The sequence below is a fragment of the Hemiscyllium ocellatum genome, chromosome 9, assembly GCF_020745735.1.
Source record: "Hemiscyllium ocellatum isolate sHemOce1 chromosome 9, sHemOce1.pat.X.cur, whole genome shotgun sequence".
NCBI lineage: Eukaryota > Metazoa > Chordata > Chondrichthyes > Orectolobiformes > Hemiscylliidae > Hemiscyllium > Hemiscyllium ocellatum.
This window is the reverse complement of record NC_083409.1, coordinates 58,028,463-58,285,017: the sequence shown is the minus strand read 5'-3', so window position 1 is coordinate 58,285,017 and position 256,555 is coordinate 58,028,463. Positions and strand designations below refer to the sequence as shown.

Below are 256,555 nucleotides of genomic sequence, written 5' to 3'. Positions count from 1 at the left end.
AACAAAGGCTACTTATTAGTTCTAAAAACATTTTCACACTAGCACTGAAGACTTGGGATCCAGAACTAGCCATGCCCTTAGCGGAGTTGTTCCAGGGCAGCTGCAACACTGGCATCCAGCCAAAAAAGGGTAGAAAATTGCCCATGTATCTCCTGTACAACAAAAAATGTAGGACAAATCCAATCTTGCCAAATATTTTCTATTAGTCTACTCTTCATCATCAGTTAAGAAGGAATTCACAAAAGTGGTATTAAGTGGCACGTGGAATGGAATAACCTGCTCACTGACATTCATTGTCGGTTCCACCAGGGTCACTTGACGTCTGACCTCATTACAGCCTTGGATCAAGTATGGACAATACAAAAAGAGTTGAACTCCAGAGGCAAGGAGAAAGTGACTGCCCTCAATTCAAGGCAGCAATTAACTGATAACAGCATCAAGGAGTCTGAGAAAAATGCAAGTCAATGGGAACCAGGAAGAAAGCATTCTGCTACCTGAAGTCATATCGAGAACAAATGAAAAGGTATGTGGTTCTTGGATGTCATTCATTTCAGTTCCTGCACATTACTGCAGTAATTCCTCTGGATATTGTCCAAGCCCCACCATCTTCTGTTGCTTCATCAATAGTTTTCCTTCCATCATGAAGTCAGAAACAATGTTGCTGATGATTGCATGATATTCAGCATCAATTGTGACTATTATATGCTGGATCAGTAAGTGCCCATATCCAGAAACATCCAGACAATATTTAGGTCTGGGCTGATAAATGACAAAGTAACATGCATGTCACACATGCACTAGGCAATGACCTTCTTCAACAAAGGAAAAGTTAAAAATCAACTATCGACATGATCATTGCTGAATCTTCCACTATCAACATTTTAGATGTTATGGCTGATCAGAAACTGAACTGGAATAGCCATATAAACACTGTGGTGATAAAACCAGTCAGATACTAGGAATTCAACAGCTAGTAACATCTCCTGTTTCTCTAACAGCTGTCCACTATCTGCAAATCACAAGTGTGCCTGGATGAGTACGCTCCAACAACAAATCAAAAAGCCTGGTACCATCCAGGACAGAACACTATATTCAATGTTCAGTCCTTTGAGCACCAATGTATACCATCTTCAAGGTTCGCTCCAATTGCTGACCAAGGTTCCTCCAACAGCACCCTCCAAATCTGCAATCTCAACCACAGAAGAAAAAGCACTTCCATTAAAACGTTCCCCTCAAAGTCTGACCATTTCGATATTAAACGACATCAATTACTTTCATTATCACTGCATCAAAATCCTGGCACTTCCTTCCTGACTCCACTGTGGGTGTTCCTAAACACAAGGATTGCAACAGTTCTAGGCAACCTCTTTCAGGGAAATTATACATGGGCAATAAATTCTGATCTAGTCAGTGACATGGACACATACTGTGAACATGCTTTTTAAAAAAAACTAAATGACTTGGAGAATACAATTGTTACGAGAGAGACAGACAACTGGGGGTGGTTTTATCTGAGAGTCACACCTCAGCAGAGGGGATGGGGGTGGAATTGTGAAGGAGAATCCTTTATGGTAACCTCAGCAGATACAGGAATTGAACTCATGCTACTGGCGTCATTTTGCATCACAAACAAGCTGTCCAGCAAACTGAGCTAATCAACTCCCAATTTCAATTGGTCTACAAACAAGGTGATTTACCTTTGAAAATGCTGTGGCATGTTTCTGAAACTTGTGTTTTCATGGTGAATTTAAAAGATGATACTTAATATTCAACCAGGAGTGTTATTTACTCACACATTCAAACCCAGAACACACACACACACACACACACACACACCTATTTCTATATGAATATTAACACAAAAGAAAAGCTATTAGTTCACATGAATTTCAGCCCAGTGGAGGGAGGAATTGATAAAATAGTTGCCACACTTGGGAGTTGAAGTTCAGATAAAACCAAAATGTCTGAAGACAGGAATTGCTTCTTCAAATTTGGAGATGATGCACCAAGGTGAGACACAGGGACTCACAATCCGTTACCTTTCAGATGAATACAAAAATCTATCTGGAAAAAGATTTTGAGGACGCTAAACTTTCAGACAGCCCCAGTAACCTGGACTCTGTTAATATGCTGTTCTCTATTCTGTTGAGAAACAGATTGATCAAAAGTGAATGTGATTAAATTGCTAAAATTGCAAAAGGAGTTTTAAGCATATCATGACCACTATAGAAATTTAAATTTATAAGGGGTTTTCTATTCCTCAGATCAAAATCTATTGTCTATCTGAGATAGATTGATTGCGACTCTAAACACCTCCACAATCAGAGTTTTCAATATATCTATGTTATAATTGATGCAAACTTCCAGTGAAGTGGTCAGCCAGATTTTTGTCCTGACAATTTTACTCTGAAGTTTTATGACTTTTAGACAACTTGTAAATCAGGTGATCTGAAAACCTTTACAAGTCTAACAAAGTCCATACAAAAGTTTCTCTAAAAAACATTTGAGTGCCCTTCATGTTCCATAGACATTACTTAGAACATAGATCATCAGTACAGCACAGTACCTTTTATCCTACTTTAAGATAAAATTATACCTTCATTTTACTATCATTCATGAGTTTATCCAAGAGTCACTTAAATGTCCCTAATGTATCTGATTCAGCTATCACGACTGGCACTGCATTCCACACACCCACTCAGTGTAAAGAACCTACCTCTCACAATTCCCTTAAACCTTTCTCCAATCACTAAAACTTGCCCCCTTGTAAAAGCTATTTCTGCCCTGGCAAAAGGTCTCTGACTATCCACTCTATCTATGCCTATCATCTTGTACAGCTCTATCAAGTCATTTCCCATCCTTCTTTGCTCCAATGAGAAAAGCCCTAGCTCCCTCAACTTTGTTTTGTAAAATATGCTCTCCAATGCAGGCAGCATCTTGGTAAATCTCCTCTGCACCCTCTCTAAAGCTTCCACATTCTTCCTATGATGAAGCAGCCAGGACTGAACACAATATTCCAAATGTGGTTTAAACTAGGGCTTTATAGAGCTGCAGCATAACCTCGCAGCTCTTAAACTCAATCGCCCAGCTACTGAAAGCCAACACATCATACGCCTTCTTAACAACCCTAAGGCGTAAATTAATTGTTAACTATGAGCCCTGCAATGGAATTTTCTTTTAAACTACACTAAATATTCATAGGTTTTTGTTTCTAAGCAATGTTAATAGTCAGAATTCAGACTCACTCTGTCAGACATACCATATTCAAAACCACAGATATCATTTTTAAGAGGATTCTCATATAGAACACATTCTCATTATTGTTTCATCATGCTTAAAAGGGTATTGTCTACATGAAATAATTGTTAGTCAACCTCTGGTAGATGGCAGTACAAGGTAAATGAGCCAAACAATATTTTCAATCATAAGAACATTATTCATGAGTAACTAAATTAATTTACACGTCACAGCTGATATTTTTTCATTCGTTTACAATGCATGATGATATATCAGACTACCATTTCAAGAGTACAATGCCCTTTTAAATAGGATGGAATTTAGTTAAAGAATGAAGTAAAGCTCCCCTTTCTGGGCAACACTTCAGATAGAATTATTCCATTTTCAGTTAAAGTGTTTTATGGAGTGAGCTTTATGGAGTCCAATCTACCAGCTTTAGTGATTCACCTCACATAATCTTGTGCTTTTCACCTCGAGTAATTAATTAATGGGCTCTTGGCACTCTTAACATGGAATCACTTTACAGGGGATGGGGAAGTGCCCAGCACTATTAGCAACTTCTGTGTCAGAACAATGTTGCCACCAGACTAAGTAGGAAGTGAGGACTGCAGATGCTAGAGATCAGAGTGAGAGAGACTTGTAGCTGTTGTGCTTAAGAATTCATCAGAATACTACTAAAATGTCTCGAGGGTTGCCACCTCTACCACCTTTTGATGCAGCAAGTTCCAGGTAGCCACAGTCCTTCAGGGTAAAAGTCTTTTACTTCAATTCCTCCCTAAACCTCCTGGCTTTATAAAACAAATCTTTTTTTTTCAAATTCAAAAATTTTGGTAAATAAATGTTATCACGTGGTGACTTTTAAAGTCAATATAGCACTTACTGTGTGTTGCTGCCAAATTCCATTTTAGAATTTTTTCCCGCATCTTTCCGAAGAAAGATGCAGTATTCATTGCCTCAACAAGTTTGAGTGTTTCTGCCAAAGTACTTTCCACAAATGTTCTGATATTTTTAGTTTTCCAAACTGAAGGCCAACATTTACCCTCTGCTCCCAAAAGAAAAAATATACAGAAGGTCCCCTCCATATCCACAGGGGTTCCAGGACCCACCACAGAAGCCCAAAACCATGGATAGGAGTGAACCAATTCATTTCAAATGGGAAATTTATCATCCCAGCAGCTGCCTGATCCCAGAAGGTTCCCTATAAATGTTCCGGCCACGGTAAACCGCAGGTAACTGAAACAGAGGAAAACGATTCTGCGGTTAAGGGTGTTGACCTGTATAGTCTATTTCCAAGAACCCACCATAAAAATTTGCAAAATCAGCATCACGAAAACAATAAGTTTCACGTTTCAGGCATCTCCCAATCATAGAGATTTCAAAACAATGTTCAATTTATAATTTTTTTAATGTTTGTTTGTCCATATTAAATCTTCTACTTGCAATTTTTTTTTAATATACTTGTATTCAACTGAACTTCAAAATGGGAATCCAGCCTCATTTAAGTGCTCAACTAACTCAGCAATTCCTTCATTTCACTTTTGGAAGCTGCTGCATCTTTTCATGGATGCTACTTGGACAAAGTCTGATAGAGCTAACATTTTTGATGCAAGGATGTTGATGAAAAGGGAACTTGATCTATTCTGTCCAAGAAATTTGACTTCCAAATTTGAAATTCTGCTTTAAGTCTTTTTATGACAATGGTTCAAATTCAGTGCTCCAGTCCACAACAATTAGCTGTACGCATCATAACAATGCCCAAAAGCTGGCCTTCCTAGTGCCAGTAAAACATTGCAGGGTCTGCTTTCAACTTGAGGCAGCCTAATTTTAATGAGATGGCTCTTACTGAGAAATACCAAACTTTAGATGCATCATTGAAGCCATTCATACATTTAACTTGCAAGATGTCCACCCTGCTTTTGGCACATCTTTTGGGCAGCAAAGAAATACCTCTCTTGCAAGCTGGGGTCAAGAAAATCCCCAGACCTTTTAACAAATATATTAATAGTAAGAGAACTACCAGGGAGAGGATAAGACCTATTTGAATCCAAGAGGAAAACTTGTGGCTGAGGTATTAAATGAATACTCTCATTTGATTTCAGAGGAGAAAGACACTGTTGGCAGGGATTTCAATTGGGATGGTGAGGCTCTGGAACACATTAAGATTAACAAAGAGGAACCATTAGATGTTTTGATGGGCATACAGGTGCAGAGATCTCCAGGGCCTGCTGAGATATATCCCAGGCTGCTATGGGAGACAAGGGAGGAGATCACTGGAATCTAGCAGAGTTATTTAATACAGGCCGTTTTGGTATCACATGCATTTTGTCAAAACAAATTGGCTATAATGCGACTGATGAATTCTGGATGCTGTTTGGATAATGCAAACTTTCTACTGAATGCTAATAGAAAATCACTGTACCTAATCTTCTGCAGCACGATTTTCTATAGCAGTTTTCCATAACTCAATTTTCTATAGTGCAGTGTTGCAGAAGAACACAACTGTTGCAGAATGACCTATACCTCACTGGCCACAGGTGAAGCGCCAGATGACTGGAGGACAGCTAATGTGGTTCCTTTGTTTGGCAGGGCAGCAGGGATAGGCCAAGCAATTATAGACCAGTTAGTCTGGTGTCACTGGTAGATAACTTATTGAAAAACTCTGAAGGATTGAATTAGTCAACACTTGGAAAGGCAAGGCTTGATCAGGGATAGTCAGCATGGATGTGTTACAGTTAGATCCTGCAGGACTAATTTAATTGAGTTTTTTGAAAAGGTGACTAAATATATACAGATGAAGTCAATTGATGTGCTTTACTTAGACTTCAGTAAGGTCTTTGACAATGTCCCACATGGAATGCTGGTACAAAAGGAGCTTATGGGACTGAAGGTAGGTTAGCAAACTGGATCCAAATATGGTTTACAAATCAAAGACAAAGATTGATGGAGAAGGTCGTTTCTGTAATGGTATGCCTGTGACCAGCGATATACCACAGGGTTCAGTGCTGGGACCCTTGCTGGTTGTTATTTACATTAACGACTTGGATGTAAAAGGTGGAAGGTATGATTATTAAGTTTATAGATGACATGAAAACTGGTGGTATTATTGATACCAAGGAGGATAGTCTTATGCTACAGTCTGATAATCATCAGCTGGTAAATTTGGCAGAATAATGACAGATGAAATTTAATCCCCATAAGTGTAAAATGATGCATTTTGGGAGATTAATAATCAAAGGACACAAAGTTTGAGTGAGTCGAAACATGTGGCACTGGAAAAAGCACAGTAGGTCAGGTAGCATCGGAGGAGCAGGAGACTCGATGTTTCGGGCATGAGCCCTTCTCCTTAAGACGGGCTCATGCCCGAAACGTCGATTCTCCTGCTCATTGGATGCTGCCTGACCTGCTGCGCTTTTCCAGCAACACATTTTCAGCTCTGATCTCCAGCATCTGCAGTCCTCACTTTCTCATAGAAAGTAACAGCAAAAGAGTCTTGTTAGAACTTTATAAAACACAAGGCCACAGATCTAATACTTCATGCAGTTCTGGCCACCACACTATTGGAAGGATGTGATTGCATAGCAGAGGGTGCAAAGGTCCATCAGGATGTTGCTTGGGTTAAAAACTCCTCAGGGGTATGTGGTGAGTCTGGATAGGATGGGTTTGTTTTCCTTGGAGCAGAGGAGCCTGAGGGGAGGGTTCTGATTGTCTGTACCTGTCATAATTTTGGATACCTCAGTAGATTGAGAGAATCTCTTCCCATGACAGGTATGTATAAGACCAAAGGGCATACATTTAAAGGAGTGGAATAAAAAGTTCAGAGGAGATATGAGAAAGGTTTTTTCACACAAAGGGTTGTGCAAATATGGAACGTACTGCCCGAGGGGGTGGTGGAGGCAGACACACTCACTATTTAAGCAGCATTTGATTGAGTATTTAAAATGTCAAGGCACAGTAGGCTATGGACCAAATGCAAGTAAATGGGATTAGTGTAGTTTGTTTGTTTGTCAGCTCAGACATGATGGACTGAAGGGCCTATATTCATACTTTATGACTCTATGGTCTCCTTGCAGGTTATCATTTGAGCTTCATTCAGTTATTCGTTGCTAACAAAGCCAAGAAATCTTCAAAGTTGCTTTTCATATTATAGGTGAGTTGATTCAGATCTTTCTTTAAAACTTCATGCTACTCGCCTGGCTTCAACCTTATAACTTGTAACATCTGGAGATAACTTTTCCATGTGTAACCATCCATGTGACAGAGCAGGCTGTCCCCTATCTGACACGTCTGGCATACCCAAATTCTCTTCAGCTTTGTAGCTCTTGTTGGGCAATTTTCATTAACTTGCCCTCTAATATGTCAAGACTTCCTCATCACATGGTCTTCTGCTCCTGGTTGCATCCCTGGTCTGTTCTAGATTCCTTGACCTTGTTCAATGAGATCTTCCATCTTGCTTCCTCTCTCTTTCTGGACTGTAACCTCCTATTAAAATAAATTCTTTCAACAGTTCTCATCTCTTTCTAGGGGCCTATTTGCTCCCGTACCCACTGTTTGAGATTACACTGCTTTCTCACTTTCCATCCATGTATTACATGGTTCCATTCCATGGGCCTAAACTCCTGCCCTCATCCTCTACATTCAACCAATTGTTTCCAACTGGACTTCCCTGTTCTATTAATAAATGCTTGCACATCTCCATTGACTAGCTGCTTCTAGTAAATATTTGACTTGTGTACCCACCTTTGGTAGTTGGCCTTTGGGTCCAGTGGCCTCATTTTGTCATCAGAATGTATCTGTCCTTCATGCAACAAACTGTCAATTGCAACTGTCTGATCCCCATAGCTGTGCAATATGGACGTACCAGGTTCCTTATTTCTTCTTAGTTTTTAAAAATTTAGTCTATAGTCTTTAGCAACAGAAAACTGTAACCCATACCTAGCAAATTTGAAGAGTTTACATGAACAATCTAATTTCCATGCCATATAATTATTATTTTTTCCATTTTCAATAATCTTTTGTGCTCCTCTCCACTCACTCCCAACTTTTGTAATAAATAATGTCTCCCCAATTGAATCCAATTTTTAATGGTCTTACACTCTGTCTTAAGGCTCATTAAATTCGTTAAGATATTGGCTTTAATGAAAAACTTTCTAAAGCTCCAGAAACCAAGAGCTAATTGTCATCCTTTCCCAATTTAGGGACTGGCCACATATTTCTCAGAGAGCTTTAGGATTTTTACCAAACATTAACTGACAAACTATATTCTCCAAACCACCTGCAGCAAATTCATCGCTGCTTTATTCATAACTAATGTTCAAATTTGCATACAAATCAATAATTTAATTAGTAGATTCCCATTCTATCCCAACCCCAACCATATCATTATCAGTGAAAATGTTGTCCATTGTTCCAAACCCAGTCCATATTCTCTTTCCCAATATTTTTTCCAGTTTTTTTTTGTATTGCTGACAACTGCCTAAATCTGGTTTCCAAGTCTACAAAATATAAAATTAACATGTTTTAGTCTTAAATCTCACCTTTAAATCCATAGCCACCACCTCATTGAAATCCCTAAGGGCAGATTTACTGTTGAGAATGACGGTATCCTTCAATATTTCTTAAGAATCTCATAACTATTGCTAGCTCTTCTACAACTTTATTATATTTCTCAATTCCTATGCCTCCACCCTTTCTAAAACTTAACTTTTTGTGGGATGGATGGGTAAATTGCCTATGTCATTTTAACAAAATTATCTTTGCGGTCTAAAATTCTGCCCACTGATGTCAATAACATTTTAATTTCTTTAGTGGGAAGGATATTTTCCATTAGAGAAGCTAAATTGAGACCTGGTTGTGTAAATTTCAATCACAGATCTTCCAAAAACAATAAAGTTCCCATGGTAGGCTCATTCAGAAAGTAGGGAGGCATGGGCAAAAATGAAATCTGGCTGTCTGGATACAGAATTGGCTAGCCTATAGAAATAGAGGGTGTTGTAGATGTAAAGTATTCAGCCTGGAGCTCAGTGACCAGCGGTGTTCTGCAGGAATCTGTTCTGGGACCTCTGCTCTTTGTAATTTTTATAAATGACTTGGATCAGGGAGTGGATGGGCAGATTAGTAAGTTTGTTGATGACACAAAGGTTGGCGGAGTGGTAGATAGTGTGGAAGACCATTGTAGGTTGCAACGAGACATAGACAGGATGCAGAACTGGGCTGAGAAGTGACAAATGGAGTTCAACCTGGGAAAGCGTGAAGTAATTCATTTTGGAAGGCTGAATTTGAATGCAGAATTCAGGGTTAAAGGCAAGATTCTTGGCAGTGTGGAGGAAAAGAGGGATCTTGGAGTCCATTACCATAGATCCCTCAAAGTTGCCACCCAAGTTATAGGGTTGTTGAGGAGGGATATGGTGTGCTTTCATTAGCAGGGAGATTGAATTTAACAGCCATGAGGTTATGCTGCAGCTCCATAAAGCTCAGGTTTGACCACATTTGGAATATTGTGTTCAGTTCTGGTTGCCTCATTATAGGAAAAATGTGGAAGCTTTAGAGAGGGTGCAGAGGAGATTTACCAAGATGCTGCCTGCATTGGAGAGCAAGAAGCAGCTAGAGCTTTTCTCAATGGAGCAAAGGAGAATGAGAAATGTACAAGATGATGCGAGGCATAGACAGTGAATAATCATAGACTTTTTCCCAGGACGGAAATGGCCATCACACAGGGGGAATAACTTTAAAGGAGGAAGGTCTAGGGGAGATGTCAGAGATAGGTTCTTTAGAGTGGAATACATGGCCAGCAATGGTAGTAGAGTCAGATATACTAGGGACATTTAAGTGACTCTTGCATAGGCTCATGTATGATAGTAAAATAAAGGATACGTAGGTTTGTTTGACGTTAGAATAGGATAAAAAATCAACACAACATCAAGGGCCGAAGACCTGTACTATGCTGTGCTGTTCTATGTTCGATATCTTCTAATAGCTTTGTAATTTACCATAATTAGTTTTATCTGCACATAAAAAAAAATACTTAATAACAATGCTATTTCACTGGATATTGCATCCATATTAATACAATGATTGATTCTGGCCATTTAACAATGAATAACTACATTTCAAAGTTTTTGGATCATCATCCCAACTCTGAACTTGGTATAACTCTCAAATTCCTTAACATTATTCCAAGCCTGCCAATGAAATACAAATTGAATCCAGGAGCAGATGGACTTAGTTCCATTTGCACTGATGGACTGAATGGTTCCTATATTTTGTGGTGTTACTGACTTGGTGGAGATATGATTACTGCATTTGCCACTTGCAGGACCTCATACTATAAACTTTACTCCACTGAAAGAAGGAAAAGTTGCTTATTTGACCCACTTCACATGCAGTATCAGCTGTTTTGCAGTTGTGCAGTTACCTTTAATCTAAAATAGCAATGTTCAAACTTCCTGTTCTGGCTGAGTTGTAAGCTCAAGAAAGAATCTCTATTCTCTTTTGTTGCTATTTCTATGAATGCAATGCACAACTTCGCCATTTCCATTTCTGTTGAGCTTTTTTTAAAAAAGGCAATTAATTCGTCCACTTTACTCCAGAGCCTATGGCTTCGAAAACCTATATGCCCTTGATGGCTCTACGACTTTCACCTGACCTATAGATTTGTGATCCAAGAATACTACCCATCTCCCCCAAAAGCTCCCAGTTAAAACTAGATCCAACCTATCACCAGCTCATGGGGTGGTCAGTATCACCGCTCCATGAGCAACCCAGTTCAATAAAAGCCCATCCTGAGGCTTGAGTTGCTGTCTCTCTCCAGGGCTCCATGAACTTGACAAACCACCACTCCCTCTCCCAACAGGTTCCCTGACCATTATTGACCAAACCACCAGGACTGAGCGAAGTCCACCTTCAAGACTGAATAGCAGGGCAGATCTGCCTCAGCACAGTCCTCCTAGACGATATCTCTGCAGCACCCCAACAGATGGATTGTACACTTGGATTGATTGTACTTGATTTGCAAGACAGACCATGGCCAAATCTTCAGGCTGCAACAATGCAGATTAGGACCCTGGTAGGTCCAAGCACCTGATTAAGCCTGATGAAAACTTTGGATTATGATCGGATAAGTCCTTTGACTGACTTTGGCAGTGCACCTGAGCATATGCAGTGTGTTTTCCAATTAAGGTACTGGCATGTTTGGCAACTGCAATGTTGCTATTGTATGACATTTCCACTCATTTGACCATTCAGTGATCTCGACTGTGACAAACTGCCTGCCTCTCCACTCTACTCTCAAGAGGACCAGTTTACCTTAAACAACACAAAATAGCTTCCCTGCTCCTGGATTCAATATCTATATTTATGGAGACCAAGATCCCACACACATACTTGACTAATTACTCTCTGAATATGTCCGGTCACTTAAAAAAAGAACCATGGTTCCGGGCTCTCTTTACCCTCCTTAGAACTGTCATTTTAGTCTATATTGCTCCTTTGTGTCCTTTGAAAAAGTACATTACTTCCCAATTCTGTATTAAATTCCACCTGTCACTTGTCTGCCTATTCTGCCAGCTCTATGTCCTGTTGCACGTAAATGATATCCTCACTGTTGGTCAGATTGCCAAGTTTGGAATCATTGCAAAATTTGCTAATTTTACTGCTTTCCAACATGCAAGTCACATCAAAAATAGCAATGCACCATCTTCCAGTTTGAAAAACAACTATATGCTTTGACTCATGGTTTAAAATGGCTTAAGGCAAAAAAAAAGCCAGAGCTGATACCACACCTCCTATTCCAAGAGTCTCAAATGTATTAAATCGGCCTTTTTAAATGTAGTACTATTTTCCTTAAAATATGTTTTCTTAAAAATCCATTCAAACAACATCATTGCTTTCTCTTCAAGTTTCCCTGTCTTCTTAAAAAAAATTGTTTATATTAGTTTCAGCACAATCTGACTTTTAGAGATCCCTGCTGGGTCTCCTTAATTTACTCTCATGCAGAGTTATTTAATGTTTGTTTGCAGATGTTAGTGCTTGATTACTCGCAAATAAACTACTCTTTTAAGTGCTTGGGAATGATTCCCATTGAGAAATTCCTTTGTACCACAATTGCTGGAGGGATATCAAAAGATGATTAATGATTGCTATTATACTGGCTTATGAAAACAACGACCAGTGGAGGATCTGGGAATTAACAAAATAGATAGTTTCTATCTTCTGTTTCATTTGTATGCTGAAAAAGGTGATTAGACACCCAACTGGATTTTTCACAGCAAAGCCCACTGCATCTTTCTCCAGTGAGGTAAACTGGATGACAGTGACAGGTCTTCCTCCAAAATCAAATTCAAAGAAGCAGAAATCCTTTCCACTAAGAGCTGTTGGCCAGAGGTTGGCAGCTGCCTCACTGGTAGCATGACTGCAAAGCCCAAGGCTGCAACAAGGAGGACACTCAGTACCTGAGGACCAAAGCCTCAGGTTTGCAGTTTTCAGAAAGGGGTCAAGGTGTCAGGTTGAGCAAATGTGGGAAGAGGATGTGCATTGTAGGCTAGGGCACGATTGTGCAGAAACCACTGAGGCTTCAATGGGTATTGGGGAAAATAGACTGAATTTGGGCCTTCATAGCTAGAACCTAATTTGGGCTAAAGCACACAAAGATAGAGCATCCTGTTCCCAAAGAACAGAGACCCATGGCATCAGTTTGGTGCTGTTGGCCCCGACAAAAGAGAGAGCAAACAGTACCAAGAAAATATCAATGGTTTCCTACACTCTGCAAAGTGTCAACATTGTGAGCCAACAGTTGGACAGTGAGTATCTAACATTGCAAACACATCTCAGTCTCAGAGCCTGCAACGCAACTGAATGATGCCCACAAAGTCTCAATCACCTCATTCTCCCAATCAGCAAAATCTTCCTCCTCGCTTCACTCCCTACTCACTGGGGATGAGTCACTATCTGGCAGGGTTGTGCATGCTCACAAACTGTTACTGCACTCATTCTCTTCACACACACACACACACACACACACACACACACACACACAAAATCATTTTTGTCTCACTGCAGGAAAAGGAAAAATGGCCCATAACTCATGTACAGTTCAGGTGAATTCCTTGCTGGTGTGTCCTCTGAACTTTCACAGGCTTCCTCCTCAAATTAGCAGGGCTATGGCTGAGATTAAGCTCTCAGCACCTTGTCAGGAAAGAGACATCATTGGCTGGTCCAGAACTGTTCATGTGGCGATGGGGACAGACTAATGAGCCAGCAACACAGTTATCAATGTTGTGCTCTGTTCTCTCAGATGATTATGGATGCTAACATATTGCTTTGCATAGGCTTCTCTCACTCTTCAACTAATTGCTTTTTTTGCCTTTCATAAGCATAACTGGTACTCTAGAATTTTCAGTAAAGAAGTCACAGCCTTAGCCTCTCTGCTACACCACCACCCTGAGGAGTAAGCCTATTAAAGTTCAGACGTCACACCAGCAAGGAATTCACCTGAACTCTCCATGAGCACAGAGACGCTCATCTTGAAATAGTACCCTAGTAAGAACAGACTGGCGAGTACATCACTACACATGTCCATAGCTGCGTGAACAGAAATGCCCAAGGACTTTGATATTTTCAGGATTGCCACAGACCACGCACATGTTCAGCTCTATGCACAAGTGCTGTTGTACTGGGTCCTAAATGACATGTACAGTTTGCCTCTAATCCTGCTTGCAACCCCAATAGATCCAGCAGCTCAGTGCGAGGTGTTTGGGTCTACACCTGTGCAAGATACTCTTCATAGATTGAGGTCCTCTAGACCCAAAAGGACATTTGTCCAATTCTTGAAAGTCAACAGGGTACATCAGCCAGAAGTTTCCCTCTGCCCCAGCTGCAGACATAGGGCCTGCACCTAAGCATAGTGAGAAAGGAGGAAAAGTAACAGACTGAGGGCACATCGGTAGCACAGGGTACAGGTTCTTTATTTTTGTAAATATATTTTCACTCACACTGTTGTAGCGCCACTGTAATCTTTTTAAATCCTGAAGCAGCAGGTAAAGTGGACTGATGCAAAAAATGTGGAGGATCATCATCAAGCAAAAGGAAAGAATGTACTTTAATTACCATACTTTGTTACCACTCCAAAATCAATAAAGTGTGTGAATCCAATGCCTCAGAACTAGAGCTCTATTTTGGACATTGCAGTCAAGGTGCTATTGATGAGTCACAGAGATACCGAGGGTAAATGAGATAGTGCTTGGGAGTTGCAGGAGCCTAGAATATACAATTGGTGATCACTCATAACCACTCTATGAGATGGCAGAATCTGACATATTTCCACAGATTGAAAGAAAGGTTTGTTTCCTGTCTGAGATTCTGAAAGCCATGTCTTAACATTTCAGGTTGTGAGATGACTAGTGGGTAACCTATATAGAATTGCATCCCATATTAGTGGGAACGTTGTCAGCAAGGATGTTTAAACATTACAAAAGGTACAGTGAAAACTTATTACATTCTGAACACTGCAGAAATACTGATGGGTTACACAACAATAGGGAATATTGCCAGGCTGAGGAACAACTCCGTAGTCTTCATTGAGGAGTGAAATCCCTGGTATCACTCATGCTTATTTGAAGCAAGGGCCATTTCAGCACATGCATTCGGAAGCGCAAAGTAGTGGAAGCGCTCACTGTATCTCAGCTGCTTTGGCATTTAAATTGGTCTAGGACAAGCTTTGGCAGAGACTGAAACTTTTGCAGAGGGGAAGTATTAAAGCAATAGTTGAAAGGAAAACTCTGCATTTTCTTGTATATATCAACCAAACAGAAAAACAAGCCATTTAGGAATGTGTGCACCAGTGAGCAGACATTTTTCTTAAAAAAAAGCACAAATCAATGATTATTTGTAATTTTGAAGTCTCAGCCTTTTTCAGGCATCCTGGAAGTGGGTGGTATAAAAAGGTTCTCTCTGGTTCATTCAACCAATGCCTTGTCTTTGATGGTCATTTGGCTCATCTCAGATTCTTCATATTCACCTTCCTCCATGGAGACTTCTTCTCACTTCTGAAGCACCTCCTTAACCATCACATTCCCTTCTGGTATCTGAGATTATTGGACAAACAACACTATGTTGCTGGGCACCCGATCTGGATTATACTTTGTGGAACCACCTAACTGGTCCAGACTGTGGAATTTCACCTTCACAAATGCAATGATCTGTTCATCTGATTTAAGCATGTGGCCAATATCTCTTTCCAGTGACAGTCTGAAGGTTTCTTTGAGCTGCCATCAGCCAAATTTAGTTTTGGTGGGGAGGGTGGGAAAGAGAAAAAGAGAGAGAACAACACTCTTTTGCCCATCAACCACCCTGGCATTGGCCAAGAAACTTTGAAAGACGCTGATAACAAACACTGGCCCAAGATGCATGAGACATGTCAGCTCCCTGGTTACACAGTTCAGTTCAATATCTGGCTGACATGATCAAAAATTATTGGATTTAGAAGTGAATTCTTTACCATTTACAAAGACAGCTGGTTGTTGGTAGAGTACTGAGTGAATACAATCAATTGTACCCTGCACCTGTGGCAAACCAGCAATGGCTGATAATTCGGATGTCCTAGCTGCTTCAAAAGGGAGGATGATAGGAATAGGTAGGCTCTGGCAAATTGTGCAACAGTGACCTACTCGATGCACTTATGGGAAGAGGACTATGAAATACTAATGATCCCCAACTGCTCCTTGAAAACTCAAACTTCCAAAAACATGAAGGGTAGTTTTTCTGTTCATATCAGTGACTCTTAGATGCTGCCGGTGATCCACAAAGAACCAGATTCCTCACTTCCCCTATTGTTTTGCCGTATCTCTTCTGCTGATACTCCAGCCATATCTCAGTTTGGTTGAACCCTTTTACGTGGTCATTAAACTGCCTATTTTACCTCCAGTGCCCATGACCCTTGAGATTTCCATTCCCTATAGGCCCTACACCTTTCCCATATCAAGGTAAAGTAACCAGAATTTGCCATAAAATAATCCATCCACCCCCTTCCCCAAAACCAAGTAGTCTGCTCTGATAAACAACTAGGTTCCATTCTACAATTTCCAATTTCCCCCATCACCTCAGCAGCTGAGGACAATGAGGCCAGTACCTAGACTTGAACTTCCTGCAGCCTCAAGCATGACGTAGCTAAAATCCTCCAGATTATGGGCAACACACACTCAAATGTACTTTGCAGAACAGACCCAACTGACCAAAGCCCAACCTTTTTTTCCCCCAAATGGAACCCCAACCAAACATCCAAAGCTCAGATTGATTTGACTGTACTTCCAAGACTGACCATGGCAAACTCTTCAGAAAAGGCCCAGCCCCTGAACAACTCCTCCTCACTTATTGGCCTAATAAAAACATCATTTAAACATGAGTATGTTTTTCAAGTGCATGCAATGTGTTTGCCATGTAAAATGTAGTCACAGGTGATGGAAGTGTAGAAGTATGCTAAACACAGCCATGTTTCTGTCGCCACTTTCACACTTTTTGCTACAGACATAGACTGGTTAGCCTTATTTTCACTAGACTTTTCTTTCTCAGCCACAAGCTGGCTTACATCTCCTTCTGTTCCTCTCAATCAGAAACTGTGGTCTGTCCCTGCCCACTAATTTGCTACCTCAGGAGAAAAAAAACACTGCCGCTTAAGCCTACCTATGAACATGTAAACATATATGCTAAAACCTGTATTACTGTTGTTCAAATGTGTGAATGGAGATTCCAAGGAGACATTGTGTCCAGTAACCATAGAGGCACCTGCTGTTGTAGAAGTTCAATCTCAAGTGAAGAGAAAGAAAATGGCTGGCCCAGTCATGTACTTAACTACAGTGGAGAACGAAATCCCAAGTTTTTGCTGTCCAGTTTTTCAAGCATCAGGTTTCTGAATTGACAGAAATTAATTGGCATGGGGAAGTTAATAAAGCATGTTGGGTAATTAATAAAACGCAAATACATGAATTTAGGCTTCTCACCATCCTAGGAGAGAGAATTTAATTACAACAGTTTTGCTCAATGGCGAGAATGTGATTTTTGGCCACTCTCCCAATTAATTCAATCACACTTGCCATTATTCTCACCACCTCAGGGAGGAGAAAATTACACAGTGAAACAAAAACGCAACAGAAATCTGCACCTCTGAAAAGTGGTAACATAGAAAATCTAGGAATTTATTATTACATATTCAAAACAAAACTTGAAAAAGAAAAAGGAAGAAAATAGATAAAATTTCAGTTCAAAAGGAAGCCTAATCTTGATTTGGCTATGACGCCCTATTCACCCTATCCGCGAATAAGGCTTACACATTAATATAGGCACTAAACATAAATACGAAAGAGGAACCTTAACATTGAGTTGTGCTCTTGCAAAGTCAATTCTGAAGGATATCAAAGAGAAAGCTAATGAAAAAATTTGAAACTTTGGCTTTCTGTCCATTGCTGATGAATTAAATCAGCACAAGCTCCCCTGGAGTACAGAGACTATAAATCAAGGTTGTTCACAAATTACAAAATGAACCCCTGTTCCCGAACAATATTGCCTGAAAAAAAAAGTTAGAAAACAGCTTCACAATTCTCCTAAATAGAACTACACATACCGTTGTACATTTCCTTACACTGTAATGATTCATTTAGAAGATGAATTGCATGTCTACATTTTCCATGCCGAGTTGCTATGGGAAATGTTACTGATGTCGGGGGCATTCTCTAAGTTGGGAGTAAAATATGTAATTAAGGAAGTGGTTTACGCTATAGTTAGCAGTAGCTCATGACACTGGGTGTTTCAAATGGGAAGATCCTGCCCTGAATTCTAAACTTTGAAAAGATCAAAACATTCACAGAAAAAAAATTACCAGGGTTTGTGTCATATCATAAATGAACCAACATCAAAAGGATTAACAATAAAGTTGTATCTAATTATTACAGGGAAACAATGAAGCAAATGCAATGTTCATTAGCTTCCTTTGTGAAGGCCTAATTATGTTTCCAATTACAGCAAATCTACAGCAGCTTTTTTTTTTATTTGGGACTGTATGGCAACTCATGATCGACTATTGTACGGAATGTGACAGACTAAACGCAGGATTCTCATTGCATTATTATCCAATTCTTTGAGCAATTAGATTTAGGAGGCAAGTAAATTGCTGCATCTTTTAAGTTTGTCAAGTTGCAGCTTCAATAAATTTTACAATAGATGGGACAGTTTCAAAAGTTATGCAGCTGCTTCAGTTTAAATCAATATTGCTGCACTTAATTGCAAATTGCAATACTGAACTCTGAAAATGGCTGTATGGAGTCACGTAACAGTTGCCTTCAAAGCACCTCATGTATCACCATCTTGACTTATGCAGCCACTAGGAGGAACATTACAGAAATTTTGAACATTTGAAGACATGTGGATAATCAGTTACAATCTGGAATGACAGAGAAAGTTCAAGGGGTTGAATAGTTTATTCATACTTCTATGTTTCTACCTTATTCAAAAGTTTTCTTAGCCAATTAAACAGATGAACAAAACTATGTCAGACGTGGATCCCTATAATTCTAGGGTGACACACTTGAAGATGGGCTTATGCCCGAAACGTCGATTCTCCTGCTCCTCGGATGCTACCTGGCCTGCTGTGTTTTTCCAGCACGACGGTTGTCAACACTTTGGAATAAGGTAATTTGAACGTGCAAAACTCAATATGACCACTAGAGGTAGCAAATACATTCATATAAAAACAAAGTTTCTGAAAATAAACGGCAGGTCACTAACGAATGTTCTTTCATATTTTATGATTTCAGGTATTGATGACCTGTATAGGATTTGCAGAATTTTGTTTTATTTCATATATTTAGCATTTACTATGCTATTTAGCTTCCTAAATTATATAAATATCCCTTCCCTGTTCCTGTACAATTTGTAGTAATAACATGCATTAAGTGAAATATTTAGCTTTGCATTTAGAAAAAAAAGATATCTTCCCCAATTTTACCAATCATACTTCTGTTGGTAGGACAGGACAATATTGAACAAAATTCTGCTTTATGTCCACAAAAACAATAGTAGAATTTTTTGAGTGTCATTCCAGAAGGTAATAGGGAATGTTTCATACCAAAGCCCATTAGTTAGAATCAAAGCTTTGGAGATTCGAGGTTAACATTAGGAATGATCACAAAATTAGTTTAAACGATGGGATATAATACAAAGAGGAATTATTTCAAATTGGAACAGTGGAGAAGGAAACATGCTGAATATATACTGCTGGAAAAAGTCAAAATATCACTAAACCTATAATAGCCAAAAAAATCAGTTTTTGCCTATCCCAACTGTTTTGATTAGTTTAAGTGGAGCATCAGTTGATGGGTTTAGGTATACCTGGCACACACAAACACATGTCAGGCACGTAGAGGGCTGGAACACATGATGTTCATTGGCCTGCCAAGGTTTGATGCCACTGGTAATGGGATGACGACACTGGTCATGTTGGTGGAGAACAATAACATTCTTAACAAGTCTGTAGAGCTCCCAACATGGTCTTTGGACTTGGCATGTTGACAGCCTATAATTAAGCCTTTCGAACAAGTTAGTCATACTTGTACACTTTTCCCTCTCCCAACAAGTCAGACAAAGTTAGTTATGTACACAAATTTAAACACATTGTAGTGAAATTCCATAGGCTAAAAAGAATGATTACAGTCTTACCAATCTTGGTCCACAGGTGTAATAGCTATTGTTGGGGGTGCTCGCAATGGTAAAGTGGTAGGTCTTGGCATGCTATCTCTTTCTGGAGTTCTTGCTCTTTCCCCCTGCCTCCAAGCCAATGGTGGCAATTGAAGATTACCAGAGAACCGTCTTCTTCCCCTTCGTAAATCCACTCCGATTATGGTTCCAGATGAAGTGTAAGATTTGCTAAGACCATACTCAGGGGAATCTTTGCCATTCTAAAAAAAAGATAATTTTTTTAAAAAATACAAGGCATAGGAAACAGATTATGTTTAATTTTTGAAAGTACTCTTTCTTGAATTTCATGCTGGACAGCTATAAATATTGGTACCATGTTTTTATTTAGTTTTCTCACAATTAAGTATTATTTGAAGTGACATTAAATCAAAAACAACAAATTTCAAAGAAAATGTATAAACCTCAATAGCTACAATTATATAGAAATCCTTACACTCCACTTAGTAAGGTAAGTGCAACAGACTTCGCTGTTTTGTACTATCCACCTAGGCACCCTCCAATTTGGTACATTCCATGTGATATCAGGAGGCAGCATGAGACATTGGATACTAAGACTATGGGTCATTCTGGCAACAGTGCTGAAGACTTATGTTTCAGATCCAGCAGAGTCTCTAGCAAAGCTGTTCCAGTAAAGTTACAACATGCACACTGACTTAGCAATCTGGGAAATTGCCCAGGTATGTCCTATCCACAAAAGGTAGAACAAATCTAACCTGGTTTAATTCAGGTAAATGCGAGGTGCTGCGTTTTGGGAAAGCAAATCTTAGCAGGACTTATACTCTTAATGTTAAGGTCCTCAGGAGTCTTGCTGAACAAAGAGACCTTGGAGTGCAGGTTCATAGCTCCTTGAAAGTGGAGTCACAGGTAGATAGGATAGCGAAGACGACATTTGGTATGCTTTCCTTTATTGGTCAGAGTATTGAGTACAGGAGTTGGGAGGTCATGTTGTGGCTGTACAGGCCATTGGTTAGGCCACTGTTGGAATATTGCATGCAATTCTGGTCTCCTTCCTATCGGAAAGATGTTGTGAAACTTGAAAGTGTACCGAAAAGATTTACAAGGATGTTGCCAGGTTGAGCTATAGGGAGAGGCTGAACAGGCTGAGGCTGTTTTCCCTGGAGCGTTGGAGGCCGAGAGGTGACCTTACAGAGGTTTACAAAATTATGAGGGGTATGGATAGGATAAATAGATAAAGTATTTTCCCTGGGATAGGGGAGTCCAGCACTAGAGGGCATAGGCTTAGGGTGAGAGGGGAAAGGTATAAAAGAAACCTCAGGAGCAACTTTTTCAAGCAGAGGGTGTTACGTGTATGGAATGAGCTGCCAGAGGATGTGGTGGAAGCTGGTACAATTGCAACATTTAAGAGGCATTTGGATGGGTATATGAATAGGAAGGGTTTGGAGGGGTATGGGCCGGGTGCTGGCAAGTGGGACTAGATTGTGTTGGGATATCTGGTTGGCATGGGCAGGTTGAACCGAAGGGTCTGTTTCCATGCTGTACATCTCTATGACTCTATGGTCAAATACCACCAATCAATGTCTGTTAATAATCAGCAAAATGATGGTATGTGTTGTCAACAGTGCTATAAAGTGGTACTTATTTGACAACACTCTCTCCCATCAGGCTGAAGATATAAAAGCTTGAATCTGTTCAGAAATGTATTCAAAACCAACTTATTCCCTGCTATCATCAGACTTTGGAACAGACCCCTCAAATGTTAACGTTGATCTTTGTTTCTGCACCTTCTGTGGCAGTAACACGATATTCTGCACTCTTATCTGCTACCATGATGCATTTTGTATGGTACAATCTGCCTGTATAGCATACAAAACAACACTTTTCCCTGTATTTCGGTACATGAGACAACAATAAATCAAATTCAAACTCAAAACAGTAACCTACTCACTGATGTTCAGCTGATGTTCTGCCAGGTTCACTAAGCTCCTGGCCTCATTACACTCTTGGTCCAAACATAGACAAAAGAAGTAAACTCAAAAAAAGGGAAGTGAGGACAACTAACCTTGATATCAAAGTAGCATTTTGATCAAAAATGGCATCAAACAACCCTAACAAATACACAGTAAACAGGAATCAGGAAAAAAAACACTATTGGTTGGATTAATACATGGTACAAAGGAAACTTATTGCACCTGCTAGAAGGTCAATCAAAATCAGTCACAGGACATCACTGTATAAATTCCTCAGGGTACTTTCTCAAGCCTAACCATTTTCAGCTGTTTCATCAAGACCTCCCCTCCATCAAAAGATCAAAGGTGGGGAAGTCCACTGTAAACTGGCAATGTTCAGCACTATTTTGGAATTCAGATACCAAAGCAGACATGTCTAAGTGTAGCAAGACCTGGACAACATCCAAACTCAGACAGACAATAAAAGGAGTAAATAACATTTGAACCATCTAAGTGCCTGACAATGAGCATCTTAAACAAGAGAGAATCTAATCATCACCCCATAATAATCAATGGCATTATCGTCACTGAATCTTCCACAAATGAATATGCTGATAGTTACTACTGAGGAGAAACAGAACTAAAGCAAACATAAATGCTGAGGCTGCAAGAGCAGTTCACAGGTTGGGGATTAACACTGCAAGTAACGCATGACCGGACTGTATACAGCTTGTCCACTATCTGCGAGGCATAAATCAGGAGTTTGGATTTGTGGATCTCGAACAATATTTAAGAAGCTCGATATCATCCAATATAAAGCAGGTACTTGATTTGCACAGTATCTAATACCGTCAACATTTCCTTAATCAAATGATGCACAGTAGCAAAACGGTGTACCATTCACAAGACATACTGCAACAGCTTAAAAATTCTTTAGACAGCATTAACGCCTAAAGGGCAAGAGAAGCAGATACATTGGATCATCACCACCTTCACGTTTGCTTTCAAGTCACACAGCATCCTGATTTAACTATAGCACTGTTCCTTAAATAGTCTTTGGACCAAAAATGTGGAGCTTCATTCATATCAACACTGTGGATGAACCTACACCACGTGGACTGAGGCTGTTCAAGAAGGCAACTCACTAATACATTCTCAATAGCAATAAAGGAATAGTCAAAAAATGCTGGTCTAGGCAGCAGTGCCCACACCAATGAAAAAGTTTTTTCTGAGAACATATATTCCTATACTTTCCTGTTAATTTATTTCAGTAATATTAATTAAAACAACTTTATATTGATGGCACACAATCAAATCCTTTAATTGTGCTAAATTATCTTAATCAAAAATAACGCTAAACTTTCCTCCAATGATTGGCTGCAGAATGGAGAACAAGTCACAGAGACTAACAAGGTTAAATTACTTTACATGCAGGTAATCTTTTCAAACATACAACAACTGAAATCGCTTGAGGTAATCTTTGTATCCTCACATAAGTGAGCAAGCTTTTTTTAAAAAAAAATGTATTAGGAAAAGTGGAAAATATGGAAAAGGATTAAATTTAGAGAATGTATTTCAAACAAATGGGAGTATTGAAAAATATGTTTTTAATGATGCACAGGAAAATATAAGATAACAGCTTGGCAATTATGATAGGAGTCTCATGCTGTTTGCCTTGTTAATGGGTAAAACTGAACATATGTTCTGCCACCTGGACCTGTGCAACTAAATGTAGAAAACCTCATGTTTCTGTCACGGGTAGCTTGCTACTCCTCAGGGTCTATTATTGAAGTATTTTCAAAAGAAGTAACGCAATGATTAGTTGCGAAATTAAACTAGTTAACTTGTGTCATAAAGACTGATGAAAAATTTGAATCTTGCTCAATGAGGAACTATTGGATTTTAAATGTTACATATCATAATTACAAATAAATATACTCTTTGCCCTCAAAAAAATACGTTTGCAAACATTGTGACATTATTCCCTCAGAAGAAACAATTGTAGATTGTAACCAAACATTTGAAAGTTTGTGTTTCTCAATATAAATGCTTGCTTTAATCCCTTACACTTCTCCTAATCCTCGCTTTGAATGCAATGATATAATTTCTTTTGGCTATTTTGTTGTCACAAGAATTCTTATCTCTGACTAGCTAACCAGTCTCTACTGCATGCTACGTTCACAGACCCAAGAGATCAGATGTCAAAGCTACAGAATTCAAACCGTGATTGGAAAGTGAAGTTCCACATGCTGAGGCCTGCTGAAACACTTATCTCAATGGGAAGAGTGATACTGTTGCACCTCCACTAATCTAGATCAATAATCCATCAGAATCATATTTTTAGAATCAAAAGGCATCATTTGAGAACTACATTTCTAGAACACTCAACAGAATGGTATATTTTACTATTCCTTTTGCAGCTATTACATAACTAATCCACAAACGGTTTGGAAAAAACATCTCCCAGACCTGCAAATTTTAAGCTTTCAACTTAGCTAAAATCAGTAGCTTCAATCAGAGCAGGTAGTACAAGTTGTCTCAAGGAAGAAAAATCAGATCTGCTCCTAAATTCCTTAGGTCTTTATCCCTTCATCTTCAAGATGTCTGCCCCTTTGATGAATGGCATTTAGAAAGATGAAGTAAAGTTCACTTTCTTCTGCTTGCTTGGATTTGTCCCACTAAAAGATACGATGCCCCTATCAAACCACTACCATTCATTTAAAGAAAACAATTGTTAAACTTACACTGCTTCTATGACTTTAGAAGCTCTTGCCAAACCAGAGATTCACATTGTTATCTCAGACATGGCCAATGGCATAGCAAACCAGTTATCACTGTAACCTTCCTTGAAACCATATTTTCAAATTAGTGAATCATCTTTATCTTGACTCTAGCATTTTAAAAATTTTGCTAAGACTTACACTTCTGAGCAAGTTACAATAAAATAGGTTTCCATCCAACAATGGTAATGATTATCCATTTTGTGATAAATAATTCTAACTCTACTTTGATTGATGACCAGGTAATTCCATCAGCAATTCATTTTCAAAACTTAGTTACATGTTTATTATTTTCACAACAATTAGTTCCTAGAGTAATGTGCATTTATAGCACAGAGGGTAGCCATTTGAAACACTACATTGAGAGGCTGCTCCAGTTTGACTTTCCATTGTTGAGGCCTACCTGAGGCCAAGCAATCATTTCCCAGAGTTTAGAGATGTACAGCACGGAAACAGACCAGTTTGCCATGGATAAGTTGGACAATCAGATGTCCGAAATAAATCTAATCCCATTTGCCAGCATTTGGCCTGTACTCCTCTGAACCCCTCCTGTTTATATCTCCATCCAGATGCCTTTTAAATGTTGTAATTGTACCAGTGTCCACCACTTCCTCTGGCAGCTCATTCCATACAAGCACCACTATCCGTGTGAAACAATTGCCCCTTGGATCCCTCTTAAATCTTTCCCCTCTCACCTTAAACCTATGCCCTCTAGTTTTGAATTCTAATACCCCAAAAGAGACCTTGAGCATTCACCTTATCCATGCCCCTCATGATTTTATAAACCTCTAAGGTCATCCCTCATCCTCCAATACTCCAGAGAAAACAGCCCCAGCCTATTCAGCCTCTCCCTTTAGCTCAAACCCTTCAAATTCCAGCAACGTTTTGTAAATCTTTTCTGCACCCTTTCAAGTTTCACAACATCTTTCCTACAGCAGGGAGACCAGAATTAAATACAGTATTCTAAAGCTGGCCCACTAATGTCCTGTACAGCTGCAACGTGACCTCCCAGCTTCTATACTTAATACATCAACCAATGAAAGCAAGCATGCCAAATGTCTTCTTCACTGCCCTGCCTACCTGCAACTCCACTTTCAAGGAACTACGAATCTGAACTCCAAGGTCCCTTTGTTTGTCAGGACCTTACCATTAAGTGCAAGTCCTGCTCTGATTTGCCTTTCCAAAGTGTAGCACCTTACATTTATCTAAATTAAACTCCATCTGCCACTCCTTGGCCCATTCTGATCAATGTCCCATTGTACTGTGAGGTAACCTCCTTCATTGTCCACTACATCACCAATTTTGGTCTCATCTGCAAATTTACTAACCATGCCTCCTATACTCTCATCCAAATTAATTATATAAATAACCAAAAACTGTGGAACCAGCACCTATCCCTGCAGCACACCACTGGTCACGGGCCTCCAATCCAAAAAGCAATCCTTCACCACCAGTGTCATTTACCATCTAATCAATTTTGTATCCAGAAGGCTAGTTCTCCCTGTGTTCCATATGATCTAACCTTGTTAACCAATCCTCCATATGGAACTTTGAACACCTTACAGAATTCCATATAGATAACATTCACTGCTCTATCTTCAATCCTTTCATTAGTTCTTCAAATATAAACTCAATCAAGAAACTGAAACATGATTTGCCATGCACAAAACCTAGCTGATTATCACTAGTCAGTCCTTGCCTTACCAGATATATGTAAATCCTGTCCCTCAGACTCTCCATCAACAACTTGCCCATTACTCATGGCAGGCTTGCCGATCTATAGATCCCTGGCTTTCCTTGCCACCTTAAACAATGGCACCACATTAGCCAACCTCCAATCTTCTGGTACCCCAACAGTGGCTATCAATGATCCTAATACCTCAAAGGGGCCCAGTGATCACTTCCCTAGCTTCCCACAGAATTCTAGAGTACACTAATACATCAAAATTGGCCTTCCTACAAGTTAGAATTCTGATTGAGAATGGACAACAGGAAAGACAACCCTGTGGTCCAATGATCAGTGGAAGAGATTTCCTCCTGATCATTGAGGTCTGCTACCTTCCATATTTATTATTATTGTTATGGGTACATCCATCTTAGCTTCCTAGATTCTGATTCTTATAGTCACAGCATTTATAATGGTTAGTCCAATTCAGTTTTTGGTCAATGGTAAACTCCAGGATGGTTACTGGTTGGAGTGAGGAGGGAGGGTTTTAATTGATGGTAAAGCCATTCAATCAAGAGTAGACGGCTAGATTCTCTTCTGCTGGAGGGCATCATTGCCTGGAACTTGTAAAATCCTCAATTTTCCTCACCATTTATCAATCCATTCATGGGCATGGGTTGCTTCAATGTTTAAGGAGTTGTAATTAGTGCTAAATATTATGCAATTATCAACAAACATCCCAATTTCTGATTTTATGACAGATGGAAGATAATTAACAAAGGAGCCATAAATGGATGGGCCCTGAATACAACTGAGTAACTCCTGCAGTAATACCGTGACTGAGATGATTGATCTCCAACCACCCGCCTTTGTTCTGAATATGAATCCAACCAGTGGAATGGGTTCTCCCTGAAAGCTCTGTTTTGCTGGGGCACTAGTGTGTGAAATGCTGCCTTGATGTCAAGGGTAGTCATTCTTACATTGCCTCTGGAGTTGAACTGTTTTGTCCATTTTTGGACTAAAGTTATGACAAGGTCAGTGGCTGAACGGAGCCTGGCAAAACTCAAATTCTGCATCTAGGAGCAGGTTATTCCTTTGAAAGTGGAATTGTTATTGTCTTGTAATCCTTGCAGCTGTCCTCATATTCCAGAAATCAAGAATTCAATTTTTTAAAAAAAATCTTAAACATGATTATGAAACGTGTGGATTCTTAAAAGGTATGATAATATATCTCTTTCCTGCATATATCTAATGTTAATAAATTAGAAGGGTAAAAGTGTGTTTCAAAGATAACCAGTAACTTTGTTATGGACTGGGTCGTATAATTTAAACCAAGAAACCATATTTCACAGGAATTTCCACTTTTCCCACTAGGGGGCACTGTCATAACATCCAAGGCCTTTTAATGTTCAAGAAGACAGTTCTTGCATTTCAAACTGAAAGTGGTTTGTTAGTGTATTATTAGTAATATATGGTTATAAATTTAGGTAGCGTAAGTATTGCTCCCAACCTTGCAGGCTGCAATTCTAGTGGTTGGGTTCAGGTCTGTTTCTTGGATAAAACATTCAGATCCAGTTCACTGTTATACTGTAACATATTCTGCCACTGATGTCACAACTGAAAGTTTATTTCCCCGAGAGGTTCTTTAGTTTCCTCAACTTGTGTCAAAGAAGATTATTTCTGACATAAATACTCTCCTATCAATATTCTAATGAGGGTACACTCACATGTGATCCTTCCATTTCCACATATGTTTTTAGATAACCTCATCATTTTATCAGATTTAATTTGAGAGAGTAAAGTTGACTGTGCTGCTGGAGTAGTCCTTCCTCAAAACAGCTGAATTGAATGCATCAATATTATTGTGGTGTCAATGATATCAGAGGATCAGATTTTTAAAGATGTATCCACAGTTGGAAGACATTGAATAATTACTCCAAATAGGCACAAACAGAAGTATCATCCAATCTCACAGTTGTGAATAGTTAGCAAACACCAATGTAACTAATCATAAGTGGTGTACCTTTAACTCAGCGAACATTCATTGGAGATTGAGGGAACCTCTCGTTTTGAGTCAAGTTATGTTTTGACCACATATTTGGCTTCTGAGCTAGTTGATACTCTTCAACATTCTGTAGAATTCTAAAAGGAAAGCTTGCATTTCTGTTCAGCAGTGACAAGTATTGGTTTCTGGTTGTAACACCTGTTTCACATTGCATTGATCACTGTATTTTAAGATTATTCTCAACATGCTTCTGATCTTAAGATATATTCTAGGTCTCCCATGCAGTCCCCTGTTAAATGGCTGTAGTTTCATGACCCACAGCCAAAACATTTTCCCAGATAAGACTGTAGCATCCATACCAGCATCAAACTTGAAATTATGAGAATAAACATTAATGTCTATGATATTTGCTATTTTTGGTTTATAAGAGACATTTAGTGCCCATAAGAAAGTTTAATTTGAGTGTTCCAAAGGTGGGAGATCATAGAGTCATAGAAATGTACAGCATGGAAACAGACCCTTCAGTCCAACCCGTCCATGCCAACCAGATATCCCAACCCAATCTAGTCCCACCAGCCAGTACTTGGCCCTATCCCTCCAATTTATATACCCATCCAAATGCCTCTTAAATGTTGCAATTGTACCAGCCTCCACCACTTCCTCTGACAGCTCATTCCATACACGTACCACACACTGCGTGAAAACATTGTCCCTTAGGTCTCTTTTATATCTTTCCCCTCTCACCATAAACCTATGCCCTCTAGTTCTGGACTCCCCCACCCCAGGAAAAAGACTTTGTATATTTATCCTATCCATGCCACTCAATTTTGTAAACCGCTATAAGATCACCCCTCAGCCTCTGGCGCTCTAGGGAAAACAGCACCAGCCTGTTCAAACTTTCCACATAGCTCAAATCCTCCAACCCTGGCAACACCCTTATAAATCTTTTCTGAACCCGTTCAAGTTTCACAACATCTTTTCAATAGTAAGGAGACCAGAATTGCATGCAATATTCCAACAGTGGCCTAACCAATATCCTGTACAGCCAAACATGACCTCCCAACTCCTGTATTCAATATTCTGACCAATAAAAGAAAGTATACCAAACGCCATCAATATTCTAATCTACCTGCGACTCCACTTTCAAGGAGCTACGAACCTGCATTCCAAGGTCTCTTTTTTTCAGCAACACTCTCTAGGACCTTACCTTTAAGAAGGTGTATAAATCCTGCTAAGATTTGTTTTCCCAAAATGCAGCACCTCTCATTTATCTAAATTAAACTCCATCTGCCACTCCTCAGCCCATTGGCCCATCTGGTCCAAATCCTGTTGTAATCTGAGGTAACCTTCTTTGTTGTCCACTACACCTCCAAATTTGGTGTCAGTTGCAAACTTACTAACTGGACCTCTTATGCTCGCATCCAAATCATTTATGTAAATGACAAAAGGTAGAGGACCTAGCACCGATCCTTGTGGCACTCCACTGGTCACAGGCCTCCAGTCTGAAAAACAACCCTCCACCACCATCCTCTGTCTTCTACCTTTGAGCTAGTTCTGTAACCAAATGGCTAGTTCTCCCTATATTCCATGAGATCTAACCTTGCTATCAGTCTCCCATGGGGAACCTTGTCGATCGCCTGACTGAAGTTCTTATAGATCACATCTACCACTCTGCCCTCATCAATCATCTTTGTTACTTCTTCAAAATACTCAATCAAGTTTGTGAGACATGATTTCCCACACACAAAGCCATGTTGACTAATCCTAATCAGTCCCTGCCTTTCCAAATACATACACACCCCGTCCCTCAGGATTTCCTCCAACAATTTGCCCACTACAGACATCAGGCTCACTGGCCTATAGTTCTCTGGCTTGTCCTTGCCTTCCTTCCTTCCTTAAACAATGGCACCACGTTAGCCAACCTCTAGTATTCCGGCACTTCACCTGTGACTATCAATTATACAAATATCTCAGAAAGAGGCCCAGCAATCACTTCTCTAGCTTCCCAGAGTTCTAGGGTACACCTGATCAGGTCCTTGGGATTTTATCCACAATTATGCATTTCAAGACATCCAGCACTTCCTCCTCTGTTATATGGACATTTTGCAAGGTGCCGCCATCTATTTCCCTACAGTCTATATCTTCCATATCCTTTTCCACAATAAATACTGATGCAAAATATTCATTTAGTATCCCGCCCATTTTCTGCAGCTCGACACAAAGGCTGCCTTGCTGATCTTTGAGGGGCCCTATTCTCTCCTTAATTACTCTTTTGTCCTTAATGTATTTGTAACAACCCTTTAGATTCTTCTTAATTCTATTTGCCAAAGCTGTTTCATGTCCACTTTTTGCCCTCCTAATTTCCCTCTCTAGTATACTCCTACTGCCTTATACTCTAAGGATTCACTCGATCTATTCTATTATCTTACATATGCTTCCTTCCTTTTCTTAATCAAACCTCAATTTCTTTAGTCATCCAGCATTCCAATACCTACTAGCCTTTCCCTTCACCCTGACAGGAACATACTTTCTCTAGATTCTTGTTCTCTCATTTTGGAAGGCTTCCCATTTTCCAGCCGTCCCTTTACCTGCGAACATCTGCCCCCAGTCAGCTTTTGAGAGTTCTTGCCTTATACTGTCAAAATTGGCCTTTCTCCAATTTGGAACTTCAACTTTTAGATCTGGTCTCTCCTTTTCCACCACTATTTTAAATCTAATGGAATTGTGATTGCTGGCCCCAAAGTGCTCCCCCACTGACACCTCAGTCACCTGCCCTGCCTTATTTCCCAAGAGTATGTCAGGTTTTGCACCTTTTCTAGTTGGTACATCCACATACTGAATCAGAAAATTGTCTTGTACACATTTAACAAATTCCTCTCCATCTAAACACTATGGCAGTCCCAGTCAATGTAATGAGTCTGCCACATAAACAGCTGTCTTGGTACTCTGGGTTCTCTTCCAAAGATGCTGACCAATCTGAGGTTAATAGTTATGCAACTGTCAAAAACATTTCTTTGGAAATGTCCCATATTCTTATAAAAGTTGCATGATGATTAAGTTGGATTTGATTGTTTTTTTTTAAAAGAAAACTTCATATCTCAAACAATAAAACTTGAAGCATTCAAGAATATGAAGACATTTTGTGTTGGTTTATCCTGTAAAACTTAGGAAATTTTGTACCTTAGAAAGTTGAAAAAGCCTTATGAGCTTGTTGAGCTAGATTGACTTTCTGCTACCATCATTCTCACTATATTCAGGTTTCAGTTTCTACCATTATCTAGATAGCTCTGTCCTTTAGGAGATCTACTGTTGGTTGTAACATATTTGCAAGATGGACCAGAAATTCCAATGACAATTTTGTTACAAATTACTTCGGGCTATAAATCACTAATCAAACAATTCTTACACTGTGTAAAAAGTTCTCCTGGAATCTCTACCTTTATATTCGAGTAATAGTTACATTTTTTGACTACTTTTTAAGGTTAAATTTATGGTATTGACTATTACATGGATACTACAAGTGGCTGAAATTCATGCCCATCAAAATTCATACTGTATCATTAGGAGAAGCCCAAATGAGCTCCACACAAAGAATCAATACACAATGAATTACGTGATTCTGAAAACCTGAAGCCGATTGTGATGGCTGGCACATTGACTGTGTGTTGATGTGTTATCTGGGAAGAACTAGGGTCGACATTTACACTTGATAGATGGAATATTCCAGATTTTTTGGCCAAAAATAGAGGGTCAATTCATAAGAGATCAACTGTTACTCAAGTATATACCATTTTTTAAAAATTGAACTTGCTTTCATGTTATATGAATGGTGCTTGATGCAAAGTAATTGTCAAATGCTCCTCCTAAATTATGAAAGGTGTCCATCTCTTTTACATTACAATGTTTTAAAACATGATCTATCAGATCTAGAGAGTAGGGAATTGCAGTCACTTGCTCTTCCCTTTGCTTTTCCTGTAATCCTGAAGTATTGCGTATCATGAGAATTTTCTCTTTCATATTTCAGTGTGAAGAATTTGAGATTTTGAATCAGCATGGATGCCTTTATCCTTTGTCATCATAACAGATGAACATAAGGAACAAGAGCAGGCCATTTGGCCCCTTGAGTGTGCTCTGCCGTTCAATAAGATCATTTTGTGGACTCCACTCCACCTACCCACCTGCTCATCATAACCCTTAATTCTTCTACTGTCCAAAACTTTACTTTACCTTAAATGCATTCAACATGAGCCACAACTGCTTTACTGGACAGGAAATTCCATAGATTCACAAAAAGTTCCTACTCCACCCAGTCCTATATCTGCTCCAGCTTACTTTGAGACAATTTCTCCCTAATTCTAGTTTCACCTGCCAGTGGAAACAAGCTTCCTACTTCTATCTTATCTATTCCCTTCATAATTTTATATGTTCCTGTAAAATCACCCAACATACCCCTACCATTCTTCGCAATTCCAAAAGGTAGAGTCCCAGTCTACTCAATCTCTCCTCTAAAATCCACTCTCTCAACTCCAGAATCAACCTAGTGAACCTCCCCAGCACTCCCTCCAAAGCCAGTACATCCCTTCAAGGAACAAGACCGAAACTGTATACAACACTCCAGGTGTGACCTCACCAGTACTCTACACAGCTGCAGCACAGCTTCCCGGTTTATAAATTCCATATCTCTAGCAATGGAAGGACAATATTCCATTTCCCTTCTTAATTACCTGCTGCACCTGCAAATCAACCTTTTGTGATTCATGCACAAGAACACCCAAGTGCCTCTACACAGCAGCATGCTGCAACTTTTCACCATTTAAACAATAGTCCATTTTGCTGTTATTCTTACCAAAATGGTTGACTTCACATTTATCAACATTGTATTCCATCTGCTAGACCCTAACCAATCACTAAATCTATGTGCCTCTGCAGACTTCTGATGTCCACTACACACTTTGCTCTACCACTCAGTCAGAGTTATAAATTACAGAAACAGATCCTTTGGCCCAACCAGTTCATGCCGAACATAATCTCAAACTAAACTAGTCCCACCTGACCGCTCCCAGACCATATCCGTCCAAACCTTTCTGATTCATGTTTCCACACGAATTGTACCTGATTCCACCTTTTCCTCAGGAAATTCATTCCTCACTCAAACCACCTTTTATGAAAGACTTTGCCGCATGTCTTTTTTAAAATCTCTCTCCACTCACCTTAAAAATATGCTCATGCTCCCTAGTCTTGAACTTCCCTATCTTTGGAAAAAGATAACTACCATCAACCCTATGTATATTCCATTACTTTATAAACTTCTCTCAGGTGACCTTTCATACACTACACTTGGTCCCAAACTGCAAATCATCCACGTAAATTATAAACAATTGCAGTCCCAACACTGATTCCTGAGGCACGCTGGCCACCTATCGTCCATCAGAAAAATACCCACTATCGTCTTTTGCTTATTTAAATGATTCACTTGAAAGTTATTGCAGGAATTTTTAATCTTTTGTCGATTTAGTTGCTTTTACTATTCAATATTTTAAATTTTACAAGTAGTTGATTTGTATTAAAAGTTGTTTGCTCCAGCAAGTTTTGAAAAATTGCAATTATTTTCTTTAATTACTGGATTGTGAAGATGAATGTTAATAAAGATTCAAAGGATTTTGTGATTTTGATATTTATCAACTTCTATCTTAGTTACCTTTTCCTTAATTTCTGTTAAAGTTGAAAAACTACTGAATGTTTCAGAATTATTCTCTCATTTATAGATAATTGAAAATCCCAAGATAAAGATTATTTTGCGCTTACTCCCCTTCTGAGTGGTGTGCATATTCTTTCTACCAATAAAGATGAATCATGCCAATTCTGCTCCTTCTCTGTGCACAGTTTGATTTTTTTTTAAAAAAAAGGCATCATGCAATTATCAATATTGAAAAAGTTTCCAAATAAAAATTTTTTCTTCAAAACACTGATTCGCAATAAATTCTTCTCTCTTCGGTTTTTTCATGCTCATTATTTGAATTGCAAAGCCATGTTGACAATCTTCTTAGCAGATAATCATTTATTGTGAAAATAAGGGTATGACAGTGCTCATTTACTAATCAAAGCAATTTAAGCCTTCTTTTATAATTTCTAAGCTTAGAATTGTGCTTTAAAATGTAAATATTTTCACCCCTGCTCCACGCGACTTAACTCACATTGGATGTCTGATAACGGCTGCTCTATCCCAGGTATACAATTTGGAGTTTGCTCCATATAGCTACATAAAGCCATGGATTATTTTAGCTTTGTTCAATATTTTTCACTACTATCTGGCTGTCTTAAATTTTAAAAGTAGTAAGACTGGCTGTAAAAGTTCCTGTATTACTGCTCTTTTGCCTGCTGACTGCTGCATTTGTGGAGGCTGATAGACTGAGTAAAGATCGACTTTTGGCTGATAAGTCAATTCTCCTGTTCCTCGGATGCTGCCTGACCTGCTGTGCTTTTCCAGCACCGCACTCTCGATTCTGATCTCCAGCATCTGTAATCCTTAATTTCTTCTGAGCAAAGATCAAGCCAGTTTTCAGACTGGAATTTTTTTCTCCTTTGTTCTCATTCGAAAGCCAGCACAGATGCGATGGGCAAATGGTCTCCCAATAGACTAACTATTCTACAATTCCATTCTATTATATATGACTCTAATAAATAACAGACAGAAAAATGGAAATTTTGCCAGGTTTCCAATCTTGGTCTGCATCACTATTTGCATGCAGTTTGTAAGGTGTGCTGACAACTGCGCCAGCAGGGAAAAGTCCTAGCTGGATGCCAAGATAGCAATGGAAAAACATGGCAAATTTTCCCATTGCAATCTTGCCCAATAATAGTGAGATTGCAAGTGAAATATTCTGCCATTTTCAACAAGAGGAATTTGAACACATGTTCATTTTCAGTTTATGTCCCTTCCTAGAAATGTACTCATTTCTAAAAATTAAAATTTCCATTACTAGTAATGCAAACCTAAAGTCTTTCCGAAAGGCTGCAAAACTTATTTTTAAACTTTGATCACCCAGATGTGCGGTCTCAAAATGTTCCATGTTAAGGGGAATATAAAAACATCTGCATTACTCTCGAGTTTTTAAACTTAGGTTCACAATGATGTCAATGCATAAACTTGTAAAATTCCACCTATTGTCACAGGAATTAAAAATGATACTCATGGTGGTTCCATAGGAACATTCCAGAAATCCCACAGGTGAATTGAGAGCATTAAGAATAGCAACACGAATAAGCCATTTGGTCCCTTAAGTCTACCCCACCACTCAGTAAGATCATGGCCGATCTGACCCAGGTTTCAACTCCTGTTTTGTGCCAGCTCCCTCTAGCTCTCAACTGTTTGGTATTTCAAGAATCTTAGTATGTCCTGTTTAAATACTTTCAGGATCCAGCTCCACGATTTTCTTAGTTACAGAATTTCAGACTTTCAATATACTGTGCGAGAAGAAATCCTTTTGCAACTCAATTTTAAGTAACGGTCTCTTATTCTGTAACTATTTCAAGAATCTCCCATGAGGAGCAACATCTTCCATCAGTCCACTCTATGTTTTACGTTTCAATAAAATCATTTTTATGAACTCTAATGAATGAAGGCTTAACCTCTACAGCTGTTTTTGATAATTTAAGTTCATCTTGGAAATCAAACTAGCAACTCACTTTTGAACTGTCTCCAATGCCAATGTACCTTTTCTTAAATAAGATTAGTATTCCAAGTCGAAGAGTGTGGTGCTGGAAAAGCACAGCTGGTCAGGCAGCATCCAATGAGCAGAAGAGTTGACATTTCAAGCATAAACTCTTCATCAGGAATGAGGGGTGGCCCAAGTGGGCAGAGGGATAAATGGGGGATGGGGGATGGTGGTGGAAAGAGAAGAGAAATGGGGGAAGGTACCTGAGAATGCGATAGGCAAATGAAGTTGGAGAGGGAGATGATAGGTGGGAAAGAAGATGGACAGGTTGGTTACGTCAAAAAGAGCCAAACCTTCAATTGGAAGGTTGAATCGGGGGTGAGGTGGGGTGAGGGGGAAATGAAGAAACTGGTGAAATCCACACATTGTTCCAGTGTGGTTGGAGGGTCCCAATTTGGAAGATGTAGCATTCTTCATTCAGGCATTAGGTGGTAAGGGTTTGGTGGTGGTGACCCAGGATGTGCATTCCCTTGGCGGAGGGGGAGGGGAAGTTAAAGTGTTCAGCCACGGGGTGGTGCAGTTGTTTCATGTACGTCCCAGAAATGTTCTCTGAAGCTTTCTGCAAGTAGGTATCCCGGCTCCCCAATGTAGTGAAGACCACATCAGGAGCAATGGATACAATAGATGATGTGTGTGGAAGTGCAGGTAAGTCTCTGATGGAGAAGGTTCCTTTGGGGTCTTGGACAGAAGTGGTTGGGGGTGGAGGAGAGAAGGTGTGGGCATAGTTTTTGCAGTTCTTACAGTGGCTGTGAAGGTGCTGGAAGAGAAGGGTGGGTTGGTGGTGGCGTGGACCTAACAAGGGAGTTGAGGAGGGAATGGTCTTTACGCAATGCAGATGGGGTGGGAAGGGAAATGATGTCTCTGGTAGTGGAGTCCGTTTGTAGGTGGCAGAAATGGCAAAGAGTAATGCGATGTATCCAGAGGTTGGTGGGGTCAAAGGTGAGGACCAGGGGCGTTCAGTCCTTGTTACGGTTTGAGGGGTGGAGTTCAAGGGCAGAGGTGCAGGAAGTGAATGAGATGCGCTGGAGGGCATCATCGACCGTGTGGGAGGGGAAATTGCGGTCTCTGAAGGCGGCGGCTATCTGGTGTGTTCTGTGGTGGAATTGGTCTCCTGGCAGAAGCGGAGGAGGCGGTGTTGTCCAGATAGCTGTGGGAGTCAATGGGTCTGTAGTGGGAAAGGATGGCATCAAGGTAGATCGAGATAAGTTCATTGGGACAGGAGCATCTGGGACAGTCAGGTTTATGAATTTTGGGTAGGAGGTAGAACCGGGTGGTGTGCGGTTCCTGGACTATGAGGTTGGAGACTGTGGGTGGGAGATCCTCTGAGGTGATGAGGTTGCGTATGATCTGGGAGATATTATTTGGCGTGGGGAGGTGAGGTCATAGTCAAGGGGGCAATAGGTGGTGGTGGGTCTGGGGGTTGGCGCCACCCTCCAAGGCCCCAAAGGAGCCTTCCACATCCATCAGAGATTTACCTGCACTTCCATTGTATCCATTGCTCCCGATGTGGTTTCCTCTACATTTGGGAGACAGGATGCCTACGTGTGAAACATTTCAGAGAACATCTCTGGACATATGCACAAAACAGCCCCACTCCACCCCATGGTCGAACACTTTATCTCCCCCTCCTATTCTGCCAAGGACATGCAGGTCCTGGGCCTCCTCCACTGCCAAACACTGATCACCTGATGCCTGGAGGAAGGAGACCTCATCTCCTGCCTTGGGAACCCTCCAACTATACGGGATCAATGTGGATTTCAGTTTCCTCATTTCCCTACTCTTTCTCCCCCACCCCACCCAACCACTAACACCACCTAATCTCAGATCCAACGTTCCAATCTGGCACCGCCCTCTTAACCTGTCCATGTTCTTTCCCACCAATCCACTCCACCCTCCTCTCTGACCTATCATCTTCACCCCCCCCCCCCCAAACTTCATCTATCACATTCTCAGCTACCTTCCCCCAGCCCCACCCACCTCCCATTTATTTCTCAGCCGCCTTGGGCCACCCCCTCATTCCTAATGAAGAGCTTATGCTCAAAATGTTGACTCTCCTGCTCCTTGGATGCTGCCTGACAGCTGTGCTTTTCTAGCACCACACACAGACTCTGGATCTCCAGCATCGGCAGTCCTCGTTTTCTCCCAGTATTCCAAGTCCATACTCATCAACACCCAGTTTCATTGTAACTGGACTTTCTACTTTTTAAACACCAAGCTGCCAGCAATAAAAGTGAAAGTTCCACTAGCCTTTTAATTATTTGTGGCACAAATGTGTTAACATCCATAATCCCTCTAAGCAGCAGTTTTTTTGAAGTCTTCATTTAATTTATATTCTGCCTTTGGTGATTCTTCCTATCAAACTGCATTACCTCAATTTCTTACATTAAACTCCATCTGCCAAGTTTGTGCTCACTCACAACCTATCGATAACTGCTCATAGATTCTTTACATCCTCACCCACAACATGCCCTTCCATCTGTTTTTGTATCATCAGCAAATTTAGACAGATTGTGTTATGGCCCCTCCTCCAAATCGTCAATGGGAACAGTAAATAATTGAGGGTCTGAGACTGGTCTTTGTTGCATTTCACTAGTTATTCCTTTCCAACTTGCCAAAGAGCCATTCGTCCTGATCCTCTGCCATGTGCGTGCTAACCAATCTCCAATCCATGTTAATACATTATCCCCCAAGTACAGAGATCATATCTTGTGCAAAAACCTTTAACATGACACCTCTTCAATGCCTTCTGGAAATCCAAATACACTACATCTACCCTTTTATCATTTCTGTTCCAAACATGATTTCCCTTTCACAAAACCATGTTGACTCATTGATTGTATTATGTTTTCAGCATTCTGCTATTTCTTTCAGAATAATAGATTCTAGCACTTTTCCAAAAATGGAAGCCAATGGGCACAGGCTCCTGTTTTCTGTCTCTATCCCTTCTTAAACAGGAGTATGCGTTATTTGGTTTTTCAATCTCCTGGAATCCTCTGGGAATTCAGTGGGTTCTGTAATATTTTGACCCATGTTTCCACTATCTCCACAGCCATTCTCCTTAAACAGGCTAGATGAGAAGGCTGAACAACCTGTGGTTAAGGGCAATCAAGGAGAGAATCCAATCCAAAGCCACAGCATTCAGAGTGGTGAAAACTCATCTAGCCTGTTGCAAATGCTGCAAATGTTCAGGTAAGGAGATTCAAGTTTTGACTTTTTAAATCCTACTCTAGTTCTAATTCTTGCTGTGCTCTTCTATATATCCTGTTCCTCTTCCAGTTCCAGTTTGAATGGGATTTGTCTCTTGATTAACTTGCATCCTTGCTCTCATGTATCTGATTTTGTTTTAAAAGAAGCTTCAGTTCAATTAAAACCTACTCTGTACCAATTAGTTTAAAGCCCCATCTATAACTCTAGTTATACAATTTGCCGGGAGACTGGTCCCAGTATAGTTCAAATAAAGTAATGCTTAATGGAACATCTCTTCCTCCCCAGTGCAATAATCAGAAACCATTTCTGCCACACCAATCTTTGATCCATGCATTTACCTCAAGCTAATTTGCAATATGGCTTGGAGTAATTTGGAGATTATCTTTGTGTTTCTTCTCCTTAACTTAGCCCCAAGCTGCTCATAATCCCTCAAAAGAATGTCTTTCCTGTCATTAGTACCTACATGCACCGTATCTAAATCCTCCCTTCCTACCCAATTTCTCTCCAGGCCAGGGTTTGACTACAGTACATTCTCTTGCTTCTTCCAAATCATTAACAAATATTGTAGACTGTTGTGATCCCAGCACTCTCCCTATGGAACCCCACTAGTTATAGGTCATTAAGCTGAAAATGAACCATTTATTCCAACCCACTGTTTCCTGCCCATTACCCAATTCTCTATCCATGCAAATATATTAACTCTCAATACTGAAGTGTTGTCCTATGCCTTAAGTTTTTGAGTTACCTTGCCAAACCTGGAAGTCCAAATCCAACACATCTACTTGTTCCCCTCTACCAACTCCATCAAGACTTCATCAAAAAAGCCTCTAAAGTTAGTCTGAAACTATTTCCCTTTCACAAAGCTGCAATGGCTCTACTTGATTAGATTATAATTTTCCAAATGTGCTGCTATTATCTCCTTAAGAATGGATTCCAATACTAGTCCTAAAATACATGTTAGGCTAATCAGCCTATAGTTACCATTTTTGCTCCCTCCCTTTTTGAATTCCCTAGTACTTCTCCAGAATTCATGAATTTTTGGAAAATTGCAACCAATGCATCCAATTTCTCTGTAGCCATCTCATTTAGGATCATAGGATGCAAGCCATCAGGGCCAGGGGACCTATCTGCTGTTGCTCCATTATTTTGCCAGATAATATTTCTCTAGTATAATGATGGTGATGGTACTTAATTCTCCCCAGATATTTCTTAGTAAAAACTGATGATGAAAGATATCTGGTTAACTCCACTGCCATCTTCTCATTCCCCTTAACCATCATCTCAAATTCATTTTCTAAGGGGCCTATGATAACTTTGACCTCTCTCTGCTCTTTTTATAATACATAAATAAGCTCTCATCAGGTTTGTTCCTCACTAGATTGCCCTCATGGTTTTTCCCCCCCCCTGTCTGTATTATGTTTTTAGTCTTCCTTTGTGGGACACCAAATTTATTCCCGTCTTTGGGGCTATTATATGGCTTTGGCCTCTTTATACACTTTTTCTTTCAACTTAATACTCTCCCCAACTTGCTTGGTTAGCCATGGTTCGTTTATCCCCGAGTCTTTCCTTCATACTAGAATGTATTTTTGCTGAGAGTCATGAACTACTTTCTGAAATGTCTGTGTCTGTTTGCTTACAGTTACCCCTGCTAATCTATTCGGTCAGGTCACTTTAGCCAATTCTATCCGCACTTCATTGCGATTCTATTTAAGTTAACAATTGTTTCCAACCCAAGTTTTTCACTCTCAAACACAATTATATTCTATCATGTTAGGATCACTACTTTCTAGGGAATTTTTGCATCCAATTCTTTCAGAATCCATTCATAATATTTTCTTTAAATACCTTATGCAAACATAAGAAAATTGACATACCGGTAAAAATCACTTATGTATCCACGCAATTGTAATATTTTGTCAGTTACAACACACACACACTTCACATCCTACCCAAAACCATAAAATAAATTAACAGAATTTGTTCTCTAACCCATGTAAACATCTAAGGCTTCTCTAATTGGTAGCCCTGATTTCCACATTTTTTCAAGATTGGATACCTTCAAGCACAATGTCAACAAATTATCACTGACTACAAGAGGTTGCAGCCTGTTTCAGGGGTCCACTAACATCTGGGAAAGGAGTGCACTTCCAAATTAAATCTAGATCTAGCCTATTATTACACATCTTGAAAAATGTTCCTTTCCAACTACACACTGGCTTTCCTTTTTTTTTAAAAAAAGGAAAGAATTATAAATTGGAGCCAGTTATTATGTGTTATATTTTATTAATCTCAAAGCAGATCACCCTCATGCCCACACTTTTCTGACAGGTGGACTCTTAGCTTATTTTGATAAGCAAGCAGCTCTCAGGAGTTACTTAGTCCTTTGGAGATAATTAGCTACCTCTACTAACCCTCAGTTAGAAAGATTCTACTAAAATATTTTTCCCCAACCTTTCAACTTTTGTCCCATAATGTGTCACCCTCAATAACGAGAAACTTACCTGGATAAAAGTTTGATAATTCCCTTCAAATTTTACAAGTTTCAAATAGGCAATCTCAAATATGCTTTTCCAAGCAAAATAATCTCTCCTTTCATAAGTCTCTCTTATAACTTAAACTCCTGATAAGAAAGAATTGCCTTTACTGTTCTTGCAAATGATAATGCTCGTTTAGTTACATGAGCTTTCTCTTCCAGCTACTGTGTCTTCTTGCATGTCTGATTGCAACAAAATCCTATGATTCAGCATACTGGGATCAGCACTGCAGGCACCTCTGACTTGTCTAGCTGGTTTAGAATATGCATTGTATTTGAAATGTTCATCCTGCTGTAAGCGAGGATCTTGTATATCTGTTTGACTGCAGTATGAAGATGCTGCTGAGAGACAAGGAAGAAAGGCAGTAGTTATTTCAGTAGCTATTTCTTCTAGTTGTGGATCATCAACATAGTGAAAGATTAATGTGCAATGCAGGTATCATGGGTGGAAATTCAGCTGTGATTTGCATTGATCTGGTGAAAAGAATCACAAAACAAAAATCACAATGATGGAATGGCTTTATAGTTACTGCAGAGATACTGGGATGGGGTAGCATTCTTTTGTGTTACAGCATGAAGGGTATTATGAAGTTTCACATTCACTAGACATTGGGCAGCCTTTTTCAGAACAACGAGAGCTTGAGTTTGCTATTGTTTGACCCTGCAATTCATGCGAACATAGAATCAGTTGCTGTTTTTTGACTTAGCAATACACTGCTGCGTGACAAATAACTCCTGACCCTAGGAAAGATTAAAGCATTTAAGGTGTCAATGACGTTGCTTGCCTGGAGCACTAGCCGTACAATATTTTGCAAAAGCTTGCTGGCTAGTTTGAAGGAAGTTAACCTGCATTGCCATTATGTACCTGCACAATTTACTAGAAACCGTACTGACTCCTGGTTAAAAGGGATAAATCCAATTGTCCAATTTGCAGAATCGATGCGAATTTGGATCAGTCTTGTTCAGCATAAGAACTACTAGAAGAGTCATAAGTTAGTGCAGTAAATACATTATCAGAATGTATGCCTTTCTGGAATTCAATGTCAGCATATTAATGAATTTTATTTAAAAATACTTTCAACAAAAGTAGATTTAGGTCTGTAGTGCACCAAGAGTTAGATGTATTTTTTATTTGCAGGCCATGAAAAAGCAGCAGCACATTTGTTAAGACTATAGAATTAAGAGAATTCCAGGGCTTATCACAAAAAGGTATACAACATAAGAGTCTGTGACGCAAGTAGCTCAAAGGTAAAAATCTAGAGGCATTAGGATTACATGGACACGTCTATGAAGTATCAGTGTTCAAATATGAAGGCAGCCTTGGAGAATGACGACTAAAAGGCTTTCTTAGGCAGTGACCCAGAGTTCCAGGTTAACATTGAGGTCACTGTGCAAATCCCACCATTACAGCTGGTGGATTTTAAATTCAATCAATAAAAACCTGGAATATCGAGCTAGTCATCAGTGATATTGTTAATTGTAGTAAACCAGATGGGTTGTTAAAAATATCCTTCAGGAAAAGAAACACACAAAATAACTTCTACAACCCTTATGAGTCTACCCTACATGGAGTTCCAGATCTACAGTCACAGGTTTGACTGTCAAATGCTTTCTGAAATAGATTAGCAAGCCATTCCATTCAAAAACAACTGCGGGTGTGTGGATAGGCAACCAACATTGGCCTTGCCAATAGCATCCAAATCCTATGAAAGAAAGAACAAAGCAAAATGAAGTCTGAAGAGTTCAGCAGCATAATCTTCTCTTACCGTGTATTGTAAATAGTTATGTTTAACAAAACCTGAAAATGCGCATTCAGATTAACATAGACCTCACTTTACAACAAGATTGAGGAGTCCTAGAGGCATGGACTTAGGCAAACACCTGTAAGAGCTAAAAGTGAAGCCCATAACACCAAAGCACTAGCAGATAAACCTCAAGGCTCAACCAGTGATCAAAACACAGAAGGCAAAATGCCGAATGATACGCCGAGCATATCAGGTGACAGATACCTATGAGTATAGACTTCAAATTTCAAAAACAGCACCAACTATAGAGCAGTTAAACCACACAAAAGCTAAAAAACATAAAAGGCCATAGTAGAGAACGGTAAGCAATAAGTAACAAGAAAAATTCAAATTGGCCACAATGAATAAAACGCAAGTACAGTTATGTTCTACATTTCATTGCAATTGAAGGAGGATCGCAGAGGTCCTGTATGTCATTCTTATCCACTCCACTTGATTAATTAGATCTGCGTGTGTAGCTTTAAATATTCTCCCATTAGCAGTTTCTGACGATGTTGAAGTTGGTTCAGTTACTGAGAATCATTCACTACTGCAGGTATTCCAGCTGTAGAAATGCAAAAGGTAGCATGAGCCTCTGTTTGTCTCAAAGGAAAAAAAATGCGGGGGGGGGGGGTGGGGGAGATATGTGTTTTTGTTTTGCTGGGCAGTGGGGGTGGCATGTGTTGGGGAAAAAAAAAGAGTGAGAGCGAGAGCGCGAGAGATTAAAGATGATGACCAGCCACTAGAGGGCATTCCAGACCTTGGTTTATTTCTTCAGAATACATGCACAGGCTGTTCAAGGTTGTACTTTTTTTAAGGTGACATTGTCTGTGAAATCCCTGCTGCCCCTTTGGAGGAGAATCACCCCTTTCTGGAAGGTGACAAAAAGTAAATATGCCACAGCAACAACTGCAGTGAGATGAAGAAATCCCGGGCCTGTTTTCACACTGTATGGGCTCTATGAGGAGGTCTCATCACCACAGGGAAGGAAGAACAACTCTTTATACTAGTTGCATCTCAAATGAAAGCAAGTGAAACTTTTAAAAATTCTACAGCTAGAGATATTAACAATATCAGAAACATTTGAATTAGGGGCTTAAGGAGAAGTCTTCAATCCTGCAACAATGTGGTTGCCCAATTCCAATGATTGTTTATGAACAGTGAATTTTCAAGCAAGGTGATGGATGCCCCATTTCACTGGCAGCAGCTAACTGTATGCGACACTTCCTTGCATTGAGACACAAGTGATCAACGTGAACTTGATACATTGAGAAAAACCTCAAACAGGTCATCAAGAGGAATTTCAATAACTAAAAGAATCTAGTAAACGATAGCTATCAAGAGACCAAGAGGCCATTCTCTTCAAACTTGGCCAAGGCTGGTCCTGATCACAATGAGCTTTAAGACATTAAGGCTGAAGAATAAAAGGCTCCAGCGGATTTTCAAAAAAATCTACAGAGGCAGCCTACATTCGTATGTATTTGCTTGGGAAATGTTCAGAGTGCAAAGATCAGTAGTTATTACTGTTGGAGGAAACAAACATTCTGCTTTGAACAACAGGTGATGACTTTAGAGTTGAAGAAGAAAATCTTAAAAGTTACAATAAATATATCATGGCAATTTGCAGAAGACGATCAGGAAATAAGCCCTTGCTGAGGATGGTGATCACCTGCAGAAAAAGAATGCTCTTTTGAAGAAAGCATTTGACACAAGGGAAGTTATCCAAATTGTCATAGAACCTTGTCGATCATCAAGCTATGCAGGAAAATTTTGCAAATCTTGGTCCAGTAGTCTATTTCTTCACTGATACAAGACTATACACTGAAAGGCTTCCAAAAATGTTCTTGGTAACAGAGCAGCTAGCATTACATTTCATTATGCTCACCCTCCCAGGTGTGACAAGGGAGCTAATGTATCCTATATGTCCTCCAAGAAGCAAGAACACTATGGAAGATTAATGCATCAAGCCAAAAATACATTGTGAAAGTAAAGTTTGGGAGGTGGACAGGGAAGAGAAAACATAACAGAAACAGATATGAGTGAGCAAGCGAGGAAGTGGGGGAAGGTGACTGAAGCAAGAACTTTATTTAACCATTAACATTTAACCATAAACAAATTGAGTGCTGTAAAATAACTGACAGTATAGATTAAAGGATTAATTCTCTTTTAATTTCAAATGAAACTGTTAAAATATGATCCTGTTCAGGATCAATAACTTATTTAAAAATAGAGAAAGTTTCAAATTTCACCTACTTACGAAGATTCCAGGGTTTTGAACAACCAACAAGCTTTACTATACAAGGTTAGAAATTTAAAATAATCCACAATATGTATAAAATTTATAGTTTAACATTCAGAATTAACAAGAGATAAACATGAGAAATGGGCAAGTTGTGGCTTAACACTCCATAGACCATATTAAATAGCAGATACAGTAAAAACACAGATTCCACACATCACTCAGGAACCAACCCAGAAATCTTCGTCTCTTCCACTTGAACTGACCTATGTCAATTATTACTTCACACCATTTATGGCACACTGTACATGAATGCCTATCCGCCAACATGGTTGCAACTCCTTAGCTCCCCTATCAATAACTGCTCACCTCCCAGCTACTCAATCTTCTCTTCAGTAGCTATATTCCAATGGTTGTCTAAAGACTGCACTTCATATCTAATTACTGGCACTATTGGAGCTCTCCACGTCTGAGCAGAACCTTACTGCCCATGATCCACCCTGCGTCCTAACTATATTGAGTTAGCAGACAGCACTCCGAAAGCTTGTACTTTCAAATAAACCTATTGGACAATAACTTGGTGTTGTGATTTTTAACACAGCAGGTCAGGCAATATCCAAGGAACAGGAAATTCCTGATGAAGGGCTCTGGCCCGAAACGTCGAATTTCCTGTTCCTTGGATATTGCCTGACCTGCTGTGCTTTAACCAGCAACACATTTTCAGCTCTGATCTCCAGCATCTGCAGACCTCACTTTTTACACGTTGTGATTTTTAAACTCTGCCCACCCCTGTACAACACCAGCACCTCCACAACTCGTTTTCTTTTTACAGAATAGAATACCTACAGTACGGAAACAGGCCCTTTGGTCCAAGTCCACACTGACCCTCCGAAGGTTAACCACTGAGACCCATTCCCCTACCCTAATACTCTACATTTCCCATGACTAATGCACCTAACCTACACATCCCTGAATACAATGGGCAATTTAGCATGGCCAATTCACCTAATCTAATCTTTGGACTGAGTAAGGAAATTGGAGCACCCGGGCGAAACCCACGCAGACACGGGAAGAATGTCTGTGTGAAGTCTGCACAGTTACCAGAGGCTGGAATCGAACCCCGGTCCCTGGTGCTGAGAGGCAGCAGTACTAACCACTGTGCTGCTCACCCTTCATGATCCAGGAGGATCAAAGCCAAAATCACCAGTCTTACCAGACATTAGGCCTGCTCTCACATGAGTGAAAGCTACTTTAATCTGAGGGTTACCATGCCTCAGGTGAGGGGAGAAGTTGAGAAGGAGAGTCCTTCATTGTAATCTCAGTGCAGTAATTAAACTTACATTGTTGGTGCCACTCTGCATTGCAAATCAGCTGTTCAACCAGAGGTAACCAACCCAATGTTAAAATGAATTATCAAGTAGTGATCACATCAGAACCTCTCAGAAATTACAGAAAACTGGCACTTCAGAGTCAACACAATTATTAGTATGTTTAGTTTAATACAAATATCTCAAGCTTTCAGATGATAGGAGGGGAATCTCTCTAGAATAACGCAAGTCTTTTTACAAGAAAAGTCTGAGCCTAAATTATTAAATTGAAAATACAATTAGCTCAAGTTATTGACTTACATCTTCTGTGGTCACTGCCAGGACGCTTCTACTTTTCTTCATTGTAAGAATGATTATGATCAATGTTTCCAGCAGCTATGTCTCAGAGAAACAGAAAGCCAGTTCCTTACAAGCTTGTGTATCTCCTAAATCAGAGCACAACAAATAAATTAGAGTAGATAGAGTAGAAAGGCTGCAGTCAGAAACAGAGACTTGTAAAATTGCAATGCTAGCTCTGGATCAGCCCAAATAAAGCATATGAAACAAGTACTAAGAAAAATACCTAACATAATTTAGTAATAAGGAGCCAAGCAATAAACTAACTGCAGCTGGAGCATTCTACTCAAATAAAATCTAAACATTCTTATTATTTAATTACCTTCCTTCTGCTGCTTCAAAAATCAAACACAGAGCTATTTACTGATATTGTTCTATCCAAATTACATTCTAGCTGATTATTAGCTAGAAAAAAAAAGAGTAGTTTGACCTGGTTTCCTGTAATACTTTCATAATTTTTATTCATTTGTGGGATGTGGGTGTTGCTGGCCAGCCAGTATTTATTGCCTGTCCCTAGTTGCCCTTGAGAAGGTGGTGCTGAGCTACCTTCTTAAACTGCTGTAGTCCACCTGCTGTGGGTTGACACTCAAATGCCATGAGGGAAGGGATTTCAGGATTTTGACCCAGCAACAGTGAATTAATGCCGATATATTTCCAAGTCAGGGTGGTGAGTGTATTTCCTATATATCAGCTGCCCTTGTCCTTCTAGGTAGAAGTGGTCATGGATTTGAAGATGCTGTCTAAAGGAGCTTTGATATTTTTCAGTGCATCTTGTAGCTAGTAAACACTGCTGCTAATGAACATCAGTGGAAGAGAAAGTGGATGCTTGTAGCTGCAGTACCAATCAAGCGGACTGATTTGTCATGAATGTTGTCAAGCTTCTTCAAATGTTGTTGGGGCTGCACTCATCCAGGCAAGCAGGGAGTATTCCATCACACTTCTGACTTGTGCCTTATGGATGGTGAACAGGCTTTGTGGAGTCAGCTGGTGAGGAAATCACCACAGTATTCCTAGCCTCTGACCTGCTCTTGTAGCTGTGTTCATGTGGTGAGTCCAGTTGAATTTCTGGTCAATGATAACCCCCAGGATGTTGATAGTGGGGGATTCAATGATGGTTGCACCACTGAATGTTAAAGGGGCTGTGGTTAGATTGTCTCTTATTGATAATGGTCATAGCCTGGCATTTGTGTGGTCCTAATGTAACTTGCCACTTGTCAGCCCAAGCCTGGGTATTGTCCTGATCTTGTTGCATTTGAACATGAACTGCTTCAGTATCTGAGTTGTTGTAAATGGTGCTGAACAGTGCACAATCATCCATTGGCAAGCTTCCCGACTTCTGTCATTATGATGGAGGGAAAGTCATTGAAGCAGCAACTGATGATGATTGGGCAGAGGGCACTACCCTGGGGAACTCCTGCAGAGATGTGCTGGAGCCAAAATGACTGACCTCCAACAACCACAACCGTAGTACGTTGTGTCAGGTAAGACTCCAACCCCTGGAGAGTTTGTCCCCACATTCCCATTGAATTCAGTTTCTTCACAGCTCCTTGATGCCACACTTGCTCAAATGCAGCCTTGATGTGAAGGGCTGTCACTTCCACCTCACCTCTGGAATTCAGCTCTTTTGTCCATGTTTGAACCAAGGCTGTAATGAGGTCAGGAGCTGAGTGGCCCTGGTTGTATCCAAATTGGGCATCAGTGAGCAGGTTATTGCTGAGGAGGGCTGCTTGATAGCACTGTTGATGACACCTTCCATCACTTGACTGATGATAGTTCACACTCTAACGGGGAGGTAATTGGCTGGGTTGGATTTGTCCTTTTTATGCACAGGATATACCTACAAAATTTCCATATTGTTTAGTTGTAATTGTACTGGAACAGCTTTGATAGGGGTGCAGCAAGTTCCGGAGCACAAGTATTCAGTACTATTGCCAGAACAGAGTCAGAACCTGTAGACTTTATAGTATCCAGTGTCTCCAACTGTTTTTTGATATTACGGAGTGTTTCAAATTGGCTGAAGACTGGTAGCTGTATTGCTGGGGTCCACTGTAGGAGGCCAAGATCTATCACTTGCTCAGCATTTCTGGCTGAAGACTGCTGTGAAAGCTTTTGCAGTGGCATGCTGGGCTCTTCCATCTTGGAGGATGGGGATATTTGTGGAGTCTCCTCCTCTGGTGAGCTCTTAAATCATCACCATCTCCTTCATTTTTGCAGCAGCAGCAGGAGTAAGACAGAGGACCAGGGGGCTGCTGGGAAAATAAATTAATCCTTTAATAACTTCTTGTGAATAGGTGGAGTGCACGCTGAGCAGGAGCAGATATGGGACTGCTGACTAAGTGAGGTAATATATTTGGGCGGTTGCTTGACCCGAAATGCTACTTAGGTAATGTCTCACCTATCCTTCTCTCACCAAATAAAAAGGCTCTGTGTACTGATTCAGTAAGGTTACTAGTTTTTCCAATAGTCCTTTTGGGAATTCAGAACAGTGGGAATGATATTAGGACAACTGCATGCTTTAGGATGTGGGCGGGAAGTGAACCCAACTCCAGCTCCTCTGAAACTGCATTAGGGAACGGAAGCTGGAGTTGGATGAACTTTGGATCATTCGGGAGGCAGAGGGGCTTACTGAGAGGAGGTACAGGGAGGTAGTATCACCTCAGGTACAGGAAAAATATGGATAGGTTACAGTCAGGGGACAGAAAGGGATCAGGCAGAAAGAGCAGGGATTGATCCACTGTAGCCGTTCTAGTCAGTAATAAGTATACCATTGTGGATACTGTTGGGACCAACCAGAGAAAAGCAATAGTGGCCAGGTCTCTGGCTATGTGGCTCAGAAGGGAAGGGAGGGAGAGAGAATAGAAAAGCGCTAGTGGTAGGAGGCTCAACCATTAGAGGAATGGACAGGAGTTTTGTGGTCATGAACAGGCCTCCTGGAAGGTATGCTGCCTCCCAGGTGCCAGGGTCCAGGATGTCTCTGATTGACTCTACATGATTTTGAAGGGGGAGGATGAGCAGCCAGAAGTAGCAGTGCACATTGGCATCAATGACCTAGCTAGGAAAAGGGATGAGGATCTTAAAAAAAAAGGTGATTTCAGGAAGTTATGTTGGAAGCTAAAAAGCAAGACAAACAGATTAGTAATCTCAGTATTACTACCAGTGCCATGTGTAATGAGGCGAGGAACAGGGAGCAGGTGCAGCTAAACACATGGCTACAGGGCTGGTGCAGGAGGGAGGGCTTCAGATACGTACATCATCAGAGTACCTTCTGGGAAGGTGGGATCTATACATGAAGGACAGGTTATGCTTAAACTGGAGGGGCAATGCCCTAGGCTGGCGATTTTCTAGGGCACTTCAGGAGAGTTTAAACTAGTTTGGCAGGGATACTGGAACCAGAGCTACAGTTCAGAGGAGAGGGTAGTTATTGAATGGTCAGAAATAAAATGCAGGGAGTCTGTCAGGAAGGTGACAAAGTTGATAGGGAAAAAGGAGGAGTTAAGTGTGTCTGTTTCAATGCAAGGAGTGTCAGGACTAAGAGTGATGAACCTAGAGCATGGATCAGTAATTGGAACTACGATGTTGTGGCCATAACAGAGATGTGGAATCACAGGGACAGGAATGGTTACTAGATGTTCCAGGGTTTAGATCTTTTAAAAAGAACAGGAAGAGGGGTAAAGAGGAGAGGGAATAGCATTGTTAATTAGAGAGTGCATCACAACTGCAGAAAAGGAGGGTTTGTTTATTAAGTCAGTATGTGTGGAAGTCACTAACAGGAATGGAGCAGTCACTTTATTGGGTGTTTTCTGTAAACACCCCAACAGCAGCAAAGAGATGGAAGAACAGATTGGACAGCAGACATTGGAAAGGTGCAAATGTAACAGTTGTTGTTATGGGTGATTCCAACTGCCACAATATTAATTGGAACCTCCTTAATGCAGATGGTCTGGATGGAGCTGACTTTGTCAGGTGTCCAGGAAGGATTCCTGACTCAATATGTATATAGGCCAATAGGCCAACTGGGGTGGGAGGCCATATTGGATTTGGTGCTAGGCAACAAGCCAGGCCAGGTGTCAGGTCTCTTGGAGCATTTTGGTGACAGTGACCACAACTGCCTTTTCCATAGCCATGGAGAGGGATAGGAACAGACAGTTTGGGAAGGTATTTAATTGAGGAGGGAAAATTATACTGCTTTTAGACAGGAGCTGCGGGAGTATAAATTGAGAACAATTCATGGGAAGTACACAACAGAAATGTAGAGGATGTTTAAGGAGCATTTGTTGCGAGTATTGGATAACTTTGTCCTATCCCTCCTAGTCCAGGAACTCCCCACATACGTTCAAGACACCACCCATCTCTTCCAAGACTTCCGTTTCCCTGGCCCCCAACACCTCATCTTCACCATGGATATCCAGTCCCTCTACACCTCCATCCACCATGACCAGAGCCTCCAAGCCCTCAGTTTCTTCCTCTCCCGATGTCCACAGCAGTACCCTTCCACTGACACACTCATTCGTTTGGCCGAACTGGTCCTCACCCTTAATTTCTCCTTCGAATCCTCCCACTTTCTCCAGACCAAAGCAGTAGCCATGGGCACCCGTATGGGTCCCAGCTATGCCCGCTTTGTTGGCTACGTAGAATAGTCCATCTTCTGTAATTACACCGGCACCACTCCCCACCTCTTCCTCCGCTACATTGAGGACTGTATTGGCGCCACCTCGTGCTCCCGCAAGAAGGTTGAGCAATTCATCAACTTCAACACATTCCACCCTGACCTTAAATTTACTTGGACCATCTGACACCTCCCTCCCCTTCCTGGACCTCTCCATCTCCATTAATGATGACCAACTTGAAACCGACATCTTTTACAAACCCTCCGACTCTCTCAGCTATCTGGATTACACCTCTTCCCACCCTACCTCCTGCAAAAATGCCATCCCGTATTCCCAATTCCTCCATCTCCGCCATATCTGCTCCCAGGAGGACCAGTTCCACCACACTACACACCAGATGGCCTCCTTCTTTAGAGACCGAAATTTCCCTTCCCACGTGGTTAAAGATGCCCTCCAAAGCATCTCGTCCACATCCCGCACCTCCGCCCTCAGACCCCACCCCTCCAACTGTAACAAGGAGGGAACGCCCCTGGTGCTCACCTTCCACCCTACCAACCTTTGCATAAACCAAATCATCCGCTGACATTTCCACCGCCTCCAAACGGACCCCACCACCAGGGATATATTTCCTTCCCCACCCCTTTCCGTATTCCGCAAAGACCATTCCCTCCGTGACTACCTGGTCAGATCCACGCCCCCCCCACAACCCACCCTCCCATCCTGGCACCTTCCCCTGCCACTGCAGGAATTGCAAAACTGTGCCCTCACTTCCATCCAAGGCCCTAAAAGAACCTTCCACATCCAAAGTTTTACCTGCACATCCACCAATATCATTTATTGTATCCGTTGCTCGCGGTCTCCTCTACATTGGGTAGACTAGACGCCTCCTAGCAGAGCGCTTTAGGGAACATCTCTGGGACATCTGCACCAATTAACCACAGTGCCCTGTGGCCCAACATTTCAACTCCCCCTCCCACTCTGCCGAGGACAGGGAGGTCCTGGGCCTCCTTCACCGCTGCTCCCTCACCACCAGACGCCTGGAGGAGGAACGCCTCATCTTCCGCCTCAGAACACTTCAATCCCAGGGTATCAATGTGAACTTCAACAGCTTCCTCATTTCCCCTTCCCCCACCTCCCCCCAGTTCCAAACTTCCAGTTCAGCACTGTCCCCATGACTTGTCCTACCTGCCCATTTTCTTTCCCATCTATCCACTCCACCCTCCTCCCTGACCTTCATCCCCTCCCCCACTCACCTATTGTATTCTATGCTCCTTTCTCCCCACCGCCACCCTCCTCTCATTTCTCTCTCCACCCTTCAGGCACTCTGCCTGTATTCCTGATTAAGGGCTTTTGCCCGAAATGTCGATTTTACTGCTCCTCGGATGCTGCCTGAACTGCTGTGCTTTTCCAGCACCACTCTAATCTAGACTCTGGTGTCCAGCATCTGCAGTCATTATCATTCCTTGCCTGTAGGAGTGAAGGAGCCTTGGATGACGAGAGAAGAACAGCTTCTGGTCAAGGGGAAGGAAGCTTGCTTAAGGTTGAGAAGGAAGGATCTGGCATAGCTTTAGAGGATTACAGGTTGGCCAAGAAAGAGCTCAAAACTGGACTGAGGAGAGCTAGAAGGGGGCATGAAGACGCCTTGGTAGGAAGGATTAGGGAAAACGGAAAGGCATTCTGCACATACAGTGAGGAATAAGAGAATGATCAAAGGGAGGGTAGGGTCAATCAGGGATAGTGGAGGAACTTGTGCCTAGAGTCGGAAGAGGTAAGGGAGGACCTAAATGGGTTTTTTGCTTCAGCATTCACTCAAGAGAGGGACCTTGTTGATAGTGAGGTTAATAGGCTTAAACAGATTGATATTAAAAAAGTAGATGTGCTGGAAATTCTACGTGTCCCCAGGGCCAGATATATAGGGGAAAGTGAAGACTGTAGATGCTGGAGACCAGAGTTGAAAAATGTGGTCCTGGAAAAATACGGCAGGCCAGGCAGCATCCGAGGAGCAGGAGAATCGATGTTTCGGGCATAAGCCCTTCTTCAGGAATGAGGCTGGTGTGCCAAGCGGGCCGAGATAAAAAGTAGGGGGGAGGGACGCTGGGAATACGATAGGTGGAAGGAGGTGAGGATGAGGGTGATAGGCCAGACAGGTCGAGAAGATGATTGCAGGTCAAGAGGGCGGTGCTGAATCCGAGGGTTGGGACTGAGACAAGGTGGGAAGAGGGGAAATGAAGCTGGAGAAATCTACATTCATCCCGTGTGGTTGGAGAGTTCCTAGGCAGAAGATGAGGTGCTCTTCCTCCGGGCGTCGTATGGCCAGGGTCTGGCAATGGAGGAGGCCAAGGACCTCTGGAACTTCCCAACCCCTCTGCCCCACCCCCACCTCCTTCCACCTATCGTATTCCCAGCACCCCTCTCCCAAATTCTCTCCCCCCTACCCTTTATCTCAGCCCGCTTGGCACACCAGCCTCATTCCTGAACAGCTTATGCCCAAAACATCAATTCTCCTGCTCCTCAGATGCTGCCTGGCCTGCTGTGTTTTTCCAGCACCACATTTTTCAACTCCAGACAAGATATATCCACGGTCACTACAGGAAATGAGGAATGAGATTGTTGCACCTCTGGTGATGATCTTTGCATCCTCCTTCTCCACAGGAGTAGTACTGGATGATTGGAGGAAGGCAAATGTTGTTCCTCTGTTCAAGAAAGGGAAAAGGGAAATCTCTAGGAATTGCAGATCAATCAGTCTTATGTCTGTAGTAAGCAAGGTATGGAATGGATTCTGAGAGATAGGATTTGTGACTATTTGGAAAAAAACAGTTTGATTAAAAATAGTCAGCATGACTTTGACAGGGACAGATCATGCCTCAAGCCTTATTGAGCTCTTGGAGGATGTGACGAGGCATGTTGATGAAGGTCGAGCAGTGGATGTGGTGTATATGGATTTCAGAAAGGCATTTAATAAGGTTCCCCACAGGAACGTCATTCAGAGAAAGTTAGGAGGTAAGAGATACAGGGAAATTTGGCTGTCTGGATACAGAATTGGCTGGCTGAAAGATGACAGTGAGTGGTAGTGGATGAAAGCGTACCACTTGGAGGTCAGTGACCAGTGGTGTCCCACAGGGATCTGTTCTTGGGCCTCTGCGCTTTGTAGTTTGTAATAAATGACCTGGATGAAGAAGTGAAGGGTGGGTTAGTAAGTTTGCTGATGACACAAAGGTCGGTGGTGGTACCAATAGTTGAGGACTGTTGCAGGCTACAAGACATTGACAGCATGCAGAGCTGGGCCGAGAAGTGGCAGATTGAGCTCAGCCTGGATAAATGTGAAGAGATTCATTTTGGAAGGTTGGATTTGAATGCAGAATACAGGGAATACAGAATTCTTGGAAGTGTGGAGGAACAGCTTGGGGTCCACGCAGAGATCCCTCAAAAGTTGCCACCCAAGTTGATAGGCTTGTTAAGGCAGCACATGCTGTTTTGGCTTTCATTAGCAGGGGATTGAGTTTAAGAGCTGCAAAGTTTTCCTGCAGCTCTATAAAACCCTGGTTAGACCACCGAAACTGAAAATGTGTTGCTGGTTAAAGCACAGCAGGTTAGGCAGCATCCAAGGAATAGGAAATTCGACGTTTCGGGCATAAGCCCTTCATCAGGAATCATTCCTGATGAAGGGCTTATGCCCGAAACGTCGAATTTCCTATTCCTTGGATGCTGCCTAACCTGCTGTGCTTTAACCAGCAACACATTTTCAGCTGTGATCTCCAGCATCTGCAGACCTCATTTCTTAGACCACCGAAACATCAATTTTCCTGCTCCTTGGATGCTGCCTGACCTGCTGTGCTTTTCCAGCACCACTTTAATCTAAGCTTTGGTTTCGAGCATCTGCAGTCCTCATTTTTGGCCACACTTGGAATACTATGCCCAGTTCCGGTTGCCTCATTATAAAGGAAGGATGTAAATGCTTTGGAGAGGGTGCAGAGGACATTTACCAGGATGCTGCCTGGATTGGAGGGCATGTCTTATGAAGAGACATTGAGTGAGCTTGGGCTTTTCACTCTGGAGAGAAGAGAGATGATTTGATAGAGGCATACAAGCTAATGAAAGGCATTGATAGCTAGAGACTTTTCCCCAGGGTAGAAATGGCTATCATGAGGGGTCATAATTTTAAGGTGATTGGAGGAAGGTATAGAAGAGATGTCAGAGATAGTTTCTTTATGCAGAGAGAGAATGGTGGGTGCATGGAATGCACCAGGGTTTTATAGAGCTGCCAGCGGTGGTAGTAGACTCGGCGGCATTAGGAATATTTGAGACACTGCTGGACAAGCACATGGACGGCAGTAAATAGAGGACGTGTAGGTTAGGTTGATCTTAGATTAAGATAAAAGCTCAGCACAACATTGTAGGCCAAAGGGTCTGTACTGTTCTATGTTCTATGTTCATTCATGACTGGATGTGGCAGGACTACAGAGCTTAGATCTGATCTTTGGTTGTAAGCTCTCTTAATTCTGTCTATCACTTGCTGCTTATGCTGTTGGGCATGCAAGTAGTCCTGTTTGGTGGCTTCACCACGTTGACACCTCTTCTTCAGGTATGCCTGGTGCTGCTCCTGGCATCCCTCCTGCACTCTCCTTTGAACCAGTGTTGATCCTCTGGCTTGATGGTAATGATTGAGTGGGGGAATGCCAGGCCATAAGCTTACATATTGTGCTGGAGTACAATTCTGCTGATGTTGTTGGTCCACAATACATTCTAGATGCTTAGTCTTGAGTTGCCAAATCTGTCCAGTTTAGTACAGTGATTGTGCCACACAACAAAATGGAGATTATTCTCAATGTGAAGGCAGGACTTTGTCTCTACAAGGACTTGGTGGTGGTTGCTCTTACAGATACCATGATGGACAGATGCATCTAGAGCTGGCAGATTGGTCAGGACAAAGGTCAAGTATGTTTTCCCCTCTTGTTGGTTCCCTCACCACCTGCCGCAGACCCAGTCTAGAGGCTACGTCCTTTCAGTCCTGACCAGCTTGATCAGTAGTACTGCTGCCAAGCCATTCTTGGTGGTGAACATGGAACCCCCCACCCAGGAGTACATTTTGTGCCCTTGCCATCTTTAGTGCTTCCTTGAAGTGTTGTGCAATATTGAATACCACCAATTCATCAGCTGAGGGAGGATGGTACATGGTAATCAGGAGGAGTGTTCCTTGCCCATGTTTAATCTGAAGTCAAGAGGCTTCTCTGGGTCCAGAGTCAATGTTGAAGACTCCCAGGGCAACTCCCTCCCGACTGTATAGCACTGTGTTGTCACCTCTGCTGGTTTGTCCTGCCAATGGTACAGGAAATATCCAGTGATGATGGTGGTGGTGGTGTCTGGGTCAGTCATACTCATCGACTCATACCTTACAGACAATGTCTGGGTGATACTTGACAAATCTGAGAGACAGCTCTCCCAATTTTGGCACTAGCCCTCAGCTGTCAATAAGGAGGACTTCACAGCACCAACAGAGCAGTTTCTACTGTTGTCTTTTCCAGTGCTTAGATCAATGCCAGGTGATCCATCCAGTTTCATTTCATAATAATGGAGTATGTTTTGGAATTGACATTTTGACTAATATTTAAGGATATTGACTTTTTAGCACTTCTCATTTTAATTTATAGTATCCTTTTCTATGAATCCTCACCTATTTTATATTGAAAATAATAATTAACCCTTCTTTGGCACATTCTTGCCATGAATTTAAAGGCACTGTAGCAAAACGACTGGTAATCAGACTGAAAAGTTAGATACATTAGTAACTGGGACATTCCACCAATTTCCATGGTCCTTTTTGAATTACTGATACCTTGCAAATGTCCAACTAATCAGCAGTATATTGCACCCACCTGGAGTAACCTAAAGCCTAAAGACCGATAAAATTTCAGGTTTAGCTCAAGTAGTACAAAATATATAACCCAAGAGATAATAGAAGGTCACAAACTAAAATCTTAATTATTTTTGTTAATATATCATGCATTATTGAGCAGAATAGCAATGGAAGGAAATCAAGGTTTTATATAGTATTCGAATCTGAATTGTACTCTTATTCGGGAGAAATTGCAAATACAATTAAAGGTTTTGAACTCTTGCATTTCTTATTAAAAGTCTGCTGAATACAGGTAATGTAACAAGGTCTTGGATTAAGCCTCCTCTAGAAGGGATATAGCAATATTTGAGGCTCCTCCACCCTTGTCAATGGCTTTCCAGCTTTTCTGATGCAACACCAACAGGATATTCCTCGAGACTACTGGCAAGTACTGACATGGAGATGGAGATGGAGGTCCTACACAGACCCTTGGTACAGAATGACCTTTGACACTGAAAAATGAGCCAGAAGTATGGCATGTGGCTTAGGTAGTGGGGTGGGTAGGAAATACATTCTGCCCTAGCTACAGATTAAGGGATAATTTTAAACAGATGGACCAGTCAATATGAAACAAAAACAAGGTGCTGTAGAGACTCAGCAGGTATCAACATTAGAAAGAAAAATGAAGTTAATGTTTCACAACCAGCACCTTTTCATCTGCAGACGTTAATATATTGCGCAAGTTTCAACAATGCCCTGAATTTTTTTTTGCTCTGATGTAGTCATTTTTTTTTATTTTAAAGTATTGACCTAAACTTTGTTAAATTTTTGCCAAGGCTCATGCTTAGTGCCCTAATTTAGGAATTTTTGAAAAGTGGCACAGAAATACACAAGTAACACATTCAATTCATCAACTTGTATAAGAGGAATGAGCCAAGCACTACTTAGTATTTAACTGCTGCTCTCCAGCCTAATGCCACAATCTTCACCTGGAACCAAATTGTTCAAAAGCTACACTCTAACGCAGAATTACCACTTTCATTCTGAATGGGGTCGTTCAATTCACTAGAAAATGTCAAACAGGTTTACTTAACTGACAAACTCAACTTGCAGTTCAGTTGGCCTGAACTCGGGCCATTCTCTCCTTATTGGGGGGTGGGGGGCAGAGAAGGAGAAGGAAGGGCGGTAGGGAAGAGAAAACGAAAAGAAAAACAAAAAGAGAATTGGAAAAGCAGAGGAGCTCTGCTGCCATTTTACACTGGAAGATGCCTGGTAGTTAATTCAGCCAGACTTCATCTGGTCAGCATTAAGAGTCTGACTAGCCTTACGAAGGGGTGGTGTATATGGTTTCTCTGAAAAGCAGCTGATCCGTGTGATCACACCATTTTGTAAACTTCTATCAGGTTGCCCCTCATCCTCCAGCATTCAAATAAAACCCAATCAAGTTTGTCCAATTTCTCCTATACATAATACCCTCCAAAACCAGGCAATATCATAGTAAAACCATTTCTGTACTCTCTCCAAAGCCTCCACATCCTTCTAATAGTGTGATGACCTAAAATGTACACCATATTCCAAATATGGCCTAAAATTCTATACAGCTGCAACATGACTTGCCAATTTTTATACCCTTCTGGTTGCCAATAAAAGGCAACCATGCCATTTTCCTTCTTGGCACCTTACCTTTAATTTTGCCACTTTCAGGGAACTTGTATGCTGAGATCCCTCTATGTTGATGCTACTTAGGGTTCTGCCATTCATTGTATACTTCCCTCCCAAGTTCAATCTTCCAGAATGCACCATCTCATATTTATCCGGATTAAACTCCATCCTTCATTTCTTCACTCAAGTCTCCTATTGTCTCCTTTGGCAATCCTTCTCAGTGTTCACAGCTTCCCCAATCCTCATTGTCATCTGCAAACTTACTAATCAGGCCACCTACATTCTCCTCCAAATCATTTATATATTACAAACAACAGCAGTCCCAGTACTGATCCCTATGGTACACCACTGGTCCCAGATATCCAGTCAGAAAAAAAATCTTACTACTATGCAGATTTCTACAGCTAACCAATTCTGTACCCATCTTACCAAATCACTGCACATCCCACATGACTTCACAATTTGGACCAGCCTGTCCAGAGTTGTGGAGCACTGATTACCACTCGATTAAAGCAATGTGAAGGCTTTGGGGGAGAGTATAAAAGAGATTTAACAGGATGTTGCCTGGAGTGGAGTTCATTATTGATAGGAGAGATTGGATGAACTTGGATTATTTTTGTTAAGTTATTGGAACCTAGGGGGTGACCTGACAAAAGTACATTTAAGTATTAGTGGCATAGATAGGGTGGATAGTCAGTCTTTTTCCCAGGTGTAAATAGTCAAATACTAAGAGGCGTAGGGTTAAGGTGAGAGGGGAAAGTTTAAAGGAGACAGAGGGTGGTAGGTTCTTGGAATGTGCTGCCAGCAAGGTAGAAGTATATAAAAAAAAGTGTTTAAATGTCATTTAGACAGACATACGAACAGGGAAGGAAGAGAGGAATATGGACCATGTGCATGTCAAAGGGATTAGATAGAATGGCATCATGGTTGGTATAGATATGGTCGGCTGAAGGACCTGTTCCTGTACTGTACTGTTGATGTTCTATATCCTATGTACTACAGACTTTATAATCTGTGATGTGATTAAATCTAATAATGCAATTTATGTATATGGGTATACCATCAAATCAAGCATGTTCTGTGAAATGTAATGCTTCCTGAAAATCATAACAGGCAAACATTTAATCCTCTTTACAATTTAGAGCCAAAGAGGAAGCTCCATGCTCATTTAAGCTTAGAGCCATACAAAGCCAGAACAAATCTCAAAAATGAAACAATCTGTTAACTACAGCAGCACTTAGGTCCCTGCTGAGTATAAATATTCAAACTTCTGAAAATTCATCTTAAAAGTAATTACTTCAAATTTAAACAAATGCATTTGCAAAAGGATTCCTGGTATCGAAAAGATATTTTTAAAAATATATTTCATAGGAAAAAAAGAGATATTTTAATATCACAAATACAAGATACAATTGAAAACAATACAATGAAAGAACAAAAATTTAACACAAACCGCCCTCCTGTACAAATGTGTAAATGTATAAAAATATATAAAAACCCCAACTCACTGAATTAATTAAATAATAATGAATAATAAAATAAAACAATAATTAACAATAATAACAATAAAAGGTCAACAAAACAAAACACTCTGATTCAGAAAGCATTAGTTTTTATTATTCACATGTTCACAGATCTCCCTCTCTGGATATTGGACTCTTAAAGCACAATCATTGTGGCTATATAAAAGCCCTTATTAGTGTGGCAGACAAATCTGTGTCCAGGTCATCCAAAAATGGCCACCATGTCTCACAGAAATTCTCAGTTTTATGGTGTACCACACTTAGAGTCAGAGATATACAGCAACAAAACAGACACTTCAGTCCAACTCATCCATGTCAATCAGATATCCCAACCCAATCTACACGCACCTGCCAGCACCTGGCCCATATTCCTCCAAAACCCTTACTATTCATATACCCATCCAGATGCCTTTTAAATGCTGCAATTGTACCAGCCTCCACCACACCCTCTAGCAGCTCATTCCATATACGTACATCCTGTGTGTGAAAATATTGCACCTGTAGGCCTCTTTTATAGTTTCCCCTCTCACCCTAAACTTACTAACTGAACCTCTTATGCTCACATCCAAATTATTTATGTAAATAACAAAAAGTAGTGGATCCAGCACCAATCCTTGTGGTACTTCACTGGACACAGGCCTCCAGTCTGAAAAACAACCCTCCACTACCACCCTGTCTTCTAGCATTGAGCCAGTTCTGTATCCAAATAGCGAGTTCTCCCTATATTCCACAAGAGCTAACCTTGCTCACCAGTCTCCCTTGGGGAACCTTGTCAAGTGCCTTACTGAAGTCCATATAGATCACATCTAACACTCTGCCCTCAATCCTCTTTGTTACTTTTTCAAAAACCTCAAATCAAGTTTGAGAGACATGATTTCCCACGCATAAAGACATTTTGTCTATCCCTAATCAGTCCTTTCTGTTCCAAATACATGTACATCCTGTCCCCCAGGATTCCCTCTAACTAAGGGCAGCATGGTGGCACAGTGGTTAGCACTGCTGCCTCACAGCGCCTGAGACCCGAGTTCAATTCCCGACTCAGGCGACTGACTGTGTGGAGTTTGCACGTTCTCCCTGTGTCTGCGTGGGTTTCCTCCGGGTGCTCCGGTTTCCTCCCACAGTCCAAAGATGTGCAGATCAGGTGAATTGGACATGCTAAATTGCCCGTGTTAGGTAAGAGGTAAATGTAGGGGTATGGGTGGGTTGCGCTTCGGTGGGTAGGTGTGGACTTGTTGGGCCGAAGGGCCTGTTTCCACACTGTAAGTAATGTAATCTAAACTTGCCCATCACAGACATCAGGCTCACTGGTCTGTAGTTCCCTGGCTTGTTCTCACCATCTTTCTTAAAAGTGACACCACATTAGCCTACCTTCAGTCTTCCAGCACCTCCCCTGTGACTATCGATGATACAAATATCTCACAGCAAGGGGCCCAGCAATCAGCTCCCTAGCTTCCCACAGAGTGCAAGTGTACACCTGATCAGCTCCATGGAGTTTATTGACCTTAATGAGTTAAGACATCCAGCACTTCCTCCTCTGTAATATGGACATATTTCAAGATGTCACTATCCACTTTCCTACATTCTGTATCTTCTCCATAGTAAGGACTGATGCAAAATACACATTTAATATCTCCCCCTTCTCCTGCGGCTCCACACAAAGGCCGCCTTGCTGATCTTTGAGGGGTGCTATTTTCTCCCTAGTTATCTTTTTGTCCTTAAAATATATTTGTAAAAACCCTTTGGATTCTCCTTAACTCTTTGTCAAAGCTATCTCATGTCCTTTTTTGCCTTCCTGATTTCTCTCTTAAGTATACTCCTACTTCCTTTATACTCGAAGGATTCACTTGATCTATCCTGTGTATACCTGACATATGCTTCCTTCTTTTTCTTAACCAAACCCTCAATTTCTTTAGTCATCCAGCATTCCCTATACCTATCAGCCTTACCTTTCACCAGAACGGGAATAGACTCTCTCTGGAGTCTCGTTATCTCATTTCTGAAGGCTTCCCATTTTCCAACTGTCCCTTTACCTGCGAACATCTGCATCCAGTCAGCTTTTGAAGATTCTTGCCTATGACTGTCAAAATTGGCCTTTCTCCAATTTAGAATTTCAACTTTTAGATCTCGTCTATCCTTTTCCATCATTATTTTAAATCCAATAGAATTATGGTCGCTGGCCCCAAAGTGCTCCCCCACTGACACCTCAGTCACCTGACCTGCCTTATTTCCCAAGAGTAGGTCAAGTTTTGCACCTTCTCTAGTAGGTACATCCACATACTGAATCAGAGCTGTCAGATAATCCAAAGGGGATATACTCCATAACAACCTCACACCAACCTGGACAAGTCTGGAGGATTTTCAGACACCCAACCTAACAAGATATTCTTTCTTGTGCAGAAGGTGAGGATATTGAAAAGGCTTTTCTTATGCCCATCTACAGAGAATGTACTGGGCAGGCCAAGGAGGAGAGAGATCAGGTCCTTCTCCACCCTGACACTTAAAGTTCCCTCCATTGCACCTGCCACAGTGCTCCAGTATGTTTGAAGCCTGCCACAGGACCAGAGTATGGGTATGCTTACCCATTGTCTAACTCTACACTGGGGCATGCTGAAGATACTCCTGGTTTAAATTTTGACAAACAATCTGGAGCCAAGTGGACCCTGTGGAGAATCTTCAACTGTAAAGCAAGGGTCTTATTGCAAATAGACCCTTGCGTTTTCCCCAAATATCGTACCATGCCTTTGAGGAGACTTCAATGCCTAGCTTGCTCTTGGACACACCCTGCAGTGTCTCCTTCAAATAAATCAACCAAGATACATCCCTAGCTGCCCAGTGTTCGAATCCTGAATGCATCATCCTCAGTTGAAAATCTGGCATACCTATTATAGGTGTAAACAAAGAAGTTTTACCAATATTGCCTTCCCTCTACCGAATTGTCCCCCATGCTTTAACAGTATTGATAACTATTGGGTTATGGCAATATTCCTTAACTGTCCTCATTTTGTCCAAAAAACATCAAGCTAATAAGGGGGCACATTGCCTGAGAGGGTTCAATATCTAGCCACATTGAAAGAAGGTCCCCACAAGCCCAATTACTCAAGATAAAAGCAAGCTTAGTTGATAGCTTTTAATGTCTGGGAGATCCACTCCCCCAATCTGCAAGGCAATTGCAGTTTAGGTAATTTAATCAGGGGCCACTTACAATTCCAAATAAAAGAGCAGAATCAGATGTTCAGTCTCCTGAATGTTTGCTTATTGAAAATCAGGAGGAGCATCTGTATAGGATACAAAAAAAAAAGGGGGAGAAAATTCACCTTAATAAGAACTATCTGACCTAACCACGAGACAGGTAGCACCTTCCATCTTTGAAGGCCTAGTTCGATTTTGTCAAATAATTGAAAGTTAGCTTTAAACAACCAAGAACTGAAATGATGAATGAATATGCCCAAATATATAATAACCCCTGTGATGACCACTTAAACGGGAATAGAGATTCACCCTCAAGACACAGCACCTTTGTAAGGCCACTTCTAAGCATAGCCTCTGATTTTGCAAGATTAATCTTGTATCCCGAAAAGGTGTCAAACAAACATTTATCAGGCAAGGCAGCAAAACTGCTGGATTTGACAAAAAAAGGACATAGTCTACATACAACAAAATCTCATGTAATTTTGACCCCCACTTCTGGAGCAGATATATTGGAGTGGCCTCTTCCAACAGTTCAATCATCAATTTAAAAAGCAATGGCAAGAAAAGGACAGCCCTGCTGGCTGCCTCTAGACATACAAAAATTGCTCCATCATATCCCATTGGTGATGACCGCAGCAAAAGGGTCACTGTAGAGAATCTTTATCCATCTTACAAAGGCTTCGCCCAAGCCAAACCACTCTAGAGTATAAAAAAGTTACATTCACTCAACTGTCAAATGCCTTCTCTGCATCTAGAGAAATCATCAATCCTTGTACTGACTGTTATTGACACACTTGAATTATATTAAGCAGGTTCCTAATATTATTGGAGGATCTGCAGCCCTTCACAAAGCCAGTCTGATCCCCTTTAACAATAGAAGGTAACACAGTTTCCAGCCTTAACACAAGGGTCCTAGAGAGGATTTTAAAGTCAACATTTAAAGAGTGAAATGGGCCTGTAAGTAGTACAGTCCTCCAGGATCTTCCCTTTAGGAATAAGCAAAATGTTGGCCTATCTTAGAGATGACAGGAGACGATCATGATTGTATGAGTCATTGAATATATTGAGCATCGAGCCTGACAATATGCCTATAAATTCCATAAGGACTGGGCACCTTTCCACTCTGGAGCGGCTTCACAGTCTCCTGCACCTCTTGCTCTGATAAGGGGGCATCGAGAAAAGACTTGTTCGGGGTTACATCCGTAAGCTCCAGATCCTTGAAAAAGGACTCCATCTTGGCCTGCTCCTGCTCACAACCCTCAGATTGGTATAACTTAGTAAAATCTCTGAAATATTGCATTAATTTCTGGAATCCTTAATAGACATAATGGTCTGATGAGCACTTGCCCTGTTTGTCACCATGATCATACAACCTTTGTTTATGAAAGTAAGCTCCTTCTTTGCTATCTGCCTAAGCACAGAATTCAATGCAGACCGCAGCGCCGGAATCCTCTGTAGCATGCCCAACGAGGGCCTGCCAAAGCAAGCCTTCGCGGCTGCCTTCAACCGTGTGTCACAATGCTGCTCACCCTTCTGCCGCTTCCTACTGCCAGAGTGAAAGATCACTAACCCTCTGGGATCGGCTTTGGCAGTGTCCCAAAGGCCGGAAAGGCTACTAACAGACCCTGACTTAGTGTCTAGGAATGCCCAAAATTCCTTAGAGAAGTTCTTCACTAAAATATCCTTAAGGATAAAGGGATCCAACGGGGAGCCCCAGGCCCACTGTAGCATCCTTAATCTTAACCAACATAAAGCATGATCAGAGATGGTATTATCATCAATTGTACAAGATGCTACTAAGTCCAAGATTTTTATGGGGTTCAGAAAAAAAAAAAATCAGTCCTGTGTGTGACATCTGTGGGGTTTGGAAAAATGCAAAATCCCTGCCTCCAAATATCCACCAACCCTAACTCTACACACAAATCCACTGATTGCTTAGTTTGTGCAGAGGGTATTGGGAGGCCTTTGGGCAACCCGTCTACTGTGGGATCCATGAGACAATAAAATCTCCCCCATGATGAAATGACGAGACTAGAGACTGATCAATTTAGAGAATGCATCTACCAGAAATTTGAGGGGATTGGCCGGAGGGAGTAAACATTTAAAACACTATATTCTTCAATTCATCAGGGCTTTGAGGATTACAAACCTCCTGTGTATGTTTTTAAACACACTCTAGTAACTTAAGTGGGAGATTCCTCCGAACCAATATAGCCACTCCCCTACTTCTGGTATTAAAAGATGAAAAGTAAACCAGATCAAAGCCATTCTGCTGTAGTTTCAAATGCTTCCCATCATCCAACAGTCTCTCTTGAAATAAAGCAAAGCAATGTCCACCTTTTCCTTTTTAAGGTTCGAAGGTACCTTTTTCCTCTTACCTGGTGAGTCAGTCCCCTTGATGTTCCAGGTATACCATTTAAAGAAGTCATTAGCCATAAGCTTCTGCACTAATTTTTGGATTCCAGAGAGGAGGAACCCGAATTATAAATCACCGAGTCTTAGTGTCGCAAGATCCACCGAACTTAAAACTACATAAACTAAAACCATTACAGTTAACAAACCTACAAGCTATCAAAGACTATATATAACAAAATCCAAAAAAACAAATCAAACATATAAAGCACCAATGGCACTGAACAGAGGAACTCACTGCTTGCCCAAAGGGGGCATTTACACATCCCAAAACCCAACTTCCCATCCCACCACCAATATATTAAATACCTGAACTGGGCATAAACTGCCCATAAGTAGGCATCTAGCCACCCCAACCATTTTCTCTCCTCCTAGCTAGAGCCACACCACAAACACAAGCAGCAAAGAAAGAAAATACACAATGGAATAACAATATGAGCAAAGAAATTTTGGAAAAAGGAGTACCCCACCCATCCTTTGGTATAACTTAGAAATTGAAAGTAAACATCCCAGCTGTCCCCGAGCATATACTTTAGACCAGATTATCACCAATAAAGATGATATAGGAAAAGAAAGTCTCAGACAGACTTCCTCTTTTTTTATTATAAAAAGAGTAGAGACATACCCAAACAACACCATTTTGTACATACTAAAATTGTTCAGATTAAGTTAATTTGACCACAAGGGCTCATCTTCTCCGATGTATTAGATCCATCTCAAAGTGATCAGAAGCACCGCCAGATACCTCAGTATACTGGATCCCAAGCTCCCTAGTCTTTTTTTGATGCCAAAGGATTTTCTTTTCCAGATCACCACCGCTGAGAAGTCCTGGAAGAACATAAACTTAGAGCCCTCATATGCCAGGGTCTTTGGATCCTTACCCGGATTCTGGAAGCTTCCACGATTCTCTCTTCAAATCTATAAGAGATGAAATTGCACCAAGGTAAGACGAGGACGTTGGTCCAGACATTACCTCCGCGCAGTGACCCGGTGAGCCCTCAATCTTCAAGCTTCCCATTGCAGCCTCCAAGGTAAGGAATTTCAGCAACTAGTCCTCAATAAACACCATTGGTTTCTCACCTTCCTTACCCTCTGACAGACTGACAATTTGAATATTTTTTCTCCTGCCCGTTAGCAGTCATCAACCTGATCAAGCAAATTACGGATCTGTCTCTCTAAGGCCTGGATCCTATCCTTGGAGGAATCTGTATCAGCTTCACTGTGACTCTGTGTTCTACGTCATCCATCCTTGGAGGGCTCGCAGCTGCTGTTCTTGCTTCTGCAGCATGATAGAGATCAGGGCCAACTTCTCTATCTGCCTCCCCTATATTTTGAGAGACTTTTCCAGGACCTGGTAGGAAATTGAGTGCAAGGTTCCTGCAGGCTGGGCCGCAGGCCCAATGTCAGACATATCTCCTCCCTTCTTCAGTGAACCTGCACAGCAAAAACCAAGGTAAGTTGCTTTCTAACACACAGTCTCCTGGGACTCCACGACCTTTCCAGAGTCGCGGGATATTGTGGTCGTCCCAATAGGGTGGGCTCATACTTTGACCCGCTTGCGATGTGGTGCGGAGCTCTGCAATGCAATCTTTGTGGATCAGTGCCATCTGGAGTTCCCCTGAATAAAACATTGGCGTTCCAACTGCCTTTGAAATAACTTTTATTTGAGTTTGATTTATTACTGTCACATACTGAGATGCAGTGAAAATTGTTATTTTGCAAGCTACCCAGACAAAATCATACCTTAGGTAAGTACATCAGGGTAATGGAACCAATTGCAGAATATAGTGTTACAGCTTCAGGTAGTTCTCGAACATTACGATTGTGTTCTTGTGCAATCGCGCAAAACAGAAACATTGTGCTTTAGAAACAGCACTTAAAGTACTGGCAATGTAATCTTGTTACAGCGACATTTTAAAAGTTTGCGCTTTAGAAACAGTATCCCCAATCTGTCAATCGTGTTACAGCAAATTTGTGTTAATGAAACATGCTATAGCAGAACAACTTGCACAGTGAAGATATGGAGAAAGATCAACTCTGATACATGAGAGTTTCATTCACAAATCTGACAACAGCAGGGAGGAAATTGTTCTTGTACCCGTTGCCATTTGTTTTCAAACTTTGTATCTTCTGACCGATGGACGATAGTGGAAGAGAGTATAACTTGAATGGGAGGGTCTTGGACTTGTTGGCTGCTTTTATTAGGCTGCAGAAAGTATAATCAGAGTCAATGGAAGGAAGGCTAGTTTTTGTGATGGACTGGACTGCATTCACAACTCTAATATCTTATGGTCTTCGTGCAAATAATTATGAAAAGAATGGTGTGAAATTCCTAATAAGCTTCATTGGTGCAAACATACACATCATGAATACATCCTGATCTCTCAGATCCTGCAAATGAATATAGATGGACTGAATGGACAAAAAGGCAAATTAAATATATAAAACAAAGACAATGCGAGCTTGGCCACTTTGATGGAAAGCAGATTATTATTTAAGTAAAGGCCATCTGCAATGGTTCAATGGGACCTTGGATGTACATGAATCACCCAGGTACAGCAAGTGCAAAGGGAAATGGATTGCTGGCCTTTATTGCCAACAACATTGGAGGGTGGAGTAAACATCTAAGGATATTTTGCTACAACTGTTCAGCATATTGGTTGATCCAAGTCTGCAGTATAGTTTACAATTTTTGCTTCTTATTCAAGGGTGTGTACTGCTTCCAAAACAAGTTTACAAAGAAAATGAATTCTGCTGATTCCTGGAATGAAAGGATTGTTTTATAAAGCATGGTGGAGCAAGTTGGACCTGTATTTATTGGAATTTATAAGGAAGAAAGAAGTTAATCTTATTGAAGCATATCATCCCTGACAGGGAAACCAAGATCTAAAAGACAGAGTAGAATCCAATCATTATGTAGTCTCAGGTCAGCTTTGGGCTTCTCTTGCACTATCATGCAGTCCTCAGTCCATTTAATATGGAAGTGAGATTAGGTCGGAGTCCAGTGACAGGACAAGCAGGAATTCTTACCTTCCATGCACTCACCTCCTCCCCCCTCTCCCCACTGCACCCCCACACCCTCTGCCGGAGCCATCTTCAGAGTTCAAAGGTCCTCATGATGGCAGACCAGCAGTGTCACTTGGACTCAGTCTGTATCTAAATATTTTGGCCCTTTGTTTCTGTAGTCAGCGCATCTTCCTTCTTGTTTCACCTGGCTGGACAGACTTTCACTGTTGGCCAGACAGTCTTCAGAGCCATGATCCAGCAGATTTTGATCAGGCAAGCTTCAAATCCTTTTCCATTCCACTTGACTGACATCCATTACACTCCAGCCTCCATTCCTCAGATCCACTACATCCCCTACAACTTTGGTAATGACTTGGTGGTAATCTATCAGGAAGATTTATGAATGTTTCCTTGAAGAGGACAAAGTAGCAGCTGCTCAATCCAAATGTCCAGCAAGTACAATGACTTGCCTGTTATGGAGGAAACAGTGAAATGCACCTTTACTCTGATAATAACCACATAGCACGATACCAAATCACTTGGATCTGGAATCAGACTGTGCAGGGTTTGAGATGTTTCAACTTACCATCTCTTATACATAGGTTACATTTAACAAAAGGTTGTTTTGTTATTCACCAATAATGGGCAGAGACAACCTTCTAGCAACAATCTAGATCTGACCACACCACATCACAGAAAGTGCTGACCAAAACCAGCAACAAGTAGGAAGGGAAAAGCCTAAAGAACTGCTATATAGTGCAAAAGGTCCTCATGGCCAACCCCATCACAGGGGTACAGAGAGGGAAACCCTGTACAATAGTGACAAAGTACAGGAAAAGGCTTCAGTAGAGATGCAAAGAACTTGCAATTATTTTTTAAATTCACTGATGGGATGTGATCATTGCTGGTTGGCATTTATTGCCCATCCCTAGTTGGCCTCAAGATGGTGGTGATCAGGTACCTCTTAAACTGCTGCTGTCCATTTCATGTAGGTGCACCCACAGAGCTGACAGCATGGAGTTCCAGAATTTTGACCCTGTGACAGTGAAGGAATGATGGTATGTTTCCAAGTCAGGATGGAGTGTGGCTGGGAGGAAATTTGAATGAGATTGTGCTCCGAGATAACAGTTGCCCTTGACCTTCTAGATGAAAATCGTTATGGATTTGAAAGGTGCTGTTTAAGGACCTATGGCGAATCAAAGCAGTATATCTCATACATGGTACACACTGCTGCTACCGAACATCAGTGCTGCAGGGAGTGAATATTTGTGGAGGTGATGCCAATAAAGTGGACTGATTTATCCTGTTTGAGTGTCAAGCCTCTTGTTGTTGGAGTTGTTGAGAAGTTGGAATATTCCATTAAATGTCTGACTTAGGTATTGTAAATGTTGGACGGGTTTGTGGAGTCAAGATGTAAGTTACTTGTTGAGAATTCCTAGCTGCTGATCTGCTCTTGGAGCCACGCTATTTATATGGCTCTCAATTTCAGTTTCTCAAAAGATGACCCTGAGGTCCCTTCCTTTATGACCTAGAAGGACAAGATCAACAGGCAAATGTTAACACGATCACCTGTAAGCTAATTTTCAAGTCACACATCATCCTGACTTGGGACATATCATTGTTCCGTCATGGTCATAGAAGGAAAATCCTGACACTCCCTAGCAGCATTCCTATAGTGCATGGATTGCTGAGCTGTCTATCACCACTTTTTTTAAAAGGGTAAATTAGTGACAGCTAACAATTGCTGGCCTAGGTAGCGACACCCACATTCCACAAATAAACAGCTTTGCCTGTTAAGCTTGCATCATTTGCATTAACAGCAAAAGCACTGATAATACCTGAATGCCTATTCAGGGAAAAAAAAATCAGGTTATGAAGGATGAATCGAACAATTCCATTTTTCTAACCTAGTAATTCAATCTTGATTCTTTCGGAAATATTTTATTTCATTATGTTACTTTATGGACAGATAAGTTAAAGTCCTCACCTGTCATTCTGCTTATTTCACTTGTTTTCTTTTGCATTAACCTCAATTATCAGGAGAATTACAACATGTAGAGACTGACAGTGTTCAGTTCTATTTTGTAGCTGCACCAAAACTATTTCAAGCTCCTCCTGCTGACCAATTTTCTTCTTGCTGAAGAATAGAGTCTAGTTATGGAAATAAATCCACTCCCAAGTGGTCAAACGCATGCTTGTGAAATGGAAAAATATAATAGATTAATGAAGTCTAAAATGAATCAGAAAATGATGAAAACAAATCAGAAAGCAACATCTATGAAAAGACAAAAGCGGACTGGAAATAATGGGCTATATCTAATGATTTTTTTGGCTAAATTCCCATAGAGTGTTATTTTTCCTACACCATGCAGGACACTGCAGCCCAGTTTTTTTTTTAAAACAAAGAGGGTTTGTCACCATAAAGCAGAGTGAGATTTTGCTACATCTTACAAAACTTCTCATTTCCTACCTGCCCTACCCTTATGGTAATCCTCCCACCTGATTCTAGCCCTATCTTAGCATGCACCATTCCTGAACCAAATTGCAACTCTACAAGTAGGTAGAGGGATTTAGGCACACAGGTGGATATGATGGTCATGAAGGCATATGGCACATTTGCCTCCTTTGTTCAGGCACAGTATAAAAATTGGCAACTTATGCTGTAGAACTTTAGTTAGGCCATCTTTGGAATATTGTGTACAGTTCTGGTCATCATACTATCATAAGGAATACAAAGGCCTTGGAAAGGATACAGAAAAAGGTTGACCAGGATGTTACATGGTTTGGATGGTATTAGTTACATGAAGAAATTAAATAAACTTGGTCTGTTTTCATTTGACTGAGGCGCTGAGGGACAACATGACAGGAGTTTACAAAATTGAGAGGCACAGATAAAATAGACAGACAGTCTTTTCTCCCAGGGTAGAATCATCAGTTACTATGGGATATTTTAAAAAAAAACACTTGCTCACACATCTGCTTTAAACGTTTCTCCTTTTACCTTTAAAACACAGTGGTAAGTGCCTGGGATATACTGCCAGAGAGAGATGGTAGAAGTAGGTACAATAGCAACATGCAAGAGACATCCTGACAGATACATGAATAGACAAGAGAGCAATATGAACCCCATATCACAACTATATAGACTGCCTAATGATGGAATTTGGCCCACTGAGTCCACACTGACCCTCCAAAGAACATCCCAATCAAACCCAGCCCCTACCGTATTCCTGTAGCCCTTCATTTCCCATGGATAATCCATCTGACCTACACGTGCCTGGACATTATGGGCAATTTATCATGATCAATACATGTAACCTGCACATCATTGCACTGTGGGAGGAAACTGGAGCACCTGGAGGAAACCCATGCAGACACAAGGGGAACACGCAAACTCCAGAGAGATAGTCACCAGGGGCCAGAATTGAACCCAGATCCCGAGCACTGTTAGGCAGCAATGCTAACCACTGAGTCACTGTGCCTTGTAGAGGTAAAAAGGTTTTGCATTGCGTTGGTGTAGGCTTGGTGGTCTGAGGAGGTTGTCCCTATGCTATACTATTTATCGTTCTTTGTTCAACAGATAGCTGCTGAAAGATTGGCATACCTTGCTTCTTCACCTTTGAAAAGTGTACTCAGATAAGTGCAGGCAATCTGTCCTCGATGATCACTGTGAAATACTGCCCAACACTGTAACCAACAGCAAACATTCCCACTCCTGACTTTATGATGGTCATTGGTAAAGCAGATAAAAGTTATGAGCCTAGTGGGGAATACACCAGGCCATGAAGTTGCAGGATATGTTAAAGCATTCTGCTGATACTGATGGCACCTCATAGATGCAGAGCCTTAATTTGCTAATCTGTTCAAAATCTACCCCATTTAGCATAACAGAAGAAACTCAACTCAATTGAGGTAATTCTCAATGTAAAGGCACAACACAGTCTCCCCAAAGACTGCATTGTGATCACTCCTGCTGATACTGTGACAGATAGGTGAATCGGTGATAGGTCGATTGGTAAGGATGAGGTCAAGAATGTTTTTCCCTTTTGTTGGTTACTTCACCAGCTGCTGAAAAAACAGTTTAACAGCTCTGTCTTTTAGGATCAGCCCAGTCAGTAGTGGTGCCACTCAGATGCTCTTGATGGAAAATCAAAGTCCAAGAGTATTAATGGAATTAATCTGTGGTTGGGATGCATGTCAGTAATCACAAGGAAAGATTGATCACCTGTTATGAAGTCTAAACCTTCGCAAAGTTGATCTCTATTATGATGCAGAATAGTTTATTTCCTTCTTCAGAACTAGCAGGAGTTCCCCACTTTGGTCTTTGAATCAATTTAAGGGTTCCAAGCCCACAGTTGACAGGTGCAAGAACAGCCAGAAAACTCTTTCAGGTGGTGATCCCCAAATGTGCTACTATGAGCTCACCTTTCTTTTAAGGACTGTAAGTAGGCTTCTGATGACTGGAAGATGAAAAAGTCTGAAGGAGCAGCAAATCTACTTCTCAAGGTACTCTTTGGAAAGATCTCCAGCAGTAGAAACACATTGAGGAGCCACTTTGACCATGTTCTCCACATTTTTCCATGTGGACTTCCACCATCCTCTACTTCATTACTTCCAAACATACTATCAAGGAATTGCAAAATTTTAGCTCAAGAATAGCAATCTTGATATTCTGACCTATATTTCCTTAGTGCATTTTAACAAGTTGGAAAGTGTCAGGGAGGTAATTTTATATCAGCAAAGGTGTTATGGAGAAACATGGGACTAAAACATCAAAATATCCCCAAAAGCTGATGATCTGTAGCTAATATTTTATAATCCTATTATTATAGACGATATATTAGTTATGACTTTCCACTGTTCCTTAGATTCTCAAACAATCCCAGCAAAAGTAGAGAGAAATCATGAAACTGCACTAGAGCCATCAGGATTATTAAAAACTAAGGAAGTTTTAACAATGCACTTGTTCAAAGCATTGCGTGATCAGTGAAACACACCATTGTTTTACGAAGATGAAATCACGTTTGACAAATTTATCATTTTACGGATGATGGCAAAAGACCAAGTTTTGCAAACATGGATTTCAAATAAAGATAGTTGATAAATTGCTAGATATCAGGCACAAATGCAAGATAAGGCCTCCGATTGAATACTGGTTAATGGACAAGAGGCAAAGAAGCAGGAGGTTATAGACAAAAATATTTTCAAGCTGGCAATCCATAACGAGTGGAGTGTCACAAGGATCAGCGCTGGGAACTCAGTTATTTACAATCTATATTAATGTTTTAAGTGAAGAGATCATGAGTAGTGAATGTAGGTTCATGAACGATGCAAATCTTGTTTAGGTACGTAAATTGACAGGCAACCACCATGTCCAACAAGAGAGAATCTAACCTCCACCTTTAACATTCAATGACAATACCACTGCTGAGTTTACAACAGGGTCAGGTTAAAAGTGACCTGTAACTGAGATGAACTGTAAATGTTGTGGCTACAACAGCAGGTCAGAAATGCTGCAGTGAATAACTCATGACCTGACCCCAGATATCTGTCCACCATCAACAAGGCACAAGGCAGGAGTTAAGTGATTGAATAATTCTCACTTACTTGGATGAATGCAGCTCAGATAACATTCAAGAAACTAAAATTTCTTTTCTTCACTTGTGAGATGTGAGCATTGATAGCTGGGCTAGCATTTATTGCCTTAGTTGTCGTTGAGAAGGTTGTGGTAAGCTGCTACCTTGAACTCCTGCAGTCCATGTGCTATAGGTTCACCCACAATGCCATTAGGAAGGGAATTCCAGGATTTTGACCCAATGACACTGAAGGAACATAGTTTAGATCAGAGTGGTGCTGGAAAAGCACAGCAGGTTAGGCAGCATCCGAGGTTAGGAATATCGATGTTTCAGGCAAAAGCTCTTTATCAGAATGAGGCAGGGAGCCTACGGGATGGAGAGGTAATGGGGGGAAGCGGGGGGGGGGGGGGGGGGGGGAAAGAAAAAAAAAAGAGTGCTGGGAAAAGGTAGCAAAGAGTACAACAGGTGAATGGGGGGGGTGGGGATGGAGGTGATAGGTCAGAGAAGAGGATGGAGCAGATAGGCGGGAAGGGAGATTGGCAGGTAGAACAGGTCATGAGGACAGTGCTGAGCTGGAAGGTGGGAACTGGGGTAAGGTGGGGGGAGGGGAAATGAGGGAACTGGTGAAGTTCACATTGATGCCCTGGGGTTAAAGCGTTCCCAGGTGGGAGATGAGGTGTTCTTCCTCCAGGCGTCGGGTGGTGAGGGAACAGCGGTGGAGATGGCCCAGGACCTGCATGTCCTCGGCAGAGTGGGGGGGGGGGGGGGGGGGGGGGGGGGGGGGAGTTGAAATGGTGGGTCACAAGACAGTGGGGTTGATTGGTGTAGGTGTCCTGGAGATGTTCCCTAAAACACACTGCGAGGAGGCGTCCAGTCTCCCTGATGTAGAGGAGACGGCATCGGGAGCAACGGATACAATAAATGACATTGGTGGATGTGCAGATGAAAATTTGATGGATGTGGAAGTATCCTTTGGGGCCTTGGATGGAGGTGAGGGAGGTGGTGTGGGCACAGATCTTGCAATTCCTGCGGTGGCAGGAGAGGGTGGGTTGTTGGGGGACGTGGACCTGACCAGGTAGTCACGGAGGGAACAGTCTTTGCGGAAAGGAGTGGAGAGGGAAATATATCTCTGGTGGTGGGGTCCGTTTGAAGGTAGTGAAAATGTCAGCGGATGATGCAGTTAATGTGAAGGTTGGTAGGGTGGAAAGTTGGGGGGGGGGGGGGGGGGGGGGGGGTCTGTCCATATTACGGTTGGAGGGGTGGGGTTTGAGGGCCGAGGGGTGGGATGTGGAGGAGATGCGTTGCATTGGAGGGTATCTTCAACCACGTGTGAAGGGAAATTGTGATCTCTAAAAAGGAAAAGGATACCCATCTGGTGTGTTCTGTGGTGGAACTGGTCCTCCCGAGAGCAGATATGACAGAGGTGAAGGAATTAGGAATCGCATTTTTGCCGGAGGTAGGGTGGGAAGAGGTGTAATCCAGGTAGCTGTGGGAGTCAGTGAGTTTGTAAAAAAAAAATGTCAGTGTCAAGTCGGTCGTCATTGATGGAGAGGTCCAGGAAGAGGTGAGGGAAGGGGTCAGAAATAGTCCAGGTGAATTTTAGGTCAGGGTGGAATGTATTGGTGAAGGTGATGAACTGCTCAACTTCCTCGTGGGAGCACGAGATGGTAACATATTTCCAAGTCAGGGTGGTGTTTGGCTTGGAGGATAGCCAGTAGGTGGTGGTGTTTCCATGTATCAGTTGCCCTTCTAAATAGAAGCAATCATGTGTTGAAAGGTGCTATGAAAGGATGATTGGTGAACTTCTGCAGAGCATCTACTACCACTACCACAACCACAACAACAAGGTGGAGGGAATGGATGCTTGTGGATGTAGTGCCAGACAGACTGCTTTGTCCAGGATGGAAGAATCATGCAACCCCTACAGCGTGGCCATTTGGCTCATTGTGTCCACAGTTACCCTCCGAAGAGTATCCCACTCAGATCTAGACACCCACCCTATCCCCATGAACCCACATTTACAATGGCAAACTTACCAAATTTGCATATTTCTGGACATTATGGACAACTTAGGTGGCCAATCCACCTAACTTGCACATCTGTGGACTGGTAGGAAACTGGCACACTGAAAGGAAACCCACGCAGACACATTGAGAATGCACAAACTCCAAGCAGACAGACAATCACCCAAGGCTGGAATTAAATGCGGGTCTGGTGCTGAGAGGCAGTAATGCTATCCACTCAGCAACCATGACATCTTAAGGTTCTTGAGTAGTTTTCAAACTGCAACCAGTCAGGAAAGTGGGGAGCATGCCATCAACATTCCTGGCTTGTGCTTTGTTGATGGTGGACAGGCTTTAGGGAGTGAGGTGGTGATTTCCTCACTACAGTATTCCTAGACTCTGAGCCACTCTGTTTTTATGGTGAGCCCAATTGACTATCCAGTCAATGGTAAACCCAAAATATGTTGATCATGGTAGATTCAGTGGATGGAGCACTGTCAAGGAGCAGTGGTTAGATTGTTTCTTATACTGGAAATGGTCATTGCTTGGTTTGAATGTTACTTGCCACTCGTCAGCCCAAGCTGGATATTATCCAGTTCTTGTTGCATTTAAACATGAACTGCTTCAGTATCTGAGTTGTGGTGAATGGTGCTGAACATTGCACAGAGTCATCCATAGTGAAACATCCCCACTTTTGACCTTGATGAAAGAAAGTCATTGATGAAATAACTGAAGATGGTTAGGCCGAGACACTACCCTGAGGAACTCCTGCAGTGATGTCCTAGAGCTGAGATATCGGATCTCCAACAACTACAACCATATGTCTATGTGCCAGGTATGACTCCAAACACAGTTTGCCCACATCCCCCCCATAAATATTGATTCTAATTTTGGTAGGGCTCTTTGATGTCACACTCTGTTGAATATGGCCTTCATGTCACTGTCGCCTCATCTCTAGAATTCAGCTCTTTTGTCCATCAAGGCTTTGATGAAGTTTTGACAGAACCCAAACTAGGCATCACTGAGCAGGTTACTATTGAGTAGGTGCTGCTTGATAGTACTGTTGATGACACCTTCCATCACTTTAGTGACTATTTCGAATAGACTAACGGGATGCTAATTGGCCAGGATGGATTTGTATTATTTCCGTAAGCAGGACATACCTGTGTAATTTTCCATACTGGTGAGTAGATGCAGTGTTGTACCTGTAATGGAAAATAACTTGGCAAGGGGAACAAGTTTGGGGCACAAACCTTCAGTACCACTGCCAGAATTATTTCAGGTCCCATAGTCTTTTCAGTATCTAGTCCCTCCAACTTCCTCTTGATAGCACGTGGAATGAATTAAATTGGCTGAAGAATGGTATCTGTAATACCGGAGACCACTGGAGGAGGCTGAAATAGATCATTCACTCAGCATTTCTGGCTGAAGGTTGCTGTGAATGCTTTAGATTGGCCATCACATCTACACACATCCAGTCTCTTTATCACCTACCCTTGACAGCATCAGTAAGAACAATCCATAAGATGATGCACTGTAGAAATTCTCCTTGGAACCACCTTACAAAGCCATGACCATTACAACCAAGGAGGACAAGGGCAGAAAATGGGAACTCCACCACCTGCAAATTCCTCCCCCATCCATTCACCTTCCTGGAAATTGTAATTACCATTCCTTCAGTCATTGGATCAAAATCGTGGAACTTTCTTCTCAACAGCATTATCAATGTACCTACATCAAATCAGCTGACGTGGTTTTGGACAGCTCACCCCAACCTTCAAGGACAATAAATCCTGGCCCAGTCATTGAGACCCACATCCCATGAATGCTTTAGAATCCTAATATCCACCCCATAAATCCTAATATCCACCAACTTTCTACAATATTAAGGTGAACACAGTCAGCAACATGTCCAGATCCCTCTTATTTGCAGTAAATTCACATACACTGAATGTGCCAACAACTTTTACCAAGTCAAAACTGTTCACGTAAAGAATTACCTCCTGAGATATAATCTAGCTCTATGCTTACGTTCCCCAAATGTATGTCTTTAAGCCTTCCTAACTGATCCAGTTCAAAATTGTATTGTATTAGAATAGGTTGGAGGAGCAGAATGATCCACTCATTTCTTATGATCTTGTGTTCAGTTCCTCATTGCACATGCAGAAGCACTGAATTCACTCTTTTGTTTGTAGTTATAGACAACAAATTTGCTGAACTGAGTTACAAGGCAGTAACATGAAAAAATAAAGAATGGCAGATACTGGAAATCAAAATAAAATTGCTGGAAAATCTCAGCAGGTCTGGCAGCATCTATGGACAGAAAGCAAAGTTAACATTTCAGGTCTAGTAACCATTTCAGGTCCAGTGGTTAGCACTACTGTCTCACAGCGCCAGGGACCTGGGTTCAATTCCCGCCTCGGGCATCTGTCTGTGTGGAGTTTGCACATTCTCCCAGTGACTGCATGGGTTTCCTCCCACAGTCCAAAAATGTGCAGATCAGGTGGATTGGCCATGCTAAATTGCCCAGAGTGTTAGGTGCATTAATCAGGGGTAAACATAGGGAAATAGGTCTGGGTGGGTTGCTCTTCAGAGGGTTGGTGTGGACTTGTTGTGCCAAAGGGCCTGTTTCCACACTGTAGACAATCTAATCTAATCTAAAACCCTTCAAAAATTTAAAACAAATTTGTTACAGATGTTATTGACTTGTGTAATAGAAGACTTGATATTTTTATATATCTGATGTAAGAGGTATTTATAATTTTCATCAAGTCTTACTCCAGAGGCGAGCCAGAGGTTCTTATTCAGATATTAATGTGTAGCCTTTTCACTTTCCAGTATTTGAGAGTGTTTTTTTTATCTCAACAAGTTATTGTTTTTATTTCATTAAAAGTAGTGATGCACACTTTGGCTTTGTGTTGATTAGATTATTTTCAATAGATGGCAAATTATTTTGATAAAAATGATTTCAGCCCTGCAACTGAGCAGCCTTGTAATAACCCACTTAAATCGCAGAAAATTACATTTGTTACGATCATAAGATGCCTTTTCATTAAGGATTTGAAGCTACTTATACCAGAAGTAAATAGTGCAACTTTTATTGGGTCCAGCATATATCAAAACCAATCTTAGATCATGACCCACAAGTAGAAATAACCAATGTTCACAGAATCACAATGATCACAATGCATTTGGCTCTATTATCTAGTGCCAATGTCCTGGCTTTTCCCATATCTCTGCACACTGATTATCCAAGTAACCACCCAAAGTCCTCATGAATGCTTCACCATAGCCTGGACAGCATCCTCTCGTTTTGTAAAGTCAGATACAAATTATTCATTTAATACCTCAACCATGTCCCCGGCCTCCAATATGTAAATCCTTTCTGGTCTCCAATCAATTCTACTCCTCCAACCACTCTTCCTGCTCAAGTCTACAGAACACTTTAGGAATTCCCTTTATATTAGCTGCTGGTCTTCGCATAATTCCTCTTTGATTTTCCTATATGCATTTTCACCTCCTCACAAAACCTTTGCTTTCCTGTTTTTAAGTTGTATTTTTATATGATAGGTTTTTGCTCATGTTAATTTCTACGTTTTTGTCATCCAGAAAATTCTGGATTTGTTTGTCCTAAACATTGTTAAAAGAAATATTTCTTGACTGAACCTAAACTATCTGCTCCTTGAAGAAGGCTGATTAGAGGGAAGATCAGTAATTGTACTATCTCTTATTCCAATCAATCTGCTCTCAGGCCAATGAAGTCAGCTCTCTACCAATTGATTTTTCTTACTCTGGATTGTTGAATGTCATTCTCCGATGCCAATCTGAACCTTATGTCACAATGATTACTGTCTCCTAAAATGTTATCCCACTGATACTTGAACCACTTTGACTAACTCATTTCCAAGGACAAGCTTCAACAATGCATCTTTCCTTTTTGGACGGAACACATTGCCATGGGAAACTCTCCCTAAATAATTCAGGAAACCTTGCCTCTCCCTACTCCTTTCACAAAAGAACCCAATCTATAGTTGATTAACTGAAGTCACCCATTATGTTCTATAATGCTAACATGTCTCTGAAATGTACATGCAGATTTGTTCCTCTACATTCTTTCCACCAGCTGTTAGTCTGTATACTGCATCAATGTAATTGCACTTTTATTAAAAATTCCATTGCTTTCACCAAAATTATTTTGTCCTTGAACTTTCCAAGGCATCCTCTTTCTCCACCAATACAATACAATCCTTAACCAACATCTACCACTCCTCCTTTCCTATCTTTCCTGAAGAACTCATACAGAATGTTTCATACCCAATCTTGCCATTCAAGCTCAGTCTCCATCACCACCTCATCAACATTCCATACTGCAAATTTAGGTCTGTTAATCCTCAAATGTCTCGACTATACTCTGTGCATTTTATGACATGTATGGTAACTATTTTGGACTTACTTTCTTTCTCCCCTAGTCAGGCTTCACTTTTTACCTTGCTATCCTCTATGCAGCACAAGTTACATTCTTAATTATTTTGCAAGTCCTGCTATTCACCTCCAATATTCTTTTTTGATATTCATACCTATGCCTCATTAGTTTAAGTTCATGTTGTTCCCAGGATGGTGAAAATTAATATTTTGAAGCTATATACAAAACTGACAGAAAGACTAGGTTAATTCCAACAGGATGTGTGCCATTTCTGATCATCCAGTACACTTTAAAACTTCCTTTAAAGATGACAAAAAGGAACATGTCTCATTCCACATGACATGCTTTGATTAAATAGTTAACCTAGGTGGCAGCCCCAGTATTAGTGGGGCTTGAGAATCACCATACTTTCCTATGTCACAACAGAAACAAAAACTTTGCAAAAATAAAAAGTATCTCCTGACCTATAATCTTGTTTTCTGCTTACAATGCTTATAATCAGATGTTTGAATTTTCCTAACCTATCTAATTTCAATGTTCTTTCATGATACCAAAGCCATTTGTATTACAACTACAGTAGCTAAATACTTTCAGCTAAACAGCAGATGACTGTTAATCAGAATAAGCATAATGCCAACTGCACTCAAGGTTACAAATATATCCTAACTACTTTTTTTTAAAGCAGAACATTCTCAAGGGCGTAAACAGAACACTTACAATTGTGATGGTTAATTATTTGAACCAGAGATCAGTAAATCCTTCAAACACCGCATATATGAGTGCAAGAATCAGACAGAGCAAAATAATCCGTACATGTCCTTACAGATACATATAACAGAGGCCTTATACAGATCCAGGAGAACATCTTTCATGCTGGCAATACATTCTCCTAACTTTCACAGCATTGGCTGTCTACTCAGATTAATACATTATCATTCCTATAGGCTTTATTCCCACTTTCCTCCTTGGTCTGTCAAGTTTATTCTGGATATCAACAACCCAAGAAATTGCCAACAATGGAGTGTACCTAAATGATTTTGAGGCAAAAGTACACAACAAAATACTACAATAACAGTAATACATTCCACACTTAACTATACAAATGGTTAAAAATCACAAGTGATCAAGTTTATGTGAACTTGTCTGAGGGTCAGAGCAAAACAGGAGATCAGCCTGTCCTGTCCCAATCATCAGTCATTGGTCAGATGACTTTTGATCCTGAGCTAGCTAGTTATCACTCTTATATGCCTTTTCATGCCTGTGTGATCAATCCTTGACACTGATGTTTACCAGTGGTCAACTGATCAAGCACTTAAAATTGGACAAAAATGTGTCATGTCTATCATGGTCAGTTGACATTTCACACATCAGGGCATCTGCTGGTTTCTCTTGGAAGGAGGCTTATCTCTTGGTTTAAATGAACCTTGGCACCAGGTCAGCCTGCTCACAGCTGCTCATATCAGTTATTTCCTTGTAGCTTGTGTGTCATTTAATCCAAAGTATGATATTTACATAGCAAGGCCCAGTGGTCAACTACACTTTGCTTTGCTGACAAAAAACAAAGTATTTAGATGTGGCCTAATGACCTTCAAATAATTAAGGCATCATCCAACCAATTGACTTTTCAATAAAGCAGGTGTTGTATGTTCTTTATTTTTACCAACCTATTTTTCTAATCAACCTGTTCAGAGATGTTATTACACATCTTTGGAGCAGATGGGACTTTAATCCAGGACTCCCAGTCAAGAGTAGGCTCACTACCAGAGGGTCCTCTAAAATAACTTATTAAAAACTTGTCTCAGTACAGATCACCAGATCCAGAATAGCCTGATTCCTGGTTGGATCCACAATGTATTGCAATCAGTCACAATACAATTTTTGACTTTTTCCTCACAGCTACATGCATCAATCTGACTTACCCAATATACATGATAGTAAAGCCATCCATGACTAATACAGTCAAATTTGTCAGTGATTTCCCTTTCACAAAGTGATGATGATCTATTTGATAGTACTCTCATTTTCTAAATGCTCTACAAATTACTTAATGTTGGATTCTTATATTTTCCCAATAACAGACATTGGGTTAACAAGCCTAAAAAAAGGTTCTAGCATTCTTCCAACCTCCTTCCTTCAGAAGTATTACATTTGCAGTTTTCCAAAGAATGAGAAAGAGTTACAGCATTGAAAGAAGTCATTCAACCTCTTCTGCCTCTGCCAACCATACAAGCTAGCCGCCCCTTCTCCTACTCTCCAGCACCTGACTGTCTAACAGTCAGGACCCTTGCAGGTTATAGCATTTCAGTTGCAGATCTAGGTACCTTTTAAAATGAGTGGAGTGTTCCTGCCTCAAAACATCAAACTGGATGGCAGTCCCAGCCAACTAGAATCTCTGGGAGAAATGTTTAGCCTAATGGCCTCCTAAAGCCAGATGAATCACACTAAAACCTGTGCTTCTCAGTAATTGCTGAAAATGTGTTGCTGGAAAAGCGCAGCAGGTCAGGCAGCATCCAAGGAGCAGGAAAGTCGACGTTTCGGGCATGAGCCCTTCTTCAGGAATGAGGAAAGTGTGTCTAGCAGGCTAAGATAAAAGGTAGGGAGGAGGGACTTGGGGGAGGGACGTTGAAATGCGATAGGTGGAAGGAGGTCAAGGTGAGGGTGATAGGCCAGAGTAGGGTGGGGGCGGAGAGGTCAGGAAGAGGATTGCAGGTTAGGAAGGGGGTGCTGAGTTCGAGGGATTTGACTGAGACAAGGTGGGGGGGGGGGGGAAAAATGAGGAAACTGGAGTAATCTAGGTTCATCCCTTGTGGTTAGAGGGTTCCTCGGCGGAAGATGAGGCGCTCTTCCTCCAGCCGTCGTGTTGCTATGGTCTGGCAATGGAGTCGTCCAAGGATCTGCATGTCCTTGGTGGAGTGGGAGGGGGAGTTGAAGTGTTGAGCCACTGGGTGGTTGAGTTGGTTGGTGTGGGTATCCCGGAGGTGTTCTCTGAAAGGTTCCATAAGTAGGCAGCCTGTCTCCCCAATATAGAGGAGGCCACATCGGGTGCAGTGGATGCAGTAAATGGTGTGTGTGGAGGTGCAGGTGAATTTGTGGTGGATATGGAAGGATCTCTTGGGGCCTTGGCGAGAAGTAAGGGGAGAGGTGTGGACGCAAGTTTTGCATTTCTTGTGCTTGCAGGGGAAGGTGCCAGGATTGGAGGTTGGGTTGGTGAGGGGTGCGGACCTGACGAGGGAGTCACGGAGGGAGTGGTCTTTTCGGAACGCTGATAGGGGAGGGGAGGGGAGGGAAGGGAAATATATCTCTGGTGGTGGGGTCCATTTGGAGGTGGCAAAAATGACAACGGATGATACGATGTATGTGGAGGTTGGTGGGGTGGTAGGTGAGGACCAGTGGGGTTCTGTCCTGGTGGCGATTGGAGGGACGGAGCTCAAGGGCGGAGGAGCGGGAAGTAGAGATGTGGTGGAGGGCATCGACGATCACGTCTGGGGGGGAAAATTACGGTCTTTGAAGGTCGCCATTTGGGTTGTACGGCATTGGAACTGATCCTCCTGGGAGTAGATGCAGCGGAGATGAAGGAATTGGCGTTTTTACAGGGGGCAGGGTGGGAGGAGATGTAGTCTATGCAGCTGTGGGAGTCAGTCGGTTTGTAGTAAATGTCCGGACATCCACCCCGACCTCAAATTTACCTGGACCGTCTCAGACTCCTCCCTCCCCTCCCTAGACCTTTCCATTTCTATCTCGGGCGACCAAATCAACAAGGATGCCCTCCTCAGTAATTGACCTCTCTCTGCAAAGGGAAGCAGATCCCTCCTGTCCACTCTATCCAAGTACCTCATTATATGTGCTGAAAATTCCTGAAGGGCTTATGCCCGAAATGTCGATTCTCCTGCTCCTTGGAAGCTGCCGGACCTGCTGCGCTTTTCCAGCAACACATTTTCAGCTCTGATCTCCAGCATCTGCAGTCCTCACTTTCTCCTACCTCATTATATGTGTACACCTCAATTAAGTTAACCCTAAAGTCTTCAGTTCTAACGAAAACATACATTGTTTTTCCAATCTATCCTCATAGCTGCAATTTAAGCTCCTTGGAAAACAAGTCTTCTTTACATTCTCTCTAACGCAATTATGTCCTTCCTGTAATGAGATGACAAACTCTACATAAACCGCAGTGGTGGTCTAACCAGTAGGTAGAGTTCTACAATTACATCTCTGCTTTGAAATATCAACTCTCCTGCTCCTCGGATGCTGCCTGACATGCTGCACTTTCCCAGTGCCACACTGTTTGACTCTGACTTTCTGATATAAATGAAGATTAGCATCAGCCATGGTGAATACACTGTCACTAATTTTGTCAAACTGACTTTCCTTTCACAAAATCATGATCTATTTGATAATACTATCATTTTTTAAATGCTCTACAAATTATTTAATGTTGGATTCTTGTATTTTCCCAATAATAGACATTGGGTTAATAAACCTAAAAAGGTTCTAGCTTTCTTCCTCCCTCCTGAAGCTGCAGTCCTCATTTTCTTGGATATCAATATCTTATACAATGAAGGAAATCACACCATCCACTTTCTTCATCACTGTATTTTCTTGTCCTGCCAGCTAGGGACCTGCAGACATGCAATTTAATGTCTCTCATTTTGTCTATCCCTCTCTATACCTTCCCATTTATTGTGCACTTCCTCACTTTGCTTGCACTCCTCAAATGCATAACCTTTCACTTTTCCTGTTTAAATTCCATTTTCCACCTTCTCAACCAAATCATTGCTATCATTCAAGAGTTGATTGCCAGTGAAGAGGATGGAAATTTCTCAGCCAAGTTGAGTCTCCAGCAAAATCTTGCTTCCCACATTTCGGAAATTAAGTCCAAATCATTAAGTATAAATAGTACGGGACCCTATACCTTGGAAGTGACACTTCATTTGCAGAAATGTCTGTCAACCATTTACCCTTTGTTTCCAAAGATGGATCCAATTTTGCATTCAACTCACCATATCCCACTGTATCCCAGCTTTACTTTACACAGCCAGCTACATGGGACCTTGTCGAACACCTTACTAAAATCCATGTAGACAACATCCATTGCGCTACACTCAATCCACCTTATTACTTGCTCAAATATTTTAATTTGTTAAATGACATCTGAATTTCTCATAATAAATCCATGCAGGCCATCACTGATAAATCTGTGCTTCTCTAAAACTCGACTGAACCTCATCTCTCAATATTGATTTCAGTAATTTGCCAAGCTCAGACTGACCGGCCTATGATTTTGCCTAGCCTCCATAAGTGTTTTGAATAATACAACATTCACGAACTTCCAATCCTCTGGTTCCTTTTCCATATTTAGTGAGGATTGAAAATAGACCTTACGGAAACTATTGATTCCTCGCTGGCTCCCTCTAATCACTTAGGATACAATTCAACTTGTCCTGCTGATTTATCCACCTGCAAGGCAGCCAGTCTCTGTAGTAATATCCTTGTCAATATGCTTACTTTATCTAATCTTTCACACTCCCCCCCCCCCCCCCTCATTAATTTCAATATCTACATCACCTTCTGGCTTTCTGAAGACAGAAGCAAAATACTCACTTATGAACCCTGCCTGTGACTTCTGCACCCAAACACAAGTTACCGTCCACATCTCACATTGAGTAAAGGATTTAGCCTATCATCCTTTGTTCTTGATGTATTGAGAAAACATTTTTATATTCTCTATCAGCCTTTATCGTGCTTCCCAATTTCTTTTCTCACTTCACTCCTGTACCTTGACATACCTCTAAAGCTTTGTAGATTTCTTTTGAGAGTGTGTAATAAGCTCTTTTTTCCTTTACCTTACCCTGTACACTTCTGGATAACCAAGGAACTCTAGAATTGGCGATTCTATCCTTTTTATTCATAGGGACATGTCTACATTCTGTCTGTAAAATCTCATATTTGAATGCCTCCCATTGGTTTGTCATGGACTTTCAAACAGTTGTATCCAATCCACATTTTTCAGATCATTTTTGGTTTATAAAGTTTGCCTTCCCTCAAATTTAAAAAAATGCTATTCCTACTTGACAATTTATATAATAATGCTAAATCTAACTACTATGATTATCACCTCCCACTGCTAATTCATCCAGTTCCTTTCACCATCTCTCACTCAAGTTATGTTTTGGCTGAAGTTGTTCTCTTGAAAGCAGGTAAAAAAAAATTGTGCCCTCTGTGCTTTTTTCATTGTTTGCATCCCAATTGATAACTAATCCACTGGATCTTCTCCAAAATTCATATCATAAACACGCATCTTTATCTCTTTTGCTAGTTATTTTAAGACTGTGCAATGCAGGTAGTCAAATACAGCAGATTTGCTCCTGAAGATCCAGTTGCTTTCCTAGTGACGGTTCTTTCTCCATAGATGCTGCTATACCTGTTTTTATTCAGCACATTCTCTTAATATTTCAGATCTCCAGCATCCACAATTTTTGTTACAGCTTATCAATGTGAGGCAAGGCATAGAGATGAATGCAGACATAATATCACATACAGTAACAATGATGTATTTGCTGGCTCCTGATGAATTCATCTTCACTTCTAAATTATGGAATACAATAGGAGTTCTTGGAGGAATTTATCATAGTTATTTAAGGAAACTTGCAGAAAGTGCCATCAGTACTTGAGAAACTTTTGGTGCACAAAGTTTTTTAAAAAGTAATGTTCTTCATAACACCAGAAACTGGTGGCATGAAATGAAATGCATCTTACAGGTATCAAATTCTCAAGTGCCAAAACAATTCAATTAAGTGGTTAAAAAGCAACATTGTAAGGGTGAATTGTAACATTAACAAGTGCCTTAAAGCATACCTCAGTGTAAACAACAAATAATCGTATTGTCAGGTTTGGCATTTGACAGGACTCTATGCAGTTTCTGCTACAATTCAAATTGATTGGCATAGTTAATTTAACTGCATTAAAGATCAATTCATGACCTTCAGTGGTGTGAGCTACCAGATGTGATTAAAATGGTAGCCTTTTGTTTTGAATCATATCCACGTCCAAAAAAAAACGATTTATAAAAGGACACCTCGTTACAAAATAGGTTACAATGCATTTACAAAGAATAGTATAGACACTAGCAAGTAGCAAAGTCAACTTTGAGACTGGCCGTATTTTACATATGCAATTTTATTTGAAACCCTCAACCAGTTCTTGCAGTCTAAAAATTTCAGGAAGACATACAGGGATAATTTCAATACAATAAGTTGACTGTTGAGACATAAATATGTATTGCACCAAAATGACAAGCAGCCTGGAAACTCCTAGCTAATTATTAATCTCAGGCTAATCATTGGTGACATGTGGCTCTCTAGTTTATTACCTAGCTCATAATTAATACTGTGTTTAAGAGCTCATCTCAGTAGTTGCCATGTCTGCCACCCTACTTGCAAAAAGTGAAATATCAAGTTTCACTTTTCTAAAACAATTAAGTTTTTTTAGCATTTTGTTCACTCTCCTGCAATAATTTAAGTTTAACAATTCACATCAAAAATGATTGATGTCACTTCTCAAGAATGTTCTCATTCAGAAATCTAAGAATTATTTATCGATTTATTTTCAAAATCATCCACATGCTCCTTCTTCCAGTAGCATACATGTTCCATTATATTGGTTCAACATTGCAATTTCTAGCACGTCCACAGCAACAGTCATAGACATTCTTCCCAAAGCCTGTCCCTCATCTACAAGCACCAATCAGGAATGTAATAGAATAATTTCCACCTGGATAGATGCAGCTCCAATAACACTCAGGAAGATCACCACCACTATAAGCAGCAGCCCATTTAATACATGCATGCACCAGAAAACATTCACTTCCTCCACAACTGATGTACAGTAACAGCAGTGTATACCATCTACAAGATGTACTGCAGTAACTCAGCAAGATTCTTTCTAAAACACGGTCCAAATCTGTAAACTCTACAGAGGAGAGAGACAAGGACAACAGATACATGTGGGATTTCATTCAAAGCCACCTACCAGATGTAGAATTATATTTTGGCTGTTCAACTAAGGATAGGTCAAAATCCTTGAACGTTCTTGCTAACAGCACAGAGTGTGCCTATACCTTTGATGTCTGTTTTCTGTCCATCTTGCCATGCACCATTCCTGAAAGAAGTCACTACTCAGAAGATAATTGACGTAAGGTCTGCATCACTTGAATACGAGCAACCTTTGAAACACTGCTGAGGAGCACTGGCATTTGACATGCCGCACATTTCATTGCTGGTTACTGAGAGATAGCTAAGCAGAAGAAGTTGGTACCTGGTTTCTCTGACAGAGACCTAGTTGGCAGGGTGGTGTAAAGAAATATCCTCATTCTGGGAGGACCATCAGATGATGCCAACCTGGTTGGAGATTGCCACCCAAGTCAGTGCCATTTTGAGGGTATGAAGGATGAGTAGAAGGTCAATTAGCTTTTCAGTTCCACCTGGGTGACTGCCATACTCTAATCTCTGCCACTTCACCATAGGACAGCACAATGGCTCAGTTAGCACTGCAGCCTCACAACGCCAGGGGCCCAGGTTCAATATTAGTCTCGAGTGACACAGTCTGTTTACACATTCTCCCTGTGTGGGTTTCTTCTGGGTGCTACAGTTTCCTCCCACAATCCAGGGATGTGCAGGCTCGGTGGATTAGCTAGGTGATTTCAGGGAAAGGACAGACAGTTGGTCTGGGTGGGATGCTCTACAGTGGGTCAGTGTCGACTTGATGGGCTGACTCGCCTGATTCCACACTGCAGGGATTCTATGATTCTTCTATGATCTCCTACCAAGGCTCATTCTGACACTCCCTTTGTTGCATGCAATACCTTCTTTCCTAACTAATCATTACTCCCACCACCCCATTCACTCCACCATGAACCTTGTTATCCCCCCCCCCCCCCCCCACATATACCAGCCACTTGCGTCTTATTGATTTATCCCCCTTTGTGATTACAAGGGGAAGACTTCTCAAACCAGGCAGAGCATGTAGGTGGGGATTTCTTGATATCCATGTCATCACACTGGTCATTGCATGCCAGATGTAAGCCAGGAATGCAGACATCCACGTCCCAGAGTTAGAACCAGTTACCACTGCACTGAAATTCTGTAGAGTCCTTAGAAGCATTATATTTGGGATCTTGGGGTGCAAGTTGATTGCTCCCTAAAAGTGGCATCAAAAGTGGATATGTGATAAAGAAAGCATATGGCATGTTCACCTTCATCAGTTGGGGCAAGTCATGTTACAACTGTATAAAACTTCAGTTAGGCCACTTTTGAAGTAGTGTGTGCAGACCTAGTTGCCACACCACAGGAAGGATGTTGAAGCTTTGAGGAGGGCACAGATAGATGCACCAAGTTGCTGCCTGGATTGTAGTGTAAATTAGCTACAAGGAGAGACTGGACAAACTTGGATTGTTTTCAATGAAGTGTCAGAGGCTAAAGGGTTGACCTGATAGATATATATAAAATTAGGAGAGAGGATGGATGGTTGGAATCTTTTTCCCTGGGTGGAAATGTCAAATACTAGGGGGCATAAGTTGAAGGCGAAAGGGGCAAGTTTAAAGGAGATGTGTAAGGCAACTTTTTTTTTAAAAAGGAAACATGGAGGGTGGTAGGTGCCTGGAATGCACTGCCAGGAGAGGTGGTAGAAACAGATACAATAGTAATGTTTAATATGAATTTAGACAGATACATGAATAGGCATGGAATACAGGGATACAGATGGGATTAATTTAAAATGGCAACGTGGTTGGCATGGATATGGTGGGCCAAAGTGCCTGTTCCTGTGATGTACTGTTCTATGTTATTAATGAGGTGCTCAGTATCAAGCATCACTTAAAATCCCTGACCAGACTGCAAACTGTTTTTTTGTCTCTTCCAGGAGCAGCTAGTGCCTGAGCACAGAATTGATGGACTTCAGGAGGTTGAGTGTGTTGAGGTCTGAGGAAGTATTGGCAAAGCTGTCTGCTGCACCTCCTCAGTAGCTCTGATACTAGTACCTTGATGATAATGTCGATTGGTGCAGGCTGGATCAGAGGCTGGCAGGCACTGCACAAATGATCGTTTCACAGATGGTGAAGAAGAAGCATCCTGCACCAATGGCACTTAAGATGACAACAGGAGACCTGGCACCTGCACAGCACCCAGCAGAGGCAGACTTCATGGTTTCGATACAGGGGGACTTTGACAAATTATGCAGGGTGGATCAAGAGTGGCAAGTGGGACATGTTCCATTGGCCAGAGACTGTAATGTAGTGAATCATGCTATATGTCTGCTTCCATGAATATGTGGGTAGCTGCCATGAAGAGACAAGTCCAGTACCTTTTGGGGAAGTGGGAGGGGTGCACAGACCAACACTAATGCCTCAGCCTGGTCCTCAGGGCTGAAGAAATGTCAACAGGATACATGGGAAACCTTGGCACCCAAGCCAAGGGCCCCATCCTCACATTACTGACTAGGCAGTTTCCAAAGTCATACAGCAATTGGAGGAACCTCACAGAAGACACTGAAGACCTGGCCTACGCCCCTCTGACTCTTGGAAATTCAACCGGAGGAGGATCGACTTGCCTCTGGCAAAATCACCTCAACATGCCTGGCCCATCCACACATGAGCACCTTTAGGGTTGCCCCACCAAACCTGCAGGATCAATAGGGCCCACTGCTGAGCATGCAGCCTCCATTCCATCCATGGAAGAGGGGAGCTCATGACAACACAGCAGGACAGAAAGGAAAACAAAAGAGTGCTGAGGGCAGATTGGCAGTGCAGGAGAAACTATTGTGCAAATAATTGAGGAAAGCATTAAAACATTTGTTATTCAACATTCATGTGTCAAGCTCAGTGCTTTGGTGCACTTCCTTGTACCTTCTCGTGGGCATAACAAGGCACAAGAGATTGGGGAGAGGGTGCTGAGCACCTATTATATCACACTTGAACAGGAAGAGTGATGCATGCATGCATGCCATGGAGTCAATTTGTCACTAAACCCCCTTTCAACATTTCAAATAGGTTAGCTGGCTATGTGCATATGGGAGTAACTATCACTGAATCCCTCAGCAGTGATGGTACAGGGAATGCAAAGAGTCAATGCTGCAGGATGGTTAGAGAGTAGCAGCCTGCATCTTGACCAGTGCATGGAGTTCAGGCCAGTGAATTATTTCAGTACAAGAACACTGACATCTAGTAGGTGGAACACCCCCACCCCCCACTACCCACCAAACTGGCACACTTACTGCACCCATTTCAGGTATGGCTGTGACTATTTACTTCCTCATTGTGCTTTTTCCATTTGCTTCATGGTGGAAAGCAACAGCAAACACTGCTCTACCAGTGCCTACAAACACAGCCAAGCTCCAGACACCTCCCGAACATTCCTTCACCCCACTTCTCAAAATCCCCCTTATCTCGGTTTCTGCAGGTGGATCAGATGAAACAACCATAGCCTACCCCTTTGAGGGACTTTGCCAGCAATGCCCGCTGAAACCAGAGTGACCCCTGACAGGTGGTTACACAAGTCAGTAACTTGAACAATCCTCTCTCCCAGACTGGTATCTCTGAAGACAAAGGACCAAATCATGACCAACCTTCTGAAGTGCAGAATCACGACTTCCTGTGAAGCCATGGACATTATGGCGTCTGTTGTATTGCAAATTTATGGTTTCCATATAGGGATTTCCCCAACAGCTAAATAGTTGGGTGATTTTAAATAGATTGGAAACAGAATATGGAGGTGAACTGTGCTGTCAATAGGAAGTTTGTCAAAATCGTTAATCACTAAATTGACAACATGCTGCTGCCCAGTGAGAGTTATTTCATAATGGCTGCAAAAAGTACATAAGACGGATGGAGATGATCTCACAAGTCTCATTATAGCTCACATCACTCAGACTTGTGTAAAAGTCCACCCAATGATTCTGCCACACTTCACTTTTTTCCACTGCTCTAAATTCAGTGTCCACTTGTTTTCCACTTTGTGATGTATAGTTAGAAAATATAAATTGTTGTGACGGTCTTTCAACTGCCACAGAGCTTTCCAGGTTTGAGACAAAACAGCATTTTAAACCTATTGTGCAAGCTTGCAAATTCGATGCAAAAATATCTCTTAAAAATGATTTCATTCAAATTTGCACTGTAAACTGTTCCTTGTTGTTCTACTATATCAAATTATGAAGTTGCCAAGTCTATCACCTGCTCATAATATTGTTTTTCTAAATTTAGATTTTATCAGTCCCCAAGTCAGAATTTGCATAAAAAGGTTTCAATGCACTGTGTTGATAATGGCAACTAGAGAGCTGCATATAAAACTGTTTTCATACAGTCATGCACTGCAGTAGGTAATGATGTAACTTATATGAGAAATAAATTTTATTTGCAATGCAAGATACATCTGTGACCTTTGGAATGAGAGACTTCACAGAAAGCCTATTTGTATAGGCAAAAAAATACCAATACTATTCTGCCAGAGAAGGGTAACGTATGGGATTTCATTTGGTAATGTTGATGGAATGACAATTGTATTGTTAAAAAGTGAGCTGAAAGGCATGCTTTAACTAAATCCCACGAGCAAGTATAAGGAAAGATTGTGGTGCAATGGTAGTGTCCCTGTTTCCGAGCTATGTTAACTGGGTTCAAGTTCCACTTGATCCTGAGGTGTATAACATCTCTCTACAAATTTCCAAGAAAAGATCCACAAAGAGATGACTGAGACTTGGGGGGTAAGAAATCACACGTACAGGCGTATTCTGCAAGTAAACCAATCAATTGAAGTATGTGTCTTGTTTCAACCTGACTTGGGAGTAAAGTAACATTTACATGGGGAGAAGGAATAGGGAAACAAAGTGTTATTATAGCTCTTCAAAAGACAGCAGGAAGAAATTGACTGGTCATCGATTTTCACGCATCATCTGAATGATTTTCTCATGTTCTATAACTATGTAAAACCTTTAATCTTAATATTTGTGAAGCAGAATTGCTTTTTCCAGAAGCCAGTCACGATTAATGCTGTCAAGGATTCTATAATAGACTCTCCACATTTTACCATAAGGGAACATTGCACTCGAATGTTCCATCTTCATAATAATTCACATGAAATTTAATCACGATGTCCACAGAATGGACTTTCAAAAGGCAGTTTTTAACTGAATCAAAGAACGTTGTCTGAAATCAGAGACAGTTGAATTTATTTTCCATCACTGTGTAGCCACATAACATCTTGTGACAGATGGAGTTGTCTACTTTCTGGAAGACTCGTTCCAATCTCAAAAGCAGAAGATGGATCATTCAAGGAGTTAACGGTTGGGACATTAATAGTCATCACCTCAGATATCGCAACAGCTAAAGACAAGCTGATCAACTTCCTTTTAGAATATTCAAGTAACACAGAGGGAGCATGTGATCCAGCAGTTTGTCTAAGTGACTGTTGGATTTGACCTTAATATAGATCAGCAGGTGCTTCCCGTCTCTCTGTGAGAAATATCTCAAAAGCTAGGAGGCCTGTTTGTGGTGTGAAACAAACTTAATTGCTGTAAACAGAATTTTAAAGAACGATACCTGCACCTGACATAAAATCTTGAATATCATCTGAAACACTGAGGAAGCGCTGTCGAGGCATTCCTTCCCTCCAGAGTAGCGGCTCACATTTTCTGGAGAAACAACATTGACGTGAGCACTCAGATAAAAGAGGAGAGAGAAACAGCTAAGGTTTCCGACATGGAGGATTAATGGAGATCAAGCTCCTGTTGAGCACAGTACAGATGTTTAGTGTTTGGACTCAGCCACTGAGGCAAGCAATGTTCAAGCCATTAGTATGTTTATCCACTGACTCAGAGAGGGTGCCAAGGTATTTCAACCTCACGTCAGGTGCTCAATCCCCTCAAGAGGCAAGGCATGTATCTATGCCTGCTGGCAGGAAGGGGAAGTCACAGACATGTACCCAGGGATTGCCCTTTCAAAAGGGTCCTTCCACATGGCTTCCCTCTCCAGAGACGTATGTCTCTATCAGCTCATGTTGAGCAAACTGCACCTGTACTTGTGCATCAGTCTGGAGATCATTATGTGCCACACCATCCCTACTTTTGCCAACGTCATCTGTGGCAATGCAGCTATTGACAGCAGGCTTCCATCAGCTCAACTATGGCTGCTGAGGTAGTACCCAGAGAAAAATGAAAAAAGGTATTGAAAACACTTGCATGGAAAATGTAAATAAATGCACTATAAAGTTTGTAATTTCCTAAACTAAACAAGCAAAGAATTATCAATGCTAGAAATGAGAAAAAATTCTGCTGGGAGAAATACAATAGGTCTAGCAACATCAGTGGAGAGAAAACAGAGTTAACTTTGAGTCCAGTGACCCTTTGACACTGGATTCAAAATGTTAACACTTCCCCCTCTACAAATGTTGCCAGACCGGTTTCTCTGCTTTGGTTTGTAAATTCCTGTTGTCTTGTACAGTATGTTCATACTTAAACCATAAAACCGTAAGGAGGAGGAGGAACAAGAGTCAATCAATCATCCTCTCGAGCCTACTCAATCATTCAATAGGGTCACAGCTGATCAGACATTCCTTACGTCCACTTTCCTGCCCTTTTCTCATAACCCTTGATACTCTTACTGATCAAGAATCTTTCTTTCTCAGCCTTAAAATGTACACAAGGATTCTGCCCACTCTGTGGCAAGTAATTCTAGACAACCCTCAAGAGATTTCTCTTCATCTAGAATTAATTTAAGACTGAGATTATGCCCTCAGGTCCTAGGCTATCCTATGAGGGAAACATCCTCTCAGGTTTCACCCCATCAAGCCTCTTAAGAATCCAATACACTTCAAAACAGATCATCTCTCATTCTAAATTCCAAGGAAGAGTCCCAACCTGTTCAACTCTTGCTCATAAGATAAAACTTTCTTTTCAGAGATCATCCTAGCGAACGTTTGCTGAACCACTTCCAATGAAATTATATCTTTCCTTAAATAAGGGAAACATAACTGCTGTGCTCCAGATGTGGTTTCACCAGCACATTGTATAGAGCACAACCTCCTTACTCTTATACTCCAACTCCCTTGAAATAAGGAAATATATTCCATTAACCTTCCTGCTTACCTCCTGCATCTGTGCGCTTCTAACAGTTTTGAATGGTCTCCTACAATATCTCAAGGGAGTGACGGTCACCCTTCAGGTTCACTTGTGCATCAGGTCCATTTATTAAGACCACTAATGCCCTTGTGCACAGGTCTCTTCCACTTGTCTTATAACTGTCCTGATGTCCTCAAAATTAGCATAGTCTACCTTAGCATCTCCAAACTCCATTTCTTCCTCATCAGTGATTGATCTGGTAAGTACTGGAGTGCCCCTCCAGAAAGCGTCCAGATAATTAAAGAACAACAACTTGAAAATACGAAATATCGACACAAGGACAGCCCTAGTAGATGCATAGAAAACATGAGCACCCTGGCATTGTGACATATGCCAGCCCCAGTGATGTGGAGGGTCAGGAGGTGGGGAACAAACATTCAGGGAATCTGACAGCTATGCAGAATGCAAACATTGAGAACAGGTGCACAACTAGAGGAATTGCTGCCTGTGACACAAAAAGGGACATTCAGGAAGCAAAATCTTGTCTGCTCAGGCATCTGGTGGATAATGTCAGAGAGCTCCATGACAGAGTTAGTGGCACCTCTATTCATGCATCAATGCCTCCAGATCAGTTGTTGAAATAGCTGCAAGACCTTCTGTGCATCCAAGTGGTCAATGGTGCCAATGCACTTCACTTCATGCACTGTTTGCTTGGCCACAGTTACAGCCACAAGCTTCTAATATAGCTGCCATTCTCTTCCAGTCTTTTCCTCCTCTTTTTCTTCAGTCCTCAATCTTCTCCATGCTAATATTGCTGTTCGGTTCAACAGTCCTAACATCTGGCATGGAATTACAGATCTATGAAGAGATACCTAGGATGAATTGCATGTCTTCCATTTCAATTCTTTTTAATATCAAATATAAAGGTTAAACCTTTATCAAACACCTCCATCCCCCATCACGAAGGACTCAAAGCCCTCCGCTTCTTCCTTTCCCGCCGCACCAACCAGTACCCTTCCACTGACACCCTCCTTCGACTGACTGAACTGGTCCTCACCTTGAATAACTTCTCTTTCCAATCCTCCCACTTCCTCCAAACTAAAGGAGTTGCCATGGGCACCCGCATGGGCCCCAGCTATGCCTGTCTCTTTGTAGGATATGTGGAACAGTCCATCTTCCGCAACTACACTGGCACCACCCCCCACCTTTTCCTCCGCTACATCGATGACTGTATCGGCGCTGCCTCGTGCTCCCACGAGGAGGTTGAACAGTTCATCAACTTTACTAACACCTTCCATCCCAACCTGAAATTCACCTGGACCGTCTCAGACTCCTCCCTCCCCTTCCTAGACCTTTCCATTTCTATCTCGGGCGACCGACTCAACACAGACATCTATTATAAACCGACTGACTCCCACAGCTACCTGGACTACACCTCCTCCCACCCTGTCCTCTGTAAAAACGCCATCCCATATTCCCAATTCCTTCGTCTCCGCCGCATCTGCTCCCAGGAGGACCAATTCCAACACCGCACAGCCCAGATGGCCTCCTTCTTCAAGGACCGCAGATTCCCCCCAGACGTGATCGACGATGCCCTCCACCGCATCTCCTCCACTTCCCGCTCCTCCGCCCTTGAGCCCCGCTCCTCCAACCGCCACCAAGACAGAACCCCACTGGTTCTCACCTACCACCCCACCAACCTCCGCATACAACGTATCATCCGCCGCCATTTCCGCCACCTCCAAACGGACCCCACCACCAAGGATATATTTCCCTCCCCTCCCCTATCAGCGTTCCGCAAGGACCACTCCCTTCGTGACTCCCTCATCAGATCCACACCCCCCACCGACCCAACCTCCATCCCCGGCACCCTCCCCTGCAACCGCAGGAAATGTAAAACTTGCGCCCACACCTCCACACTCACTTCCCTCCAAGGCCCCAAGGGATCCTTCCATATCCGCCACAAGTTCACCTGTACCTCCACACACATCATCTATTGCATCCGCTGCACCCGATGTGGCCTCCTCTATATTGGTGAGACAGGCCGCTTACTTGCGGAACGCTTCAGAGAACACCTCAGGGACGCCCGAACCAACCAACCCAATCACCCCGTGGCTCAACACTTTAACTCTCCCTCCCACTCCACCGAGGACATGCAGGTCCTTGGACTCCTCCACCGGCAGAACACAACAACACGACGGCTGGAGGAGGAGCGCCTCATCTTCCGCCTGGGAACCCTCCAACCACAAGGTATGAATTCAGATTTCTCCAGTTTCCTCATTTCCCCTCCCCCCACCTTGTCTCAGTCGGTTCCCTCAACTCAGCACCGCCCTCCTAACCTGCAATCCTCTTCCTGACCTCTCCGCCCCCACCCCACTCCGGCCTATCACCCTCACCTTGACCTCCTTCCACCTATCCCACCTCCATCGCCCCTCCCCCTAGTCCCTCCTCCCTACCTTTTATCTTAGCCTGCTTGGCTCTCTCTCTTATTCCTGATGAAGGGCTTATGCTCGAAACGTCAAATTCTCTATTCCTGAGATGCTGCCTGGCCTGCTGTGCTTTGACCAGCAAAACTTTTGCAGCTGAGGATTGGCAAAAGCAATTCAATACAGCTGAGAGAGATAATGCACTTTGGAGAGCAAGGTAAGGTTTATATGGTAAATAATAAAGTCCTGAGGAGTGTTGTGGAGCAGAAGGACTGAGGAGTACAAGTACATTGTTCTTTGAAAGCGTCTTCACAGGATGGCGAAGGCAGCATTTAGCATGCTGGCCTTCATTAGTCGAGGCACTGAGTACAGAAATTAGACATTATGTTACAGCTGTACAAGTCACTAGTGAGGTCAAACTTGGAGTATTTTGTAGAGTTTTGGTCACCCTGTTATAGGAAATACATAGTTAAACTGGAAAGAGTGCAAAGATGATTTACAAGGATGTTGCCTGGAGTAGTAGGCTTGAGTAATAGAGAGAGGTTGGCCAGGATAGAACTTTATTCCTTGGAACTTGGAGAATGAGGATGACCTAATTGAGGTGTATAAAATCATGAGGGGCATAGATAGGATGAATGCATATAGTCTTTTCCCAAGGATGGTGAATTGAAAACTAGGGGGCATTGGTTTGAGGTGAGCTAGGAAAGATTTAAGAAGGACCTGAGGGACAACACCACACAGAGTGGCGAGTAACATGGAATGGGCTGCCAGGGAAAGTGGTTGAGGCAGCTAGAAAAGCAATGTTTAAAAAACATTTGGTTAGGTACATGGATGAGAAGGGTTGAAGGGGAATTGGAACTAGCTGAGTGGGCACCATAGACCAGTTTGGGCCAAAGGGCCTGTTTTCATGCTGTATTACCATGACTTTATTCCTCTGAATATTTATTCACCTTCTCTTCCCCCAGGTGAAATCCTATGTCCATGCACAGCCTCACTCTTATGACCACCACACTACCTGATTTACTTGTCATGGATGAATGTGGCAGAGGCTGATACCAGAGATAGCAAGACTATCCAATGAGGAAAGATTGGTTTCACTGGGCCTATATTCATTAGAGTTGAGAGGGGTGAGAGGACATCTGATTTATTTGCATAAAATTCTAAAGTGGACTTAACAGTCAATATGTGGGGAAGATGTTGCTGGATCGAGGGTCTGGAATAGGGGACCTGAGATGAGGAAGCGTTTCTTCACTCAATAGGGTAGTGAACCTGTGGAATTCTCAGCCACAGAAGGCTGTGGAGGCCAGGTCATTGAATACATTCAAGAAAGAGATAGATATATTTCTAGGATTTTAAAAAGGCATCAAGCACTTCAATGAAAAAGTGCGAAATGGCATTGAGATACAGAATCATTCTGAATGGAGGAGCAGGCTTGAAGAGCTGAATGCCCAATTTCTATCATATATTAATTTCTAAATATAAATCATTTATATATATTGTAAATTGCTGAGGAACCAGCACTGATCTTTTTAGTGCTTCAAGTCACAACCTGTCAATTTGAAATTACCTCATTTAGCTCTACTTTCTGTATTTGATCCATTAACCAATGTTCCAACCATGTTAATGTATTACTCCCAGCTCTGTAAACCCTCATCTCATATTAACCTTTTGTCCCACCTTATTGAATGCTATTTGGAAACTATGTGCATCACATATATATTGACAGGTTTGCCTCAATGCACACTAAGAGTTGCATCCTAAAAAAAGTTGGTCAAAAATTTCCCTTTTGAAAAATATAATTTTGCCTGATAATACAATTATTTGCTAAGTATATTATTTGCACATCTTTAAAAATAATTACAATATAATAAAAATAATAATAATAAAAACATGTTCCCAATGGTTGAGGTCAAGCTGACTAGCATGATTCCCTGTCCTCTTTATGTCACCTTGCTTAAACAGCACTTACATTTTTAACTTCGAATCTGTTGAGATAGCTTTGGAATAAAAGTCATTCTGAAAAATCCTAATCAGCACATCCACTACGTCTTTTAAAACTCCAGGTGGCAAACCATCAGATTCTAACCCCTTAAGAGTTTTGCAGTACTCCGATGATAATTAATCTTTATTTCTTAGCTTTTCTATTGGTCACCCCTGTATCTACTTGTAACTTGCGTTTTCTATGAGGCCAAGCACAAAATATTTGTTCAATTTATCCACCACTTCATCACTCACTGTGATTGATCCCTTACAGATAGGGGAAGCTATGTTTAATGTAGCTACTCTCCTTTTTATATACTTGTAGAAGCTTTGGCACAGTTTTGAATCTTTGTTACTTTGTTGGTTTATTTAATGCTACTCTTCACTTACTTTGTAAACCATGGATGGATTTTGCTCAGTTTGCAAATGAAACATTGAATGATTTGATTATTTTTTGCTTTCAAAGCTTCTCAATGATCACTTATTGTGTTACTTTTTATCCAATCAACTTTAGCTCTCCCCATATACCTAGGTAATTGTTTTTCTTGAAGTTTGAGATGTTTATTTGGAACAAAAGTAAATGGCTTTCAAACTTAATGTAGAATGGAATTGTATCATATTTTCTTTGTGGATCTTTTACTAGGAGATTATGATCAGCACCTCATTATTCAATACTGGACTGTTGTTCTAGGAGACTGCATTTATCTTCCAGACCACTTTTTGCCATTGTAATTGGTTTGGTCAATATGAACAAGTTAATGTTCAAAGATCACACACTATAACCACTAATATGAAGAAGTAAATTACAGAGTTTTCTGATTCTTGCAATAGCTAAACTACACCCACAATTTTACTTCCTGATTTTCTAAGGTAATTTTATTTCTTCAGTTATTAACCCCTTAGAAAGCAAATAAGAGTTACATTATATTTTTACTATACAGTATTACCAAAAGTGGAAAGTCTCCAAAGTAAAACCAGCATCTTGCTACTATTGTGAATTGCTAGTTATGATAGTAGTCTCAAGAGAAACTCTTAAAAAGGTAAAATTACTTGTAAATTCACCATGCATATATAAAGAAGACATCTAGGGAATTATGGGAAAAGTACTCAAATGAAACTTAACATATTACAAGACAATCTTCCATGATATTGTAGAGATAGAGTTGAAGAGATATTCAAATATTTATGTTGACAGCTGAACTGTGACTCCTACTGCATGCAACATTTTTAATACAATAAATACAAACAAACAATACCCATCTCTTTTGGGTATTGGTCTCAGTGCAGAGGTTGTTACATGGGATTGTATTATCAAGAACAGCAATTTATTAGTGTTCAGGTTAGCATGAGGTCTGGCGGTCATAGGATTTGATTGTATAGCTGAGCAGGACTTTCAGGGGTCATAAGTGTTGGAAAAAATTGGTGGGGGGGGGTTTCTTAAATTCTTTAAACCTATACAATGTGCTCTGGAAAAGAAATAATTCAACTAACTGGAAGAGAGACAATCAAAAGTTACTGTAAAGTCTCAATAGACCTAGCAGCAAATGTGGAGAGAAAGCAAAATTAATTAATTGGGCCCAGTGACTTTTCTTCAGAACTGAAGAGTCACTGCACCCAAAATGTTAACTCTGCTTTTGCTACATAGTTGCTGCTAGACCTGCTGAGACTTTACAGCAACTTATGATTGTGTTTCCGATTTTCAGCATTCAGAGTTTTGCATTTTTGTTAACTGGAAGAGACACCCTAGGTTCTGAGAATAGTGAAATGGAGTATCTTGACATTGGGGCATGTTTAAGAAAATCTTGGTACCTCTGAAGGTGAAAATCTTCAATTTTTCATCAGAGAGGCTTATTCAATCTGATGGAACTTTTTAAATTTGGAGGAGGAGATGAAAGTCAGCATTAGGAGGTGTTACTAGGAAAAGTCATTTTGGGTTTGTAGAATCAAACAGTTTTGTTGGAAAGAAGAGATTGTACGAAGGATGAACAATTAAATGAGCTTCTTTTTGTCCATCACGTATAATCAGATTGTTGGCCTGAGGATGTAAATCAGGAATTCACAAGAGACTTCTTAAAAAAAAGCAATGTTGGTGATAGTATCCATCTGACTAAATATTATTTTAGTTTCAAGAGGTCAACCATAAGACTATAGGAGCAGAAATTAGGCCATTTGGTCCATTGAATGGTGGAGCAGACTCAAATAGTGACTAATCAGTTTCTCAGCCCTATTCTCCCACTTTCTCCTCATAACCCTTGATCCCATTGACAATCAAGAACTGTTTTAAATACACAGATTGACCTATCCTCCACAGCCTTATGTGGCAAGGAATGCCATAGATTCACCACTCTCTGGCTGAAGAAATTTCTCATCGCCATTCTAAAGGAACTCCCTTTCACCCGAAGGCTGTGCCCTTCGGTCTTGGTCTCTCCTAGTAATGAAGACATCTGCCTAACGGCCACTCTATCAAGGCCATTCAATGTTCTGTAAGTTTCAATTAGATCCCCCTCATCTTTCTAAACTCCACAGAGTCCTTAAACCTTCCTCATATATGTTAAGCCTTTCATTCTTGGGATCACGCTCAGGAACCACCTCTGGACTCACTTCAGTGCCAGTACATCCTTCCTGAGATATGGGGCCCAAAAAATTGTTCACAATACTCTAAATGTGGCCTGGCCAGAGCTTTATTAAACCTCAATTACATCTCTGCTTTTATATTTAGTTCTCTCAAAATAAATGCTAATATTGTATTTTTACCAACTACCAACTCAGCTTGTAACAACCTTCAGAGAACCCTAGACTAGAACTCCCAAGTCCCTTTGCACTTCAGATTTGAATTTTTGCCCCATTTAGAAAGTAGTCCACCTCTCTATTCTTCCTACCAAATTGCATGACCACACATTTGCCCACGTTGTATGCCATCTGCCACTTCTTTGCCTAAACTCCTTGCCTGTCTAAATCCTTCTGCAGCCTCCCTACCCCCTCAATAATACCTGTCCCTCCACCTACTTTTGTGTCATCTGCACATCTAGTCAGAGCACCCTCAGTTGCTTCATCTAGGTCATTAATGCATAAAGTGAAAAAAAAAGTTATGGTCCAAAAACTGACCCTTGTGGGACATAACTAGACACCAGCTACATCCGGAGAAAGACTTTTATATCCACTCTCTGCCAGACAGATAAGTTTCTATCCATATCATACCTCCATGCTCATATGTATGCAGTTGATTAGGTTGTCCTCGGTGCTTAGCAGCTGCAGTTTTATAAAGGGTCAAATTGAGGCAGCAATACTAAATAGAAGGGTTATGTACATTCTAAAGAACAAATGTGCATGAGAGAAAATTAGGTGAGAATCTGAATCACAAATGAAGTGGTTTGTTGATACACAGTATAGGCCGGATTTTAAATTTGTCAGCATTGGTAAGGTACTACTAAGAAATCTGATGGTAATTCTACCAAAAAAAAATCTGATAAGAACATTGTATAAATACTCCTCAGGTGAGAAGATAGGAGTAGATATATTCCCAGTTCTCTGCCAATATCAGAAGTCAGATAGAAGCATAAAGCATATTTGTTTTGATTTTAATCTCCCAATATTAAGATCTTCCCATACAAACAAGAATATTAAGTAATTACAAATACAGAAAATCTTAGTTGATATCTTTGCAATGGGAGAAAGTGAGCACTGCAGATCAGAGTTGAAGAGCGTAATATCACATTCTCAGCTACCTTCCCTCCAACCGCTGTCCGGCCCACCCCCACCCCAACCCGCCCATTTATCTCTCAGCCCCGAAGAGCTTATGCTCAAAACATTGATTCTCTTGGTCCTTGGATGCTGCCTGACTGGTTGTTCTTTTCCAGCACAATACTCTGATATCTTTGCAATGTTAACCCTCAAAATAAAAATAAGAGTTTTTACCTCAAGAAATTTTTTTTTAGATTAGATTCCCTACAGTGTGGAAACAGGCCCTACTAGTCCACACCGACCCTCTGAAGAGTAACCCACCCAGACCCATTTCCCTCTGACAAATGGACCTAACACTGTGGACAATTTAGCATGGCCAAATCACCTAACCTGCTTATCTTTTGGACTGTGGGAGGAAACCAGAGCACCCAGAGGAAACCCACGCAAACACGGAGAATGTGCAAACTGGAATTCAGCAGATACCTTGGAGGCTTGAGCCAGATAGATTTCTCCTTATCAACAAATACTGTACATACAAACTTGACAGCAGGATGGATGAATATTGTGGAGGTTGGCTTGATTAGTTTGAGGATCAGTGTCTTATCAAGAACTTTCAGGAAATTAAAGCTAAAGAAAATGGTTTACACTGCTTGGAAGAAGCATGATTAATAGACTTAGTGACGTTTGTTGCATCTGTTTTTATGAATTGATGATATGAACTTATGAAAAAAAGTAAACATCAAATGTGCTTGAAAGGATACCAGATATAAATATAGCAAAAAGGCCCAGATATGGGGATGGCACAGGTGCACTCATTCCAGAGCAAAAGTGCATTGCCTGTCATGTGATTGAACCCCTCCATAGGGATCCAGAGCAAATGCCAGAAATACGAAAAAATCTCATTATTATAAATTAAGAGTCCTATGTTTGGGCAGAATCTTATGAAATCGGGCTACCCTTGCACCTGACTAACCAGATTTTAACTCTCAGCAACTTAGATGGTCAGTCGACAGCAAGAAACCTTCACTATGATATGTAAAATGTTGTATTTATGGGATGTGGGCATTGCAGATTATGGTTGCATGTATTGCCTATCCCTAGTTGCCCTCTAAAGGGTAGTGGTATATTGCCAGGATTTTGACTCAGTCACTGAAGAGACCGCAATATATTTCCAAATCAGGATGGTGTGCGGAGGGAAAGTAGGTGGTGGTATTTTCACACATCGACTGCCCTTTTCTTTCAAGATGGAAATGGTCATGGACTTGGAAAGTGTTGTCAAAGGAGCATTGGTGAATTTCTGAAGTGCATATTGTAGATGGGATGCACTGCACGTACGGATTGTGAACAACCACCACCACAATGAACAGGTTAATTGCGGGGCACTCTTTTTCAGCTACAGGTTAACTTCTGGATTTGTTTTTCGTCAAATCTGTCTTGTATAATTAAATTTCCAATTTATGAGAAGTAGTTTGCATTGGTACTAGATTGCTGTTATTTGCACTGAAAATAATTTTGCTGCAAATATGGTAGTCTAGTTGGTCTACCTTTGGTAGAAAGGGAGACATCAAGAAAGCAGGGAAGATAGCAGAAAGAGCTAGGAGAAATGGGAGGAAAAAGAAGGGCACAATATAAGAATTTCATCAGGAGACCTTCAATGGATTTCAATGTCTTAGGTGACTCCACTTTGAAAGTGGTTATCACTACACCTATTATGAGACTTGAGTTGTGCCAGTATGTCAGAGTATGGACACCAGTTTACCAAAGTTGGCATGGTACATTTCTTTTATGCATTAGGCTACTTTTAGATTACAATTGAAGGCATCTGTTTGACCTTTCTGTTCACGGTTCAAAACTGTACTGGGGAGATCAGAGTTGGGAGAGATCATCTTGCTGCATTTTGTATGCGTTTCTCAAGTGGCATGACAATATTCTCACTAAATAGCAGCAAGTTGCCAATTGACACTCACTCAATTACCTGTTAAACCACTTGACAGAAGACCAAATTGCAACAGGTTGTCATCTTATCAAACCTGCCATGCAAACTAGCCATCAGGAATTGGAGGGCAACAGTGGTTGGACTGCTGCCCCACAGCACCTGGGACTGGGGTTCAATTCCAGCCCTGTGTAACGGAGTGGAATTTGCGCATTCTCCCACTACTTTTGTGGGTTTCCATCTGGTTCTCCAGTTTCCTCCCATAGTCCATAAATATGCAGGTCAGGTGGATTACCATGCGTAAAAAAGCCTCAAAACTGTCCAGAGATGTGCAGATTAGGTGTGTTGGCAATGGGAAAAACAATCCACACCGATGGAGCAAGTGAGGAGAGTATGGGTGGGATTCTCTTCAGAGGGTTGGTGCAGACTCAAATGAACCAAACAGCCCCTTCCTGTAGAGGCTCTGTGATTCTAATACTCAAATGTGAATTAGTTATTAATATGTTCAATTCTCCACTTACTCCAACAGATCTACAAATTGGACACAGTGCAAAAATAATTTGCAATACTTCATGTATACTGGCCACATGAACTCTATACCTATGGGCAAAGTCATCCAAAATGTTCCCACCCCTACAAACCTTCATGGCACATCACTTCTAGATGCACTGCACTTCAAAAGCTGCACCTCAGGGAGTACTGGTAATTATTATTGTAACACTGCAGCAAGGACATTTTGCACTCAGGGACATATATCCAATTCATAGACTTGACAAGGCTGTAACTCCAGGCTCTTGGCTTTTTGGCACAGTATTGACTGACTAATAAATGCAGCATCCCAGATCTTGAATAGATTTGCTTTGTCTTTGTCTAAATGTCTGTGCTAAATGACACAAAGAAAGGAAGCTTGCCATGATTGCCAGAAGACCTCAGTCCAGTCAAGGGAAATAGCCTTCACTCAGGAACTCCCATCATAATAAGCTGATTGCAGCCTAAAATAGTAGTCCAGGCTCTGATCGGGCAGTCAGAATCAGGATCCTGTCCTCTTAAGGAGTGAAAAGCTGAATCATGTACAGCACAACATCCGTCTAGACTCCTCCTGCCCTATTGTGGACCATTTTGCTTTTAGAAAGAAGGGAGATGCTGTGATTGTGCACGATAAGAATTACTGGCACAGCTATTACTGTTCTTGCAGGTGCATAAGCAAATGAGTAGACAGTAGAGGGGGCAGATAGAGTGATGGGGTGAGAATAAGATGTGATACCTAGCAGAAGAGCTAATATGGCAATTAATATGGAGAGTTTCTTAAGTCTTCGTGGGAAAACTTGCTCAGCCCAAGTGAAAATCACTGCATCAGACGCAATGCAACTCACACTTAACCAAAAAAACAATTCATCTGATCTTGTTCAAGCAGCACTTTTGCTGCCTGGATCATTTGAGAGGACCTACCGGCCTGACTGTGTATTCATACTTGTCCAATACCAGTACACAGAGGCAACAGTGTATTATATACAAGATGTACTGCAGCAATTCAAAGGTTTCTTCAAACTGCACCTTCCAAACCTGCAACCATGACAGCAAACACAGTTGGGAATTCAACTATACGCAAACTTCTTCCAAGCCAAGTAGGGATGGGCAAAGAATACTGGCCTATGCAATGATACCCACATCCCATGAATGAATAAATTACCATCCTTACCAACGGTCACCTTACTGCTAACAATTGATTGCCTTCTTTCAGCCAAACCTTTAGTGGTCTTGCCCTCATTTTACCATAAATTAACACTAAGAAAGTGAGAACAAAAGCAAAACAACTCAATTGTCCATTGACATTCATAGAAATAATTAAGCAGCACCTACCTGACCATCTTATTGTCTTTTACACTGATTTACCTATTCCAGTGCTCCTATCATGTGCTATGTCCAGTAGACGCAGTTGTGTGAGAGCTATAATTTTGCTGATCTTGCATCAAGGACAATTCAGGTTATCTCATTAGGAGAGCTCATGCACCTGCAAAGGTTTAGCTGCTGACCACATCATCTCTGTATGGGCCAGGGAAATGTTATGTAACTAATTAGCATATGCTGTGGGAGGGAGGTGATTCAGTCATCAGGGTCCATGAAAATGGTAACTACATAGATAGAATTAGAAAAGAGATTCGGAACAGAGTATGAGGAATGAGGCACTATACAAAAAGCAGAACCTCAGTAAAGGTTATAACCTCTGGATTATCTTCTGAACTATAAGCAAATTGGTATAGGATTCATAAAATTGGCAAGATGAATATGTGGCTTTAAGATTATATTAGGAAAAGTGGGTTTCGGTTCTTGGATCAAGGGAAGGTGGAGGTTGTACTATTGGGAATAGGACACCTTAACCATGCTGGGTCCAATGTTCTTGTAAATGTTTTTTGAGGCTCATGCTGGATTTCTTTCCAAGACCTAGTGACATTACTCACACAATCTTCCCAAACTCACCTCATTACCTGTACAACATACCCCAGTGCCACCCTGTTCGTTTTATTCTTCTGTTTGCCACAGGTGCAAGTACATTCTTGTGATTCCTGTGACTCAACCAATTGATGGGGAAAGATGGTGGTGAACACTGGGCATTTGGAAAAGAGTAGTACTCCCTCAGAGGGTTTTAATATAGGATAAGGGACAGGTAAACTTTCAAGCTCCCAAACAGCAAGAGATATACAATTATGCAAAGAGCTGTACTTGACTAAGTACACTGTTGGGTTTTAAAGATGGCCCCCACGAATCCCAGCCTTTCGATAGTGGCAAGTACTTGCACCTGTGGCAAACAGAAGAATAAAACGAACAGGGTGGCACTGGGGTATGTTGTACAGGTAATGAGGTGAGTTTGGGAAGATTGTGAGAGTAATGTCACTAGGTCTTGGAAAGAAATCCAGCATGAGCCTCAAAAAAATTGATACTTAGCCAGTTTCTAGTAAAATTCAGTCCCACATCTCAAATAGTGTGTGCAATTTGAATAGGATGCAAATTCATTGGAGGCAGTTCAGAGGATAATGCCTGGAATGAATGAGCAGTCTCATGAGCATAGGTTGGTCAGGCTACACTTGATTTTACTAAAATTTTAGAAGAGTAAATGGTAACTTAATTGAAGTGTCTAAGATACAGAGTGGTGTTGACAAGGTGAGTGTGAAAATGATGTTTCATTAGGGATCACCCCTTTAGGACATAGATGAGGAGTCATCTTTCCAACTACCCCCCCCCCCCCCACCACCGAGAGTTGTGCAACTTTGGAACTCTTTGCCTTAGAATGCTGAGAAGGTGGGGTCATTGAACATGAAGCAACCACCAATATCATTTATTGTATCCGTTGCTCCTGATGCGGTCTCCTCTACATTGGGGAGACTGGGCGCCTCCTAGCGGAGCGCTTTAGGGAACATCTCCGGGACACCCGCACCAATCAATCAATCAACGACACCACCTCGTGGCCCAACATTTCAACTCCCCCTCCCATTCTGCCGAGGACATGGAGGTCCTGGGCCTCCTTCACTGCCGCTCCCTCACCACCAGACGCCTGGAGGAAGAACGCCTCCTCTTCCGCCTCGGAACACTTCAACCCCAGGGCATCAATGGACTTCAATAGTTTCCTCATTTCCCCTTCCCCCACCTCATCCTAGTTCCTAACTTTCAGCTCAGCACCGTCCCCATGACTTGTCCGGACTTGCCCTACCTGCCTGTCTCCTTTTCCATCTATCCACTCCACCCTCTCTTCCCTGACCTATCACCTCCATACCCTCCCCCACTCACCCATTGTACTCTATGCTACTTTCTCCCCACCCTCCTCTAGCTTATCTATGCTTCAGGCTCACTGCCTTTATTCCTGATGAAGGGCTTTTGCCCGAAACGTCGATTTTGCTGCACTTTGGATGCTGCCTGAACTGCTGTGCTCTTCTAGCACCACTAATCCAGAATTTAAAAAATCCCTTGTCTGACAGGAATTTAATTTATCTGACCTGGATAGAAATCTGGAATTCAAAACAACAAGCACGTTAGTCATGGTCTTATTGAATGACTGTGCATGCCCAAAAAGGGCCAAATTGTTTATTTGTGCTCATACTTAATTTGTTTACATGGAACACTGACAAAGGCATTTGTAAAAATAAGTAACAGGGAAGCAGAGTCATTCTGAAGGGACACAGAACTTCCCTCACCCACACAGCTATTGTCATTGTCCTAAGAGAGTGTGGCTCAGTGTTTTTCGACACTGCTTAAGAACAGCATGCAGAAATGATGTAATACATTATAAACCTTTGTCAATTAGAGACCACTCAAAATGGCAGCAGAGATTCACACCAGCAACTCGAGCTTCCATGGAAGTAGTCAGTAATATCACCACAGCTCTGCAGTGGTGGACTTCACTGCAATGCTCATGGTGTTGATATCTTGGTCCACAATTGATAATAAGCGCTCCATCATGCTCTTTGTGAAACCCTAGAAGAAATTGGATCTGGAGACTTTGCTATTTTTAACCACTGAATCCTCTCACTGCACACAGATCAATACACTTAACATTTCTTGATACATACCAAATCATTGTTCAGCAGCCTATATCCTCAAAGTCAATATTCTTCTTCTCTGTGGTAGAGCTGATGTGTGATGAAGGCCTTCCAAGAGCTGCCACTTCATTTGTTCTGCACACTGATTTGTTGTGGAAAAACTCACTTCTTTATTTCTTTTATTTCAAATTAAATTTCTTTGATATCTTGACAACTAACTTATGTACATTATTGAAATGATTCCCTTGACTTCTTAGCACTAATAATAATAACTTATAATAAACAGATCATAACCAAAAAAACAGTTATAGTCATTACTTTTACTTGGGCAGCCTTAAAAAAAAGGGTTAAAACAATTAAAACAAAAAAGTTAGGCAGCTTCCAGATTTCATTGTGAAAACTGTGCAGAACTAAGAAAAAGATTCTGTTAAGAGAATTTGAACTGCTCGGGACCAATTGAAAATAGAAACAGATGTAATAATAACTGGATTACTACCTGAGCAAGTGGGCATAGCACACACAAAATCAGAGTTGAATGCTTGACTCAAAAACTAGTGCAGATAAAATTCATAAGGCAACGGCACTAGAACTGGTGAAAAAAAAGAGACAGTTGAGCTGTTAGAATGGATTTCACTTTAACTCTCTGGGATCCTGCTCCCAGTGTAGTTTGAGTCCTAGTTAGGCATAGGAATTAAATTGCTGTGACTTTAAGTAAGGGGAGATTTAGAAAGTTTGTGAGCAAGGACAAAGCAATACAAACGATGATGGCCAGACTGTGACAGGAAAGACAAAGTACACAAATATGCATTAACAAGTAGGGTCAGATAGGGAAAAATAGTCAGAAGTCAAAAAGAAAGGCATATAGAATGTAGGGAAACAGATGGTGACACCTTGCAAAATGTCCAGATTACAGAGGAGGAAGTGATGTCTTGAAACGTATAAAAGGTGGATAAATCCCCAGGATTTAGAACTCTGTGGGAAGCTAGAGAAGTGATTGCTGGGCCTCTTGCTGAGATATTTGTATCATCAATAGTCACAGGTGAGGTGCCAGAAGACTGGAGTTTGGCAAACGTGGTACCACTGTTTAAGAAGGGTGGTAAAGACAAGCCAGGGAACTCTAGACCGGTGAGCCTGACATTGGTGGTGGGCAAGTTGTTGGAGGGAATCCTGAGGGACAGGATGTACATGTATTTGGAAAGGCAAGGACTGATTAGGAATAGTCAACATGGCTTTGTGCATGAGAAATCATGCCTCACAAACTTGATTGAGTTTTTTGAAGTAACAGAGTATCGAGGAGCCAGAGTGGTGGGCGTAATCCATATGGACTTCGGTAAGGCTTTCGACAAGGTTTCCCATGAGAGACTGGTGAGCAAAGTTAGATCGCATGGAATACAGGGAGAACTAGCCATTTGGATACAGAACTGGCTCAAAAGGTAGAAGACAGAGGGTGGTGGAAGAGGGTTGTTTTTCAAGACTGGAGGCCTGTGACCAGCAGAGTGCCACAAGGATCAGTGCTGGGTCCTCTACTTTTTGTCATTTACATAAATAGTTTGAATGTGAGCATAAGAGCTAAAGTTAGTAAGTTTGCAGATGACACCAAAATTGGAGGTCTAGTGGATGGCAAAGAAGGTTACCTCAGATTACAACAGAATTTTGATCAGATGGGCCAATAGGCTGAGAAGTGCCGGATGGAGTTTAATTCAGATAAATGAGAGGTGCTGCATTTTGGGAAAGCAAATCTTAGCAGGACTTATACACTTCATGGTAAGGGGTCTTAGGGAGTGTTGCTGAACAAAGAGACTAAGTGCGGTTCATAGCTCCTTGAAAGTGGAGTCGCAGGTAGATAGGATAGTGAAGGCTTTGATATGCTTTCCTTTACTGGTCAGAATATTGAGTCCAGGAGTTGGGAGGTCATATTGCAGCTGTACAGGACACTGGTTAAGCCACTGTTGGAATATTGCAAGCAATTCTGGCCTATTTCCTATCGGAAAGATGTTGTGAAGTGAAACTTGAAAGGGTTCAGAAAAGATTTACAAGGATGTTGCCAAGGTTGGAGGGGTTGAGCTGCAGGGAAAAGGCTGAACAGGCTGGGTTGTTTTCCCTGGAACAGAGGCTGAGGGGTGACCTTATAGAGGTTTACAAAATTATGAGGGGCATGGATACGATAAATAGACAAAGTCTTTTCCCTGGCGTCAGGGAGTCCAGAACTAGAGGGCATAGGTTTAGGGTGAGAAGGGAAAGATATAAAAGGGACCCAAGGCGCAACTTTTTCACACAGAGGGTGGTACGTGTATGGAATGAGCTGCCGGAGGATGTGCAGGAGGCTGGTACAACTGGAACATTGAAGAGGCATTTGGATGGGTATATGAATAGGAAGGGTTTGGACGGATATGGGCTGGGTGCTGGCAAGTGGGACTAATTTGGGTTGGGATATCTAGATGGCATGGACGGGCTGGACCAAAGGGTCTGTTTCCATGCTGTACATCTCTCTGACTCTGATAACCATTAGAGATGAGAGCTAAATATTCAAGGGTATTTGACATTTCAGAAGAAAAAAGAAAAGAAAAGAAAGAAGAAAAAAAAAGAGAGATGAGGTAGTGTTAGCGAGAGATGAAATTGGTAACGTAGTAAGAAATTATCAGATGATTAAGATGTAGAAACAGTTTGAGTATAGATCGGATATATCAGTGAACCAAAAAAAAAATCACTGGTTGGGATAGATTATAGATCCTATATCAATAGTAACAATGCAGGGTTTAGCACGAGTTGAGAAACAATTGATAATAATTCTTTCGCCCTAGCATACTATCAACCATTCCCATTTGCCTAACTGTTGTGAGCTGTAAGTCCACCTGTCTGCATATTCCTTTAGTGCTCCATATATATCACCTTTTACAAGCTACTAATCAGTCCTGAAGGGTTACTTGATTTGAAATCTTAACTATGCTTTCTCTCAAAGTATGGTGTCAATTTTGCCGAGTTTCTTTAGCAATTTCGGTTTTTGTTTCAGTATCCACAGTTGTGTGTTTTATTTTGGTGGTCCAATTTGATGTTGGTTTTGCTTCCAGGTATCTTTACCTCAGCAGCAATGCTTATGTTATTCCTAATAATTAAGAAACTAGGCATAGCTAATATGGTATTGAAGTACCTTACAAGTGCCTACGACAGCCAGCTATGATACACAATTACATTAAATTAACAATACAAACTAATTTGAGACTATTTAGCTAGAAATAAAATAAAAAAGCATGCTTCTTACAATATCATAACTCAAGTGACCCACAGCAAGAAAGCATGCATGAAATCATTATACCCTCAGATCACACGCTGTGATGCAGGTCATCATTTTAACCATTTATTTTAGAACTATGCTGGCCTTCTGACTTAAACTATACCCCCCGCTCCCTCGACTTTATTAAAAATAGACACCCCACACCAATATACATGTTTGTAATAGGTATGCAAAGATTTAATAATACACAAAACAGATTTGAAAAATTATCACAGAGGTTCAATGCAATGCTTTGGAAATTTGACGTCTCATTCTGGTCTGGATGATTGGATCTCTGTCGAGACAGAGATTGTTCTTTGTTGCAGTGGTTCAACAATGTGGTTTTCTTGCTACTGGTTGCTGTCACTCAACATCACTGTACAAATCACCATTTTTGGAACATTCTTCTTCACTCCCTTTGCATGGGATTGGTGTATATATTGAGCTGAGCTAGCTTCTGTTCTTTAATAATATAGCACATGATCAGTAATTTATACTATTTGGCCTATTCACATATAATTTTATAAACCTGGTTTCTAAAAATGAGGGGCACAGATAGGGTGAATAAACAAGGTCTTTTCCGCAGAGTATGGGAGTCCAGAACCAGATGGCATAGGTTTAGGGTGAGAGGGTTACGATTTAAAAGGGACATAAGGAGCAACTGTTTCACACAGAGGATGGTACATGTATGGAATGAGCTACCAGAGGAAGTGGTGGGGACATCTGGTACAACAACATTTAAAAAGGCACCTGGATGGGTATATGAACAGGAAGGCTTCAGAGAGACATAAGTCAAGTGCTGGCAAATGGGACTACATTAATTTAGGATATCTGGTCGGTGTGGACAAGTTGGACTGAAGGGTCTGTTTCTGTGTTGTACATCTTGATGACGATTAGTCGGTATGCAAGTATTTGCATTTGTATTTCTAATGCTCACATTCTACTCAATGCACCGTTTTGATAGTGTGCTACCCACTTGCTCATTGTGTTGGTTTCATTCTTTCGTTTAAGAATACCTTATACACAATGTTTGGTTGCTGGGCAAGGTCTTTCACATGTGCTTTTTAAGCATTAGCTGAAGAGGATAACAACTAGTCCATTTGGGAAGCATGGTGGCTCAGTGGGTCGTACTGCTGCCTCACAGCACCAGGGACCTGGGTTTGAATCCACCCTTCCACCATTGTGCGACCTCCACACTGACATTCTCCCACTGTCTGCATGGGTTTCCTCCAGAGTCTGAAGATGTGCAGATTAGGTGGATTGACCATGCTGAAATTGCCCATAGTGCCCAGGGAAGTGCAGGTTAATCATGGGAAATGCAGGCTTATACAGATAGGTTTTCAGAATGTGTCCGGTTGGGATGCTCTTCAGAGGATCAGTGTGGGCTTGAGGGGCCAAATGGCCTGCTTTCAGACTGTCTGGATTCTATGATTGTATCATTGCATTTGTATGTAACACAAATGTGAAGATGATCTTGCTTTGATTGCTCATCATATCATAATACATGTGGATTTGATTGTACATACCATTTGAGCAGAGATAGTTGGGTGACAGTGTGATATCTGCAAATGTGTTGCTGGTCAAAGCACAGCAGGTTAGGCAGCATCTCAGGAATAGAGAATTCGACGTTTCGAGCATAAGCCCTTCATCAGGAATAAGAGAGAGAGAGCCAAGCCGGCTGAGATAAAAGGTAGGGAGGAGGGACTAGGGGGAGGGGCGATGGAGGTGGGATAGGTGGAAGGAGGTCAAGGTGAGGGTGATAGGCCGGAGTGGGGTGGGGGCGGAGAGGTCAGGAAGAGGATTGCAGGTTAGGAGGGCGGTGCTGAGTTGAGGGAACCGACTGAGACAAGGTGGGGGGAGGGGAAATGAGGAAGCTGGAGAAATCTGAATTCATACCTTGTGGTTGGAGGGTTCCCAGGCGGAAGATGAGGCGCTCCTCCTCCAGCCGTCGTGTAGTTGTGTTCTGCCGGTGGAGGAGTCCAAGGACCTGCATGTCCTCGGTGGAGTGGGAGGGGGAGTTAAAGTGTTGAGCCACGGGGTGATTGGGTTGGTTGGTTCGGGCGGCCCAGAGGTGTTCTCTGAAGCGTTCCGCAAGTAAGCGGCCTGTCTCACCAATATAGAGGAGGCCACATCGGGTGCAGCGGATGCAGGTCATCTCCCACTTTGCCAGTAAATTGTAGCCTATCAGATATTATCCATATTGAGAAACTGAATGAACAGAAAATAGGGCTCATGTCAGCAAGTCTCTTATTGTAATCCTAGCTTAGAGAGAATTAGTATTCCATCTGAGAAGTAATATTCTTTATGCAATGTGAATAGGTCTGTTGGTACTTTTGTCCAAAATGTGGACAGAACATATGGATGTAGAGGTTCCATGTATCTCTGGTGGGGTGTATTTGTAAGTCACCCTTGTTCATCGCTTGCAACGCAAAGATTCATATGCTTGCCATCTTGAACATTCAATACCCACACATCTTTAGCCATAACATGAACATGATATTTTTGTATAATGCTTATAATGAAGATTTTTGCCCTTAAATGATTTGCCTTGACATATGAAGTGAATCTCCATCTGGCCAAAATGAAGAAATCTCGAGAGCATTTACTGCAATCCTCACATTGGTCATTTTTTGGCGGTTGATGATAACAACTATTCACACAGACTTTGGCAAAAGTGCAACACATCAACCTTAAAGTCTTTTGCTTAGTCTAGAGCATCTACATCCAAATAAGAGAAATATCTTGGGTCTTTGTGTAGTTGAGTAATTTGTTCAGCATGTCAAACATAGTCAGTCATTTTGATATCTGGTTTATGTCTCATTTCGAAACTAATAAACTTGAAGATCATTTACTCATTGGATTGAATCACATGGTCGGTTTCACCAGTGGATGTGGCTTGAATCTCATGAATTGTGCATCATTGCATAACATGTTGATACTACCTCCTATATGGACTGTCAATTTGCTTCAATCTGCCTTTCCAGGACCCAAAACGTTAATGGTTACAAAAGTTTGAATTTTTCATATTGTTAACATGGTGTGTAATATGAATTAATCTAGAAATCTTGGTCATCTCTTTTTTTTTTTTGCTAGCCTGACTCTGAACTTCGTTGATGTGCTTTCATTTGTCCAGCTGCTTAATATTTTCCTGTCAGACACTCCATTTTGAGATATTGAATAAACTGAAAAGGTTATGTTTTGCTGCAGCATTTTTTTTAAAACAAACTTGTCAATAGACTAAGCATTGTGGACTGTAGGACAGGAGTTGGACTTTTTGCAAATCCTGAAGATGACAGCGTTTCAGCTATCTTCAAGAACTTTCCAGATCTTTTCTGGAACTGACTGTCCATAGAAAGACTGGTTGCATTAATTCTGCAAAGCCCCTCCTTACCAATAGCAGGCAAGACTTTTGAAACCTCTTTGATCATCAATTGATCTAATAAACAAATGCATATTTGTTTGAATACCTATAATTCAGTAAAATGTAAACTTTCTTTCTCCTTTGTTCTTTCCCCTGCCCCCTTTTCTGCCTATTGCTCTGTTGTTGGCTTTCCTTAATGCATTGGGCTGTTGCTTTGACAGCTACAACCTGGTCATTTAGAAACAAGGTTATATTGCAGGATTCAATCTGTAGGTGATAGTCACGTCAAATACGGAGTGGAGAAATGGTATCATAATCTTCTGTAAGTTGGACTGATTTGAAGAATAGAAAACTTAGCCAAGGTATCGACATAGATAAACCCAAAATGTAGAAGATCACTTTTGTAGTGCCGAGCGAGATCAAGAACAAGAGAGCGAGAGCGTGTGCAAGAATCCTCAAGATTGATCATGACTCTCCAAAGCTAATATAATTCATACTAGGAGAAAGCAAAGGTCTGCAGATGCTGGAGATCAGAGTCAGAATGAGTGGCACTGGAAAAGCACAGTAGTCAGGCAACAGAGGAGTTTATGCCTGAAACATAGGCTCTCCTGCTGCTCCTCTGACACTGCCTGACCTGAGCTTTTCCAGCGCCACCCTGTTTGACAAAATTCACACTGCCAGACTGTCAAACTTTGAAACAACGGACATGATTTTCACTGCTCAGCAACATCAGAAATGCCAAGAACAGACCAACCATTCTATATTATCTTCACCAAGATGACCAAGGCTTTTAACTCAGTCAGTCAGTCAGAAAGTGCTATGTTATGTCAAAGGCCAGCAGCTTAGAAAGATTCAATGTCCTTCATCTCCTCTAAAACAAGATGTTGCTGATGGCCTTCACTAACTGTAATAGGTGAAAATCTTTTCAGGTCAAGACAGGAGTCAAACAGGTGTGTCATTACTTCCACCATGTTATCAAGATGAAGCTTCGGCATTGTTGACAGGTTGAATAGAAAAATTTTCAACACAACAAGTTGAAATCCAAGAAGAAAACAATACCAACCTCACCTCACCTCACCTCAGAACAGCAGTATGTGGATAACATTATTTCCACTATCTCGGAAGAGAATCTTCAAGCTTCGCTTAACATTTTCCCAAAAGCATTCCAAAGAACTGGCCTGAGCCTCAACTTCAAAATTATTCAAATCCTTTTCAAACCTACCCAATGGCAAGTTTCAGTCCATTCCTCTAAGATCAATGGAGAAATCCACCCAAAAGTGGAGCATTTTCCCTATGTGGGAAATTACCTCATCTAAAGCTTGGGCATCTGAAGGCAATGCTCTGGAGGTTAGACACACTTGTGATTAATGTCAGCTGACACCAAGATCTTTATGTATATGGGAGTCATCCTTTCAATTTTTCTGAATGGCTCCAAAATCTGGACTATGTATACACTTAAAAGGCCACTGAGATGTACCATCAAGTTATTTTAAAGTTTACATAAAATCTGGATTTTATATCTCCAAATCATAAAATCTGGATGCAGTTATGCAGAAATTAATGACATATAAAGTCTTATGCAGGCACATAATAGAAGTTCAAAGAGCATGACCAAACATTTGGTTTCAGGAAAGCAAGACAGGCATGCACATATCTTATAGGGCATGGATAGCCAAAAGGGATTCAAGTTATTATTAAAACTAATTTAAAGATCGATAGGTTAAAGACCAAGGTAGATTATTTGTTTGCAATCTGATTCATAACAGGATAAATACACAAGTGGAATTTTATTACGCAAGTTTGGCCAACTGTTTAGCAATTTAAGATAGTTCGAAAAAGCTACATGATTACTTGATAGAATTAAAATGCAATTTTTGACCACCTAGCCAGAGCATACAAGGTACTATTGGTACTTCATACCATCATTTAACATTTCAGAACCATTCTCTAATTAGTACACATGAAACTTTATTCGCTACATATCTGCACAGATGTTTTTCCCTTTTGGGATTAACAGGAAAGTATTGGAAGAATTAACAGGCTGATCAACTACCTATATGACCTCACATGAACCCTCCTTCCGTGGTTTACACATCCGGGGGTGAAACTTCAACCTGGTGCTTTTAAGTCAGAGATTTAGCTACTTACTGAGCTGTAAAACTTCTTACATTGAAGAATTTTAGGTGACTGGCAGAAGAGAACAGGTTAAAATTATAACATTTTAAATTTGAGGACAAAGTAGTGATGGAGTATTTAAAATTTATTTGGTGTCTGCGGCAGGAATCATGACCTGATCACCTGGGTGCTGTGAAAGGTCAGAAAATTAAACTGGATGGAACCTACACCTGCAGAAGGGAAGGGAATTGGGCAGTTAAGCATGGTCAGGAAGGAGAGATCATATCCAGGGTCAGCATACAATTTTGTGAAATTTGGAAAGATTAAGGGAACTTGATGTAGAGGGGGATGAGGTGTTTTTTTTTGTTTTTTTATCTTGTTAAAAAAAAATTTCAACTATGAGCTAAATTAAAGTCCAGGATCAGGGGTCAACCACACTGCTTGGAGAGAGTTATTAGCGTGACAATTCTAGGTTGCTTCGAGATTGAAGGTCAGCAGGGGAAATATTTACAGGCTGCAAATTTTAAAAGTCCAGCACAACACATTTAAAATCAAATTAAGAATGAAGTAATTATAGTGATGTGGGCAAGGTGATCTGTTGTAACTGTATGATATGGGAGTTTAAGGATCTCAATATGGTTTCTCATACTTACATCTATAGCAAGTGTTGGTTGTTTAAGGTAGTCCAGCTCAGAGTTGAGGAGGTGGAGTCAGGGAGGCAGAGAGTTACCTTTGTTTCAGGAGGCAGTCACACCCTCTAAATTAACTACCTCAAATTTGGTCAGTGGTCAGGGACAGAAGGGTATGACTGCCTGTAGGCACATAGAGGGAAAAGGGGCCAGCATGTCGTGCTGGGAGTCAGCACTTGAGCTTTGTCTAACAGGTTTGAGATTCTTGCCCCATGTGAATGAGTGGGGACTGTAGGGAGGATGAGCAAATGGACCATAGCATTGGGGTACAGGGAGCCAATTGAGGGTGGGGGTGAAAAGCGAGGATGTGAGGGAAAGGGAGAAGAAAACAGAAATATAGTTTTAATTGGCGATAGTATATGTTCTATGGCCAAGATAGAGGGAGTGTCCCAAAGGCTATGCTGCCAACTTGGTACTTGGGTTCAGGATCTGTCACCTTCTGGGCTGCATAGGATCTTGAAGTGAGGGGGATTCAGTTGTCGTGGTCCATATAGGCACCAAACGATATAGGTACAGGTAAAAACCAATTCTGCTGAGGGAATAGGAGCAGCTAGCGGCTAAATTTAAAAGCAGAATCAAAAGAAAGGACATCTCTGGGTTACTACTGAGCTCTGAACAAATTGGCAACGAGAGAGGTAAATGCATGACTTAAAAGATTGGGGAGGGAGAAATTGGTTTGGATTCTTAAGACATTGATACCAGTACTGGGTGCTGTTTAAATGGGATGGACTCCATCTAACTCATGCAGGGACAAATCGCATAGCTAGAACTGTGGATACCATGATAAAAGTTGAGGGTGGGAACTGGCCTCAGGTTAGTAGAGTTTCCAGAACAAGTAATTGGATGGAGTGTGGAAAGGGTCAGGAATCTTCCAGTACAAATGGATAAAAGGGGACAATTATGGAGAAGCAGAGCAAACAATACAGGACTAAGAATGCTATACTTAAATGCACGCAGAATACAATAAAAGATAAATAGTTTGTAGAGCAAATTAAAAATTGGCAGATACAATTTTCTTGGAATCATAAGACATGGCTGCAAGGGAATCTTGACTGGGAACTAAATATCCAAGAAAAAACAGCTGTCTAAAAGAACAGGCAGATGGACAGGTTTGTCTTGTAAATTTTAAAAAAATTAAATTGTTAGCAAGAACTGATAGGAAGAAGGGCTTATGCCCGAAACGTCGAATCTCCTGTTCCTTGGATGCTGCCTGACCTACTGCGCTTTTCCAGCAACACATTTTCAGCAAGAACTGATAGTAATTGTTATACAACACAAAGACCCTTCAGCCCAATTCATCTGCACCAACTAGATATCCTAAACTGATCTAGTCCCATTTGCCAGCATTTAGTCCATTCCCCTTTAACCCTTCCTATTCATGTACCCATCCAGATGCCTTTTGAAATGTTGTAATTGTACCCATCTCCAACACTTCCATTGGAGGCTTGCTCCATACTGACCTTCTGTGTGGAAAAAAAAGCCTCTCAGGACCCTTTTAAATTCTTTCCCCTTAAACCTCTTTAGTTTTGGACCCCCACCCCTACCCTGGGGAGGGGGGGCGGGGGAGGAAAGAGGTGGAAAGACCTTGCTTGTTCACCCGATCCATGTCCCTCATTACTTTATAAAATGTCTATAAAGGTCACCCTTCCATCTCCAACGCTCCAGGGAATAAAGTCCTAACCTATTCAGCCTCTCTATAGATCAAACACTAATCCCAGCAACATCCACATAAATCTTTTCTGAACCCTTTCAAGCTTCATTACATCTTTCCTACAGCAGGGAGACCAGAACGGAATGCAGTTTTCCAAGAGTGGCCTCAGCACCATCCTATACAACCACAACATGTCCCAACTCCAATACACAATGATCTGAGCAACGAAGGTAAACATGCCAAATACCTTCTTCATCACCATCTTCTTTCAAGGATAGAGTCGGAAGACGTAGAATCTGTGTAGGTAGAGTTATGGAGCTGCAAAGAGGAAAATGAAAAGACCCCAATGGGAGTTGTATGTAGGCCTCAACAGTTGTCAGGATATGGGGAAGAAAATAAAAATCAGGAGATAGAAAAAGTGTGTGTAAAAAAGGCACAGTTACAATAAACATGTGGGACTTCAGCAGGCAGGTGGTCCAGTAAAAATCAGGTTGGGAGTAGGATCTCAAGAAAAGGTGACATGGTGGCTCAGTGGTTAACACTGCTACCACAGTGCCAGGGACTTGGGTTCAATTGCAACCTTGGCCAACTGTGGAGTTTGCACATTCTCCCAGTGTCTGCATGGATTTTCTCCAGGTGCTCTGGTTGCCTCTCAGTCCATAGATGCACAGCTTAGATGGATTGGCCATGGCAAAAAGCCCATGCAAGAACAGAGGTGGACTGGAGGCAAATGTTTTTCAAAGGGTTAGTTAAGGCTCGATGGGTCGAATGGCCTTTTTTCATACAGGAAGGATTCTACAATCCTGTGAAAAGGAATTCATAGAATGTTTACAAGATGTTTTCTGAGGAGCTGGAGCGAGCGCCCACTAGGGAGCAGGCAAATTTGGATTTGATGTGTAATGAAGCAGACTTGATCAACGAGCTGAAAGTGAAAGAACGCCTTAGGGGACACTGATCAATGAGAGAATCACACTTATTTGAGGTTCAGAAGCTGGAATTAGATGTAATGACATTACAATTGAGTAAAATTAACTAAAGAGGAGGAGCTGGCACTTATCATCCCTATGCTAACTTAGTAAAACTCATGCCAATCCAGGTGACTCATCCCACTCTTTGACCTTACTCCTAGCCACTTCATCCAGTCTCCACAATGGGCTCTGAAAATACAAGGTAGACATTTAGAGCGGCACGGTGGCACAGTGGTTAGCACTGCTGCCTCACAGCGCCTGAGACCCAGGTTCAATTCCCGACTCAGGCGACTGTGTGGAGTTTGCACGTTCTCCCCGTGTCTGCGTGGGTTTCCTCCGGGTGCTCCGGTTTCCTCCCACAGTCCAAAGATGTGTGGGTCAGGTGAATTGCCCATAGTGTTAGGTAAGGGGTTGCGCTTCGGCGGGTCGGTGTGGACTTGTTGGGCCGAAGGGCCTGTTTCCACACTAAGTAATCTAACCTAATCTAAAAAACATTCAAACAATAGGAAAAATGAAAGGGAAATTCATAAGACATGTATCTAAAATTAGATGATTGATAAGAAGAAAGTAGAGAAATCAGATTTTTGAAGTCTGATAGATTGGAGGAAATCAGATCTTATAGCTATACAGGAAAGTAACTGTATTAAAAACAGGTATTACAGGCAAGAGGAGAAATGGAGATTACATTTAAATAGAGATTGTTCTTTCAATTAGTGCTGAGACAGTGCTTTATTTACTCCTTTTACTCCCACCTCTTACTGTAGGTCAACAAAAGGATAGTTTTTGAATTCCAATTTTTGTAGAAGAACCACAACAAAATTTATTTGAAGATAAAATCAATAAAGTTGGTTAATAAAGCAATAAAATGTGAGGGAATTGATTCACTATTCCAACCCTGCACACAAACACACAGCCAGGAAATTAAAGGAGGATAGGACAGAAGAGAAATAGATTATACATTACAGGTTTTGGTAAATCTATAAATATTAAAAGATCAGTTCACAGGCAGTTACAACTTCCAAGATGTTGGTTCCAAGACTAGCTTCCCCAGGGAGTTGTGTCTTGTAGCTTCCCTTTTGACAAGTAGTGTAGAGTGTTTTCAAGTTGGCAATTTGGAGGCAGAGATGGGGTGTCTGAGAAGGGCTGAAAAGTCTGCCTGGACTTATGTTCTCTCTCTGGGAGGTCAAACAGTAAGTGGCCTCAATTCCCATAATTATGTATTCAAACATTTCAGCAAGCACATACTTCACTCATGTGAGAACAGGCATTTGAGGTGCTCATAGTTCATCTCAGTGGGCTAATTGAAAGGTCATTAAGTTAGCAATCTAACTTAATCCTATCCAGAGTATCCATTTTGAAGTGATGTAATTGGAAAAGCATTAGTACTCATTTTAATGTAAGGGGCTTTGATGTTTTCCTTCAAGCAGAGGTGATTGGAAGCAGGCAGCTTGTCTCCTAACCCTTTGGGTCAGCTATAACTGATGTCGCTACAACGCTGGAGTTCAGAAGCCTCTGGAAAGGTGATCAGGTAAACAGAGTTACCTTATGATACCAGCAAGGCGGTCAATTTTTAAAAGAAATAGCATTTACACACGAAAGTTGTGTGATGGAATACTGTTCATGTTGAGATTGCCCTTTATGCCCTCTGCTATTTTGTGCGCGCCATGGCCAAACAGTATGTGAACTGTAAATCCAAGTAACGAGTTTAAATTCCAATAGGACAAAGACTAATTCAAATTAATAAAAAGCAAATGTAATTGCTCAAGAGTTCAAGAAAATGATCAATATATGGATTGGTTTCCTTGACAAATAGTTGATACAGAAATCGTAGAACTTCAGTTGATATTGCAATGGCGAGACAAAGTTAAAGGTTTACATAGAAACGGAATACAGGACCAGTAGACTATTCAACCCTTCAAGCCTGCTCCATCATTCATGATCATTGCTGATCATCCAACTTAATAGCCCACACCCACTTTTCCACTACATCTTTTGATCCCTTTAGCCCCAAGCGCTTGACCCAACCCCTTCTTGAAATCACAATGTTTTAGCCTTAACTGCTTTCTTTGGTAGTGAATTTCACAGGAATATCACTCGAAGAAATTTCTCATCATATCAGTCCTAAATGTTTACCCCATATTCTTAGACGGTGACCCTGGATCTGGAATCTGCCCATCATTAGGGACATCGTTCCTGCATTTACCCGAAGTCCTGTTCGAATGTTATAGGCTATTAAAACTCCATCATTCTTAAGTCCAGCCAATATAATCTTAACCGATTCAAATGTCTCCTCATACATTATTCCTTGCCATCCCAGCAAGCAGTCTGGTTTGTCTGGGTGATGAATGAAGGTGTTAAATGAACATCCATATAAGTAATAATCTTGGCATTTTATATTTATAAACTTTCCTGTTTCTTCCACTTTTCCCTCAGTAGTTTTATGACAGGCATACATGATTTGGCAAACTGTCATATAATTGTTTAAACTAATGGATGTTCTGCTTTGTATCTTATTAGAACTTTCTATCTTCTCTCAAAATCTGCTGAGCTATCACTGCCAGTTACTGGCAGTAAAAAAAAGTGTTGGCCTACACCCAGATCACCTCCAATAATGTTTCTGTCAATTGTTTGGAAGGTTCCACAATTGCACCCTCATATAAATCAGCCACACCATGTATATTGCAAGTATGTCTCAGTCAGTAACTCAAAACTTAATTCTTCCTATCCATAGGATTTTTCATTGTTTAACTTTGGTCCTCTTTGTTGCCACATCAAAGTACTGCAGATGCTGGAGAATTGAAACAAAAACAGAAATAGAAATTGCTAGCGGAACACTGGAGGAGAAAGCATAGTAGACATTTTGAGTCTGGTGACTTTTCATCAGAACTGGTTCATATCAACTGTTTTCTTCTCATGAATGCTGCTGGACCTGCTGGGTTTCACCAACAATGGTGCTATTTGAATGAGAAGAAAAAAGTACTGATAACAGCTCATTTTCAAAACGGAGATCACAAATTGGTTGCCACAAATAGGGTTTGAATTAATATGGTGCATTTTGTCATAATTTTAAACAGAGACATTAGCTCAAAATGAGTGCTAAATATTTATATTAATATTCTGCACTAAATTTAATGCAGAAGGTTGCAAGCAAACATTTAATGCTTTAACACTTTGAACATGAGAATGGTCTCGAGTAAACTTGAAGAATTCCAGCATGGAAGCAGTATCTTTTGACAAGGTAAATGACTGACAACATTGCGTAGTGAACCTTCAGAAGGAGATTTTATTATTGAGCCTGTGCAAGGTTAGAGTTAAGTATAATTTTAACAACAGAAACAAGCCATTTACTCAACTTGTATTTTGTACTGTTTATGTTCCATACAAATATGCTGCCACCTGATGTTATCTAATATTATCTTTATTTCTCATTCAAGTACTTTAGGGGTGGGTTATTTTAGTTGGCTGGCCAGCAGATTTGCAATGCAAAGTGATATCAACAGCATGGGTTTAATTCCCACAACCAGTTGAGATTATCAGGAAGCATCCTCCTTCTCAAACTCTCCTCTTGCCTGAGACGTGGTGACCCTCAGGTTAAAATACCATTAGTTTTCTCTTTAATGACAGTAGAGCTAATGGTCAGGTAAGACTAGGGTGAATTTATACTCATTGTCCATTTTTCTTTTAATTCATAGTTTATTTGAATGTCTCAAACACAGATTGCTGTTGTTGTCTCATTGGCTGTTTAAGGGCTAAGTGTGGAATCATTTTAACTTTCTTCAAATACCTCAATATTAAGACTATAAGATATTGGAGATGAATTAGGCCTTTAGGCCATTTAATCATGGCTGATATGTTTCTCAAACCCATTCTCTCCATAACCCTGTTCCTCTTCCCAATCAAGTAGCTACTGCAAACTTAAAGACACTCAAGGATTTGGCCTCCACAGCCTTCTGCAGCCATGAGTTCCACAGATTAACTACCCTCTGGCTAGGGATTCCTCTCATCTCCGTTCTACAAAAAAAAAGTTATCCCTTCACACTAATGTTGTGCCCTCGGGTCTTAGCCTCTCCTACTGGTGGAAATATCAGTTCCATGTCCATTCTACTTAGGCCTTTCAGTTTTCTAAGTTTCAACCAGATTACCCCCTTATCCTAAACTCCATCAAGTAGTCAGCCACTTCTCATGATAAGTTTTCATTCCTTAGGACCCCCTTCAAAGCCCACGCACCCTTCCTCAGATATGGAGGCCAAAACTGCTCCCAGTATCCTAAATACAGTCCAACTACTGCCTCATACAGCCTCAACAGTACACCTCTGGTTTTGAATTCTAGTCCTCTCAAAATTAATACTAACATTGCTTTTGCCTTCCGAACTGCCAAGGTGAATCTCCGTGTGAACATTAAGGGAGTCCTAGTTCAGGACTCCCTTAAGTTCCTCTGTACTTCAGATTTCAAAAACCTTTCTCCGTTTAGAAAACAGTCTACCCTTCTATTTTTCTCCTATCAAAATGCATGACCTCAGACTTTCCCACATTGTATTCCATCCATCGCATCTTTGCCCACTCCCCTAGCCTGTTCAAGTCCTTCTGCAGCTTCCCTACTTCCTCAATACTACCTGTCCCTCTACCTTGGTTTCATTTGCAAAATAATGCCCTAGTTCCTTCTTCGAAATTGCCAACATATAAAATGAATAGTTGTGTTCCTATGTGGTACTTTGTTAGAGCCCTTCTGGAACTTCATATAGATTACATCTACTGACTCTTTTGTCCAATTTACATGTTACCTCAAAAGAACTAAACAGATTTGTCAGATATACCCCCTCCCCTGCTGAAGCTATGCTGATTAAGCCCTGTTTTACCATGCACTTCTAAGTACTCTGTAATCTCGTCCTTAATAATGGATTGTAAAATCTTACAAATAAGTAAGGTTAGGCTAACCAGCCTATAAATTTCCCCATCTTCTGGTTAAGAAGGGAGAGGGGCAGAAGTGTTAGGGTAGCCATTTTACAGTCTTCTGGGATCCTCTGATTCCAGTGATTTCTGAAAGATCACCAACCAACACCTCCACAATCTCATTATCTCATTTAGAATCCCGTGACATAGTCCGTCTGGCTCGGGTTATTTATCCCTCTTCAGACCTTTCAGCTTCCCCAGTGTCATCTCTATAATGATGGCAACTACACTCACCTCTGCTGCCTGACTCTCCAAGTTCTGGTATGCCACTGATGTCCTCCATAATGAAGGTTGATATCAAGTATCAATTCGGTTCATTCGCCATTTCTTTGTTCCCCATTACTACTTCTCTCGCCTCATTTTCCAGTGGTCCCATGACTACTCTTGCCTCTTAAGTTTATTTCAGATGAATAAAAAGTAAATTCTTCTTCTAAATTGGAAGCTAGCTTACCCTCATATTTCATCTCCACCATTATTGCATTTTTGGTTGTCCTCTTGTTTTTAAAATGTTTCCCAATTTATTTCTGACTCAAAGTGCAGTGACTATTTATTTGTAAACTTTTCAATAGTGAAATTCCATTTTGAGGGTACATGCCTTTTTCTCACATGTTGCATAGCAGCAATCTTCAGGCACAGTAAATTCAAAAACTGCCTTGCTCTGCAAGTGTATTCTTTAAGCCCGAATGAGTGAACATTGGTTAAGAATACGCCCCCTTTTTTTAAGTTCACGCTCCATGCAAATTACTGTTGAATAGGCAGTGCCCATTATGACAACATAAACTGTCCTTGAACAACTGACTTAGTATGGTAGCACTCCTGCAATAAACCAAGTTAAATAATACACAAGAATATACAGTGAAACAATACTTTATTTAAAACGTAAAGCACTTCATTTTACAAACATTTGTTTTCAAGTTTCTAAATCCTAGACTTTCCACTTGGGCTACTCTCCCTCCACCTAGCCAGATCTAACAAGTATAAAGAAAATATTTCCAGGGATGCAATCAAATGGAACAGTGCTAAGAGTCACTGACCTTCAAAAGGAGATTTTTATAGTCAAATTCAAATCAAAAAGATCTTTCCTAAAAAGGAGTCACTAGAGTATTTACTCCAACATAGATTTGCAAATACACTGATGATAGATGAAATGGACCTAGAACAGCAGAGTTTTGGAGGTGGTCAAATTTCAGAAAGATAGAATGCTAGCCAGGAAAGCATTGGAAAGTAAGTCTACAGGTAACAAAGGCATGGATAAAAATACCAGCAGCTTGGAATTGAGGCTAGGTCAGATATAGATTCCCCCCAGACGTGATCGACGATGCCCTCCGCCGCATCTCCTCCACTTCCCGCTCCTCCGCCCTTGAGCCCCGCCCCTCCAACCGCCACCAAGACAGTTCCGCAAAGACCACTCCCTTCGTGACTCCCTCGTCAGGTCCACTCGCCCCACCAACCCAACCTCCACTACCGGCACCTTCCCCTGCAACCGCAGGAAATGCAAAACTTGCGCCCACACCTCCTCCCTTATTTCTCTCCAAGGCCCCAAGGGATCCTTCCATATCCGCCACAAGTTCACCTGCACCTGCACCTCCACACACATCATCTATTGCATCCTCTGCACCCGATGTGGCCTCCTCTATATTGGGGAGACAGGCCGCCTACTTGCAGAACGCTTCAGGGAACACCTCAGGGACGCCCGAACCAACCAACCCAACCACCCCGTGGCTCAACACTTTAACTCTCCCTCCCACTCCACCGAAGGCATGCAGGTCCTTGGACTCCTCCATCACCAGAACGTAACAACACGACGGTTGGAGGAAGAGCGCCTCACCTTCCGCCTGGGAACCCTCCAGCCACAAGGGATGAACTCGGATTTCTCCAGTTTCCTCATTTCCCTTCCCCCCACCTTGTCTCAGTCAATTCCCTTGAACTCAGCACCGCACTCCTAACCTGCAATCTTCTTCCTGACCTCTCCACCCCCACCCCACTCCGGCTTATCACCCTCACCTTGACCTCCTTCCACCCATCACATCTCCATCGCCCCTCCCCCAAGTCCCTCCTCCCTACCTTTCATCTTAGCCTGCCTGGCACCCTCTCCTCATTCCTGATGAAGGGCTCTAGCCCGAAACGTCGAATTTCCTGTTCCTTGGATGCTGCCTAACCTGCTGTGCTTTAACCAGCAACACATTTTCAGCTAGATCAGATATAGGCAAAATTTTGGACATCAAAGTAAAGAAGCAAGATGCTCATCTCAGATAAGATGTGGAGGTGCCAGGTGTTGGGCTGGGGTGGACAAAGTTAAAAATGTTAAGACATGGCGTAAACCCTCCTGCTCAATTTAAACCAGCAACACAAGATTTATCCCACGCAGTAATCTGTGAAAATTTGAGAGGCCAAGTAAAAATTACATTTCTTAAAATGGAGAATTAACTCAACTACTTACAACTCCTTCCTCTAACCTGTTGTTATCTCCCCTTTTTATAATGCTAGTCTGACAAGACCAACCCAGTTAAGATTTATCAAACATTCAAGTTTTCAAAACCAGCCAGCTGTCGAACCTTCTATTTGGATCTGCATGTGTCTTTTCTTCTTAGGTATTATGCTTCACAGTCACAGATTAATAAAGGTACCTTTAAGAGAGTTTTTTTTTGGGCAGTCTCTCCATGCTGGTGACATGGCAGTTTTCCTCCCAACTGTTCAATTTTCCCCAGTCTTATATCCCCAAAGCACTGGACTATGTCATTGGCTTTTAAGCTTGTCAATATACTCACTCAATTCGAACTAGATTGGAATTTGGTATTTTTCAGGAGTATACATTTAAACTGACTGGCCTAATTAGAATCTGTTTTTGTTCGCAGGCAACCAGATACTCCAGTAGCTGGACCACATGTTACATTGTATCCTATTCAGAACACTTGGTGTTGCCAGATAATTCTGCTAGCTTTTGACTCCCAAGGTACAGTACACCCACATCTTCAGAAAAATCAAAAAGTTAGGATGTCAAGATTGCATGTGGACTGGCTCAAGAGAGGGAGAAGGTTATTAGTATTGGTGAGTACAGAATGGGGTTTAATTATTTATTTCCAAATACTTAGCCAGAGAAATTTCTGCTTATTCAGCATTGAATATCAGACAAGAGTGACAAATTGGAGACACTGAGTTGAGAATATCAGAAAACAATACTGTTGAACTGGCATGTATTTTCTCTGTTTATACCAGCTTATAACAGAGTTCCAGTTTCACAGAGTGAGATTTTCATTTAGTGTTGAACTCAAGGCAATTGTAATCTTCAGCCTTGAACCTCTGCTCACCATGAATTCATTTTAGTTGGTGTCCTTGCAAACTGCACAACGAAGATATTTAAGCCAATCTCTTGGGGTTCAGTTGGAATCCATATCCGAGGAAATGAAAATAAATCTTTCAAATGCAATGCTATTCTGGGGCCCAAGCCAGCTGTTAAAGTAAACAAATTTGAAGTGAAGTCTGGTTTATATAAAAAGAAAAAAAAGTTAAAACAAAGGTTTTATGTTCCTGCATAAACTTATCCTGTTGTCAAAACTCCCTCAGACCTTCAACGTTTGGAAGGAAACACTTTAATGCTGCAGTACAATTGTCATTGTCTCTCATTTCAAAATTTATATTAAGTGGCTTCTGAAGCGATCTTTCTTCTTATGCCTTTCCTTCAACGTGGCAGGCGAATGGTTAGAGGAGAGAACAATCTTTGGGAAGCATCACATGGTTCAAAGTTACTACTTTAAGATTTGGCTCTGGAACAAAATTAAGAACTGATATATCCTCTAAATCACAGAAAGCAAGACCAGTTCTATATGTGAAAATGACAAACTTGAAAACAATTTTCAGTATTGAAAACTTTATTCCAGACAAAAAAACCATACATCTTGATCAGTATTTGCCCTCAAAATATCCCAGACAGCAACCTCCTTTAAAAGGAGATAGCAGAGATCCATCCAGTAATGCTTGTACCCAGTCATGGAATTGGTCAACATTGAAACTATGTCCCTTTTCTCAGTGGTAAGGGAGCTATATTTTGTACTTTAAAATGTCCAATGACTACTTTGGCAGCTGCTGAGAACAGGGACGTTTATGGGGGGGCAATATGGCAGGTGGATGGGAGGAGTAGGCTGGCACCTAAGTGAGGAGGGTGGAAATAGGGTGCTGCTAGGTAGGTGAATGAGTCGTTTTCAGCTCAAGTAACAGATGGGGGTCATCAGTTCCAGGAAGGGGAGAATGTTGGAGCATCTGGTCAGGTTAGGGTAGATGGTGTGTCAGGTCAGAGGATGTACTTCAGGTTCAGGGTGGGGGTGGAAAGAGTGAGGATGAAGTGTCTGGGGAGTCAGGGATTTAATTTAATAATTAACCAAGAGTCAGAGTAGGTTTTCAGTCCTTTAACATTTCCAGAGTAACTACTAAACAAACGTGATTGGAACTCTAACTCCAAACACCTTTTGGCATAAGGTTACAGCCCCAAGGAAATTTCAATATCCCAAGCAATTCCAAAGGATTCACTTGCACGGTCCCATTATCTAACTCCTGTCTATACAGAGGGGAGAGAGGGAGAGAGGGAGAGAGGGAGATAAAAAAAAAGAGTGATGGGGTGGGGGCGAGAGCGATGGGGGGGCGAGAGCGAGAGAGAGAGTGGGTGTGCAAGAGGGTCAGAGAGAGAGTGTGCATGCAAGAGAGCAAGTGTGCGAGCGTGAGAGCGAGCGAGACCTGGCCATCAGGATTACTGAGCCATTATCTAACATTACAGCATACGGCAGGTAATACAAGATGCAAATTGTGATCAGACAATATATGAATGCATGAATCAAATTAGCAATTAAAAAAGTATTCTCTAGCTAGTCTTGCCAGCCCAAAGCACAGAACTACAGCACCAACTCAATTCCACAAAATGGTCTTGTTGCCTATCCTTCAAGTTTTAATAATCCTGATTCATGGAAACACTCTGCATAAAAGCCTTGCTTTGTGAAAGATTGCCAGTGCAACAAGACAGGGAACCTATGTTACTCTATGGCAAGTTTTCCAACAGAGATATTCCTAAAAGCCTTTTTGGCTGAATGTAACTACCAGAATAGATTAATGCTTACTAAAACTTCAAAAATAAATGTACATAGTATTTTGTCAAAAGAAATTTATCATGTAGAATCATGCAATTAGTCAGTTTGGGATGTAAATTAAAAAATAAACAATTCCTTCTTTGGTTAATCTTCACGACTTGTAAACTGGGTACAACTAGAAGGTGATGTCAGGTTGATTATATGAGGATACCAAAGGGAAATAAATAGTGAAAACAACCTAGTCCAACAGATACAATTTAAAAGTTAGGAATTATATTGAAAAGTTATGGGTGAATTCATTATAAACCATGAAAATACATAATCCCAGTCCAGGGGCATTAGTAAGAGGAGATTATGCCATAGAAAGTGACATTGTTTCTTACCTTTACTGTCCTGCTTGCCACTTTCCTTCCTGACACTCTTACTCACTGCCTTTCTTGGTGTTCACTTCCTTTCCCCTGCCAACCCTCGCCACCCTCCCACACAGATGCTTACACATGCCACCCATATTCAGTGGCAAATGTGTGGCACAGGAAAGTTAGGTTTGGGTATTTGGACAGTGAGCAAGAGGGATATTGAGTGAAGGCTCAGGAAGGGAATGGGAATTGGCACAAAAAAAAAGGTGGAGTGGGGGAAATGAGGTCTTGAAGAGCAGCAGTTGGGAGGAAAATGCCAAGGAGTAAGTGTCAAGGGTATGCAATGGTATGTGGGAATTAGAGACAGAGATACTTGGTTATGTTCCTCATGGAAAATGGAGGCAGAGCTACTTAGGTTATGTCCCTAATCTACAAACTGCATTGAAACAAAAAAAAAAGACTGATAGGACATGCTGTAAACACTGGGCACCTGGAATTGAGACAATCCTCTGCCACTGTACATTGCCAACTGTTGATACTTTGTGGAAAAGAAATCTGTCCTTCTCTCTCCCAAAACATTTCTGAATCAGAACTCAATTGTACTGAAGAAAATACTCTTCATACATGACTGGTTTATCCCAAGAAACTATTGGTTTCTTTTAAATGAGACAGACACTGAAAATGTTTCCCCATTAACAAGTTCATATTAGGATAGAAAACTAACTGGTACACATGTTGCTGAAAAAAATCTCTCTAGAATTAAACAAAAAAAAACACTTATTTCTGGTTTATCTGTAATGTCTCCTATACTAGCCAGTCTCCTCAACCAAGTTTTTTTTCCTGGGATCGGGTGGGATATGTTTAGAACTAGAGGTTTAGGGTGAGAGGGGAAAGATTTAAAGGAGGGACCTAAGGGGCAACTTTTTCACACGGAGGGTGCTGCACGTATGGAATGAGCTGCCAGAGGAAGTGGTGGAGGCTGGTATAACTGCAATATTTAAAAGGCATCTGGATGGGTATATGAATAGGAAAGGTTTGGAGGGAAATGGACCAAGTGCTGGCAAATGGGATTACAGTAATTTAGGATATCTGGTCGGCATGGACGAGTTGGACTGAAAGGATCTGTTTCATGCTGTACATTTGTGACTTTAAGTGCAGCACCAGAGAAACCACACAAATTCACGACCCAAGCTGCTTCTTAGAAAAGATTAATGGAGCCATGTCAAATATGGAGAATTAAATGCATGGATGAATTTAAATTATTCTCAAATTATTGCATCAAGTTTCATTTTTAAAATAATTTTGTAATCCTTCATTTGAGAAACTAAACTGATAGCTAACAAGACTTTTCATTTAGTGATTATCACTTTTTTAAAGATGGTATCGGTGTACAAGAAGCACAGCAAGTTAATATGCAGCACAGCATGCAGTTAGGAAGGACACTGCTCTATTGACATTTATTGCAAGCCTTTAGAGTACAGGAATAGAATGGTCTTGTTGCAATTGCACAGGTCTATGTGGACAACTGAAGAACTGTGTAGCTCTTGTCTCCCTATCCAAGGAAAAATATACTTGCCTTAGAGGATGTGCAAAGAAGGTTCATTTATTAGGGGTGACAAGATTGATCTGTGAAAAGAAATTGAATCAAATGGATGTAGGTTTGCTCGCTGAGCTGGAAAGTTTGTTATCAGACATTTTGTCACCATACCAGGTGACATCAGTGAGCCTCCGGATGAAGCACTGGTGGCATGATCTGCTTTCTTTTTGTTTGTTTCCTTGGGTTTCCAAGTATGATGACGAAACATCCGATAACGAACCTTCCAGCTCAGCAAGCAAACCTATATCCAGAACCTCAACCGGAGCTACAAATCTTCTCAAAACTCACTAAGTCAAGCAGCTTATATTTTTCGGATCTCCCAAAAGTAAAGTGATCTCATTGAAACACAAGATTCCTAGAGACCTTGGCAGCATAGACGCTAGAGGTTGTTTACTCTGGCCAGAGAATCAAGAGCTATTGGGTACACAATCTCCAGTGGAGGGAGTGGCTATTCAGATTGGAGGTGTAAAAAACATTCTTTAAATCAGAAAATTCCAAAGATTTAGAAGCTTCTATCTCAGGTAGCTGTTGATGTTAGAAAATAAGGATATTCAGACTTACAATTAAAACAAACAAATGATATGGGAACTAGGCTGAAAAAATAAATTTAAATCAAGAATAACCATTTTAGATGGTAGAGCATGGTCAGGGGGCCATCTCATCTACTCGGCTCCTTTTTTTAAACATGCTTGTAACTGGAGAGACCTGAAGGGGTAAAGCCACTATAATTCTCTTTAAATACTGTTTTCTATTGTTGATAGACTAGAGTATAATCTTAATATCATGACAATGAACTCACTTCATTAAACATTCTTCCTAAAGTGTAACTGATTGGAAAGCTACAAGCATAAAAAAAATTCACAGAATTTGATCTTACTATAGTATAATCATTACTTTTACATCACTGGCACCTTTCATTTTCTGCAAGATAATGCATTTCAGGGGTGGAGTTTGGTCAGTTGACTGGCTTGCGATGCAGAATGATGCCAGCAGCATGGGTTCAGTTCCTGTCAAAGTCCCACCTTCACAACTGCACTCCTTGCCTGAGAAACACTGAGCATCGGGATAATGAGAGAGCAACCCTCTGATCCGGTAGAACTATGACTACTTATAATACATTGAAGATGATAGGCTGGATTTTAAAAAGACATGGGGATGGTTACGCACAACTCATGCTGCCCCCCCACCCCACCCAACCCTAAAAAGGAAAGTCAGGCCCAAATGGACAAAATTTAGCCAAGGTCAAACCATAAAACATTCCAAGGGATCGTAGCACGCTAATTGTGAAACTTCTGTCCCATAGTGGGCCTGCAGTTGGTCCAGTGCCAGAATTGAATAATGGATATAGCTGGGTCTGTAGAACAGTCCCAGGAAGAGAAGGTTGTGGATCCTTGGAAAAAAAAGGGATATTTTATACAGAATTATTAAAGCAGGAGTTGAACAAGAATGGTAAGCAGCTACTGAATAGTCTGAAATGCACGGAGAGGGGACATCGGGGCCTGAATGAAGTGGGTACATACCAGTCTGTAGGAAGGAAGTATGTTGCTGCCAGATCATTTTGAAGTGTGCTCCCAGTTTATGCACCAGAGGCTAATTTTGAAATTTGCTCTAAATGCCTCTCTGGTGGTGATATTGCACCTGTTGTCCATTTCTTATGTTTTAATTGTTGGGCTCTTAACTGGGTTAGAAGTCAGTTCTTAAGTGGTTCCTTTAATGCTGCAATAAACAATTGCTAAGGCAGTAGAGCATGTGCTGTGTTAGCTTTCTGGATACTCTGCACTCACACCCATGATCATCTTGGACTGGCCAAAGGTCAGATACCTATCAAAACACAGAATCCCTTCTGATTAACAAAACCACCTGGATATTCTGATGGTTCTATGGTCACCACATAGCTACTGTTACAACACCCTGGACCAGTGGAAATCCTGGAATAGAAGTCAGTCAAACACAACTAGATCATAAGACTAGGTGCAGAAGTGGGCCATTCCAATCATTGATTCTGCTCTGATGAGGGCTGATTTGATCGTCTTCAACTCCATATTTCTGACTCTCTAACCCTGAATTCCCTTAATGATTGAAGATAGATTGATTTCAGCCTGGAATATATTTAATGGCCTAGCCTCAACAGCCCTGTGGTAAAGAATTGCACAAATTCACTACCCTCAGAAGAGATTACTCTTTAAAGACTTCCTTATTTAAGACCGATTTTCTCAGACTATACTTGCTGGTCCTAGACTTTCCCACAAGGGGAAACAATTTTTGCCTATCCACCTGTCAAGTCCCCTGAGAATATTGTATGTTTCAATAAAGGTCACCACTCATTTTACTAATGAGTACAGGACCAATGTATTCAAGCTGTCCTCAAAACAGTCCCTCCATATCTGAGCTTAACCTCAGTGAAACTTTTCTTGACTGCCACTAATGACAGTATAAAACTTTCCTTAAATAAAAAGGGACCAAACTGCTAAAATACTCCAGATGAGATCTAACTAAGAGTCTAAGTAAGTAGTTAATAACTAGCTTTAGTAAGACCTCCCTACTTTTATACTCCATTTCCTTTTAGATAAAAATGTTAGCATTCCATTCCTCTTCCTTATTACCTGCAGAAGTTGTATGCTAGAGTTTTGTGAGTTGTGCTTAAGGGCCACCAATTCCCTCTATACTGTAGATTTCTGTTGTCTTTCTTCACTTAAATGTTCAGCTCTTCTATTCTTCCAGCCAAAATGCATAACATTTTCCCAAATTATGTTCCATCTGCCAAGTTTTTGTCCACTCACTTGTCTATATCCCTCTGCAGGCTTCGAGGCACAACAACAGCAATCCTATGTCAAAGGCAAATTGCATAGGTGCTAAAGTGACTTGTCCCTCAAAACTAGAGGGAAAGGTGACAGCAGTGGTAATGTCACTAGACTAGAGTCTGGAGTTACAGACTAATGTTCTGGGGATATGCATTTGAATCCCACAATAACAAGTGAGATTCAATAAACAAAATATTAAATTCAATTAAGACTTGTATAATGGCAGTAATGTAACTATTGTTGATAACACTTACCTAGTTAACTTTTACATAGATTATCAATGTTGAATCAAAGGAGGAAATAGCGGAAAGACTAAAAATCTTCAAATAGTGGATTTTAAAAGGATCAAAAAAGGCAATAAAGTGAAGCTTAGTGAGGAAATTCCAGAGTGTATAATCCATACAGTTAATATCTATCTTCCATTGCAGGGGAGTGATAAGGTCTAACAGCATCCCATTAACTGTCTAAAAAGGTAGGGAGGTAGGGAGAAAGAGAGAAAGGTGTAGTTAATCATGGAGTTGGACAAATAGGAAAAGGAAGCAAATTCTGGAGTGGCTCCAATATTAATTCTGGTGCTGTTTATAATGTAAACAAATGACCTGAAACGGAGAATAGACAATAGGTGCAGGAGTAGGCCATTCTGCCCTTCGAGCCTGCACCACCATTCAATATGATCATGGCTGATCATCCTTAATCAATCAATCATTCTCCTGTTCCTGCCTTATCTCCATAACCCTTGATTCCACTATCTTTGAGAGCTCTATCCAACTCTTTCTTAAATGAATCCAGAGACTTGGCCTCCACTGTCCTCTGGGGCAGAGCATTCCACACAGCCACCACTCTCTGGGTGAAGAAGTTTCTCCTCATCTCTGTCCTAAATGGTCTACCCCGTATTTTTAAGCTGTCCTCTGGTTCGGCACTCACCCATCAGCGGAAACATGTTTCCTGCCTCCAGAGTGTCCAATTCTTTAATAATCTTACATGTCTCAATCAGATTTCCTCTCAGTCTTCTAACCTCAAGGGTATACAAGCTCAGTCACTCCAGTCTTTCAGCATAAGGTAGTCCCACCATTCCAGGAATTGACCTAGTGAACCTACGCTGGACTCCCTCAATAGCCAGAGTGTCTTTCTTCAAATTTGGAGACCAGAACTGCACACAGTACTCCAGGTGTGGTCTCACCAGAGCCCTGTACAGCTGCAGAAGAACCTCTTTGCTTCTTGTTATGAAGAAGCCGCCATTTCCGCCACCCATACAACGTATTATCCGCCGCCATTTCCGCCACCTCCAAACGGACCCCACCACCAAGGATATATTTCCCTCCCCTCCCCTATCAGCGTTCCGCAAGGACCACTCCCTTCGTGACTCCCTTGTCAGATCCACACCCCCCACCAACCCAACCTCCACCCCCGGCACCTTCCCCTGCAACCGCAGGAAATGTAAAACTTGCGCCCACACCTCCACACTCACTTCCCTCCAAGGCCCCAAGGGATCCTTCCATATCCGCCACAAGTTCACCTGTACCTCCACACACATCATCTATTGCATCCGCTGCACCCGATGTGGCCTCCTCTATATTGGTGAGACAGGCCGCTTACTTGCGGAACGCTTCAGAGAACACCTCTGGGCCGCCCGAACCAACCAACCCAATCACCCCGTGGCTCAACACTTTAACTCCCCCTCCCACTCCACCGAGGACATGCAGGTCCTCGGACTCCTCCACCGGCAGAACACAACTACACGACGGCTGGAGGAGGAGCGCCTCATCTTCCGCCTGGGAACCCTCCAACCACAAGGTATGAATTCAGATTTCTCCAGCTTCCTCATTTCCCCTCCCCCCACCTTGTCTCAGTCGGTTCCCTCAACTCAGCACCGCCCTCCTAACCTGCAATCCTCTTCCTGACCTCTCCGCCCCCACCCCACTCCGGCCTATCACCCTCACCTTGACCTCCTTCCACCTATCCCACCTCCATCGCCCCTCCCCCTAGTCCCTCCTCCCTACCTTTTATCTCAGCCTGCTTGGCTCTCTCTCTCTTATTCCTGATGAAGGGCTTATGCTCGAAACGTTGAATTCTCTGTTCCTGAGATGCTGCCTAACCTGCTGTGCTTTGACCAGCAACACATTTGCAGCTGTGATCTCCAGCATCTGCAGACCTCATTTTTTACTTCTTGTTATGAAGGTCAGCATGCTATTAGCCTTCTTCTCTACCTGCTGTACCTGCATGCTTACCTTCATTGACGGGTGTACAAGAACACCCAGATCTCTTTGTACTGCCCCTTTACCTAAATTGATTCCATTTAGGTAGTAATCTGCCTTCCTGTCCTTGCCAAAGTGGATAACCATACATTTATCCACATTTATGCCATGCATCTGACCACTCACCTAAACTGTCAAGGTCACCCTGTAATCTCCTAACATCCTCCTCACATTTCACCCTGCCACCCAGCTTAGTATCATCAGCAAATTTGCTTAATGTTATTACTAATACCATCTTCTAGATCATTAATATATATTGTAAAAATCTGCAGTCCCAGCACTGATCCCTACGGTACCCCACTGGTCACTGCCTGCCATTCCGAAATGGAGCCGTTCATCACTACTGTTTCCCTGTCAGCCAACCAACTTTAAACAGGAAAAAACGTCTGCAAACAAGAGTAAAGAAGCTGGTCAAAAACAAAGACCTAGATCAATTAGAAATCTGGGTTTACGAGCAGATGTTACTGAATAGGAACAAATAAAAGGTTGCGGTTTGGAAATATGTCGCTGTTCCTTCACTGTTGTTAGAACTCCCTAACTGAACGGTGGGTGCTTCGACAGCCCAAGGACTGCAGCAATTCATGAAAGTAGCTCACCACTACCTTCTCCAGGGTAGCTGGGATAGGCAATAAATACTGGCCTAGCCAGTGACACTGATGTCCTAAGAATTCCTTTTGTAAAAATTGCTATTTCTCAAGAAATGACAGAAGCATGTGGATGGATGGATTACTGAAACTGTTAACAGAAGGGTGATATAGCTAGACCAATAACAATTCAAAAGTGATTGCTTTGTATAAAGGGTTGGTCACAGTTCCACCTGGAGTAATGTACATCATTCTGGTCATCGTATCTTAGAATGATATTCAGGCATTGGCAATGAGTCTGCAAACAACATCCGAAATCAATAACTGGAATTAACTGAGTTATGACAAAAGCTTCAAAAAGTGGAACTGTTTGTCTTGGAGGGTTAACATGATCTGCGTGAAGTTTTCAAAGTCTAACAGTATAGGCATATTTGTTAATTCTCCTTGATACCAAATTCCACTATCCCAGCTTTGGCAGTGCCAAGATTATTCCCCACTCTTGGGACAAGAACCCGAACATGGGCTTAATTTTGAACCGGACCCAGTTGAAGTCAAATCATGCTGAAGGTCATGCCAATATTGGTACAATTTCAGGCCCTATCAAGTAATAGAACTTTGAAATCCCTTTGTCAGACCTAGTGCATAATCTATCTTCCCTGATTGGTTGAGGAACTGGATGTTGAATGCTCAAGTTTGGCTCAATCGAAAAGATCTGACAAAGACAGTCATTTCATAGATCAGGTGGATTACAAGGATGGCTGTTGGGAGTTGAGGCCGACTGTCTCTGTAGCTATGCATGATGACTTGGCAATGGAGACCAACCATAGATTCAATGCAGCCCATTCTTGCACAACAGCAATCACAATGCAGATGGCAAGCTTGCTGAAGATGACATTCTGATGCCTGGATTTGTAGTACAGAACGTGCTGCATAATCCTTGCGTGATTAGGCTAAGTAGAATATACTAGAAGGGGATGCAGTGAATGCTGAAGAGGTGGAAGAGCAGTAGTCAAAGAAATAAGACGGCAGTGACATCTTCAATATGAAAATGCAGAGTGGATTAGGCCCGACACTTCATAATTAACTAGGCGAGGCTCCTGCCCGAAACGTCAATTTTCCTGCTTCTCAGATGCTGCTTGACCTGCTGTGCATTTCCAGCACCACTCTAATCTTTACTTAACAACCTTTGTCCAATTAATCTGAGTTGGAGGAGGTAATCAATCATTCATTGTCTAAGTTTGTTTTGTTCAAAGAGCAAGCAGCCCCAGTTCATTCCCAGAATGAAATGCATTTGGTTGTGTTTTGTCCACTTTTTAAAAGTTGTTTAATATCAGTCAAGGCTTTAGAACATCTGATGGTCTTAGTTGAGCACTAAGAAGTGCTTGTTGTAATGGACATTAGGGGACAGGTAATTGCTGTGGCTTCATTCTTGCAGTTGCAATTACTATGACAACAAATTTGAGCAAGCAACTAATGTAAAATAGCAATACATTTTCAACTAAGAGTCTATTTGCAACAAACTGTCACCTATGCCATTTGTAGCCTCAGGTTTGTTTTTCATTTCTCTCCCACCTGTGTTCTGGGAATAGCATTTTTCGGTTGGTAATGTTTGACCTGGTGCACAGCTGGGGCTTCAAATATGGCACGAGCAGAATGAATCCTGAAAAAGTCCCTACTGTGCCAGGTATTTCTGCTGCAGGAGAATGTACAGCACCATAGGAGCATGATGCATCCATAGTAAAGCAAGCAACAGAGAATTGTACAAAGTAATGAGATCATGGCAAGAAACCCTCCATGAAACTTCCTAAAATCTATGCTTAGACAATTTTTGGGTATATTCACTTCCCGAATCTTACGGCATACATCAGTTACTTGGTGATTTCTTTTTCAAATGTTAAACAATTTCCAACACAATAACGAAACTGCTAACGAACCTCACAATCTCTGCAATAAAGCTGCGCTCAAATTGGTTGCAACATATGTCAGCATAACCATTAAAAATGCAGAAATATAGAAGTCAGTTGCTATAATTTAGTTTGGAACATTTACGTTTCAAGGAGCAATATAAAAGCTCATTGTTTATTTTATTATTTTTACTGCAGTTATATTCACAAAATGGAATACACTGGAGCTTTGTATATAAGGATCTGTAAGGGAAGATCTCACTTAGTAACATGTAAATATAAAATTTGTCATTAGGATTCACTGTGATCAGTTACCAGTAAAAGCCCATTCTTAGCTGGCATCCCATGCTGCCATTCCTAATCCTGAGTTTTACATTTGACTTGGTGTCATCTTCAATGCTTCTAGTGGTGCTGGATGCCACTGGCTCCATCCTAGCCAGTACCTTAATGCAAAGAAATACACTCTTCATAGGGCACAAACAATACAGGTAGCTTCACTTCACTCTGGTTCTGCCTGGTCCCCTAATATTATAGAACATGGTATACAAGAGTGGACAGATAAATATTGACTTTACAGCACTGAGTGATGTGCCTGACATAGCCAAAAAGATGGACATCATGTGAAGTTAGTGAGTGGTCAACGTGTGGAGGGGAGGGGGGAGTAAATGGATGTTGAAAGGAAATCCCAAGTGGCAAGAAATACTGCTGGATGGATGATGTGGTATTTGGTGCACTGACCAAAGTGCAGTAGTGGGCATGAGAGGTCATGTGCAGATGCAATCACTAAAACAGACAATCCAGGTGAAATCATTAAATCTTTAGTCATTGAATTTCAGATCCAGAGTTACCATGCTTGTCACTTCCTCTCAGAGGATCTCTTGAGGCCATGTGGGACCTCAGCATCTTCTCACCTGCCCTCCTGTACCATTAATGCCTTCAGCATCATATTGCTAAGAAAATGTGGGTGTACTATACCTTTAAAAAATAAAAGCTAGCATTGACAGCACCAAGTGTTCTCTATAAGATAGAATGTAACACGTGCTCCAGCTACTGGGGTAGTTGGTTGTCTGGAAACAACAGAACAGATTGAAATTAGGCCAATCAGTTTAAAATATACCCCCCGCCCCAAACAAAAAAACTAAGCTCCAATCATCAAGTTTGAACTGAGTATATTGACAATGACACAATCGATACTTTGGGGTACAAGACTGGGGAAAATTGAACAGTTGGGAGAAGAACTGCCACCAGTCCAACAGCTGTGGACTGCTAGTCAGAACTCAGATACCTGTTGAGAGAAGGAGTTTGCACAGAAAAACTTCACTGACTTGAAGAGCTAATCTACCAAAGATAAAGAGAAGATTTGACTGCTGGCTGGTTTTAAAATTGAATTTTCCTATAAATCTTAATTGGGAGTTTTATCAGGCTAGTATTATAGAAGGGAAGGTAAAGATAGGTTAGAGGAAGGAGGTGGAAATAGTTGAGTTAATTATTCTGTTATACTTAAAGAAATAAAGTTTTTTTTTAACTTTGAATAGTTCTTGGTGTCTCGGATTTTCACAGATTACTACCGCACTGGATAAACTTTTTCAGTGTTGCTGGTTTAAATTAAGCAGAAGAGTTTACCCAGTGGTGTAACAATATCAAATCACTATTGGTCTTCAATTTGCCCTAATGTTCACTTTGCAAGAATATACAATTGAAGCAACAGCCTCTGATAGAGGAGTAGTTTGTCTGCACCATGAAGTACAAGCAACACAAGGGTCTCCTGATATATGCAGCGATTTTAGCAGCATTCAGGAGCTGACAAGAGAACTGAAATACACCAAATACAGCCACAAATCTTCAGATAAGATGGGCCCTTGAATTTCAGTTATAGCCCATTTTAACTCTAATGTTGCACACAGCTCACAAATTGCAACACAACTTGATACTTACCAACTTCAAGCCTATTACACCTTTGGCCAGCATTTTAAAATAAGCTGGTCATGCTAGAGTCATTTCACGGGAAAACCGTACACTTCAACCTTTTGACCTACACCAATTCTCCTCAATCTTCTGGCACATTTAACTTGTCCTCACCAAATCTAAAAGTTGTTAGATTATTAGCTATGATGGCTTTGTGAAAAGTTCAATTACCTACAAAATTGAGTTATCTTTCTTGGCAAACTCAAGGTACAATGTGTTAAGCAAATTAGACACTAAGGTAGTGTTGAATTTTGAATTACAAACTTAACCATAGACAGTACTTCTATTTCATATTTCTCCCTTACTGGGTTACAGCAACATCACAAAAATGCAAGCATCAGGATTAAGCTTTAATTTTAAATGAACGTAAAATACGAGGAAATGCTGACTGAAAATAACTCCAGAGGCCAGAATCCCTTTTTTAAACATGTGGAACTTCCTTGGCACTGATCCAACTCCCTCAGAGCAAGCTCTCAGTGAACAAGATGTCCAACAGGTCTATTGTTTCTTTTTTGTGACCAGGTCTATTCTTATCTGTCAGCCAGGACTCCCTGCTTGAACCAAATTAACAGCCCCAGAGAACTCAGAGGTTCACCTGGCTGACCTGGTTACAAATCACTACACCAACCATGCTGACCCTATTGAAATCAGCTGTTTTCCAGACAGCAAAATGTGAATGCACAGGGATGATCAGATGACATTTTTGCAAACATAAAATGGGAAAAGAAAATTACTCTCGTAAAACTCTTGAGGCTATGATTAGCTGACTCACCCAAATTCAGATAGTAAAAATTTTCTTGGCGAATCATTTAGTCAGCATTTATTCTAGGTGGTGGGAAGATTAATTAACAACTAAGAATGTAAGTTAACCTGGTGGTTCATAATCAAAACAGCTTCAATGTTGATGGACAGCATTCAGAAATTGAGAAGTTCTTTGCCATCAACAAGCTCACAAAAAAATTAATGTTGTAGTACAAGTTACTGCCATCTTTTAATGGATTGGGTAAATTTAATTTAACTTTCTACTTTAAAAGCTGAAGTTACAGCTCAATTTTAACTCCAGACCAGTTCTGCGCTGCAGTCACCTGAGAGAGAGTGTTAGAAGATCAACTGATCCATGAATTTTAATCCCATGTCTTATGGGAACTTGCTCCAGATGGGATGCAGTGGAGAATTTCCCTGGTAGATAATTAGGCCCCTGTCACAGAGGGCACCACAGTGACTCCTGAGGATGCAAGCTATGGGAAGGCTTCTAAAATTTGTTTCATAAACATTTTCCTCTGGAACCAGGATGATCAAGTATGTGCCCCAACTTCGCAGCAGTCAGTTTCCCCATCCCACTGATATGTTTAGGGTGAGAGGGGAAAGATATAAAAAAAGAGACCCAAGAGGCAGCTTTTTCACGCAGAGAGTGGTATGTGTATGGAATGAGCTGCCAGAGGGAGTGGTGGAGGCTGGTACAATTGCAACATTTAAGAGGCATTTGGATGGATACATGAATAGGAAGGGTTTGGAGGGATATGGGCCAGGTGCAGGCAGGTGGGACTAGATTGGGTTGGGATATCTGGTTGGCATGGACGGGTTGGACCGAAGGGTCTGTTTCCTTATGTATATCTCGGTGACTCTAAGTGGATCGGAGAGGACAGACAGGCCCTATGCTTAGCATCTCATTTGAAGGGTAACGCCCGAGTGCAACATCCTCAGTATTGCCATAGGTATTTACACTGTCACTTGTGTTCAAATTATCATCTCACTCAAATGAGAGGGTGCAATCACTAGGTGGAGACTGACAACCTAGTTTAGACTTCATAAAAATGTAATTATGTACAAATTACTTCTTGCAAGTTTAATTTCTTTTGTTAGGATCAGACACTTTTGTTTCCATACTTAATTTTAATGTTTGGTCAAGTGTCCAAAATTGGACATTTTAAATTGACCCAGAGCTGGAGAGATCAGACCTGACAGAAAATTGAATTAAAACTGCAGTCAACAGCTATCAGATATATAGAGTACAGTGCAAACCAAGATCAAGAGACGTAACACAAGTTCAAAGGGAACTAGTTACAACCAGTCGGAGGGTTGTGCATTGGAGAAATGTTGATCAGACATTCTGGCATCTTGACTGCCTTAGTATGTGCAGGTCATACCTGCTGGCATTGCATCAGTGGAGGGTGTTGGCGAGATGCTATTGGATGATTTGAACCCAGTTCATGACTTTATTGATCAAAAGGCCACAGAACATCCTGGAAGGTCTTCAGTAAAGACTTGCAGGGAAGTTTTGCAGCAAGACTTGTGGCAGAAGACTGTGTGGCAGCTCAAGAAGGTCAGGGCAAGATCCGCCCTGACCAGCGAGACACATCTTTATAGAAGAGAGCCAGCCCTACATCAGAAAGGAAGGAGATTTCAATAGCCCAGCTCAAACACATGGGTTGGTGCAGATAATACCCTCTCAGACAGAGCAATATAGAGAGAGTAAGCATTGTGAAAAAATTTGGAAAAATGCCCACATTTTGATTAACAAAATATTCCTCATTAAACTACAATCAAGTTGAACTGCAAATTAAATTCTATGTCCCTTTGTCTGCCTCATGAACAAGTGCACTTGGGTAAAGTGTTTTTAGTACATAAATTGGTTTAAAGAGCTAAAAAGGGAAACTAGTCACTATTTTTTTTTAAAAAGTAACAAAAACAGTTTAAAGAAACAGAATTCAGTAAAATCTTTTAAATCAAATTCAAAAATTTGGCAATGTAAGAAAAGATTGAATTCATCTGTTAAGTGGTACTGATTTTTTTTCTCTATAAATTTTTTAAAAAATAAATAATTTATGTTTCAACTAAAATTAATCTTCAATTACAAAAGAAGAGTTCACATTTTGAATCCAAAAGTAGCTTCCTCAAGCTGAGAGAAGACTCAATGCTAACTGTGCTGTTCCCTTTCCACTGATACTCGAGAGACTCAGCAGGTCTAGCAGCATCTTTTTAATGTCAGATTTCCAACTTCTGCAGTGTTTTGCTTTTGTATAAATCTTGGCTATCTTAAATAACTAGAAAGCTATTGATCGGTCTTAAACATATCTAAATGACTCAACCTTCACTGCTCATGTTGCAAACGATTCCAAAAGATTCCCCAATTTCAAAAGTGAAAAAATTCTCGTAAATGGCCGACTTTATTTCTAAAGAGAATCTCCAGTTCTGGAACCCTTATCCATGCTCTTGCTCATAGTCGAATCTCCAAAATAATTACAGTGCAAATGGAGGCTGTTCAAGTCCTGCAAGAATTTTGAATTGATCACCCCTCATTACTTCTACACTCCAGAGAAAAATAGATCCTGTTTCTTCAATCTTTCAGTGGAGTGGATGCTTAGTTCATGAAATTTCCCAGCAGATACCCAGATTTCTTCGAATTAATCATATATTAGAACATAACTAGGAGCAGGAGTAGGCCATCCAGCCGTTTGAGTCAGCTCTGACACTAAGATTATGGCTAATCTTTTCATGGACTCCTCTCCAGTTACCTGCATTTTCACCAGGTCCTTCAAATTATTCAGAAAAAAATCTACCTTGGCTTAAAAGCGATTACTGAACTACAACACAAATAGACTTTTGGTCTAACCAGTCAATGCCAAACAGTCCCAAATTAAACTAGTCCCACCTGCCTGCCCATGTCTCATATCACCCCCCCCAAAACCTTTCCTATTCATGTACTGATTCAGAGGTCTTAAATTTTGTAGCTGTATCTACACCCACCCCTTCCTCAGGAAGTTCATTCCGCACAAACCACCCTGTGCAAAAAAACTTTGCCCCCTTGTTTTTAAATCCCTTCTCTCACCTTAAAATGTGCCCCATAGTCTTGAAATCCCCCATCCTAGGCAAAGGCAACTATTAACTCTACCTATACCCCTCATTATGAATGTTTAAAAAATAAAGTCACCTCTCAACCTCACTTCCTCTAGTGAGAAAAGTCCCAGCCTTTTATAACTCAAACCTTCCATACCCAGCCATGTCCTCGTAAATCTCTTCTGAACCCTCTCCAACTTAACATTATTATTCCTATAACTGGGAGCCCATATCTGGACAGAATATTCTAGAAGAGGCCTCACAAACGTCCTCTACAACTTCAAGGCAACTTCGCAACTCCCACACTCAAAAAAGGACTGAGCAAAGGAAAGCATGCAAAATGCCTTTTTAGAACCACCCTGTCTACACGCGATTCAAACTTCAAATAAAATTGTGTACCAGGACTCCTAGCTCCTTCTGTTCTACAACTCTACCAAACACCCCCCCATTAATTGTATAAACCCTGCCCTTCATTCTACCAAAATGCAATACCCTCACATTTATCCAAATTGAACTTCATCTGCCATTTCTCATCAAGAAATCTTTGTAATCTTAGAAACACCTTCTTCACTGTCTCTATGCCATCAATTTTGGTGTCATCCACAAATTTACAACCATGCCTTCTATATAAAGATTTGGATGACAATACACAGATGACAAACAAGAGGACCAGAACTGATCACTGCAGAACACTGCTGGTGACAGGCCTACAGTCTAAAAAACAACCTTCCACCAGCACACGGTCTCCAATCGTTAAGCCAATTATGTATCTAATTTGCAAGCTCACCCTAAATCCCAAGGTGACCTAACTTTACTATTTTAGTCTATCATGTGGAACCTTGTCAAAAGGACTTTACTAAAGTACAAATACAAAAAAACAACACCTACCTGTTCTGCCAATCTTTTTGGTAACTTACACAAAAAAAAAATTCAATCAATCAAATTTGAGACACTTCCTCAAAACCAATAGTAAGTTTTTTTCAGATTCTGGATAAGATGTTCATTTATGACTGTATAGTCCAAATTTTATGCAGTGGTGTAATATTAAATTTTTGTTAGTTCAACATGTAGACACATACTGACTTTGGGCTGCAATAACCCTACCAGAAAAATTTAATGTCATTCTGTCCTCTACCGCAATTTGCTCACCCTTAGTGGAGTTGATCTGCATCCCAAAAGTGTTCAGTCTGACAGAGTAACGATTGACTGAAGTGCAAGACCATAAAATGAAATTTCACAGCACTCAAAAGTACCTCAAATTACAAACATTTATTTTCCTTCAAAGCATTTAACAGTGTTCAACTGTATACATCGGAAATAACTAAAACAAAAGCAAGCTGAAAACGTTCGATCAGCTTTGAAGTGATCAAGGGAAATCTTGAGATCAAAATTTTCTAACATTTCCAGCTACAAGATGTGATTATTTGAGAAAGGAAGGACTCAGACACAATGTTTTGCGAAGTTCCAGCTGAAAGTGTTCAACAGAAATGACTACTCCAATCTATTATTGGAATTAATTATGTTTATTGTTTCAATTATGACAATTAGTAACTAATTGCTGTAGTACATCAAATGTTATATTATTATTGTTTTTCACCCCTCTGGTCATCTCCTTTCACTACATTAGGTACCTATCAGTTACTTCCTCTCTCCTCTCCACTCCCACCCTCCTTACCAAATCTGGACTCATGTTCCCATCCCACTCCACTGTCTGTTGTAGCAGGATAGTTTATGAGCCTCAAGTCTTGGGGGGAGGGGGATAATGAGTAAGCCCCAAGCCTAAAGGATGGTTACAGTGGTGGGTGGGGCAATATGTTGGTTGAGGAATAACCAGATGAGTTTCCAGCAGGCCTGCAAGGGATAGACTGTGTTTTGGATGTTTCATCTCTTGGCATTACAAGAATTGGATATAGCGATTCGGAAAAATTGGGTAAACTGCAAGATTGTGATTGAGACATTCATAGAGAGCGATAGAGAGTTCATCCTTAAACATTTTTATTCACATTACATGTTAAATTTTCCACATTATATTCTTTTGGGTATAAAACCTGGATGCTGGGTGAACCAGGCTCTGGACTTTGATTAGTGCTGCCAGCAGCCCATTGAGTTCCTAGTTATTGTGGATGGCAAGTTAAGTGGTTACTTTAGGACTTTGTTATCTTGGGTCCCATTATTCTCCTAGCTCAAGGACCTCACAGGTCAGTTACTCTAGAACAAGGAAGGAAGGATGGCAGCAAAGTAGGGAGCATCCAGGCTCTTCTGACTGGACTTCTTTATCCCCCCTCTTTCTTGTTTAGGGTTTTTAAAAAAAATGTTCACTTATACTTACCTTCTAAAGAGCTCTTTCGGTAAGAAGGCAGCTTTTATGGGATCCAGAACATCAACATTGTTTGTTTGTTTGGCTGTGCTACCTCTGACAAAGTCAGCTGATCTGCGAAGTCTGGAGTGGCATTCTTGCTTTGGCATTGCACGGGCTGTTGTTGAACACCACAGCAAGACTATGGTGGCGGAATGGAGTGGGCTGGTGAAGCCAGAGTGGAACTATAGCAGCAAAAGGAAAAAGGTGGACTTTAAGTTATCTTTCCTTTTTAAATTTTAACAGTGATAATGGCATTGTTCCATGGCAATACCAGAAACGTTTCACTGTATTGTGCATTCAATACAAAATGACAATAAATGATTCATTTCAAAACAGCAACCAAGTAGACAGGGCTATTAAGAAGGGAGCTCCAGGCTCTTCATCCAGTGACAGTTAAGGATGTTTTGAATCATGATAGGGAGTGGCTTGGGGAGGAACTTCAAATGTTGGTGTTCAGATATTTGCTTGTCCTTCTAGGAGGAGATCAAGGTTACAAGATCAGAAGGTTCTGTCGAGTGAACCTTGGGGAATTGATAGCTTTTAGTTTGTACTTTCAAATTCAATTCCACCATTCAGAGTCCTTTCTGCAAGAAATATACCAAAAGAGGACATTTTAAAATTGGATGACAGAGGTGGACTTTGACAATTTCATGAACTTTACCATGATAGTTTAGTCTTGGCAAGCCTATCCACTGGCTCCTTATGGCCAATTTGGAGAAAATCACAGGGTGTTTGTTTCCGATGCAACACTTCTGATTTTTTTTAAAACCTTAAAGAAAAAAAAAGGTGGGATTTGGAAGCTCAGAGTCCTGTACAAATTGAAGATTTAATTTCCCAGAATCCAGTTGAAAAGCCAAAAAGACTACAGAAGAGAAAGCACTTTTACTCAAATATTAGGCAACCTTTACCAGATGCAAAGTGACTGTTCCATTTTAGAGCAATGATCATTAAAGATAAAAAAAATGAAATGGTATTTAAATTGCATTTAATACCTTTGCAATAAAAAGTGTTACTTATTTTCCCAAAATGAGGATACTTGTTTCGCATTAATTATTCTTTCATATCCAAACCAATGCTGACTTGATTACATCTGGCAGCATTATTCCCCAGTAATCCAGTACAGATTAAATTCTCAACAGCCTTGCAGCCATTATTTTACTCAATTTTTTTTCCCCAAGTGCCTTCTATTTTTCAACTGCCTATAATACCTTGACAAACTTACACATGCACACAATATAAAATTACATTTATGCCATCAAAAAAGAATGTGTGTTTTTAAAAACACACAATGTAGTTCGTGAAAATAATTCTAAGATTTAGACACTAGTCAACATCTTCATGACACCACCTGAACTCCATTAAGTTGTTCTTGATATTATTCCATTCACAATTCCCATATGTTTTCCTGAATTGAACTTAGTTTTTGTTATTCGGTCAGTTTAGCTCAGTTTGCTGAACAGTTGGTTGGCAAAACAGCACAGTACCAACAACATGGGTTCAACTCCCAACACAAGCTGGAGGTTACCACCAAGGATGCCCCTTCTCAACCTCTCCCCTCGCCCGAGGTATGGTAGCCCTCACATTAAATCACCAGTCACTACTCCCTAACGAGAGTTGCCCTATAATCCAATAAGACTTGGCACCTTGACTTTGGCTTAAACATTGGGCAAGGGCACTGGATAACAAATACCTTGTCAGCAATGTTAGAAATGCCCTTGAGAAGGTTTTTTAAAAAAAAAAATTGCTGTAGGTTTTAACACTAGATTGGGTTGGGATATCTGGTCAGCATGGACATGTTGGATCAAACGGTCTGTTTCCATGCTGTACATCTCTACAACTCCAAGTGGCTGACCGACTGTCTGGTCTGGTGTCAGTGGCTACAGTTGACTTACTGTGCAGTGAATGTTGTCCTCCCAATGTGACTGAAGCCTGCTGACAACTACAATTTTACTTTGAGCGCTGTAATCTAAACCCAGGAAAGTATAAATATTATTTGTGCAAATAGATACATCTATTTCTCTCAAATAGGTAATGAATCAGATCTTTTACTTTATCGTGCTGAATTCTTACTTACGTGGACTTCATTAAAAGGAATTTAATGTAGGCTATATATTTTATCTTCAGTGTAGATTAAATGGTGATTACATAATCTGGTATTCCAGCAAGAAATAGCACAAAATAATCAGAGCTTGCAAAAACTGCAGGGTAAGAGTTAAAAATTGTTCCACGCTCCTGTGCAGCCAGAGGTTTAGATTCACAACCTGCTAGTGTTAGTTACTCATGGAGACAGTGCAAAATTTGTGTACTGCCTGTCTTATTTGACTTAGTGAGCAACCCAGTGTGACATGCGATGCTACACAGCTGTGTGCTCTAAGGGTTTAGGTACATGGGAGGCTGGCTCATAGCCCAGAAGCTTCCCGCTCAAAGATGTTCTGACCCCTTTAAAGTGAAGGCGCCTTAGTTAATGAATGATATTAATACTAAAAAAGGAAAGAAAAAACAGCATGCAGCACAGCAGGGAGAAAGCTCCCAGTTTCACATCTGCAATGCTGAAGGTTTTAGTGATGTGAACAGAAATTGAGGGGCCATAGGTAGAAGCTTACAGGAATGTGACCAATACGGGTTATTGCAAGAATTGAGACAGAACTAGACGAGAATCCAGTTAGATCGATCAGATGCAATTCAATCCATCTTTTACGCTTTTGAGCAATATGGCAAGTTTAATAGTCAACAAGTCGCTGCTGCCAAACGAAGAGGATCATATCTCACTAACAGATTTACTGACTTTAATATTCAGTTTCCCATCTTACCAAAAAGAGGTTAAATGTCAATAATTCTTAACACAGAAATCCACGTGGGTACCAGTCATGTTAGATATTGAGCATCAGCATCACAGGAGATGGTCCATGGACACTGGCCATATCACCCCTGCTTCACAGAGATCATGCAACGCATGCAAGCATCTAAAGGACTCTCATAGCACATGACTAAAGCAATGTCCTAGAGATATCAGCAATATCAATTCAGTCCTACTGGAAGGACACTTTGTACTCAGGGATGTGCTTTGTGCTCAGCTTATGGACTGAACTAGGCTGTATCTCTGATCTCTTTGCTCACTGCCCTAGTTGTCTCTCACACAGCTTACATGGATGCTCGCAGCATCCTTGGCTTGGTGTGCTTTCCTTTCTCAGCCAGAGAGATACAAGGCTTTAATACTTGGTCTGTGCTGTGCTAAATGGCAAGGAAAGACAGAAGACAGAAGACTGAAGACTGAGACAGGGTGGTTATAAAATTGTAGTTGTCAGTGGGCTTCAGTCACATTGGGAGGACAACCTTCACTCAGGGGATCCAGCACAGTAAGTCAACTGTAGCCACTGACACCAGACCAGACAGTCGGTCAGCCACTTGGAGTTGTAGAGATGTACAGCATGGAAACAGACTGTTCGATCCAACATGTCCAGGCTGACCAGATATCCCAACCCAATCTAGTCCCACTTGCCAGCACCCGGCCCATATCCCTCCAAACCCTTCCTATTCATACACCCATCCAAGTGCCTCTTAAAATGTTGCAATTGTACCAGCCTCCACCACATCCTCTGGCAGCTCATTCCATACACGTACCACCCTCTGTGAAAAATTTGCCCTTTATGACTTTTTTTTATATCTTTCCCCTCTCACCCTAAACCTGTGCCCTCTAGCTCTGGACTCCCCAGCCCCCAGGAAAAAGACTTTGCCTATTTATTCTATGCATGCCACTCAATTTTGTAAATCTTTATAAGGTCACCCCTCAGCCTCCGAAGCTCTAGAGAAAACAGCTCCAGCCTGTTCAGCCTTTCCCTATAGCTCAAATCCTCCAACCCTGGCAACATCCTTGTAAATCTTTTCTGAACCCTTTCAAGTTTCACAACATCTTTCCGATAGGAAGGAGACCAGAATTGCATGCAATATTCCAACAGTGGCCTAACCAATATCCTGTCCGGCTACTATATGACCTCCCAACTTCTGTACTCAATACTCTGACCAATAAAGGAAAGCATACCAAACGCCTTCTTCGTTATCCTATCTACCTGCGACTCCACTTTCAAGGAGCTATGAACCTGCACTTCAAGGTCTCTTGGTTCAGCAACCCTCCCAAGGACCTTATCATTAAGTGTCTTGCTAAGATTTGCTTTCCCAAAATGCAGCACCTTGCATTTATCTGAACTGAACTCCATCTGCCACTTCTCAGCCCATTGGCCCATCTGGTCCAGATCCTGTTGTAATCAGGTAACCTTCTTCGCTGTCCACCACACCTCCAATTTTGGTGTCATCTGCAAGCTTACTAACTGTACCTCTTATGCTCACATCTTGAGACAGTGATAAGCAGGATCCAGTCTCCATAAGGAGTGAAGAGCCGAATACTCTTGTATTCTAGCCCCTTTGAAATGAACATGAACATTGCATTTTCTTTCCTAACTACCAAATGAACCTGCATTTGTTAGAATGCATTAACATATTTAGCCAAGCACAACTCATTTGTGTAGTTTTCCACTTTAACTTTTCAGCTTGAAGCAAGATGTCAATAATTACCAACATAAAGATTAGAGCAGAAACCTGGCAACTCCAGATCTACATTTTGGAAAGCAGCTCTTAAGAAATCAGAAAAAGGAGGCAGCCATTTGGCCCAGAGCTTGCTCCACCATTCAATAGATGAATGGCTAATTTGAAATACTTCACATCCACTTTTCTACATGTTCCCCATTGTCCATCTGTCCGCCTGCCTATCTAGGTCTTAAATATACACAAGGACTCTCCACCCACAACTGTGTGGCAAGGAGTTCAACAAAGAAGAAATTCATCCTCAGCTCAGTCTTAGTGCCCCTTTATTCTGAGACTATGCCTGGTCATCCTAGACTCTCTCATGAGGAGAAACATCCTCTCAGCATTTCCTGTCAAGTCTCTCAAAAATCCCATATTTTTCAATGAAATCACCACTTATTCTTCTAAACTCCAGTTAGTGAAGTCCCATCTGGTTTAACCTTTGCCCATAAGACAACTTCTTTGTACCAGAGATCAGTCCAGTGAACCTTTTTCTGAACTATCTCCAAATGATTTTTCTTTCCTTCAAAACAGGGAACCAAAACTGTTCACAGTACTCCTGATGTGGTCTCACGTGCTCCTTATACAGTTTCAGTAAAGACTTCACTACCCTTCTATTACAACCCCCTTGAAATAAAAAAAAAAGGACCAACATTTCATTAAGGAGGAGAAAGCGAGGACTGCAGGTGCTGGAGATCAGAGCTGAAAATGTGTTGCTGGAAAAGCGCAGCAGGTCAGGCAGCATCCAAAGAGCAGGAGAATCGATGTTTCGGGCATGAGCCCTTCTTCAGGAATGAGGAGAGAGTGTGCCAAGCAGGCTAAGATAAAAAGGTAGGGAGGAGGGACTTGGGGGAGGGGTGTTGGAAATGCGATAGGTGGAAGGTGGTCAAGGTGAGGCTGATAGGCCGGAGTGGGGTGGGGGCAGAGAGGTCAGGAAGAGGATTGCAGGTTAGGAAGGCGGTGCTGAGTTAGAGGGATTTGACTGAGAAGGTGGGGGGGGGGGGGGGGGGGGGGGGAAGCGGGTGGGGGAAATGAGGAAACTGGAGAAATCTAAGTTCATCCCTTGTGGTTGGAGGGTTCCTAGGCTGAAGATGAGGCGCTCTTTCTCCAGGCATCGTATTGTTATGATCTGGCGATGGAGGAATCCAAGGACCTGCATATCCTTGGTGGAGTGGGAGGGGGAGTTGAAGTGTTGAGCCACGGGGTCGTTGAGTTGGTTGGTCCGGGTGTCCCAGAGGTGTTCTCTGAAAGGTTCCGCAAGTAGGCGGCCTGTCTCCCCAATGTAGAGGAGGCCACATCGGGTGCAGCGGATGCAGTAAGTGATGTGCGTGGAGGTGCAGGTGAATTTGTGGTGGATATGGAAGGATCCCTTGGTGCCTTGGAGGGAAGTGAGGGGGGAGGTGTGGGCGTAAGTTTTGCATTTCTTGCGGTTGCAGGGGAAGGTGCCGGGAGTGGAGGTTGGGTTGGTGGAGGGTGCGGACCTGACAAGGGAGTCACTGAGGGAGTGGTCTTTTCGGAACGCTGATAGGGGAGGGGAGGGAAATATATCCCTGGTGGTGGGGTCCATCTGGAGGTGGCAGAAATGACGACGGATGATACGATGTATATGGAGGTTGGTGGGGTGGTAGGCGAGGACCGGTGGGGTTCTGTCCTCGAACTCAGCACCGCCTTCCTAACCTGCAATCTTCTTCCTGACCTATCCGCCCCCACCCCGGCCTATCACCTCACCTTGACCTCATTCCACCTATCGCATTTCTAGCGCCCCTCCCCCAAGTCCCTCCTCCCTACCTTTTTATCTTAGCCTGCTTGGCACACTCTCCTCATTCCTGAAGAAGGGCTCATGCCCGAAATGTCGATTCTCCTGCTCTTTGGAGGCTGCCTGACCTGCTGCGCTTTTCCAGCAACACATTTTCAGCACTAACATTTCATTAGCCTTCTTGATTACTTGTTGCATCTGTGGGCTAGCTCATTGGGTTTCTCATACCCGAAACAACAGTTCTTGTGTTGCAGCTTTCCGCCATTTAAATAATACTGTTCTTTTTGTTCTCCATTCCAAAATGAAAAGCTTCACATTTTCCCATGCTCCATTTGCCAGCTTTGTCTACTTTAACATATCAAATGTTTCTGTAAATTTCTTGTATCCCTCCTGCAACTTGCTTTTGTTTATTTGTGTTGTCTGCAAATTTAGCAACAGTACATTGACTTCCTTCCTTTCACCTTTAATATAAAAAAGTTGCAGTCCCAACATTAATCCCTCTAGAATCCCTTATCCACACTTGCTGTTTTCTGTTCATTAACCCATCTGTATCCATGCCAATATATTACATCACGGGCTCCTATGACTAATCTTTTGTAGGATACTTGTCAAATTCCTTCTGGAAGTCCAACTATGACGACATTTGCTGGGTACCCTCTATCCAGCTGGAGGGTTGAAGCTTCCTTGCAAATCTCTAATTAGTTTAACACAATTTCCTTTTCATGAACTAATGCTGACTCTGCTTGATTAGATTATGATTTTCCAAATTTGCTATTACTTCATTAATAACTGATTACAATATTTTTTCCAGTAATATATGCTGGCTAATTGGCCTATAAATTACCTGCTTTTTGAATAGGAATACCACATTGGAAAACTGCCAATCCTGCAGCACTTCTCTCGGATCCAAGGACTTTTCCAAAATTATAACCAATATATCCAATATCTCTGTAGCTATTTCTTTTAGAATCTTAAGATTGGCCCATTAGTTTGTCTAATACTACTTCTCAAGTGATAGTATTGGTATTTAATTCTCTTGTACTCTTCTGTATTAAGAGGATGTTCAAAAGTATCTTCCACCATAAAGATGGATACAAAATATTTGATTAATTCCAGACATTTCCTTGTTCCCTATTACTAGTTTCCCAAATTAGTTTTCTAATGGGTTTATGTTGATTTTAACCTTTTATATATTTAAAGAATCGAGTCATTTTTATATTTCTCACTTTCTCTTTCCCTCAAAGTCCTTCTCTGCTGGTTTTAGAATTTATCCTGGTCCTTGGGCTATAACTATGTTTGACCTCCTTGTGTGTGTTTTCCTCCACCCCCATCTGAATACTTTCCTTAACTTCCTTGGTTAGTCATAGTTGACTTAACCTTATTGAATCTTTCCTCCTCACTGGGATTTTACTGAGTAAAGAATGATTCAAATGTAGAGCACTGATTGCTTGTAGTCTTTCCTGCTAATTTATCTGCCTAATCCACTTTCACTAAATCTACACACATTTTAATCAAGTGGTTTCTGAACCACTCAAAACACAAACTGAATATTAAATTCTCTCATGTTATGATCACTATTTCCGAGGGGATCTTTTACTGAGATACTTTACTAAACCTTCCACTTATTAAAATGTCCAGGATAGGCTCTTCTCTGCTTGGCTCCATGATCTATTGCTCTAAGAAACAATCCCTAATGCACTCTATGTATGGCCATAACTAACCTTTCAAACTTGATTGATCCAATCAAATGAAGATTCGAGTCACCCACAATTATTACTCTAGATTACACCATTATCTCAGGACACACTGCAGGGGCAGGGGCAGGGGAGGAAGAGGAGAGAAGAGGAAGGTTAAATCATACATCCCCAGTCCATAGATAAAAGTGTATCAGCTTCACTGCATTATCATGGTACATCCCCACTTACAATACAGTTTTGTACTTCAATGCTGCACTTTGGAACACACTGGTACTTCTCAATGCAAAGCCACTGCTAGGACACCTTACATGCGTGGATGGACAGGCACTCCCCTTGTGGTTTGTCCAGGGTGCATCTCAGGGATCCTCACAAGCTCTTAGCACCCACTCACTTTACACCTATTTTAATGCTCACAGCATCTCTGGCTAAGAGAACAAAGCACAAAAAGTCAAGGCAGAACTTAAAGACTCAGGGAACACCATGTTGCCTGGCTGTTTTGCACAGGCAAAATCAAAGCAGCTTGTCAAGGCAGGTCAGCACTGCTCAGTCAACAGGGTGAACATGTTGCTGCACAGTAACATGAATCTCAACTTCACACCTGCACCAACTGCCAGCAGCATAGGTAGAAGACAGGGAACAAAGTCAATTGGTTCTAATAAACAATCCATGTTTCTGGCAGCATTTGCTGAGACTGTCAGAGAACATGGAGGTCAGAAATGGGTAAAGGAGAAAAATTAGAGAACCAGAGGTCAGGATGTCCAACATCAATTGTAGGAAATTTTTGGACTCTATTAATGAGGACATGGCATCAGATCAATTGGAAAATAAATGTTAGAACATGAACATTACAGTGCAATACAAGCCTTTTGGCCCATAGTGTTACACCAACCTGTGGAACCAATCTAAAGCCTATCAATCCTACACTATTCCATTTACATCCATAGGTTTATCCAATGACCATTTAAATGCCCTTAAAGTTGGCGACTGTACTACTTTTGCAGGCAGTGTGTTCCACGCCCTGACTACTGAGTAAAGAAGCTACCTCTGACATCTGTATAAAATATCACTCCTCAATTTAAAGCTATATCCTCTTGTGTTAGCTATCGCCATCCAAGGACAAAAGGTTCTCTCTGTTCAATCCAACCCTGATTATCCCTCAGCCTTTCCTCATAAGACCCTCCCTCCATACCAGGCAACATTCTAGTAAATCTCCTCTGAACCCTTTCCAACACTTACACATCGTTCCTATAATGTGGTGACCAGAACTTGCAATACTCCAAGTGTAACCATACCAGAGTTTTATACAGTTGCAGCATGACCTCATGGCTATGAAACTCAATCCCTCTACCAATAAAAGCTAATACAGTGTATGTCTTTTTAACAATCCTAAAAGTCAACCGGGGTGGCAACTTTCAGGGATCTACATACATGGACACAGACCTCTCTGCTCATCTACACTACCAAGAATCTTACCATTAGCCCAGTACTCTTACTCCTGTTGCTCCAAAGTGAATCACCTCACACTTTTCCACATTAGGCTCCATTTGCCAACTCTCAGCCCAGCACTGCAGCTTATCTATGTCCTTCTGCAACCTGTGACATCCTTCAGCACTATCCACAACTCTACCGACCTTAGTGTCATCCACAAATATACTAATCCATCCTTCTACACCATCATCCAGGTCATTTATAAAAATAACTAACAGCAGTGGATCAAAAACAGATGGTTGCAGTATACCACAAGTAACAGAACTCCAGGATGATCATTTCCCATCAATCACCCTCTTTTCAGCTTGCCAATTTCTGATCCACACCACTGAAATCACCCTGAATACCATGACTCTGTTTTGTGCAATAGCCTACCTGGGGAATTTTATCCATATACACCACAATCACTTGACACTCATCCACCTGTTTGGTCATCTTCTCAAAGAGCTCAATAATAAGGTTTGAGGGGCATGACTTACCCCTCATCTATCCCTATTCAACTTATTCCTCTTTAGATGATAAATCCTCTCTTACAACCCTTTCCAACACTTTATCCACAACCAAAGTAAGGCTCACTTGTGTATAATTACCAGGATTGTCTCTACTCCCCTTGAACAAGAGGACATTTGCTATCCTCCAGTCTTCTGGCACTATTCCTGCAGACAACGAGAGAACTAAAGAAAGATCAAAGCCAAAGGTTCTTCAATCTCCTCCCTGGCTTCCTAGAGAATCCAAGGATAAATTCCATCTCGCCAGGGGACTTTGCAGAATTGCTAAAAGTGAAAATAGCTCGCACCTCCTAGGTGAGCCTCAATCCAGTCTAGTCTAGTAGCCTGTACTTCAGTATTCTCTTCAACAAATGTCTTTTTCCCATGTGAATACGGCAAAAATATTCATTTAGCACTTCCCCCAATTCCACAGACAACTTCCCACTACTATACTTGATTGACCTTCTATCTTTCTCTAGTTATGCTTTTATTCCTGATATATCTATAGAAAGCTTTAGGTTTTTAATTGATCCTACCTGCCAAGAACTTATGTTCCATCCTGGCTCTTCTTAGCTCTGTTGTTAGGTCCTTCCTGCCTAACTTGTAACTCAAGTGCCCTAACTGAGCAATCACATCTCATCCTAACATAAGCCACCTTCTTCCTTTTGACAGGAGATTCAACTTCTTTAGTAAACCATGGCTCACTCATTCTGACCACTTCCTCCCTGCCTGATGGGTACATACTTATCAAGGAGACACAGTGACTGTTCCTTGAACAAGCTCCATATTTCAATTGCACCCATCCCCTTCAGTGTCTTCCCCATCCTATGCATCTTAAATCTTGCCTAATCACATCTAATTGCCTTTCCCCAGCAATAACTCTTACCCTCAGTATATACCGATTCCTTTCCATCACTAAAGTAAACATAACTGAATTGTGGTCATTACGAAAGTGCTCACCCACCTCCAAATCTAACACTTGGCCAGGTCCATTACCCAGTACCAAATCCAAGCCTCACCCTTGTTGGCTTGTCTACACTGTCAAGAAGCCATCCTGCACACATTGGACAAAAACTGACCCATCTAAAAAGTACTCTAACTATAGTATTTCCAGTCAATATTTGGAAAGTTATAGTCCCCCATGACAACAATCCTACTACTCTTGTTCCTATCCAGAATCATCTTGCTATTTTTTTCCTCTACATCTCTGGAACTATTCACAGGTGTACAGAACTCTCCCAATGGGGTGACCTCTCCTTTCTGGTTTCTAACCTCAGTCCATACTACCTCAATAGTCAAGTCCTCAAAATGTCCTTTCTGCAACTAATACTGTCCTGGACTAGAAATGCCACACCTCCCTCTCTTTTACCAGCTTCTGTTCTTACTGAAAGATCTAAATCCCAGAACCTGCAGCAACCATTCCTGTACCTGCTCTATCCACGTCTCCAAAATGGCTACAACACCAAAGTCCCAGGGACCAACCTATGCTGCAAGTTTACCCACCTTACTTTAATGCCAGGAGCATCTTGAATAGACACTTCAAAACCACCTTCCTGCTAGCCGGCAAACTCTTGACATTGAGACTTTGCTTAACAACAAAGGTTAACAGTTTTATGAAAAAAAGAAATGCTTACAGAACATTAGTTTTTGAGCATGTAACTAGCAAGCTAAAAAGGGAATCACTTAGAATGAGACTGGGGCAAGATATTGACATGTACTGAATCCAGCTTGATCAAGTATTTGCAATCTTGATCAGTAGCTTTGATGAAGGACCAAGTATAGTGTATCTTAGTTTTATTTTCAAAATGACCGCACTGCTTATAAGCAGTTGCATAAAAATGTATCTATATTGATGAGTGTTTAAACAAATGAAAATTAAATTCATCGTAATTTACAAGGGGTGTCCGAATTCAGCTTCTTGTCAAAGTTGGCCCAACCCCCAAGCTGCTTAAATGTTCAAGAGTTAGCAGCACCAGAATGTGTAAAAATTAAATGAGTGTCTTGTTTTCCCCCTCTCCATTTCACCATATTCAAGTGCATGTTACCTACCACTTGCCAGCCTAAATTTGAATATTATCCACCCTCTTGTTGGGTTGGAAAAGTCCAATAGTGTTTTAACTTCACCCTTGCATTTACATTCCCTTTAAATTTATATACCAGTACTTTCTTGGCAAGTGTTTTTTTTTAAATTCCAGTATATCATTTCACGTGGAAATCTGTAGAAACCACACACGTTTTAAATCTTATCTGTTTCATTATTTACATTGAAATGTATGTCACCTGCCTATTTCACACTGCCCTGCAAAATTTTTCGAAGCCTTCATAAAAAAATATAATGCTACCCAATGCCTTCAAATAGCCAAGTTAAATTGAAAGTTTCAATATTTTTCTTTCCGGATTATTAGATCGAGGGGAACCTGGCTCTACTTCCACTCCTCTATCGTTCTTACTGACTAGATAGTAAGATGCATTGAAAGAAGTGGAGGCAGGCTTCAGGCTATTGCTACCCAGTCAATTCTCCAGCTGTTCCAGCCAAAGGACTGCAGATGTTCTGGCAGCAAGTTTCACAGTTCTGCATCCAGTTCTTGGAGTACCCGGGCCAGGCCAAAAGAAAAAAGTTTCTCAAAATGACGACAAGTAGGTATGACATTGTCTGCAAATTCAGTTGGTGGCACAGAGTCAGATGTACAGCATGGAAAGACCTTTCGGTCCACTTGTCCACGCCGACCAGATATCCTAGGGCAAAGACTGTCTATTTATCCTATCCATGCCCCTCAATTTTGTAAACATCTATAAAAGGTCACCCCTCAGCCTCCGACGCTCTAGGGAAAACAGCCCCAGCCTGTTCAACCTCTCCTATAGTTCAAATCCTCCAACCCTGACAACATCCTTGTAAATCTTTTCTGAACCCTTTCAAGTTTCACAACATCTTTCTGATAGGAAGGAGACCAGAATTGCCCGCAATATTCCAATAGTGGCCTAACCAATGTCCTGTACAGCCACAACATAACCTCCCACTTCTGAACTCAATACTCTGACCAATAATAAAGGAAAGCATTCCAAACCCCGCCTTCACTATCTTATCTACCTATGACTCCACTTTTGAGGACTATGAACCTGCACTCCAAGGTCTCTTTGTTCAGCAACACTCCCTAGGACCTTAGCAGGACTTATAACTTAATGATAAGATTTGCTTTCCCAAAATGCAGCAACTCTCATTTATCGGAATTAAACACCATCTGCCACTTCTCAGCCCATTGGCCCATCTGATTAAGATCCTGTTGTATTCTGAGGAAACCCTCTTCGCTGTCCACTACACCTCCAATTTTGGTGTCATTTGCAAACTTACTAACTGTACCTCTTAAGCTTGCATCCAAATCATTAAATGACAAAAATTAGAGGACCCAGCACCGATCCTTGTGGCGCTCCACTGGTCACAGGTCTCCAGTCTGAAAAACAACTCTCCACCACCACCACCCTCTGTCTTCTACCTTTGAGCCAGTTCTGTATCCAAATGGCTAGTTCTCCCTGTATTCCATGAGATCTAACCTCGCTAATCAGTCTAAATGCCTTACTGAAGTCCATATAGATCACATCTACTGCTCTGCCCTCAATCTTCTTTGTTATTTCTTCAAAAAGCTCAATCAAGTTTGAGAGACATGATTTCCCACACACAAAGCCATGTTGACTATCCCTAATCAGTCCTTGCCTTTCCAAATACATGGACATCCTGTCCCTCAGGATTCCCTCCAACAACTTGCCCCCCACTGAAGTCAGGCTCACCGGTCTATAGTTCCCTGGCTTGTCTTTACCGCCCTTCTTAAACAGTGGCACCATGTTTGTCATCCTCCAGTCTCCGGCACCTCACCTGTGATTATTGATGATACAGATATCTCAGCAAGAGGCCCAGCAATCACTTCTCTAGTTTCCCACAGAGTTCTCAGGTACACCTGATCAGGTCCTGGGGATTTATCTACCTTTAACCGTTTCAAGACATCCAGCACTTCCTCCTCTGTAATCTGGACATTTTGCAAGATGTCACCATCTATTTCCCTACAGTCTATATCTTCCATATCCTTTTCCACAGTAAATACTGATGCAAAATATTCATTTAGTATCACCCCATTTTCTGGCATCTAGCAGGTTCAGTTAAATTTTATTTGGTACCATTGAAAGCATAGATTCTAATTGGAGAGCTTTCATGGATGCACCCATAGAATGCTTAAATCAAGCATTTACAGACCTTATTTATACCATGCATATTTTAAATTATGGTATCAAATCTGGTTTAACTTCCTTAGATAACAAAAGCTTCCAAATGAACAATGCCTTTGCTGAAAAAAAACTGTACTTATTGCATTATCTTACTGGTACATCATGTCATCAGGGTTGGATTGCAAAGGATACCAGATCAGAAATTATGCACAAAATACTGAACATTTAAAAGGATTGCTGAACTTAAGTTTTAATATATTGACAGACTTTGCTATTCACCTTTAAATCAAAAATAGTACATCTCTTCAATATCCTTAATATTAAAATGTGAAATTAGACTATTTTTACTTCTTATGCACCTGTTCCAAAGAGAATGTTCTGAATAGCTATTTTGCCAGTTGCTTTGAATGGAATGGTAAGCTCAGTGCACAAAGCCAAATATAAATTCACAATCAAAAAACTCTTGCCTGTTAAATTAGCTGTCAAAGTTATTAGAAAGAATCATGGCCCTGCTCTTCAGCAGATCACATCTTCATCTCAGTTGCAGCTGTTAATCAAACCTATTACGTTATTCCCTAGGCTTTTTATCATACAGGATGTTTGTATTGAACAGAATGACTTCATTCATTGATTAGTGCCAAGCACTTGGAAATCAACATTTGAATTGAATCCCATCCTGAGCAGACTAGTAGTAGTAGCAGTAATCAAATCAAGCATCGTCCTCAGAGGGTTCTTATGGTGCAGCAATATTTTCTCTGACGCTGGGCCAGAAAGCCTAGGACCCTATCTGCCCAGGCATGTGACCAAATAACTAAATTAACAATAAAGACCTTTTTGATGAGAATAATTATTTACCAACTTCAAACAAGGTCAAAAATGCTTCATTTTTGTCACAAACACTAAGGCACATTAAGTAATATCCTCAATATCTGCAGTGCTTTATTAAAGTGCTACAAAATAAGCTTAAAAGTAAAATAACAGTCATGTAAAGATTGCAATGTGGGAAAACCCAGGTCTATTTGAATCTTAATCTAACAAAATTGTTCAGAAGCAGCATTATAAATAAATCCATAAAGGACTTGTCCAAGTATCAGCAATTATTTTATTTTATGCTTAATCTGGTGATAAAAATACCTCAAAAATGTTGTTATACATTTGAACAATAAGGGAATCATTTAATTTAGGCTGCAGCAAAAGAAAAATAAAACATCAGAAACCAACTCTGATCAATATAATTTGTACATAATTTTTAAGAGTAAGTTAGATTGGAATTAAAACAGACTGATAAATAAGGTTATGCTGTGCTAGACAATTTTCTGTCGCAGTCTTCAGGGCAGGATTGGGGGGGGGGGGGGGGGGGGGGCGGGGGTGGTGGTGGTGGCAGGTGATGCTGAAATACTCGAAGTCAGAATAGCACAGGAGGGAAAAGAGTCAGTGAGGTCAGAGCCTGAGGGAAAAGACGTAGCTAATAGCTAAAGAAAAATAGTGCAGGTTTAAATCAGAACAGAATGGAGAATAGAGCATATCCAAAAGTCCAGAAGGTAATAGTGTAGAGGAGGGGGTAATCCAGAGGAATGGCATGAAGGCAGGGTAAAAACATGGATTTCTTAAAAACTCTATTTATAATATCAACTTTTTTTGAAAGGGTAGATAATTTTCCCCCAAAAACGTGCCTGACTTGCAAGAAACAGTGCAAGGGATTTAGTTTATAGATCCACTCAAAAATGGATCATGAAAGTTCATTAATATTAAATACTATATAAACTTTAAAGTTTTACCCAATCTTAGGGCTTTCCTTGAGATTTTCCAAAGGGTGATTTTTTTTCATTTTTGAACCAAGGTTTTGGTTTTACATTCTCAATACCTCATTTATTAGATGTTTGTCATAACATTACTGTACTGACATATAGGGTATTTACACTCAGAAGCAGAAATCTAAATTACCAATTCTACACTAAAAACTTAAAGTCACAAGCAAAAATAAAACATTAATTCCATAGACATTTAAAAATTAACACAAGGCACCCACATCTGTGAACGTAACTTCTGGTCATAAAAGCTGGCCAAAAGGCAGCTGTGGCTGAAGAAACTCTTCAACCCTCATCCGCAGAAATAAAATGGACCATCGTACCCTCCAATCCTGGTAAAAAGCTGCCTTTAATTTAAAAAACCCTATCCCCTAGCCCCAGCTAAATGCAACCTCATTTCCCCTGGGTCAAAAAGCATGGCGCTGGAAAAGCATAGCGGGTCAGGCAGCATCAGAGGAGGAGAGAGTCGACATTCAGGGCTTATGCCTGAAACGAAGGGCCTTCCTGATGAAGAGCTTATGTTTTAAATGTCGACTCTACTGCTCCTCCGATATTGCCTGACCTGTTGTGCTTTTCCAGCGCCACACTTTTCAATTCTGATCTCCAGCATCTGCAGTCCTTTCTCCTACCCGTTTCCCCAGCCCTAGCAAAAAGTATAATGATAATGCTCACTGCCACAACTCCTCTTATAAAATTGCTGGTTGTTCCTTCCAAATCATTGCCAGGTTAATTTCACAATCCTAAAAGTATAATTAATTCAGTGGGTATATAGTTACTAACCCTGTTCATTCAGGTTGCAAATGCTCAGTTTCTCTTGTTTTAATGTCATCAGATCTTACTTCCAGGAACATACCACGCAAAAATTGCAAAAACAAACCTAAAATGTGGCAGAATAACTAATGGTAGTGCAACTAACAACATCTGTCAATAAAATTATAGCCCAAGACTTGAGACAAAAGTTAAATTTATACCCTGAAAGGTTTAGATTTCTGACAATCTGCTTCCCTTGATCTCAAACAACCTCAGTGCTATCTGCAGGTGACCACCTGTAGGCAATTGACAGTTGTCTGGAAGCTTATGTAAAACAGCAGGACTGTTGGACCAACCACATCATCCCATTCTGCATCTAGAGTTTAACATGCAGCTGTCTCTTGCTTCGATATTCTGGCTCTCTCATATCCAGTCTTGTATTTGATCAAATTGTGAAGGAAACAAAATCTCAATTTGAATCCTGCTTCACATTACTCATTTCTTGATTTTAATGTTTGGTAATAACAAAACCCAGTGTTAAATAGAATATCCCAAGTCTCGAGTACGGATTAGCATTTCTGCACTAAATAATTAATGCCAGAATGAGTAAATTTGACATTTTATCTTTAATTATATTATGGAAAACAGAAGGGCAGTCAAGTGAAGTCACCATGGGTGGGAAGAGAAAATGCATTACAAATGAATATTGAAAAACATTTAACAGTCAGTTTGAGCATTTCTAGCTAAAACAGGGTCATTGTGGTGGGTGACTTTGACTTCCCCTATGTTGACTGGAACTCATTTCACACTAGGGGCTTGAATGAGGCAAAATTTGTAAGGACCATTAGAACATAGAACATAAGGGTGGAGTACAGGCCGTTCGGCTTTAGATGTTGCGCTGACTTGTGGAACCAATCTGAAGGCCATCTAAACTACACTATTTCGTTCTCGTCCATATGCCTATCCAATGACCATTTGAATGCCCTTAAACCTGCTGAATCTACTACTGTTGCATTCAGCAAAGTTTCTTGACACAGGATGTGAACAATCCAACCAGGAATAGGATTATACTGGATTTGGATTTGAGAAATGAGCCCAGCCAGGTGAGAGAAGTTTCAGTGAGAGCGCATTTCAGGAGCAGTGACCTTAATACCATGAGTTAAGATATTCATGGATAGGGATAACAGCATTTCTCAGGTGAAGGTGTTAAACTGCAGGAAGGTGAACTACAACAATATTAGGCAGGAACTGGAGAATTTTGATTGGAAGCAGCTGTTGAGGGTAAATCATGTGGGAGTGAGTATTTCAAAGTGGTTTAAAAAGAGTTCAGGAGCAGCACATTCCTGCAAAGAATGAGGAAAAGGTATGGCAAGTTATGCAAACTTTGGATGACTAGGGATATTACAACCTGGTCAAATAATGTATGTATAAGAGGTCTAGGAGGAGGGTAACTGAAAGCCCTTGAAGTATATAAGGAAGGAATGAGCTTAAACAAGTAATTCCAAAAGGGCTAAAAAAAAATTGTCATGGTAAGTCATTAGCAAATAGGATTTAAGAGGAGAATCAAGGCTTTATACACATAGGGAAAGGGTTGGCCCACTCAAGAACAAAAAGAGGGAATGTGTGTGGAGCCCGAAGATGTAAGTGAAGTCCTAAACAAATATGGTGTGTCAGTATTCAAAGAAAAATAATTGGTGGAGGATGATCTCAGGGAAGGGAGTGTTGTGTTTTAAGCCAAGTTGTTATTAAGGAGGAAGAGGTATCAGGCATCTTAAAACATACTAAAGGTAGTTAAGTCCCCAGCTCTTGTTGGAATCTATCCCAGAATAGCGAGGGAGGCAAGAAAACAACACTGGAGCATTGACAGACATCTTTGGATCCTTTTTTGGCCACAGGAGAGGTCCCAGAGGACTAGAGAATAACTAATGTTGTCCCATTGTTCAAGAAGGATAGCAGGGATACTCCTGGAAATTGTAGGACCATGAGCCACATATCAGTGGAAAGAGAATTGGAAAAGATTCTCAGGGACAAGTTCTATACGTATTTAAAGCAAAGTTGACTTCTTAGCGATAGACAACATGGTTTTGTTCTGGGGAGGTTGTGCCCCACTAACTTGATCAATTTTCTTGAGCAAGTGACAGAACGATTGACGAGGGAAAGTGGTTGAAGTCTACACGGACTTCAATAAAGCCTTTGACAAGATCCCTCATGGCAGTCTGGTACAAAAGGTGAAGTCACATGGTCTGTGAGCTTGCTAGATGGGTACAGAACTGGCTTTGTCATAGGAGACAGTGTTAGCATTGGAAGGATGCTTTTCAGAATGGAGCGTTGTGATAAGTGGTGTTCCACAGGGATCAGTGCTGGGACCGGTACTGTTCGTGAGCTACATAAACAATTTGGAAGAAAAACATAGCTGATCTAATTAGTAGGTTTTTGGATGATTAGAGGAGTTGCAGATAGCAAGGAGGACTGTCAGAGGCTGCAGCAGGGTTTAGAACAGTTGGAGTTATGGGCAGAAAACAAACAAAAAGGCAGATAGAGTTTAATCTAGACAAATGTGAGGCAATGTATTTTGGAAGGGCAAGTATAGATGGGAATTATACAGTGAATGGCAGAACCCTTAGGAGTAGTGATTCGCGGAGGGATCTAGATGTGCCAGTCCACAGATCAGTGAAGGTGGCAGTGCAGGTAGATAAAAGGTAGTACAAGGCTTATGGCGTGGTCACCTTCGTTGGAATGAGCTTTGAATATAAAAAAGGATAGACAAGTTATGCTGTAGCTTTATTACAACTTCAGTTAGGCCACACTTAGAATATTGCATACAGTCGTGGTCACCACAGTACTTGAAGAATGTGGATAGTTTGGAGAGGGCAGAGAGATGGGTGTACCAGGATGTTGCCTTGTATAAGGTTTCTTTTTAAGCTGAGAAAAGGTTGGATAGACTGGGTTTATTTTCACATACCCAGGAAGTTGAATGGCATATAAATGGATATTTCAAAGATGATGAATAGCATGGATGGAGTGGAAAGTATGAAGCTTTTCCCCCCCAGGATGCATGCTAAAAAGATGTGGGAGGCAAGTATTTTCATGCAAAAGGATGGTAAGTGCTTGGAACGTGCTGCCAGAGATGGTGAAACAATAACAGTTTAAGAAACAGACAAATACACAAATAGGAAGGGAATGGAGGGATTATGGATCCTGCAAGTAAAGAGTTTTAGATTACATTACATTACAGTGTGGAAACAGGCCCTTCGGCCCAACAAGTCCACACCGACCCGCCAAAGCGCAACCCACCCATACCCCCTCATTTGCCCCTTACCTAACACTACGGGCAATTTAGCATGGCCAATTCACCTGACCTGCACATCTTTGGACTGTGGGAGGAAATCGGAGCACCCGCGGGAAACCCACACAGACACTGGGAGAACGTGCAAACTCCACATACAGTCAGTCGCCTGAGGCGGGAATTGAACCCGGGTCTCTGGCGCTGTGAGAGAGCACTGTGCCACCGTGCCACCCACAAGAGCAGCAAAATAAGGTAGGCTTGGAGGCTAAAAGGGTCTATTTCTGTGCTGTATTGTTTCTTATTCTTCGTTATCTCCAGGAACAACTATGTATCAACACTAAAATCCATAGTTCATTGATTTTTGAGAAAGAAGCCAATTGAGGGTATATGCCAAGTTATATTAATTAATCCCTAATTAATCCGGGAAACATTTTTTATACCCAGATGTTCCCTGACACGATATAGCAGGAGTCCTACCCAGCCATATGGTCCCAGTAGCAACAGATTATTATTGCCCTGAAGTGAACTATTTTTTAAAAGATATGTAGAACTGCATTTCAACAGGAATTCTGTTTTTGACTGGGTACCCCAGCACCAAGGGCAGTACAGTGGCTTAGGTGGTTGGCAGTGTGAGCTAGCACTGCTAAGGAACAAAGGTTCAATTCCACCCTCTGGCAATTGTCTTTGTGCAGTTTGCATAGCTTCTGCCCTCCCCACTGTGTCTGCATGGGAGGAAACCGGAGGAATCCCACAGTCCAAGAGAGTGTGCAGGTTAGGTGGATTGGCCATGGGAAATCCACAGTTATGGGGATAGGGTAGCTGGATAGGTTTGAGTGGGATGCTCTTCAGAGGGTTGGTGTGAACTCAATGGGCTGAGTGGCCTGCTTCCACATGAAGGGATGGGGAGATTGTAGCAGCTCAAATATATATATAGTTGTATTGCAGATCACAGAAAGTAAGCAGAAGTGGGAGGGAAAGTGAACTGGAACCAAGTTGAAAATAAGAAATAAAATGAGAAAAGATTAGGAGATGGGATTAAAGTTTGTGTTAGCTTTGGGGCAGGTTCTTGCCTTCTCCCCAAAAAGTTGTTGTTCTTGTCTCCCTTCTGGCTGGCAGGCTCAAGGCCCAGCAAACACAGCCAGCCATGGCTAAAATCAGAGAGTTTGCCACCTACAAAAAAAATATTTAATTGGAATACCCAGCAGATCATTCAACATCTGCAGAGGGAGCATCTGAAGTCTGCAGTCCAAGGATGTCATACTGGTTGAAGCAAAAACAAATGTCCAAAGAAAAGCCATTTGAATGACTTTGTTCAATTTTGTCTATTGCATTCACTGTTGCAGGGTAATCTCATCTATATGCACATAACACTTGAAGCTGTTCCTTTTGAGGTATTTTAGGTGCTGGAGGTGATTACCTCAAATTCCAGGAGCAGCAATTACTGTTTCATATGCTGTTGCATATTTTTTCCAAATTTCCAAAATAAAGTCAAACCAACAAGGGGGTGGGGGGAACTTTTGCTGATTGGACATGGGAGTGCATCTGGGAAAATTAACAATAATACATTGTAATTCAAACAGTGAAATTCAATTAATCTCGGAGGAACCTGTTTGGGCAAAGTTCACAGCATAGAATCAGATAAGTTAATCATTGTTTTAAGTGCGCCCAACAGAAAGGCTGCAGTAGCGAGTAGAGTGGGTTCTTTCTTGATTGTGTTTTTGGAGATATGTCTCTTGATTAAACTTAAAATATAAGCCATAACTATTAATTTAACCTGGAGCAGTGTTTGTAGAGGAATAAGACGGTGTTATCTTCTGGGTCTGTAGATTGTGAAGGAGCAAAAATGGCCTTTAGTACAGTGATATGTACTTGTCAGATGTGGGAGGAGTTTAAGGGTTACTGTGGATTATATCTGTCCTAAATGCTGTTGGATGCGAATCTGATCAGATCAAATGGATCAGTTGGAGAGACAGTGAGAAGCAATGAGGAATTAGCAACAGCAAGTGATGGATGACATTTATAGGAAGGGGGAAAAGTCTCAGATAGAGTCACATAGATGGGTTAACTCCAGCAAAGATAAGAGAAGTAGACAGCTAATGGAGGAGTCTTTTGTAGATATACCCATTTCAAACAGATATGCTGTTTTGGAAAACGTAGAGGGGTGGTGGACTCTCAGGGGAACGTAGCACAAACAGCCAAGTTTCTGGTATTGAGACTGGCTCTAATGCAACGAGGGGTACGTCAGCTTCCAAGAGATCAATTATGATCGGGGATTCTGAAGTCTGAGGTACAGACAGATGTTTCTGTGGCCAGCAACGAAAACACAGATTGATATGTTGTTTCCCTGGTGCCAGAATCAAGGATGTCTCAGAGAAGGTGCAGAATGTTCTCAAGAGAGAGGGGCAAGCAAGAGGTCATTGTCCACATTGGGACAAACGACATAGGAAGGGAAAACGTTGGAGATTCTGAAGGGAGATTACAGAGAGTTAGGCAGAAATTTAAAAAAGAAAGGAGGTCCTCGAGAGTAGTAATATCTGGATTACTCCCAGTGCCATGAGCTAGTGAGGGCAGAAAGAGGAGGATAGAGCAGATGAATGCATGGCTGAGGAGCTGATGTTTGGGAGAAGGATTCACATTTCGATCATTGGAGTCTCTTCTGGGGTAGAAGTGACCTGTACAAGAAGGATGGATTGCACCTAAATTGGAAGGGGACTAATATACTGACAGAGATTTGCTAGAGCTGCTCAGGAGGATTTAAACTAGTAAGGTGTGTGTGCGCGTGTGTCGTGTGCATGACCCAGGCAGATAGTGAGGAAAGAAATCAATCTGACACAGTCAGGGGAGGCAGGGACAAGGTAGGCCTAATTGATTATACTGCATTTATTTCAATGCAAGGGGCCTAACAGGGAAGGCAGATGAACTCTGGGCATGGTTAGGAACATGGGACTGGGAGAACATGGTAATTACAGGGATGGGCAGGACTGGCTGCTCAAAGTTCCAGAATTGAAAGGGAGGCAAGAGAGGAGGGAGTGGCATTTTTGATAAGTGATAGCATTACAGCTGTGCTGAGGGAGGATATTCACAAATACATCCAGAGAAGTTATTTGGGTGGAACTGAGAAATAAGAAAGGGATGATCAACTTAATGGGATTGTATTATAGACCCCTCCCCCAAAGTCAGAGGGAAATTGAGAAACAAACTTGTAAGGAGATCTCAGCTATCTAAGAATAATAGGATGTTTGTGGTAGGGGATTTTAACTTCCCAAAAGTAGACTGGGACTGCCATAGTGTTAAAGGTTTAGATGGCGAGGAACTTGTTAAGTGTTTACAAGATACTTTTCTGATTCAGTATGTGGATGTACATACTAGAGAAGGTGCAAATCTTGATCTACTCTTGGGAAATAAGGCAGGGCAGGTGACTGAGGTGTCAGTGGGGGAGCACTTTGGGGCTAGCGACCATAATTCTATTTATTGTAAAATAGTGATGGAAAAGGATAGACCAGATCTAAAAGTTGAAATTCTAAATTGGAGGAAGGCCAACTTTGATGGTATTAGGCAAGAGTTTTCAAAAGCTGATTGGGGGCAGATGTTCACAGGTAAAAGGGACGGCTGGAAAATGGGATGCCTTCAGAAATGAGAAAGAGAATCCAGAATCCAGAGAAAGTACATTCCTGTCACAGTGAAAGGAAAGGCTGGTTGTATAGGGAATGCTGGATGACTAAAGAAATTGAGGTTTGGTTCAGGAAAAGAAGGAAGCATATGTCAGGGATAGACAGGATAGATAGAGTGAATCCTTAGAAGAGTTTAAAAGCAGTAGGAGTATATTTAAGAGGGAAATCAGGTGGGCAAAACAGGGACATGAGATAGCTTTGGCAAATAGAATTAAGGAGAATCCAAAGCATTTTTACAAATACATCAAGGACAAAGAACAGTAGCTAGGGAAAGAATAAGGGCCCCTCAAAGATCAGCCTGTGTGTGGAGCCGCAGAGAATGGGGGAAATACTAAATGAATATTTTGCATCAGTATTTACTGTGGAAAAGGATATAGAAGATATAGACTGTAGGGAAATAGATGGTGACATCTTGCAAAAATATCCAGATTACAGAGGAGGAAGTGCTGGATGTATTGAAATGCATAAAAGTGGATAAATCCCCAGGACCTGATCAGGTGTACCAGAGAACTCGGTGGGAAGCTAGAGAAATGATTGCTGGGCCTCTTGCTGAGATATTTGTATCATCGATAGTCACAGGGGAGTTGACAGAAGAGTGGAGGTTAGCTAATGTGGTGCCACTGTTTAAGAAGTGTGGCAAGGACAAGCCAGGGAACTATAGACCAGTGAGCCGGACGTCGATGGTGGGCAAGTTGTTGGAGAGAATCCCGAGGGACAGGATGTACATGCATTTGGAAAAAGGCAAGGACTGATTAGGGATAGTCAACATGGCTTTGTGCATGGAAAATCATGTCTCACAAATTTGATTGAGTTTTTTGAAGAAGTAACAAAGAGGATTGAGGAGGGCAGAGCAGTAGATGTGATTTATATGGACTTCAGTAAGGCGTTTGACAAGGTTCCCCATGGGAAACTGAATAGCAAGGTTAGATCCCACAGAATAAAGGGAGAACTAGCCATTTGGATACAGTATTGGCTAAAAAAAAAAGGTAGAAGGTGGTGGAGGAGGGTTGTTTTTCCAGACTGGAGGCCTGTGACCAGTGGAGTGCCACAAGGATCAGTGTTAGGTCCACTATTTATTTTTCCATTTACTTAAATGATTTGGATGCGAGCATAAGAGGTACAGTTAGTAAGTTTGCAGATGACACCAAAATTGGAGGTGCAGCAGACAGTGAAGAGGGTTACCTCAGATTACAACAGGATCTGGACCAGATGGGCCAATGGGCTGAGAAATGGCAGATGGAGTTTAAATTTAGATAAATGCGAGTTGCTGCATTTTGGGAAAGCAAATCTTAGCAGGACTTGTACACTTAATGGTAAGGTCCTAGGGAGTGTTGCTGAACAAAGAGACCTTGGAGTGCAGGTTCATAGCTCCTTGAAAGTAGAGTCGCAGGTAGATAGGATAGTGAAGGTGGCGTTTGGTATGATTTCCTTTCCTGGTCAGAGTATTGAGTCCAGGAGTTGGGAGGCCATGTTGCGGCTGTACAAGACATTGGTTAGGCCACTATTGGAATATTGCATGCAATTCTAGCCTCCTTCCTTCCTATCAGAAAGATGTTGTGAAACTTGAAAGGGTTCGGAAAAGATTTACAAGGATGTTGCCAGTGTTGGAGGATTTGACCTATAGGGAGAGGCTGAACAGGCTGGGGCTGTTTTCCCTGGAGTTTCGGAGGCTGAGGGATGACTTTATAGAGGTTTACAAAATAATGAGGGGCGTGGATAGGGTAAATAGGCAAAGTCTTTTTCCTGGGGTCAGGGAGTCCAGAACTAGAGGGCATAGGTTTAGGGTGAGAGGGGAGACACCTAAGGGGCAACTTTTTCAGAGGGTGGTACACATATGGAATGAGCTTCCAGAGGAAGTGGTGGAGGCTGGTACAATTGCAACATTTGGATGGTATATGAATAGAAAGGGTTTGGAGGGATGTGGGCTGGGTATAGCAGGAGAGACTTTTTAAATGTCATCTCACTTTCTGTAAGTCAGTCAGTGTGGAATATTCCTTGTTGCAATCTTCCTCAATTCTTTCCCTGGTATATTGATGCCATCGGTGCTGCTCCCTGCTCTTCTCCAGAATTCGAAAAGTTAATTTTGCTTTTCGTTTCCATCCTTTTCTCACTTCCACCTGGTCCATCTCAGACTCTCCTCTTCCTTAGACTTCTTCATTTCTGTTTCAGAGGATAGGCCAACCAAACATAAACCCAGTGACTCTTCCCTCAAATTACATTTCCTCACATCCCACTCTTACAAAAGATTCCATCCTACTTTTCCAGCTTCTCTCGCTCTCGTTCCAATGATGCCACCTACATGGGTGGTTATGACATCTTCCTTTTTCTCCAAATGAGGAGTTCACCACCATAGTTAGCAGGGCCCTCCACTCTATTCTAGAGGAAAATGAAGGGGCAAGGGTTGAAATGCAGACAATGGAAGGGATAATGATAGGATTCCACTTTTCTGAAAATATCCCTCCCACCAGTCTTTGTATTAAAAAGGATCATCTTCCAACACTTCTGCCACCTCTGGCAAGGTACCACTACCAAACATATCATCTCCACCCCTTTACTATTAGCGCTCTGCAGAGTGCATTCCCTCCATGATAACCTGGTTCACTTTTTCATCACTCCCTCACTCCTCTGTGGTACTTTTCCATGCAATTACAGAAGGTATAGTACTTGCTCATTCACATTTCCCCCACCCCCCCACACCTCATTTTCTGCTTAGACACTTTAAGGCCTCTAAAAAATACAGTAATAAAGTTCCACAACTTCAGGGTATGACCTGTCTGTTATCTTTTTCACATCTACCACTCTTACCTGACCTGATTTTGTTCACTCTGCTTTGATGATTTACATATCTATCACTCTACCACCATCTTTTGCTCTGAGCATCTTCCACTTGCTACTCCTCTCACTCTGTTGTTACAAGCAAAGAAAAAGTGATTTTCCACATTCTTTCAGTTCAAAAGGAAAGTGTCATACTGGACACACAAAATGTTAACTGTTTTCTCTCTCCACAGATGCTACCAGGCATGCTGAGTTTCTCCAGCACTCAAAATTTCAAGCCAACAGTTGGTGCAAGTTATGTGCCATGTTTGCTCAGAAGGCCTGCTTTCCATGGATTGAAGAGGAGCATGGCTCTACATTCAGGTAGAATGTGTAATAGAATGCAGAGTGACACTGCAGCCTTTGGGACTATAAATATCATTTTTCTGTCGTCTAAAGTCTGCAGTTGAAAGTCAGTAGTTAATTTGACTTGTCACAATTTAAAGTCAATGATGTCAAAATGGCCTTTAGGGAGTTTTGATGTGGTCTTCCTATACCAGCTATAGATCATGCTGAATGATAAAATGAACAATTACATCTGCTGTTTCCTGGCCAAAGGTCCAGGAATTGAAATGGCTCAGAAGTAGTCATGGGCTGGCAAATAATTTAATAATTCTTAAAAAGTACTTAAAACATAAAGATCAACATAGACTTCAATTTCATTAATAGAGACAAATTATTTACTGAATGGTAATATGCTGTTTTATTTTTATAATTCAGTGTTAAAACTGCGTCACATTGGGGAAAGATTTTGTAGAAGCATTAGCCTAGATAACATTACAAGATAGTTTTCCAGTATTTGGATACATTTTGGTGCTAAGTGTCCCAATGACTTGCTTAAATGTTCTTTCTTCCTTCTAGTGTTGAGAGCTTTAAATGGAATACACTGATAGCATTAACAAGTGTGTCATGGAAACAGCTAGTTTCTTTTTTTTGTTTCCTCGCAATCATCTCACTCTTTTCTCCTGTCGTAAAAGAACTAGGACATTGATTTAGTGCATTAAATCAGACATTATGCCTGTTACCAAAAGTCACTTGTGCATTTAGGGACAAATATTACACTATTACATTTGGGCCACTTAAAACCAAATCACCGAAATGAATGTTGTTGAAAAAGACTGAAGGAGTGGATTCAATTAAATTTACAGTGTACTAGAACAAGTTAATTTTAAGCTAGACGGAAGACTTTTGGAAAGCAGGTTTCTAAGATAAACAAGTTATCATGCCCAAGATCAAGCTGCAATTAAGAAAAAAAATTGAACAGAATGACACTCCAGGGGCCATGACGACAAATCAGTGGGCTACATTGCAGTTGAGACCCCATAAAAAGGGACAATAATAGCTAGTTACGGATGGTAAAACAGTTTGGAATTGGACAAGTTTTACAAGCAATTCCAAATAAGGAAATCAGAATGACAACTTGGCAGATCAGAACTGTATAAAAGGCACTCCAGGATACCCCCAATTTCAGCAGGACTCAGGAGAATAAGGCTGCAAGAGACACCCTACATCAGGAAACACTAAGACACTGCTGCAAAGTGTTCCAGCTTGGCCAGCTGTCAACTCTCTGGTAATAACATCGGAGGTTAGTTTCAGAACCAGGGGAGTAAAAGACAACGAGATATCTCTAGTAGTTTTAAAAATTATTATTTATTTAAATACTAAATGGAGTTTCAGGAGATGCATGGCAGCTCAGTGGTTAGCACTGCTGCCTCAAAGTGTCAGGGACCTGGGTTCAATTCCACCCATTCCTGAAGAAGGGCTTATGCCCGAAACATCAAATCTCCTGTTCTTTGGATGCTGCCTGACCTGCTGCGCTTTTCCAGCAACACATTTTCAGCTCAATTCCACCCTCTGGCAACTGCATGTGGAATTTGCACATTCCACCAGAGTCTGTGTGGATTTCTGCCAGGTGCTCCGTTTTCTCCCCCCCACAGTCCAAAGATGTTGATGGATAGTTTAGCATGGCCAATCCATAATGTTCAGGCATGTGTTGATTTGGCAAGTTAGCGATGGGAAATGCAGGGTTACAGGGAAAGGGTAGAAGATGGGTCTGGATGGGATGCACTTGAGTGTTAGTGTGAACTTAATGGGCCGAATGGCCTGTTGGTTCCACACTGTAGGAATGCTATTAAAAAAAATTATGGAGCTCTAAAGAATTTCCACTATTTTTGTTTATAGTTTCCTGACTGAGACGACAATGTCTACCAATATCTGGAATATAGTGACTCAATTTTTGTTAACAATTCCAAAGGGCTCCAATCACAGGCAATAAATTGGTTGATCTGGCAAAAATGTACTTTTTGAAAATGACTTTGTTTGAAATTTCAGAGTTCTATTTATTTTCTCTACCTGTGTGTGTGTCATGGACTGGTCACGAATGGCTGCACAACGAATAGGGTGGTCTATAAGTACTGTGTCTTGGCATGATTTATGAATGCTGAAAGTGTACAGCTGGGATGATATAGCATCGAAGGAGATAAAACATCATTAATTAAGCTTCTCTTATGGACTCCCACAGTTGTTCTTGCAACTAAATCATGATATTTCTAAAGAAAAACGCATTTTACAGACTTCATGAAATTGCAGTCTAGTTAACTTTAAAACTTTGAAGATTCTTGTGCTGCAGTGGTAGTATCCCTACCTCTAAGCCATGCAGCCTTTGTTCAAATCCCACCTGCTCCAGAGATGTCACATATCTCTGACAAAGTTGTTTAAAAAGTATGTAAAAGAAAAAAAAACTGACAGGTGTTAAAATGTAGGTGGACATCAAGCAAAAAACAAATCAAAACAGTCTGTGCATTTGCTGCCATGGCAATGGAAGGAGCCAAGTCTATCACCTGTGCAATTGCTGTGCCTATGATATCATTAGTGATGCCATAGATTGCATTGTTTGATGTTACAGATTCCACTCTCCTTGATGTAGAAAGCAAAGATATTTTAAGTGCAGCAAACAGTTTCTGACCACGATTCATATCAATTGTATTCAAATCCTGGAATCACAACTGGTTACTGCTCATCCAAACACTTAGCTCTCCCATTCATTATCTTTGGGGTTACCTACTTCTAAAATCACTCACTGCTTCCCATGTTTGCTGCCATCTAGTCCCATGGCTCATCATTCTTGAGAACAAGGGTAGTAAGTTGGATACATGCAATGAGAGTTCGTAAGCAGGCCAACCAAGAAAGTAGCAATTGAGGATATGTCAGAATTATCGAGCACAAACAAAAAGACCCTTCGGTCCAACTAGACTGCGCTGACCAGATATCCTAATTAAATCTTGTCCCATATGCCTCTAAACCTTTCCTAAATCAAGCATCCATCCAGACACCTTTTAAAATAGTGATTTTAATCAGCCTCCACCTCGCAGATTGTTCAATACATGCACTACCTTCTGCATTAAGTTACCTTTCATCTCCTTTTCAAATCTTTCCCTCTCACCTTAAACTACAGCTTCTAGTTTTGGACTCCCTCACCCTGGGGAAAAAGACCTCAGGGCGAAATGTTGCCAACAGCACCAAATTCCTGACCCAGTGTGATGGCAGAAGATGCAGCAATTTGGCAAATCTATTCCAATGCCTTGCAGATTGACACTAATTCCCCTAATAGTATTTGCATTTGTACCCAAGCGTAAAAGCCCTTCCTGCATTTTCGAAAAAAGCATTATTTGCTAATCTATAATCAGAGTTGTCTGACTTTAACCTGAATTTGTCTCAGTTTCTAGGTTGCATCCTATATTTAAATTTTTAAAAGTAAAATCTGTGTACAAAGCCCACAATAATCAAAGCACTAAGGGTGTGTGGGGTACACATTAATGAGCTGCCTCCAGTGAGAAACAGCCGGAGTTGATGGGAAAGACTTCAGCTCAAACAATGAGAGCTGGAGAAAATCGGTGAGAAATTGTGGCTGCCATCTAGTCTTTACAATAGTATCGCTCTATAGCAGCAATTAGATCAAACCTCCCGAATCACAACAGGACCTGCTGACTCTCAGATCATGCCTTCCTTCCAAGCCAACCACAGCAAGGGACTCAGAATTGCACAAAGTACAATATGACAGAAAGTTAGTAGAACCTTCTTCACAGGCAATGACAACAAATGATGACAGTAATGAAGCAAATCAGAACAATGAAATCCCACAAAAGGCCCATGTTGAGGTCAGGCAGCTATTAACTTGCTCTGTAATGCCCATGTCACTGATTTTTATACCTCCACCAGCTAAGATCCTTTGACTAGCAGGGAGGGGAGAGGGATCAAGGGGGAGGCTGAAGTAGTGGGGATAATTGGGGATGTAGAATCAGATGGTTCAGAGCAGGCAGAGTTCATGCATGCCGGATTCCCAAAACTCAATTTTGGAGCAGAGTAGATTTTTCAACAATGTTTGTCTGAAAGATACTATTTATTTTAAAAAGCTATCTTGTGCACAGACTAATCCCAAGGGGTATGCAGTGATTGACATCTGACAGTCAAATGTATAGTTAAGTGCAGCCTAGCTGCAAATTAGAGCATGGTTAGAATATTGTTCTGAGCAACTGACATTCATGACTGAGGAGAGCACACAAATGGCATTCATGATACCAGAAATAATTAAAATCTCTTACTATATAGATGAGAGACACAAGTGCTCTTTTATCCCGGTTTTTGCTGCAGAGAAAGCAGGGAGAAACAAATGGAATAAAAGTGAATCAGGGTAAGGCAAGAGAATAGGGGAAGATTAGTGATCAAAGGTGTCACCGAACAAAAAAAAATCAAGAACTGTAATAGCTGTAGTGAAGAAACCAAAGCATTAGTTCAGAGTAGGTGTTGGTAGCAGAACAAAAAACAAGGTCAGCTCTGAAAGCAAAAACATGAAATACATCTAGGTAAAGCAGCGAGTCATTTGAACTTCATTCAATTTTGTGTAATATATTTGCTACTCACGATGTGGTCTCTTCGACAGACTGGATGACTGCTTTACAGGATTCTTTGCTCAGTCCATGTGCATGATTGACCTTCCAGTGACTAGCTATTTCAATAAACCATCTTGGTCTCTTGCTTATGCTTCTGTTCTCCCCACCTCCAGTATCTGCATCTTAATTCCAGTTTCCATTTTTAAAATGTTCAATTTAGCCACTTCCAGTATTTTCCTTTTTACAATATACTCCAATCCCACCTTCTGTGCTCAAATGATTTTGTAAACTGAAACAGCACAAGTGTAGGAACTGAAGTTTTTAATAGAAAACTGCTTTCCAGTAGAATGCAGATTACTTTGCTCATTTCATTTGAATCTTATCTATTGGAACCATGTGATAAACACTGGACTAAAACAATATCTTCTTACATCCGATATATAATGTTAACGTTACAAAGATTCCTGTACTTTGTAGTTTAACTGTAAGCTCCAGTGAGTATTACTCCTGCACAATTAAGTTATTTCTGTTCTGAGTAGCCACATTTATAGCCATTCTAAGTGAAAACCAGAGTATCAAATGATGGTAATTTATGCAAGTTTGGTACTGCTAGGAATCATTTTCAATACGGGTGTTGCTTTATGGTCAGTATGTCAGCATGACTTCAAAAAAAGTTAAAAATCACACCTGATGAAGGAGCAGCACTCCGAAAGCTAGTGCTTCCGATTAAACCTGTTGGACTACAATCTGGCATGGTGATTTTTAAACTTCGTACACCCCAGTCCAACACTGGTATCTCCAATTCAAAAGATATGCTCTTAATATTATCAACGCACCACAGCATTTGTTTCAAGCATACAAAGGGTTCCCTCTTAACTTGGGATCACTCAAAACATGACCCTCTACTGGAAGCACGTGGCTCTGTGTAACCCATTAGCCAAGACTAACATGCCATTTGCGCTGGTGAATGTAGTGCTTGTACACAATATTTTGCTATAATTAAAATGTCTATTGGACTGTTCAAAATGACAACATCCACACTCAATTTTTAATTTCTGGTGATAATTAAAGCATTGCTACACCATGTAAAATATACTGCATGAGGCAAACACCAAAAAGTGATATTTGAAAATTGTCCAAACCTGGAAATCAAACTCATGGTAGAGAAGAACTAGTCCAGTGTGGGGAGAGCAATCGGAGGAGACATTGGCAATGTAGGTACAATAGTGAAAAACTGCACCTGAGGATCAGTGACTTCCTCGTTGGTTGGAGAATCAGTTGTGGAAATAGTAGCGATACTAATCATTTTACCATAGGATACTAAGACCAGAAGAGTCTTATTTTTCTGGGTTTTTTTCCTAATATACCTGTTCAGAGATATTTGGAGTGGGTGAGACTTGAGCCTGGATGTCTTGGTCCAGGCATAGGGACACTACCACTGTACTGTAAGAGTCCCCTCTGGTCTTCGTATACAGAGAAGGTACTTTGAGAAACAGCTGAAGGTGGCTATAGTGTTGTCAGTGCTGAGATGAGATACCATGGCTATGACTCCATCTGAGCCCAAAGGTCTGGAATCAAGTCCCCTCTTCATTCAATTTTGTGCAATACATTTTCTGCTCACAATGTGAGCTCTTCAACATACTGAATGACTGCTTTGCAGAATAATCATAACTTTTAGATGATTAGAAAATATCTTCTGCTTAAAAACTGAAAAAATAAAAAAGAGGAAAGAACTTCTAATAATGAGCAAATGCTATGATTCCAGTAGCTGGAAAAAAAGTTTCCACAATTTCACCCAGCTTGACTATTTCCATTAACTTCAAAATTTTAATGGGGCTCAGTGATGCCAGTAATCAAGCAAATACTGCATGGACATCAAGGGCAGTTAATCTCATCTAATAAATACATAGGAAGTTAGAATAGGAGTAGCCATTTGGCCTTCTAGCCTGTTCAACTATTCAACTAGAACATGTTCAATTTACCTCAACGCCATTATCTTGCACTATTACTGTACACCATGATGTATTTTATTTTTAAAAGTTTACCAATTTATCTTTAAAACAGTCTCAATGACTAAGTCACCATAGCTGTCTCCCGGAGTTAAGAAATTCCTATTCCTTTGTCCTAAATGGCACCCTTAGAGTGTGTCCCTCCAGCTCTTGAAACCCCAGCCGGGCAAAACATGTGCATCAATCTTGTCAAGTAATTTAAAAGGATTCTGTAGGTTTCAATGAGGTCAACTCTCAATCCAAAATATAAACATCTCCTCAAATCTTTTTTCACTTCTTTGGCAAATAAATTCTTCCTTCCTAGAGTACTGTGTGCAGTCTCAGTTGTCCTTACCAAAGTAGTCTTCTGATAACTCTATCCAATTGTAGCAATACATTTTCACACCGATTACGCAAATCCCTTAGCAACAAACACCAATGTACCAGGATTACTGATGTGCTAAACAGCTGTCTATTACTTGCTCGTGCTCAGTAAATCTAAAAATCAATCAATAGATCAGATCCAAAATCTGCACAAGACACAGTTGAAAGAGAAACATTTGCAACAACATTCAGGTCAGGAAATATTGACTGACTCATCTCAGACACGCCTAGAGCTATCCATCACAGATGTACTGCTACAGCTTGGTCAGTTCTGGAGCACAAGTCTTCAGTACTGCCAGAATATTATCATCACCCATAGCATTAGCAGTACTCGTGTCTTCAGCCAGTTCAATTCATTCCTAGTGATATTGAGAAATTGCTGAAGACACTGGAGTACTGCTAATGCTATGGATGATGATAATATTCTGGCAGTACTGAAGACTTGTGCTCCAGAACTGACCAAGCTGTAGCAGTACAGCAACAGCAGTAGTATCTTCCCAGCAGTATGGAAAATTGTCCAGGTATATCCTTATACAAAATGCAGGGTTAATACACCTTGTCAGATTACTGACCCACTTAAAAATCAGTTGAGTGAGGAACCCTTTCATCAATAATGCTATTAAGTAGAGCTTTCTAATTGTTGATAATTAGTTCCAGGTTCTGCCAGGACCAATCAGCTCCTAACCTCTCTGCATTCAGTCATACATGGACAAAAGACTGCTTTTCCCTCCTCCCCCCCAAATATTCAAGTTCTGTATTACCAAATAAGTATTTGTTTAATTTCTTTGTGATTTCCTTATTCTCCACCATAAGGTATCTGTGATGGACCCACATTTCTCTTTGCTCATCTTTTACTACTTACATACTTCAACAATGTTCATGTTTTATGATCCTTGCTACTTTTCATATTCTATTTTCCTTTTCACTTTCTTGGTCATTTACTGAAGTCCAAAATGCTCAGAATCCTTTTGTACCAAATTGGTATGAAAATAATAGTCACCCTTCCCATTTAAGCTGTGAAGACTTCTCCTGCTCCTCAGATGCTGCCTAACTTGCTGTGCTTTTCCAGCATGACACTCAAGACATTTGGTTTGTGTGTTTAAAAAGGCAAGTAAATTTGTTGTGGATAAAAGTACTATTTTATTAGAACATGAACCATTGCCCTCCACTACCATGATTTTCCATCTACCACAGCAAAATTGCCGCACAAACTTTGTAGATTCCTTGGTTTGGTTTTAAGAACATAATTTAGTTGAATCTGAAACTATTTTCAAACTTATATTATGGTCATCCTTCTCTAAAAGACTCTTGAATAGCCAAGTTATTAATTAGCCCTTGCTTGTTGCACACAACTTGACCTAAAACCATCTGTACTCTAGTTGGTTACACAATTTTAGAAAATCTTATGCATTTCATAAATTTGGTCCCACCACCACATGAATGCTCATTACATTTAGTAACCTAAGTATAAATTGAACTCTCCACGCTTACTGCATTACCCAATGTTTAAATGTCTATTTCTGTTTATCTCCAGTGATTAATCTTGATCTTCTGATACAACATCCTCTTACTCATGTACGGAGTAAATTTCTTACTAAAAACGCAATGCCCTGCCTCCTTTCCCTTTTTGTTTACAGCTCCTACAATGTTGAATGTTCTGTTACATGTTTTGGTCATCCTGCATCAAGATATCCATTTTACTTCTAGTTAGGTCATAAATTCAATCGACAATTTTGCACATGCCTTAATTTTTGCCTTTAGTTTTTTTTTAAAATTTGACACTACTTGGTTTCTCCTCTGCTTTCGAATAAAACTTCCTATCTTTATTCCAAAAATTACTGTTTATGTTTCTCCATCTGAATTCTGAGTGGCCATTCTCCTGCAAAGCTAGTTTAACTCTCACCAAGAGCACTAGCAAGTCTCCATAAGCATACTGATCTAAACCCAGTGTAGTGTAATCGGTCCTCCTTGTGCTGGTTTTACCTGGCTCAGAGCAGACCCTATTGCCTCAAATCATTAGACACACATTTAATTTGTATGCACCAGCATTTGGCACTGCTCATAATCCAGAGATTACTACCTTTCAAGTCCTGCTTTTTAAAATCTCTTGCTCAACACAAAGCTGCTTTCAGGACCTCTGCCATCTTTCCACATATAAATGTGGACGATGACCTCTGGCTGTTTTGGTGGCTCAGTGGTTAGCACTACTGCCTCACAGCACCAGGAACCCAGGTTGGATTCCAGCCTTGGGCAACTGATGTAGAGTTTGCACATTTGTGTCTGTATGGGTTTCCTCCCATAATCCAAAAAATGTGAAACTTAGGTGAATTGGCCATGCTGAATTATGTATAGTGTTCAGGGATATGTAGATTAGGGGTAAATTTAGAGCAATGGGTCTGTATGGGTTACTGAGGACTTGTTGGGGCCAAAAAAGCCTTTCCCCACCCCCATACTGTTGAGATTCTGTCATGTTTCATTGCCTCCCATTAAACTATTCTGCTACTGCACCAGGGGAGGAACATTCTCTCTGTAAAGCATCAGGGAGGCATATATGGCATGAACTATGAATCCCTGACTATTTCCCTCAGAGGAGCTGAGTCACCATGGTGCCACACAGTTTCTGCTCTGGCTGCAATCCTTTAGGAGGAACAATTACACTCATCTATATCCAACACAGAACCAGATGGTGAGCGAGGGGGACTCAGAGGGCAACAATGCTACGTGCCTGACCCTTCTAAGCTGTTTAGTGGTAACCCATTCTCAAACTGAAGCATGACCACTTCCCTAAACAGGGTATCCATTTGTGTTCCAGTGTTTCCAACTACTCATTTCTGCAAACAGATGTCTAACGTCTCTGCAGCTGGTGATACTTCCTGTATACGTGGTCAGCTAGGCATGGGAAGTGCAGTTCCTCACCTATCACAATTAGCTCCTTCCCTGCAAATGACATGGTTTTGAATTCTGCCTGTGATCTGTTCCAACTGGGTGCTTTCTATTTTCTGCTCAGCTTTTGCTTCTTTTCAAATCTTCTCCAATCATCTATTGGATTATTTTCTTAATGAATGCCTTACAAATCTTATCATTAAACTTAAAAAAAACAGTAGAACTTTTTACTGCTGTTGCACCTCTTTAGGAACAAAGAGGGTTACTTAAGAGTTTATGCATTTCTCTAATTTTCGCTATATAGACACCTTGCTATCTGCTGTTTGCAGTAAAACCAGACGTTGATTGCTATATTAACCTATACTTGTTTCAAAACTATGATGATATCTGCAGGTCAATGGTCCTCCAAGTTTATACTGGACGGTGGATAGGTTACTTTGAGTAAATTAATCAATGAAAACTTCTATTACAATGATGATAGATCAGACTTCTGGGAAATCAAAAGTAGCTGGATGGTGTTTGCCCTATGCTTTATAGACAGGGCAAACAGGCCAAACTTTCACTGTTTTATATAATATAGTTTTATTAAGAAAAAATAGATTTTGAAATATTACAAATACAAAACAATGCAATTCAAAACAATACAAAAATAGTACAAAACTAAACCCAAATTTTAAAAAATTCCCCAACCCACCCTCATATGAATATATTAACATAGAGAGAGGAAAGTATAAAATTAAAAACAAACCAACTAGCTATTTAACTAAATAAATACCTAACAACAGATAAATAAAAATAACTCAGCCCAGCCAAACAAAACACTCATACATTCACAGTTCCTCCTCCCTGGATATTGGGCTCATGAAACACAATCGTTACGGCTACATAAAAATCCTTGGCAGATAAATCTGTGTCCAGGTATTTCAAAAAGGGTTGCCATGTCTTGTAAAAATTCTCAGTTTTGTGGTGTACCATATTTGAGAAAATCCAGGGGAATATGCTCCATAACAATCTTCCACCAACCCGGCAGGGCTGTGGGGTTTTCGGATATCTAACCTAGCAAGATATTCTTCATTGCACAGAATGTAAGAATATTGAAAAAGTTTTTTTCTTATGCGCATCTGCAGGAGATACAATGGGTAGGCCCAAAAGGAGCGAAATAGGGTCCTTCTCCACCCCTACCCCTAAACTCCTCTCCATTGCACCCACCACAGCACTCCAATATATTTGAAGCCTGTCACAAGACTAAGATGGCTAAGAGTGCCTGTGCAGACCTTGCACTTGGGACATGCTGAAGATACCCCTGTTTAAATTTTGACAAACAGTTCAGAGCTAAGTGGACCCTGTGGAGAATCTTCAACTGTAAAGCATGGGTCCTATTGCAAATTGATATCTTCCTTGCATTCTGCCAAATCTCCTCCCATGCCTCTGAAGAAACTTCAACTCTGCAAGATGTGGGAAAGAGAGCTAGGTATTGATCAGACTCAGAGGTGGCACCCCCCCCCCAAATTGGTAATATAAAGTACTGACAGAGTGTACTCTTAGACCTTATTACCCCTCTTTCTATGTCAGATTTGTAGGGATCAGTCAAGTGTGGTTTTTTTTTTGAATAAAATCCCTAACTTGAAAACAAAACGAGAAAAAGGTTGCTATTATTAGGTAACTTGCACTTCCGTACTAACTGATTGGAGGACATCATTACGTCTCCCTCAAAATAAATCGCCCATGCAAGATACACCCCTAGCTGCCCAATGTTTAAATCCTGAAATCTATCATACCTGGTTGAAAACCCGGCATACTCACTAAAGGTGTAAACAAAGATGTTTTGCCAATATTACCTTCCCTCTGCCGAATTGCCCTGTGTGGTTTAACAGTATTGATGACTATTGGGTTATGGCAATATTCCCCAACTGTCCTCACCTTGTCCAAAAACAGCAAACTGTTAAGGGGGCACCTTGCCTGGGAGGCTTCAATATCTAGCCATATTGAAAGAGGGTCCCCACAAACCCAATCACTTACGTAGGTCAAAAGCTAGCTTAATTGGTAATTTTTAATGTCCGGAAGGTCTACTCCCCCCAATCTGTGAGGCAACTGCAGTTTGGCTAATTTAAATGAGGGGGCGTTTACGGTGCCAGATAGAAGGAGCTGAACCAACCGTTCAGGTTCCTCTGTTTGTTTATTGAAAGTCAGGGGGAGCATCCAAATAAGGTAGAAAACGAGGGAGAATATTCATCTTAATAAGCACTCTCTGACCCAACCACGAGACTGGAAGTGCCTCCCATTTTTTGAGTAAAATTGGCTTTGAACAGCCAATCCAGAACTAGAGTAATGAATATGCCCAAATACACAAACTGTATCCCCACACACCCCCACAACCTGTGACCACCTAAATGGGAGTCTATAGTCACTCTCAAGAGCCAACTCTTTCGTAAGACCACCCATAGGCATAGCCTGATTTAGCAAAATTAATCTTGTACCCTGAAAAAAAAATGCAAAACGCTTGAATGCATTATTTTAGATTAGACTTAGTGTGGAAACAGGCCCTTCGGCCCAACAAGTCCACACCGACCCGCCGAAGCGCAACCCACCCATACCCCTACATTTACCCCTTACCTAACACTACGGGCAATTTAGCTTGGCCAATTCACCTGACCCGCACATCTTTGTGACTATATCAGGCAAGGCACTGACTGCTGGATTTGTCAAGAAAATTAGAACATTGTATGCATACAGCAAGATCTTAATGTAATTTTGCCTCCACTTCTGGAGCGGATATATTGAGATCCCCACGAATGGCCTCTGCCAATGGTTCAATCACCAACGTAAAAAGTAATGGTGAAAAGGGGACAGCCCTGCCAGCTGCCCCTAGAAATATTAAAATTGCTTGCTTGATCGTACCCAGTTGGTAATGACCGCCAAAGGGTACACTGTAGAGAACCTTTACCCATCTTACAAAAACTTCACCCAGACCAAACCGGTCTAGAGTATAGAAAAGGTACGGCCACTCAACTCGGTCAAATGCCTTCTCTGCATCTAAAGAAATCACCGATCCGTGTATTGACTGCTGTTGGCATGCTTGAATTAAGTTAGGCAGCTTCCTAACATTATTGGAGGATCTGTGACCCTTTATGAAGCCCGTCTGATCCTCTTTAATATTAGAGAGTAACACAGTCTCCAGCCTTAACATGAGAGCCTTAGAGAGGATCTTTAAGTCCACATTTAAGAGCGAGATGGGCCTGTATGAAGCAGAGTCTTCCAGATTCCTTTCCTTTTTTAAAGGATAAATGAAATATTGGCCTCTCAGATGGTGGAGACCATGACTGTATGAATCATTAAACATATTGAGCATCGGGCCCGACAGTACACTTATAAAATTCCTTATAGAATTCACTGGGAAGTCTGCTTTTCCTCTCTGAAGCTGCCTCTCAGATTCCTGCACTTCTTGCTCTGATAAAGGGGCATTGAGAAATGACTGTTGTTCGGGACTCACACCTGGGTGCTTCAGATCCCTAAAAAAAAGGGATTCCATTTTGGCCTGCCCCTCCTCACACAATCCTCTGATTGGTATACCAGAGTAAAATCTCTGGAACACCACATTGATCTTTTTAGAATCCCATGTTAGGTTCCCGGACTCTTCCCTAATCGCCGTAATGGTTTGTGGGGCACTTCTCTTTCTGGCAAGGTATGCTAAGTATTTGCCTGGCCTGTCATCATACTCATGTAACATTTGCCTTGCAAAAGCCAGCTCCTTCTTTGCCGCCTGCGTGAGCACAGAATTTAGTGCAGACCGCAGTGCCGTAATCCTCTGTAGTTTGACCAAACGAGTGTATGTCAAAGTAGGCCTTCTCGGCTGCCTTCAACCGTGCTTCAAGGAGACGTTGCTGCTCACCCTGCTGCTTCCTACTGGTGGAATATGAAATAACTAACCCCCTGGCATGCGCTTTGGCAGTTTCCCAGGGAACAGATGAGCTATCAACCGAGTCTATGTTGATGTCTAGGAATGCCCGAAATTCCCTAGAGAAATACTCCACAAACTTACTGTCCAAGAGAATAAATGGGGTCCATTCGCCAGTACCTTGAATGCACTGTAACATCCTTAATCTTAATCATAAAAAAAAGGTACACTGGAGCATGATCAGAGATGACAATAGTACCATTCGTACAGGATGCCACCAGGTCCAGGGTTACCACAGGGGTCAGAAAAAAAAAAAGCAATCCTTGTGTGACATCAATGTGGATTGGAGAAAAAACATGAAATCCCTACTTGTAGGGTGGGGACACCTCCAGACGTCCAATCTTAACTCCCCACACAAACCCAATAACTTTAGTTTGTGCAGAGGACGTCAAGGGACCTTTAGGCAACCCGTCTACTGTCAGTCCATAAGGCAGTTAAAATCTCCCCCTACGATGATGTGCCGAGACTAGAGACTTATCAGTTTAGAAAAAGCATCTACCAAGAATTTGAGCTGGGGGACAATAAACATTTAAAATACCATATTCTTCCCCATTTATCAAGGCTTTAAAGAATTACAAACCTCCCGTAACACATTCCAACAATTTAAATGAGAAATTTTTCCTAACCAATACAGCCGCTCCCCTACTTCTGGTATTAAAATGATGAAAAATAAACTCCATCAAAACCATTCTGCTGTAGTTTCCAATGCTCCTTGTCATCCAAATGTGTCTCCTGTAACAAAGCAATATCCACTTTCTCCTTTCTAAGACTCAAGAGTACCTTCTTCCTCTTAGTGAGTGACTTCCCTTGATATTCCAGGTACACCATTTAATCAAATCATTAGCCATAATCTTCTGCAAATTACATTTAAATTCCAGAGAGGAGGAACCCGAACCACAAATTGCTGAGCAATAGTGTTGCATGGTCCACCAAATATATAAACTAGAAACTAAAATCACTACAAACATACAAAATTATTAAAAAATAAAAAAAACAAAAACCAGAAAACAAACCAACATATAAACTGCCAATAGCGCTGAGTAGGGGAACTCACCCCCTGCCCAGAGGGGGCAACTACCCATCCCGAACTGCCCATAAATAAACATCGAACCATCTCAACCACCTTCACTTCTCCCAGCTGGAGCCGCATCACAAGCACAAGCTAAAAAAGAATAAAACACCCCCATAGAATATCAATGAATTTTTTAAAAAAACCATTTTATTAAAAAAAAAGGAAAGAAATACCCCACCCATCCTTTGGTATGTCCTAACTTAGAAATTTAAAAATGTACATCTTAACCACTGGCAGACATAGTTTGAACCAAATTATCAATAGAGGAAACAAAAGGGGACAAAGCTCCAACTGGATTTCCTCAATTTCTTTTACAGAATGATAAATGCATACCCAAGCAACAATATTTATACCCAATTTAAAACAATTGTAGTATGTTAGTTTGTCCACAAAGTCTCTTGCCTTCTCCGATGTGTCAAAGAGATGCATGGATCCATCCAAGGTGATCCGAAGCACTGCCGGATATCTCGGAGTACTGAATCCCAAGCTCCTTCAGTCTTCTCTTGACACCATCATACAATTTTCATTTCTGGATCATCACTGCTGAGAAGTCCTGTAAAACATGATCTTAGACCAGTCATAAATTAGGGCCTTTGGATCCTTCCCCTGGAATCTGGAAGCCTCCATGACTCTCTCCTTATCCCGGTAATGATGGAACCGCACCAGGAAAGGAAGAGGGCATTGACCCAGACCCGACCTCCACACTGCAACCTGGTGAGCCCTCTCTATCTTCAAATCTCTCATGCCAGCCTCCAAGTCAAGGAATTTCAGAAGCCAAATCTTCAACAAATTCCACAGGCTGCTCACCTTCCTTACCCTCAGACAGACCGATGATCCAAAATGTTTTTTCTCCTATCCATTTGCAAGATCATCCATTTGGTCACACAAATTACGAACCTGCATCTTCAGGGCTTGGATCTCATCCCTGGATGAACTGGCATCAGCTTCCACCACTGTGACCCAGTGCTCCACCTCATCTGTCCTCTTCTCTAGGTCTCCCAGCTGCTGCTCATGCTTCTGCAGCATGACAGACTGGAGCCAACTTCTCTTTAATCTGTTTCCCAGCTCTCGAAATCTCGTGAGATGCTGGTTCACCAGGTCCCAGAGAGTAAATCAGCTCTGATGCTGCTGCAGGCTAAGCTGCAGAACCAGCCTCGGGTGCTCCTCTTCCCTTTTTAGGCATTTTTGGACAGCTGAAAATACTGGCAAGTCAAATTTTTAAAACAGCTCTTGGGGCTCCACAATCTTTCCAAAGCCCCAAGAAATCCTGATGACTTGGGTTGGGCAGGTTAAAGGACCGTCCTGCTCCTGCTGCGATGCGAAGATCCGCAGTGTGATCTTCTCAGATCGCCGCCAAATTAGATCCTCCTCACTTTGATAGATAATGTTACAGCTGTTTTGAAATGACTTGACAGAAGATTCAATCAGCACAAATCTTCAGCATTAGGACCCATATATTTGCTTTCACTGCATCCCAGTACCCTCTGCCATTTCTTGGCATCATATAGAATGGACCAAGTTGTTTGAAGGCTGGCATCTGTGATGATAGGGATTTCAGAGAAAGACAGATGAATCATCTTCTTTGCACTTCTCGCTAAAAGGATGGTTGCAAACTCTTCAGTCTTGGATTTGCACCCACTTACCAGGCTCAACCTTGATTAGAGACTGACAGGCTGAGATGGTCAGGGAACTTCCTCCTCTTGTTAGCTGTTCAGGTCATGACTGGATGTGGCAGGGTTCAAAACATTGATCTAATTACTGGCTGTGGATAGCTCTATTTCTAGTATGCAGCTTAGATTGGAAGTAGCACTATTGATAACAAAATGATCGGATGATGTATTCTGGGTAAAGGACTTCAATGCCTATCACCAAGGGTAGCTCAACTACATGTTACTTTGGATTGTTTCTTTGGATGGCTATATCCATTTGACTGAAAAAGCAGCTGGCACAAGACCCAACATGAAGGAAAAACTACCTCCCTTTAAGTGTTCATCAAGGTATCACAGGAGCATCTGTCCATGACAATATTGCTAGAAGTGACCACTTCAGGGTTCACCCTCACATGCAGTGCACCATTATTTGGACTGGCATTAGAACTGTACAGATTACTGTACAACAAAAAAAAGGGAGCTGTGGTGATCACCAGATGAAAGAAAGTTCTTACTGTTTGGGTCAGACTGACAGGCTGAGGGTGACTGGGCTCCAGCGTCGACAGTGGAGTCAGGAGGGTAAAGACAATGTGATTAAGTTACTTAATTGGCAAGTTGTCAGGCAAGCTTTTGTCATTTTGCTTGTCCAGCCTAGAGTGTGCCAGGTTTCTTGCTGAAAGCCTAGATACATCATGGTCAGCTCCCCATACCAATGTGTAAAATCTGATCAATAATGGGAAAGAGGCACTTAAAATGTCTAGTAATTGGCCTTAAGAAAAAAAGGTCCTAATTGCTACACACAGGTTCCATGCCTTTCTACCACTGTGGAAATTGCAGGAGGAACAAATAGACACCAGAAACAACAGCACTAACAGGATGACCAATTATGCCTCTAATCACTTGCCAGCCACATTGGGTGGGGTATGAAGGAGTTATCATTTAGAGACCTGGGTGGGATTTATCAATCCTGGGAGTCTCTAATGGCACAGCAACTACACTAAAATGATACACATGAACTAGTTTCAATTCGTGTGATTTCAAAACAAAGTGGACTTTTAAAAAAAAAGGAGAGTGTAATACATTTGTTCTGTAAACACTTGTTGTTACATCTGCTTGACCTGGAAACTAGCCATTTTTGTTCAGTTCATTCATTTCCTGGGTATTTGCCATTGCTCAAAACATAATCTGTAGTGCTTCAGCTATACAGAAATGTTGCAGTATTTGCACAGATGTCAATTTGCAGACAAATTGAAAATGCACAAATTAACGTTGTACTATTCCTTTTGAAAATGCCCAAGAATACAAATCTTTATTTCAGATTTCAAGAGCCACAAATACTACATTTTATAATTATTCAAAGTTTTTAAAAGTTTGATAATAATGACAGTGAGATGGTTTAAAATCCATTTTCCACAAAAAGCTGTAAAAACAAAACAATATTCCCTATAACTGTTCATTTGGGTTTCAAGATGAAAGACACTGAAGTGCTGACCAAACTGGTTGTTCCATTATAAAAGGAAACTCAGTTGGAATTGCAGGATTTAAAAAAAGTAAAAAAATATTGCAAAGTTAAACATTAATTCATATGCATAGATGAATTATGTATAAAATTCTAAAACGTGAAAACTCCTATTTAATAAGAATATAAAAAGGGATAGCATTTATTCTCAAAGCTCATTTAGGAAATTGTGCATTCGTTTAATCAAGTCAATAGAAGTGATTTATTCTCTACATTAGTAATGAAATTATGTGATTTTAAGGTTTAATATAAGCACAAAATTCAGTTGGCTACATTCAGTGTTTGTTTCTGGTCACAATTTCTTAATAACAGATAGCATTAGACACATTAAACTGCACAAAGTTGCAAAATACATCACAAGAGAATGAAGTGTTTGGAATAGTGCTACTTAATAGGATGGTGAGCGAGCCTGGTTTTATAGTAAACTTGAAGTAATAGTTGTCATGCATAAACTTGACTTTTGTGTAAAATGCAAAGCATTGTTACAACTACTGAAGACCTTTGGTGTGCATGTTTGGGTGCTTTTCTACCAAAGAGATTAGATCAGTTTTTGTAACAGGATTGATTGGACTTAATGTTAACTGAAAAAAGCTCTTTGAGGGGACCTAACCAAAAATAAATAAATAGATGGGAAGAGAGTCTGAGGAAGGGTCACTGGGTCTGCCAGACCTGCTGAGCCTTTCCAGCAATCTCTGGTGTTTTGTTGTGGCAAAAATGGATAGGACTTAAATGCTGGTGACATGGTAACAATCCAGTGCTATATTTATACCTAAACCAAAAAGGTGATTTAAGCTTGGGGTTGCCAGTGCAACAGTAATATTTATTCACACATATTTTGACTTCATTAGCATGGTTCTGTTGAACATAAGTGAACTCAAGTTAACTTTTTCATTCCACAAATAAAAATTTCACCTGACTTGCATGTTTCCCTTTGGAATTAGAAGATATATTTCACACTGCATTAGTAAAATGTGACTAAGTTGTGCTTTCTGTGAAGTGCCCCTTCAGTTTCCAACAACTCTACTGAACCACATAGAAAGCACTCTTCAAATCTGTTAAGAACCCACTTAACTGTTCAAAATAATTGAGTGCAACAACAGTACAGCATACTCAAAACCTGTTCAATTAGTGAAATATGTATCAATTTACAGGCAAAAACAAAGTTTACAATGGCCAAAGGTTTATCAAAGTTACATCCAGACTACCTGCAGCCGTTGAAAAGTCCTGAACAAAAAAGGCTATTCTCTTCAGACAAACCATTAAAATTGGTATGCTAAAAATTTGGATCCAATGGATGAATTATTTCAGCAAAGGGACAAAAGGCAGGAATTGAGCATAATGCATAGGAATGGAAGTGCAATTTGTGATGATGCAGGAGTATGAATGGTAGTGAGAGGTCCCCAGTGCAGAGGGAAGGAGGGATCAGTAGTTTGGTAGGACTAGGTCAGGCATAAACACAATGTGAGCACTAACTTTAACATATGCCACCATGGAGACAACGCAAAACAAGTAGTGAGGTACCAGAGCTGGACTAAGCCTAGTAAATTACTTCCAGGAGCACTTTCCAATCTATACCTAAATTTGTAAGTTACCAGTTTACCTAGAAGATTTTGAACTTAACTCACAAAAACAAAAAACAATACTTATATAGGATATGCACTGTAAAAAACTGAACATCTACTTGGACACAGCATCACCTTATAGTCATTCAACATTGCTGTGTTTTCAAACAAAAGAAGTGGGAATACCTCTAGTGATTTCATTTATAATTGAACTTCTAAAACTCAACTTCCAATATTTCACTCTTGATTCACTTAAGTTATAAAATGTTCTCAACTAGTCCTTCACTTGTTCTTTGACTTTGCCCCAAAGCCCTAACTCTCATTAATGCTCCCTGCCATTAGTCATTTATACCCCTGTAAGTCCACAGCATGCAGAATGGAGTCCATCAGGTGCACCACTGATTTGTATCCAATCCATCCACTAAAGGTGGAATTTATCCAAATTCTGTTACTTCCATCACAAACAATACCAAGTGGGGCTCACCAATTATCCCTTCTCTTGGATATCTAAATGACACCCATTTCCGCCACCTCCAAAAAGACCCCACCACCAGGGATATATTTCCCTCCCCAACCCTTTCCGCCTTCCGCAAAGACCGTTCCCTCCGTGACTACCTGGTCAGGTTCACACACCCCTACGACCCACCCTCCCATCCTGGCACTTTCCCCTGCCACCGCAGGAACTGTAAAACCTGTGCCCACACCTCCTCCCTCACCTCTATCCAAGGCCCAAAAGGAGCATTCCACATCCAAAGTTTTACCTGCACATCCACTAATATCACTTATTGTATCAGTTGCTCCCGATGCGGTCTCCTCTACATTGGGGAGACTGGGAGCCTCCTAGCAAAGCGCTTTAGGGAACATCTCCGAGACACCCACACCGCCCCGTGGCCCAACATTTCAACTCCCCCCTCCCATTCTGCCGAGGACATGGAGGTCCTGGGCCTCCTTCACCACCGCTCCCTCACCACCAGATGCCTGGAGGAAGAACACCTCATCTTCCGCCTCGGAACACTTCAACCCCAGGGCATCAATGTGGACTTCAGCAGCTTCCTCATTTCCCCTTCCCCCCACCTCATTCTCGTTTCAAACTTCCAGCTCAGCACTGTCCCCATAACTTGTCCGACCTGTCTAGCTCCTTTACCACCTATCCACTCCACCTTCTCCTCCATGACCTATCACCTTCATCTCCTCCCCCACTCACCCATTGTACTTTATGCTCCTCTCTCCCCACCCCCACCCTCCCCTAGCTTCTCTCTCCAAGCTTTCAGGCTCACTGCCTTTATTCCTGATGAAGGGCTTTTGCCCGAAACATCAATTTCGCTGTCATTGGATGTTGCCTGAACTGCTGTGCTCTTCCAGCACCACTGATCCAGAATCTTGATGGAAACAGTATCAGCTATCCCACAGTTAATTCAGGAATCACCTGGCAAGATTCCTGAGAAATCATCCATGAAGATTTCTAACAGACATGAATAGGACTTAGAAAAGGTATAATATGTATTTGAAATTGTATAGCATTCATTGTTATGTATTCATAGATAGTCACCACATGTTTTCTTCCTTCTCTACTTAGATGCAGTGGTCTGTGTTGAACAGCTTGGGGAAGTGCTCATGTCACCTTTTCCGTTACAGCTTTCTTAGTGATAAACTCACTGCCATGATCCAAACAAAGGTTAATGGTGGATAGGTAATATGCTGTCTTTCATATATTTAAGAAAAAGATGGATGATGCCCCACAGGTATATTTTGCAGCTCATCAGCTTAGTATTCTACTAAACATTCTGCTTTTTCTTGAAGCATGCTGGAACCATGTTTAGCATTTTTATAGGTTTGATGCTTGGTGGTTGACACCGAAACTGATAAACAACTCTGATACAGAAGAGTTTTTCTGTAATTGAGAAGGTACAAGATAGTTCCATCAGCCTGATCAAAATCATCTGTGATTGTGCTCACATTACCTCAGGATATTTACTGAAGTCTTGAAGATCTAATCAAATCTCTGTTTTCATTGAACTTGCACATTTCGCAGAGGAATATTAAAATTTCAGAATGGAATTAAGCTGTGTATCAAAAATGAGATAGACGCTCCTAAAAAAAAATTTAAGAAAGAAAACGACAGCCTGAGAATCCATGAGAATACCCTCTACCACCAGGTCTCTGGCAGTAAAGTGAAGAATTTCTGTAGAGCTCTCCACTGGGGCAGGGAAGGGCCTCCATCCTACAATGATGTACGGCCCACAGCAAATCCTATCACGCAGAGCCCATGCCCCTAGGATAAATCATACTGTGTGACCACACACCTGTGCCCCACTCTCCAGAAAACCTCTTTCATTTCAGGCTTTCAATTTTGAGTCTCCAAGTCCTATAGTCTCAGCCCAGGGTGATCACCTTAGTTTGCCTGAGAGATGGTTCTGACTGGAAGTTTGTCTTACAGCAAGATAAAATACCAGCATGCTGAACTGGAATCTTTGAAAAAGCCCATACCACCCTTGTGGTTTGAACTGCTTAAAAAAAAACAGAATTTGCACTTTTTAGCCTATGCCGTCCACCTAGGATATTTCTACATAGCTATTTGCCATCTATTTTGTTTGTCCCATTTAGACAATGAATGAATGCATGCATGTTTGAATGCAAAGAGGGTTTGGTTAAATGTACATATTGTGTGTTAATAATCCATTTCACCAGTGGTAAAAAGTCCAAGTTTGTTTGGACTGAATAGATTTTTTTCTTGTTTATTACTAAACTTAGGTTTCTGTGGCCTAGGATCAGTGTGAAATTCCAAGTGAATAGAAGTATACTCAGAGACCCACAGTATCCTTGAGCCAATGTTTTAAAGCTCTCTATAGCCTTGGCTATGGACATGAAGTAACACTTGCACATCAGCATCATCCATCCCACTCCAAAGTGCAGCATGTCTCCAAGATTATAGTCACCTCAGCAGCCTGGTTTCCACCCACCCCCAGCACATAAAACCACACTGGCGGGTTCCTGAGCAGCAGTTCCCAAACTATTGCTGTTATTCTTCCCATGGGTGATCTCCAGCATGAGACAATGTCCTAAGTAAATCAAGTAGGAACAAAAAGGTGGGCAACTCTTGTAAAGCTGAATATCATTATTCAAGTTTTGCAACTGCCAGAACAGAAACAACATTGTGGCACAAAATCACAGAAGGCTCAACCTAAAGGTAACTCTTCCTAAGCAGGAGACTCAAGACAGCCTTTTGACCTGAACAAAATATTAACATGAGTTATATCTGACAAACTTCAGTGAAGAGATCAAAGTGACCAACGATACCACAATATGATTGGTTAATGACAGCACTGGAACACTTTTTAAGACAGCACTAAGAGCAATCGTGCCTCGGCAGGTGGTGAATTTGGCTGCCAGTTCCTACAAGTTCACTAGCTGTGATTCTTTAGCAAGGTTAAATTAGACTCCCAAATAGAGATAGGTGTTTCAGGTCCAAAGATTGGATCTCCTCCAGCAAAGAGTCCATCCACTACTGACCAACCAGAAGTCTGGCATGTTGTTATCTCCCATTGGTCCTTATAGAATATATCTCTCAGCAAATTCACATCCTCTGCAGATCTGCTGTTTTCATGACTAGGAGGAGCACATTACCTGTATAAATGAAGTGATCCATTAACTTTAATTAAACACTCAAATCTGACTGTCACTACAAAGTGTGCTGAACCCAAATACTCCATTTGGGAAAAAAAAATTATCCACTTTGCCAAACTCCATTTCTTGATCAAAGAACAGGAAGTCAGCTGATTGACCACTCTTTTGGGAAAGATGGATCAGGTCACAGACCTGATGTTGTCATAAATACTTTGATGCAGGGCCACATAAGTAAAAACAAGGTCTGCATCTGCTGGAAACCAGAGTCTAGATTAGAGTGGTGCTGGAAAAGCACAGGTCAGGCAGCATCAGGAACAGGGGGAAAAAAAAAAAAAATCGCCATTTCGGGAAAAAGCCCTTCATCTATTCCTAATGAAGGGCTTTTGCCCGAAACATTGATTTTCCTGCTCCTCGGATGCTGCCCGACCTGCTGTGCTTTTCCAGCACCACTCTAATCTAGACCCAGGGCCACATAGGACTGGTCTAAGTGGACCAGGTGATCCAGTAATGTGCCAAGGCAGAAGAGATGACCTTCCAAAGATTGTGAAGTTCATGCTGAGGAGAGAAACTGTATGCCAGTTTAACAAAATGGAGAATACTGCTGTTTGGCTACACTATTATGACCACCCTGCACTAAAAGATAGTGACATCTCCCCAACCAGGGGCCAACATGTAGTCTTTCCCCAGCACACCTCTGAATACCCTGTGGAACTCCCCAGGCATTTACTACTGGAGAACAGGTCAAGGACATCTGTGAGCTCTTCCAGACTAATTGGGACTATCTAGAATGCTAGTACTACCTCAGCTGACTTGTGACAAGTCCTCCTATGGAACTCAGCAAGCATCCTTGTTGGACAGAAGGACAGAACAGTAGTGCAGCAGGTTATGGATTGCACCTTGATGCTGTCTGAATCAGAGACAAGGGATCAGTCATCAGCAAGCAGTTGGAAGACCCCATACCTTTCTCCCCCACCCCAAGCAGTAGAAAAGGACAGCTGTAATCCAGGACCCAAGATGCCCTTATTAGACACCTCCAGCAGGATTTGGATTTTCTTGATTGTCAACTCTTCTGCTTACAGCTAACAAAAGACAAGTTTGTGAATCTTACTGACAACCTGCAAGGAGATTAACCTTCCAGCTTCGTTCTGCAGACAGCTCAGAAACTAATGCTGGAAGCCCATCCTCTACAGCAATTGTTAAAGTGCCAATAAGCAGACCCCAGCTAAGTATTGAGCAGAACAACTTCCACCCATACCAGACTGTGGTCCAAGCACAGAACTTGTTCCATGAAAACCAGAGTGCAGGAAATGTACACCTTAGAAAAATAAACAGTCAATGTTGAACACCCAACTCCAGGCTTCTGGAAGGTAAAAGCAATGCCAGAGTTGAAGGGCTAAATCAAGTCTGATAACTTTCCTGAGGAAGGGCTTATGCCTGAAACATTGATTGTCCTGCTCCTCAGATGTTGCCTGATCTGCCATGCTTTTCCAGCACTGCACTCCGGACTCTGATAAACTTTCCCACTGACACCAAGCAGAACTATCTACTGCCAGAGTCCTCTGTTTCAGGGGTTCCATTAAAATCCTCACTGGATTCACCCTCCATGGAGTTTAATAGAGTGGACAACTCTTCAGAGTGTTTCCCGTGTCCTAGCATTCAAAGTGAAGTGCCATGTCAATCACCCAAACTCCTCCCCCCCCCAAAAAAACACTCCATCAACAAACAGGTTAATACAGGCTCCATGAACCCTCAAGATCACAGCTGAAAATGTAGCATCAAATAACCAACCTATCAGAAAACAAGGCAACATGATCATTTAGATGCCATCTTGCAATCCAGTAGCCATGTAACTTTGTCCCCAGAATAATCTGGGTTTCCTGCAGGAAGCAAATGACATACTTCCCTTCCTTAAGGAAGGAGGAGAAGTTCCTAAAGCTGCATTATGTGTGACTGCTACTTCTGATATGGAGACCTTTGTGTTAGTCTTAATGTCAGTAAAATAGTGCCACTATCATAATGTGCAGAGAAAGATGACAAGACTATCTTTTAAAAGGAATATTTTTAAAAAGGAAGAGACAATAATCCAAGAAAAAAAAATTTTACAGTCTAAATGCCAAAGTCATGACCAACAATGATAGTAAAATAACAAGAATCTCGTGTCGTGGTACAGTTCTTGGAGGGATTGGAGAGCTGGAATAGGATACATAGATAGGAATGAATAAAGCTATAGAGACTCGAATACAAGGATTAGAAAACTATCTAAATTTTTTGGTGGATAGGAAGTCAATGGAAATTAGCAAGCACACAGCAAACAGTTTAGGATAAACTCAAAATTAGGGAGTCTGGAAGATGAGAGTCTGACCAAAACAGCATTGCAACAAGACTGAAGGTAACAAAATATAAATAAGATTATATTACAAATCTCACTACCTGTTAGCAGCCAGTTAGTATTTTGAATTTAAATTTGTGTATACAGATGTCTGCTATCCTCCATTCAGTGTAATTAAGAATGCAGCATGCCTGCTTGTTCACATCAAAATTAACTAGTGCTGTACTTCAGTGCAGTGTGCAATCAGATCAATTATTGCAACTCCACCATTTCTTAACAGACTAGTGGATTAATGCCAGTATAAGGTAAAGATACACAATATTGTGCAAATTAAAAGATGTTTGTAAAAACATTTTTAAAAGACCAGGGCACTTCAACTTTATGCTTCACAGCTTAAATTTTCTGTATTGAAATATCTAGGAAAGCCATTATACAAACCAATTATCTTAGCTGTTCTCAATCCACAACAGTTCTTCTGATCTGGTTGGATTCCTATTGGAATTAAAGAAGTGACCATACCTATCTGCTGAAATTTTGTTTGAGAGGCACAACACAATCTAAAATTACATGTTTAGGTATCCCTAGGTAATCTCCTTCCTATTATTACAGCCAAAGCATTGTTAATCTGTGGAACTCGTTGCTGCAGAGGGCTGTGGAGGCAAAGTCATGGAATGTATTTAGCAAAGAAATCAACAGTTACAGGGAGAAGGCTGGAGAACAGGGTTGAGAAACATGATCAAATGGTGGAGCAGATTCGATGGCCAAATAATCTAATTCTACTTCAATATTTGGCCATTCAGCCCACTGGGGCTTCTCCATTTGATCATGGACCACTTGTGAACTCAGTATCTTTCTCTTTAGCTTATCCTTGTTTATAACTGGATAGCCAGGAATCGGTATCCAGATAACAAATTTCAGTTCGATAGTTTTAAGATCTTATGTAGCCACATCACTCCAAGCTCAATCTTGAAGGTACCTATTGTGTTATTGCTCATGTCTTTTTCTTCAAAAAAAAGCTTTTAAAACCATGATTAATTACATTACATCAGCAGTTAAAGTAATACATTCCACAATGATCTTTTGTTATCATGTCTCATCTTTCCAATTCTATTATTAATCCTAACCCTTCAACCAATTTACTAATAGAAATAATATTTTACTATTTCTTCAAAACTCTTCCAACATTGTAATCATTCTATTACTTCTTCCTTGGCAGTCCTAATGCAAACAAATACACCTTTGTATTTCTATCGTGACTAAACTATCTGAAATCATCCTGACATCATGCTGGTGAGCAAATCCAAACATACAGCTTTTCTGTAGCTTCAAATATCCTCTAGGTGTATTCAAGCTGTATAGGAACCTCCATCTACGATAATGGAAGAAACGTCACTGGCTACTTGTACAGGCAATTATGTCATGCCTTTCTGAGACAATTATGTTGGGACACTGAAGCAATATTTTCAATTCTTAAATTGTTTTTGTGACGTCAAATTCCTGCTCAATGTAGAATAGAACCAACGTGAATCTTGCAAAGGGAGCAGAAATGTAGCTGTAATCGTTTCAACTTTAAAATACCTTGGGCTTGAAAGTAGTTCTAAAACATTTGTTGAACCAGCCAAAGTACACTAGGAGGTCGCTTCGCATATGCCACGAGAAAAGGTGGGCCATTGGCTCCGTGGCATCTCCATGACATCGTGTCATTCAAGAATTTGCGAAAACGTCTAAACTTTACACTTTTGAGTTAGGAGTTCTTTTTTAAAATCTGAAGCCACTCAATGAGTGAGCCAGGTGGCTCGACTGAACAAAATAGCACAAGATAAAGAGAATGCTATAAAAAGATTAAAATATTTTCCATCTATAAAACTTGTCAGTCATTATCAAACTTACTCGACAGCAATAATGAATGATTCCACTTTCGTGCATAAAAGGTTACACCATAATTTTGTAATAGTGTAACAAAACTAAAGGACTGGAAGTCTAATCTGAAAAGAATGTTTCTTTGTCTTCTGCGTCTATGTAAAGCGACCAGATCACATATATTCAATTCTGAGCAACACCCCTTCCCAAAATGCTAGAAGCACAAGCCCGCTTTTAATAAAAATCATTCGAACTGATCGCCTGGGCTGACACACTTGTAAAATAGCCCCAATTATTGAACTAGAGGAAAATTGGTTCAGTTTGTATTGCTTGCATTTGTAACAAAGTGAACCAAAGAAACTCTTTAGGTACGTAATACCGTAATAATGGCTAGGTCACAAATTCATGAAACAAACAGCAGGTTTCTCACTGCTGACTGTCAGATGTGCATACTGGCACCTGATATACTGGTACAATGCACAATAATATATCTTAGCAGAATGAGTAGTGCTGACAACAATACATGTCTATTGAAATGCAGAAATGGAAAATGCAGTATGTCACTAAGTCCCTGCTGTCAATGAAGTGAAAACTCTGTCGACTGTGCATCGCTCATTTTTAACCTGCGCCGGGAACCCTACGCAGAATGCTACTCCTTAACTGCTATCTGCGAGAAGATCGCATAAATAGATCGGAATTTGAACATGAACTCACGGTAAAACCAGCAAAGTATCGAGCAGACCGGTGTTAGCCTCGTTTGCACACTGGTGATTGGGGTGGAAATCAAAAGATGAAACAACGTTAAAGCCTTTGCGAGACCGCTGCTCTTACTGTCCAGGTGGGCAGCTCGCGCTGTCCCTGAGTGTCCAGCTGATGCTCGAGCCCCTATTGTCCGGCCGGGTGGCTCGCGCTCCCCTCCGGGCAGCGTCCACTCCCCGCGCGCACTCGCGCTCCCCCGCCAGCGACCGGGTCGTGCTAGAGGAAAGGGCTCAAGCTTCTCTGTTCAACTGAAGGCAGTGCGAGGGAGAAAGGTCAAGTCCGACACAATGCGACACATGCAGCTTTATCCTGCCGCCCGCTGTAAGTACAGTATTTACAATCTCACATCCATCCTGGCTAGCTCCGGCACATTGGTGCCTCTCCCTCTGACAGCTCCATCTGGCTTTCGCGAACCGCACGTATTTGAATGAAGTGCAAGTGCACTGTCAGTAACATGCGCAAAAGCCTTGAAAAGGGACGTGTGGTTTGCAATTAACTAGCACCGGAGTCCACCCCCCGCCAAACGCTTATTGCGTCAGTCACTGCTGCCCACTTGCTTTTTTTTGGCAGGTCCGAGGTCTATTTATATATTAGATAAAATGAATATAGGTTAAAATACAAAGTTCGGCGTGATGTAACAGTAATTGTTATACTAGCATCGCTTATGAGTAGAAGAACAAGTTTGCGATAAAATTGAAATTGACGTTGATGAAGTACGAGAAACGATCTCCCCCAAAATAATTATCGGAGTAGTAATTTCGCCCTATTTGGAGCTTTTCCAACAAGAGTGATGGTGTGTGATAAAGCTTGAGGAATAGCTAAAATGGCCAACAATATATTTTACATATTCTTTGCACATTTATAATGTTATTCTTCTTGAGTCCCATGCAAGAGTTAGTCACTAAAAATCAGAAAACTGCCGGCATGATTGACATTCAAAATTCCTTTTTTAAAAGTATTCCTTAAAGTGTTTGACAGATCGAATAACTAATTTCTGACTAGTTACTACTTTGTGCTGTAACGTAATATCAGGTGTCATGTTCAAATATATAAATTTATGTGCCAACATAAAACGTTAACAAGACCATTTTCCATAAAAGGTAATACTCCATTTGGAAGAACTTGCATTTATCTAGCATCATTCACAACTGAAGATGTCTAATTGCATTTCATAGCTAACTTGCCCGTAGTGTTAGGCAAGGGGTAAATGTAGGGGTATGGGTGGGTTGCGCTTCGGCAGGTCGGTGTGGACTTGTTGGGCCGAAGGGCCTGTTTCCACACTGTAAGTAATCTAATCTAATCAATGGATTTACTTTAAAGAGTAGTCTCTGTTTTTGTAAAGTTGTAACTACTAGAGTGTCACGGGATCTACGTTAATTACTTAGATGAAAGATAGAGTGTAAACTTGTCCCCTACTTTCTAAATATCTGTATCCTTCTGCTCCCTGTCCATTCACGTATCCGTCTAGATACATCTTAAATGACACTATAGTGCCCACCTCTGCACCTCCACTAGCAAAGCATCCCAGGCACTCAACACGGTCTGCATAAAGAATTTTCCACACATCTCCCTTAAACATTCTCCTCTGCCCTTGAACTCATGACCCAGCATAATTTTTCCCAAAGTCGGGGACTCGAAGGTTTTTGCAACCACCTTGTCTATACCTCAAGATTTTGTAGACGTCAAACAGGTTCCCTCCCCTCCCCAACCTCCATCTTGCTAATGAAAATAGCTTCATAGCTAGCATCTTCCATACCAGGCAACATCCTGGTGAACCTCCTCTGCATCCTCTCCAAAGCATCCACATCCTTTTGGTAATGTGGTGATCAGAACTGTATGCAGTATTCCAAATGTGACCGAACCAAAGTTCCATACAACTGTAACATGATCTGCCAACTCTTGTACTCAATACCCCTTCCAATGAAGGAAAGTGTGCTATATGCCTTCTTGACCACTCTATTGACCTGTATTGCCACCTTCAGGGTACAGTGGACCTGAACACCCAGATATCTCTGTACATCAATTTTTCCAGGGCTTTTCCATTTACTGTATAGTTCGCTCTTGAATTGGATCTTCCAAAATGATCACCTCTCATTTGCCCAGATTGAACTCCATCAGCTATTTCTCTGTCCAACTCTCCAATCTATCTATATTCTGTTGCATTCTCTAACAGTCTCCTTCACTATCTGCTATTCCACCAATCTTAGTGTCATCAGCAAACTTACTAATCAGACCACCTGTAACCCTCGTCCAGATCATTTATGCATATCACAAACAACAATGGACACAGCACCATTCCTGTGGGTCACTACTGGTCACAGGTCTCCATTTGAGAAACTTCCTTCCACTACTACTCGGTCTCTTGCTGCCCAGCTAGTTCACTATCCATCTAGCTAGTACACCCTTGACCCCATGTGACTTCACTTTCTCCATCAGCCTACCATGGGGAACCTTATCAAACACCTTACTGAAGTCCATGTATATGGCATCTACAGTCCTTCCCTCATTAATCAACTTTGTCACTTTCTCAAAGGATTCTATGAAGTTGGTAAGACATGACCTTCCCAAACCATGCTGCCTATCACTGATAAATCCATTTTCTTCCAAATGTAAATAGATCCTATCCCTCAGTATCTCTTCCAGCAGCTTCCCAACTACTGAACAAAGAACAAAGAAAATTTACAGCCCAGAACAGGCCCTTCAGCCCTCCAAGCCTAAGCCGATCCAAACGTCCTGTCTAAACCTGTTGCTCAAATCCTAAGCATCTGTATCCCTCTGTTCCCCACCTACTCATGCATCTGTCCAGTCGTATTTTAAATGAATCTATCGTGCCTGCTTCTACCACTTCTGCTGGCAACGCATTCTAAACACACACCACCCTCTGTGTGAAGTACTTGCTGCGTGTATCCCCCTTAAACTTTTCACCTCTCACCTTGAAAGTGTGACCTCTCCTTATTGAATTTTTCACCCTGGGAAAAAGCTTGTCTCTATCCACCCTGTCTATACCTTTCATGATTTTGTAAATATCAATTAGGTCCCCCCTCAATCTCCTTTTTCGAATGAAAACAAACCTAACCTACTCAACCTCTCTTCATAGCTAGCATCTTCCATATCAGGCAACATCCTCATAAACCTTCTCTGCACCTCTCAAAAGCATCCACATCCTTTTGATAATGTGGCAACCAGAACTGTACACTGACATCAGACTCACCAGTCCATAATTACCTGGATTATCTTTGCTACCCTTTTTAAACAAGGGGACAGTATTAGCAATTCTCCAGTCCTCTGGGATCACACTCATGTTCAAGGATGCCACAAAGATATCTGTTAAGGCTGTGGCTATTTCCTCTCTGCCTTCCCTCAGTAACCTGGGTTACATCGCATCCAGACCTTGTCCACCTTAATGCCTTTTAGCATACCCAACACTTCCACACTCCTTATGCTAATTTGATCTAGAGTATTCAAACATCTATCGCTAACCCAAACATCCATCACGTCCCTCTCTTCGATGAATATCGACACAAAGTACTCATTAAGAAACTCACCCATGTTCTCTGACTCCATGCATAACTTTTCTCCTTTGTCCTTGAGTGGGCCAACCCTTTTTCTAGTTACCCTCTTGCTCCTTATATATGAATATAAGACTTTCGGGTTTTCCTTAAACCTGTTTGCGAAAGATATTTCATGACCACTTTTAGCCCTCTTAATTCCTCATTTCCCCAATATTCTTGCAAAGTTTCATCTGTTTTCAGTCGCATTGATCTTTTGTATGTTTCCTCTTTCCTCTTAGCTGGTCTCACAATTTCACCTGTCATCCATGATTCCTAATCTTGCCATTTCTATCCCTTGTTTTCACAGGAACATGTCTGTCCTGCACTCTAATCAAACTGTCTTTAAAAGCCTCCCACATATCAAATGTCAATTTCCCTTCAAAACAGCTACTCCCAATCCACATTCCCTAGCTTCTGCCGAATTTTGGTATAGTTCGCCTTCCCCCAATTTAGGACTCTTCCTTTAAGCCAGTTGCATCTTTGCCCATGAGAATTCTCAAACTTACAGAACTGTGATCACTAATTCCAAAGTAATCCCCGACTGAAACTTTAACCACTTGACCGGGCTCATTCCCCAACACCAGGTCCAGTATGGCCCTTCCTGAATTGGACTATTTACATACCTCTCTATATAACCCTTCTGGATGTTCCTCACAAATTCTGCTCCATCTATACCTCTAACACAAAATGAATCCCAATCAATGTTGGGAAATTGAAAATCTCCCATCACCACCACCCTGTTGCTCCTACATATTTTCATAATCTTTACATATTTGTTCCACTATCTATACTTGCTGTTGGGAGGCCTGTAGTACAGCCTCAACATTGTTACCACACCCTTCCTATTTCTGAGCTCTGCCCATATTACCTCACTGCTAGAGTCCTACATAGTTCCCTCCTTCAGCACAGCTGTGATATCCTCTGACTAGTAATGCAACTCTTCCACACCTTTTACCTCCCTCTCTATCCCACCTGAAGCATTGATATCATGGGATATTTAATTGCCAATCATGCCCTTCCCTCAACCAAGTCTCAGTAACAGCAATAACATCATACTCCCAGGTACTAATCCAAGGCTTAAGTTTATCTACCTTACCTACTACGCCTCTCGCCTTTAAAACAAACGCACCTCAGAACACCTGTCCCTTTGCTTTCATCATCTGCTCCCTGCCTATGCTTCTCCTCAAATCATACTGACTCAATTATCTAGTTCCTTACAGACTTTATTTACTACCTCCTTACTGTCCACTACCCTCCTCATTTGGTTCCCATCCCCCTGTCACATTAGATTAGATTAGATTAGACTTACAGTGTGGAAACAGGCCCTTCGGCCCAACAAGTCCACACCAACCCGCCGAAGCGCAACCCACCCATACCCCTACATTTACCCCTTACCTAACACTACGGGCAATTTAGCTTGGCCAATTCACCTGACCCGCACATCTTTGTGACTGTGGGAGGAAACCGGAGCACCCGGAGGAAACCCACGCAGACACGGGGAGAACATGCAAACTCCACACAGTCAGTCGCCTGAGTCGGGAATTGAACCCGGGTCTACAGGCGCTGTGAGGCAGCAGTGCTAACCACTGTGCCACCGTGCCGCCCACAGTAGTTTGAACCCTCCACATTTTTATTCTGACTAGCATGTGGCATTGATAGCAGTTCTGAGATTACTACCTCTGAGGTCCAACTTATCAACTTGGCTCCTAACTCCCTAAATTCTGCTTGTAGGACCTCCAGAACCGTCATGTGGTCTAACAGGAGCTGCAGCTGGACAGACTTCCTGCACATGAAAGAGTCAGGGACATCAGTCTGAGCTCCCACATTGAGCAAGAGGAGCACAATACCAATAAAGTGTTGGCAAAAGTTCGGCAGATAGAGTATAATGTGGGGAAATGTGAACCTATCCATTTTGGCAGGAAGAACAGAATTTCCCAATTAACTGGAATTAGATCAACCATCATACCTCCATAATTTTCAATGTTCAAATTTAAGAGAGCTTCATTAATTCAAGGTTTGTGCGAAGATTTGTAGCTCGGGTGCTCGTTGTTGTGGTTCTGTTCGCCGAGCTGGAAGTTGTTGTTGCAAACGTTTCGTCCCCTGGCTAGGTGACATCATCAGTGCTTTGGAGCCTCCTGCGAAGCGCTTCTTTGATGTTTCTTCCGGTATTTATAGTGGTCTGTCATTGCCGCTTCCGGTTGTCAGTTTCAGCTGTCCACTGTAGTGGTTGGTATATTGGGTCCAGGTCAATGTGTTTGTTGATGGAGTTTGTGGATGAATGCCATGCCTCTAGGAATTCCCTGGCTGTTCTCTGTCTGGCTTGCCCTATGATAGTGGTGTTGTCCCAGTCGAATTCATGTTGCTTGTTGTCTGTGTGTGTGGCTACTAGGGATAGCTGGTCGTGTCGTTTCGTGGCTAGTTGATGTTCATGTATGCGGATTGTTAGCTGTCTTCCTGTTTGTCCTATATAGTGTTTTGTGCAGTCCTTGCATGGTATTTTGTACACTACATTAGTTTTGCTCATGTTGGGTATCGGGTCCTTCATTCTAGTGAGTTGTTGTCTGAGCGTGGCTGTTGGTTTGTGTGCCGTTATGAGTCTTAAGGGACGCAGTAGTCTGGCTGTCAGTTCAGAAACACTCCTGATGTATGGTAGTGTGGCTAGTCCTTTGGGTTGTGGCACGTCCTCGTTCCATGGTCTGTCTCTTAGGCATCTGTTGATGAAGTTGCGCGGGTATCCGTTTTTGGCGAATACCTTGTATAGGTGTTCCTCTTCTTCTTTTTGCAGTTCTGGTGTGCTGCAGTGTGTTGTGGCCCTTTTGAATAGTGTCCTGATGCAGCTTCGTTTGTGTGTGTTGGGGTGGTTACTCTCATAGTTTAGGACTTGGTCTGTGTGCGTTGCTTTCCTGTATACCCTTGTGGTGAATTCTCCGTTCGGTGTTCTCTGTACTATCACGTCTAGGAATGGGAGTTGGCTATCCTTTTCTTCTGACAACACCACTATCATAGGGCAAGCCAGACAGAGAACAGCCAGGGAATTCCTAGAGGCATGGCATTCATCCACAAACTCCATCAACAAACACATTGACCTGGACCCAATATACCAACCACTACAGCGGACAGCTGAAACTGACAACCGGAAGCGGCAAGGACAGACCACTATAAATACTGGAAGAAACATCAAAGAAGCGCTTCGCAGGAGGCTCCAAAGCACTGATGATGTCACCTAGCCAGGGGACGAAATGTTTGCAACAAAAACTTCCAGCTCGGCGAACAGAACCACAACAGCTTCATTAATCTTAAACTGAAAATAAAATTCTGAAATATGACCACTGTTCAGGGGATCCTTTACCAGAAGATTACTAATTAGCCCCATCTCGTTTGCAATTTTAAATAATGACTACTCAGAGAAAAAAAGATAATTTTCCACATCTTTGACAATTTTATTTCTTATTATTCTGTAAATTGCTTGAGTATCCTAAATGTTTCAACAACAAAAATACCATTATTTTTCTGAAAAAGATAGGAAAATATGTAGAATAGATTGTTAGTTGATGTAATGCTGACTCTATTATAAAATGATGCAATAACAGAATTTCAAAATACATAATATAATCAAGCAGAGTCAGCATGGCTTCATGAAAAGGAAATCATATCTGACAAATTTATTAGAATTCTTTGATGAGGTAACAAACAGGATTGATAAAGGGAGCCAGTGGATTTAATATCTTTGGATTTCCAAGAGGTGTTTGATAAGGTACTACACATTAAGCTACTTAATAATACAAGAGCTCATAATTCTGGGGGTAGCATGATAATGTGGCCAGAAGATTGACTAACCAGTCAAAAACAGATAGTTGGAATAAGAATTTTCAGGATGGCAACCAGGATTGCTACTGGGGTCATAATTATTTACAATATATATTGTACTATATATATATTATATATATATAAAACACACAATATATATTCATGACTTGGATAAGGGAAGTGAACGTACTATTGCCAGGATTGTGGAAGACCCAAAACTAGATCAGATGGCAAATGGTGAGGATGGTATAAAAGAATCCACAAAGTGACATACTTAAACTGTTATATAAGTGAGCAAAAACTTTGGTAATGGGCTATTATGTTGGAAATTGTGTGGCATTGCATTTTGACAGGAAGAACAGAGGAGCTGAATATTATTTAAATGGAGAAAGACTGCAGAAAACTGCAGCACGGAGGGATTTAGGGGTCCTTGTGCATAAATTACAAGCTGGCATGCATGTTCAGCAGGAAGGCAAATGGAATATCGGCCTTTATTTCAATGGGAATGAAGTATAAAAATAGGGAGGACTTGATAAAATGATACAAAGCACTAGTTAGACCACACTGAGAACACTGCAAACAGATTTGATTCCCTTTTCTGAGGAAAGAAATACTGGCTTTAAAGCCAATCCAATGAAGATTCACTAGGTTGATCACAGGTGTCGATGGATTTTCTTGTAAGGAGAGGTTGAATATGTTTAGTATGTACTCAGTGGAGTTTAGAAGAATGACACGTGACCCTATTGAAACACCTATGATTCTGAGACAGCCTGAAAAATAGATGCTGAGAAGTAGTTTTCCCTTATAGGAAAGTCCAGGACCAGAGGGCATAATCTCAAGAGTCACTCAGCTAGGACAGAGCTGAAGAGGAATTTCTTTTCTCAGATGGAAGAGAATTCATAGAACTCTTTATCACAGGGGACTGTTGAGTTTGGCTCATTAAGTATATTCAAGGCTGAGATAGACAGATGTTTAATTATGGAGGAAATCCAGGATTATGGGGCTAAGTCAGGGAAATGGAGCTGAGAATTATCAGGTCGGTCATGTTCTCATTGAATACCAGAGCAGACCCCATGGGAAGAATAGCCTTCTGCTGCGACTACATATTTTGTTGAAAAGGAGAAATCTGCTGTTTGATATTGTGATGTAATTTTGAATCCTATGAAATTAACTAATATATGGCTCTGATTTGTTGTACAGATTTTGGAAACAGGGAAAGGAAAACTGGAAGCTCAGGATCATACAATGTATTTACTCAGTTCAATCCCAAATCTGCCAGATACCACCTTGTAATCAGTGACTATAATATACTAACTTGGACCATGTCCAATTAAATCACTCCTTCATCTGAAGGAATTGTGGGTCCTTGAACCTTGGCAAGGAAAGATGAAAGAGCAGGCTTTGCAACTTCTACAGTTTTATTAGAAGGTGCTGTGTAAAGCAGAATAGATACTGGGGTGGGATGGAAGTGGACTACAGTGTCATAAAATGAATGGTCCCTTCAGGATACTGAAATGGGAGAGGTGGTGAAAGGAAGATGCTTGGAATGTTGATAGATGGTGCATTTGACTTAAAGGCTGGTGTGTTGGAAAGTGGAGCTCACCTTTTCATTGTTTTGAAAAGAAGACATGGAGTGAGGGCAGAAGAATGGGAAATGGATCGGAATTGGCTCAGGGCCCTGGGAATCACAATGGAAAGAATCCTTGGTTGAAGCAATATAAAAATGTAGAAGGTAGCATTGTCAGAATAGATCTGCCGAGTAGAGAAACTGGGGGATTAGAGATCTTCCACAAAGCAGACTATAAGCAAAGTAATCAAATAGCTGTGAACTTAAAGTAATAGTTGACATCCTTAGAAGTTGAGATAACTAGGGCAAGACAGGGATATATCATAAATTGATCTTGTGAAGACAAAGGAGAGATTGAAATTTGAAGCAAAGTAAATTAAATTTTACTGTGCAAATGAGAGCATCAAGTAGTAGTGATGCAATCATTAAAGTACTGAAAAAATAAATGAGGGAGAAGACCTCAGATATTACTTGGGGCTTGGTACCAAAACCTGAATGGAGTACTTCAGATCGGATCTGGCCAAATTAATCTGGCCAATTTTATTCGTGATGAAGGGCTTTTGCCTGAAACATTGATTTCGCTGCTCCTTGGATGCTGCCTGAACTGCTGCGCTCTTCCAGCACCACTAATCCAGAATCTGGTTTCCAGCATCTGCAGTCATTGTTTTTACTTCTGGCCAAATTAAGCCTTTCCCTTTGTATTTCAACTCTCTTCAGGTAATTACCAACACCTAATAAGACTATTTGAACAATTTTGCAACTGTGCACTAGTTTTTACTGATTTGTGTCCTAGATAGTCAAGTCTTTCACCTGTCCTAGTCTCTCACCATTAAGAAAATATTTCATTCTTTCTTTTTCAGATCCAGGGTGTAGAACCTTTACATTCTCCATTTTGAATACTAAAATAAGCTAATATTAATTATTTTGTTGTACTGTTCAAATCTGCTTTTCCCCTGAAAAGAGCCAGATTTGTTTTTGAAAAGCTCCTTCAAGAAGACATGGTTGGTAATTTTGCAGATGAGACCAAAATAGGTGGTGTAGTTGTCAGCGCAGAAGGCTACCTCAGAGTAATGGGACTTTGATGAGATGGCCCAATGGGGCCGAGGAATGGCTGATGGAATTTAAATTAGGAAAATGTGAGGTGTTGCATTTTTGTAAGGCAAATCAGGCAGGACTTATACACTTAATGGTAGGGCCGTTGGGAGTGTTGGCAAACAAAGAGACATAGGGGTGCAGATTCATAGTTTGTTGAAAGTGAAGTCACAGGTAGATAGGGCAGTGAAGGTGGCATTTGGCATGCTTGCCTTTATTGGTCAGAGTACATTAAGGAGTTGGGATGTCATGTTGTGGCAGTACAGGACATTGGTGAGGCCAGTTCTGGAATACTCCATACAAGTTTTGTCATCCTTCTATAGGATGGATGTTGTTAAACTTAAGGCGGTGCAAAAAAGATTTACAAGAATGTTGCTGGGACTGGAGGGTTTGAACTTTAGGGAGAGGCTGGATAGGCTGGGCTTTTTCCCCCTGGAGCACTGGAGACTGAGGGTTATATGGAATGAGCTGCCATATAAAATGGTAGAGGCAGGTACAATTACAACATTTAAAAGGCATTTGGATGGAAGGGTTTAGAATGTTATGGATCAAATGCTGGCAAATGGGGCAAGGTCAGATTGGCATGTCCCAGTAGAGGGATGCAGAGAAAGTCTAGGGAAGTTCCCTCCTCCCATCCCAATCCTTCCCTAACTTCCCTCTTGATTCTTTTCTCCCAGCCCTTCCCTCTCCAACCTCTTTCATTAAAGATCCACCAACTTTCCAGTGTGGCAATTAACTGTACCTGAATATTTCATCGTTAAGCAATGGGCTTAAATCCAACAAAACCACCAATCATTTATAAAAATCAAAGCCTTGGGGCGAGATAGGGTAGTGATAAACCTACTTTACTTATTTGATACGATTATTCAAAGAATGTTACAAACAACTGGAAAAGATTTGGGAGGAGATATTGAATAAGACAACATTAGAAATGTTTAACTAACATCATGAAATAGGCTCTGCCCACCAATATATAAAAGAAGGAGCTAAGCAATGCTGCATCTTGTTCTGTCCTGGTTCTGTGTTTGTTACCAATTCTGCCTGAGAATTCTTTAGTTGTATGTATGTGTGTGAACCTACATTAAACTGAGCTTGGTGTCAGTTTAAACTATGATTCTTGTCAGATGGAATGTAACCAGTTATTAAGTGCTACATAATAAAATATTTGCTGTTCTTCAGTATTGATCCCACATTCTGAAGATGTCATGTGGGTATCCTTCCCACATTGTATCTCCACCTTAGACTACTGCTGGCAGGAAGGATCGGTAACAGCAAATCTAGGCATGCCAGATGACTCTGGTGGGTATCCATGACAATCATATGTTCGATAGGATATCTGTATTTATATTTGAAAAGACACTGGATCAAATAAATGGAAGGATACATAGGAAAGTTAGAGTTAAAATTGTTGAGGCATTAATCATAATTTTTAAAACTTCCTTAGAGTCAGGCAAAAGACACGGCAATCATATAGAATGTCTACAGTATTGAAGGAGGCCATTCAGCCCATCGAATATGCACTGACCCTCTAATGATCATCTCATCCAATCCAATTTTATGCTTACCATGGCTAATCCACCTAGCTTGCACATCCCTGGACATTATGGGACAATTTAGCATTGCCAATTCACTTAACCTGCACACCTTTGAACTGTGGTGGAAAACCGAAGCACCCTTGCATATAAGAGGAGAACATGCAACATGCTGGCAGTCACTCAAGGCTAGAATTGGATACGGAGCACTAACACTGTAAGGTAGCAGTGCTAACCACTGACCCACCGGGCCATCCCTTTTAGACCTTTGTCCAAAACATGCATTGTAAAAATAATCCCAACAACTACAGGCCTGTCAGTTTAACCTAGGTGTTTCAGAAACTTCTATGAATGACAATTTAAGATAAATTTATTAATCACTTGGGCAAATTTAGTTGAATTAAGGCAAGTTGGCATGGATATGTTAAGGACAAATCACATGTAAGCAAATTGTTGGAAATAGTTTTAAAGTGTTGAGGGTAAAACCATTGAAGTTGTGCATATGGACTCCAAAAGGCATTTTTGATAAAATGTTTCACAAAAGACCTGAGAAAAGAAAAGACTTTACAGAATAAAAGGGACATAGCAAAATGCATTTATAATTAATTAAGTATCCAGAAAGAGAGTAGTGATTAATGGATGTTTATTGGACTGAAAGAAAGTTTATAATGGGGTATTGTACTGGTTAATGTTCCTGCTCTTCATAATATATATAAATGACTTAGTCTTTGTGTACAAGGCACAATTTCAAATGAAACCATTTGAAACTTGGAAATATTGTGGATTGTCAAACAGGATAGTGTAGAGTTTCAAAAGGGCGTAGACTGATTGGTGGAATGAGCAGAGAATGGCAGATAAAATTTAATACGGGGAAGTGTGAAATGATTCATTTTGGTAGGAAGAAAGCAGAGACAATATAAAATAAGGACACTATTCTAAACAAGGTATAAAAACCAAAGCACCTGGGTGCATAAGTGCATAAATTACTGTGGGGTGTAGTACAGGTTGAGAGAACAGTTAATAAGGGATACAGCATCCTGGATTCAATTTTACAAGAGTTACGGTTGTGTTAAATGTGTAACTCTAGATCAGTCTCATATGGTGTATTGTGACCAGTTCTGGACGCCACACTTTTAAGACGGATATATAGGATAGATTAGAGTGTATTCTGAAAAGATTTGCAAAAGTAGTTCCAGAGGGAAGGAACTTCAGTTACAATAGATAGACTGGAGAAGTTGGGACCTTTATACTTAGTGGAGAGAAGAATGAGAGGAGATTTGGTAAAGTTATTCAAGGTCATGACGGGTCTGACAAAGAAGTGGAAAAAAATCTGTTCCTAATTGTGCAATATGGGGAACAAGATGACACAGATTTAAAGTAATTGACAAAAGAAGCAAAGATCATATGATGAGAAAATGTAGCATGTGTTTAGGAGCTGGGATACACAGAGTATATGGTGCAGGTGGGTGCAAGTAGGCCAAATAGCCTCCTTCTGTGTAGTTACAATTCTGTACAACACTGGGAGAAACCCAGGTAGATATATTGCAATATTTCATTGAAGGTTTTTTAAAAATGGCAAGAAAATATAACATAAAGAACATGATGGGACATTGGCAGTGTATAGATAAACTGCTCAAGATTATAGCATAGCCAATCCAGTAGAATGTCACATGGAAATGAACACATTGTAGCACAATTTGGTGTACCATCGGTTTTTTCAAATGTTACTGATTCAGAATAATTATTCTGAAGATGATAAACTCAAGCAGAGTACATTTGTTCAGCCTGTCATTGTGTATATTAAAAAAGTCATTGCTCTGAAAGAAATCTCTAACTCTTCAAAAAGAACATAATTTACATCTGATGTGGAAATGCTGGTATTGGACTGTGGTTGATAAAGTTAAAAATCAGAGTGAAAAGCTTGCCCAAAATGTTGATTTCTCTGCTCCTCGGATGCTGCCTAACCGGCTGTGCTTTTCCAGCACCACACTTTCAACTCTGATCTCCAGCACCCTACAGTCCTCACTTTCAATTGAAAGTTAAAAATCACACAGCACCAGGTTATAGTCCAACAGGCTTATTTGGAAGTACTAGCTTTCAGAGTGATGCTCCTTCATCAGGAAAATGGTGGGGCAGGATCATGAGACACAGAATCTATTGCAAAAGATCAGTATCATGCAATTAAAGTGATATATTGAACAAACCCAGATTGCTATTAAGTTTTTCATCTTTTAGAATGGGTTGCAGGTTTTGGTTCATTAATAAGTAAATCCCAGAACTTCTTTTCAGTCACATTCTCAAGATAACTTAAGGTTTTATAAAAAAAAAGGTGACATCTCAACTCAGACAATGTATTAAAGGTGTGAGGTTAGAGTCTGTCTGGATCCCAGTCTTGAGTCAGACTGGTTCTCTCTCCAGAGTAGAAATTTATAAAATGGTATATAGATTAACAGCCTGCATCAATTGCCTGCAGGTTGTCTGCTTTTTGTGCAAAAGTAGAATGTATCTACAAATACAACTCACCCCATAGACTTGAGAGAGAGAGAGAGAGAGAGAGTATTTGGTAGAGAGTGTGTGCGTGAATGTGATGGAGTGTAAGCTTGTGAATGTGTATGTCTGAGGTAGAGCATGTGTATGACACAGGGTGTGTGTGTAGTATAGTGGGGTCACCTGTAGTGTGACATGAACCCAAGTTGAGGCCATCCTCATGGGTGCCGAACTTGGCTATCAGCCTCCGCTTGGCCACTTTGCGTTGTTGCATATACTGAAGTCCGCCTTGAAGGCTGAATGTCTCTGACTGCTGAAGTGTTCCCCAACTGGGAGGGAATATCCCTGTCTGGTGATTGTTGCGCAGTGTCCATTCATTCATTCTCATAACATCTGCTTGGTCTCGTCAATGTACCATGCCTCGGGGCATTCTTGTCTGCAGCATAGGGGATAGACATCATTGGTCAAGTCACATGAATACTTGCCATGTACATGGTGAGTGGTGTCCCCACATGTAATGGTGGTATCCATGTCGATAGTCTGACATTTCTTGCAGTGGTTGCCATAACATGGTTGTACAATGTTGTGGTCAATGTTGTCCAGAAGGCGAGGCAGTTTGCTGCCGTCTGTTTAAGATTTTGCGGTTGTTTAAAGGTGAGAAGTGGAGGTGTGGGGAAGTTCTGGGATTTGTATATTAATGAACTGAAACCTGCAACCCATTCTAAAAGATGAAAGTCTTAACGGTAATCTAGGTTTGTTCAATATATTGTTTAAATTGCATGACACTGTGATCTTTTGTGATAAATTTTATGTCTTATCATTCTGTCCCACTAGTTACACTCTGAAAGCTTGTACTTTCAAATAAACCGGTTGGACAAAACCTGGTGTTGTGTGATTTTAACATAATTTACCTCAACTCCATACATCATGCACACCTCATCCGACCCGGGGACCCTTCAACCACATGGCATCAACATCAAATTCACTAGTTTCCTAATCTCCCCTCTACCGTCTCATCCCAGATCCAACCCTCCTACTCAGTACCACCCCCTGAACTGTCCTCCCTGTCCATTTTCCTTCCCACCTATACTGTCCAAACCAATCACTATCACCCCCGCATCTGCATCTACCTATCGCCTTCCCAGCTACCTTCCCCCTACTCTATCCCCACCCTCTATTTCTCTTTCAGCCCCCTTTCCCCCACCCTCAACATCCTGATGAAAGGCTTATGCCCAAAATGTTGACTCTCCTGCTCCTTGGGTGCTGCTTGACCTGTTGTGCTTTTCCAGTGCCATACCTTTTGACTCCATACATAGCCAATCCATTGGCATTATTTTTAATACTCAGCTGCTTCATAATGTCATCAGTTGGGGGAGTTCCTGAAACAATATCAATTGAAATCTGACAGCAGAATAACTGACTCAATTGAAAGCAGAACAGCAGCATTGTCACACTTTAAAAACAAGGTGCCAGTTAGATATCTGTGCCTAGTTTCCACACATGAGAAAATAGTATCAGGTTGTAAGTTTGCTTGCTGAGCTGGTGATTTGTTCTCAGACATTTCATCACCATGCTAGGTAACATCATCAGTGAACCTCTGATGAAGCACTGGTGTTCTGTCCTGCTTCCTATTGATGTGCCTTGGTCTGTTGTGTTGCGTGATATCATTTCTCTTTCAGTTTCTGAGAGGTTGGGAAATTGAGTCCAAAACAATACGTTAATGGAGTTCCAGTTTAAATGCCTTTAGGAATTCTCATGTGTGTTTTTGTCTAGCCTGTCTCAGGATGGATGTATTGTCCCAATTGAACTGGTGTCCCTCTTCATCTGTGTGTATGGATAGTAGTGATAGTTGGTCATGTCTTTTGGTGGCTCGTTGGTGCTCATGTATCCTGGTGGCTAGTTTCCTGTCTGTCTGTCCAATGTAATGTTTGTTGCAGTACTTGCAGAGTTTTTTGTATCTGACATTCATTCTGCTGGTTGTTGGTAAGGAAAGGATGCTGCCCTTGCTGATGGAGTTGGTGTTGTCAGATGTTTGTGTCCTTTGCTTGTTTGTATGTCAGTGTACCAGAAAGGATTGGCGGGGGAAGGGGGCCCTTGTTTATGTCCCTTTGGTAATCCCTAGAAACGGGGTGTGTTGAATCCTTCAGATTTCGTTCTTTGGAGGTCTATCTTGTCAATTTCACCTGTCTTGTGTAAATTCCTCAGGGCCACAAGGAAAATAGTATATTTTTATGGCTTATAGAAACATAGAAAATAGGAGCGGGTGTAGGTCATTCAAGCCCCTCTAATCATTCAACCCAATATTGTTCCTATTTTCTTCCCAAATCCTCTGATCCCTTTAGCCCTAAGAACTATATATAACGCCTTTGTGAAAATATTCAATGTTTAGACCACAACCACTTTCTATGGCAGAGAATTCCATGGGCTCACCAATCTGAGTGAAGAAATTTTTTCTCACCTCAGACCTAGATGTCCTACCTCGTATCCTTAGACTATAACACCTGGTTTGGGATTCCCTGGTCTTCAGTGTCTTCTTTCCTGTGTTTACTCTTTCTAATCCTCCTAGAGTTTTGCAGGTTTAAATTAGATCCGCTGATGTCATTCTTCTAAACTTCAGTGAAAATATACCACCACCATCTCAGGAGCAACTAGGAATGAACAATAAATGCTGACCCAGCCAACAATGCACACATCCCATATCCTATGAGTGAACTAGAAATAAAAAGTCTGAATTGAACTAGTTTTACCACATACATCAGTCCTGCCATCCCAGGAATCAGTTGGGTAAAGCTTTGTTGCAGTCCCTGCGTAGCTAGAACATCTTTCCCCAGATAAAGAAACCAAAACTACACATAGTATTCCAGGGTGTAGTCTCGCTAAGGCCCTGTATGAGTGCAGCAAGACATCCCTGCTTCTATTCTCCAATCCTCTCTCCATGAAGGCCAACATACCATTTTGTATCATTGCCTGCCTACCTTCAGCAACTAGTGTAAAAAGGCATCAAGACCTCCCCACCTGTCACAATTCAGATAATAACGTCTTTGTTTTTGCCACTAAAGTGAATAACCAAACATTTATCCACATTATACTTCATCTGCCATGCATTTTCCAATCACTCAGCTTGTACAAAATCACATTGAAATGTATCTGCATCCTTCTCACATTTCATCCTCCTGCCCACTCATATTCAATGGGGGTGTTATTTGAAGCAAAGATGTGCTCCTTGTACCTCTTCTGTAAATCAGTCCTTACGTCTTGTTAAATGCTACTGTTTTTGTAGGTACACCATTTATTCCTGTTGATAATACTGTAAATAGTGTAGTTAATAAAAATCATATTTAAACAAATGCTTTATTCGTCATTACTTACCAGTACATTTCTTTCCATCATCTCACCCATATTAGCATATCAATTTAATATTTTTCACAATGGAAACACTTTCAACTCTTTGTACTACTCTCCATATAATCATCCAGCAATTCAATGTGCACAATAGACAGAAACCATGTACTAAAATATGTATATATATAAATGACACTTGCCAGTGGAATAATTATATTCAATGTGCCAAGCATAAAAAGGGGAAATAAGGAATAATTGAATGGAAGAATAATTTTATCTCCATAGTATCATATTCATGCAAACACACACTTTCTTATTTGTGAAATAAGAAGGGGCAAATAGTTTTGCCAAACAGCCAACATACTAAATTCTTGATCTTGCAAGGAATTAAGAGCTACGCGGAGAGTGTAGATAAGTATAGTTGAAATGCCCATCAGCCATGATTAAATGGCAGAGTGGACTCGATGGGCCAAATGGCCTTACTTCCACTCCTATGTCTTATGGTTTTATAAATACAAGGACACTTTCTTCCCTCAAGACTCTTGACTAATTATATTGTCCAAGCAGTCTCGTATTTTGGACCAAATTAAGCAACACTATGATTTAACACAGCAGGGACCAGTGTTACATTGGGTTGTACAATGGATGGTCAGTATGTGCAGGGCTCATTCTTAATGCTTGCTTTTATTAATCTGGGTTCAGAGGTATTTTAAGGACCAGGCCTTATTTGCATGGAACTACAATTCCCAAACTGAAGATCTAAGACAGCATGAAATTTGAATTATACATGGAACTGCCCAACATTTGAAATCTGATGGAAAGGAAAATGTACACGTTTTACCCTTTAATGTTTCAAAACTGAAATCAAGTTCCTATGTACATTGTCAGAATCCCATTTGTATATTACAAGTAGTCTTCACCTGAAACAGGCCAGTGACCATCTCAGGATCTTACCTCAAGCAGTTAGAGCACTAGCATCAATTGGGCATAGGTGCATGATGCCAATTTCAGACTGCTATCACTCAACTTATGTTAGGTGGAGCAATTAATTTGGCCTCAAACAAACAGTGTTGAACCTAGCCCAAACTAATATGATTAAACTTTGTGCTATGTTTTCTTCCTGGCAGCAGGAAACAGAACTGGGACTACTTCTGGATCCCTTGGGTTGAGATGGATATGGAGTGAACAGACACTGATTGGAACTTTTATGGTTACACTTCCTTAATTGACAATGGAGTCAGATTCTTTTTCCAATGAAGAACAGTGGTCAGGCTCACAAAACTGGAGAGCCAATTAGAGGCCTTCCAGCTTGAGAGGAACAGCAGGCTATAATAGAACATAACTGTCAGTGAATCGCAGACTCCCTCAGTGTGAAAGGAGGCTATTTGGACCATCGGGTCCACACTGACCCACTGAAGAGCATCCTACTGAAACCCAGCCCTGACTGTATTCCCATAATTCCATATTTACCACAGCTAATCCACTTAATCTACAAATCCCTGAATACTACTGACAATTTTAGCATGGCCAATCCACTTAACCTGTGCATCTTTGGACTGTGGAAGGAAACCGGAATGCCCAGCAAAAATCCATGCCTACACAGGGAAAACATGCAAATTCCACACAGACAGTCAACAAAGTCTGGAATCGAATGTGGGTCCCTGACACGGAGATGCAATAGTGCTAACCACTGTACAACCCATAGTCCTGGCATTATCCTTTTCTTTTCCTCCTCCACCTCCATCCAATTTATCATATCAGTTGCCAGTACAAGAGAGTGGAGGTCAACTGTAATATCTAAGTCATGAAATCCATTGTAAACTCCTCCATGATATAATGATCTGAAAATTTATTTGATGAGTCAGAAGACTCAACACTACCATCAGGTATTCTCTCTACAAGAGGTACGTTGATAATAGGAAACAAATCTTGTTTTGCCACTACTTCACGTAAAGAAATTCTTGTGATCAGACCAAGATTGCTGCTGCTGCATGCATTGGTACCTTCTGTCATGTGGACAGATCCTTGAATTACTTATATTGAAGTTTTTGGAACAAGGGTTATAGAGTCAGATGTACAGCACGGAAACAGACCCTCTGGTCCAAATCATCCATGCCGAAAAGATATCCTAACCTAATCTATTCCCGTTTACCAGCACTTGGCCCATATCCCTCTAAACCTATTTATATACCTATCCAGATAACTTTTAAATACTGGAATTGTACCAACTTCCACCACTTCCTCTGGCAGCTCATTCCATAAACACACCACCCACTGTATGAAAGAGTTGCCCCTTAGGTCTCTTTCATATCTTTCCCCTCTCACCTTAAACCTATACTGTCTAGTTTTGGACTCATCCACCCCAGGGAAAATACTTTGTCTATTTATCCTATCCATGTCCCTCTACAAGATCACCTCTCAGCCTATTCAACCTATAGCTCAAATCCTCCAACACTGGCAACATCCTTGTAAATTTTTTCTGAACCCTTTCAATCTTCACAATATGCTTCCAAATGGAAGGAGATCAAAATTGCATGCGATTTTCCAAACGTGGCCTAACCAGTGTCCTGTACAGCCACAAGGTGACCTCCCAACTCCAATATTCAGTGCTCTGACCAAATAAAGATAAGCATTCCAAATGTCTTCTTCACTATCCTCTCTATCTGAGACTCCGCTTTCAAGGAACTATGAACCTGCACTCCAAGGTTTCTTTGTTCAGCACACTTCCAGGGACCTTACCATTCAGTGTACAAGTCCTGCTCTGATTTGCTTTCCCAAAGTGCAGCACCTCACATTTATCTAAATTAAACACCATCTGCCACTCCTCAGCCCATTAGCCCATCTGATCAAGATTCCATTGTACTTTGAGATAACCTTCTTCACTGTCTACTACACCTCCAATTTTGGTGTTGTCTGCAAACCTACTAACTATACCTCCTCTGTTCACATCCAAATCATTTACATGAATGATGAAAAGCAGAGGACACAGCACCATTCCTTGTGGCACTCCACTGGTCACAGGACTCCTGTCCAAAAAGCAACCCTCCTCCACCACCCTCTGTCTCCTACCTTTAACCCAGTTCTGCATCCAAATGGCTAGTTCTCCCTATATTCCAGAAGATCTAACCTTGTTGAACACCTTACTGATGTCCAAATAGATCACATCCACCACTCTACCCTCATCAATTCTCTTTGTTACTTCTTCAAAAAACCTAATCAAGTTTACGAGAAATGATTTGCCATGCACAAAGCCATGTTGACTATCCCAAATCAGTCCTTGCCTTTCCAAATACAAGTAAATACGGTCCCTCAGGATTCCCTCCAACAACTTGCCCACCACCAATGTCAGGCTGACTGGCCTATAATTCCCAGGCTTTTCCTTACCACTTTTCTTAAATAGTGGCACCACATTATCACCGTCCAGTCTTCCATCACCTCCCCTGTGACTATCGAGGATACAAATATCTCAACAGAGGCCCAGCAAACACTTCCCTAGCTTCCCACAGAGTTCTAGTGTACACCTGATCAGGTCCTGGAGATTTATCCACTTCTATGTTTTTTAAGACATCCAGCACTACTCCTCTGTAAAAATATGGACATTTTCCAAGATATCACCATTTATTTCCCCACATTCCATATGTTCCATGTAATTTTTCACAGTAAACCCTGATGCAAAATACTAGTATCTCCCCCATCCCTGATAAATGTTTCCTTCCTTGTAAAGAAAGACTCCAAGTGAGGCCTGGCTGATAATATAACTTCCAAGTAAAGAATTCACTGCCTAATGAAAGATTTACATTGGTGAACCCTTGGAATGTAATAACTTGTGAGGTGCCATGGAAGTTTCAAACAGAGAGAGATTTCAAAAAAATAGAAGTACAAGATTACCTGTTCTCAGCAGGAAAATAACTCATGTGGTTATATTAGAGAGCTTGGACATGAGTTGAAACACATTTTTCTGTGTTTATCTTTCCACGGACATACAAAACAAGGCTTAAAAACTGATCTGTATTAGTGACTTGACATTCTAGTGTATGGACTAGTATGCTGTAAGGATCACAGTTTCAGGACAGACATCCAGCAACTGTCTGTTTCTGGAAACTATGTCAAAGTTAAAAGGAAACAAGTCAAAATCATCTCAGCTCTCTTGCAATGCCAAGAACCTTGAAGTCAATTGCTCAACTACCAACACCAAAGCTACAGGCATCTCCCAGTGTAATGGTCTCAACATCCCATTGTCTACACTTTAATCTTTTTAAACTTTCATTTTGTTTGGACTCACCTCTCCGTTCTTATTAGTGTGAATATGTGTAGTATTATTTCTTTTTTGCTTTTGGTAAATAACAAATCACATTTTGATTAACCGAAGAAAACCTAGTTAAGTTGGCTCCTTCTTAAAACAAATTATTTTGGGTGAAATTCATCCATAAGGAATCCTTTTCATTTAACCTTGCTGTAACAAACCAAGGGAGGTAGGTAAACAAAGAAGAGGGGCCAGTTAATCTATCTTCATTCAGGAGCTTGATAATTGAATGGCCCATTTAAACTGTAAAAGAAAATTTGGAATCTTGCTCAGAGACTGGTCATAACTCTTCAGTGGAATGAATAAACAAATCCAATTGTTTCCCACCACCTTCAAAAGAGGCTGATTCTTCTCAGAGATAAGAGACTTATGACCAACATCATCATTTACAATGCCATCTATATTAGTTGTATATTCATTCTCTTTCACTCTCTGCTGAAAGAGTGATGCAAGATGTTGAATGTTATCTTCTGCCTGGTAACCTTCATCCTTGGTTCATTGTTTTCATGCTGCATCTAGCCTCTCCTCAATGAGAAACTGAAGATCTGAAGTACCTTTCTGTGGTTCAAGGAATGAAATTTGTGAAACTGATTCACAACGTAATGAGTAAGTTCAATTTCTTCTACAACTGATAGTCAAGAATGTATAGGCCTGCACAAACATCCAAACAAAATCTAGTTTTCTTACCATTAACAATGATACCTGCATACTAGAAATCCCCTGAGGAGTCTACCACCTCCTCTAAGAATACATTTTGTTCTTCACCATCATCCACTTCCTGGACAGTTGAGGACTAGCATAATCTAGTTTTAAAATTTTGACACACAAATGAAACTCTTCTATTGGTGCTTCAGCAAATGGCTCTTATGGCACGCTGGGCAGATGTGGCAGTGATGTGGAGTTCTAATGCCAAAACACTGACAAGCAGTAACAGAAGTTCCCATTGTTGCTGTTTTGTGCCTACTACATTGACAAAAGTGACTGACAAACTGCATTTTTCAGAATTGAAGATTTGGCCCTAGAAACCAACCCTATTTCCTTGAATAAAAAGTTTGTTTTGTTTGCAAAATTTAGCCTGTTTGGTGACCTGGTGAATTGGTCAGTGTAATGTCCTCTTTGGAAGGCAAAATTTATGGTGAACCTTTATTCAGCATCCAACCACAAGTTAATCCCTTATAAACTAATCTCTCAATGTTCCATAGTGACAGTTATGAGCAAAGCAGTTCAGATCATGTATAAAAGGACTTTAGAGGTGATTTATAGTCTCCCCTAGCTTTGAGCCAGTTAAACTTTGGAGTATTTTAGAATTGCACTATAAACCAATATAAGAATCAAAGTGTTAATGATGCCTTTCTATTTGGCGGTTTCCTTACCAATTCTGGTGAATTAGAATGGTGTGTACACTGCTGCTGATTGACAAGTATAGTGAATTGCTCTACACAATGTCAGATTTCTGAGAAGATCTGGAGGTGATTGGGCACCTGTAAAAGCAGCAACAGTGATTTACAGAGTGTATGGATGCATAGACTCATAAAACCATTGTCAATTCGATGGACTGAATGGCCTGTTTCCACACTGTAGGGATTCTATAATTCTATGAATCTCTACAGTGTGGAAGCAGGCCATTTGCCCCATCGAGTCCACACTGACCTTCCAAAGAGCATCCCACCCAGACCTATCCCCCACCCTATCCCTGTAAGCCTCCACTTACCATGGCTAATCCTCCTAACTTACACATCCCTGGACACTATGGGGAGTTTAGCATTGCCAATCCACCTAACCTGCACGTCTTTAGACTGCAAGAGGATATCAGAACATCCAGGAGGAAACACACGCAGAAGGGGAGAACATACAAAGTCCAGGCAGACATTCACCCAGGGTATGAACCAAACACGGGTCCCAAGAACTGAAAAGATGAAGGTTTTTTTTATCCCCATTGTTCTGTGTGGGACCAGTTGACTGTCCTCAGACTCCATTAGCAATCATTAATTGGTCCTATTATTCCCATGAACATTTATTTCCCATGTGCTCTGCTGGGCTGACAGCCTTTCATTCCCTCAGTTTTATTAAAATCTCTTTTTATTATTAATCTCTTCTAAATGGCATGCAGATGGCACATCATTTATGTTACCATGCACAAATACCCCAAATGGGTTCTGTGTACTTTTGCCAGACAAGGAGTGGTCACCATACTGGAGCAAACAGATGAACATTTATTAAAAATTTATACTACATACAGGGGCATGGTTCAACAAGAATTCATTTGAACCCTCTTCATTCTAATCCTAGTTCTATGTCATCTGACATGATCAGACATCACTGATGATCTAGTCTATTTATTAGCATATAGCCATTAATTCCATATATTCCATAAATTCCATGTTCCACAACTAATAGGGAAAGTTTCAGTCCAAATATATAGCAAAGAAATGATGATTTGATCTGGACTGTCTCTAAAAAAAACAATCCTTACCAAGTGTCAAACAAGGATAGTTGTACATAGAGTGCAGAGCAAGTTGTTAGGAAATTAGGAAAGTAGACAAAGGATAAGTGAGCACGTAGATGAGAGAAAATAATCAGAACATAAAGAATTAGAGCATTTTTCAGGCTAATGTTTACAATTAGCAATATGATTTGATCATTTCAGATAAATAAATGAATGCCTCAACTAAAATAACAGATGGATTGTCATTCAAATGTGTTAAAATTTGCAACTCATATTCTCAATAACTTCATTCAAACAAATTTGTTACTTCTATAGATTGTGCAACATGCCTGTCAAAGATCCCATCTACCTCATCTAATCTTCTGAGGAAAGCTTCACCCACCTTCCTAAAAGTTTACTTGAGTAAAACTTCAAGCTACTTACCTATTTGTATTATCTATTCGTGATGAATTGGCTTCTTTAGTTGACAACAACTCAAGAATCTTGTGTGAAATACACCATAATATCATTGATATTTTCTGTATCCTTACAACTCTCATTCCTGGTTCTAATCAGACTATACTGTTGATTTGCAATTTCTCTTTCAATTTTTCACATCTATCTCATAAGACTGTGTTGTGGGGAAAATCACCAGCCTCGGAGTCAGAGTCGGGATTCAGCGACAGAGTTTATTGTACAAGGAAATACCGGATCTCCGGGGAGAGAAAGACACCAATAGCACTTTGGTCAGCTTCTCTCAACCCGAAGCACATGTCAAGATACCATTGTACATTTTGTGATATAATAGATCAGTGATGAGGTTATTGTCTCTGTAACATAGTTAGTTTGTTGTAAACATTGCCGAATCATTGATAGTTTTGATGCAGTCATTGTCAGTTCCAGCTCAGCCTTTGTTAATTTCAGCGCAGTCGTTATCAGTTTCAGTGCAGACAGTGTCAGTTTCGATGTCTGCGCAGAAGTCCATTGCTGTAGTAATGGGCGCTAATCGCTCTTCCTGAAAGGGACGGTTGCTGCAGCCCTGGCTATTAGCACTTTGTATTGAGTCCATATCAAACTGTTAGCATTTCTTTCAAAGGTGTTGACTGGACCCAGGCACTTCAGTGGGCAATATATGCTACACATGTATTCTCTCCCCTACCCGCGTTAAACTAATCAATTAGATTGTGAGTGCATTGTGCTGGCATTCTGGTGGCCCCAGGCAGTGTCTGTGTTTGCTCTGCTCTCTCTTTCCATGTTGTGGTCCGGCAGCCATCTTGCATGTCAAGTAGCCAACTTATGGCTCAGCAGCCATCTTGTGTGTCCATGTGTCTAGTGTCACCCTGCCCCTGCCATCTCCTAAATTCTGGCTCTTCTGATCCTTTTCAATTTCAATTCTAACTATCCTTGTTCCTCTCATGCAGCACAAAGCAATATTCATTCATATTACATTAAGGAAACTCCTAAATCAATCCAGGTACTGGAAGCCCATTAAACAGTCTATTGTGATTTTATAAATTCTATTGTACTGATGCTAAAAAGTGATGGGGTTGGATTTTCAAAATGTTTGGTGTCGACTGTAGGGTGGAGAAGCCTGTGATTTGGCGCATCCATGCCAGTTCCCTGCCACCCAGTATTGTTTTGAAAGAGGACAGCTCATGATCGGATTGGTATTTGGCATTACCGATTTCTGGGTCCAGGTCCAGACCAACATAATACATTCAGTGTTGGAGCATGATGGTCAGACAAGAACCTTCTCATTCCTCCTTCACTCATAACCCCGGTGCCTGATCATAGCCACAGCTGCTTATTATTGTCCTGAATCGTTGTTCTTTCATGATTACACCTGGGCAGCTGGAGCTGAAGATGAATACAAAAGTTAGAAAAGCATTTCACTCTCTAGCACTGACATATCTCATGGAGAGTACAAGGTTCACCAAACCTATAAAGGGAGGTGGAGTGAAAATTCGCTAAGGCCCAATATCACCCACAGGGATTAATCCAAGACAGTGCATTGGAATATGTATCTCTCAAATCACACAGTGCCTAATGGAAGTGACATGCAAATCAGCACTAAATGCGCAGTCGAGACACTGCTGCTTCAACATAGTGATTATATTCATGTAATTCAAGCACTACTTAAAGCTAAAAAATGAGTTGCTGGAAAAGCACAACAGGTCAGGCAGCATCCAAGGAGCAGGAGAATCAATGTTTCGGGCATAAGTCCTTCTTCAGGAATGAGGAGGGTGTGCCAAGCAGGACAAGATAAAAGGTAGGGAGGAGGGACTTGGGGGAGGGGTGTTGGAAATGTGATAGGTGGAAGGAGGTTAAGGCGAGGGTGATAGGCCGGAGAGGTTGGGAAGAAGATTGCAAGTCAAGAAGGCGGTGCTGAGTCCGAGGGTTGGGATGGAGGTGGGGCAGGGGAAATGAGGAAGCTGGAGAAATCTGCATTCATCCCTTGTGGTTGGAGGGCTCCTAGGCAGAAGATGAGGCACTCTTCCTCCAGGCATCATGTTGCCATGTCTGGCAATGGAGAAGGCCAAAGACCTGCATGTCCTTGATGGAGTGGGAGGGGGAGTTAAAGTGTTCAGCCACGGGGCGGTTGGGTTGGTTGGTGCGGGTGGCCCAGAGATGTTCTCTGAAATGTTCCGCAAGTAGGTGGCCTGTCTCCCCAATGTAGAGGAGGCCACATCGGGTGCAGCGGATGCAGTAAATGATGTGTGTGGAGGTGCAGGTGAATTTATGATGGATATGGAAGGATCCCCTTGGGGCCTTGGAGGGAAGTTCAAGAAAAACTAGAATCATTGGGAATTGGGGGAGAATTCTCTGGTTGCTGTAATTATACTGTTAAATTTGTACTTTGTTAGGAACTAGGAAGTATACACAACAGTAGCACTTGTAAAATTCTGAACAGAAACACTTTATTTTAGATACTCATATATCCACAGCTGGTTTTAGACTGAGCCCCCAATTCTACCATTGCAAGACACCTGACCAGCTCTCTTAAAGGAGCAACACCTCTCACTACAATGTATCAAAAGTGTGAGGTTTGAGACTGTCTGTATGCCAATGTTGAGTCAGACTGGTTCTAAATCCAAGAATTTGTAAAACGTTAATACATTGTCTGAGCTGAGATATCACCTTTTTTAAAAATAAAACCTTAAGTTATCTCAAGAATGGTGTCTTAAAAGAAGTTCTGGGATTTACATATTAATGAACCAAAACCTGCAACCCATTTTAAAAGATGAAAGACTAGGTTGGTTCAATATATCGTTTTAATTGCAGGACACTGAGATCTTCTGCTATAAATTCTGTCTTATGATCCTGCCCCACTAGTTATCTGATGAAAGAGCAGCGCTCTAAGAGCTAGTACTTCCAAATAAATCTGTTGGACTGTTACCTGGTGTTGTGTGATTTTTAACCTAGAGCAGTTATTGTCCTTCCTATAATGTGGTGTTCAGGACTGTACATAAACTCCAGTTATGGCCTATCTAATGTCTTGTTTAGTTCCAACATTACACTCCTGACATTGCATTCAATATCACTCCCACAAAAGAACTCTATACTGTCCATTGGGAAGAAAATTAAATGATGCTAATCTCTGCTCAGAATGACAAACAAATGACTAAAGATATCATCTCAGATATATCTCCTAAATAAATGCAGAGTGTTTGATATTTTCACAACTCATCAATCCTATAACTAGTTTAAAGATTTATTTTCTCACTGCATTGTACCACCATGAAACCCAACAGTAAATTTACTTTTAATCCGAAATAACTTGCTTCTGGAGCCCTCAATCTTTTACAATTTAAAATCATACTGACATTAAGTCTTCCACAGTTTCTCGTTATTGATCTTTAGTTATTTAAGCAGCTCATTACGTCTCCACTGTGTTTTTATCAAGGACACTGTAGAATGCTGGCATCTCTCCTTACATCAATTATTGAAGATTTTACTGCAATATCGGATTTCTAAAACTTGTTCAAAGCCAATCTCTCCATCAGAAAACCTTTTTATTATCAATTGTTTTAAAGCGCTGATCAAAGTAGCTGCATAAAACATGAAACCAAAAAAAGTGGAAAATGTTTTCCAGCACTTCCTTGACTATCTTTAAAATGTTGTTGTTCCAGTAGGTGAGTATAGATATCTTCACATATTCTAGAAATAAATTACAGTAAGGTTGTTGTGTAAGACCAGCCAATAAGACAATCATTTAAAGCAAACTCTGTCCTTGCTCCTGATTATGATATAAATGACATCAGTAATCTATTGGCATACATTCAGCTTGCAGATTTTCTGGACTAGTATCCAGTCATCTTTGAAATGTAAGTCTCTAATTTCTCCATGGAACAGGATACTGCACATCATAATCTGAGTATTAGACTGGTACACCTGCAAGCCAAAGTGTGGTCAGCAACTCAATATCTGGATGAATTCTGGGTCACGGGTTTCAACTGTTCTGTACATTTGATTCTATTTTTGAATGTTAATGTCCTGATTGAACAGAAGAATTTGACGGTAATTAGTGTCACTGAATGCCTCCAGCTCTGCATCAGCAGCAAAGGCAAGTACCAGCCATGTTGCAGCCTGCCACTACCTTGCCAATCAAAGCAGACAGTTCTCAGAGTGTCAACAATATAAAACCATGAAATGAAGTGTGAAACTGAGATTGTGCACATGATTTGACACAAGATAGCTCAGGGTCTAATGATCTTAAGCATTAAAGGATCACTTTTCTGCTGTTCCACAGTGAACTTGACAACTGTGTACTAATGTGCACCAGGCTGTTTTAGGTTTTCTGAAAACGCTGTTAAAACTTGTAATGCTGATCTCACAATTAACAAGCTCCAAAAGAAAATTTTAATGGGCCTTTAGCTGAAGGTAAGCAACTTTCCTTGCTTCCCCTGAATCCCAAGAACATATTGAATATTGAAGACTGTCCTAGAGATGCTGACATCCAGAAACAATACCTTGAACCTCAATTATATCTACATAGAAAATAAAACACTATGGGCAGAAATTGCCCAATCCCTGAATAACATGGGAAATGATGAGTCCATGCAGAAAATATAGCAAGATCAGAAAAATGGAATTCTTGATATCTAGCAAATGAAGTCTGATTTTCCACCCAAGGTTTTAATGGCAAAAAAAGAACCTCACGGGTGACTGAAAAGAGGCCTATTTGCAGGCATTTACCTCTCATTATTACCAATTCTTGTCTCATCTATATGCAGTTTACTATTCTCCCATCTGGTGGAGAGAAACTAGACCACAACATGAAAGTCTGAGCAGGTATTTGGTGGCTCCAGCTCACCACTTAGACATCAGCTCATTTGGCCAACAGTCCTCAACACTTCAAGCCATGTTCCATGGTCAGTGCCAGAGTAACCATCTGCACTCCACATCATCATAGCTCACCTCTCACTTACTCATGATATAGTTCACCACTATAAGGGTTGCTAGACTATTAATCCAGAGACCCAGGTAATGTCCTGGGGACCCGGGTTTGAATCCTACCATAGCAGATGGTGGCATTTGAATTTTAAAAGGTTTGGAATCTAATGATGACCATGAAACCATTGTTGATTGTCAGAAAAACACATCTGGTTCATTAATGTCCTTTAGATAAGGAAATCGGTCATCCTTACCCAGTCTGATCTCCATGTGATCTCAGACCCACAGCATGTGGTTGACCCCTAACTGCCCTCTGGGCAATTCAAGATGGGCAATAAATACTGGCCTAACCAGAAATGCCCACACACCTTGAATGAATAAATAATACTGTACTTTGGCAGTCACTAACAACTTTTATTGTAATGCTGCTGATAGGCCACTTTGAATGTAGGGATAAGTACCTGGTTGGAACAGGGTGAACTTCAGGACTGTTCACTTGCTCTATTATCACTCACTATCTTCACACTTACATGGATGCACACAGCATCTTTGTCTTGCTTTGCTATGTCCTGTTGAACTTTGATGCTTCATTCAGAACTTGCAGGCTCACAGTACTTCTGTCTTACTTTGCCTTTCGCTCAGAAGCAAATTTGGACAGATTGTCATGTTTGTTAGCAGTGATCAGTCAATGACTGGACTTGTTGCTACACAGTACTATGCTACATCAATGTCACACCTACATGATGTGCCAGCAGCTTCCAAAGATAACACACTGCATGTGCTTCAATGAAATAACCATCTCTCACAGTCTAATAGGAGCACTTACCTGTCATGGCCCTGCCACAGTCAGTCGTAGGATGGTCCAATCTCAGTCCAGGGATTTGGACGCATTCATTGGGTTGGTCAGATTCAGGGGTCCATATTTTTGCAGTCTGGGGAGAGGAGTACAGTCAGTCGTGCAGGTAAATGCAACCAAAGATTAGCCGTAAGTCATTTGAGAGCTGCTCAGAGGTCATTCAGAGTCTGGTCATGGATCAATCAGGGCTGTTGTTTCAAGGCAGTCGAGTGAAGGGGATGGGACACAATCCATCCTGGGGCTCTGTTCACTGAAAGTCAAGAGAAGGAACTACTGACGTGGTGGGTAATATGGATAACTCAATTGTGGGGATTGGAGGCAGCAAACTGGATGTAAAGGGAACAATAATCAACAGTTGCCACTAATATGGCTTCAACAGAGGGACATTGCAGCAAGATAGTTGGCATGATTAAATGGCAAGTCTGAGGGTCAGAGTGCAATGGTGAGAGATGAAGATTTAAATGAAAGAATTGTGTGGAAATGTGTTGAAACTTAAAACTGAAGCAGTCAACAGGGATTGCAAGAAGAATGAAACATGACGACTTTGGGGGTTTTCCCTAGATTAATCAGACTGAGCCTGCAATGCAGTGTGGAAAGTACAACTTATGTTGCCTTTCATCATCATCATCCGAATTGCAAATCTGCAATGGACATAAGAAATGGCTATGACTACATGCGGAAAGGGCAGAGTAAGCATATTCTTTTCTGTCTGAGGATGTGAACTGTACTTTTGGGTATTGTGAGGCCTTCAAAGGACAATTGCACCTGGAAATTACACAGTTACAGATTTAAGATATTGGTAATCATAGAATTCCACACATAGTGAAATGACCAAATTTGTTGAATACAATCCTTGTCATAAATAATCCTGACCATGTTATTGGTCATTATAGTTTGATCATTGGCATTTCTGTGAAGCAGAAGTAATTACAGGTGACTTTAAAAGGTATCCCTGTGTGCTACAATTAATAATGACATTCCAAAGTCTCCTAGGTTGCACAAGGGTGTGCAGCTGATTTGTTGTCATGTTGAACTGTAAATATTTGCCAACTTGCTCTTATATGCAACACAGTCTTGTTTGAGCAATGTGAAAAAGGTGGGTGCTCAAGGAAGAAGGTTTCAACACTTAAAATCTCCTAATGTATTTGTGCGACCTGGCTGGTGCTGCATATTCAGAATAAGGTCCCATATGTCAAAGGTCCATGTAGAAGCATCAATTGGCTCTCTTTGTCAGACTTCCACGTCCCATTGTATCAGGGACCATGCTAAACTGTCATTTATATTTGATGCAGTTGTTCACTGCTCACATTACAAAGAACTTGATATTCTGCAGGTCTGTTCATTGGCACCATGACCAACAGATCCAGCCACAACTGGTGTTAATATCCCTGTAACCTTGGTGCAACTAAGACACAGAGAAATTGGGGAGGAGCAAATGTGCCAGCAAGCCTAGGATCAGCAGCAACCGATCAGCCTCTACATGAAGAGCTCGCAATGGAAATCACCTCAGTATTTGGAGAATGTACAGGAATCCCAGAGTCTTTCATCCTTGATGCCATTCCTTCCAAATGAGCAAGCTGCTTTGCATCACATGGCAGAGGGTGTCCCGGGACATCATCACTGAACTGTGTCATCTGCTGAAGTGGGACTCTAAATGTGAAGGGGTGATAACTGCATTAAATCTTTATCCAATTGGCTGCTTCCAAGGACCCACTGGAGATCTGTGTGGGATCTCTGAATCTTTAACTCTGAAAAACAGATGGTTAGGGAAATGCACTTCTGTGAAGTTTGTTGGACTCCTGGTTCAATTGAGGCCTTCAAGAGGGCATTGGATGATTATTTAAGTAGAAATAATATGCAGGGGTAGAGACAAAAGGCGGGAAATGATGGTCTTTTGAAGAGCTTGTCTTTTGATGGGCTGAAAAGCCTCTTCTGTGCCATAATATTTCTGTGATTTTGTAAAAAAAATTAAATGATAAGTGAACCATTAGCAATAGCTCCCCTTTGTGGCAAGGACCATCAATGCAAGGTCTCATGTCACGAGGGTGACCTCATAGCAAATGCAATATTTTCTGTCTTGGAACAGCTTTAGTGTCCTCTTATAACTCACATGCAACATGAACCTGTGCTGTTCTTTTGCTAATAGTTCCAGAGTCACCTTAAGTGATGGATGAAAGGTGAAAGCACAGATGAACTAATGCATACCAATCTTTGAAACTTTAAGAAAATGCAAAATGTATATACTTATTTTGTATATTATGAAATAATTACTGTAAAATATACACACTGAAAGAAATATGCTTACCAATGTCTACTTTTTAACCATAAAACATATTTATCTAGGTATGATGCCTGTCCAAACAAATTCCAGGCAACAATCAACTCCAAGGAAAGATAATCTATCACCTCTTGACATTCAATGGCATAACCATTGTTGAATCTTTTACTTTCAACATCCTTGGGTTACCATTGGATGAATCATATAAATCCAACATCTGCTAGAGCAGGTCAGAAGCTAGGAATCCTGCAGTGAGTAATACATCTCCCGACTTTCCACAATCTGTTCGTTATCTACAAATCACAAGTCAGGAGCGTGATGGAATACTCTACTCTTGATTGGATGGGTGCAACTCCAATTCTACTCAAGAAGCTTGACACCATCCAGAACAAAGCAACCCACTCAATTGACACCATATCCATAAATATTCACTCCTCCCATCACCAATGCTCAGTCGCAGCATTGTTTACCATCTACAAGATGCACAACAGAAATTCAATAAAACTCCTTAGATGGCAGCTTCCAAACCCATGACCACTACCATCTGGAAAGACAAGGATTGTATTTACATAGGAACCTGCAAGTTTCCCTCTAAGCCATTCACCATCAGGACTTCGAACAATATCACCAATCCTTCAGTGTTGTTGAGTTAAAATTCTGGAACGGTCTCCCTATTAGCACTAACTCTAACCCTACCCACAACAAATAGACTACAGTGGTTCAAGAAGGCAGCTCACCACTACTTTCTCAAAGGCAACTAGAGATGGGGAATAAATACTGGCCCAACCAATATTCCCCACATGCTATGAAAAAAAAATCCAGTTTCAAGATGTAAATCTTTCAAAGGAAATAACAATTTTGCAAAGCGAATCAGAGATATTTCATGAAGAAGCTGTGGTTTTCCATCATAAACGTTCGAAAATGTTGTCTTAATATAACTGAAGAGGTAGTCTCTTAAATTCCAAGTGAAGACATGATATGATATTAAAAGCTATCTGTCTTTCAGTTGGTAATGGATCTCCACAGGTCACCCACTTTAATGCTTTTGGAATTGCAGTAAAAGCTTTAAAGGAAGAAAGATTTAATGAAAAGTATTTGCTCATTTTCGTTTTTGTTCAATTGAAAGATAATTCAAAAAACCTGTTCTTTATTTTCTTTACAACAATGTTGTATTTCAGTGACCAACCTTATGCCTATCTTCAAAGTAAATGATGTGATAATTATGTATACACAAACAATTTAGGATAATGATCTATCAAACATTCTTCCATTAACTGTGCTTACCATTTCAGTGATTAGATGAATAGCAAATAGTGTAAAAAAAAACAAATATTGCCATTTGCAAATAAAGCAAACATGAACTCTGATGGAAAGGACCATAGACTATACCCTCAGATGCTGGTTTGTCCAGCGTTTCAGTACTTTCTAATTTTATTCCATTTCATTTATTACATTGACAATATTAAATGAGGAGAGGTGGTGGTGAAGTTGTAATGTCACTTGACTAGCAATCCAGAACCTAGATTCATGCTCTGCATTTGTGGGTTTGAATCTCATCATGACAGTAGGTAATATTTGAATTTAATAAAAATCTGGAATTAAAAGCCAGGCAACGACTATTAATTTTCATTAAAAACCCATCTGGTTCACTCATGTCCTTTTAGCAAGGAAATGTGTCACCTTTACCTGATCGGGCCTACATTCAGGCCCGTATCATGTAGTTGACACTTAGCTGCCCTCCAAAATTGATCTAACAGATCACTGTCATAGAGATGTACAACATGGAAACTGACCCTTCGGTCCATGCTGACCAGGTATCCCAACCCAATCTAGTCCCACCTGCCAGCAACTGGCCCATATCCCTCCAAACCCTTCTTATTCATATACCCATCCAAATGCCTCTTAAATGATGCAATTGTACCAGCCTCCACCACATCCTCTGGCAGCTCATTCCATACACATACCACCCTCTGCATGAAAAAGTTGCCCCATAAGTCTCTTTTATATCTTTCCCCTCTCACCTTAAACCTATGCCCTCTAGTTCTGGATTCCCCAACCCCAGGAAAAAGACTTTGCCTATTTACCCTATCCATGCCCCTCATAATTTTGTAAACCTCTATACGGTCACCTCTCAGCCTCCGATGCTCCAAGGTAAACAGCCCCAGCCTGTTCAGCCTCTCCCTACAGGTCAAATGCTGGCTCATCTAGGGAAGCCTATATCCCTTGAATAAATAAAATAAAACTCCTTTTACCCTCTCTCCTTTTGGAATATTGCTCCATTGAAAATGTGCTCTAACAAAATTTTGCTCATCTCTCTCATGAAAGGAAAACACCTACTTTTAAAATAGCACACCCTCATTCTGGAATGACAAACAAGAGTAAACTTTCCTTTCATGTCCATTTTGTCAAGACCATTCAGAATCTTACAAGCTTCAAACAAGTCACCCTTCATTCTGCTCAACTTCAGTGGCAAAGGGCCAGACTGTATCCACTTAAGAGAACCTGCTGATTCCAGGTATCAATCTAGTAAACCTTCTCTGAATTGCCTCCAATGTACTTACATCTTTCCTTGAATAAGGAGACCTAGTCTGGATATAGCATTCAGGATGTGGTCACATATCAATACCACGTATATCTGAAGCATAACATCTTTACTTTTATAAAAACTGAAAGAACTGTGGATGCTGGATATCAGAAAAAGCAGAAATTGCTGAAACAGCTCAGCAGGTCTGGTAATATCTGTGTTGGTAGAACTGGCAGAACCCAGTTCTGAGGAAGAGTTACTGGACCTGAAACATTAACTCTGATATTTTTCTACACATCCTGCCAGACCTGCTGAGTTTTTCCAGTAATTTCTGTTTTGATCCTTATTTTTATGTGCAATTCCTCTCAATAAAGAATAGTATTGTATTAGCCTCTTTAATTATGTGCCTGCATATTAACTTTTTGGGACTGATGCACCAGAACACCAAACTCCCTCTGCCTCTTGGAATTCTACAGTCATTTTCCACTTAAGTAAATCTTTGCTTTTTCATTCTCCCTGACAAAGTGAACAACATCACATTTTCTCACATTATACTCTGCAAGATTTTTGACCATTCACTCAATCTATCTGTATCCATCAACAACTACTTCATGTTTTCTTCACAATATATTTTCCTATCTTGGTGTCTTTTACAAATTTAGATACCTTCTCTCATCTAAGTTATTGATGTAAGTTGTAAAAAGTCAACAACCTAGGGTAGACCCACCCTGGATTCCATTTCTCACATCTTGCTAATCAGACAAAGATCCATTTCTGCATACTTACTGCTTTCTCGAGCCAGACAGTCTTATATCAATACCGATATGTTACCTCCTTTTGCATGAGCTTTAATTGTTTGAAATAACATTTGATGTGGCACCTTATAAAATGCTTTGTATAAATCCAAATATAATACATCTAAAGGTTCCTTTTAATCCATAGCACATGGTATTCCTTCAAAGACCTTTAATTATTTGTTTAAACATGATTTCTCTTTGATGAAGCCTGATTACCTTGAATTTTTCAAAGTGAGCAGCTACAATCTCTTTAATGATTATTTCTTAACATATTTACATAACAGATGTTATGCGAACTTGTCTGTTTTCCCATTTTCACTGCCCCCCTCCTGTGTAGAGGGATCTTATTCATTACTTTGCAGTCCAATGAAACATTTCCTTAAGGTAGGGAATTTTGGAAAATTCACCCCACTGCATATAGTATCTCATTAACAACCTCTTTTAATACCGTAGGTTGAAATTAATCAGAACTCCGACTTGTTAGTCTAGATCTTTATCAGTTTGCTATTACCATTTCCCTTGTGATTGTAACTTAGTTACATTCCTCTTCCCTTCCAACTCCTGATTTAGAGCTATCACTGGAATGTTTTTGTATCCTCTATGGTACAGATAGTAGCAAAATATTTATTCATTTCAGCCATCATTATGTATGATCCATTCCCTGTTTTCTCTGTGTGGAGGACCAACACTCATATTATTTACACGTTTTCTTTTTAGATACTGTACTGATTGGAGAAAGTGAGGACTGCAGATGCTGGAGATCAGAGCTGAAAATGTGTTGCTGGAAAAACGCTGCAGGTCAGGCAGCATCCAAGGAGCAGGAGAATCGACGTTTCGGGCATGAGCCGAAGAAGGGCTTTCCTGAAGGGCTCATGCCCGAAATGTCGATTCTCCTGCTCCTTGGATGCTGCCTGACCTGCTGTGCTTTTCCAGCAACACATTTTCATCACTGTACTGATTGCAACGAGGTGGATCTTGTTGACTATGGGATCCTTGATTGGGGTTGTTAACCTGAGCCAATCAGAAAAGCCCTGGCTAACCAAAATAACCAGAAGATTTAGAATCTTCTCAGGTCAGGGGACTGACTCTGTGCCATAGTCAGTATGTTACTGCTTCTGTTGGGTTTTTTTTTGGAGAACCTGATTCCTAAACTGGCTGGTTTATAAAGCCAGTTTTGTTATTTTATTAAGGACTGATTTCTAAACTGCATGATCTACCCAGTCAATATGTTTCAGGTGTAATTCAGCCCTCATTATGGAACTGTTGTTTCACTGGCTAAGTACAGCCTATGTATTAATCTTTTCTCTCCTACTTTGAGAAAAGGACAATGTTGATTTTTGTGGCAGGGCTTAGCCCTTGTATTCTTGTTTTTTTTTTAAAAAAATGTGTTTTCGCTTTTTTTGGTGTTTGGACTGAGCTGCTGTGAGAAAATACATCTTTCCAGATGAGCTGTTCCTGTTTGAGTAGGGCTGGCCCTTTGTGGATTATGAGGCCTCTGTAAAGACTGAACATGTGGGTGTGCTGGGAGGTGAGCAAATGCTGCCTTTGCGAGTGGACCAAACCCCTGTGAATTACCTGCATCTTTAAAATGTACTGTGTTCCTGAGAGTGAGCCTGGTTCTTTATGGAGGGGTCAGGCCTGTATGGAGACTGAACACCTGTGTGTGCATTATGGGATGGGAGTTTGATGCATTCAGGAGTGGATTCTGCCTTCTATTGTAGACTCTGGTTTTGATAATAGTCTCTGCAGTTTGTACTATCAATTCACTTATAAGGGCTAGCCAGGTTGCTATTTATCTGGATGATGTACTAATAACAGGAAATACCACTACAGAGCATTTGGGGAACTCGGACATAGTGCTTAAATGTTTCTCCCAGGCAGGTGTACATCTTGGAAGGGAAAAAAATGTATTCCTGGTGCCCTAAGTTACCTACTTTGGTTACAGTTAACAAAACTGGGTAACACCCATTGGCAGATAGTGAGGGTGATCAAATGATCCCCTAGCTCCACATCTGTACCTGAATTTGGGTCTTTCCTTGGGTTAGTGAAGTATTACAGGAATTTTATGTGCCCTAGCCTCCAACTTGGCACCCTTACACCTGTTATTGAAAAATGGTCAGCCTTGGAAATGGTCACATAGCAAAGAAATGAAAAAGCAGCTGTCATCATCTAAGGTGTTGGCCCACTATGATCCAAAGCAAGAGGTAATGCTGATAGATGATGTCTCCCTGTATGGTACTGGGGTAGTGTTGGCTCACCAGTGGCCCAGTGAAGAGGAATGCCCAATAGCATATCCTTCTCTAACTTTGGCTGATGCTGAACACACATTTGCCCAGGTAAAGAAGGAAGGTTTAGCAGTCATCTTTAGTGCGAGGAAGTTTGACTAGTACCTGTACAGACAGGCATTTGTCAGAGTAACAGCTCACAAAGCCCTAAAGCTACTGCAGGAAGACAAGGTGGTGCCACCTATAGCTTCTGGAAGATTTTAGCATTGGGTCCTTTATTCTCAGCGTGTACAAGTTAGAAGACTGTCTAGGAAGCCAAGTGGCTAATGCGGGTGCCTTGAGCCAACTCTCACTTGCAGATATTCCACCAGCGGTGGCTCCCCTGGAAGAGTTTGTTTTGATTTTTAAACTTCCTGGCCACCCTTCTAGTCACTGCTGACAATATCCAACTGTGGACAGAAAAGGCTTGTGAACTAGTGAAACTAAAACAGCTGATGGCAAATCGGGGAAACTGAAGGGGCCTCGCAACCAGAACGGAAATTTTTCTTAACAGACTAAGACCAGGTCACTGTAGAGGATGGCATACTATTATCAGGAGCAAGGGTGACTACCCCTAGTAAAGGTCACCACCAGATACTGGCTGAACTCAACCAGGGTCATCCAGGGGTTTCCAAGCTGAATATGCTAGCAAGAAGCTATTTCTGGTGGCCAGGGCTTGATGCTGATTATAACTGTGTTGGTGGGGCAGAGTGCAGACAGGAATAAAAATTGCCACCAGTGGTACTCCCACATTCATGGCAATGGCTGGGTAAACTCTGGACTCGGTTGCATGTTGACTATGCCAATCCTTTCATGGACTGAATGTTCCTAGTCATTGTAGACACCCATTCAAAGTGTTGGACGTGAATAAAGTTCATTCAGCAAACTCAGGGATGACGATTGACAAGCTGTGATCATTGTTTGCAATGTAGAGTCTCCCTGAAGTATTAATCACTTCATTGTCCAATGGTCTGGCAGAAAGAGCGGTCCTAATGTTAAAGGCAGGTTTAAACAAGCAGCCTACAGCATCAACTGATACCAAACTATCCGAGTTCCTTTTGATTATAGAACCACTCCTCATGCAACAATAGGGATAGCTCCAGCAGAGTTGCTGATGGGAAGATGATGCTGCATCAGATTAAACCTTTTACTTCCAGACCTGGGGGGCAGTTTGAAGTGGCAACAGGAATGCCAAAGCTGGCCAATTGCCTCTTCTAAGTAAAAGAGACAATTTAATTTAGGGGATGAAGTTTGATGCAAGAACTATGGAAATAGCTGTGTATGGGTAAGAGGGGAGTTTGATGCGAGATCAGGTCCCATAATTTGCAAAGTTCAGGTAGGTGAGGTGGTCTGGATCAAACATTTGATCACTTCAAAGCTGTTACCTCACAAACCGGGCAGGAGCAAAATATACCTGGCAGTCAGAAGAACCAGAAGGTATGTCAGAAACCATAGGTATTCTTTCTCCATCTGCTATCGAGGAGTCTGAGATGGAGCCTTGATATCGCTACTGCTGGAAGAGGAGGAGGAATCTCTCCCAAGATACTTCAGACATAAGAGATGAGCTATGGTCTGGTATACACCACCTGTGTCACAGTCCAAACCAGAGGAACCATACTTGGCACAAAACAGTCGCGAGAAAGGCCAGGTCTACAGCCCCAAACTTGGGGAGGACAGAAATTGCGATCAAGTCAATCTTGTTGACTATAAGATCTTTGATTGACTCAAGTTAGTTATCCCAGTAAGGAAAGCCCTGACTGACCAATATAACCAGGAAATTTCCCTGTCCTCCCCTTCACTGTTTGATCACGCAGCATTGCCCTTTGATGTGAAGGACACTGCTTATCACTAGCACTTTGGTGTTTCCTTCCTTCCTGGTGGTGGAAATTGAATAAAGATTTGCACATCTGTTGTCTTTCACTGTCTCACACCTGCACACACACAAAAAACAGGAATGTCACGGGTTCTCTTAAAAAAAAACAGCCATACAAAAAATATAACCTGAAAATTAGAATCTCCTCTATTCAGGTGACTGACTCCAAGCTGGCTGGCCACAGCCAGTGTACTGTGCACAAGTAAATAAAAGGTGACTTGGTGATGGGATACCAGCCTCTTTGTGGTTATTTCAGATACCTTTGTTAGAGAGCTTGTAGACCACTCCCACTGGTGATTTACTTTCCCCTTTTAATTTTGATCTCCTCCCAAATCAATTCTACATTGTAATCTGCTGATCCAAGGTCATGTCTAACAATTGCAGACAAATACCATCCTTGATTAATTGTGCTACTGTCCATCTTTACCCAGCTGCCTATTTTTTTTGAATGTCATTTATCCCTGAGTATTGTGGACCCAATCCTTGCCATCCAAAAGCAATGGCTGTAATGGCTATCACATTGTATTTATTCACATCAATTGTACTACCAATTCATTTACTTTTTTTTAAATGCCACATGCATTCTGAAACAGAATGTTTAGTCTTGTATTTTTGTTTTCTTTGTATCATGTATTATTGATTTTTATTTTCTGAGACTTCTCTCTCTGTCCCTTCTGGTCATTCTCTGACCTTCATTCCCCCCCACCCCCCAATTACTAATCATCTCCCCTAGCTTGTCCCTTTGATATATCAAAACTTCCCACATTTTATCCCTTGCCCCACTATTTAAAATTGACTGTAGTTCCCCAGTTAGGTGGTTCACAAAAACACTGGCCCCAGCATGGTTCAGATGTACAGATTATTTTTCCAACAATAGTGCTTGTGGCCCATGAATTAGAACCCACTTCTCTCACACTAGTCTTTGAGCTTCGTATTCATCTCTAATCTTACGACGTTATGCCAATTTGTGCATAGCTCAAGTAGTAATCCAGGGATTACCAATTCTTAGGTTCTCCTTTTTAATTTAGTATCTCAAGCAATCTATGCAATATTGCATGATCGCTTTCCTAGTTCTACCTCTGCTATTGGTATCTTACATTGCAAGTTCCTTTCCAACTATGAGCAGTTGTTCAAAACCCTGATAGCAGGCAGGCAGGCAATGCACTTGCCTGGACTCATTTTTTGCTGCAAAGAATGATGTCAATCACCCTCACTCTACCATCACCTATTACTACTATATTCCTTGCTGCTCTCCGACTTAAATGATTCTATACTATACTGTCATGATATGCATATCCACCCTGCAGCCACAGTTCACTTCCAAATAGGCTGAAAGAACCTCAGGTCTTTTGGACAATTGCAAAGGTTTTGCTTCTGTAATCTACCCACTGGGTCACTTCCTTGCTTTGCACACCATCATCACCTCCTGTCCCTGACTACAGATCATCTCAGAGGACATCATCCTGAGTAGTATGACTGCCACCACTGCCAAAGAATCCAGGTAAATCTCCTCACCCTTATGTGTCATAATATCTGTAGTTCAGCCCCGAACTCAAACTTTAAGTTGAAGCTAGTTAAACATTGAACACTTCCAACAGACATAGCCATCCAGAATCACAGTGGTATCCAGGAGCGTCCACATGCTGTAGCCTTGATACATCACTATCCTGAATGAGTTTGAATTATTTAATAAGATTTTATATTTATATAGCCTTAGATAATTTATTAACTTTACCACCAATTTATGTATTATTTAAAATTTAATAATCAATTCTAATCATCTCTAATAAACCAAGCTCTGTATCTGACTGTCTGTCATAGGGTAATTTTCATGCCTACTCCTCTCAGCATCTGACTCCTACAAAATGGGGCGTGGGTTCTATGAAGATTTTTTGATGCAGGATTTGTGGATTCCTGATCAGGTAACCAGACGTGCCACTGTAGGATCTCCAGTAAAAAACACATCTAAAGGTAAATGAGTAATTTTTAAACAAAACCAGGATCAGAAATGAGGCTTCCAACCCTGATTGGAATATCTGATAATGTTTTAAAAGCATAATTGTGGTGATGCTTTGCTGTTTGGGAGGAATGGAGCTGGATTTTATAGTGTTCCGTCAACAGTCTAGCAAGTGGGGAGGGGAGTGTTGTAAAATTAGTCAACACATTTTGTGCGCTATTCCCAGCAAAGTATCCTCCACTCCACTGCAATTTTACCAGTGGGTTGAATGTCATAAGGTTTGCCTTTCATGGGCTCAATGTTTTTAGTCATTATGGATGGCCATTCAAAATGGTTGAACGTGTATAGAGTTAATTTGTTAAACACAAGGACGATGATTGAAAAGTTGCAAACATCTTTTGAAATACATAGATTCCCTGAAATCAGACAATGGGTTGTCATTTCCAAGCAGGGAATTTGACAATTTCCTAAAGTTGAAGGCATTTGACATGTAAGGGCAGTTTCGTACCATCCATCGTCCAATGATCTGGTGGAAAGAGCAGTCCAAACTTTGAAGGCAGGCTTAAAGAAGCAGCCTACAGATTCATTCAACACCCAACTGTCCCTGTTCCTGTTTGATTATAAGACCACCCTTCACACAAATACAAGGACAGCTTCAGCAAAGTTGATAGTGGGGAGAAACTCTGTGGAGAAAAGTGAGGACTCCAGATGCTGGAGATCAGAGCTGAAAATATGTGTTGCTGGAAAAGCACAGCAGGTCAGGCAGCATCCAAGGAGCAGGAGAATCGACGTTTCGGGCTTCAGCCCTTCTTCAGGAACTCAGTTTGAGGCTGATGTGAGGTCAAGTCCTGTGATGTACAAAGTTCAGGTGGGAGAGGCCAGTCCTGAAAATACACTTGGACACATGAAAGGTGCATCTTCACAAACAGCAAAACATATCCTGCCCCTCAGAACATCCAGCAAGGTTGTCAGACCCCGGGTTCTCCCCTCTGTGTAGCGTCGAAGAAAGCTCTTAAGCTGAGATGGACACAGCAGAAGTCACAGCCTTAATATTGTTACCACATGAAGGAAGTGATGACTTTCAGCTGAGACACTTAAGGCGCAAGAGGCAGGCTATGATCTGCTACATACTGCCATTATCCAAGGCAGAGTCTGACCAGGTGTACAAATGTCCCAGGATAAACTATGGGAAAAAGAATGGGTGTAAAACCCAGGACTTAGAGAGGGAGGGATGTCGCAGTTGTAATGAGGCCAGCCAAGTGGACCTCATGGAATATGAGTTCCCTGATTGAGGCTTTTCTGTATTTGATTAGATTCAGTGTGAAAACAGGCCCTTCAGCCCAACAAGTCCACACCGACCCAAAAGAAGCGCAACCCATCCAGACCCCATTCTCCTACATTTACCCCTTCACCTAACACTACGGGCAATTTAGCTCAGCCAATTCACCTGACCTGCACATTTTTGGACTGTGGGAGGAAATCCGGAGGAGCATCCGGAGGAAACCCACTCAGACACGGGGAGAATGTGCAAACTCCACACAGACAGTCGCCTGAGGTGGGAATTGAACCCAGGTCTCTGGCACTGTGAGGCAACAGTGCTAACCACTGTGCCACCCACTGAGCTCCCCTATTGGACTTTTAACTGGTCCAAAAGGGGAGCTCTGGCTGACAAACATAAACAGAAGTATCAGGGATTCTGTTCTCTATAGGCACTGGCTTTCATCAGAAGCTCCAATCAATGGGGGTCAAAAACCTGAAACATGAAGCAGAATGTTCCCGTAACTCAGTGGTGAATTTACAGGTAGATGTAAATGTGTAAAATTCCCTGGGTTACTTATCCTCACCCGCCTTCCCACTCGCAACCAGGCCAAAGTTTACGTGGAGTGTGAGAGGCATGGGATGGTTCACTTGACCATACCCCAGTTGAGCTCCTGAAGACCCAAACCTCAATTTCTCAACTTGGATAGGAATTAAGGGGACTCTCTTTTACATTTCAGGTGTCCTTACCCATCCACCCCACCACCACCACTCTCTAGGCCAACCTGGGTGTAGGCTGGAAGTCTAATCTCCAATTAGTTAATCTTCTTGAGAGAATAAAATGGCTGTCATCCAGCGGTCATCACAGGAATATATTCTCATCAAGTCTTCAGTTTGTACATGGGAACTACTGCCATCCAGAAAATCCTGTCCATCAATCTCTCTCCATAGAACTTCCAAGATAAGAATACCTGGTTACCAACCACTTGTGGTTGTGGTGGAGTGCTGCCACCAATTCACCTTATGTCAGCATAGGGTCTTTCAAATGGTCAAGTGGTAAAGGATGAATTATAAATAAGTCTCAGCAGAAGGGTCTTTTGTCTTAGAAAATAGGATACAGCTTATCACATCTCAGTAACTACATACAGGTTAAGCTAACTCTTTGTAGGATTAGTAGGGAAACATGATTAGTTTAGTTATATCATAAAATTATATTCATGGATTTAATATATTTTACTTAACTGTAACCAATATGGATTTTAGCAGTTGAATATCATATGACTATGCTTAGGCTCAATTGATGAAGTAGTAAACCATGGGATTTTGAACAGAATGAGGGTGTCAATATACTAGAGGCCCCTATTTAATTTATTTTCATTTCACAGAGTCAGATTATAACAACATGTAACTTTCAAAGTTGAATAATGCAAATTAACATCTCCCAAACTTGTTAAATTCTTATTGGGCAACAGCATAAGACAAGGAGAAAGTTGCTGGAAGAAAATCATAAAAAAAAAGAGTTGCACTCTGCACTGGATTTGTTTCCAATGTCTTGGAAACAAAGCAATTAGATTTGAATGAAAGTAATCTTTGTATTCAAGTTATAAAATTATGAAGGGCATGGATAGGGAAAATAGACAAGGTATTTTTTCTGGGATGAGGGACTCCAGAACTAGAGGGCAAAGTGTAGGGTGACAGGGGAATAACTTAAAAGGGACCTCAGGGAAAATGCTTTCACTGGGGGTGGTGCATGTATGGAATGAGCTGCCAGAGGAAATGCTGGAGGCTGGTACAATTATAACATTTAAAAGGCATCTGGATGGATATATGAATAGGAGTTTAGAGGGATATGGGCCAAGTGCTGGCAAATGGGACTAAATTAGTTTAGGATATCCGGTTGGCATGGATGAATTAGATAAAGAGTCTGTTCTGTGCTGTATATCTCTATGACCCTTTCTGTTTAAATTGTAACCTTATAATCCATTAATTCAATATGTTGTAATATGAGTAATGTATAAGGATATCCTACTACTTCACACAATCTCTATATTAATGCTTTGCAACTTCTGTAATCATTTCATTAAGTTACAAGATACTTTCTCATTGTATCCTTTGTCTTAAGAAGTACTAAGAAATGAACTTTTGGCCACAAATACAGACAAAATTATCACCTAACAAATAGCCCCTAAAAATAAATGGTCAAGTGTTTGATCAAATGAGGAACTTGAACCAATTAACAAATGATACCTCAGAAGAAAAAGATATCAGTTATGTGTTTGGTTTAATGAGGGACTTATTCCATTTAAGGGAAAATAGGGACAACGAGCACAGCATCAATCGCTAGTGCATGACCATATATACACAATCCTAAAAGAATAGGCAAAAAAGTATGTCTTATATCAGTAACTTATATCTTATCAAAGTAACAATAGGAAACCATATTAAAAAGATTAGACTCATGGATAATTGACACCTTAAGAAACCAATCAAAGTAATAGTGGGAGGCTCTTGCTTTCAGATTCAGTTCAGGGAATGGCGGACGGTTTGGGCTCAATATTCAGTCTCTGGTCTCCAAAAACTCTGGGGTCATCAGCTTCTGTTTGGACATTAGACTCAAATAACGTGGGTTTCAAATTCCATGTGCACCTTGGTCACTGACAGCTGTTCCTTACTAACTCATACCAAGTCACACCTCACAGCATGAGTAATTATGTCATTACATTCTAATTGGTCAAGGTAAGACAAGGTTCATTTCTCGTGGATTTAAGGATGTGTGTGATCAATTTCTAAATGATTCGTAAAGATGATTGATATTAGCAAAATACTGTGGATAATGGAAATGTGAAATAGGAGGGAGTTGCTGGGAGAAGAAAATCATAAAGAGCTGCACTCTGCACTGAATTTGTTCCCATTTTCCTTGGAAACAAAGCAATTAGATTTAACTGAATGTAATCTTTGTTTTCAAGTTAACTTTGTACCAATATTTTGGAGTATTGTGTACAATTCTGGTTTCCCTCCATCTGAAGGATGTTGTAAAACTTGAAAGGGTTCAGAAAATATTTACAATCATGTTGCCAGAGTTGGAGGGTTTGAGCTGTCGGGGGACGCTGAATAGGCTGGGGTTGTTTTCCCTAAAGAGTTGAAGGCTGAGGGGTGACCTTATAGAGGTTTATAAAATTATGAGGGGCATAGATTCTGTGGATAATAGAAATCTGAAATAAAAACAGAATTTGGGAAATATTTGTTGTATAAAATAATGAAATTATAGAAGATGTATAATGATGGTGATCATATTTTGGAATCTTTATTTTCACTGTTTTTAGACTGAGAACAATTGTCATGTTTACCAGGAGCAGGCTTGTTATTTATGGAGTAATGTTTGTTCAAAGAAACTTAATAAATATAAGCAAGTACAGCAATGATTAATTTGAAGTTAATGGTTTACTATTTTTACAATTAATATTTGATGCAGTGAAAGAAACACACAGGTAACTACCAATTGAATTTTGTGGCCAGGTATGCAGTTAGAAAAACTTTTAAAGAATCAATTATTGAAGCACAGTTTTCATGAATAGTTTGACTATTTGTTAATAATAGATTGGTCAGCCTAAAGTCAGTATCATATCTTTGTGAAGTTCAATAAAATAGTCATGATAATAGGGAAGGAAAGTCTGTTTCAATTTTAAATTCTGGTAAGTGACTAAATTAGTTTGACCGACAGATCTGTCACTCTTGGAATGTTTCCAGTAATGATGAACGTGTCCTCTTCTGCCTGTACTTAACTTCTAATTTATTACAGAGTGACTCTCACGAATAATCCAAGGGCAGATGGAAAAATAAACAAAGACAACTTTTATCAGTCATGATAATGCAATTGTGTCAATTCACATCTGTCATATTTAAGTAATCATAAAGGAACATAAGCAACATAAAATGTTGCTAGGATACAGGCACAAAAATGATGTAAGATTTATTGAGGATCATGATTGTGAAAACTATGAGCTCAGCTCTTCCACTATGTAACGATTACAGTCTTGTTCTTTAAAAAAATCCAACACCTAGTGACGAATCTTGGACATTCATTCAATGCTAATGTGTGGTAACCATTATATACAGATGCTTTTCTTTGATATTCTGGTATAATTATTTGTACTTGTTCATAATTAGATTGTCATAGGTATAAGGCCAGAATTCTTTACTCAGTTCAACCTTAAGATATGTTCATCAATTTGTGTCTTTGAATGGGTTTGATCCAGGAATCCATATTTAAACAAATTTCATTTTGTATTGTTGTGGTTCTGTTCGCCGAGCTGGGAGTTTTTGTTGCAAACGTTTCATCCCCTTTCTAGGTGACATCCTCAGTGCTTGGGAGCCTCCTGTGAAGCACTTCTGTCATGTTTCCTTCGACATTTATAGTGGCTTGTCTGTGCCGCTTTTGGTTGTCAGTTGCTGTCCGCTGCAGTGGCCGGTATATTGGGTCCAGGTCGGGATTTGTTGATAGAATCAGTGGATGAGTGCCATGCCTCTAGGAATTCCCTGGCTGTTCTCTGTTTGGCTTGCGCTATAATAGTAGTGTTGGCCCAGTCGAATTCATGTTGTTTGTTATCTGTATGTGTGGCTACTAAGGATAGCTGGTCGTGTCGTTTCATGGCTAGTTGGTGTACGTGGATGCCGGTTGTTAGCTGTCTTCCTGTTTGTCCTATGTAGTGTTTTGTGCAGTCCTTGCATGGGATTTTGTATACTACGTTGGTTTTGCTCATGCTGGATATCGGGTCCTTTGTCCTGGTGAGTTGTTGTTTGAGAGTGGCTGTTGGTTTGTGTGCTGTGACAATGAGGACATGCCGCAACCCAAAGGACTAGCCACACTACCATACATCAGGAACATTTCCGAACTGACAGCCAGACTGCTGCGACCACTAGGACTCATAACAGCACACAAACTAACAGCCACTCTCAGACAACAACTCACCATGACAAAGGACCCGATATCCAGCATGAGCAAAACCAACGTAGTATACAAAATCCCATGCAAGGACTGCACAAAACAATACATAGGACAAACAGGAAGACAGCTAACAACCCGCATCCACGAACACCAACTAGCCACGAAACGACATGACCAGCTATCCTTAGTAGCCACACACACAGATGACAAACAACATGAATTCGACTGGGACAACACTACTATTATAGCGCAAGCCAAACAGAGAACAGCCAGGAATTCCTAGAGGCATGGCACTCATCCACAGATTCTATCAATAAACACATCGACCTAGACCCAATATACCGGCCACTGCAGCGGACAGCAACTGACAACCGGAAGCAACAGAGACAAGCCACTATAAATGCCGAAGGAAACATGACAGAAGCACTTCACGGGAAGGCTCCCAAGCACTGAGGATGTCACCCAGAAAGGGGACGAAACGTTTGCAACAAAAACTCCCAGCTCGGCGAACAGAACCACAACAATGAGCACCCGAGCTACAAATCTTCTCCCAAACTTTCATTTTGTATTAATATTGAAGGGAGATTCTTGAATGGTTCTGTAACTAATCCATCAGGTGAAGTTCGAAATGAATTTGCTCGGAGGACTTTGCAACAAAATTAAAACATGAAAGGAGATATTTTAACTAACTTATCAGCTTCTTTCTTTGCTCCTCATTTGCCACTCTATGTATTATTTCTTCTCCGTGAAATACATATTCAGTTCACCTGTCTCCTAGTTACCTGATGCCCTAAATATACACACTTGTACATACACCAGGAAATGGTATATAAGTTGCTCCCAACCCAATCTGAGTGTAGTAATGAAGCTTTTATGTGTTTTAATGGATATTCATATCAACCATGACCACAAATTTAATGAATGGCTAAAGAATTACAAAAAGGCCTAGGCAATATTTGGAAGAGGGAAGAATTCTGTTAGATGATACTTGTTACAAGTAAATGCAAGATTTTGAACATTAAAAGAAAAAAAAGTTCTTACTTTAAGAAACAGCATTTAAGTAGTTATTTTATAAAAAAAAACTCAAAGACTTACACGTGATGGAACACACCAACGATGTTGTTCTGCAGTGACTGCACAATCATCAAACAAGACTGAATAAAGTTTGCTGACTCATATCCCAGGAGCTACCTTGCCCTCCCTCCCCAAAATTGATCACTTCTGACTTCAAAGGATTTGCATCCCTTTCAGACTCAAGGCATGGATCTGTCTTGTCCAAGTCATCCATCAGGTTGTTACTGATCTGAATAAAACTAATCAGGTGGTAAGGCTGTTGGAGGCATCATACACATGCTTTGGCATTAAAAATGCCCAACAAACATGGACTGTATTGGAAATACTAGAGGACCCTTCATTTCTAAAGAGACATTAACAGATTTGATTAAACACATTTAATCAATCACAGTTGCAAATTGCTTTTAATGTTGACAAACGTGAGGTCATCTGCTTTGATTTTCTAAAGGATACAGTATGTTAGAGTTCTGAGAAGCTTTGTAGCGTGGGTCATGGATTTGTTCGCTGAGCCGGTGTTTTTCTGCAAACATTTCATCGCCTCACTAGGTGACATCATCAGTGCATCTTTGATAAGGTGTTGGTGGACTCTCATGCCTAGTATTTACATATCTATTTGTTGGTACTTCTGGTTCAGTATCTAAGTGGTTTATAAATGGGGTCCAGTTTAAAGTGTCTATTGATTTGGAGTGCCAGGCTTCAAGGAATTCTCTGGCGTGTCTCTGTTTTACCTGTGCATGGATGGTTACATTGAAGGACACAAATTCAACTGGGACATTGTCTGTGTGGTTGGAAATCAGAGAGTGCTGGTCATGTCTGGCAGTGGCGAGCTGATGTTCGTGCACTCAAATGGTCAGTTTTCTTCCTGTTTGTCGTATGTAGTATTTTTCACAGTCTTTGCAGGTATCTTGTAGATGATGTTCGTCCTATTGGATGTGGGTGTCAGGTCTTTAACCTTTATGAGGAGTTGATGGAAGGTGTTTGTTGGTTTGTGGGCCACCAAGATTCCCAGGGATCGGAGTAGTCAGGTAGTTATCTGTGATATGTCTGTGATGTATGGTCTGGTCGCAATCCTGTCTGGTCGTGTAGTGTTTTCTTCTTTGGGTTTGTCCCGC

General features: G+C 41.1%; 1 long non-coding RNA gene across 1 annotated transcript; it reads right to left on the bottom strand.

Moving 5' to 3' along the window:
* Window positions 1–20,000: 20,000 nt before the first annotated feature.
* LOC132819064 (uncharacterized) lies at window positions 20,001–206,454 on the bottom strand. The gene is made up of 3 exons (XR_009645042.1): window positions 206,074–206,454; window positions 47,439–47,563; window positions 20,001–20,174 (listed from the first exon to the last, which is right to left on the bottom strand). It is a non-coding gene; the product is annotated as an uncharacterized LOC132819064 (long non-coding RNA).
* Window positions 206,455–256,555: the final 50,101 nt, after the last annotated feature.